General features: G+C 33.9%; 7 protein-coding genes and 1 non-coding gene across 8 annotated transcripts; 5 read left to right on the top strand and 3 right to left on the bottom strand.

The window, feature by feature from the left end:
• Nucleotides 1-1,176: 1,176 nt before the first annotated feature.
• On the top strand, nucleotides 1,177-139,313 carry LOC149425201 (uncharacterized). The gene is made up of 15 exons (XM_089650749.1): nucleotides 1,177-1,313; nucleotides 48,711-48,881; nucleotides 50,411-50,523; nucleotides 51,173-51,313; nucleotides 109,114-109,313; nucleotides 128,353-128,586; nucleotides 130,923-131,088; nucleotides 131,721-132,482; nucleotides 133,446-133,611; nucleotides 133,959-134,020; nucleotides 134,108-134,737; nucleotides 135,871-136,096; nucleotides 136,311-136,467; nucleotides 137,983-138,648; nucleotides 138,990-139,313. The coding sequence occupies exons 1-15, from the start codon at nucleotides 1,177-1,179 to the stop codon at nucleotides 139,308-139,310; spliced, it is 4,152 nt and encodes a 1,383-aa protein (XP_089506875.1). The 3' UTR covers nucleotides 139,311-139,313.
• LOC149425202 (uncharacterized) lies at nucleotides 29,260-30,303 on the top strand. The gene has a single exon (XM_089649979.1). It carries the CDS (start codon nucleotides 29,764-29,766, stop codon nucleotides 30,010-30,012), a length of 249 nt encoding a protein of 82 aa, XP_089506105.1. The 5' UTR covers nucleotides 29,260-29,763; the 3' UTR covers nucleotides 30,013-30,303.
• A 912-nt stretch (nucleotides 139,314-140,225) lies between the features above and the next one.
• LOC149425203 (queuosine 5'-phosphate N-glycosylase/hydrolase) lies at nucleotides 140,226-150,065 on the bottom strand. Its single transcript, XM_089649972.1, has 4 exons — nucleotides 149,691-150,065; nucleotides 143,572-143,787; nucleotides 141,849-142,311; nucleotides 140,226-140,493 (listed from the first exon to the last, which is right to left on the bottom strand). Exons 1-4 carry the CDS (start codon nucleotides 149,802-149,804, stop codon nucleotides 140,255-140,257), a joined length of 1,032 nt encoding a protein of 343 aa, XP_089506098.1. The 5' UTR covers nucleotides 149,805-150,065; the 3' UTR covers nucleotides 140,226-140,254.
• An 8,710-nt stretch (nucleotides 150,066-158,775) lies between these two features.
• LOC149425204 (FUN14 domain-containing protein 1A-like) lies at nucleotides 158,776-162,134 on the top strand. The gene is made up of 4 exons (XM_089651008.1): nucleotides 158,776-158,863; nucleotides 159,330-159,474; nucleotides 160,440-160,635; nucleotides 161,557-162,134. The coding sequence occupies exons 2-4, from the start codon at nucleotides 159,347-159,349 to the stop codon at nucleotides 161,635-161,637; spliced, it is 405 nt and encodes a 134-aa protein (XP_089507134.1). The 5' UTR covers nucleotides 158,776-158,863; nucleotides 159,330-159,346; the 3' UTR covers nucleotides 161,638-162,134.
• A 159-nt stretch (nucleotides 162,135-162,293) lies between these two features.
• On the bottom strand, nucleotides 162,294-169,446 carry Sf3b6 (splicing factor 3b subunit 6). The gene is made up of 3 exons (XM_089651009.1): nucleotides 169,263-169,446; nucleotides 169,030-169,148; nucleotides 162,294-163,517 (listed from the first exon to the last, which is right to left on the bottom strand). The coding sequence occupies exons 1-3, from the start codon at nucleotides 169,290-169,292 to the stop codon at nucleotides 163,283-163,285; spliced, it is 384 nt and encodes a 127-aa protein (XP_089507135.1). The 5' UTR covers nucleotides 169,293-169,446; the 3' UTR covers nucleotides 162,294-163,282.
• Nucleotides 169,447-191,554: 22,108 nt separating this feature from the next.
• Nucleotides 191,555-268,693, top strand: Oatp74D (Organic anion transporting polypeptide 74D). Its single transcript, XM_089649990.1, has 10 exons — nucleotides 191,555-191,689; nucleotides 199,870-200,593; nucleotides 221,252-221,392; nucleotides 240,903-241,208; nucleotides 242,282-242,407; nucleotides 249,807-250,030; nucleotides 255,048-255,166; nucleotides 258,854-259,032; nucleotides 260,502-260,678; nucleotides 262,355-268,693. Exons 2-10 carry the CDS (start codon nucleotides 199,882-199,884, stop codon nucleotides 262,567-262,569), a joined length of 2,199 nt encoding a protein of 732 aa, XP_089506116.1. The 5' UTR covers nucleotides 191,555-191,689; nucleotides 199,870-199,881; the 3' UTR covers nucleotides 262,570-268,693.
• On the top strand, nucleotides 231,744-231,816 carry TRNAF-GAA (transfer RNA phenylalanine (anticodon GAA)). The gene has a single exon. It is a non-coding gene; the product is annotated as a tRNA-Phe (tRNA).
• Nucleotides 268,694-273,548: 4,855 nt separating the features above from the next.
• On the bottom strand, nucleotides 273,549-277,320 carry LOC149425208 (uncharacterized). Its single transcript, XM_089651010.1, has 3 exons — nucleotides 277,163-277,320; nucleotides 275,427-275,922; nucleotides 273,549-273,773 (listed from the first exon to the last, which is right to left on the bottom strand). Exons 1-3 carry the CDS (start codon nucleotides 277,221-277,223, stop codon nucleotides 273,764-273,766), a joined length of 567 nt encoding a protein of 188 aa, XP_089507136.1. The 5' UTR covers nucleotides 277,224-277,320; the 3' UTR covers nucleotides 273,549-273,763.
• Between the last annotated feature and the right edge of the window lie 11,038 nt (nucleotides 277,321-288,358).

Here is a 288,358-nt window from a genome sequence, read left to right on the forward strand (position 1 = left end):
CTCTGGTAAGTTGACGTGTTGTTCTTGTATTTTTTTGTATTTATTTTGCATATATAATGCACTCGCATAATGTTGACTGATCATTTGTGGAAAAGTGTGTGGAAGGGTTTATTTTTTGCTATGGGGAAGATTTAACCCGGACATAAAGTCGGAAATTATAAAAAAGTATTAAAAAAAATATTGCCCGTAATAAAAGATATTGAAATATTGTACACATTATTATCAGACTTCCCTTTCTTATCAAATTTCAATTGCGTACCATTTTAATACTGCTGATAAAATTCTTATAAACATTATGAAATACCTACTTGTTTTCAGAAAAACATTTTTTTATTCTTTCAGGCATTTCTTCTTACTGGACAAATCTTCCGCTATTTTGTGCAACAGACAAGTGACAAAAGCTTGAATCAACAAACCAGTAGCAACTAGCAACCTGTCATTGCTTGAAACAAGTTTCCAGTGACAGTTCCTTTTAATGCGACGTGCAAGTGTTGCAACAATATCAAAGCACGATATAACTTACACGTGACAAGTGACAAGTGTTAATCATAGCTTCCCAAGTGGGACACTAGTATCATTTTGTGAAATGTAATGACTGTGACAACATAGTCCATCAAAGTTTAATTCAAGCTACATTTAACAATCGAGCAAGCTTTATAAAACAGTTTAAAAACTTTACGACATTGTAAGTCCCAATCAAAACCCTTATACGCTTTCGGCAACAGTCAATCCTAGTTCAATACAAAAGTCTAAAAACTTATTATTTCCGTAATAATAACGAGAAAAGGGATGTCTAAGCTTAAACAAGCAACAAGATACATTCGACCACAACTGTATTTAAAAAACAGTCAATCAACGTTTGAACAAGTTACAAGAGACGGTTAATCAAAGCTCACTTACACAACCATTAAGAGACAAATAATCACAGTTTACAGAAACTACAAAATCGAGTGATTATTGAATTTCCTAAGTTTGAACAAACAAAAGAAGACAGTCAATCAAAGCATAATAATCGTTTAATAACACATCAATCTAAACCTAATAAGTGCCACCAAATTATCTCAAAGTTAACTCAAATAGTATTCAGTATAGATGATCCGCCTAATCGTACTGACGTCTCCAGTCAGAAGCCCAGGTTCCAGGATCACAGAAGGGGTGTGAAGAGTGGTAGTGTAGATGAGAGGTGACACGGTGCTGAGGATGACAGGGGAGGCTTTTCCGCTACTGGTTGGAGCGGGGCTGGGAGTGGGGGTGATTGCGGGGGTGGTGTCAGGTGTCTGCTACCTGCTGGTCAATGGATTGGGTTGGTCGAGGTAAGAAAATACATTTATTTTTAAATACCTACTTATATTCTTACATAATATGCCTTTCTTTTTAAACAGCTTTTTAAATATTGTCAGGTTATTCGTAACTCGAGTAAAATTGGTTTTTCTTTTAAAAAATAATTGATAGATGGTCTCCAATGATTTGAGAATGCCGTAGTATAATGCTAAGGACAGCTGGGACTCTTTTGCTATATTAACACGTAAAATATATTTCGTAAGGTTCAATATATTATGAAAAAATATGATTTATTTACAGAGTTTTTTAAGTTGTGAAAAATCATGAAGACTGGGTTACTAAATAATAGATTTGGGCTTATGTTTAACTGCTTACCAAATGAAGTAGAAATTTACATTAAAAAATATATATTTTTAATCCAAAATGGGTAAATTTTCACCAAAATTTGACACCCAATTTTACACTAAAACGTTACCTGTATATAATATATTTCAGTTTACGTTAGTCAAATAAAGTACCTGACACCAAAAATAATATCGTTTTCTCACAAGTAGTAAATGTATATCAAATTATGACTTTTCTAAATATTAGGCGCGTTAGGCGGCGAAAACTTTTGCCTTGGTTTTTACATTCGCTTTTTGGTACACGTTTTTTTTTTTGGAGAACAATAAAATTGTTGTCATATATTTGTATATCCACGTTATCGTGTTCCTAAAATACGGGCAAACAAATAATATTTCCTCAGTGATAATATTTTTAATTTTATCTAATATTTAAAAAATGATCGTGATGATGCTGCCAAATATACATACGTACAATACACGGACTTAAAAAGCCCTGGATGGAGCAATTCGAGAACAATTTGATGTACGTAAAATATCAAAACCTACTTAAATTTTTAAATGACGTATCCCATACATTATCTCATCAAATACCACAAAAAATCATTAGCCGTTAGTACAAAAATAAAATAATAATAGTTCATTATGCACCATTTTGTATACAAATCGGTTCAAACGTTAGTCATACAAGATGGCTGCCAGGCAATTTACCCTCACCATAGATTTGGCTTCAATGCCATTCATACAAAATTGTAATAACGCTCTGTCCAGGGCTTCTTAGGTCCATGATACAATAGGTACATAGTACATACTATGTAGAGTTGCCATCTACCGTCTAAATTTGTAAGCTTTACCAACCCGTTGAACGAAGCCGTGTTGCTGAAAAGGCTGTATTCTGAATGGTTTCAAATGTGTTCGCTAGATGGTGTAAAATTAATCACAAATAATTATTACCAATAACATTTCTGTACAAAAAAGGTCGATGTCTCGACTAAATGTTATTTTTTAGGAAATACTAATAAATTTAAGTTTAATTTTAAATCATAATTGAGCGATTATTTTTTTGTTCTTCGTAATATTAGGGCCTTCACAATACCTATCAAATTAATGCATTACATCAAAGATCAAAGCTATAAATTACATATAAACCGGGAATGCTGATCTGCTACTCCAACATAAATACATGTTTTCTATCGATATCTATGTTTTAATTTCCAATTGTTCGCTAAATGCCATCCAATTTAAAATGAATATTTTCACATTATCCAAATCAAGCTATAATTCTTCGAATGAACCTTTTAAAAGAGCAAAAAAGAATTTAGTCGCTAATGGAGGGCCATTAAAAAAATAATCAAATTAATATAATTGACTGAGCGATGCAAAGTCCTGCTTTAACTCGACTATTTGGCATTTCATCTGTGTGTAAGTTTGTTTGATATGTACCGGTTCCGATTCAAAATGGTGGCCATTTAAAGGTTCCGTAAAGATTATTTACATTTATTAATTAAGTAACAAATTTTATGATAACAGAGGAAATTTTTAAAATAAAGGAATATTAGAAATTTTATTATTTTTAATATTGTAATAGGGATGAATATAACCGAAGATAATAAATAATAAAACGTTGGTCATGACATCAAGTACAATATTTATATTTATTTATAGTTTATTTTATCAACAGCGCTAATTCTGTACATTTGCTTTGAAATTAAATGAAATAATTTCATAGAGAAATTTTGAAAAATAATGATTTTTTTTATTTTTTTAACAACAACTCCGATTGGTGCAGTAAAAATGTAGTATTGAGACGCAGGAAACGGAAAGTGTAGAAACCAACTGTTTATGAATCGATTCCGTTAGAATCCGTACTTCCGGTTAAAATGATTATGGTTGGTGTAAACCCAATCAGGCGTAACTATTTATTGTAAAATAGGTTTTAAGGTATACAGGACAATTAATATTGTTGAGTAATATTTGGTAATTGTCATACAATGACTCATTTAATAAATTAATAATGGAATCTGATACAAGCATAATCTAATTATGTGCATAAAATGAAAGCTAAAATCTATTTGTAATTTTTGGGTTTGATATATATTTTTTTAATATTTATTATAGTTATGAAATATACATATTTCGCTTTCTACTTGCATAAGTCAAAGCTAGTATCATAAATACCTATAATATTATTCTTACCTCATAGTTATGTTAGGTTATTATTATACTATAATTTTGTTCACTTGTCTTTATATATGTATATTTCTCCACGCTTCTTTTACCACTTTCAGTCTTTAATGTAGGTACAATTTATTTAGTTGTCTTGTATAGTATTTGTGTAATTTTTTTCTGTGTTCTTGTGCATACGTTCACTGGTTCAACTGAAAATCGTTTGAATTCCAAAGAATGAACATTTTGAAAATATACGCTGACAAATTTGTCCTGCCGCCAAGATCCAATAAGGAAATCTGTAAAATTGGGAAGCGAGATATCGGAGTTACCCGTCTGTCATGATCTAGTTACTAAACTTAGCTGACATACATCGAGCGATTCTAGTCACTGTTCGTCAAGCGATTTTTATGACTATTAACCATATTTGTGGTGATACAAAGAAAACCAAGAATATGCATATTTTTGGCTTTTGCATTTTCAAATGTAAATGACGCCACAAAGTGAATTTTCGATTTGCGTACACGCTTTCCACACCTGTTGATGAAGCAAACTATGCTTGCCTACCTTACAGAAAAAAATTAAAAATATAACATTGAAATGTTATTTTTTTTACGTAACAGATAATTAATTATCACTCTTCATAGAAAAATAATTTTATAATAATACCCAATAATGTCATTTCATATTCCGGAAAGCAAAAGTGTACAGAGGGGTTTGTTGGATCAAACGTAGAATCTTTGGAATATTTAATCATTGTATAATTTCATACGAGTTAGCGTTACGAAATTAATTAGTTTTTATTTTTTGTCTTGATGAAGCTAATTACATAATATTCTTCTTAATTTTCTTAAACACTGATAAAAAAGTATTGCTAATTTATTAAAAATCTCTTAAAATTATTCGTATTCGAGATTGTAAGCCATTAAAGAATGAAATTATAGGTTTCATGTTAAACGTTTGGTAAAAAGTGAATGTATTAACGCGACGTTGGAACACGTGTTCATAAATATCATTATATCTTAACAGGTCAAACACATGTGCATGAACATGTGTGCCATATATTCGGAAATTGCTAAGCTTGTCTTAGGAAACGGCTTGCTCTGCCATTTTTAACAGGATTTTAATAAAACAACATTACTCATTTTTCTCCGTGTGCCATTCGGAAATTATTTTTTTTCAAACGAAAAAGGTTTAAAAAATTCTGTTTTAAAAATATTGGCCAAATTGTATTTTAATAATGTAATAACCAGGATTGAAATATGATAGGTTAAATTAATATTTAAAACACACTTTTACAGAATATTATTATATCGTACAAAACCAAACCGAAATCAAAGTTTTAGCCGTTTTTGGTGACCAGATCGAAATAGCTCCCTCCTTTGCCCCTTTACTCCCTTCAGCCTCACAACATACCAACCCTAATTATTTTTCCTCGCCTCCTTTACCCCTTTACTCCCTTCAGCCTCACAACATACCAACCCTAATTATTTTTCCTCACCTCCTTTGCCCCTTTACTCCCTTCAGCCTCACAACATACCAACCCTAATTATTTTTCCTCACCTCCTTTGCCCCTTTACTCCCTTCAGCCTCACAACATACCAACCCTAATTATTTTTCCTCACCTCCTTTGCCCCTTTACTCCCTTCAGCCTCACAACATACCAACCCTAATTATTTTTTTGGAATACATAAATTTTTGGTGCATTAATTTCATTTGTTTTTTTTTTTGCCAACTAACTCAAAGTGAGTAACAAACCTGACCACGTTCACGCTACGCATTGAATATTTATAAACATGTATAGAATTTCAGCAGCTAGTGGAAGCACGGCTAGAATGACAATGGGCGGTGCATGCACTGTGTTGTATAGCTGGGCTATTTGTTTCATTCAGAGCGTCACCTGTGATGGACACCCCTGCCTCTGGGAGCCCCTCACCTGCCCACCAGGGCAGATCAACCGAGGGTCAGAAGAAAACAATAACAAATAAAAAAACATAGACGTACATATTTATTTGGGTATATACCTGGTGAAAGACCATTCATAATCAAAATCTTGCTTGGTCTAAAAATCTAGGTTTTAATAATCTTGAAAACTTCAACTAATACTTTGCCAGTTCATTTTTTTACAATAATTTTACTCAACGATATTTTCAGTAGAAGTTAAATTAAACCCATGTTTTAAAAATATTTAAATTTAATTTAATGTAATTACAGCCATATCTAAAATGGTTCCATGCTCAACTCAACTCAACCCAGTGAATATTCAACACACCTTTAAAAAGTGATATAAAGTCATTAAAAACAATGAAAAAAAAAATTAACCTAGCCTAACCTAACCTACTTAACCCAGTTTACAAAGTTTTTGTTTCATCACTCTCCATGACTTTATATAACTTTTTAAAGATGTGATGAATTATCATTTTGATGATTTATCCGGTCACCATCTAAAATATGTTCCCATTCAACGCCCGTTCTATCTCCTACCTTCACTGATCTCTAGTCATGCCTCCACCCCCACTTTGACACATACACGTATACGAAACGTAAAGAAAACGCGAACCTTACCACGAATTACGGGAAAGGAACGAATCAACTGCAAGCGGGAATTCGCGCCATTTGCGGTTGCTTCGTTTCTTTCCCATAAGTTCAGGTTCAGTTCGGCAGTTCGGCTCGCAGATGCATACGTAGCATTATACATGCTCACCCATTATTTTGTAATGCTATACACATTATGTTAGTATATCCCCTCGAGCGATTTTTGGCATATTACGCCAAGTTTGCAAAAATGTTTTGTGCGATCGCTTGCCATAATATGCCAAATTTATGGAACCTAAAAAAATGGGATAAGCGGCGCAATCTAGGTGGATTCATTGATTTTATATATTTCTGTATTAATATTTTGAGGAATGGTTTAATTAAATAATATGGTAAATGTATATATGTGATACCAATCGCTCGAGTGGAATATTATGTCTGCCTGTGGAAGCAACGGTTGTTACGAAACCGGTCAGCGTTAGTTTACAAAAATACAGTGGTAAAAAAATTACGTTATTTCATTTAATTAAAATGTATAGTAACATTCAATAATATCATAAAATCTAGTGATCGATACTCAGATCTAAATATGCATTATCAAATCAACGAAAACAAAATGGTTTCTATTCACCTAATTAACTAACTCCCCTTTTTGTGAACAAGTTTTAATAATGTCAAGGATCCCCCTAGCCGATAAAAACGCATAAAACAGTCCCTACCTTGAAACATTCAAAAGCTAATTATTATTAGAGGGTGTTCGAATGACTTGAGCGCCTCTGACCAATCACACGTCGCTATTTTATAACCGACAATCGCGCTCAGTCATACGGGAACTTCCTTCCTATAATATTATTCGTTAGTTCGGGTTGGCACAACTGCTCAGTGCGGTTCTGAGGGTGGCGGGAACAGCCGGGTTCAGTACCTACCAAAAGCGACAGTTGGCTATTATGCATATTATTCGTCTGTGGTTATTGGTTCCAAAATTAAAAGTTTCCAGTAGAGAGAGGATCGTCATTCAGTAACAGTAAAGTTGATTTTTAAATTATCTGTGGTTATTGGTTCCAAATTTAAACTTTCCAGATAAAAGGGAATCTCTTTCGAAATTATTTTTCTTCTCACGTAATAGTATTATGTTTATTGGTTCAAAAATTTTAACTATTTAGTGAGTGTTCGACCTTTTTCCAAACGGTGCGAACTCACGTGTTTTATGTGATCAGTTTTGTGTAGTTACATTTTCGTGTAATTTGTTATGATTGACCTTGAATTGTATCACTGATTTGATTGTTGTGGCGTGTTTTTGAATTTTTCTGCATTATGCTGTGTTTCAACAATCAAACATTTCTGGATATATTCTCGTGAACTGGTGAGTTAATTATTAAATATATGTAGGTATGTATTATTTGAAACATACGTTGAAATAATATTATATAAAAAAAAAAAACAATCAAATTTTTATATGCCAACAATTTCCAACCGGTTTCGAAATATCCATAATTAGGGCAGAGAATTAGAGTACAATGAGATGGTGCAACGTTTTATCCACTTTAATTTATAATTAGTTTTATTATTTATTCAATTAAACTGTCCAAAAATATGTTTTCTGCATTCTATCCCTCAATCATATGATTATGGCTTATTACGATACAGTAACAATACGATCATCCCAGTTCAAATTATATGCCCTGATGACAGTCACGACGAAACCGGTTGGCATGATGTTGTAAATTAAAGTGACGTTATTATCATAATGTTAGTCATCTGTGTTGAATTAATCATTAGATATGTAATTTATGTAAATAATTTAATATTCATCAGGGAAATTTTATAAGTAAAAGCTGAAGAAAATTAGTGATTCAGTTTAAATACGATTAAGAAAGTAACTGTTACGACACGTTTAGCACGATCACGGCCATTACTATGTCAAACACGTTGTCTGAGAAGGTAATACCTACCTAACCTAAAACCACATCAAGCGTGAAATAAATTGATTGCAATCGTCCCATGACTTTATTAGATCGCATCAAAAACCTTCAAACTTGAATAAAAAGATTGAACAGTTCGGGGTTACTAGCCGAGATTTTTTTTCATTAACTTTTTCTCGGAATTTTATACCATAAAATAAAACTCATCTTTATATTATTTTCTATTAATAGTACTTACTACCCAGTTTCGTTTGAGTCCGGTTGTGTGAAGTTATACACGATTTCCGAAAACTTATAGTACAAACATGTATATCTACATCCCATAGAGAACTTTTGCACGGGGAGAGAGCATTTCGAATTTTTTCGGCGGCTAAAGAGTTAACTGTATTCTAATATATTTGGGGTTAACCCTTTGAATTCAGGTCTACATTTCGACGCATTTTAAAAGACATTATAATATATATCCCCTAGCAACTTTTTTTTTAGATATAACATACTATTTCCACGTCGGACTCGATTTATTAAATAAAAAATATACTACAAATAGTAGGTTCCCCAGTTTCCCGTACTACAGGGTTTTCCAATGAGAGTTGTTATTTTGAATGGCCCGCTATTTCGGTAGATGTTACTTTTGAAGCTGTCATTTTTTGACATTTAACAAGTAGAAACTACGCCATTAATGAAAATGGAACGATACACACGTCAACAACGCATTGAAGTTATTAAAATTCACTTGAGTGAATCAAATGCAAATCATCTTGAGTGATGAGGCCCATTTCCACCTCGGTGGCTTCGTCAACAAGCAAAATTGTCGCATCTGGGGCTCGGAAAACCCAAGAGTTATTGTTTAAAAGCCTCTCTATCCTCAACGTGTGACTGTTTGGTGCGGTTTATGGTCCGGCGGAGTCATTGGACCTTACTTTTTCGAAAATGAGGCTGGGGCAACAGTTACGGTGAATGTATTGCGCTATCGAGAGATGATTAATGATTTTTTATGGCCGGAATTTGAGGGTATTGATCTGGACAACGTTTACTTTAACTTTCAACAAGACGGCGCTACGTGACACACAAGCAACGAAACCATTGATCTTTTACGATTTAATATCAAAATAACACCTCTTATTGGAAAATCCTGTATATCGTCTACAAGTTTCGGGACACCGTATATAGATATATTACCCACTATTTTTTTTTTTTTAATACATTTATGCTTTTTGTCTGAATGTAAGTAAATTAGTACAATCCCAAGCATTCCATAAATAGGTGCCGATTTTTGCTCTAGTAATATCTGGAAATATTACAAAGCGCCGTTTGGCAATAACATCACCTCAAGTGTCTATCTGTGAGTTGGTATATATACTGTATTATTAATGAATATTTTCTGTAATACGAGGAGCCGCCTTATCGATATTAATTAACTAATATCAATCATATCTAAATCTAAAAGTCTAATCCACGAAAAATACCAAAAAAAGATTTAAAAAAAACATTTAGCGATTACATATTTTATTAACTTCCCAATGTCAGCAGGCTTACGTTTTGACACAATTGAAATTCACAACCTACTTACCTGTTTGATAGGCCATACTTAAAATTTATACAAATTATGTCTTCCATACCGCAGAAAAATGAGTATTGCTCATTTATTGAGTATTTCTTCAAATTATTGATAATCCGGTTGAAAACGGGATTGCAGGCTGTTTTGGATTGCATTGCAATCTGCAGGATTGTACGTATACATTTTCGAACCGAAACGCGAACCGTACCACGAATTACGGGAAAGGAACGAAGCAACTGCATGCGGCGTTTCGCGTCATTTGCGGTTGCTTCGTTTCTTTCCCATAAGTTGAGGTTCAGATCGGCAATTCGGCTCGCAGGTGTATACATAGCATAATATATCGTAATACGTGTTCGTGCACCAGCATTTGCCTTTATAATAATAATGAAGAAATACGAAAATGTTAGGATTTTTATGAAAACGTGTTCCGACATCGTGATACATTGGTATTTTATTAAAATTTTATAAGCAAACTTATTAATTCATTCATTAAGGACCTGTAATCCCATTTTAGACCGGATTGCGAATAATTTGAAGAGAATCTTAATAAATTAGCAATACTCAATTTTCTCCGTGTCTCCCAGTAACTAAAATTTACAACAAGCAAAATATTAAACAAGAGTAAATTTGTCTAACGAATAACATCACATTAAATAACATTATAATATGACATTATATTGGTCATTTTTTCATATGGATTTATGATGAGAGGGAACGTGTTTTTGTTTTGTTACTGATTTTCATACATTTAAAGATTACGGACATTATTAACATATCTATCGGCTGTGATTTACATAATTATATTTTAATGGATTTAGTAACGTCCCAAAATATTATTTCTCCTCTACAAGTAAATATGATGTACATGTAAGTATGCAAATCATTATCATGTAAGGCATAGAATAAAGAAAAAAATTATAAGTGCCTTTCTCACGAAAACGGCGCTATATAAATTAGCCAAATATTAATACAAATTTGAATGGAAAGAAACGTTTCATTTAGCCTAATAGCCCAGCGCTTAGTTTTCTTACACCCGCCTGACGGATTCATCTCATTTGAATTTCGTAAACACTATTGTATTGGAAATTTAAGCCTTGGTTAGGCAAATATTTGGATCACGAAACACGCCCATAAGGCAGTACTTGTAATATTCTTTATTCTATGGTGTAAAGCAAAGATTTTTCATATGGGTCCCGATATAATTTATCTGTATTTTTTTTGCTGAGTGTTCTTTCAAAGGGTACAAAGTGGTAGATACTCTAAGTATCGTCCTGGTGAAAAACCACCATTCAGAATCGAAACTTTGCTAGATCTGAAAAGCCAGTTACTAACCCACCTTCCTATTCTTCATCTCCTTCGCTTACCCACTCTCTTCAGCTACACAAAATACAAAAATTTATTGACAAAGCCTTAGTTTTATTGGCCCACACCTCTAAATATGCAATACACACTAGAAATGCCTTCTATGTAGATTTGAATGGAAATCAATGTCGCCATTGACTTAGTACCTTTTGGTTCTAGTCGCCATCCCATTTGAATTTGACAATCATGATGAAACAAATTCTACATGTGAAATTTAAGCAAAGAAAGCTCAGACCTTTACTCAGACGACCACCTGGCATTTATTGTGTTCTTCTTTATTCTGTAAACAGTTGAGAGCAGTTGGGACTCTTGTGCGACATACGCATATATTTAAAAAAAATACTAAGTACCTACCAAACGTGGTAATTAACTCAAAACACCCGATATATAACTTACATGTGTGCAACATACACAAGCTATATTACACAATTGTAACCATTTGAGTAAGTTTTTTTTATTATACTCGCTCAAAGAACGACTGACAGAAGATCATAGAAAATAATACAATACATTCACTACCGGACATTTCAAAAAATATAAAAGAAATTTTCCTTGGATGAATGACAGAAAATTATATATATTATACAGCTATATCCACAATTTCATGACACAACAATATAATGTAGGACGTATGACGTATGGCTATTGAACATTGATGCATCAATTAAATCTTGCAGCATTTTTAAAGAATAATAATATTGACTCATTTGTGCAATGAGGAAATCAATCTTTTAGAAAAAAAGTGATGCAAACTTCTCACGTCTGCAACATTCCTCTATTGTCCCCTGAACTCTCTCACAGTCTTATCTCTTAACAATTAGCCAATCAGCGTTTTGCTATTCCCTCATCGCATCGGTGTCGCCTATAATTCATAGCTAACGGTCCAACTGAAGAAGGCATGGATAATCACAGTTCAACAATAAACATTGTTCAAGACTTTCAGAGATATAGAAGAAGATGCAGAAATTATATCGGTATTTTTCAGAGAAAATCAAGTCCGTTAGACTGAGAGTTGAAACTACCTGAGCAATCTTTTAAAATGTATTTGTTATTTCTGAATGAGAGTCAAAGAAGTTGGGAGGGAGAGAAACACAGAAGCCAGCAAGTTATTCCACAGCCGAGAACACATCAGAACGAGAACACACCTTACATAACCGAAAAAGGGTTCTTCAGTAGGAGATTTTGAACTTATGCCAGTTTTTATAGGACTGTTACTATAGTTTTAAAGGCCAACATGTGTTCTACGCAATATTTTTTTAATTCGAGTCGCAGAAACGACATTCTTATGTGACAAATGTCAACCGTGCAGAATTTTAGGGGGGAGTTTGACTTTTAAACATTTATATTCGGCGTAAATACTGGTGGTACAAAATAGTTCCTGATTATTTTTTATTTGATTTAAAGAAGAGTTAAGTATTCGACGATGAGAGTTTTGACCAACTATAGGATTCGACGCGGCCATTCACACCGAACGCTTGGTGCTTTTTTGGTAAGAGTACAATCGCGCGATTTGTTATAAGCTTGACATTGACAATTTGAGTAGTAGATACGTACGGTGTACGTGACGCTCACTTTTTTTGCTCTTTTGGGCAGACAAAAGCTAAGATGCTAAGACGATCAAATAACAAATGTGTTTCCTATCAACTGTCAATATAATTTACCATACTAAATTTTAACAACGAAATTACTTGAAATATCGAAATTACATCAAAGAATCAGTATTTACATCAAAAAAGCATCGTTCCGTTCGTGAATGCGGCAATAGATTTTACAAACGTCTCCACAGTCATTTCTAAAATGTAAAGCATATAAAAACGTACAACTATGATAAAAAATAATGCGGTTTGCAATACTGAAATCTATTTTTAATTGTCATGTTAAACAGCAACTGTTTAACTTCTAACCATTGTTTAGCTTTCCCATGCTTGAAGTACCATCGTCATACTACTGCATTTTTGTAATCTGTGTTTTGCTGGTTCTGTAGCTAATTTCGTTAATTGTGTACTTCGAATCGGAATGCGACTATAATACCGCTTACCGCTGAAAAATCTGCTGTAACATCTCCCTCTTTTGCATAAACGACGCTTGTAACAGAGAGAGAGGTAACAATGGAGTTCTGATGGCAAGACCATTTAACCCTCTGTTTGCCAGTAAAAATTAATTAATTAATAAATTAATCGTTAAAAATTGATTAAATAAATTATTAATCGTTGTTCTTGGGATAGGTTACGAGTACCAACAACGATTGTTCATTGCTACTAAAACAGTTTTATCAACTTAGAATGGATTTTTTTTCAAGATTCTTGTTTAAGCATCAAATCGCCTATCTGCTATTATTTTTATTTTTTGATATTTGAACGCGTTAATAGTACGCCCATTCTTATTTTGTTCAGCTTTTGAACAAATTAAGATTAGCTGACAAGCATAACAATATGACCGTAATGCTTGAAAGCTGATCACAATATAAACAACCAAATCTGAAAATTACAATATTAAAAACGTGTTTTAAGGAAACTTAATAATAATGGTTGTTCTTAATAAATTAGAGACATCAAACTGTGCATGTCAAGAACTCAGACAGTAAAATGCTACTATTTTTTCAAGTACTTACAGCCCGCCATATGGTCCTAGTAGCGTATTAAAAAGGCTGAATTTTATATTAAATCCATTCATTAGACCAATCAGAAAAAGATATATGATGTAAATGTCGACATGATCATACAGTAGAAAACATCATAGAAGAATGATGCCTCCATCAGTTTTCCGTAGGAACATCTGTGCTGAACCAAGTGACTCTGGATGGCTGAATAATTTCCTTATCCCACTTTGACCTCCACCAAACGAAGAAGAAGAAAACCTATAAACTTGTAAACAAGGGTATTTCTGTCATACACCAGCCAAAAACGCTGGACACCAAGAGGGTCAAACGCCGTAGACTGTAATGGTAGGATTGGTAAGTATGGGTATGATCGACATTGCAGCGGAAACAAACAAGTGTCCACCATCCACATATCTGCCATCACACAGACAATGGGACCGCGAAGAGTATGGCATTGAACCAATCCACTGGGCACTGGGCACTGGACAGCGCGGATGGGTAGGCACAAGAATTTAGGGAGGTCATGGGAATATGGTCATAATCGTATCCTTCGGCATTAATTAGTTGATTTTTTATTAGGACGTACCTGTGTAAGTCTGAAATGGTAAAAAAAATGCATGCGCGTAGCACTATATATAACTTGCCAATAACCAGCTTCGTCCAAGTTCCAATAAAATTTTGTTCGTATTGACCATTTAAAAACATGGGGTTTTTTTCACAAAAAATCTGATATTTCAAATCTCCATAATTTAAGATAGAGATAAGTAGAGAGCTAAAAATATTTGCGTTTACTCGCGGTTCGAGATTGAACGCTCCTTGATATGAACAGTGGTTATTATCTTACTTTTGTTAGACAGATTTATTGTACGGAATTTCGGTTTAATTGTGCGTGTCCTCATAGTGCAAACAATGTACATCCACGCCATGTAAGTAAGACCTGAATGTGGTAAATTGTACAAAACCCATAATTACAAAATACATTTAATTAGCAAAGTGACTTATCGGAAAATTTAAGTAAGAGTTACATAGCATTACTACAAAATAGATGAAATTGTTACCAATTCATTGCTTTGCTTCATTCAGTTGCAATAAATAAATTTGGTAAAAGACAGCGATAGATTTCTTTAAAAATATGGAAAATTTATCACGTTCTGACCTTCAATGACCCAATACACTCTATCCTCAAACAGGAAACTGCTCTTTGTTTAGAAATGCATGTCCCGACTTCCGACAAAACGGACAAATGGACGGACAAAACTGGCAAACGGACACCCAGCCATACAGTCAATATATATTATAAATATTGTACAACAGATTCATAGGCAATAATTTGTTGAATCATCGGAGACGGGTGCAGAATACTAAACGATTTCATAATACCTCTAAAATCCTATGACTGGCAATGGCATAACGACCTGTTCAGTTGGAGCAAAATGCGGTACCATACACAAACTTGTGGTAGAAGAATATCGTTGTTTCCATTGAGGCATAATATTTATTGGGTTTCTGATAACTTTATTAACTAGATCAAAGCAAAATAATTTGGATAGGAACCGAAAAATTCCAGATCGGTTTTGCAAGTCGACGACTCAATTGCGTTTTCGCTGAACCTTTTGTCAGGTTCAGCAAAAACGCAAAACACTTCGTATCCAAAAACGTTTTATTTACTTTGACCTTTTCTGAAAAGCTAAATTGAAGACTTTTTTGTTTTTATTTTTTTTTTAAATGAAAGAAAAACATTTCCGGGTTACGAATAACCTGACAATATTTGAAAATCTTCTACTACCACCACAGTAAGCTGAAAATGTTGCTTGTGTTGTGATGGAGGACTTATCCAGCCGAGGAATTGAACCCACTGCGCCTGAGTGGGACCCAAGCGCGATGTCAACTCGGCCACCGACCATTTTACTCGAACTTTTTAAGTTTAAAGTTTTTACATGCCAGGAGATGGTCGACATTTTTTATAATTAAAAGGGAAGGTTATTTGCAATCAAAATGACAAGACATATGGTCGTGGCGGTCAAACTATAAACTTTTCGGTCTTTTGATTGCCAATAACCTCCTCTATTACCCCGCTTCGTTTGATCCACAGCTTACTGGACACCTGTACAATACCTCATTGCTTTTGAACAATGTTTGGTTTTTCATTGCGCCCTCTTCGTTGCTTTCTTTTAGCGTATATCACAAAGAAATTGGCATGTAACTGACGTTTCATCATATCGAACACCATTAAAACAATTTGATAAAATATGGTTAAAAAATGTTTTCAAACATTCATCACGTCATTTTTAAGTATATTTTATGAGGTTATAAAATTTAACATTTTATATCTAATGTACATCTATTCTAAAACTACTATAAAAATATTTTATTACCTGCGTACTAATATTTGGACTTCACAACATTGAGACATGACCCACGAAAAACTGCAAGACCATTTAAAGGGTGTTTCTTTGAACATTTTGAAACCTTTGTAATAATTTTTTTTGTGTTGCCGATAAATTTGTCTTAGTAAGCCTAAAATCGTTGCAGCTTCTCGTAGGAATGTACGAAAAACTCCATGAACTGTACTATTTATTCTAACACTTTTTAACATATAATCTGGTAAGATTTTATTTTTTAACTTGTATATAAATACTAGGGTATTATACACCAAACGTTGCCACACACTTAGAATATTGATTTGGCGTTGCATTTTTTATCCTAGTATATCTGCTACATCACAATACAGACCTTATGAGGTCAGAGTTATGCAGAGGTGTGCCTCTGTTCTGAATGATTTCAATACATTTTAACTTGCGTTTTATTGCTCAAAAAAGTGACACTTGTGCAGTAGTGCATGTGGGATGCTACAGTAGTGTTGTAGACCAATTTACTTGTTCTATGGTCTAATTTCCCCTTTTGTAATCAAAATTTCCAAGTAAGTGTTAAGTTTTACTTTGCTATCGGTTATGATTCTCAATTATTTAGTTTTTTCTATATCTTCAATATTTTGATTGTCTATGTTAATGGTTATAATTCCGTTATGATTAACCTTAAACAAAACCACGTATGAGAAAGAACTTCTCGTAATGTATTTGTTATTTAAGTTGATAAAAATACTATTGCAAGAGAAAAGACCCTCTTTGTAATTTCAACAAACTCTAGACGTGAAGCTTTAATGCGTCAAGTGACTGAAACTCAAGAAAAAATATATATAAATCTAATAGAGAGAAAGAACAGAGACGATTCACAAAAATACCAAGTGCTTTGAAAGCCCGGCAATATGAAGATAGACTCAAGGAACTAAGATTACTAGAGAAAGGGGTGACTTGATTGAGACTTTGTAGTTATTTTATCTGAACATTGTAGCTGCCCTGGCATCCAAGAAATCAGAACCAACCAAAATACAAATCACTGCGGACATAATTTTTTTTAATAAAACCCCCTTTGCATCCAATCCTAGGAAACACTTACTTGCAAATAGAGAGTAGTGGATGCATGGAACAAACTGTCATCGATGCTACTAATATAAATCGATTGGATTCTTATTTGGAGAGAAGACAAGATTTACTTATCTAAAATTCAAAACAATTTAATGACGGTTAAACTTATTGTGAAAACAGAAATAAGCCCATCAGCAGAATGCTGCCTGCTTATTAAAGAATAAATGTTCGATGTTTTACGATTGACATGACATGTTCCTACCTCGTACATACAAATTCAGTATTCATTAGAGACTCGAGTCCCCTAATTCTAAACAACAGGTGAGCTACATGGTTAGCTAACTGCCAAAAGGTAACAGGTAACAGGTAACAGGTTGCTTTGTCGTTTGCCCGAAGACAGGGGTTGAATTTTGAGTAGTATTTATCGAATCATTCAAAACCACATAATGGCCTTTGTGTAGTTGATGAATTATTTTGTGTAGTTGATGAATTATTTTGTTTGTCGCCAACTATTCATAAAAAAACGTTTCAAAAGATTCATATGAATTTTCCTTAAATAATACATGATGTCATACTTTGGTGACGACACTTTGATGAACTTGACATTTTTTCCGCATCCATGAATTTTGTTAGATAGCCTAGTTCTAGTAAGATAGCTGCTATGCAAATTATGCGAAAATTTGTCGGGGTCAATAAGGAAATTTCAATTTTAAAATAAATAAATAATTTGTGAATACCCCACAAGAGTCACAACAGCTCCCAACCGTTTGGAGCCAGTGAGGATATGGCATCCTCAATTGGGTGAGGCTGAAGGCAGTCGGCAGGAGGAGGGTATGGAGACCTGGAAGTATCTGGCTATTCAGATTTAGTCACTAAACACGACTAAAGCCTCTTCAAGTGACACTATTCACTTCTGAATGATGGTCTTTCACCAAGGAGCGGGAGATATTGATAGTATCTTCCACTATGGAACTAGCCACAATTTATTTATTTATTTTTTCATTTTCTCCATAAAACGGTTATACACCAATATATCATGGAGAAGATTACAAATTAAAAAGTTAACAGAGGCAGTTTTACTATTTTGTGACATGTGTTAAAAGATAGTTACTGAATTGTCTGTAGGTGACATTGAAAATGTCGATGGCTAATGCAGAATCGTTAAGCAGTTGAGTCGCTCTGTTTATTTAATATTACTATAATATATTATTTTTGAATGTGTCATTGTGAAACAACACAAATTAATTATATTACTTGCGCACTCCGGGATTTAAACCAGTGACCTTAGGATTCGTAGTCTAGAGCAGTGCTCCCCAACCGGTGTGCCGTAAGCTGGTTACAGGTGTGCCGCGGTCAAATTCAATGCATTTGACATTTTACAATATTTCATTATGTATTTAATACACAATGACAAATTATTTTTCATAATATTGTCTCTTTTTCAAAATGTAGTATAGAATCTTTGGAATATTCTGTGCTGAAATGGGAGACGAATATGAATCCCTATACTGAAAATCGTTGGCTATCCCGAGGCAAATTTTTGGCTAGATTGTTTGAGCTTCGTCATGAGGTGCGTGAGTTTATTTTAAATCAAAATATGCACGAACTTTATCAGCGCCTCAATGATGATTACTGATTGATTTAACTTGCATACATGGCTGATATATTTGAGCATTTGAATGAACTTAAACCAAAGGACCAACCATAGTACAATTATTGAAAACAAGCAATTAATTGTGGATCTGGCCCAACAACATTTAAGTATTGTTCAGCACAAATTTGATCTGTATTTTTGTTCCATTATTACGGAACAATAAGATTGGATTCGAAATCCTTTTGCAACCAATGCAATAAATTTTACGGAAGCACTGCCTCTATATAATTCGAGAGGAATTTAAAAAATTATATAATGATATGACTTTAAAACTTCACTTCTCCAATGTTCCATTAGATGTTTTCTGGATTTACATTATCCTATACGAATATCCTCTCATTTTCAACACAGCAATCTTAGCACGACTTCCATTTTCAACGACATATTTAAGTGAACAAAGTTTTTCAACGTTTGTATTAATTAAAAATGATAAGCGGTGATGCTTAAAAGTCGTGTTGTCAAAAATCGAGCCGAATATAAAACTTTTGTGTTCATTGAAATGCGCAGGTATCACATTAATTTATTATTATTTTATAATAATTAATAAATATGTTATAGTTATATGTATGTATACTTTTCAAATAACAAAACAAAAAAATTGTGTATCAATTTAATACCTATATATTTTAGCTTTTGGTGTGCCGCGGAATTCCAGGAAGAATTTTAGTGTGTCTTAGGTGAGAAAAGGTTGCGGAGCACTGATCTAGAGCTTTACCCCTCGACCACAAAGAATGTATAAAAAATAGGGAAAAATATTATATGTTATTCCAGTGGATGGAAGAAGTCGAGGGTGCTACAGAAAGATTATCAATTATTTTCAGCCATGTAGGTACTGAGTCCGATTATGTCAGGAGTCGGAATAAAAAAGAGAATGTATTATATGCAGAGATGTGCTTTATTTCAAATAAATCCATTTCAAATGGAAATGCAAAATGCAAAATGGGTATTTTCCATTTTGCATTTTAAATGCTTTTCTAAAAACCATTTTGCATTTTGCATTTTAAATGCTTTCCTAAAACCCAGTTTGCATTTTGCATTTTCAAATGGAAAAGTTTTGACCCATTTCCATTTTGCATTTCAAATGGTTTTGGGTACCCATTTTGCACATCTCTGATTATACAGGGTGTATCGGCACTAACCCGACAAACTTTAACCAGCTATTCCTTAGCACATTTGGAGTAAAAAATGTTATGGGCACTTTGCTGTCCGGTAGCATGTTTTTTTTCAATTAAAAACAAAAAAATTTAAAATTTCCACACTACATCACTGTCATTGGCATTGCGTTTCGTGTTCAACAGCTGTTATAAGCAAGTATGTCAAAAAGCGTATTCGCTCTTTCGCACACACTAAATAATAATAGTTAAAAATGAAACGAATGGTGCCGTGCTATTTCGTTGTGACTGTAAACGTGCGCCAATATAGGTACACACGTGCATTATTCAACGGAATTCGAATAAAATATTTGCCAGATGGGTTTTCAAACTTTGTCAAAGGGTAAAACAGTGGGTGACATGTGGTGAAAATATGAATAATATTTTTTTTATTAAAAAAAAACGTTACCGGACAGCAAAGTGCACATAAGATTTTTTTCTCCAAATATGCTAAGGAATAGCTGGTTAAAGTTTGTCGGGTACGTGCCGCTACACCCTGTATGATACGTTATATGAATGTGAATGAATCAAGTATTGTGCACGTATACAGAGATCATCCTCTCTACGAAGTAATCATAGCGTAATTATTAGTTTGTTAATTAACCTACTCCACATTATTTTCTATGACACGACTTGATGCACGAAAAAATCAAAACTATTTTTCCAGTCAATAGAGTTTGTTATCCCGTACATAGTAGTTCCATACATTTACATAATATTTCTTAAACGTGATGTCAATGTACTCACTTGCTTTCCCATATCATTACAATAATACTTAATAAATCGAGAGTTCCGTTAGGAACGAGACCAAAATATTCAACCAATGAATAATAGTGAGATATTTGCATAAGGAAAACATTTCCTTTTCGCAACACTTTCGTATTCGTACGTGTGTGAGTTTTAATTTCCGCCGATGCTCAAGATTGTATAAAATAAATAGTAATTTGGTATAAGTAAGCACTTAATATTAATTTAATCGATTTTTAAATGGCATCTACGCGCAACGTACATCTAAAGAAATTATAATTATTGTTTATCATTATTATGCAATGGGTGCTAAGTATGTGCTTAGGCCCTCTATTACTAGTTTAATGATAATGCCATCTTGCGATATTTTGTGAAACGATAAAAATGCGTTGTAATCTACGCGTTCATAGATGGCGTAAATTCAATTATTTTATGAAAATACACATTTTGCAAATTATGACGAATTATTTGTTTACGTTCGTACATACGTAATATGAATATGAATAAATGGTTTTGTACGTAGAAAAAACAAATATTTTCAAGAAAGGCATACAAATACAAAATAGGATTGAATCACCGATAAAATATTGTGATTGTATGCCTTTCTTGAAACTATTGCGTTTTTGTACGGACAAAATTCACCTTCTGCAAGTTATGATATATTTTTTCCACCCAAACATACGTAATATTAATATGAATAAATAGTTTTGTTCGTATAAAAACTCAATTCTTTCAAGGAAGGCATGCAAATTCAATATTATATCGGTGATTCAATCCAAAATCATTAAAATCATTTTCTCACATTAAAAACATAGAATATCGTGAGATGTAGATTCATAGAAATAACTCCCGAGAAATTATGATGGTATCCAGGGGTGTAACAGGGCTTCTTCTAGATGTGAGTTGTACTAGCTCGTCATGATACTTGGAACAACTGGTACAAGTGAGAATAAATACTTATTCCAAATACCTGTTCCATTGTATTTCGCACTTGTACCTACTTACAAGTGATGGTATGCCATTTTTTTATGTGGGGATTGCCAGAGATGTGCAAAATGGGTACCCAAAACCATTTGAAATCCAAAATGGAAATGGGTCAAAACTTTTCCATTTGAAAATGCAAAATGCAAAATGGTTTTTAGAAAAGCATTTCAAATGCAAAATGCAAAATACCTATTTTCAAAATGCATTGAAAATGCAAAATGGTTTCTCAGGTCAAACAATTAAAATAATTATGGAATTATTAAACAATTTTGTCATTTAATAATGGACATCAATGTAGAACAAATATATTACATGATGGTAAATCCAAAAACACCACGACTACAGATTATGAAACCACAAAAAATTTGCGCGGGACTAATGTTGCCAACGTAAAAACATAGAAACTGCTATCTAACATTTAATATTACAGCGTCATGGCCATGTTCAGTATTTGAATCAGTATTTTTTGTAATGGTATCACTCAATTGCCAGGGCTCCTACCAGGGAGAAAACTTAACAAATGTAAATTATCTCTCATAGCGAGGTTGAGGACTGACTGATATTTGGGGCTTATGAAAAAAAGATGAGTGGAGAAAGTAGGAAGAATGTTGCAAAAAAGCATTTCAAATGGAAAATGCATTGAGAAAAGCATTTAAAATGCAAAATGGTTTTTAGAAAAGCATTTAAAATGCAAAATGGAAAATACCCATTTTGCATTTTGCATTTCCATTTGAAATGGATTTATTTGAAATAAAGCACATCTCTGGGTATTGCTCACTCAATGTTGGATTCTCCACAGGGAAATAAAACATCATTCAGATCTTCAGGAAAAAAACTGAACAAGTTAAATAAATATCTCCTACCTAAAAAATAATTTTGTTTTTCAAATGTACAAGAATCCCAAGGAGCCGTTGGGATTATGGCATCTCCGATTTTCCGGGTCAAGTGATAGATAAATAAAAGAGAGATAAAGAGATGAGACGAGGAAGGTTGGAAATCAATCCAGATCTGACCACTAAACAAGACTTAAAACCATGTAACGATTCTGAAAGGCGTTCTATCACCAGGACCATACTTAGAGTGTGTCATTCTATAACGTGCCGATAATAAACTATTTTAAAACACCGCTAACATATCCGATATATATAAATAGTCAATATTCGTACCGAATAGGAAACCTTAACTATATAAATCAAAAATATGTCCCATGAATAGTGCTTTTGAGAGATATCAAGAGAGTGGCGAAATACCCCAAGTGTATAAGAATTGCGTAAAGGAATATTTGTTTTGACAAAACACATCACTAGTGAAATTTCTCATAACGTATCTACAAGTAGGATATCAGATATTGTTTTGTCTCGCTTCCTTTTCGATGTCTTTTCCACTATTCATTACGTGTAAAATTAAAGGTATGTGTTTAAAGTCCAATATTCATTGTTTTTTATAGGAAAGAGATATGTGAAGGCCCCGTAGTAAGCGTTCAAAGATGGTTGAAAGCGAGATATGTAAATACGAGTGTTAGAGGGAGCGCGCTAACGTTGAAAAAAATATATACAATTAATAGGCGTAAGCGAAAATATTTAGCAGTATTTAAAATAGATCAAAAATCTCTCGACGGAAGTAGCATTTAAATCATCGTTGCGATTTTTTCATACCTAGAACATGTTAAATAACAGAACCAGATGTGTTCATTTGTTAATTTCGGCGCATACTTTTTTATTTTTTTATATCGTGTTAATTGTATATCTTTTAAACTCAACAATCTCCAAAAAACATTATTTTTTTTCAAAGTTTAAAAACTTAAAGTGTTCAAGGTAAGTATGTTATAAATCAGAAGAAATTCGGAATGCCGGATCTTAAGTATAATTTAAATTTGGTATATTTTTTTCTAATTTTGAAATAAATAAATATTAATTTTATAAATCATAATATAATCCTCAGTTCGGCCCTGGCAGACAGTTAATAATCATCAGGTAACATCATGTCGTAATATGTCGCAACTGTAGCGTAACTGTGAGTTGTTGGTCAACATACAGTGAACAACGCCACTGCCTACCTACCTACTTTACATACATAAACAGTAAACAAGGCACGATATAGAAAGTGGACAATTAACACCTGCTTCCACTATTTAAATTACTGCAAATAAAACAACCCCTTCGTAAACCTGTTTTGAGACAGAAATATTTAATGGATGCAATAAAAGTAATAAATTATGCAACATATTTGATGAATACAAAAAAAATATATTTAAGTATGAAAATGGTTTATTATTGGTTTTTTTTATTTTAAATACATCTATTTGAATTTCACTTTTGTTTTCTGGAATGAATGCAAATCTTGGAAGTGGTAACTAACCCACTTCCCGATATCCGCTTGAGCTGAAACTCGACAGATATACTCGTTGTCGATGACAATGTATTCTGGTGACAAACACGCATACACACACTGGCACACTAACGTTCCTCTGAAATTGGTTGACATTTAATTTCAGTTAAGGCGATGCGCTACGTCGTGTAATATTTTAAATTGAGCCGCCATCAATAACAACCCTTACGTAGATGGCGATAAGGTTTAAATTAAGTTTTAATTTATGCAAGAAAAAAACGTTGCCAAAAAATGCCTTTTATTTTATTTTGTGGATGTTCATGCATAAATATTTATTTTTTTCGATCATTTTATAAATAACTTAATTTGCCACATTATACAATAAAATCATAACCGAAAATGGGTTCGTAAGTAGGAGATTTTGAACTTTAAAGCAGTTTTCATAGGACTTATACATTATTTTTTTCTGGGCTTATAAAAAGACTTATCTAAAAAATACTAAATAATTTTAAAGGCCAAGATGTATTCTACTCGCAGTATTTAATTAAAGTATCTCAAACATTTCTAGGCGACCGAATTTTCAAACCAAAAACACATGATTTTGCATTACTACGTATGGCATCGCCTTAAGTCAAAGTTTTAAAAGACAAACTAAAAAAACTTTAAACTTGCGGACAAGAGATCGCACAACTAGGTTAAAAAATGAAAATAGATGTATTATAGTAAAAAATTATATTTTTTACTGGTTGAATTTTTCTTCGTCCGAATCCTCGTCTTTATGGTCGATATCGATAAGACTGCACAAATTTCATGAAGCAATAGTTCACCATCCATTTTTTTCTGTATTGTCATACAAATTTTCTGCTTATATGAAATCTAAAAACATGTATTTTATTCGATGGGTAATGATACTGTGTGATTATGACCGGTGCATTTAAATTCACGCACTGGTGAATATTGAAGTTCGTAAAATCACGTTGGTTCACAGTAGAAAAATCAGTTTTACATCATTAAGCCGAAGCTTAATGCCAAATCACTAACTTGATTAATCTTTATAACCAATTGGTGTACATTACGAATTCCAAAAAATATGCTTTAGGTAAATTGATGGTTTTCCTATCGTTTCGCTTGAGTAGAATACAAATAAAAAAAATAGATTACTCAATAAATAATATAAATGGAACATACTAAAAAAATATTTTTCCAATAGAAATGTATGAACGCGTAAAGGAAACAACTTAAAAATACAGTATCATAGCTAAAATTATCTGTGACTGTTTCACTTGATTAACTTTTGTGCTTGAAATCGAACGTTTCTAGACTCCGTTTGTCAAGCAATTTTAAAGCCTATTACCTGCAATATAAGGTATACCAATAATATACACATTTTTGGCTTTTAGCTTCCTCTTAAGTTCATACTCACGCAATTATGTTTACTTTACAATTTGTTAGTCGTAATGACGCATACCACGAAACAAAGATAATAATTTTAAGTATAATCAAATATGTACATATAATTATCCATTAGGTATTTTTAAAATTGACTATTGATTAAAAGTATTATTACACATACCACTTTCGGGTGTCGGTGCATGAGTGATTTGTAATATTCCTACGTTTTCCTGCGTAATGCACAAAATGATTCAAGCTTAATAAACTTTTAATTTTCAAAATTGGAATTGACAAGTATTAAATCATATCTGAAAAGCGATAAATTATGTACCTAAAATATTTTATTAATTTAATTTCTTTATTTGAAATGTGTATGTTTTTTGTTTAAATGTTTGACAGATATCGTCAGTTTTCAAGTTTACGCTAGTAAACTTTAGTTCAAAGGTGATTTTTTTCTTATGCAAATATTTTTTTAATAAAAAATGCTTTCAGATTCACAAATCCTACAATTATAATATCCCATGAATTTTTCCGTGTTTGCGCTGGTAAATAAAATAATTGTATTTTTTTCTGTAGTGCCGTTATCGTGAGAAAATTATCTCAAGGTCAAATGTACTGCTTGGTATAAATTTTCAACAAAAGATGTAGAAATATTGTTTGACAGAATATAATACTTATCTCAATTTTTAGAGACCAAGCCAATAACTTGTTACTTTATATCGTCATCACCCACAAGACAATACTATATTGTTGATATTTCTTTATAAGTAAACCAGAGCGATTGCATAATGAATTCGTTTACCTGTTTTTGCATTGTTTTATCTTTCGCAAATTCGATTACATCTCCGAATACTGCACACGATAGCAATGGCTTCCCGCAAAAATATCAACTTGATCTTGATTTCAAAATTTAACCGCAAAGCGAGATTTTTGAAGCACAATAAATTTCCAGTTGTGTAAAGTAGATAAAATCATATTAAGAGGAAGCTACAAGCCAAAAATGTGTATATTCTTGGTATACCTTAAATCGTAGGTAATAGGCATTAAAATCGATGACAAACGGAGTCTAGAAACATTCGATTTCAAGCAAAAAAACTGGTTTTTACTTATCTTATAAATAATCTTATAAGAAAGCAAAAAAGTTAACAAAGTGAAACTGTCACAAATAATTTTAGCTATAAAATGTATTTTTTAAAAGTTGTTTCCTCTATGCGTTCATAAATTTCTATTGAAAAAATATTTTGTGTAGTAGTTTGCATTTATATTTTTTATTGAGTAATTTATTTATTTATTTGTATTCTACTCAAGCGAAGCGATAGGAAAACCTTCAATTTAACTAAAGCATATTTTTTGGTTTTTCGTAATGTACACCAAATCGTTATAAAGATTAATCAAAATAGTGATTTGGTATTAAGCTTCGCATATATCTATTTCGTATGTGTCATTGCATAATTGAGCCCAAATATTGCGTGCTAGGGAAGCACTTGTCGGAGGTAAGAATTCTAGTTTTAATAATGGCTTTTGATATTTTCAGTTATTAAATTATTGTTTTTATTTTTATTTTTTATTTATGACTATTGTATCTACAATATGACGGCAGGGCTTTAGTTTTTTTTATTTACTGTATTTTTTTACTGCATTTTTCTTGTAACACCAGGAATATAAAAACAAAATGTAAAAATAAAGTGAATGCATTCAGTTAGAGAACACCGCTCTGAGAGAATTAATAAATTTATTGGGTAGCCTCATTTTAAATCGAAATCAGAGAGACGAGTGTGTACGATTAGGTTTAGTGTTGAATGCGTAATACCTGGCCAGCCAATTAACATTTATTAATAATCATTTGTGTCCCAAACTTCTATAAAAACCGGATGGTCTTCACTTTTTTTTTGCTAAGCATGAAATCAAAGTTCACGAATATTTGCCCGGCGCAGTTTGTACAGCGATGATAATATCTATACTAATTACAAACTAGTAAGTACCTATGTTCAATTTCGTATTTACTTATATTAAGGCGATGCACTACGTCGTGTAATATTTTAATTTGAGCCGCTATCAATAACAACCCTTACGAAGATGGCGATAAGGTTTAAAGTCCCGCTTAACACCATCCGCCTGTTTTGATTTATGCAAGAAAAAAAAGGGCCAAAAAGTGCCTTTTATTTTATTTTGTGGATGTTTAGGCATAAATATTTAATATTTTATCATTTTATAAATAACTTAATTTGCCACATTATACAATAAAATCATAACCGAAAATGGGTTTGTAAGTAGGAGATTTTGAACGTTAAAGCAGTTTTCATAGTCCTTATACATTCTTTTTTTCTGGGCTTACAAAAAGACTTATCTAAAAAATACTCGATTACTTCAAAGGTCAAGATGTATTCTACTCGCAGTATTTAATTAAAGCATCTGAAACATTTCTAGGCGACCAAATTTTCAAACCAAAAACACATGATTTTGCATTACTACGTATGGCATCGCCTTATGGTTTAAATATTTTTATTTATTTCTTTTATCCAGCGTGTAAAGGGGGAGTCCAGTGGAATTAAACAATATATTCACTCGAGTAACATTAATGTAATCGCTGATTATTTGAAATTTCGCATTTCGAATCGATGACCAACAACGCTTTTGGATGTCTTCATTCAGACTGCCTCAACCCATCATCGCCTTGCATCGCAGTGGGAGGGGTGGATTCATACGTCAGATTCCTACTCACCCTCATAAATGTTTTCCTTCCCAGAACTACATATCCTTCCTTTCCTTAAAAATACCCTCCAAAAAGATGACTCTGTTTGGGGTAAACGTAAAAAAACAACAGAAATCACTGGAGTGTCTGAAATTGTACTTATATCTGTCTCATGGTAAATAAATACCTGTTATCTCTTTAACATTAGTTCTATCGGAGTCCAGTTAGTGACGTTACAAAATCACGTTCAGTTCTAAAAAATGAATCTTGCCTCTCTAAACTAGTTCCTAGGCTTTCACTTTCAAACACTTTTAAGGGTGCCCTTTTATCTGCGTTTGCTTGCAGGATAAATTTGGTGGATTGGAATTTATTTTAAAAAATTGAACAAAAACTTTTTATTTCATATTTTTAAGGCTATTTACAGAAAAAAATTATAAATCTATTTTCAAACGGAGTAAAATAAGTATTGCTGAATTAATACAATCCGGTTAAAAACGTGATTGCAGGCCGTTTCTTGTTAAACTTTTAGTACATTCCCAATAAATCGTAACACCTGTTTATGCACCTGCATTTGTCCTGATAATATAAAATGATGAAATGCGAAAATATTATAATTTTTATGAACACTTGTTCCGACATCTGAAAGTTTACTAGGAAACCTATCAATTCATTCGTTAAAGACCTGCAATCCCATTTTTAACAAGATTACGAATAATTTGAAGAAATTCTTAATAAATTAGCAATATTTTATATCACTTTAAGTTTTAAGTAATTTTTTTCCGGGCATGTCTAAAATAACTTTTCCAGTACCTCTATCAAGAGATAAAGACAGTTTTTAAAAGAGTTTTAAGAATCAATCAGTTAGACTTTTTGAAATAATCATTGAAAATCCCTTCTGTATCAATTGACCCAGATCAACGAGGTGGAAATCCTCAAATGCACATATAACCTCGATTGACTGCTTCCAATCAATAAAAGTGCAATAAATCCATTTCCTGAACGCAGCGATGAGAGTGTCCGCGACCCGCGATAATGCATAGGCAAACTCGAAATCCTTGAAATCTACCCGCACCGTCTCGCCACGCTTGTTGTCTTAGGCACCGAATGCGCTCAGTTGCCCGCCAGAGTCGTTACGTCGTGGTATACTACTAAAGAACCTACAAACACAAATATTATCTCACCGAGTGCCTACCTCAATAATAAAGCATTCGTTATCCTTCTGGCAACAAATAGCTGAAAATTCGAACACATTTCAAAATCTGACATATTGTCATTGTGACTATAGATCCTGTGATAAAAGTGCTTGTTATGTGTTTATTATAATTGCTGTTGAACATAAATACTGTTAAAAAAAACGACAGCCTTTTGACGTTACAACATTTGACCCAAAAACTGTTATGAAACTGATCGACCAATTTGCTAGTGGCTGCACAAAATAAATGATCGCGCTGTAACGAGGAAGTAAAAGTTCTACGAAAACTATGAAAATAACAGTGATTTTAATAGGTCACCGCACTGTGTTGCCTCGGGAAGTTTGTTAACCACGTGAATCAAAATAAACAAACATTAGATGACCAGAATTCAGTGGGATATTTCAAATCAGTGATATAATAATTGCGTATCAAGATGCCTTGGTTGAAGAGCTTCTCGCAGCTTACGACGAGCAGCATAGAAGCCTGGGTGGAACAGGAGAGTGAGTTTTCAATTAACTCTCCTCAGCATGGAGGGACTAAGATGATATTCTTCCTCTTCCTATTCGCTCTCTGCACCATGGAAGTCGTCATGCTGAAGATCATCACCCACGAGATGTACATAGAGAGAATGTCTGCGAGGCCCTCGGGATCGTCCTGGTTTGATTTTGACGAGGATCGGTAAAATCATTTGACGACAGAAAAATCATCCTGGAATCTGAACCTGGATCTCTAGAAACACCTGAATTTTCATCACGTTAGAATTAATATGAGAAAATTTATTATTTTTGTAGTGATAACTCTTTACATATTGTGTAAATTATTATTGAGTTGATTAATATAATGAGACTGAAACCAAACACTGAAATTATTCATGTCTGGCTGATAAGACTAACAAAACATTGTTATGTCTGTAACAAGTAGAAGTGACAATATCATATCAATTATCAATAATAAATTTTAAAGACGTAAAATATATTTATATATATTTTTTTATTTTTTATTTAATAAATGTTTACATGTTACATTTTTTGACATTTTTTTAACTACCATACTAGGCTAATGCCCGTCTTGTGGTAGTTATATGTAATCGCATTCCATCACAATGCTGTGTGTGCGTCCTCTCTTCAATATGGTTCAATGAACTCAAATTAGATTTCACTTTAAGTAATTTTCAAAATTGGAACTGAATTGTCATTAATTCAGACATTCCCGTGATTTTTTACAAATAATAAATATTGCATTATAATAAACCAATAATATATATTTATATATAAATAAATAATTTATCTTCATACATATAAAGTGACATGAAACTTTAATTATTAACAATTATTATTGTAAATAAAACATACAATTTTTCCTAGAACTAGTAAGGTGGGTATTGATAAAGTTATAATTTTCCATGAAACGTTATCGTATTTCAATGGAAAAAAGTAATATAGTTCGTTCGACCAAAAGTATTAAAGTGATTTATTTTTGGGGTATAAAGAATGTATTACACGTCTGCCCTGATGATGGACACTGTAATGCTGTCATGAAACCTTGGCTAAATAAGGAGGTAGAACAACACAACAAAATACCCTAAAAATAAATCAGTGTAATATTAGATCACTTTGTTATCCAACCGAATAATTTCAATTGTACGTTTTTAGTATTCTCTACCTTACATATCTGAAAGCACAAGATTATTCGTTTGACTTTTAAAATTCTTAATAATCATGATTCATAGTTAATTTATTGCACGAGAAAAAAGTTGAAACATTTATTTAATATCTTTGTATACACCAGTATTTAATCAATACAATAATATAATGTATGCGTTTATCCTGACGAAGAAACCATTGGCTTTGAAACATGTCGATCCTTTTTGATTAAATTATGGTCCCTTCAGGTTAATTAGTTAGCTTTTGTGAAAAAGTCATATGGTCTCAAAGATATCGTTGTATCTCCCTTACTTTCACGTTGAGAAATATGATCTAAAGGGAGTTAGAAAGAGAAAACACCACGCTTTATATTCAATTTTAGAAGTTAGCCACAGAAGAAATAAAATGTGGACCTTTATGAAACCGAAGGTTCTGAACGTAATTAAAAAAATATATGTAACATCGTAAATTATTTATGAATTACTTTTATATGAAACGTTAAAAAGTGAATTGACAATAACATCTGTAGTAAATTTGTTTAATAAAATACGTGTTTTTTTATAAATTTCGTTATCAGTAATTTTTTTTGCAAAAAACGTTAAAAAAATAATGTTCCCATTTAAAAATTTAATTCATGAAAAATTGGATTATTATTTATAATAATAAAATACGAAAGTATATTTTATCACCTTTCTAAATCAGTTTTTAGCTTTTGGATACATTCAGAAATATTCCATTTATTCCGTCCTTCTGTAAAATATGGCAGAGGCCTGAGGAGATACACAGTTATTTATTATATTTGAATTGAAAATGACGCCACAAAGTGAATTTCAATTATTTAAGATTTGAAATATTTCGTTCATCAATATATTGCTCATGCTAATTTTGCATTGGTGTATTATAGCTCTATGTAATTATGTCGATATGTAAATAGCGTGTCAAACCAAGATAAAAGAATTTAAATCAAAAGTGTGTGTGCATCGTTTCAACATTGATGGTCACAAAAAATTAAAGTGCTCACGAGTTACCTGCGTCAAATAAAAAACTGTCGTACACTATGTTGTTTATAATAGCACGGATTTACAAGTGTAAAGTGACATTCAGGCATTTTTTAGGTGTTTTGGTAAAGCCGATATAATAGACTTAATAGACTAAAAAAGTGATAAATCATTTCTAACTTGAATTTCGTTGTTGAAATGCAAAAAGGTGTTTTAAAATCATGTTCGATAATTTGCAAAATTACACGGCTATTAAATACTATTTTGAGATCTTACGAATTGCGCAAATCAAGGTGAAGCATTGAGGAGTAGTGTTAATAATGTGTGTTTTGGTTAGAAAATTTGATCGCTTAGAAATTTATAAAATGTTTTAATTAAATACTGCGAGTAGAACGCATCTTGGCTTTTGAAATGATCAAGTCTTTTTATAAGAATCAGGCCTATAAAGTATCAGGCCTATGAAAGTTTGGGGCTGCTTTAAAGTTCAAAATTTCTCGTTAATGATTTTATTGTAAATTGAGGCAAATGAAGTTCTTTAGAACATATTTTAAATATTTGTGCCCGAACTTCACAAAATAAAATAAATCTTTTTTTTGGCGATGTTTTTTTCATGCTTCAATTAATACAGGCGGCTGGTATTAGGCAGGGAATTTAAACCTTATTGTCATCTACATAAGGAGTATAACTGATAGCGGACCGATTTCAAATGTAAAACGACGTGGTTCATCGCCTTAAGACGTCCAAAATTGTATGTTTTCGAAATGCTATTGTTGTTGTTGTTTTAGATTTTATTTTTTCCAATATAGGATGAAGTTATAGCATTTTTTATCATTCAGGGATAATTAATTGTTTGAAACCGCTGCTAAATAATAGTATTTACACGATTCAGTAATTCACTTATGATTTATATTTAAAACTGATATCACCTATCCAAGCCATTTCACACAAGCATATCGAATTTTCAAATGCATGATTGGTTAGCTATTTCAACTGACATAATCCGTAAATAGTAAAAAATATTATTATAGATTGTACCTTTGTATACATTATCTTATCATTTGACAAATTGACACCGCGCCGATGAACTGAATCCAGTATTTTGAACCTGTCATCGTGTCATCATCGTAATATGCATTAAAAAGGCCGATTGCCAAAATACTGACCTCCTTTCGTGGTTAACCAACAGCCTCGGCTTCGACTACCGCAAGGAACCAATGATCGAAGAACTAAAGGCGATGTTTACTGGAAACAAAAATAACTGCAAAGAAAAAGCTTTATTACTCAATTTCACCTTTTTTTACCTTTATAATTGAGCTAAAATTCTTCATTTGATGTTAATCACGCTTACCTTTGCAAGCAATCACATTATATTACATTGTCTACATATATGTGCTTGTCTTACACATAGAGATCTAAAATATAATGTATTACTATATAAAATTCTTAAGAATGGGACGATTCATACGTTTTCTAGTGAAATTTCATATGTGGTAAATGTGGCGCATCCAACAGTGTAGAGTTATATAATCCACGACATAAACAAGGCACATTTATTTATTGTTAAGGCATATCGCATTATGCAAGCGAATCTGGCACAACACCACCCATACGGCAACACTAAACTTACCGGTATTCTTGCGCAAGTGAAATTGACGGCGATCTACCTTACTAATACGTGTTCCAATGACGGCGATACCTTTGCCTGCATCTATTCACCACCTGAATTCAACATACTGCAATAATTAATTTACTGATTATGATTACCATCATCTTATTATTTTAAAGGCCACTTTCTAAACGCTTCACTTGGGTTTTCGATTTTTAATTGTCCCTAAATGTTATTAAAATGTATTTCATTTCTTCTACGCGCAGAGGTACGGTTGAGCAACCTATTTCTTACAAAACTTAAATTTTGATTTGAGGCCAAAACAACTGAATAAATATTTTTTTGATCAAACATGGACGTTACTGCATGGAATTTTTTTTATCTATTTTATTTTATAATTAGAAGAAAAATAAATAAATTAGCATATATTTGTAGTAGATATTTGCAACACCTTTTGATTCTGTTTGTTCAAGAATTTTGACCTCAAATCCAAATTTAAGTTTTGTATGAAAAAGGTCGCGCAGCTGTTTCACTTATGAGCTATACCGATAAAAATGTGTTTTAGGGCGTTTATTTGATTTTAGATTGTTTTTTATTTACGCAACCTATCGAATTTCTATCTTGCACACATAATATCATATTTTTGAATACCGCACATTCCAAACTGTCCGGGGTTGTGAAACTGTGCCATTCCCAATTATAATTATTAGGGTATGTTTTGGGGGAGAAAAAATGAGATATGGAAAAGGATGGTTAGGAAGAACCTGGCTTTTCAGATCTGGTCACCAAACAAGGCTAAAGCTATTTTAAGCAATGTTTTACGCACTGAGAGTAGTTATAACTCTGAATAATCACTAAAAACCCTGTTAAAAAGGACTCCCAATTTTCAAAGTAATCATTATTCCATAATTATTAGTGCTTCTTCTTCCAATTCGTATGCCTTTTTCTATTGGAATTTGGCTATCTTGCACCCGCCTGGTAAATCAGCGCGCTCACAATGAGTTGTAATATTTTAATTTTAGGATTCGAATAATATTCAACCAAATTATTAAGTACCTACCAACTTCTTCAGCTTTCATTCACGCTTTTCAGTAAGTAAACAATACTAGTTTACTTTTTCAAGTTTGCCATTTTTCCCTGCTGGAAAATGTTGAGGGTTTTTTAATTTGATTAATGTAGGGTTTTAAATCAATTTTTAATCTTTAAAATTACTGAATACATTCGGAGAGAACAACAATAAACAGATTGTCCGGGGGTAAAGTGCGCTAATTTATGGGGGTTATTTTACACTATTTTAGAAGTAAAAAAGATTACAAACTTTTACGTTTTAAAGCAGTTTTTAGGTCAAAAAGTTTAATTGTTTGTAGGGAAAAATATTTTTGAATAGGAAAAAAATGGCATTGCTACAGTTATTTATCTTTTTCTTACTTCTTCCCCGGACATTTGAATTTTCAGGTTTATATCCCCGTATAATTTAAATTTATTTTTGAATTGATTTCTATTTGATTGATTTTTAACTGAAAAATACTTATAATTATTATTTATATGTTAAATTCCAAACCAGGGAAGGTGGTCAAATGTAATTTAACAGATGTGAAAACGAAAGCGCGGGTAGATAGTTTTAACTGAAATTGATGGATATAAGTCACGTTTCTCAAGGAACAAAATAATCGAATGAGAAAACGAGAATTTGTCGGTAATACGTGTGTATTTAAAAAAAATCAGGTACTAAAGGTACTACAGGTAAAAAACATTCACACTTTGAAAAAAAAATTCTGTAGAACGTACATAGTTGTTGGAAAAGCACGATTATTCCATGTGTGCGTAATAATTTTACACTTTAACCGAATACGAAATTACAGTTTGACAATAAAGTATAGAAATGTATTCAATTGGAACTAAACACTTTCATTACTATAACAATAGCAACTCCTCACCTTGACTGAAAATTGTTCTTTACATTCTTCACATTCAAATTTCCTAACATTCGAGTTTGACATTTCGTTAACAAACCAGGGAAAACATATCTAAGTTTGTTTTTAAATTTATAATTTTGATCATCTTGGAATTAGATTTTGTTTTATTTTGACATAACATATATAAATTGGCTATTTTAATTTAGGTATACAGTTCAGATAGACGAATAAACACCTTGCCACAATTTGTTTTAATAACTTAATGAGTGAAATCATCGAAGATAGTATTAACGATTTTTAAACGACAATTTGAAAAAGAAAAATTAGAAAAAGTATTTGGGACGACGATTTTTCTCTCTCTTTCAAATATTCGTTTAAAAATCACTACGTTGTCTTCAATAATTATTTTTAAAAATTCTAGCTAGAATATGATGTCTGAAAATGTTTTCCTTTCGGAAAGAACGACTGATTTCTTAACACCGTTTAGAGTCGATAATTTTCACTTAAACCACGGTATTGTTTTATTCTTATATTTTTTCCTATGGGCCATTTTGGTGTTGCCATTAAAAACCCTTTAATCTATCGTAGCGCAATCAATTTAGGTCTACTATTAAATGTCAGACTGTAGGTTACATGTTTGTTACTTGTCATACTTTTAAAAAAATGACAGGACCCATTTTTAAATTTTGGCGATAAAAATAGGAGGAAAATTAGTGTGGTATCCTAGTCACAGAGAGAGGTCGTACGTGACGCAACGTTTTAGTATCTTCTGTATTTTTCGTTATGATACAAGACGTGTAAAAAGGAGGAGGACGTACAAACGACATCTCTCTGGAACTTACTATTACTAGGTTTTCTAGTTCTCATCTATTCAGTTAATTTTCAGTATTCATGTATGTCAGTATAAAAAACGCACGTTTTGTGGCCTCTACTGCCGATGTACCTTCAGTTTTAGCACATTCACTTTAATACTTTCGAATAAACGGTAGCTAGAGATCATTAGGACTAAATTTCAAGATAATATTATAATACAGCGTAGAATAAAGTACCTTTGAATAAAATAATATTATTTTGTATAGTATTTATGTTGTGTATTGAGTTTGCAAAATCCATGATTGCATATTACACAACAATATAATTTATAACTATAGCTACCTGCCTCCCGACTTCATCAATCATTATAACAACTCATCATTGAACAATTTCAAAGATGATTTTAAGTTCTGTTTTATTTCAGTTTCGTGGCCTGTAATGATATACTAACAGAACTTGAATAGAACCTTCATAGAACTTTAAAATCAACATTGAAATTGGATGAATTGTTCAAATTCGATGTAACAACTAACAACCCATCAGTAAAGATCCTGCTAGAACAGAACTATGCCATAGACCAGTGGTCGGCAAACTTATTGGCCAAAGAGTCAAATATGTACATTACAACGATTCTAAAAAATTCTGAGAGCCAAATCTGTTTTTTTTCATTTAGTAAACCTTTGTTACAATTTTAGACCTTCATTAAATTTTTATTTTTTTTTTTTTTTTTTATTTTTATTATCAATATAAAGTTTCTTTTACAGGTTTTTTTTTTTCGATGTCTGTCTCACTAGGATAAACCTGTGTCGAGACAGACGTATTTGATACATTAAAAATGTTTACATATTTTTTGATACATTAAATATTTCACTACATTAAATGACATTGTGAAAAAGATAGAAAATAATAAATAATAATAATAAATGATACATTTGTTAATCAGCATCTAGTTGGAGTACATACTTATGTAGGGATTTTTATAAAACAATTTATCATGGATCTGTCTTGGCTGATGATCCAAGATTTGATGTCTGTTTTATATTTCAGAAAAAAATCGTTCAGTCTAATGGCTAGTGGGAGAGCATTATATAGCCTTGTTGCAAAATATCTAAAGTTTCTCTGGCCAAAAGTTGTTTTAGCGAAAGGGATTTGTAAGAAATTATGTCCTTTTGTTCTAGTATCACGAGCAGTTTGGATATTGTCAAAAGTAGTTTTGTGTTTGAAGAGGTATGTTAGTATGTTTTTGGCATAAAGTTGCCTAATGTCCATAACACAGATTTTCCTAAAGATTTCATCCGAACTGCTTGTGATTGGTAGTTTGAGGATAATCTTTATTATAAGTTTCTGAGCTTTAGATATTGGATCAATGGCGGCAGCGTTTGCTCCTCCCCATGCTATGATACCATACTCTATTAAAGATTGACAAAGTGCATAGTAGATTGTTTTTAGCTGGCTTAGGTTGAGAAAGTTGCGAGTTTGTCTAAAAAAATAAATGAATTTTCTAAGTTTGTTTGCTGTAGAGGTTATATGTTCTTTCCACTTTAAATTGCTATCAAAAATAATACCTAAGTATTTAATTTTAGTTACCTGTTCTAAATAAGGGCAATCACATATTATCGGATTTGTCAGGTTGCAAGCACAAATTTTAATTTGATTTTCTGGGTTTCTTAAGGAAGGATTAATACTAAATTCAATGTATTTAGTTTTGGTCACATTCATTGTTAGTGTATTATTGTTTAACCATCTTTTAACCACAGTTATGCCCCTGTTAGCTTTTATGTATACATCATTCCAATTGCTTGATTTGAAGAGGAGAATCGTATCATCAGCGAAACTTACAATTTTGGCATCTATTTGAAGATTACATAATTCATTTATGTATATTAAGAACAGGGTAGGACCTAAAACACTTCCTTGAGGCACGCCGTAGTTAATTGGTAATTGATTGCTATTGCAGTTGTTGATTTTCACACTTTGCTTTCGGTTTGACAGGTAATCGCTAATAATAGTAAGTTCATCACCATTTATACCAATATTAGATAGTTTTTGTAAAAGTTTAGAGTGAGAGATAGTATCGAATGCTTTGCACAGGTCTAAGAATATTGATATGCATTTTGATCCCTTGTCTAAGTTTTCATTTAGAAAATCGGTAACTGTTGCCAGGGCTTCGGAGGTGCCTTTATTTTTCCTGAATCCAAACTGGTTGAGTGATAGTATGTTATTTTGTTCAAGGTATTCAATTAGTTGATTATTAATAGTTTTTTCAAAGACTTTAGATAGTGAATTTAGTAATGTAATTGGACGATAGTTCGTTATGTCCGCTCTAGAGCCTCCTTTATGTATTGGGATTATGATTCCGTGTTTTAGATTGTCGGGGAATCGGCCTTTTAGGATGCTTAGGTTAATAAGATTTGTTAAGGGAGTGGTTATTTCTGATGCAAGTTTTTTTAAGGCAATATTTGATATATCGTCTAAGCCAGTTGAAGACGAGTTTTTTAATGAGTTTATGATCAATCTAGTATCTTCATTTGAAATTTGTTTTAGACTAAAATGGAAGTTGTTGGGCAAATTTGTATTACAGCTTAGTGAACTGGAGTTGGTATGGTTTACATCGATATTTTTTGCGAGTTGTTCACCTATTTTTGAGAAGTATTTATTTGCATGATTAACAATAATATCGGGATTACTAGAAAAACTAAATATTTTATCATTTACTTTTAGTTGTTTTAAGTCATTCGTAGGATTAGGTTGAGAGTGGGTGGCTTCTTTAAGTGTTTTCCAAAGTTTTTTAGGATCATTATTACACTTTTCTATTTTCTGTTTGTAATATATCTCTTTAGCCTTTCTTATTATTTGGGTACAAATGTTTCTATATCTTTTATAAAAGTTTCGAAGTTGTATATCATAAGGATTGTTAATAACGTTTTTGTGGAGTTTGTTACGTTTACGGATAGATTTAATAATAGTGTGGTTAATCCATGGCTTAATTGGTAAAATATTATTTGGTATATGTTTTATAATTATGTTTGTATGTTCGTTAATGGTAGTCTGTAAGTAATTGATAAAGTACGTCCAGGCGTCTTCTGGATTTATAATGTTAAGTAATTCTGACCATGATTTACTCATCAGAGATTGACGAACACAATCATAATTGATTTGAATGATTTTTTTCTTATTTGTTGTGTTTTTATGTTTGTCTTTTCTGTTGCATGTTTGTATGGAAAGAATAGTGGTGTAGTGGTCGGTAAGTGTAGATTCATATACAATAGATATTACTGGGCAGTTGGATTTGACCATGACGGGTACTCTGAATAAAACGTGATTTCACACATAATAAAAATTTATTCGTTGATATGAAATAAATATGAAAGTAAGGTACCTATCCATAAACTTAAATCATGTCAATGACTTACAAACACTTAATGCGAACAATGTGCTTGCATCTTCTTGGAAAATATCAATAAGTCAGGTTTTTATGTTGTTGTTTTTAATTTTAAGCATGATTCCAGGTTCTCATCAATAAGACGACTTCTCAGTTTACTCTTGATAAAGTGAATGCTTGAAAAGATTGTTCGCATGAATGTATAGAATCAAAAAGGGAAAGAACAGCAAACGCGAGTTTTTTCAGCTGATCGTAAGAGTCCGGAATACTATTCCAGACGTTAAAAATGATCATGTCTTCCTTCTCCAGGTCTTTCAAAACAGACAACTTGTGTTGTGAACTAAGATCACATTTGTTCCTCTCCAATATTTCCAAATCAATACAAAGACGTTGAAATTCAGAGCTCCATATTTCCTTGTTTTTTAAATCCTGCAATTGTATTTCAAAGTCACCAATTTGAATGCTAAGGCCGCTCTGCGGTTTTTAAACTTTGAAACCTGCTAAGAAATGCTTCCCTCATATTTAAAATTGGTGTTTTGAAATGGTGTTTGTCAATAGAGGAATTATTTCAGGAGTTTAAAAACAGCAGAGCGACCTTAGCATTTGTGCCAGAGCCGCAATCGAGGAGCCAAAGAGCCGCACGCGGCTCCGGAGCCGCACTTTGCCGACCACTGCCATAGACGATGAGACTAGATTTATTCAAAACAGATTTTAAAGAAAAATTGCGCAAGTACATACCCGGCCGAGTTTGCAAAACGTCTTGAGTGATCGCACGTCATAATATGAGATTTTTGACTCGCAGAATTCGAGCATTTACGATTTTTTATAAATTCTAAAAATATAGGATTAACGCCAAATATAGCATCAATATAATCAGTTCATATGTCTTCGAATTAAAATTAAGATGTATGATTTTATGAAATGAGTGCGAGAAATTTCTATCTCTAACGCCAATCACTAAATTCATATTCCAGTTAATGACACGAGGACTGGAGTGGTCAAAGACAAATACGTTATAAATCGGTAGAAATTCGGAATGCGGGGGCTTAATTAAACGCAATTTTCAGAGGTTCTTGTTGGCCGATGCTTTTACTACATTTTTTAGTGTAGATAATATAATATGTTACAATAATTAGAGTCAAATAACTTACTAAGTTTTTTTTATTCTAACTATCGTGATTTTGTATATCAACAATTTTTTAATTTAATTTTTAATTAAATTAAAATTAAAATTAAATTAAAATTTAATTTTTTTTTTCCCAAACAATGTACATGTTTATATGTTTGTAAAACTATTAGCACACACGAAGATGTGAGCTAACTTAAGATTAATAAATAAATAAATAAAATAAATAAATAAATAAACAAAGTTTACATAAATTCATTAATATATTATATTGTGTTGTAATAATGATGTTGTTTTTGGTTGATTACTGCGGTAGGTACATCTATCATATTCGTGTGCAAACATTTATTATACTATTGGAAAACCGCAAAAGTCGGAAGAACCGCATTCAAAGTAAAGATAATGTCATTGTAACCTGATGATTTCTGATATTATTTGAGATATTCACCACCAAAATTATTATAGTGATTATTCACATCTACCCTGATGATGGATACTGCATTTCTGTCCGAAACATTGGCTAAAGAAGGAGGTAGCGCAACACGGCATAATACCCCAAAAATAAATCACTATGATGATTTTTGCCATAATAAAATTATATATTATACACTTAATTAATTATTCCCGGAAAGACGTCTTCAAAAGCTTATAGATGACTAGATGTAAAGATGTCTTCGTAGTTTTCAATTTGTTTATTTTTTTTGCTATGATTCATCTATTTAAATATGTTTAAAAAATACCTTCTTAACCAGGAACTTGAGTCGACAACTCTACAAACTGAGCCAAATCCCGATTGGATAATACCGACATTTATTGCGTATGTTTACTGCTGTAATGTCATCTGATTTAAGATAAATTTTATATTTTGTCAACGGGTGTGTACGTGATGGCTACCAAAAATTGATCATTGTCATCGGCCACGAATCTATCTGCCAAGTTCCATTTGTCGGGAAGTGGGTTAATTTTCCAAGATTTGCATCCATTCATTACCAAAAACAAGTAACGTTCAATTAAAAAAACACATAATGTTTTCTATCTCGATTTTACCAGTTGACTTCCTGCACTACATCGACTTTTGTGTATTTGATAATATATATAATAATGTTTTTTGTCGCTCACTATGCAATTGAGGATATTTTGTATCACTTTAGTTTTAGCAAGGTCTTGACTTGACACTTCTATTTCATTTCTATTTTCTCATGTCTTCCCTGTTTTTCTCTGCTTTTATATACCATCCTTTACTCTTGCATTGTACATTGTCCCAAATCTCGTGTCGCTTTGTAATATATTGTACGTTAGTCCGTTAATTAATTAATAAATAAATAAATTGACAATTATACGTTTCCACTATTTTCTTTACTTTCATTTGAATGTTTGCGACAATCTATCCATTTGACCACTGTTAGGAATAACCATCCATAATATTATTATTTTTATGAGCACTAGTTACTTCAGGGCTTTGCTCGAGTTTTAATTTTATTTGACGATTTATGTGTTATTTTATTTAATTTCTGAAAAAATAACTTTATCTAAATGCTCCATAGCTCATAACTGAAATATCACTGAAAAAAATTTAATAGTTGTATTACCAAGAAAATATAGATAGAATAATATCACATTTCTTTACGTCATAGCTCACAAACACATTTCTTCTGCGTAATTATTAGTACTTAAAATTTGTAAAAGTTGCGTAGTTTTGTGTGATTTCACTCAAATGTGCTTTACTATTGTAAACTTAACCAGTTCATTGCCAATATGGGCGGACCAATTACATGTAATTTGTAAACCTATTCAATGGTCATGTTTTGAAGAATTACTCCTACATTGCTTACATATAAATAAAATGATACACAAAGCAATAAAAAGAGCACATGCATTGATAAAATCACAACATGTATAGATAAAAAACGGGTTGTAAAATAATATAATGTACGATGTAAAACATGAAAAGATATTAAAAAAAATTATGATGAAGATTACAAAAATGCTACCATATTTATGCTACTATTATAAATTAATATTATACTTGTATATGTTTTACTTGCGTAAATATTGTTAAACTATAGTATTAAATAACCAACCATTTTTCAATAAAGTTCTTAATTTCTTTGTTGTGTTTTGTTTGATATTTTTAAATATTTTAATAATTAAGTATTTATAATATTTTTGTGCACATTGAACTTTTATACACATATTTTTTGTAGGTACCTACGAGTATTTATAGAACAATGACCTCATCGCAAAAAAAACATCTGTTTATGACATCATTTGATCACTTGGAAGTAATTTATTTTAAAATTGTAAGATTTCAAAACTTCAAAAGTGTATTCTAGAGGTTTGTCACTTTATCTTGAACTGGTAGTGCATTATTAAGTGATTAGTTAAGTTAGGTATGCACTGCTGATATTACAGTCCGTGATAGTCCACGATTAACCTCAATACCTTGTTGAACAATACTAATTATCGCTCCTAGTTCCATAATATCCCGCACTTCACAATCGTCATGAATGGCAGAGTGGTTTATGTAATAATTTGCGTTAAGTAATTTTGTATCTAAGCTTTTCTGTCTTTAAAGCGAAGCACTACGTAGTAATGCAAAATCATGTGTTTCTGGTTTGAAAATTTGATCGCTAGAAAATATTATAGATGTTTAATCAAATACTGGGAGTAGAACTAGGGCTGCCACCTTTCAAAAACAGTAGACCCGGAGATTTTAGAAATTTAGTTTTTTTATTAAAATAAAACTTTTTTAGTGTGAATTATTTAATTAAGGCAAAATGTCATGGTAAATTACCATTGGTAATGTTTTTTTAAATATAAATGACCTAACTAGTGCTAAGCTGACTTGAACCAGCTTGACACTTAAAACTATATTTTTCATTCTGAAGGGATTGTTTAAGCATCTTTTCTTGCTCAGGTTTCTTCAAAAACTCCAAAAATACTTGGCAATTCATATTGTTATTAATCCTCACAATTAACTCTGCCTTCACCATGTCTATTGACAAGCAGTTTCGCTCGTCTGTCCACAAATTTCCCATTAAAGAAAAGACGCGTTCAACAAAAGCATTGCTTATAGGGATTGAAAAAGAAAATCCAATAATTTTTGGCAGTTCGGTGAAGGTTGAGGTGACCTTGAATAACTTAACCCATCGTAAATCAACAGGCAATGTTGAACCACTAGATTGTACGAACTGAGGAAATACTTGGTTTAATTTTCGGGTCCCCTCATAAAGTTTATCTTCGTCGACATTTTTCATACCAAGTGATTCGACAGCTTCTACAGTAATTTCGTAACTTACTGCAATTGTTAGATCGAATTTGGAAAACATTTTGAATACAGAATCCTCAAAATCATACTATCTCTTTATGAATTCAAGAATTTTCCTATAAAATTCATTGGCTTCTTTTTTTTTAATTGATCCTGATCAGAAGGCCTCAAAAACTTTATGTTTCTCATTATGTTGGCACCGTAAAATTCATCATGCATTCACTCAGTCAGACAGTTACGCGCTCCGCGCCGTGATGGTCGTCTGTCGATTCGCTACCACCGCCCGGTCTGACCCGGAGATAGTGATGTTAAACCCGTAGCCCGGACATGCACCATGCAAACCCGTAGACTCCGGGTCAAACCCGGAGAGGTGGCAGCCCTAAGTAGAACACATCTTGGCCATTGAAATAATCGAGAATTATTGTGATAAATCTTTATAAGTCCAAAAAAAATAAAGTATCAGGCCTATAAGACTGCTATTATTATTATAGTTAAAAATCTCCTGCTTACGAAAACATTTTGGGTTACGGATCTGTTGCATAATGTGGAAAATTAATTTATTTAGAAAATAATCGTAAAACATTAAAATATTTGTGCATGAACTTTGCAAAATAAAATAAAATACAATCTTTTTGGCGACGTTTTTTTTCTTGCATAAATCAAAATAGGTGGTTGGTGTTAAGAGGAAGCTACAATCCAAAAATGTGTATATTCTTGGTATGCCTTATATTGTAGGTAATAGGCATTAAAATCGCTTGACAAATGGAGTCTAGAAACGTTCGATTTCAAGCATAAAACTGTTTTTTTATTTATTTTGTACATAATTTTATAAGAAAGCAAAAAAGTTAATCAAGTGAAACTTTCACAGAAAATCTTAGCTATAATACTGTATTTTTTAATTTGTTTATGTGTCTTGTTCTGTTTCATGTTTCTTTTAGATTTACATACATTTCTATTAAAAAATATTTTTTTAGTAGTTTACATTTATATTTTTTATAGAATAATTTTTTTATTTGTATTCAACTCAAGCGAAACGATAGGAAAACCTTCAATTTATCTAAAACATATTTTTTGGTATTCATAATGTCCACGTATTCGTTATAAAGATTAATCAAAATAGTGATTTAGTATTAAGTTTCACCTTAAGGGGGAATGTCAACCTTATCGCCATCTACATACGGAGTGTTCTTGTTAGCGGCCCGATTCCAAATGTTACACGACGTGGTGCAGCGTATTACATGACACAAAAAGCAATGCTAGTACAATCCTGAAGTAGAATAACAAGTTAGAAACATGATGTATGCAAGTAATGCGTCTCAAGTAAAACGTCCCAAGTACACACACACTTTACACGGCAACACGATAAAATACATTTAAACACCATACATACTCATGATGGCAAGCAATCCATTGGTTACGAGGGAAGCAACATATACAATTGCCTCCCAGACGAAATTAAATATGAAAAAAGTATAGGTACATTTAAAAAAAAATTGCTCAGTTTTATGCTCAATCAACAAAACAATGAAAGTGAATAATATCAGTGTGCAATATATTTATGTGTAATATATATGTTATTTCTAGTTAAATAAGTGAAAAATGTAATTTTCTTTTATCTAGAATAAAAAAATAAAAAAATAAATAAAAAAATGCATCTGTATGAGAACTGTGTTCACATTAACTACCGCTGTAATCTATCCACATATCTGACTTACTTTAACCAGTGATTTCAGAGCTTATTTAAAGTAAAAATATGGTGGAAATTTCTGTCCTCCTGTGGTTTCCGGTGTCAGGACGTCAGGAATCATGACGGGCGGTTAGGTACTCGACTGTGTGACCAGTAGCAACATGAGTTCTTGAAAAAACTAAAAAAAAGACTTGGTTAAATAGGTTAGTTTTATACGACATATCCTCTACTTTATATCATTTTTCAAAAGTGTGTTGAATTTCCACTGTCTTAAGTTGTCATGGAACCAACTACGTATGCGAATTGTGTACATAAGTCAAAGCAAGTTAAGCACAATACAACCATACCAAAAAATATTTGGAGAGTAGAATTTATTATTCTATTTGAAAAAAATATTTTTTTAGAACTTTGTAAATTATTATCGATGACAGATCAACTCAGAACAGTGGCAATTCAACATACTCATGAAAAGTGATGAAAAAACGTGTGAAATAGGTTGCATTAGGTTAGGATTATAGGCCATTTTATTTTAATCTATTTTTATGACTTCAAATCACTTTCAAAAGTATGTTGATTAGTTACTGTCCTGTCATGAAACAGAATTATCACCTTCATGCAAGATGCAAGAACTGAATAATATCGTTTTATCATTGATCAACAAAAAAACTCATCAATAAGTTCAAGATCTCTAAACTTTTAGACACCTATTCATGGCATGGATTACCTACAGAATACCAATTTAATATCCATCATACAACTGAACATATTCTGTTGTTTATCAATACGACATGGGCATCATGATCCCAGATTAATTGAATAGAACAAAAGGGATCAAAGATCAAATACTTCACCAGCATAAATATGCTATGTATAAAAACATACTTAAATAAATCTCGGCAATGAATAAGTTAACATTGAAAAAAAGTTAATTCTTTCTTAGACGCTTCTACAGAAAAGTTAACAAGAATAGCAAATTAAGAGTCGCGCTTTAAAATTAAAACTGGCAAAAAATATATTTATGTTCCAGCGACTTTGAATGATTTATTGCAAAAGTCAACTTGCTTTTGTGATTATTACATAATCATTATTATGTACATATCATTTTAGTGTATGGGGGTAAAGTACTACAGCTCCTCAAAAGTAATCAGATATGTATATTTCTCATCACAGTCATACATTTAATCCTTTCAACACCAGTGTTCTTCCTAAGGAACACGAAGAAAAAATTAATATCTCTTGATTTTTATATGTTTGTATATGTATATTTTTACTGCTAGTTTTAAATCAGTGGCGGCTTGTGACTTAGCGTGAAGATTTTCATGAATTCCGTGAGGCGCACGGCTAAACACAAATCTTCATTCAAAAAATCAAATTTTCGAAAAATAAAAAATAAAAATCGTTGTGGACTAAAGAACATCTATAGTGCCTAATTTTTCAATTTATCACTCTATCATACCCAAAAGTCACGAGCCGCTACTGGTTGCAATCCTTATTCCAGCGACAAATCCGTAAATATAACGAAGGATCGCGTTTAGACCGTTTCACTAGGAATGAGATACATTATTTATTTTTTTATAGTTGTCTTTATATTTATTCATGTTACACTGTAAATTATATATATGTATATATATATATATATATATATATATATATATATATATATATATATTTTAAATAAAACAATTATTTGTGTAATTTTTTTTCACTTACACAAATTAACCCCTTATGGCCTAAAACAACGAAAATCCAATTAGTATTATAATCATAAAATATGGTCTGAAAGGGTTAAGGGCAAGGGCAAGGTTTTATATAAAAATAAATAAAAACAATATGCACTTACATACTCGACATTACTCTTGAAGTCTTGGTCACAACATATTATTCTTTTTAGTTTTCAGTAATTAATTTCACAAATAATTGTTAATTCCATTTTAGGAATATTTTTTATTTACAATATATTTAAAAAAAAAAACTATTAAGCCTGTGACAGACCACGCTATAAGCTAGCTATATTTTCGAGGCTTGGCCTATTTCAGCGTATCACTCTCCGTAAATTCCCATTGGTAGTATTTAGGGAGCAATATGCTGAAATAGGCTAAGCCATAACATGATAATATATTAATTTGATTCTATTAATGTATTAAACGCGTTCTACAAATGTAATGAACGCGTTCAAAAAAGTTCAATAACTACATTCCTGAATTCTAAAATGAATTTAAAAAAAAGTATCTCATTCAAAAAATACTTTACGTGTTCTGGTACTGCCCTGAAGAAGCTACTGTTGTAGCGAAACAGGGTTGGCATTAAGTGTACATAATAAAAGTAGTGTATACTATGTTATTAATATTATAATGTCACATCACAAAGTATCTGCTGAAGATACGAACAAAATTACGTATTTTGGTGACCATAAAAACCCAAATAACCATGCAAACATGGTATACCATGCATCTGATAACAAATACGAAGTAAACCCAAACCCGCTTCTCAATTTAGGAAGCAGGTTTAGGTACCGCCTCCCCGGGAACCATTTATTGGATAACCAACACCTCTGCCATAGTTCAACCCAATTGGTTCGCTACGTTTGGTGACATTGCAGGGGTGCCCGGGTTCATCGGGTGAGGTGTGTTTACATCTTTCCTTCCCAGAACTTCTTCTCCCTCCTTTCCTTCAAAAGACCTCCACACAGCATCCTCAAAGATGACATTGGCCCTAAGGGAAATTATTTTCCTCAGGTCCTCCTGAGTGGGTTTAGTGTAAAAAAAGTGTTTGCACAGAAGACCCAACACAACAAAAAAATAGGGTAGCCAGAAAAAATTATGGTAATTCGTAAATAATGTATTTCTGGCAGCCCCAGCAAGCATTCTTACGTAAATCCGTAAGTAGAATTAATTTTAACTAACTCTCCAAATAATTAAAATATTGAATTTATTTGTTTCAGACGCGTGCATCGCGGTGCAATATTACGCGCTGAAGGCGAAACCCGCAAAGTCTGTGCAGCTTGCGGTGCCGGTACCGTGGCCGAGTGCGCATCATGCGCGTTGCCCGTCTGCGCAGCCTGTTGCACTGACGCGCCCGGACCCGCTAGATGTCGCCCGTGCGGCAATGACAGGTAAAAAAACTAAAATCACTTGCCTGCTCAAGCTTTAAAAGATTTCATTTTTGGTTAAATTATTTTAATGAGCAGACATTCATTAAAATCTAACCTATCCTTCATAATAAATTTATTCTCACAGTTGAGATATAAGCTTTGTTCAAGAAATAACAGATGTCGCTCTTGGACTACATTAAGCTCCATGAACCCAAAGAACGACATCTGTTATTTCTTGAACAAAGCCCTTCCCGCGACTGAATTTGTGTATTCGACAACAAGAACGATGGATGTTACGTATGAATGTAAATGGAGAAAAAACAGAACAATCATGGGATGTATTATTGCAGGATTAAAATTCATGCAAATAACACAACAGATCAACGACAATAATTTACAGTATGATCAAGTAAAAAATATTCACGAAAATGTACTAAATCATAGGTGTACTTTATCGCTTGTCTGAATTTTTGACACAGCAGTTCCAATTTTGAAAATGACAATGATTATGAACATGAATTCGCCCACATAACACATACATCCACACACAGACACACATGCACACGTACACACACACACACAAACACTCACACACACCTCTCTCCTTCCCCAGCACACTAATTTAACTTAACTTAAAAATGTAACTTAACCGTAAAATGTATAATATACCTCATATGCATATATGTCAGCGACATGTCATTGGTACCAATTATCGTACTAACTTTTATAATTTTGTAACTATTGTCATCTATGTAATTATGTGCCGTTTGTTTCTGCAATAAATAAAATAATAAAATATAAAATATAAGTTTCTATTAAAATATTATATTTGAAGTAACCTTATGGCTTATCTGAATTATCGATAAAATCAGTTCCAATTTTCAAAATGTTTTATTTTGAATTTAAGTTAATTGAACCATAGTTAGAATCAGATACGGACCCACAACCAAAATTAGTATTTTTGTGATCAGGGCCTTCGTCTTATTTATATGAGACCGTAACTATTTTGTCCTGCAACATGATTCATAATTCAAAGAGAAAAAAAACATCAGGGCCGGAGATAAAAAACTGTGCGTAATTTATTTAACTACTACCAATTTTGGTACATTCATATTTAACTTCTATTGCAGGCAGCGTAAATTTTTAGCTACATTTTTCCTTTTGTAGCAAGTACCTTTTGGGATTCGGGTTACATAATGTGGAAGACCTCTTGCACTTCTTCATACCTACTCCGAAGCGAGGATATAATACATACCGAGGATATAATACATACCATACTTCATACCAAGCCTATCAGAACCCACCAATCAACAAAGCGCTTGACGTTTGTCACAAATTAGTGAAACTGCCCCCATGACAATTTATACTTACATATACCGCAAATTTGAGTTCCTCTCCGTAATATATTGGTGCATAGCCTTTTTTATGGAGAACAGGGATAAATACATATAAAAAAGATAACATTTGCTGTGACTAAACATCTTGCCTAGTGTTTTCAGAACAATTTAAACGTAAACTGTTTTTTTTAATACATATATTATTGTCTCCAGATTGGTTCTAACGTCTCAGCTGAAGGGCAGTCATTCCTTCTTGCAGCTGTTGAGGGATAATTTCTATTTCGGTTCTTGGTCTGAAGAAGACGACAAACTGAATCATTTAAAAGGTTTGTACCTTAATCCTTTTATTTTTTATTACTACCTACACCGTCCAAGTTTCAAAGAATAAAAAGTAAAAAAACGTTGTTCCTGATGACGTCATATTCCAATACATATTTAAAAACTTCATGATGGTTGATGGATATCACGCTGCTTGCTGAAAACAGGTGGGTTTATCTTTTCAGGACCAGGAGTGGGGATTACAGTAACAGCATTTAAAATGATACATTATATCATTGACATCCCAAACCACGTAGAATGTTATAAATTTCCAAGACCTGCTATGATATATTCGCGTTCAGAGCCGGCCCCATGCGGGCCCAATTGGAACAGTTCGAACTTGTGATTATTTTTCACACAACAATACAAATAGGCCTAGGCGTCTACTGGTTTTGAAAGGGGGCGCAAAAATTGTATTCGCGCCATGAGCCGTCTGGCTATGTCTGGTATGAAAAACAGTGTTTTTTATTCAGATGTCAAGACATTTCGATCTTTTTAAATACGACGTGTTTAATTAAATATTTTCACTTACGACTATTTATTATAATTGTATTTTTGTGTATTAGCGCGCTCCCTCTATTATTCGCATTTACTTATCTCCCTTTTGAATCGTCTTCTTTTCTTTGAACGCTTATAACGGTGCCTGTTTTCCTTTAGTGTTGGGGGTTCGGGGGGGAGGCAGCGAGGTGGAGGCGGAAGGGCGCCAGGTGCGGGACTTCCTGCAGCAGCTGGCCGAGAAGTTGGCTGGAGGCTCCCTGGATGACGTCAGCGTCTCCAGAATGTTCCAGAACCCTGAATGTAAGTTTTTTGTTGAATATTTGTCAATCTGCTTCTGTGGTTTTATTTATTTTTATTCATTTTGGGAGCTTTTGTGTGTGTGTGTTGTGTTTTTAAATGAGGTACGATATGTGATAAGCTTCTTCAAGCAGGTAGTTTATTAGCAGGATGAAAAAATACAAAGGGAATTTAGGTACAAACAGAAACATATCAAACATAAAAACAAAAAAAAATATCTTAAATTTTGGGTTTTCACAAAAAGTTCAGCATAAACAATATGTTTTCAAAAACGTAAACATAAACCAAAAATCAATGGATAGCGCGATAAGAAGATTACGATATATTTTATTAATATATTTTTTAATTTCTTCATAAATTTTAAATTTAGTAGGTATAATAATAATGAAAATATACTATATGTCAAAACATCGTTTTGAAGGCCGAAGCAGCAATGCTGATTTTAGGGATTTTTAGATTAAAAATAAATTCTTCCATTGCAATTCCTGAAATTACCAAAATAATTATTACTATAATGCAATTTGAGATTTTACAATCACTACTGGTGTCTTTCCGGTGTTTTCCCAAAAAACACAACGGCGTACAAGTAATCAATATTTCATTTGTTTTTCTACCTGATGAAAATGTTAAATAAATAGTTTGGCGATATTTTCACAGGTGGCGCCGAGTAAAGTTGTAGTTTCTTTATTGTGGTTCATGTCGTAAAAAATATATCTGAAACAAGTATTTAGGTTTTTAATTTGCAGCGAAACTTATTGGGCAATTTTGGAAGATATTCTTCTCAGGCATCGGACAACTTTTTGGGAGACTTAACTCTCTTTTTGGGAGATATAATATCCCAACCTGACACGGTCTCTTTAAATTTATCTTATTTTGTAGTTCGGTGAGAAATTTGATTTAAACAGTCTTATAACGAGAGAATACCGCGTTTTCAGTTGGAAATAAAAAATACTATTAGCTCCCCTGAAAATATTTTAATAATTCTAAGACACAACATTTAGAATTTGAAACAAATTTTTAAAGGTTTGTAAATTTTTAAATAAATATCATCTTGTTAAGTAACAGTAAATTTTATAATACCTTTGTCAAAATAAATATGTTTTTTTTAGTTACGTCTAAAGTAGTTATTTCAGTTACACGATAAAAAACCATTGGTAAGAGAGTTAAAAACTTTATCTTTGTTTGCGTTCGAAATTTTAATTCTATACCTCAGAAGTCAAAGGTCGGTTTTCATATTTTTTAAATTGTTCAGGTGAGAGGAAATACTAAAAATTTTCCTTTGAACATTTTAGGGATACCAGACCTTTTATGTTGACCTAACTTAGTTTCACATTGTCGTAGGATAACCGTCTTTATACCTCTGTATAGATACTGAAAAAACTAAAAATTTCTAATACATAACTCATTTTCACAAAAAACTGGACAACCGACCTTTAACTTCTGAGGTACAGAATTTTATGTCGATTTGTACTAAAATACTAAAATCTGAAAGAGTCTCATCTGCTTTCAAGAACGATACTGTACATAAGTAATCTTACATAAGTTATATTACGAACATAAAAAAACAGCGGAATGTCCTCTAATCCTTGTAGTATATCTTTCAAAATAATTTAGTTTGTATATATACTCGTACCTTGGCATTAACACATTATGCTGCGTATACACTTCGCGCCGTTTGCGGTTGCTTCGTTCCTTTCCCATAATTCGTGGCATAATTCATAATGTGCTTCGGTTCCCGAATGAATACGTAGCATAAAATATTATTACATAAGTACATTATGTACAAGTTTTTTCTAGTTAGATTTGTGCTCTTTGATCAATGTTCGCATTTTTGTGGTTAAGCAGATGGCAATAAATTATACTGCAAAGTGATAAAACTAGAAAAACAAAGTTATGTGATCATAAAAATAGCACCTAATAATAGGTAAGTACAGTTTAAACTGAAACCTTTGTACCTATAACACTTAACAATGTTTTCTCTTTTTACCTACAAAAAGAGAACTAGAAAAATTGTTTTTTTATTGCAAGAGATAAATTTAATAAAATAAATAGGTATCTTTGCATTATTACTAAACATAAAATTTTCTTAAATAGAACTGATGAAGTGTGTTCTTGAACGAAGAGAACGATACTTTATCTCGTCTTTCTCTGACAAATTTATGAAATATAAATAAATTCACCCTTAATATCTGCAAAAGAAATGACCACACTCTGGTTGAGTAGTTGAATCATCCGCACGGGGAAAAATGAGTTTTGCTAATTTAATTAGGAATCTCTTCAAATTACTAGTAATCTGGTTACAAACGGGATTGCACGCTTTAATGACTGAATTAACAGGTTTCCTGTTAAACTATTCGTAAATAACGAATAAATTTCATTCGTTAAAGGCCTGCAATCCCGTTTTTAACGGGATTACCAATAATTTTAAGAGATTCTGAATAAATTCGCAATACTCATTTTTCTCTATGTGGAAATGTTACAGACACACATTGAATTAGTTTTTAAAATACAAATTAAATGCTCTATGAAAAACAAACTTGAAAAATTTCAAATGACTATCAGTAGGGCTTGCAAAACCAAACCCAAACTTGAATTCAAACAATCCAGAATAAATACACCCCCCTCCCCCAACCCGTTATATTTAAAACCCATTCTGAAAACAGCGGGAATTCTCCCATCAAATCTCTTTAATAAAACCCCAAGAACTCAAGATGAAACACAAAATTAAGCTTACAGAAGATAAAGATATGATGGGAATACATAATATATATATGCTTTCAGAGACATGAGTTTCCCATACGCATTTGGCAAAGCATACCTACAGTTAATTTTCATCTAGTAGGTATGTAGGTAGATACTACGAACCCGCGAGTACCTATGTTATTTATCTGAATTTTCAATTCAATGAAGTTAGTTCGACATGGGAAATGTTTATTCTCACCTGTGTCCACATGTGTATACATACATAAATATACTATTTGTTTCAATTAATTTAGCGCAACTAAAGTATGATTTATGATACTGCAATCATCTCTGATGGCTTCATGCTTTTGCCTGTCAAATGGATGACATCTATGAAAGTTGCATTGGAAACCATCTTATAATAATGATTGACATGCCTACCCATTATAATTATTTAAGAAAACAGCTTATCTCGAATTAGTGATGGCCATAATCGAAGTACCGTTTACCATTTTAATACTTAAGTGATATTTCGTATAGCGGTTGATGCTAATGACGCGAATTTTATATATTTATGAAAAATTAAAAAGAATATTTTAAAAGATGATATTTTAGATAAATTTTAATGTAATTACTTACATTGTAGTGATTTGTTTTTGTGGTATTATGCCGTGTTGCGCTACCACCTTCTTTAGTCAACGTTTCGGACAGCATTGCAGTGTCCATCATCAGGGCAGATGTGTAAGTAGATGTGATTATGATGCACACTGCAATGCTGTCCAAAACGTTGACAACAACACGGCATAATACCCCAAAAACAAATCGCTCTAATACTTTTGGCCGTGAAAATCTCAAATCATACAATTACTTACATTATGAGTATGATATTTTAAGAAGACATGGGAAATGTTAATATTAATAGAGATAACTATGGTGTTTTCAACTTCATAGTTTGGCGAGGGGTTTTCAGTAACTTCTGTAAAGATGTTTTAAAATACTAGACAGTTATTTTTCTCATAATTCCCTAAGCCAAGATTTTGTTGACTTAATTTAGTTATTTAATTTTATTTATTTATTTGGTTTGATACTGTGTGGGGAATGTTATGTAAAGTTACAGCTAAACAATTAGAGCTTCAGAATTAATCATTATTAATTAAGAAAACAAATGAATTCATTCAATTTTTTGAAAATTCGTTTTTTTCCAAATAATCGATCTTTTGATAAAGGACATTAAATTATTTATTACTATCTCGTTCATTATAAAACCTGGCGGTGCGGCAGAGCGGCTTCGACCAAGTATTGATACATTAATGCGCCGAAGTATATATGTATGTAAATGGTGTTAAAAGGAAATATTTATTGATGGTGTTTTTATTGCCTGAAATGAAGTATTACAATCGAACAGTTAATGATAGATTACGGTTTATCGCAATAGATACCTCGCCTCGCAACAAGTTACATTATTCTTGATCGAATGGATGTTCGAAGGCAGGTAGGAATTCATTTTAACGATTTTCCTCGAATAATGTATTATAAAATTTGTAAATTTAACTTCCTTATCTTCTATTTCCAATAAACATTTGTTTTCCTTGGAATGCAAATAGCGGCTTATCTACTTAAAAGCGTAAATTATTATACATTGTTCATAGTTTTGGTTAAAAATACAACGCGTGTAAAAATTGTCGTAAATTATATTCTTTTTACACATTCCCAATTTTCGTATTTCCCTTTTACGAAAGATTTCACGTAAATAACTTTTCTTTATTTACATAAATAACATTTTTTATGAATCCCTGTGAATCTGTTTCATCCGTATGTAAGTCCGTCAGTTTGAACCTAGCTCGGTGACATTCGACACGCTTCCATGATTTTTGTTATCTTCCTTTTGTTTCTATAATTTGTGCATCAATCTTAGATTTTTGAAATATATATTTTTGATTTTTTATTTTATATTAGTTTCTATGATAAAGTTTGTACATGATGTAGCCATAAAGCATAATATAAAAATGGTGTCACCGTTTTAACAGGGTTATAGGATTTTTTTTTCCTCACAAGGGTTTCCTCTTTTGAGACGGCCTGTGGTTTTTATGTTTGTTTCTAGATGCTTTTACATCGTCTTCTTAATGTTTGAAAGTTGATTATAGCTCTTTTCTCTCAGCCATATTTAATTTCATTTTAAATATATAAATTTCTGTAATGTTTTTTGTATGATTTGGTAGAGCATTATATCGTTTCGCAGCAGAAAATTTAAAGTTTCTCTGTCCAAAAGATGTGTTAAATCTGGGATAACTAGTATATTTTGGTTTATTGCCCTGGTTGGGTATTTATGTTGGGCGCTGATTTTTATTTGAGTTAAATACAACAGTTTTTGAACAAACCTTTTGTACATTAAAAACTTGAATGTTTTCTCAATATTTCGTCTGTTGGAGTTCTAACCGGAACCTTCAGAATTGCCCCTGAGAGTGCTCAAATAAGATAGCCATCCAGTTATCCCATCTCTAATTGTGACTGATAATCTCATTTTTTTCTTCCATTTATGTCATAATATAGAGTTTTTTATGGATATTTTGTTGTATTTTAGATGTTCAGCTTGGCCATGTTTCAGATGATGGGATGTTCTATCGCTATCACGGTCCGGTTAGTTCTGCGATCGCTTCTCTCTCTTTAGCCCTCCGAAGCCCTCCGAGATGTAAGTCCCTACTTGAAAGGTACTAAGCTCACGTGTGGATTTGCTTAACTTGCACCAAATCTCGTGTACAATTCGTGTGTATTTTTGGTTTGAGATATCCACTGTGTGTTGTGTTTTGCACTTTTTTGGGCTGTAGGAAGATAATAACAGGTCCCTACAATGTTTAAAATGAGTTGGTTTACGTGACTAAATAGGACCTGTAAAACTTTTTCTTGACGAAATGTTCACCAGCTAGGCTACTTTAAATTTTAAAGTTTATCTAAAAGAGCAGAGGGATAAAAATACACTGTCTAACTACATAGATATATATCTGGCATATAAAAAGGTTTATGATCATAAAGCATAGGTTTATGATCAAGTTGATTATAAACTAATACCAGACATAAAATAGTCGTAATAGTCGTACACTGTGTTAGGTTAAACGTGAAAACAATTAAATAAGAATTTCCATGTAACTATTCACATTTTTTTTAAATCACTTGTCAATTTTCAATTAATATTGATTATTATCTGCTATTATCAAAGGATCGCTCACAAATATATTATGTACGATTTTTATCTTAAGTGTGCTTGTGTCTGTTCAGTGTAAAGATAGTGGAACTATGTCACCACCCGGTTGGGCAGCGTTGGGATGCAGATTAAGGTAGGGGCGGATGTAGGAAGGGATTTATTAATGCGAGATGCCCAGATTATCATACGAAGGAGGGTAAACAGATGCCGGTAGCTCCACATACGAGCCTACTTACACAAAACAAGTCCAAGAAATGACCCGTTTTCATGAAGCCAACATCAACTGGGAACGGGTGCTCCACTCATGTTCGTCGAGTTTTCCGGGCACAATGCTGCTAGCTCCATAGAGCAGGATACATTAAAATACCGGTAGAACAGACTCCACGCATGCCTATATTGCGTATGTGTATTAGAGACGGCAATCGGTCTGATAACAATCAGAAGGACCGCCCTCCTTTGCACAGAATCAAGTCGGTTTATTGTAAGTTATTATTATAAGTATTTTGGGGCTCTCTTGAGATTTGTACAGGTTCAGCTGTTGGTCAATCTTTTGAAGAGTGTGCTATTTTTACACATGACGCCTGGTTTCTTGGAAGCCAGATTTACTCGGGCTTCTATTGAGCCTAAATTCTTCAGCCGTTCTGATAGACTTACTCCAATCATTTCAATTGAGTCTTTATTGGGGAGGGTGCTTCCATAAAATTGCCGAATCTTTGCCGAAGTCAGGGACGCCTATGTTTTTGAGACCTTGAAACCGATCAGGCTGGCCCAGGGCCGGCCCTGAACCAACCGGCACCTGACACAAATAAATTTTATTGTAGAAAGCAATCACTTTGTGGTTTGACATATTTAATAAAATAAAATACTTTTTTGTTTTAAAACCACGATATTTATTAATTTAAGAACCGACCGGTTTCGCTTTACTTAAGCATCATTTTGTACCCTGATGATGATTAAGTAAAGCGAAACCGGTCGGTTCTTAAATTAATAAATATCGTGGTTTTAAAACAAAAAAGTATTTTATTTTATCAAATAATTTTTTTCAGACGATCACTTTAATCAATAGTATACGGATTATTTGTATTTTTGAGTAGTGCCATTTTTATGAAAAATAATCTCAAGTCTTAGGACTGTTAGGACTTTTCGATCCAGGCACGAACCTTCTCGAGGAACAAATGTAGATATAATACAGGGTTTTCCAATAAGAGGTGTTATTTTAAATAGCCCGCTATTTCGGTAGATATTACTTTTGAAGCTGTCTTTTTTTAACATTTGACTAGTAGAAACTACGCCATTAATAATAATGGAATGATACACGCTTTAAAATTTTTCAAATTCACTTGAGTGAATCAAATGCAAATCATCTTGAGTGATGAGGCCCATTTCCACCTCGGTGGCTTCGTCAACAAGCAAAATTGTCGCATTTGGGGCTCGTAAAACCCAAGAGTTATTGTTGAAAAGCCTCTCTATTCTCAACGTGTGACTGTTCGGTGCGGTTTATGGTCCGGCGGAGTCATTGGACCTAATTTTTTCGAAAATTAGGCTGGAGCAACAGTTACGGTGAATGGATTGCGCTATCGAGAGATGATTAATGATTTTTTTATGGCTGAAATTGGATGGTATTAATCTAGACACTGTTTACTTTCAACAAAACGGCGCTACATGCCACACAAGCAACGAAACTATTGATCTTTTACGATTGAATATCAAAATCACACATCTTATTGGAAAACCCTGTATATCTCGTCGCCATTTAGTGTGAAATTTAGCACTAACAAAGCCTTTCCTACAATAAGAAATTTGGTTGTTTACAGTTGAAAAAAATATAATAAACAGTAATTGTCGATTGAAGTACTTGTACATATCGAATTATTTGGCGGGTTGGGAATAGCACCTGACCGGACATCAGAAGGTGCGGGTTCAATTCCCGTCGGCGGCGTTTATTTTTACTCGGGAGATATTTTTAATATGTATGGATATTTCAGGCGAGTAATTATTGCTTATAATAATTTCTTCTCGAGGTGTTGGTCAACTTTTTCTCACAACTTCCCGAGCAGTTAATATAGTGAATTATGTTGTAGCAAGGAATTGGTGTACATTCAACGAGATTGTTGATGTGCTACAAAAACAATCTAACAAGCACAGATCCCTGTGTCACTCCCGCATTGATTTGGTGCAAAGATGAAGAAAAGCCGGCAACTATAGTCTGAATTATTTTCTTCTATTGATAAAGTCCGCAATCAAATTAAACATAATCCGTATCGTCAAGCCAATTTGAATTATACCTTTAGCATTAATAAGTATTTATTTAATGTCGATTATTTATAAAAAATAAATCTAAACTGATTTTTTTATGCAAGTACAGTACCTATCTATAAAATAAATGCAATATTGTTTGTAATAAAATAAATATCTCTGTTACAGGGATTAAATTAGTGAACTTCTACATAAAAAAAAAATTATCAAGTATTCGTAAACATCCATTAGCTTGAATTTATATGATCATAATATCGAGTCTCCATCTTCTATCTTCGTGTCACATGTTCCTGTACTTTATTTTACTTAACTTAACTTCACTTTATTTTTTTAATATTTTTTTTGTAATACTTGCATCAACTGTAAAGCGCCCATGAGGTGATAACTCACAAAATAGGCACTATACAAATTGTCCAATTAATAAATAAATTAATAACACACTAAGTTAATTTCGATACATGGTTTTGGTAATGCATCTCAAAACGCATCTAGATAATATAGATATACTCAGTTCATTTTCTGGATTGATATTACAAAGGTGTTCCGTAACGCTGATTGCTTTTGACAGGCTGTGTACTAGCCAATCGTACCGTCAGAATTTAAACTGTATAGTTTAAATTTCGCACATGTCAGCTGGATCCACGGAGGCCGTGGGCCGAGCAGTTGCACAAAAACGGTTCGTCCTGTCAACTCTCGATCGCCGGTTGTCTAATCGGAATAATCATAAGACGTATTTTTATCGCAATTTAATCTAAAATAACGAGTACTAACAACCACGCTAAACGTCCCAGTGCTGACAGATGATGCTCACTATGCAGATTTCACCATCTCCTCCCGGTAAGTTGATTGTGAATTAACGTTATGTATTGTGTTTTTGCATCGCCTGTCACAAGCCATATAATTCATTTATACTTTATCTGTGTGGAATAGCCCTTTAAAGTGCGGCTATTCCAACCCCTGTTCGTTCTTAGAACAAAAGGTGACCTGTGTTTTTATCAAATATTAAAATAAAACATTTTAAGATTTATCTGATAATCTTAATAATGATGTCTGAAGAAATTCTTTGAATTTCAAAACAATTATAATCAAATTGATTGATGGAATTGGCCACAAGCCACAACAGATTATATCATATTTTTATGGTGTAGGTAAAATAGACGTAAGCATGTCGTTACATAATATTCCCGCAAGATAATGCCTACAAACCTGTAGATTAGAAACGTAATAAATATCATGTAGAGGCCTATATAATATATTAGCTGACGGTAACCCGGCGTTGCTCGGGGTTATGAATGGTTTGCAGTAAAGTTGTGAGGTTGTGAATTCGAGAGAACCTCAAGCGTGAATTTTTAAGATGGAAATAATATTGTTGTAAACAATTGAAAAGATTACATTTTTAAAGTTCTCTTTTCACTTGATCGTGCCATGTCTTCCTAGGGCGTCATTGACTTCTTCTACCGTTCATTTCCATGTCATACACTTCTTTCTTCGTTCAGAGGAAACTCGGGCGCTGAGAAATTTGAACAATAGGTATTTTAAAAATCACTTGCTATTTCACTCTGCTCAGCGAGCGCGCTGTCGATGTGTAGGTACCCACCCAACTAAGAGTGTGTGCATGTTACGCTCGTCCTCCCGCCCCGCATCTCCCGTCTTCCGTCCTTCGTCATGTAGGTATATCTGGTGTTTGTGGTTATTTTTCCGATTTATTTCTCCTTTTGTCTCGGCATATAATGTTTTTGTTTACTGGGCACTTACTGGGTCTTACTAAAATCTCTAAACAGTATCGAACAAAGTATCAGCGTCTGTCTGTTTGTGTGCTTAGTTTTTGTTTTCTTCTAAACTACGAAATGGATTTTGATAGGATTTTCACTATCATTTAAAGATTTTCTTCCGAAAGGTTTACACACGTAATTTATAAATATGTATTATATTTATAAAAAGTAGAAGAAAGTCATTGTGTAATCAAGTGAATTAAAATATATTTTCGGGCGCTTAAATTGCTAACGCTGGCTAAACCTTGTGAAATACATCAAAATAATGTACTACTAATTAATTGTATTGCTCTTACTTACTTGACCGGTCAGTGGCTGAGTGGGCATCTCGTTTGGGTCCCACCCGGGCGTCCCATGTTTGATTCCTCGGCTGGCTAAGTTCTCCATCAAAACACAAGCAATACCTTCCGCTTAGTGTGGTGGTAGTAGGAGTTTTTCAAATGTTAGGTTATTCGTAACCAGGGAATGTTTGTCTTTCTTTTAAAAATTAAAAAAAAATCTTAATACCCATATAGGTACACCTACTAAAATATGTAGGTGCGTACATTTGAACTGCCTCCGTGGTTGAAGGGTAAGGCTCTTGGCTACGAATCCGCAGGTCGCGGCGTGCACAAGTAAATTTTATTAAATTAATTTGTGTCGTTTTGCTAAATTAATCAATTAAAAATAATATAAAATACTTGTTTGGACAGATAGTTATCTTTTTTGTTAATCAAAACTTAACTAAACCATTCAAGTTGTTTGAGACAGGGAAAAGTATTAAATTAAAATATTTATTTTTTATTTTAGTAAAATTCCTGAAATCAACAGGTTTTAATTCCCTTGCGATGTTTATTTGGCCAAAATGACCAATTTTTACCACATAAACATCGCAAGTGACCAATTTTCGATATAATATTGCAATTTTTTGTTCACTATTTTTTTTTTACGAATCTTATTATTGTGTTTTGTTAATAGAGCCAACGCCAATGCCATTCGTTGAAATTTTAAAAATGACATGAAAGCCATAACACCCTTGCCAATCACCACACTGCAAATCGGATGGTGTGGAGGAAACCTCCATTTTTTTCCACTCAACCTCCAGACATGTCGGGGTTCTGAAAATCGGATCGTGAATAAAAATGAACTAGTATTTAAATATCCATGTAACTCGAAAATAATAGAAAATGTCATGACTAAACGGCGCAACTTTTCCTACTGTGTTTTGTTATAACAGATCACCACGCAAATGGCATCTTTTTAAAAATATATATTTAAAAAAAAATTCTTTATTCATTGTAAGTGGAGGATTTTTTGACTTTCATGCTAGGTACATGTCCGTGTTACGACCAAATTCTGTATCGGGTTGCTACAGGGTTTTGTTATAATACTCGTCCAAATAAGTCGCGTCTCAACTTAAGCGCGCACATACAATAGTCAGGTGGCTTCTTGCTGCTAACTCATCTTCAGTCGCGTCGCGACTTGAGCGTGCGTTTAGTCTCCCGATCCGGCCTGCCACGCAACTGGCGGACCGATGCATATATCGCCAAGACCCGGACAATCCTCACCCCCATGAACCCGGGCACCCCTGCTCAAGTCACCAAACGTAGCGAACCACTTGGGGTGACCTATGACAGAGGTTATCCAATAAATGGTTCCCGGGGCGGCGGTACCCATAACCACCTCCCAAATTGAAAATTATTATAGTACTTGACGTATACAAATTGAATTTGGTCCAATTTTAGTAAGATCGGCAAGTATGGTATACTCGAAATAAGTCACTAAACCAAAAAAAACTAATAAAATATATCAATAACATTTTGAACTCCCAATCATTGGAAACATTATATCTTACGCAGATGATACAGTGATAACTATTGAAGGAAATTCTTGGAATGAAGTCGAAGTATCAGCTAATAATGCCATAAATATCGTTAAACTATGGTTTGACGAAAACTTATTGACACTAAATGTCGAAAAAACCCATTTTATACCTTATAATGTAATAGCTTTAATGTAAATCTTAACATAAAAATTCACGAAAGAAATTGCCTCCTTAGAATCGCACCCTGTAACTCTAACTGTATACACATTAGTAGTAAAGAAGAAATAAAATATCTTGGAATAATTATTGATAATAACATCAAATGGAAAAGTCAAATAAATTCCACAGTAGACAGAATGAGAAAACTGATCTATATATATTTTTAGACTAAGAAATATTGTATCATTAAAAATACTAAAAGATATTTATTATGCACTTGCGCACTCTGTACTACAATATGGAATCGTGGCTTGGGGGGGTGCATATAAATCATCCCTGCTCCCATTGGAAACTATTCAAAAAATATTAATAAAAATCATCTTAAAAAAGTCATATTACTACCCAACTATAAATGTTTTTCAAGATTTCCCGGTTCCCCCACTTACAAAAAATTATGACAAAACTGCACTTCTACAAATACATAAAGATTTCTTTAATAAAAATAATTTACCACAATTGAATATTAGCAAAAGAATAATATCTGTTGGAGGACTAACCGTGCCACTAGCACGAACCACAACAGCACAGCATCACTATATATTCAAGGGTGTAAAATTACACTGGTCAACACATTTTTAGTCCCTTTAACGAAAGTAGCCAAATCTGACAGGAAATTTCACGCTGATTTCAGATATGTGATTAGTTTTTTATATCACGTCAGGTTTTTATGGGTTTTAAGTTTTACTAAAATGTGTATTAATTCATTTTTATTCGTGAGTTATCATTGATTTTTTGATTTCTGACCATCCATTCCATTTGGTCTGCTGCAAAAATGAAAGAGAACTATGACAACATGAAGCTGCTGTTAACAAAAAATAAATTTGTAAAATACGAATGGAAAATATGTGGTGATCTAAAAATAATAAAGCTCCTACTAGGACTGCAAGCGGGATACACAAAGTGTTGTTGTTTTCTGTGCGAGTGGGACAGCAGAGACAGGAAAGACCAAGGACTGGTCTACTAGAAAGCACCTTAAACCTGGCACGAAGAATGTTCAACATGCTCCCTTAGTAAAATCTAAAGATATCTTACTTACACCCTTACACGTTAAATTGGGTTTGATGATTTTTTTTCAAAAGGCTTCTCTAAGGATGGAAATGGCATGATTTACTTAAAGCAAAAGTTTCCTAAGGTCAGCGACGCAAAAATTAAAGAAGGAATATTTGTGGGACCACAAATAAGGGAGGTCTTGACTGATCCGAATTTTCTAACAGTGTTGAGACCAGTCGAGCTAGCCGCTTGGTCAGCCTTCAAGAATGTTGTCGAGAACTTTATTGGAAGTCATTAAAGTGAAGAATATATCAGCATTGTGTCTGAAATGCTCATAGTCTATAAAAATATGGGATGTAACATGTCACTAAAAATACACTTCCTTCAATCTCATTTGAATTTTTTCCCCGAAAATATGGGAGATGTCAGTGACGAGCACGGCGAACGATTTTACCAGGACATTGCGGATATGGAAAAGTGATACCAAGGAAAGTGGAGTCCATCTATGATAGCAGACTATCGCTGGACCCTGCATGAGCCTCTCAAAATACTCACAAGCGCAAATCAGGAGCAAAAAAATTTAAATTGAATTAGTTTTGAAATTTTGTTAAGTAAGTACCCGTCATACTATGGAAGAATTATGTAAAAAAAACTTTGTTAAATAAAAAAAAAACTGACCTATTAAATTTTTTTTTGTTTCATTTCGTGTTTATGGATACTAAATACATATTAAAAAATTAGCTATGCTTAAGGGACAGCACTTAAAAAAATAAATGTCGACCAGTGTTATTTAATAAATTACCCCTTGATATACGATCGGAAGAAAACTACGAAAAATATTTAAAAAAAAATTAAATTAAAATACTCTTGTACCACCTCATAACTTTACTTATTGTTTAGAAATATGTTTTTGCCTTTTCAATTCTTTGAATCATTTATTAACTAACCTATATTTTTATTACTTTTATTGTTATTTTTTGTTAAATTACTAATATTTTTTGTTTAATTTAAACAAATGTAAAAATACTTTGCTGTCCTCTCCTAAACACAAGCAGCTGCTTTATTAGGAGAGTGATTGAAATATTGGTGTTTATATTGTTATAAAATTGTAACCTTGTTTATATGTTTCATAAAAATTTAAAAATATTAAAGTATAAATAACTCGGGAAAAGACAACACTAGTGCACCGACACAATTCTATATACTACGCTACATCACTTTGCTGTATATTTATTTGTCGAAATAGAAGTTAAATAAATAAAATAACAATATACATTATAGGTTATTGAAGAAGTATAATATTTTGCTAGTTACCCAAAAGATATTTTTAAAAAAATTATCCATTTGAGTGTTTTGTATCCATATTGGCAATACGGAACGAAATCACCTCGGAGTCGATCTGGCCGGAACGGATGTTTTTTTACAGATATTATTTTACGTAAACATATGAAATTAAAGTAAGAATATCGGAATACTTCACCAAACAAACACAAAAGTGACCAAACGGAAAAAATAATTAAAAAAAACATCGATTACTCGGGACAACACAACACTAGAATATCGAATATCGATTTATGACTACATGAATACATGACTACATGACCCCATAGCCATCACTTCCATACTCTCGAAGGTATTAGAAAGGGTGGTTAACAACAAATTGCTCACATATCTCGAGAATAACAATATCCTAAGCGATCGGCAATATGGATTTCGTCGAAACCGATCGTGTGGCGATCTACTCGGATATGTAACGCATATTTGGGGGCGGTATATGGAACGTTTTGGTGAAACCCAAACCGTTGGGTTGGATATCTCCAAAGCCTTTGACAGAGTCTGGCACCGGGCGCTTATCGGGAAATTACCATCGTATGGGATCCACCCAACCCTGCATAGTTGGATTGCGGACTTTCTGAGGGGAAGAACAATTCAAACCGTGGTTGACGGCTCTTCTTCCTCACCGCACCAAATCAATGCGGGGGTGCCACAAGGATCTGTGCTGTCTCCGACGCTGTTTTTATTGCACATCAACGATCTCGTTGAATGTGCACCAATTCACTGCTACGCTGATGACAGCACCGTTCACGAGGGTTATCTTTTTGACAGGCCCCCTTCCACCTATGATGTCCGAACAGCTCGGGAAGTTTTGAAGCGAAAAATTGACCACCACCTAGAGATGGTTCGTGCCTGGGGTAAGGCCAACTTGGTCAGTTTCAACGTCTCAAAAACCCAAGCGTGTCTGATTTCGGCAAAGAGGGAGATCAATGACTGTCTGGTGCAATTTGATGGGAGCACTCTCCCCAATAAAGACTCCATTGAAATGCTTGGAGTTACTATATCAGACCAGCTCAAGTATCGGGGATCCATAGAAGCCCTAGTAAATCAGGCCTCCAAAAAGTTGGGCGTCTTGTACAGGGCTAGGAGATTCTTCAACAGTGACCAGCTGCTGACCCTGTACAAGTCTCAAGTCCGCCCAACTATTGAATTTGGGAGCCACCTTTGGGCTGGTGCCCCAAAATACTTGATAAACCTGCTTGAGTCTGTGCAAAGGAGAGCGATCCGTCTGATTGACAATCCGTTGTTAACAGACCGATTGCCTTCTCTGATGCATAGACGCAATGTAGGCATGCTGTGTCTGTTCTACAGGTATTTCAATGGAGCCTGCTCCAAGGAGCTAGCAGCATTGATTCCTGATGCACCGGTGCACGTGCGCGAAACTCGACGGACACGAACTGAACACCCGTTCACGGTTGACGTTGGCTTCATGAGAACGGGCCGTTTTTACGACTCGTTTTTGTGTAAGTCGGCTCGTATGTGGAACGAGCTACCGGCATCTGTTTTTCCTCCCTCCTATAATCCGAGCCTCTTCAAGGCCCGCATTAACAAATCCCTTCCTACAGCCCCTACCTTACTCCGCCTCACAACGCCGCCCAACCGGGTGGTGACATAGTTCCCCTGTCTGTGCACTGCACAGGCAGGGACACTCTTGTGAGGTGTCACATAAAAAAAAATTTAAAAAAAATGACATCACTTCGCACAAATACATACGTATTTATCTAAACCCTGTCTCCCCGACCCTTACCTCCCGAATACTGAGCGAAAGGGACACATGCAGCTCGCTCTACTAATACCTAAATGAAATCTTCAAAATCGAGGTTTTGTATTCCCCATTTTTCTCCTCCAAAAATTAACCGATTTTCAATTTTTTTTTACCAATTACATAAGAAGAAACTATTCTATGTCGAAAAGTTTTGCTTTTTTCAAAATATATTGTCTAGTTTGTAGACTGAACGTCTTTTGACTCCGTTTAAATCAGGCAATTTTATTGATTTTTGGAAGGTCATATAGAAGGTCACTTCTATAAGAAGCAATTTATCAAAAAAAACAAAACGTACCGACACGCAAGTCGCCAATATCTATTTTATGTTAAAAAAAATATTTGCTCTAGGGTTAAAATCCAGAAAGATAAATGGGGACTACGTTTGTATGGAAAAATCAACGCCCGGTTACGTCTTAAGTATTGATTCGTTGGGCGTCTCCGACTTTTTTTACCATTCACTACTGTATACTATATTATTACTGTTAATATGTTATCTCATTCCAGGGCAGAAATGTAGCGGTAAGTCTTTCTCGGATGTCCCCGACTTCTTCTATTACTTTACAAACACTTCTGGCACTAATTAGAACAAGCTTTTCAGTTCCACAACTGAAAACCGATAGAATCGAAGGATATTATTTACTCCCAGAAATCGTCCTTTTTGTCTCTCTTATCTAGGTTTTTCAGAACATAAATTTCACAGGCGGTATTTTTGATTAAACTATATTTTTTTACCAAATAAACTCAAGAAAAAGCAACTGACTTGTTCCCTTCTTGAACCACCATCTGTATTGAAAAGTCGTAGTTAAAAAAATTGCAATGAATAATATTGTATTGTAATAATATTGCTACTTTAAGCTGTCGATTGTCGTATCGATATGTCATAGATAAAGATGCTTACAAATAACAACGAGACGTAAAAAAATAAACAAAAACTTTTGGTATTATTTTGCATATTTGCAGAGGTTTCACACTGCCTTTTTTGGCTTGTGATCTTAGCGTCAATATTTCCATAACATGTAAGTTTTATTGCCTTCTTGTAGGCTCTCAAGAATATAATATTTACTAAATACCTATCTATTAAGTTTCCTCATAAATTGAAATTACAGAGTACAAATATCTATGACTGATTTGACCTTCTCATCTTTAGCCTCTTATTATTAACAGGTGTTTATAAAACGTACAAAAAAACTTGAATATACTCGTATTTTTTTTATTTCGTCGATCGGTACATCAATATTACTTTACGGCTATCTAAGAATTAATTACTTTTAAAATGTGTTGTGGTTCGTTTAGTTCTTTAATGTGTTAAAAGTTTAAGTACTTTTAAAATTTAATTTAATTTAAATTTTAAAAATTGGTGATTGCCACCAAAAGTCGATAGAATGCATTATCATCGACAACGAATCTATACGCTGAGTTTCAGCTGAATCGGATGTCGGTAAGTAGATTGATCTCCGCTTTCTAGATTTGGATTCATTCATTTGAAATTCAAATAGATGTATTTAAAAACTGTATATATTTCTTTATTTGAATCTCTTTTCATAATGGAAAATACTCTCTCTACCGCCTTGATGACAAATCACCATCTGGATTTTAAAAAAAAATGCTTGAAATGGAGTTATGTTTAGTGACCAGATTACTAGCCACGCACTTCCAAATATTCTTCTTCCCCTCAACATTCTTTGACCTCCGAATATTTAACAATATGATTTCCTTAGTTCTACTCCGAGCAGATGCTTACTTCACAACCTTCGTCTACCCTTCCTTATCCTTTTCCTCCCCCACTTCCTCCAGCTTCACGATATTCCCCAGGTGGAAATTCCGCATATTACCAACAAAATGCAAATGGTACCCTCAGGGCCGGTCCTGAGCCAATCGGCGCTTCGCGTCAGTATAAATGTAAAGGGCGCTGTGTTAGGTGTTATGAAAGGTGGAGATACCAAGTCACGTGGAGCGCGGAAGACTGCGTGACTAGTTATTTGTGCGCTTTTCGGCGGTCAGTGTACCACTTATGTCGTAGTTTATTCAAATCATTTTCGAACCCTTCATGATGCCAAAAATATGGTCACCGTGTTTGCCCCCAGCTCGTCGAAATGATAGCCAGATTAACTGTAAGGGCAAGTCATCAATTTGGATAGTAATAATATTTGGTTGATTTATATAGCGTTTTTTTGTGTGAAAAATCACCTCAAGGGCGCGTATGGCGTTGTGTTTATTATCGGCGCCTTGATTCCTTGGCTCATTTGCACCTTGGCAAGTCGGCGCCCGGAGCAGATTGCTCCAATTACGCCTGCACATGAACGGCCTGGGTAACCCTATGTGGAATCAGATCAAAATACAGTACTTACCCGACTAAGCGAACAAGGTGAAGAGATGTGGATCTTCCAAGTCGAGAGTCGCGAATGTGATTGTTTATGATAGACGCGTCCGGGACGGTATTTCACTAGCGGCGATATGAGCGCTAGTGTGTTGTAAGTTGTTATTTGTGTATTTAGCCGAGAGGTTACATTACTGAGGCTGAACTAAAAAACGACTATAAAAAAATATTGATGAAACTGCGTCACCATGTCGGCCCTGCCCCCAGCCCGGGGCGAGGTTAGGCAGACTGGTCCCTATGCCAATGTATTTGTATCGACACAATCAATAATGTTATTCCATATTACGACAATATCTACTCAATGATGATCCTCAAAAAGAAGACAATTTATAGCAGGGTTTTTTGCACAAATGATTTCTTGGAATTTCCTCTTTTAAAACTCATTGTTTTTTTTGCACATTACACCGATATCATAATCATTGTTTTTATTTGATCTTTTTCCTCCAATGAACGCTTTTTCCCTTTCCCAATCGGCTCGTTCTAAGTAATACACAGTAAACCAATTTATATTACGTTAAAGTACCTTATAGAATAAACCTTTACTATATTTTCCATGTTTATTATCTTTTACAAATGAATCACTTCCAACGAAATGGTATTTTATAAATTATTTATTTATTTTATTTTATTTATTAATTAATTATTTTATAAATTAAACTTACTTATCCATAAAACTTTTCGTCGAACAGTAAATTCCTCGAAGTAAGTTTTATCAATTTGTAATTATCAACACTAAATGATAATACAATACTCGTTTTCGCTGTTCTATAGATATTTCGACACCTTTCGGAATATCTAAACCAATTTTTGGATTTTACAATTGGCCAACCCAAAGCAGAAAAACATGGGGTTACCGGATATCTCATCAAAATGTCAATTCAGCACACATATAAAAAGTGTTATAAAGTTATGAAAATCACTGTCAAAGACGAGTATAATTCGATAAAACCTACATAAGCTGGATGAGTCTTATAAGAGCCACAGCTCTTCATTTTCTGGTGAACTCATTGCCGGATTGTTCCTATCGCAGCCGATTGATTGAGCGATTCGAATATGTTTCAGGCAGGTACAAAACAAGTCACGAGTGGATTAAAATAAATGACATCATTGCTATTATTGTAACTCATAACTTTTTTATGCGTAAAGCATGATAGCAAAAATTAAAGGTATTATTTTTTGTAACGTATGAATAATAATTATTAAGCCCGTATAATTCGCGTCTTTAATAACAATAACAGCAATACAAATTAATAATTTTATGTCGTCACCATTAGTGCTGACGCCCGAGTCATTTATTATTTTTAATATGAATGACGTTGATTTTGCAGGTAATACCTTTTGTTGATTACAATTAAAGTTAATCTTTTTTGCGAGGTCTCAACAACGTACCAAAGCCTTATTAATTACTTCGCACGATGGCTAGAATAATTTGAAGGGTGTCGGGAGAAAAAAATAAGATTTGAAAAATCAAATTATTGTTACTTAAGGATTTAAAAGTTTACAATACTATAAATAGTGAATTAATAAAACGAAGTCATAATTTTAACGTTGGGCTTTTTTTTATTAAAAAAAATATTAAGGACGGGTTGTTTCGGAGAACTTGAACAATTCTTCAAATTTCAAAGTTAATTTTCAAGTTCTGTAAAAGATATTTTTGAGTTCTGTTTTTATTTCAGTTCTGTCAAGCAACTAGCCTATAATGAGTTCTGTTTTATTTCAGTTCTGTCAAGCAACTAGCCTATAATGATACAATAACAGAATTTGAATAGGACTTTCACAGAACCCGTAAATGAACGTTGAAATTTGATGAATTATTCAAATTCTCCGAAACAACCTGTCCTAAGTATTTTAGATTAAATTTGTCTGACTTTATGTCCGGGATAAATATTCCTCACAGGAAAAACTAAACCCTTCCACACACTTTTCCACAAATGATCATCTAGTCAATCCACATTATGCAAGTACATTAGTGTATTGCAAGTGCATTAGCACTTGCATAATGTATATATAATTACAAGCATAATAAATACAAAACAATACAAGAACAACACGTCAACACCACAGATCAAATGGGAAAATAATTCACCGACTCCAGATATTTTCATATCAGAGGGTTCGGCTCGGTAGAACTTCTAATTGAACCTATAAATCCTACTGATCCCCTCAATATAAATATTTTTAAAATCTCTCATAATCCTACATGTATTTAAAATGGCTGATTTTTGCATTTTTATATATAAATTCTTTGACAGATCTAATACGCCTAAATTTTGAATGAGAGAGCTAGTTATAATGCCAATAGCCGAAATAATAAATGGTGATATTTGTATCGTCTCAGAATGTCAAATTCTCATTTCTTAAATCTGTGTATTTTCTTATTTTTTCAGAAACAGATTTTTGAATATTACATAATTTAATTAATTTATTAATATAATTTGGAATAGCGATATCAATGATATAAGTTGTTTTTTTTAAATTTTGTCATGTAAAACTATAGCGGGTTTATTATGACTAATCATTCGGTCTGTTAGTATAGTTTAAACATAATATATTTTATAAATTAAAATTATAATTAGTTAAGGTCCTTTGCTGGTACTAAGTTATTTCACCTTTTAATTCCCATTGCATTTTTTTCATAGAAAAAGAGAAATTACAGCATCTTACTTAGATATTTCAATATATTGCGTAGCCTTTAATGTCAATCACTTTATCAGTACACTATATAAACGCTTCCAATTACAAAATTTACTGTAGTCTCAATTTTTTCATTGCTCTACATCTTCGCACATTTTTTTAGAAATCATTTTTATTGATAACTAACGTAAAACAGTAGATGAATTCGTGGTCATTTTTCAAAGTCAAAAATCGACAAATTATTGAGTGGAATAAAAACCAAAACAGTACGGAGAAGGGACACACGATGTTCTCTCCATTGATGCATTGGACATTAAGGACGGATTCTTTCACAGAATTTGAAAAATTCATCAAATTTCAAATTCGATTTTCAATTTTGTGAAGATTCTATTCAAGTTCTGTTATTATATCATTTTTGGACAGTTGCTCCACAAAACTGAAATAATTACAGAACTTCAAAAGAACCTTCACAGAACTTGAAAATCAACTTTGAAATTTGATGAATTATTTAATTCTGTGAAACAACCCGTCCTTAATGTTTTCTCCGATAGTGATAATTTTTATATTTACGTTTAAAACGTATATTTCATCGTTTTCACCCAGTCTGTAAATGCACAGTAAAACTATATATTTTTGGCTAACAGATTGCATAGTTAACTCCCAAATGAAAGAAGTGTAGAGGAGTGTAAAGGGCATTCGTAGTTGTCTCCCGACACCATTCATTTACTGTGAATTAGTATTGTAATAATGAGAAAAAACATTGATATAGTGACTTATTTTAAAAAAATACAATTTAAAAAGTCATATATGTTCGCAATATGAAGTTAATCTTACAATATGTTTAGGGGACTTTCTGCCTTTATGTGAATTTAGAAGTAAAAAATATTATGTCCCTTTTTTCAAAAGATAACCCACTCGTGTGTTATACGCCCAGAAGCGAGGCGGTTGCCCCAGACTACCTTAATTTGGTAACGCATATACGTCACGTAGGTGAATGTTTACGTATGAAAGTTGTTCCAGTAATGCAATTTTAAATTCAAATACAAATGTACCAAAATTTATATATTTAAAATTTGTTAATTTGTTACTAACTTAATGAATTAGACTTTAACTCTCCTGGCATTTATACAAAGTTTAATTCCCAAATTACTATACCTTTACGTTTTCAATTTTTACCTAATCTAGTAAAATCATTAAATTTATCTGATATCAGATCTTATTAACATAAAAACGTTGTTTTGGCATTCTACCTTATCATTCCTACAAATACTGGTCAAGACAATTCCTTTCTCAGCTCTTGATTTTAACCTCCGCAGTAAATCACACCTATCATTTGATTTGTGGTTTTACGTTATGCAAATTTAATAATGCTTAAAACATTTTAAAGATTCCTTGCGTCATACTACAATTTATAAAACGTACATTTTCTCTACCTTAGTTCTTAGTTCCTTCCAACTATTTATGATGTAGCCACACGTAGAAAACTTACTGATATAAAATATTGCTAATTCATTGAAAATCTGATCAAATTATTCGTATTTCCGTTGAAAGCGGGGCTGCAGTCCTTTAACAAATGAACTGACAGATTTTGTGTGTTAGGGATGGAGATCTACGATTTCAGGCGAGCTTAAGAGAGACTGAACTGAGAAGTAAAGGTGGACACCTTACTTACAGAACCCCTTAAAAACTTCTATGGTATGCAAACACACATGTTTTGTAAAGAAATAAACGGCAGCATATTAAAAATGTTGCACAAAGCGTATTTTCTTATTAAATAAATATTACATTAAAAAAAATCCGTACTCTACTCACCACAGAGGGCAACTTTGTACCGCATGCTATTTTAAAAGAATCACCTTACTGTACCTACGCAGTGAAGAGGTTTACCACATTTCGAGGAAAATTTTACATAAAACATTTATACACAATTTATTATTATTATTATGCCTTTGAAATAGGAATCATATTTTTTTAAATACTTAATAATCGATTTTCAAATGTTGCGTTTTATAAAATATCAACAGTAAAGGGGTTGCATTGCTGGGACCGCATTTGAACTCCACTAAATGGCTCACTGTTAAAATCCTCTCGAATATTGACACCAACTTGAGACTCACCGTAAATAACAAACCATATCATTGTAAAAATTTGAAATGCCTACGTTCATTTTAATATTTTTTCATTACGTGTGCATAAAAATTCTAATATTTTCGCGTTTCTTCAATATGTTTATTAGTAGAAGTGCAGCAACACGTGTAACGATATATTCTGAATTTAAAATTTTGAATTAAGAATTCAATCACGTTTTTGATAGGATTTTAATAAATCAGCAGTACTCATTTTTCTCCGTGCATCTTCATATTCTACTTGTGCCCTCTCCTATCGGTTGACAGTTACCACTTGGGTACTCTTCACCCTGAAAATCCCGGAATAAAACCATAATATGTTATATATTAATACACATTTTTCTCCGTGCATCTTCATATTCTACTTGTGCCCTCTCCTATCGGTTGACAGTTACCACTTGGGTACTCTTCACCCTGAAAATCCCGGAATAAAACCATAATATGTTATATATTAATACACATTTTTCTCCGTGCATCTTCATATTCTACTTGTGCCCTCTCCTATCGGTTGACAGTTACCACTTGGGCACTCTTCACCCTGAAAATCCCGGAATAAAACCATAATATGTTATATATTAATACACATTTTTCTCCGTGCATCTTCATATTCTACTTGTGCCCTCTCCTATTGGAAGACAGTTACCATCAGGGCACTCTTCACCCTGAAAATCCCGGAATAAAACCATAATATGTTATATATTAATACACATTTTTCTCCGTGCATCTTCATATTCTACTTGTGCCCTCTCCTATCGGTTGACAGTTACCACTTGGGTACTCTTCACCCTGAAAATCCCGGAATAAAACCATAATATGTTATATATTAATACACATTTTTCTCCGTGCATCTTCATATTCTACTTGTGCCCTCTCCTATCGGTTGACAGTTACCACTTGGGCACTCTTCACCCTGAAAATCCCGGAATAAAACCATAATATGTTATATATTAATACACATTTTTCTCCGTGCATCTTCATATTCTACTTGTGCCCTCACCTATTGGAAGACAGTTACCATCAGGGCACTCTTCACCCTGAAAATCCCGGAATAAAACCATAATATGTTATATATTAATACACATTTTTCTCCGTGCATCTTCATATTCTACTTGTGCCCTCTCCTATCGGTTGACAGTTACCACTTGGGCACTCTTCACCCTGAAAATCCCGGAATAAAACCATAATATGTTATATATTAATACACATTTTTCTCCGTGCATCTTCATATTCTACTTGTGCCCTCTCCTATCGGTTGACAGTTACCACTTGGGTACTCTTCACCCTGAAAATCCCGGAATAAAACCATAATATGTTATATATTAATACACATTTTTCTCCGTGCATCTTCATATTCTACTTGTGCCCTCTCCTATTGGAAGACAGTTACCATCAGGGCACTCTTCACCCTGAAAATCCCGGAATAAAACCATAATATGTTATATATTAATACACATTTTTCTCCGTGCATCTTCATATTCTACTTGTGCCCTCTCCTATCGGTTGACAGTTACCACTTGGGTACTCTTCACCCTGAAAATCCCGGAATAAAACCATAATATGTTATATATTAATACACATTTTTCTCCGTGCATCTTCATATTCTACTTGTGCCCTCTCCTATCGGTTGACAGTTACCACTTGGGCACTCTTCACCCTGAAAATCCCGGAATAAAACCATAATATGTTATATATTAATACACATTTTTCTCCGTGCATCTTCATATTCTACTTGTGCCCTCACCTATTGGAAGACAGTTACCATCAGGGCACTCTTCACCCTGAAAATCCCGGAATAAAACCATAATATGTTATATATTAATACACATTTTTCTCCGTGCATCTTCATATTCTACTTGTGCCCTCTCCTATCGGTTGACAGTTACCACTTGGGCACTCTTCACCCTGAAAATCCCGGAATAAAACCATAATATGTTATATATTAATACACATTTTTCTCCGTGCATCTTCATATTCTACTTGTGCCCTCTCCTATCGGTTGACAGTTACCACTTGGGTACTCTTCACCCTGAAAATCCCGGAATAAAACCATAATATGTTATATATTAATACACATTTTTCTCCGTGCATCTTCATATTCTACTTGTGCCCTCTCCTATTGGAAGACAGTTACCATCAGGGCACTCTTCACCCTGAAAATCCCGGAATAAAACCATAATATGTTATATATTAATACACATTTTTCTCCGTGCATCTTCATATTCTACTTGTGCCCTCTCCTATCGGTTGACAGTTACCACTTGGGTACTCTTCACCCTGAAAATCCCGGAATAAAACCATAATATGTTATATATTAATACACATTTTTCTCCGTGCATCTTCATATTCTACTTGTGCCCTCTCCTATCGGTTGACAGTTACCACTTGGGCACTCTTCACCCTGAAAATCCCGGAATAAAACCATAATATGTTATATATTAATACACATTTTTCTCCGTGCATCTTCATATTCTACTTGTGCCCTCACCTATTGGAAGACAGTTACCATCAGGGCACTCTTCACCCTGAAAATCCCGGAATAAAACCATAATATGTTATATATTAATACACATTTTTCTCCGTGCATCTTCATATTCTACTTGTGCCCTCTCCTATCGGTTGACAGTTACCACTTGGGCACTCTTCACCCTGAAAATCCCGGAATAAAACCATAATATGTTATATATTAATACACATTTTTCTCCGTGCATCTTCATATTCTACTTGTGCCCTCTCCTATCGGTTGACAGTTACCACTTGGGTACTCTTCACCCTGAAAATCCCGGAATAAAACCATAATATGTTATATATTAATACACATTTTTCTCCGTGCATCTTCATATTCTACTTGTGCCCTCTCCTATTGGAAGACAGTTACCATCAGGGCACTCTTCACCCTGAAAATCCCGGAATAAAACCATAATATGTTATAATACACATTTTTCTCCGTGCATCTTCATATTCTACTTGTGCCCTCACCTATTGGAAGACAGTTACCATCAGGGCACTCTTCACCATGCAAATCACAGAATAAAGCCAATACATATTATATGGTTTTTTCCTTTTGTTTAATTTATAAATTTCATATAAAAGTCATGAAAAAAAACAATTGGGTAGTCACTTTGATGGTGATGAGTGCTCAACTGCTCAAGGCCTACTATTCACGAAAATATAATGGTACTTCTACCTGATTGCCAATAAATTCTCATTAGTAAATCCAGCGAGGTCAACATAACCTTAAGATCCGCTCGTTTTCCCTTTCACTTCATTCCGCCCAGAGAAATTCTTTCGCAGGTGGTTAACTCTTTCTTGCGGTTTTATTATACCGTACATGGATTAATCGAAACTAGTTATTGACTGGCAGCCATACAAAACGCATCCGAGAAAGTGCCGCTTTGATCAATGTCAACAACTTGCAACCTTTAATCGATTCATAGAATTAAAAAAAACACACATTTTTGAGATTTGTGATTAAAGCGCTTTTTTTCAGATTCGCGCTTGAAATTATACATCAATCATCGGTCTTTCAAACTAGCAAATTTTTTGACGAAAACAGGTTTTCGTAAGATTGCAAATTGCATGTGCGATAATTTGTCTTAAATCTAACTAGTAATTACTACTCGGCTTTGCCCGTTTGTTCTTTAGAACATTTTTTTCAAAGAATTTGAACAATGCGTCGAATTTCCAAGTTCTGTAAAGGTTCTTTTCAAGATCTGTTATTTCATAATTACTGGGAAGTTATTTCACAAAACTGAAATAATAACAGAGCTTGAAAATTAACTTTGAAATTTTATGAATTGTTCTAATTCTACGAAACAACCTGTCCTTAGTTGACCTTATGGAACTTATATGCAGTTTTCGTATTTTAATGTTTTTTGGCAAATAAATTGATATTTCAAAGATCTCAAATTATTTTGAGAGTTGTTGAAAATTTTCTTTGACATACAAATTTGCGTCCGAAAAAACTGTGGAAAATTTTTATCACAATAAACATGCTTAAAAAGACATACAAAGTGTATGTGTTATTTGTGTAACTTTCGCCCTTCGTAACGTAATATTTAAATAATAATGGTGTCATTAGACAGTCGGAAAACAATTGACAATCGTTACGTTTGTGGTGCGTTTCATATCGAAGTTGTGGGTTCGATTATCCCACTCAAACAACTCATACTTTATCATGTCATTTACGGATGTTACTAGTTTGGATAATGTTGTGGTGAGGTTTGATGAACATTACAGAAATGTCGTAAGGAACATGCACCACTCGAGCGATGTAGATTTCCTCATGCCTTCAAGTATTAATATTTATTTAAAACAATGAATCCACCTCATTAAATTTCACCGTTCATCCCATATTTTTTAGGTATTTTATATATTTTTTTAAATCGTCAATTTTATAATTCATAAAAATCACCTTGCTAAATTTTGGGTAGCTATCGCTCGGGTGGTTGTCAACGCATTTTATGAGATCATCAATTGCTTATTTGGTACATTTGTATAGGCCGTTATAATGATGAAAAAAACATTAATATTTATAAGACTTTGTTTTTTCATTTTAATACTATTCAACAATTGCGTACTAATAGCACTCACTTATGGTACGCAAACGGAGACTCTTACCAAGAACGTTGTGACGAAAATGGACATCATACAAAGTGCCATGGAAAGCAGCTTCTTGCGAAATAGAAAGACTAATGAGTGGTTTAGAAGCAAGACGAGTACATAATACACAAATTACCGTCATAATGTCCACATTCAAGTGGAAATGTGTAAGATTTTGCCAGTTGCACGGCTTGCAGATGACCATTGGAAATCAAATGACGTATTTTGTCCGGGAAAGAGAAACAGAGGTCATCCACATTCGAGTTCAACAGACGACTTAAAGAGAGTTGCCAATTTTGGATGCTTTCAACCCTCCTAGATTCACCAAAACTAAAGACGTACTAGGGAGACCTAAGTCTAAACGGTAATCTGCCTCCGTTAATTTAATAGCAGTATTTTTGTCTAGTAATTGCAGACCTTGATAAAGTTAGCAGCTTTTAGTCGATGTTAACTGGAAAATAACATTATCTATTTGTGGGCGTGCTATCGAAAGTCGACTAATTGCCCAAAATATTGGTAAAGAAAAACCTTAACCGCGCCAATGTGCAACAATTTTAAGGCATTCGTGCTAGCCTCACAGAAGGCTTATGGAAATGATGCAGAAGAATTTTTAAATGTTGAAGTACATAAATGTATCATTGTTGTTAGATTACTTGACAATTCAATAGAACTTACATACGGGGTGTTAAGGGTCGTATTTGATTTACTTTAACCAGTAATTCCTGACATTACTTGGAGTAAAAAATTTAATTAAGTTTCGAAATCCAGTGACATTTAAATTTTTTTTTTGGTTCAATTTAGAACATTAAAAAATCAGTAGGTATTGTACAGTTAGGATCGGGTGAGGGGATGGTCGGCTACTAGACTGAGTGACTAGTGATGACATGTCGGAGATTTTTTTTTTGTTATGCTTAAGAATAAAAATTGAAAAAAAAATCAGCGAATTCCAAAATTTTATTTAAATTTTTTCTCCGAAAATGTCACGAATCACTCGTTAAATAAGTCAAGTACGTCCTTAATACTCTGCATTTCATAAATAAAAATAGAAAAATAAATGTGTATTATGCTCTTGTCCACTCCCTGCTTATCTACGGAATCATAGGTTGGGGAGGATCTTATAAAAACAACCTAAACTCAGTAAAAGTCTCGCAAAAAATCATTATAAAGGTAATACTTAAAAAAAACTAACTTACAATACTTACATAGATTTCCAAATATAAAAATTGGTGATTTTCATTTTCCAATAACTGTCTTAGCGTTCTTTTTTGTTGTTGAATTTTAGCTAGTAGTTAGTAGTAGTAGTATCATCATAACATACTCGTGCTTTACTGATAGCTTGTTATGAAATTTGTCAAATCATTCGTTATTAGCTTTCAGTCCCGTTTTTAAAAGGAAACGAATAATTTGACAATATTTTTAATAAATTAACAATATTTTAAATTGTTTCCAGTACCAAATATTGATGATATATTTAAGCAAACTTCCATTATAAAAATGTGTAAAGAAAAAAATAACACAGAATATCAAGAATTTTACAAACTGATAAGAAATGGAAATCAATTTATTACGCCAATCTTTAAAACAACTCAAATACAAAACCATTATATTTACCAAGGTATAAAAAACTACAATAATCTCCCTTCCGAATTGCGCTGTATTACGAACCAACAAGAACAAATAAATAAAATCAAACTTTTTTTTTAAAAAAACTTATAGTAAAAAAAAAATATATGTATATATATGTTATTATATATAGTTTACACATAACATAATATTATAACATAGAATCTAAGTAAGAATCGTGGCTCCCTTATCAGGCACAAGAGCTCATCTTTTCTGATAAGGTATACATGACCAATTAATAACCTAAATATTATATTTTGCAAAATATGTATGTATTAATGTAACCCATATGATCTATATTAAAATAATAAAAAATTAATAAAAATAAAATTAAAATACAGTGTGTGGCAAGCCTACGCACGACGGAAGTGAAACTTTTAGTATTCTTCTCTCTCTCTTTTCATTTCATTCTCTCTTTTTTTGTGTCTATTGACATATTTATAAGTAGCATGTGATAAAAAAAAATTAAAAGTTATGAAAATTTGGGATTCGAACCCGGGTCCTGCATAACGAGTGTCGAACGCTCTGCCTCTAGACCGCGAGGAGAGGTATCTCGCGCGATGAGAACCGCGTATACAACGTGTACCCCTCAATTGAATGTCCCGCGTAAATTTTCGTTTTCAAACACGGCAAATGAATAATATCACATAACGTCTCGTTAACGCTTTATATAGAGTCGAATCGAAGATATATCGGCAGTGTGAAGTCATATCTGTAGTTTTTCAAAATATTTCCGTATATTTGTCCGTTTTGGAAAAGATCTATCGTGTTTTAACAGTCTCATACCCGTATGGAGTCTGAATTTGAAAAACATTTCTAAATTTTGAAAAACTCACTTACGGCTGTGTGTTTTACTAAAAAAACTTGTCACGCACGTCTGCGAGGGTAATTAGTCGCGTTATCGGCCTTGATTAGTAATTTTAATGATTCAAAATAAAAATAATTAATCAAAATACCGAGCGACTCTACCGGCTCGATTTGTAAGCTATATTTCGACCGAAATATCATATAGTCAAAATATCGAAAAGTCGCAATCGCACTTTTCCTCGTATTAAAAAAATCACAAAAAGAAAAAAAAATAGTTAAAGCGGGGATCGAACCTCGGTTCTTCACGACGACAGTCGGGCGCTCTGCCTCTAGACTGCGAAGCTGAGTTTGGAGAGTGACCTAAACTAGGTATATAATATTAGCTAGGCTCCTATAGCGAAATGATCACGGTTTTTCGTGACGGTCATGAGTCGGTTTTACTCCGGTCCTCGAAAATGCATAACGCGCGTAAAGAAGTTTCACTTCAAAATGTTTTTCTCGATATCTGAACCGCTCTGCGTAGATTTATTAATCCCACACTGGAAAATTATTATTTAAGTTTTCTTTTAATCCAACTATTCATTGTTTCAATATTTACAATATTACTATACCAGTTACCAGCTGAATCGCAATTGGCATTGTTTTCACTATTTATAATATTTCTATACGAGTTTCAACGGTCAGAGCTGAATCGAAATTGGCATTGTTTTAAATATTTAAAATATTACTATACCAGCTTCAACGAGCAGAGCTGAATCGCAATTGGCATTAGAAATCATTGATTTGTTCTTGGTAAAATAAATGTCATTGAAGACAATCTCTACTCCATAAACTAAGTCCGATTTAAAATTCAATTAAAGCGTGCTGTTTATCGATTCACCGTTCCTTTTGTTTAAACGCGGAACTTTTAACAAATTCTATGCCATGTTATTTTTGCATTTTTACAGAAATTTTAGAATGTTAAAATTGTATTAATGTGTTATTTCTTTATTTAGACAGTTATGCTTAAAAATACTTGTGGTAAAATATGTTAGTGGATTCACTTTCCATAATGGTACCCAAGGTTCACCGGTACTTTATCTACCCGGTGGTAACTTATACTCTGACAAGGTTCATATTTCTACCAGAAATCAAGAACCACTGGTAAGCGAAAGCTTTTATTTAATTTTATCCAAGCGGTTCAGGTACTTACTTAAAAAATAAATAACGTTTCTTTTATTTTCAGTCAGTGATCAGTTTCATTTTGAAAATAAAGCAGGAACATGTTTTTTGTTCAGCTTAAACCTTCTGAGTGCCGTTATATAAGTTGCTCATTATGCACGCTAAGAGACATAGTTACGTCCGTCAAGTTGCTTTCTCGTAGGAACCCTGTTTACTGCCTGGTTATACCATTACTAAAAAATATTGATATACCAGAACTAACAACTGGAACTCCCATGTTGAGAATGTAAAATCCAAAATTTCCCCGATAACCGGTGTACTTTATCGACTCCAAGGTGTGCTCCCCACATCTTTACTGCGTGCAACATATTATGCTATGATCCACTCCCACCTGAGTTATCTAGTTAGTATCTGGGGAACCATTACCAAAAAAAAAGTTCCGAAATACAAGTAATTCAAAATAGAGCCGTACGTAATATATATAATCTGCCATGGGATACACATGTCAAAGATATAAACTCACAGACACAAATACTTCCTTTTACAGTCCTGCCAAAGTATAACATCACAACTGCCATTCTACAAATAATTCAACACTCCTCACACACCAAAACTAAACCAGTCTTTAATTCTGACATACACCAGCACAAAACACGATCACAAAATCAAATACATTTATCATCATCTACTTACACGACCAAATTTGGAATTAACTCCTTACAATACATTGCACATAAACAATATAACGCATTACCTAGTAATTTAAAACTTCCGGCAACTAACAAAAAAACATTGACAAAAGCTCTTAAAAGATATTTCCTTAGCAGTTTCATTAATGACTAACACAATCTTTCTCTGGTACTCCATAATAAAATCTGCGTTTATTTATTTTAATGTATTTATTTTAATGTATTTTATTTATTTGCCTTGTCCTTTCTAATGTTGTCTTTCCCGAAATGAGTTTTATAAACTCATTGGGAATAATACATTATTACTTTGTTATCATTTTGTAATGTATTATCTTGTAATAAAATAAAATAAAACAATGAGATCTAGCGCTAGGAAAATTACGTAGCTATTTTGTGTCTAGAATTTATTTAAATGCAAGTGCTTATATTTCACGGAAAGGAAACCAAAAACCATATTTTGTTATTAAAGCAATAAAACAACGTTTTAAACCATTGTTGAGCCATTTACAGGCTATAATTTTTTTACACATTTTTAGCGTAGGTATTAAAAGCTTAAAATGTAAATATTTTCGAAACTTTCTTAATAGTAGAGTCGTCAAATACATAAAATATTTTAATACGTCTGTTAACTGATGCAACAATATGAAATCATTAGGTCATTAAAGGAAAGCTAGCTTATCAATCATTAGCTTGCACAATCTGATCTTTAAGCCACTGACATGAAAAACTATGCGAAATTCGAGCGGACTACCATAAAAATTGAGAATGACGCAAGCATGCAAGAAAATAGGATTTTAAATCCGTAAAATAGTGAATATATTTTAACTAAATAAAATCAGATGAACTAACCATTTTAACTAAATAAAATAAGTAAAACGAATCATTATTATGTGTTCACCGCTCAATGGTTGACATTGCCATCCCCCTTCACCTACCACCTATGGCAGCTTACACACCGCCATGCTTTATTTTGACGTTTCAGTTAGTGCAGGCCGCCGGCAGGTATCGCCGTTCGCTTTAACCGGACCGACCACTTGTTTCTTGTATTCGAATAAGCGCGCAATGTCATCACTCGAGGTACACTCAATAAATCCTTACAAACTCGCCTAGTTGAGCGGGAAAATCAACTGAAAATAATAAAACAAAAGTGTTTATTTAAAATCGTACCGCTTCCATTCGAATAATTTGAATTATTTATGTTGTTCGATTTTCAGTTGCGTTCAGGAAGAAAATATGAACATTTAACGAAGTGTTGTATATACAAAATGTAAAAATGTGATGTTTTCTATGTGATTTGTGATGTGATGATAATTACTTGCCAATTCATTTGTTGTCGATTTAATAGGGTGGATAAGTTATTATCAGGTTATAAAAATCTTACACTGGGTGCGGTTTATCGGTAGGTGCAAATGATCAGTTATCGGTATAACAGCATTGTCTGTATTTTTATGCAATTAATCAATACCGTTTAAGTAATCGTAAATCTGGGGGATTTTATTGATATTGTAAAAAGTTATCATTTGTTGCACAGTCAGCCAAAAAATTGCAATTTTCGGAGGTTGGTTATTCCAGTTAGTGTACTAGAAAACAATTAAGTATTGCCATATAGTTATACCAACTTAAATGAGACTGTAAAACTTAAAGGTATAAGTCATAAGTAATTAGTTATTATATATTAAAATGTTTTAATTTTTGTCGTACTATATACGCAAGATGTATTAAATTTAAGATTATATATTATTACGATAAACCATTGTCAAAATATAGAGCATCAATCTAGTGACTTATTTCATTAGCAGAGGCTCAGTTTTGCTAAAACTTGCAGGCGCCACCTAGTTTACTGCGAATCAATTATATAATTACCTTTCAATTTTCTTTAACAACTTCTATTCACGCATCACATTTTCTTAGATCTCTCTCCTCTTTCATCTCTGATAGTTTCTAGTTTCTGTACATCAGTAACGCATCATTACTTTGAAATACAATGTGAAATATACAATAACCTGTATCGTTTATAAATGTCCAGTTTTTTTGTATCATACAAAAAAAGGTATTACTTCACTGTCCTTGAACCATAATTCTTCACTCCGTATTGATAAGACTAAGAATTATAATAATACTATGTTATTTAACCATCAGGTTTGTAGTTTTTTAGCAACACGTCTAAAGTCCGTACTATGTCTATACTCGTGTGTTGTTTATCCGTCGAATACAATTATCTCCGCAAACCTACTGATGAAGGGATTTTGATTATATCACGTCTGCAAATAACCATAATTATATTGATAGGATAAATACGTTCTCAGATTATTTTCCCAAGATTTTTTTCATCATTCATTCCACATTCTAATTATTAAAATATTCCATATTCTTCAGATATTTTGTTTACTTTATAACCCTTTTGTAACAATCAATTAGTGAACCTTCATGCCCCATACCGCATTTGCTCACAAGTCTACTTGTTTTATCTAACTACTCTTCTTATTGCTTACCAAGTTTGCATAAACTTATTGTTTCCTAAACACTTTACTGTAATTTGAACTTTGTAGCTATTGCAATCCGTTTTTGTGCTCTAGTTTTGTTATTATCTGTAACGTGTGTTATCTTGTACCTTAAAATACTATGGTTGAAGAATAATTAGCAATAATAAAATAATAATTCTATTAGTAAGTATTCTATAAGGCTTACAAGCCTATAATAACAGCGTTTTTTGTCATGTTTATGTCTCAATAAGGCTGTAAAAAGCAATAAAATTAGTTATCGAAATTATATAATATTACTAGTAGATCCCTCGCAATGCTTACCTATTGCTAGTGTCTTTATCGGGCGCCTCTGACTTCTTCCACCATTAACTACTGTATACTACAATGTTAAAAAGCTACATTACATTGACCTTAATTCGACTCCGTATCTCATTACGGTGCAGACATATTGCGTTAAGTATTCCTCGGGCGTCCACGACTTCTTCTACTATTTAAACATCTCTAAACACCCCTGGCACTAATAACAACAAATTTAGAAATTTTCAGCGATATCGGTCGACTACTTTTCGATTTTGCGAGCACCAACATAAGCAGGATGATTTTTTTATATATCAATGTTAGAAACCAGGTAGAATTTGATTCAACCATTTGGAATGCATTTTATAATATAAGACGTTGTCCTGCCACAGACCACCTTCTATGTGGGGTAGTTAAAAATTGTGATTGTATGTATATTTGGATGAAAAGTCTGAAAAAAAGTTTGGCTGAATTTAATTTTTTTGGATCTTGATAACAGCGCCACCTATTTGGTCCAAAACTATAATATATTTAAAGCTAGAACCAACCATACACAATCACAAAATAACATTGAGATCTGAAGATTAGCGTGTACGAACACAGTGAGACGTGATTTTATATATATCAAGAAGATTAAATAAAAGAAAACTACTAATTACTTATTTACAGACATTTCGGATTGCGAAAGCACTCTGACTTGTAGGATATTTGGAAACAAATACAAAGAAGATCCAAGTTTGCACAGTAACGAAGAAATGTAATAATTAATAATACATTGTGAAGGTACCTACCTACCTTCGAGTCGCTTGTAAAATTACCTTTAATTGTTGTGTATTTGCAAATTAGATTTTATTGCGTTCAACACGTGCGGTCAACACCGCTGTTCAATGTCTCATCACAGCCATACACATAAAATAAAATAATAAATAAGTAAATTAATTTAACTAAATAATTTTTACTATAATGTTGTACGTTACTTATTTTGCTATCGTTTTGGACTTATGGCTGATAATTATGTGCTTATTTATGTTAGCCTGCCAATATTTAAAGTTAGTAAGTATAACGTCTTTTTCGTTCGGTGACCTTTGAAAAGATTTAATTATTGACTTTGTGGTGTGACAATGTTCAACCTCAATATTAATACGAGTAGATTGCGTTTCTTAAACAATTGTGAAATTACACTCCAAACAACGTACATTTTACAAGAAAATCACGTATTAGGAGGTTAGTCTCAAATCACCTGTAAGGTATTGTTTTTTTACAATCACCAAAATTGAAGACGATTCATTGTTTTTTTTTGTTTTGTTTGAATTTCGCAAATATAACTAAACAATGAAAACTGCATAATCTGCACGTGGTTTATTTTTAAATTATATATCCTTTAAAGATGAAGACATCAGTGGGTTTTGGCTGAATTTTGTTTTTTTTTTGAGGGGGGGGGGCGAGTTTAAAATAAATTAAAATATGCTATGCATACTTATTGTTTTAATTTTTATTTAATAAAAGGCATAAAACATAGAAAATTGGCATACGTAAAGGACTTGAATATTTCTAGTTTTTAATCTATTTTTGACTACTTATCGCACATGAATCCCAACTGCCATATTGCCACTAATATTATTTGAATCATCTTTTATCTTTCTCTCGATATATCATTTTGCGCGCCATTTTTAGACATAATTTGATTTTGACTGGTTAAAATCTTATAATCATAGAAGAAAAAGCAAGGCGTAGTACTTTTCAGGTTTTTTCCACCGTGATGTGCAACCCAATGACAGGTGCAGCCCAATGACTGGTGCAGCCCAATGACTTGTGCAGCCCAATGACTGACTGGTGCGGGCGCAATCGTAGATCTGCTCCGGGCGCCGACTTGGCAAGGCGCCAAAGAGCGATTGCACTGACAAAACCTAACACCTAAGACAGCGTACTTGGGATTTATACTACCGTTTTAACAGTTAAAAAAAAATAAACAAAAATACCTCGTATCAGGATGAAAATAAAGTTTCGAGCTGAGAATATGTTTATTGGCGTAGAAATTTCGGAATGAAATATTCTGTGCAAATTTCATGGTGCCAAAAACGACGGGAGATTCGAGAGGTAATATTGCTTCAGCAGTGAAACTTTTTGCTATACTGTTAAGATATTAATTCAATCGGCACATTTAAAGATTTTATGGAGCCAGTTAAACAGTAGTTGAACTAACACGGATGAAATGATTTACTTACTCAGAAAACCGGTTTTGAATCTCTTTTGTCTGATTGAATAATAACTTCCATTATTAAATAGTAATAATTGAAGAGTTATACTACGAGTATATTATTATACTTGCAATATTTATTTTCACTACGTTATAACTGACGCATGACGAGTTAGAAGGCTTCTGAGGTGTACGGGTTGACGTGATATACCCTTTTTACTGGCGCACCAATGACATGCGCCACCTTATCATAAAATGGGTGAGGCGAATAAAAAGTTGTAAAATTGATCGAGGATAGCACTTCATAATAGAGTTCTGATACTAACCCTGATGTTCGGAATTGAGTAACAATGCAAGGAACTGGTGAAGGAAGCTTAAATTTGATGATGATGCGTGTGTGTGAATAAACACGTACGACGGATTTACCGTACCACAAAAGTCATAACACAAAAAAAAAAAAAAAATTAGAACCCTTTTTCAAATGAAAATTGACCATTGTTCCGTCCCCATTACATTTTTAGGTTTCACGTGCTTGACTCCATGGAATGTAGTTTTATGGTCAAGATGTGGTTATTTTACATCTCAATAAATGATATTGGTTGTCGCACTCTAAATAAATTCCTCTTTTCGATAAAGCTTCTTCTAGAATCGCTTCCCCTTTCGATATTTCACCTCCATCTTAATTTTAAGTTATTTTTTAATATTCCCACTAGAACAAAATAATTTAATTGAATTCACCTTCCGTTTCTCTCTGTCCTTCTAATCACTATCCAAGAACAAACGCACTTGAATAGTGACGTTTAAATAAAACGCAAAATGGACCAGAATTATAACAAATTCACACTCTACTGAAAAAATAAAAGTTCTAAAGTGAACTGTGAGAACTAATCTTGAAAGTCTGAGCAGAAAATAAAATGCGAGTTTTGTGGTTTACGGCTTACGCCATATACAACGAGCTACATTAAAATTAAAATAATAATATTTGCAAATGCTGCACAAGCGAAGTATATTGTTAACGGATCCTTTTGCAAAAATATTCTCAAACTATAGATACTGAGTTGTTGCAATTGTTAAAAAAACAATAAACATTATCACTTTGGACAGTAACAAAACCATTTATATGCACCTACCTACGTACATTAGCGCAGAAAAAATGACGATTTTATCTCAGCTAACTAAGAATATTTATACACTCTCAATTATTTTCCCATTAATGGCATTTATTGCATTTGTTGCTCCAGAAGTCTAGAAAGAAGCGATGGCGATACTTCGGGGTCTAACCAACTTTCTTGATAATGGCGAACATTATTATTACAAATGATAATATTTGCCACCAACTTTCTTACGCTCTTCGAGTGAGTGCTGTTTTACGTTTGCACTTTTTTTAATGTTTTTCAATAAAATATCCAAATGACTTAAATGCGATAATGAATTATTATTTTCCTTTTTTGTTTGCTTTTTAATATTGTATTTTTTGTTTTCGGAATTCCTGTTCGCAGTAATTAGGTACAACGAATGTTATTTTTAAACTGTAATCATAAGATTTTTAATCACTGTTTTCAATCAGAATTTGAACTTATTTACATTTAATAAAATGTTTGCTTTGGTGCGATTTTAATTTAATTGTTGAGGTACTTAGCAATCATTTTTTTGATTTATCATTTGCTTTAATTATACATCGCACAGTGATTTAAATATAATATGCAGGTATAAAAATTGGTTGCAAGATGATAAAGTTCTTTTTTTGAAATATGACGCTTAATAAATAGATCACAATGGTCGAGTGGCTTAAGAGAACTGTCCCGGTAAGACAAGAGATACTGGGTTCGATTCCTAGTTGTGACCGTTATCTTTTAATTTTTCTGTGTCTTGTTCTGTTTCATGTTTCGTTTAGATTTATTAGTATTATCTTCTTCTTCAATGATTTATTATCTTTGTTTTAATGTGATGATGGCGTCTATGTAATCTCTTTATTCAGATGTGGAGGTGGGAATAAAAATATGTATGATCCTCTAATCAGTCTAATCCAATGGTTTTCAAAGTATTTTTTTCGCGAGATATCAATAAAAAACTTTTTTTATTTTAGAAGTGTATGTTACTATCAGAAATGAGTAGCACAAATAATAAAAATTAATACGGCGGGCACGCTTGTTTTTCTTCAACTAATTTATCGAAACTTGGGTTACTTGGGATATGAGATCACCTTTCTATTTTAGTATGTTTCTATAATTAGTTTTTTTATCGGTATTACGCATAGCCAAAGTCTGATATTTATGAGTAGTGCCCACTATTTAATATATAAAAAGGCTCGGGGGTCGCGTATAGGTGATTATTTTTACTAAAAGGGGGCCGCGTATTTAAAAAGTTTGGAAAACGCTTCTCTAATCTTTATGAAAAATCATTTACTGTGGGCAGGTAGACTAGGTAGGTACCCACTGTAGAAAATCGTGTTATTAACATATTTATACCATGACCTACGACTCGGGAAATCAGGTTTTTCTAGGTTTATTGCAAAGATGAACACGTTTTCCAAGGTGGAGGTCTCTTGCGGGCAAAACCTGAAACAGTGGTAATTATTAAATATTTTAAAATATATTGTCGATTGGCAGATCACTCAGGGTTGTCGCGATAGTTCAGTGGTTTAGAACAGTCGAGCTCGAATCCCGGTCGCAGCAATAACCTTTTATTTATCGGTATATTCAATATTTACAATTTGACCATTGATATTTTTTTCAATATTTAATTGTTAAAAAATCAACCAATGGGAAACAAAGTTTTTTTTACTATAATGCATGTGTATTTATTAATGATGCATTTAAATATAAAAAACTTATAAAAATTAAATTGCTTTTACTGAGGGTTGCACCCTCCTCCCCGGGGACTGGGGTCCACCGCACAACAACAACACAACAACTGAGCCAAATCTAAATTCGGTAGGACCGGCATTTATTCCATAATATGACATTTGAGTGTGTTTTCGTGATTGCCACCAAAAGTTGATAGAGTGCATTGTCATCATAATGAGTCCATCTGCCGAGTTTCAGCTCGATCGGATGTCGGGAAATGGGTTAATTTCTACATCATTCGTACATTCATTCAAGAAAACAAAAGTGACATTCAAATAGATAATTTCAAAATAAGACAAACCTGATAATGTCTACCACGAAATAAGTACAGCTTAGCACGGATAACCCTGCTGTCTAGACCATCACCAGCATAGATACGAATACTAGGGAAAAAAATAAAAGTTTAAAAGAAATAGCTTTATTTGAAACCATAACATATCTACCTATATCAATTATAATGTAATTTTACGCTTTAAACAATGCATTTAGATTGTTGTGGGAGTATAGGTATGATCTGATTAGACGCCAAGCTCTTTCTTATCCTCAGAGCACGTATTCAAAAGCTAAAAAAATTGCGCCATTTTGTGTGCCGGTTGCACCGGGATAGGAGTGCTCCTGACTTGAAATTAAACATTCGTATCGTATCCGAGTGAATAAGTTGGGTTTGGCTATAGAAGTAGATTTTTTTTAAATTATCATCTTAATACATACTCAATATGTGATGCATTTCAATTTGTCTATTATTATATCACGCACCGACCTTGCGATAGCATGTCTCAGTACTCTCAGTGATGTTACTAGAACTTCCACAGTTCTATAAGTGTACATTACCTCACTATTGAGATGACCTAACGCCCAGCAGGCAACAGGTGCGATTAGTATTCCGCACATTCTCGGCTCTAGAATCTGGAGTATCCAGTACCAAAAGCATCTAAAGTTACGCACTGGAATCTCTGTACGGTTAAATGGCGCTGCCATTTTACATATTACCCATTCAAGTTCAACGTCTCTTCCTTTATTTTGCCGTTAAAATACACTACTGTGTTACTGCAATACTTAATCAGGGCTGTCACGTGATATATAATTAGAGATTTTGTCGTAACAAACCGTTAGAAAAAAAAAACAAATTTCGTCCGTGCAGGTTTTATAAAAATATTTTTTGTTTTTGAAACTCTTAGGACGGGTTGTTTCAGAGAATTTTAAGATAATTTTCAAGTTCCGTTTTTATTTCCGTTCGGAGACGCAACTGGTCATAATTATTTATTAACAGAAATTAAGCAGGACTTTCAAAGAACTTGAAAATTAAATATGAAATTTGACGAAACGTTCAAATTCTGTGAAACCACCCGTCCTTAATAATATTTTATTGACGGTGAATTCCAATGTAATTATTTAATTTGAAAACAAACAAAAGTTTATTTCACATTTATTCACAACTCCTCACCCCAGTTTTATCTTAGTTTTTATCTTAAGGTCAAAATCGCTGCTTTTGAGTTATGACGATGACCTTCACTACCAAGCGCTGCGATCTATTTTGCCTGGCTTAGTTTTCCATTTTGTCGTTTGTCATGAAAACAAAAATTTCCTGTTATGTTTTTTATTATGTATTGAATAAAAAACGTTTAAACAAAATCATTTTTTTCTTAAACACCTACAGATACTTCAGCTCCATTATTGTCATATCGTCAGTTTTCATCGCAATGTTGACGATGTTTGCCGTATAGTCAACTTCAGGAAAAGCTCATTTAAAAAAAATCTAAAATATGATGCTGGACTTGGAACGCATTAATAATAATCCAGTGAGTGAAAAATCGATTTTCATCTTTGAATGCGTTGTTCTCAGAACCGTTGTTGTGACCTTCTTAGTTGCTTGAGGTTGCTAGGGTATTGTTTGCGACTAATATCTAATTACTATACAGGGTGTATCGGCAAGTACCCGACAAACTTTAACCAGCTATTCCTCAGCACATTTGGAGTAAAAAATGTTATGGGCGCTTTGCTGTCCGGTAACATTTTTTTTCCATTAAAAACAAAAAATAAATAAAAAATCCACACTCCGTCACTGTCATTTGCATTGTATCTAGTGTTCAGCAGCTGTTATTAGCAAGTGTGTCAAAAAGTGTCCTCGCTCTTTCGTACACACTAAATAATAATAGTTAAAAATGAGACGAATGGTGCCGTGCCATTTCGTTGTGATTGTAAAAGCGCGCCAAAGTAGGTACGTACGTACATTATTCAACGAAACTCGAACAAAATATTGCCAGACGGGTTTTCAAACTTTGACAAAGGATAAAACATTGGTGACATGTGGTGAAAATATGAATAGTAAATTTTTTATAAAAAAAAAAATGTTACCGGACAGCAAAGTGCCTGTAACATTTTTTACTCCAAATGTGCTAAGGAATAACTGGTTAAAGTTTGTCGGGTACGTGCCGATACACCCTGTATATTACCATATATAATTTTAAACTGAATATTTATTTTAATTAAGGTTGGAGACTATGGAATAATAGTGAACTTAAGTCTCTGATGAATGTACGACGAATGTGATGAATAAAAAGGACGGGCCGCGTGTTAGACATTCTCTTCGATTTTTGACCGTTACCAGTTGTATTTTAAAATTATGTAAAACTTTTATCGGAGTCTACATTTTATTTTAAATTTTCATTTACAATCAACTTCATTCATTTTAGCACCGTGCAATTTCTTTTTGCGAAATTTAGAAAGTGCTAACACTATCGATAATCTCTATAAGTAATTCAGTAGTTATTTAAATTTGTAGGTATCAGTTTTTACTTTGGCTGCGACCATCGAGTGGATTACTAAGCGACCTTGGATAACCAAGGTTGGACAACCCTGCACTTGGGTATAGATACTGACCTGAATGTCAACTGGCGAAGATATTAACAGACATAATGGCAATACGGACAAAGGTTACACATAAAATGTAAATAACCCACTGTTCGAGGAATATATTAACCGGGCGACATCACGTGGATATGCCTTTTGAGTATTGGATGATAATACGTACTTATATAAATAATGATAATCATATTGAAATAATAGGTTTTTTACGTATCTGCGTCACTAAACCGCATTTTAATGTTTCTTTGACGCATTTGTCGACAATATGAGATAAAGATTTTATGGTATACCTTAAATTAATTTCTTTATATTCGTGAAGAATGATTTTCGGAAAATAATATTAAGAAATAAGGGCAAATTAGAATATCTATAAAATTATTTATATTTTAAAGCATAACTTGTAAAACAGAGTAGGTATTAGTATTAATTATAATAATATTAAATGCAATCATTTGTTATAATTATATTATCAGAAAACTTTAACAAATTTTAAAAAGCTACGCGGCCATTTTCATGCAAAAAATTTTTTTGAATTTGTGGCCAAAATACTTGACCAAACGAAATAATTATTTTTAAATATATCCATTGAATCTCCATATTTAATAATCAGCTCGATCTGCCTTCAAAAATAATAATCCTTGTTTTAATTATGTATTCTTTTAAGGCCACAGCATTTATATGCATTTATGCAAACTCACTAATCAAAGGATAAAACATGCAATTTCTTATCTTCTAACCTTTCTGACTAGATTAAGAAACCATGTTTACATAAACTGGCGTTTTACATTCGTTACGGCTCGCTAACTCTACTTAGTAGAAAACCAAGCATCAGTTTGTACCAACGCGTGCTTAGTAAATACCGCCTATATAAAAGGCCAGCCTTCTTGAATCGCCTCTATCAGCAAATGCACAGGCCTGCAATTTGTATTTTGTAAGAAATAAAATGTTGTGATAGAAGCCCTTATATTTACAATCAAAAACCTTTAAAAAATTATACCTAAATATGACCTGTCAGTGACTGAATTGACATCGCGTCTGGGTCCGTTAGCGTCGTGAGTTTAATTCTTCGGCTGGCTAAGTCCTGCATTTTCCAATTACTGTGATGGCAGCAGGACATTTTCAAATTATTATCAGGTTATTTATAACCTGCAATGTCTGCTTTTCTTTAAAAAATATACCTACTAAAATATACTTATGATATGTAATATCACTAAAATCATTGTACATACTTAACCCTTCCATTACGATGCTAGAAAATCTCTCAAGCGCTGGTTCTGTGTAGGTAATCGTACACGTACATTTACCCCCTTACTATTGACCGTGTTTTAAATTATTTGCAACTGATTAACTTAAATTATAAACAACCATTTACGATACGTTAATGATTATTTACTAGTTGTGTAAAATTTCCTAGCATACTAGACTACACTAAACACTAGTAAGGCTCTTAAAATTTCAACATTTTTAAGTTGGATAAAATGAGTATTTTATATTTATTACTCATGTAAATCATTTTATTAATATGAACAATAAGTAAAATATTATGTTTTAATGCTGAATTCACATCGCATGAACACATGATAAGTCCATTATAGCCGGCAGACCTCCGGCTACTACCGACAACCGCGCGTCGTGTCATGGTGAGCCAAACCCCGTACCTCTTTAGGTCACCACCGCACCACTCGGCAAGTTACGCACGCAAACCTACGCATATAATCCCGATTTTTCGACATTTTTTCCGTGACCTTTGAAAAATTCTCATATATTTTAATTATTTTATCCAATGCATAAATGTATTGCTGATGAACACCTAAAATATGAACTGTGGGTTTAGTTTATTACAGAAATATTGAAATAATTATATTAAAATCAGTTTACAGCACCAGCATAGAAGGATTTGGTTTTCGGAGGGGTTTATAAACGCTATGTGCCGAATGGACCAAAAATCAACATATTGTTGTTATTTATTTACTCGACTAATAAGTTGAGAAAATAATAAGTTGGCTCCGTAAATGAAATGTAGCTTTTTAAAGATTAATTCCACAAACGAAATTGCCTTTATGGAAATAACACCACTCAGAGCCTATCTTGGAGATAGAGGGAGTTTTTACTAGATCACCGAACATTTTGACTATCAGTGCCAGGGCCTTGCATCAAAACCTCCTAGATCACAAGGCCAGGACACTCATTCAAAGCAGCCTCCTAACTTGTATGGGATTTTTTTTTAATATTCGTTTTAATTTTCTTTTCAATTTATTCTTATTTATTAAAACATCTTTAAATGTTTTAGTAAATTTAAAAAAATAAATAAAAATAATTTTTTTGAGGTTCTCATACAAGTTGGAAGGCTGATTTGTTTCAGTGTCCCGGCCATGTTTTGCTTGCATGCAGGCGTTTTTGGCTGAATTCAGCGCCACTGTCAAACGTCTCAATTATCATCAATTCAAACGTTATTATTTTCAGCATCGAATAAAAACACATTGCAGCAAAAATTAATTTACACGGTTGTTGTACGGTTTGTGTTGTAAGTTTTTAGATTGCAAATTGGAGAAATTATCTCGTAGTAAGAAAAATGTCGTTTTTTACATCTTGCATTACATAATTGATTAAAATCATCGTCATTGACATAATCGTATCGAAGTAATTCATTTGAGATACGGATTGTTTTTTGCATCGGTTGAAATAATATGTCTACTTAAAAGAAAGTAATGATTAAATCATCGCAGACATAAAGTTAACAAAGTATTATGAATAATTTTTTTTTTTTTTCTAGAAAGAAGACTTTTGGATTAACCGTGAAATATGATATATACTGGTTTTTTTTATTATCAGAGATAGATTTGCTTAAGTTTCTACGCAGTATTTTTTTCGCAAAAGATAAATGAATATATCATAAAGTAATCGATCTTTAATAAGTATTATCTTATGATAAACATAATTAAAACGGGGATAAACATAATTAAAAATATTATTATCAGCTAAGACGTTTCTAAGAGATTATATTATATTTCTACCACAAAGTAATGAAATCAGTGATTTGAACAAACTGGCTGATAAAAATATAAGATTTTTTTATATGAATAACGCACAAGAGTCCCAACTGCCGCCAACAGTCTGCAGCATGTGACATCCCCAATATTGGGGTATTTTGTGAGGCTGATGGTAGGGGGAGGGGAAATAGATGGGGAAAAATCCCATAGGAGAAGTGAGGAAGTAAATTAAGGAAAGTTAGTAAAGTAAGGAACCTAACCTAACCTAACTATTCAAATATGATCACCAAACACGGCCAAAGCCATTTCAAGCAACATTTCGTATATGAAGGGTGGTTTTTCACCAGGGCGACACTGAAAGTATCTACCACTCTGGTTGATACAATGTTCCTTTTGTTTTAAATAAGTGAATAGTGAAATGACACAAATTAATCAAATAAAATTTACCTTCATGTGCCGGGATTTGAACCCGCGACCACCGGATTCGTAACCAAGGATCATAACCACACAACCACGGAGGACATCAAATTTTTACACAATATATTATGTTTGTCGAACCAAGCAATTAATGGTTGTGATGTACAATTTTTAAAGAAAGAAGCATTCCCTGGTTTCGAATGACCTGACAATAATTTGAAAATTTCCTACTACCATACCAGTAAGCGGAAAATGTTGCTTTTGTCGCTATGGAGTACTTAGATAGCGAGGAATTGAACTCACTTGATGGGAACCAGACGCGACGCCAACTCAGCCACTGTGATTCGTCACTAAGGAATGTCTCTAATTGAGAAATGTACGAGATTTTTTAAAGAATTTTCGGTGCATTTTATGAATTATTTGCCCGATTTTTATTAATTCGTAAATAAGACTCAAAATGAAATTAAACTTTGAGAACTTTTTTGTTGTTTTTAAAACCCAACCTTTTACCAACCTCAATGAGCCTTTAATTGCTGCTATAATTGCACACAATGCAAGCCTTCGTAGCAATGAAATCATGAATCTAACTGGCATCCATTAACTCACACGAGATAAAATTACTGTTAAAGAAAAAACGTTACAGCGAGAATAACGATCAGAAAGCCGCGTGATAAGAATAATAAACAGATTGTCCCATTTAACTAAGTGAAAAAAACTCTAAATTGTTATTCATGTTTTTTTAGTAGTTTTCTTGTCAGGGCTTTATTAAGAATATCTAGTGTCCTTAGGGTAAGTTTGACCGACGACGCAGCAGCGCTAGCGAATCGCGTGGCACTACAATTCTTCATTCATTCATTCAATCTACATATTACCGCAAGCGACCGACCTACACATCGCACTATTTTCAGCCTTATATTAAGAATGTTTGAGGGGTGGTTTGGTGGTATATTTATCGCCTATGTGATAACATACAATAATTCAAATGGTTTGAGATAATTTAAAAATTATTTATAATTAATCATATTTTTTTAAAGAAATAAATATTCCCGGGTTACGAATAACCTGACAATATTTGAAAATCTCATACTACCACCGCAGTAAGCTGAAAATGTTGATTGTGTTGTGATGGAGGACTTAGCCGGCCGAGGAATTGAACACACTACGCCTGGGTGGGACCCAAACGCGATGTTAACTCTGCCACCGACCGAGTATTTTTATAAAATCACAATGTATCTAATTATGACAAGACGTAAATTTTAAATAACATAACTCAATTTCAATTTTTCTGGTTCAATTTTTAAATTATTAATTTATATCAAGCGAATATTTCTGATTAAATTATTTTCACGAACATTTCGATAAAAAATGTTATTTCGCGTTTACTATCTGATAATAAAATTGAATCATGATTTTTAAATTTACTGTTCAAGATTGTAAAATTGAATCTTACGTTTTTGATTAAGAACAACACATTCCATAGTTGTTTATATACGTACTTATGTTTTCATTCGTTGAATTTTCTTACGATGACGTTTAATAATATCTAATTATTATATTATTTGATGTTTACTTTCCATGATTTCTCGCGGTTGATTGCTGTGGTGATTAAAATTATTATTTGGTTCAAAATAAATTTAAATTATTAATTTTGTGCATCTGTCATGATTTGAAACGATGTTCAATTGTCTGTTTGTCAATTTTTTGCATTAAAATTACTTAGAGTTAAGCTATAACATATTAAGGTTAAGCTATTTTAATTTGGGAGGCGGGTTTGTGTACCGCCGCCCCGGGAACCATTTATTGGATAACCCCTCTGCCATAAGTCACCCCAAGTGGTTCACTACGATTGGTGGTTTAGCAGGGGTGCCCGGACTGCCTGGGTTCTTCGGGTGAGGTGTGTTCAAAATAATAATTTATCACATCTTTAAAAAGTTATATAAAGTCATGGAAAGTGATGAAACAAAAACTTTATTAACTGGGTTAAGTAGATTAGGTTGGGTTAGGATAAAAAAAATCATTGTTTTTAATGACTTTATATCACTTTTTAAAGGTGTGTTGAATAGTCACTGTGTTGAGTTACCACCCATGGTAACTCAACACAGTGGTTGGTTCCAACCACGTATTTTTTTCTACGTTCTTAAACCTTTTTTAAATATTTAAATTTATTCGAGTTAATTTTTGGAATTTAAAAATGAAGCTGATGACACGAAATTAGATAAAATGACATTAAAATAGTATTTTTATAAAAGAAAGTAATACTTTTAGTTTTATTCCTACAATATAGGGTTTGTTATGTTACAAAAGGGCCACATTATTCCAACACAGGAATTCCCAGAAATGAGCAGCGGAATAAAAAAAAGTTTGTGTTTGTAGTTGGCATTAATAAATGTTAATATATTATGCAGTTATCACCTGTTTCAGAACAAAATTTTATATTGCTTAGCAATTCCCAGCGCCTTTTTGTACATTCCATCTACCCTAATAAGATGACAATAGATGAGATGACAATACCTAATAGTAAATTAAAAACGTGCTCCAAGATCACTCACGGCTTCTACCGTAGCATTCTTCAACCGGCATTAGTTTCACTAATATCCCGATAACAGTTATCACATTTGCTTATCTCCCCGGTTTACGCTGTGTGTATTGTGTTTTGCCTGAACTTCGCTTATAGATTCCACCTGTGCCAAGTGATTTCTATACCTAGTCAAGACAATGCCAAACACCTGAGTTGATATTGACTCAGTTCTATGCGACACTCCGCACAATATATTGTACGTGTAGAACTCTATATTATAAAAGCGTACTTATTATTGTGCGCACCTTTATTCATAACAATCGAATAACTCTTAATTGATATTAAATTCAATCAAAACAACAACATAACATAATTAATTATACTTGTCAACCAATTTTAAAGTGTTCATATTTGAATATTGTTTTACGTGTTTTAAGTGACGAATGTAATGTGTTTTTAAAGGCCAGGTTGTGACTTTGTGAAGTGAAAGATTAATTTATTTTTAATGATATAATGTGTTAATTGAAACAAGCAACAATGTTGAGTTACTTGTTTTCTATGGTGGCCGGCTTCTGGATTGGGATGTCAGCGTTGATGTACGCGATATCCTATTGGATTGAAGAAATATGGGGTAAGTCCACAAAACTTACAAAACATGTCTTATTTTATAAAATTTTAAAATCTTATGAAAATAATCCCGAATTTTTTTTATTACAAGAAAATGCAAAAGAGCTCCTTCTTGAAGTGATTTATTGGTTACTTAGTTGACTGGAATATAAAGTTTAAATTTAATCTGAGAACAGAATCTGGCTTTTAAAACAAGGTCGATTAAAAAACACTCTTAAAATAGGCCATCTTACACAACAACCAATTTAAAACACCCTTCCTGCTTCTGAAACATTATAAGACACTATACATATAAAGTTGACCGATTATGTTTATTATTATAAAACATATCTGGTTGGCTAAGGTCCTTTATACACAGAGATACTTACAAGCTACGTGACTGTGATGCAAACACAAGTCACATCTAGAACTCGAACCCAGGACCCTTGCTTTGCCGGGGCACCGCTCCACAAACTGAGCTAATGGGATCCACCTTCTTCGTTCATATTTAACTGTATCACACTTCGAATAAGAACAACCAACATTGTCTTCATTATTCTCTTCTTTATGTATGATCGCAGATTCAAACAGAACTAAATGTAATCTAGACATTGTCTTTAGATAAATATATGTTATTTTTATTATTCATGTGCGATATCTATTGACTTTTTCTGCAAATCTAGGAAGAATATTTCATTTTTTGGAATAACTTAATGAGTAAAACATCAATATTGTTCTTCTTTCTCCTTGATAAGCAAAAAAAAACGATCAAAAAGAAGATTCTTGGTTCACCCACACAACGAAATGAATATTAATAGGAGGGCATTCGTCGCCGCCAAGGAACTATATTAGAACGATTAATTGGAGGGCATTCGTCGGCGCGGCGCCAAGAAACTATATGAGAATGATTAATAGAAGGGCAATCGTCGCCAGGAGCTATATGAGAATGGTTAATAGGAGGGCATTCGTCGCCGCCAAGGAACTATATTAGAACGATTAATTGGAGGACATTCGTCGGCGACAAGGAACTATATGAGAATGATTAATAGGAGGGCATTCGTCGCAAGGAGCTATATGAGAATGGTTAATAGGAGGGCATTTGTCGCCGCAAAGGAACTATGTGAGAATGGTTAATAGGAGGGCATTTGTCACCGCCATGGAACTATATGAGAATGATTAATAGGAGGGCATTCGTGGCCGCCAAGGAACTATATGAGAATGATTAATATGAGGGCATTCGTCGCAAGGAACTATATGAGAATGGTTAATAGGAGGGCATTCGTCGCCGCAAAGGAACTATGTGAGAATGGTTAATAGGAGGGCATTCATCACCGCCAAGAAACTATATGAGAATGATTAATAGGAGGGCATTCGTGGCCGCCAAGGAACTATATGAGAATGATTAATCGGAAAGCATTGGTGGCCGCCAAGGAACTATATGAGAATGATTAATAGGAGGGCATTCGTCGCCGCCAAGGAACTATATGAGAATGATTAATAGGAGGGCATTCGTCGCCGCCAAGTAACTATATGAGAATGATTAATAGGAAGCGTTTAATGAAATAGCATTGTTTTTTGTTATTGCTACCGAAATTATAAAAAACAATGCTATTAAAAATCATATTTTCAAATAAAAAAATAATCGACCATTTTGAAATAAAAAGTTGTTTTAATTTTGGGTTATTAAGCTGTATCACGCTTACATCTCCGTCTTGAGCCAATGTTTCCTACAGCCTTGCAGTATCCATCGTCAAAGGCATAACGTATTTGTAACGTACCAAAAATATAAGTAAGCTTAGAAGTGGATTTTTATAACGTGTGGTCAAGGGTGAAAAATTGTGTATATACCTGCACACAAAGAATAAAGAATAACAAAAGGAGTTGGCGTTTTTCGTGATCCAAAAATTTACAAATTCGACGTTTCTTTCCAATACCTAACCTCTGTTTACGAAATTCAAATGGGATAGAGATTTACGATGTAATGGAGTGTAAATGAGACAGAGCGCTGGGCTGTTGGGCTAAATTGAACATTTGTTTTCATTCAAATTTGAATGAAAGGCACTTCTAGAGTTATTCTTTATTAAATGCCTACATACGACTCATATGGTACGAGTACAAGTAGATATTTTATAAGACAGTGGGACTATGGGATCCTCAATCGGAGAATGTTGTGAGGCTGGAAATAGTAGGAAGGGAAAGGAAATAAGGAAGATAAAGGTTGGGAATTACCTAAATATTCAGATCTGTTCATCGAACACCGCAAAAGCCATTTCAAAATAGACTAGCATTTTAAGCATTTCGATTCTAAATAGGGGTCCTTCACCAAGGCGATACTGAGAGTATAAACCTCTTTGCTGCAAATAAAACTAATATTCTTACTTATTTATTAGTTCGAAGGCGTCATTTCTGTACATATTGTCACTGTGTAAACGTGCACCGAAAAAATATTCGTTAGATCATATTTTGGTCGCCTGCATAGATAAGTAATTATATCTATAATTAAAATAGTTGCAATAATAATAAAATAAGATTGTTTCTGTGAAAAATCCGGTATTTTATCATCGTGAACAAATACTTTCTTCGTTGGCATATTTTAAAGGAGACTGTTCCAAAACGGAGTTGTAACTTTCCTAAGAAATCCAAATTACGTTGTGATGAAAAATTTTAGTTTCGTACGGACTTATTTGCATGATTTTTTAATGTCACTTACGCAGCATAAGTCATTTCGGACTACGTTTCTTAGTGTATAAAAGCAAAAACAATGTTTTTTTGTTATTAGTTTAAGCGTGACCTAGTGGATAAAATGTGCAAATAAATTGTTTCGCATTCACAGCCCCTACCTGCATACTAAAACACTGTTGGAATTTTTAATTAACGGTATTCATTATACACGGTGTCCGGAAACTCGTGGTACAAGCGGAAACCTGGTGAATCTACATCACATGGAGAACCAACAAAAACAATCAGTGTGAGCATTTAAAAATTTTTTTTTTGAGTTAAAAAAACTTTTGGAGCCGAGTCTAAACTAAGTCTAAGTTAACACATTTTAAAATACACTAAACAGCTGATATCAACACCTTCAACGATTTCTGATCTGATCTCATGGTTAATTCGGTAACTTGTCTTTATACTGGAAATATCGAGATTTTTTTATGGGTTACTAAATCATTTATGGGATCACTAAAAGCTTGAGTTTAATCATCGCTTTCTAATTTTAAAGTTAGTATAAACTTAAATGAAATTATTTGAGAAATGAAGAACAAAAACATGGCGTTCTTTTTGCCGACCACAGAGATAAATAAATCAGTACACATACGTCATATGTAGCTTTTTTATGAAATTTTCTGGATAGTTCGAATTAAGAAATGTGATTGGCCTTTAGTAAATCAACTTATTTTATTAGGTGATTGAATAGACGGGAAGATACGTTAAATCGTATTAATAGTACGTGTAATATTTGTATGTCTGGTTAAGTAAATAATTAATCGACGTTTCTGACAAAAATGGCTCTGTGTTGAAGTATTGGAGTGCAGAGCTCTAGATATTGTTTTAATCTTATCAGCATTCGTGTTAAGTGAGTGAAAGTCACAATTCATAGATGTCATGGGTGTAGATATCAAATTATTTTTCGGCCCATTAGTTAATGAAAACATGAGTGCAATTTTAGTAAATCCATGTTAATTGGTACTAGAGTTAAGTAGAGCTCAGGCACGGAGGTTCCATTGAAACTTGAGTTGAACCAATATAACTCTAAGCAAACGTAATAATTATACACAACATTATTTTACCTACTATCTGTATCCCGCCACGCGTTGCTGTAGCTTAGTCGACATATGCAGACAGAGAAACGTGTTGCGAGTTGCTTTTACGTCCAACAGATGGTGCTGTTTTTCAAAAAAGCAATATTTTAATCAGATGACATCTATACACGGTGTCCGGAAACTCGTAGTACAAGCGGGAAACTGGAGAATCTACACCACATGGGGAACCCAAAAAAACATAAAGTTTTTTGATTTGAGCATTTTCCAAAAAAAAATATTTTTCGGCTATTTTAGGGTTAAAGTTTTTTCTGGTGTTTAGGGTTGAATAACAGATGTTTTAACCCTGCAGAGCAGAAATATTTTATGATCACACCGGGTTAAATGAAGGGTGATTTCAAAATAATGCTTCAAATCCGAGTTTCTTCATTTGTTTTACTTTCAAATAGTTTTAATTAGTTGGGTACTTTGATCTTCAGTAATAATTTATAAGAATTTGATTAAAAAAAAAAAAAATAAATAAACTTCAAACTCGATTTACTCGATAACGAAAGCTCAAATAAAAAAAAATATACTACAAAATCGACTCCAAATGTGATGTAGATTCACCAGTTTCCCGCTTGTACTACGAGTTTCCGGACACCCTGTATAATAGAGGTGTATAAAAACAAACCCGTATTCGATCGCAACGTTGTGTCAAAATTTCAAAGCAATCGGCAAAGAACTGTCGGAGATTTAAGATTTCAAACAAACGAGTATTTACATTTTTATTTGTGTAGATAGATAGATTGCTCTTAACCTATTGTTGCTGTTGTTGAGTTTTGAAGCCTTCTCTGGTCTGACTCTTTTAGATTTAAAATAAAATTTGCCAGTATTTTAAAACGTGTAATACATTCTCATATCTGAACGAAAGGAATGCAATCTTTTAAATATAGACAATTGTAAATGTTGTATTGTTTTGAGGGCTATTTTAAAAGGAGGTGTTCAGTTGTGGAATGATTTGCTGGCTAATGTGTTTCCTCCATCTTTTTCTCTCTTGTCTGAGAGAATCTTCAGCATCCTGTGTGGAGTTTTAAAAGATTATAGTACAGATCACGAACATGAGTTCAATGAGTGAATGACAACATGTTATTATGTGAGACTAAAACCTCGATAATATTCATGACTAAAAAAAGTGAGTTTCTCTATTTGTAGCATAAAGCTATTATTTTGAAGAAGTCTAAAAAAAATTTCAGATCAATGTGTTAACGACTCATCTAAAATATCTCATTTCTTTATTCCATACTAACCAATTAATTTAAAAAGGTGATTCAAACATTTTTTTGTTCAGACAAACATCAATTTAAACAATCAATCAATGAATGCTCAATAATAATTGGCTGTGGTTTTTACTCTCACACTATAAACAGAAAAGCAATTAAGGTGAGGGGAAACGGCAGAAAAAAAGTTTCAGACTCTAATCTCTAATGGGAATATGGTATATACAATGGGGGTATGTTGAAGGGCTATTGAGCGTGGGGAAGGAAAGAAGATGGAAATCATGAAGGTTAGGAAGTACCTACTCGACTATTTAGATCTGGTCACCGTTGATAGGTTGGTACTACCCTCACCTTTAAAGAAGTAAAGATTTAATCACTGAAGAAGAAGAATTTAAATCCTTTCACAACACTATATAGGGGAAATTTCTACACTATAATAAGTTAATGATTATGGGCTTTCGAAAAAAAATCTCGTTGGCAAGGTCAAAACAAGGATAACAACGCCAACGGAAACTATTCATTGCTTAGTAATATTTTTACCTTTTAGTGTTCGGCCGAACGTCCTTCCATCTAGCATGCAGTACAATTGATTCCATACGTTTATCTATATTTTAGTTTTCGGTCGAACGTCCTTCCATCTAGCATGCAGTACAATTGATTCCATATGTTTATCTATATTTTAGTGTTCGGTCGAACGTCCTTCTATCTAGCATGCAGTACAATTGATTCCATATGTTTATCTATATTTTAGTTTTCGGTCGAACGTCCTTCCATCTAGCATGCAGTACAATTAATTGCATATGTTTACCTATATTTTAGTGTTCGGTCGAACGTCCTTCTATCTAGCATACAGTACAATTGATTCCATATGTTTATCTATATTTTAGTTTTCGGTCGAACGTCCTTCCATCTAGCATGCAGTACAATTAATTCCATATGTTTATCTATATTTTAGTTTTCGGTCGAACGTCCTTCCATCTAGCATGCAGTACAATTAATTCCATATGTTTATCTATATTTTATGAAGATTGATTTTCTTCCATTATGTTCTCATTCACCTTGAGAGATAACAGTACAGAGTGTGTGAATCATTCAACGTTCGCGTTATGCTAGTAGGTTAAGCCTACTTTAGCTCTGCGTGTTTGTGTAGCGAAGATTTGAAGTGACTACTGACTATCATTATTGGTATTAATAATGTCATGTATTTTAGAAAAAACATGTAAAAGACCTACAATGAGAAAATAAACTACTAGTTTTCAGTCGTTTATCATAACAAGCCTACTAATCAACAAACATTATTTTTTTATTGTAATATATCTTTATTACTACTTTCACCTTCACGAAGAACCAGTGGTTGAACTGTCTGTGCTTAGTTCATAATAATAGTATCTGGACAGAAAGTTTTGTAAAATAACTAGATATTTTACTTAATAGCTGATATTCCTTTTTAATTGTTCATTATTAAAATATTTTTCCGGAAAATAAATACTGTAGGTATTTCAATATTGCACTATGACGAGTTTAGAATTTTCCGGTAAATAAATATTGTTCTTGCTATATGTAAAAAGGGCTACTTGCTTTCAACGTAGTAATCGATTTTACTAATTATTGAAGACGATATTAGCGATTCTCGAGCGCCCCGGCAAGGCAAGGGTTCTGGGTTCGAGTCCTAAATGTGACCGTATCTTTTTCTGATTTTTCTGTTTCAGACTTTTTTTAAGAATCGCTAATATTATCTTCAATAATTAAACATTACAATTTGAGGATTTACTAAAAAGTTATTTAAAAAAAATAAGAATCGATTTTTCTGTCTCCATAATATATATACAGGGAGTTAAGGGATGTAGGTACTTGACTTTCTTTCACCGGTGATGCCTGACATTATTTGAGGTAAAAAATGTAAGCGAAATTTTGGTCTCTGGTGTTATTTTTGATTTCTTTCTACTTAAAACATAAAAAAACAGTAGTTATTGAATAGTTAGGCTCGGGGTGAGGGTTTAGGTGGTTACTCGGCTGAGTGACTAGTAGTGACATGCGGAACAATGTTTTTATTTGGTTTAAAAGATAAAAAAAAACATAAAAGTCAGTGAAATCTAAAATTTGTAGGTTTTTTACTCCAAATAATTTCTGGATTCACAGTTTAAAGTAACTCAAATACGTCCCTTAACACCCTGTTTATATATGTATATATATATATTTGCGGAAATAAATATTTAAATTTAAAAACATACGTTTTTGACTGGCGATTCAAAAAGAAGATGACAATAGTTACCAATTCATCCAAATTTAACTAAATATATTTCCATTATTCTGGACGGTACGTTTTTCAACTCTTCTTATGTAAGGGTGGTGTTCACAAAGCCAATAGGATAATATAACTTACTGATTTAAAATATTGCTAATTTACCAAGGACGGGTTGTTTCAGGTTCTTTTTAGGTTGATTTTCAAGTTCTTTGAAGGTTCTATTCAAGTTCTATTATTTTTATTTTTTATTGTCGAGACATTATTTTACAATATTTCATATTCTAATTCAGTAAAGTTGGCCTCACTGGGTTGTTTACCCGTGCTGAGGCCCCCATTTTATAATATAAGAATTTATACATTAAACAAAAAAAAAACAACATTAAAATAAAGATAAATTTAAACTAAAAACAAAGATTAAAAATTAAAATATAATTATCACACTAAAAGAAAAATATTAAAAGAGAATGGAAATCGGCATTTATAATGATTTATGTGTTTGTGCGTGTTGCGTGTTTTATATATTTTTTTGTGTTGCGTGTATATGTTTTATTCTTTTATGTTATAGAATTTTGGTAATATTGTCTTTTTTGTTCTTTAATCCATTTTTTTTATTTTGTGTTTGAATTTATTTTTATTTTCCTAAATTTTTGTTTCAAGTGGAAGACTGTTGAATGCTTTAATAGCGTGGTATTTATGGTGTCTTTGTCCAAAGGTAGTGTTTACCGTCGGACAAAGTAAGTGTATTATGATATCATTATTGGCCAGTTGCTTCACAAAACTGAAATCACAACAGAACTTGAACGGAATCTTCACAGAACTCGAATATCAACTTTAAAATTTGACAAATTGATCAAATTCTGTGAAAAAACCCGTCCTAAGAATCTCTTCAAATTATTCGTAATCCGGTTAAAAACGGGATTGCAGGCTCCTAACGAATAAATTGATAGGTTTCTTGTTAAACTTTTAGTAAAAGAAGAATTTTTTATAAATATTCATAAAAATCATAATATTTTCGCATTTAATAATTTTATATTATCAAAGCATGGCATATGAAGTTTATCAGGAAACGGCCTGCAATCCCTTTTTTAACTGGATTACGGATAATTTGAAGAGATTATATTATATAATAAAATAAAATATGTATTTTCTATATGTACTTCTCTTATCCTGTAAAATTTTTAAAAAAATCTATGCCTACAGTTTCTAAAAAAATATATACGTACTCGTATATATAATTGCTAAAAGTTAAAATTTCGTTAAAATTGAAAGTAATATTTGTTCCAGACCTCCCTGTGACGAAGACGGAGTCCGCCAGCTCTGCGCACTCCCGCCTGCAGCAGCTCGTGCAGCGGGTCATCGAGGAGGCTCTCCACCTACCTGCTTTCCTGGACTGCAGCGGCATTGACAGGGACGCCCATGGCCGTCTGCCCGAGTTCAGTCCCAACACCTACGAGGATTTACTTGCTACTGCAATACTCAATAAGGTAAGAATCTTATTTCAACTCCACCATTTAGCATCTGTCTGTAAATTTGTTTGGTACGTTCCGGTTCCGGTTCAAGATGTTGGCTTTGTTGAATACTACATTGTTATCCCGCCAGAGTTACTATGATTGAGGTTCTTCCTACTACAAGCAGTCAAATCGGAAAAATCAATAATATGGTACCAAGAATGTTTGAAAAAAGAATTTTCGTTCCGATGAAATTGTATAATTCCTTATTTAATTTTTTTTTAAAAGCTACGTAAAATATTAAAGTTTTATAATTCAGTAGGTTGGCATGTAAGTACCTACTTAAAGTAAATTACTGCCATAAGTAAATCTTATGATTTTAGACGAAATTTTGGTTTATATTTATTAAACTTTTATAAAACTTCCGATTTTATGTCCGGGTTAAATCTTCCCCATAGGAAAAACTAAACCCTTCCACACACTTTTCCACAAATGATCATCTAGTCAATCAACATTATGCAAGTGCATTATATAAGCAAAATAAATACAAAACAATACAAAAACAACACGTCAACCCACCAGAGATCAAATGGGAAAATAATTCACCGACTCCAGATATTTTCATATCAGAGGGTTTGGCTCGGTAGAACTCCTAACAGGGCCTATTAATCCTACTGATCCCTCAGCATAAATATTTAAAAAATCTTTCGTTATCCTACATGTATTCAAAATGACCGACTTTTGCATCTTTATATATAATTTTTTTGACAGATCTAATACGCCTAAATTTTGAATGAGAGAGCTAGTTATAATGCCAGTAGCCGAAATAATAAATGGTCCCAGATCGATCCGATGTCGGCAAGTGAGTTAATTTGCACTTCCATGTTTCCACTTCATTCAAGATGTGAAATTAAAATAGACGTATTTTAAAAAAAATAAATGTTTATTTTACCACGCGTCTTCTGTACAACAGGTGTTGTACTTTGTGGCAGTAAATGTACGTAATCAGAATACAAAAGTTGTTTTTTATAGGGTATATTGTGAGGCTAAAGAGATTGGGTAAGGGGTGGAGATCGAAAAGAGTAAGGTTGGGAATTACCTGCCTATTAAGATCTGGACATATAACACGGCTAAAGCCATTTTTAAAAAAATTATTTTATATATAAATTCCATTTCAAACTTCTTACCTCGTGAAAATGATTTTGTTTTTGTAGCAACAAATTCAACAAAAAAATTAAAATAAAACCGAGGATAAAAAGTTTGCTGTCTATGTAATAAATAAGTATAAATGAAGATCTGCAAGGTCTCTATTTTATCTCACCAAATATTGATACTATCGAATTTGGAGTTGTCTCATTTGATTCAACACGAATGAAAACATACTAAACGTTACCTCACTCGACCTAAACTAACTAATCATCACGCCTTTTCCCCGCAAGGGTAAGCAGAGAGGACGGACCGCCACAGAACTCGGTCTTGGCACACACTTCTTGCCTCATTCACATTCATACATCATCTCATACATACTCTTCTATTATTCTGACTCTTCACATGGCCCGACTCAAGTATCTGATTCACTTGGTCGTGCCATGTCTTCCTCGGACGTTCCCGACTTCTGCTACCATTTACATTTGCATCATATAGTCTTCTTACACTCCTTTCTTCGCTCATTCGCTCTACATGCCCAAACCATCTAAGCGTCCCTTTCATGATCTTACTCATTACGCTTACATCAGCCTTGCACTTTTTGCGGATCTCCACATTTCTCACACGACCATACATGGTTTTACCACACATACGCCTCAGGGATCTCATTTCTACAGCATTCAGTATACTTTCATCCTTTCTCTGCCAGTTCCATGCCTTACTTCCGTACATCAGGGAAGGTACCAGTACTCCATTGTGGACTGCTAGCTTCGCTTCTTTGGACATTGTTTTGTTAGCGCTGGAGTTACCTGCATTTACCCTTCTTTCAATATCTCTGTCAGCCTTCCCATCTCTCGTAAACATACTCTCTAAATATACAAACTCATCCACCTGCTTCAATTATTCCTCATTCACAACTATATTGCACACTGTTTTCGTACTCTCTCTTTCAAACACCATGACTTTAGACTTACTTACATTCATCATTAACTTAATCTTCATGCATTCATAGTTCATCCTAGACACTAGAGACTGTAGATCTTTCATTCTGTTGGAAATCAGCACCGCATCATCAGCAAAACAACAGGCAACATTCTGTCAGATTACTCAAATTCGCGCCCAATCCCACCTCTTTCAATTCTTGCATACAATTATCCATGTATAAATTGAATAACCATGGTGACATTACGCAGCCTTGCTTAACACTTTTTGTGATATCAAACCAACCCGTAAAACCACCTCACTCGATCTAGTTTTTAAATATGTATTTTTTAAATAAATTTCTCCCTCCTCCTCCCACTCCCCCTCCCCCTTAAGGGGAGTTCCACAACTTTTTTGGATGGACTCTGCAGATCTTCATCTTTATTACTCTACCAAGATAAATTTATGCCTAATATTTCATGCATGCACGAATTTTGTCATTTATCACACCCTATTATTTCGGTATTGAGCCAGTTTTAAGCCGCGTGTAAGCCCAGTGTTATACTTGTTTTTCCTTTTGCTGTATCACGTGGCAAGCAAAAGATTAATATTATAAGTCTCGTTATAATTACTTTAAAACTAAGTATGATAAAAACAAACTCACGTGATTATTCCCATTAATCTTACTGACATCACAGCGTAAATACTGCAAATAATCTGCCCACATTAGGGTGAAGTGAATGGAATAACTGCAGAAATGCGAGAGTTGGAAAAACCAGACAACTTTTGCAATGCTGGCTGTGTTTTTTAGATAGGATTTTATATCTAACATCACGTCATTTCACCTCAGGGGTATGCAGAGAGAAGTAGCAGTAAGAAGTAGTCTATCACACAACTCTATCTTGGAATACACTCTTTGCTTCATTCACATTCATACATCGTCTCATACATGATTTTTTGTTATTTAAACATCACCCGACTCAAGATGTGACCCCCTTGATCGTGCCTTGTGTTATTCGGGCGTCGCCAACTTCTTCTGCCATTTACTTCTGTCATAAACATGCGTTCGTTTCTTAATCTTCTCCGTTACGCTTACATCAGCTTTACATTCTTTCCAGACCTCCACATTCTTAACATGGCCATACATGGTTTTACCACACGTACGCCTCAGGTATCTCACTTCTATAGCAGTCAGGCTATTTTATCACTGATTAGAACCAATAGGAATGAATTTCAGTAATCGAACATTTCCAATTACTGAAATTCTTTCTTCTGCAGATAAACGTTTTCATTGCCCTATCTGGGGCCTAGGAGTCGAAAGTCCTTACGTATATTGCCCATATCAGTTTTCTTTGTGATAGATTTTCTCAGTATCACCCCGGTTGCTTGAAATGACTTTAGCCGTTTTCGATGTCCAGATCTTAAAAGGCAGGTAATTCCCAACCTTACTCTTTCTGATCTCCGCCCCTTACCCTATTTCTTCAGCCTCACAATATACCCTATAAAAAACAACTTTTGTATTCTGATTATGTACATTTACTGCCACAAAGTACAACACTTGTTGTAGCCAAGACGCGTGGGAAAATAAACATTATTTATTTTCAATAAGACGTCATTTTCATCTCGCTAATGTGTACAAACGTGTGATTTATTATCATCAATATAAAAAAAAACACGAAAGAGCAGTTTAAGATGTTTTCTCACTGGCAATAGCTTCGTGCAGACAGTCCATACAATACACAACGTATCCCCAAGAAGCAAATCTATATAAAGAATGGTGTCGCGGTATGAGTTTGCGGCGGTTTTATTGTGAGATTGATCAAATTTTGCACACTTGACCTTCAAAACCGAAGGCAGGTCTGGAAGAAACTGTCAACATGAGATTTTGATAAACCACCCCCACCGCTTTTTCCCATCCTTTAAACCAATTTTGATGAAATTTTGCACATTTTTTTTTATTAAAGAAAATTTAAAATTAAAATATTATGAAAGATGAAAACAACTGATTTTGAACTCCGTGTAAAGCCCGGAAAACAAAATAAAATGATTATTAAGAGGAAGCTACAGGCCAAAAATGTGTATACCTTATATCGAAGGTAATAGGCATTAAAATCGCTTGACAAACGGAGTCTAGAAACGTTCGATTTCAAACAAAAAACTGGTTTTTACTTATTTTTAAATAATTTTATAAGAAAGCAAAAAAGTTAATCAAGTGTAACTGTCACAGATAATCTTAGCTATAAAACTGTATTTTTTCAAAGTTGTTTCCTTTATGCGTTCATACATTTCTATTGAAAAAATATTTTTTGTTGTAGTTTGCATTTATATTTTTTATTGAGTAATTTATTTTTTTTATTTGTATTCTACTCAAGCGAAGCGATAGGAAAACCTTCAATTTAAGTAAAGCATATTTGGTTTTCATAGTGTACACCAATTCGTTATAAAGATTAATCAAAATAGTGATTTGGCATTAAGCTTCGCCTTAATGAAAAGGCAAAATAAAGTGTACGAATTCCTTTACGACTTTAATAATATATTCGGACATATCCATCAGTGTTCAACTATTGCATGGTACTTGCTCGCCACACGAAGAAAAATTAGTGTGCCTGATTTATTGACATCCTGTCAAAAACGTGATGGCGAGCCATAGCCTTCCATTCAGAACATATCCGAACACGTGTTCATGCAGCTGCGCTTTTTCTGATAAATAATTTGACGAAATGCTACGGTATTAGAATTTTGTATGAAAACGTGTTCTGACATCCTCATAACACAATCGCCTTTTACTGACTGTTTGTTAGGAAATCTGTCAATTCATTGTCAAAGGCCTTCAGTCCCTTTTTTTTTTTAATTTCAGTAAATTTTCTCCCTGTACTTGTGTAGATTATGCGTCGCTCGTCTCTCGAAGTCTGAAGAAAGCTAATCGGTATTATGGCATAACACTTTATGAAAGCGAAATCTCCGCTTGAGGCGATTCATCTTAACCAAACAATACGGTATTTACACGTAATAAATTATTGGATTCAGTTATCATTAAATGTTACAATCTTTATACTTAGTTTGTGCGCTTAAATCCTTGTAATATTTATTTTAGATAAGAGAAGGTTGTTAGGAAAAATCTTTTAACATTAAACTTAAAAGAAACTCGATAGGTATGTCGTTTTGGACTTTTTATCCAAAGATTAAATAAAATACCTGGTCAGTTTCTTAGTTCGGTGTTCATTTACATCGCATACATCGTCTCATACATATTTTTCTGTCATTCCGACTTTTGACTTGACATGGCTCGACTCAGCAGATATGAATTTTATTCATTTGTTCACGCCTTTTCTTTCTCGGGCGTCCCCGATTTCTTCCACTATTCACTTTCGCATCGGATATTCTCCGTTTTTGTTATTTTTTTACATTAACTCCACACCCTGAGAAAAATTAATATTGCTATTTTACTAAGAATCTTTTCAAATTATTGATAATTATAATCATTACGTTAACAAATGAATTAATAGGTTTCTTGGTAAACTTTTAGTAAAATACGAATATATTATCACAATGTCGGAACACGTGTTCATAAAAAAATCTTAATATTTGAGCATTTCGTCATTATATATTATCAAGGCAAATGCAGGTGCATTAACATTTGTTCCTATATATTAGGTATTTACTAAAAGTTTATAAGGAAACGGCCTGCAATCTCGTTTTTAATCGGATTAACAATAGAGATTCTTAATAAATTAGCAATTGTAATTTTTCTCTGAGCCTATGTCATCTTTCAGAAATGCTGAGAGGAGAGGAAGAAGTAAACCTGAGACTTGAAGATTCCAATGCTGTGGAGTTCCTTACACTCTTTTCTTCGTCCATCCGCTCTGCACGCCTAGCGTCCCTTTCGTTATATTATTCACGCTTACATTCTTTTGTGATTCATCATTTTACAGTAATCAATCTAAAAACCTAATTATTTATTGAAAGCGTTATGAAAACTGAAGACTTGCGATGAACTGTCACGTATTTGACACGGAACTGCAATTTATTAGCAAATGTTTCTCCCGGATATTTTATTTAAAGTAATTTAGGGTACTTGATGTTTTAATTGACAACCGAACAAGAGTCCTAACTGCTTCCAACCGTCTAAAGCCATTGAGACTATTGCTTTACGCTTATATTAACAGACAGACGAAATGAAAAATTGTCAAGTTAATACACTTGCGTTTGCCGGGATTTGAATCTGTGACCTCTGGATTCTTAGTCGAGATTTTGTCTACATTTATTTTATTTATTTTAATATCAACGGTATAAAATATTCCATATACAGTAAATTATAAACAGTGACAACAGAAAATATACAATTAACAGAAACTCTAGATGGATGTAAAAAGTTAGAGATACAAGTACATGCAAAACTTATAGGTAGACTAGGTTAGATTAGTATTGATTGAAATATAAGATAATATAGATACATGATATAATCAATAGCTAAAATGTATGCATTTATTTTCAGGTTTTGGTTGAAAGTAGTTAAGTGCCAATCAAGCTGTTGGTTCACCTTATTGGCTATTTTTATTGACCCAAGTTTCCTCAGTTGCCCCAGGCAGTTCATTTTATATACATATTTATTTGACTTTTTACGTAAGTATGAGTAGACTTACATTTTATTGGTCATGATTTAAAATATATGATATTAAAGCATTTTTGTACCTAGCTTCTGTGAAGTTAAACAAATCCGCTACATCTGCGTACCTATTACAAATTTCATGTAATCTAGGTACAAGCGAGCGTTTGAAATGTTCAGTCTTTAGAATTGTTACAATTAAAGAGGGTTTTAGAATGAGTAGCTCTTATGGGTAAATGAAATTCAATGAGGTTAATTAAATCAAGGCTGATAAATATATAAATATTATAATATGGCAAATTTCAAATAATAGGTAGCTATCATTTTTAACCGGGCTTAAGCTTTCCTAAAGAATGTGTTTCTGACTGCTTTACGACCGATATCAATTGATTATTTAAATAAGAGATAATATCCACAAATTATTATCATTTTATTTTGCGACGTGCAAAACAAGAAATGCACGATTTCATAAGATAAGACATGTTTCAGTCAGGGCTGGATTTGGGAATTAATTTTTATTTTTTTATTTCTAAATGATTACACGATGAACAGTCAAACAATTAAATTTAAAATAAAAACACAAAAAAAGCTAAGCCTGTATGTGGGTATAATAGTACTTATTATCACAAATATATGGTAAGAACAAAAAATAAAATTAGGGTGTACGTTTTCTTCGATGATAAGTAATATAAAATTATTTATTGAAGTATAAAGTCACGATCGTGCAAATAATGTACAGTATACATATCAACGTAGATGGAAAAATAATAAGTAAAGTCACGATCGTGCAAATAATGTTTAGTATGCTAATCAACGTAGATGGGAAAATTATAAGTGAGGTCACGATCGTGCAAATAATATGTAATTTGCTAATCAACGTAGATGGGAAAATAATAAGTAAAGTCACGATCGTGCAAATAATGTATTATATGCATATAAAAAGTAGGTGGAAAAATAATAAGTAAAGTCACGATCGTGCAAATAATAAGCGATATGTTAATCAACGTAGATGGGAAAATAATAAGTAAGGTCACGATCGTGCAAATAATGTATAGAATACTTATCGACGTAGGTGGGAATATATTGAGTGTCACGATAGTGCGAATAATATGTAATAAGCAAATCAACATAGGTGGGAAAATAGATTGATTTTTTTAAAGTTAATACCGCACAATAGAAATATTTGTGGATACAGGCTCTGTTCCCAATTGTCAGGAGCCAGTGGTACTGTGGCGTTATCAATTACCTGGTCCACAAATACGGCGAAAGCCATTTCAAGCAAACGCTTTGGGGCATTATTGAATATATATACCACTCACTGGCCATAGAATCATCGTAGCAACAGTATTATCAGATTATCTTCTAAACCTATCCATTACCCAACCAGTAAATCTATGGATGCTTATTTATTTAAGATTCAATTTAATTGAAAGGCCAACGCATGTTTTATATAATTATTCCGGGTTGCAAAAATAAGTCAGTAATGACTTTGTCAGGTGAAATGGGAAGCCGTAGAGAGCAGTGTCCACCCTCTCCCTCCCACCCCTAACTGTTACGCCGTAGCAGAAAGTTGTATGGCATCACGACAAGAGCATAATGTCACATCCACTAATTGTGCCTAGGGATGAACTAAAATATATTGGTATTATTATTTATTGAATATTGTTCAAATAAAGTTAGAAATTTCATATAACTTCTCTAGACAAACTCGCAGCTTTATTAACTTGAATCAATTCAAAACAATTTACTAAGCAAAATAACAATCTGTAATCAAGTACGGTATTATAGCTTGGGGAGTAATAAACGCTGCCGCCATTGATCCAATCTTGGGACGAAATCTTTAGGAGAATCTATGTTTTGTACATTTTAGCAACTTTACCAAACCCTCTTCAAACACATAACTGTTTTTGACAATGTCCAAACTGCTCGTGATACCAAATAGAACCTAAATATGATATTTCTTACGCAACCAATCATCAGCTAAGACAGATCAAACATCAATTATTTTATTGAATCTTGTTTATAAGGATGTATTTCCAATGTACGATGCTGATTGTCTTATTTTAAATGTAATATTATTTTGTTATGTCTACGCCTGCTCTCAATACAGAATTTCCTATTGAGACAGGCACAGCACATCACCAATACAATATATTAAATAAATAAAAATTTACAATAACAAAACATAATCTCTTACTACTACGTGTTCCGACTTCCTCATAACATATTCGTGCTTTACGGACAGTTTGTTATGAAATTTATCAAATCATTCGTTATAGCGTATAGCCCTCCAGTCCCTTTTTTAACAGGAAAACGAATAATCTGGCCAGATTTTCTAATAAATTAACAATAATATTTTTCATATCTGTAAGTTTTCTCCGTGTGGAGTCCATTTTGTGACAGGTTTAACTTTTTATTTGAGTTTTCGTTTTAGAGTAAGTCCAAAGTTGGAATTTTTTGGCCATTTACTTTGAGTTCCGGACACCGTGTGGGTGTCGTTTAAATTAAGAAACATTAATAAAACAGTGACAAACGGGTCAAACACATACTTTAGAAAGAGTTCAAGTTTAAGCATGTACATATGTACAAGGTTCCGATGGGGTCCATGAGTAAGTCGGTGGAAATGACGTCACGGACAGAAAACGGCTCCTTTGGTGTAGAAAAAAAATATGTTTGTAAAAAGAAAGGCGGCAGAGATCACCGTTCTGCTTCAGGTGAGAGATTTTACAACTCACCCCGAATTGGAAATAACGCAGTCCCGCTGGTCCCAGGAAGTTAGTATTTTTGCATTGTGAACATGAAAATTGAAACTTTCAAGTATTATATTATTAATGATATGGTTCAACACTGTTACTTTCGAAGACAATAATTCGCCCAGTGTCTCTGCCAAGTGCCTTACAGTATAATCAACTACTTTATATTTAAATACTTACTCAATTATGACTTTTGTTATCATTAAAAAATGTTAGAAGATCAATTTAATCTAATTGGCGTTCTTGGAATCTTATCGCATTCATTGTACCTGCAGAAAATTTGCGATAAGGAATAATAAAGATCAGAAGGTAGCCCTGTATCATAGTTCTCCGCAGTGGATACTTGGATTTAGCATTTCCCGTGGCTTTGGATTGAGTTAGCGAGGGTTGTCGGCACTTGTGGTTCAGTGCACTCCGGGTAACCTGACACTCGGGTCTACACAGACCACGGACTTGTCATCAGAGTTTAAAAAAACGCGGAAACATACTTTTTGTAACGTTTTCGCGTGCTCGAATACCCAATATCAGTGAATTTTCGCGAAATTTTAGCGTTATTTATTAAAATTATATTGAAAATCAAGCGGCAACATTATTTTCATATAAATTACTTATTTTGTCGTTTCTTGTTTACATCGCGAGGAAATTGTGAATGCAAATCCATCGAGAGATCGAGAGTTATGTTACACTAACAAAAGTTTATTGACACTTTCCCATCTACTTAACATTTCCATCGTTACAATTAAACTTGCTAATTAATTGCTGACAAAGTGTTTAAAATGAACGGTGATTCGGAAAAAAGTGCCGAGAAAAGTGAAAGAGTAGCAACGGAGAAGGTGAGATTTCTTTTTCATTGTAAACATATTTGACATATTGAAATGATGTATTCTGATTCGCGTCCAAAAGATTGGAAAAATGAACGATTTTTAGGGTATTGCACAGTGTGCGCTTCCCCGTTCTTTAGTTAACGTTTCAGACAATCTTGCTGTATTCATCATCAGGACAGAATGCTGCTATGATACTCTATATTCTACACTGTTTGTGTTCACTGTAAGGTTGTCTGAAATGTTGACTGAATGAGGATAATCCGCAACACGGGTACTAATACTTCTAATCCCAATAATCTTTCATCTGAAATAATGTATCATCTTTAAAATTAAAGAATATGAAATTAACCACTCGAGCGAGTCATATGTATACATTAACCATACTGTTTAATCAAAACTGGTTACAGCGGCTTAAAATAACTTCTTCGCAAGTATAGGAAATGTTTTAGAGAAACGTAAAACACTAACAAGAACAAATAGACCAAACATCAATACATAGACGACACTATAAAACTTTTAATAAAAACAACTACAGAATGAAGAAGAAATTTATAAAATAATTAACACTTTGAAAAACAACATTGCACCTGGATTAGATAAGATAACAACAGATTGCATTAAGAAAAAAAAGAAATATTAAAACCTATAATACACTTAACCAACCTTATTAGTATAATACAAAGCTACTTTCCTAATAAACAACACAAAAAATGAGGGAAAAAATATATTTAACAAACAAAATTAAGATATGGATTAAAGAACAAAAAACGCTATATTACAAAATAAATTTAACTTTCATTTCAACGGTTATCCCACATCTTTAGGTTATTTAAATTTGGCACATTACGGCTAGCCAACACTCAAAACGTTTTTGCAAACTTGGTATTATGCAGAGATGTGCAAAATGGGTACCCAAAACCATTTGAAATGCAAAATGGAAATGGGTCAAAACTTTTCCATTTGAAAATGCTAAATGCAAAATGGTTTTTAGAAAAGCATTTCAAATGCAAAATGCAAAATACCCATTTTCAAAATGCATTGAAAATGCAAAATGGTTTCTCAGGTCAAACAATCAAAATAATTATAGAGTTTTTAAACAATTTTGTCATTTCATAATGGACATCAATGTAGAACAAACATATTACATGATGGTAAATCCAAAAACACTGCGACTACAGATTATGAAACCACAAAAAATTTGCGCGGGACTAATATTGCCAACGTAAAAACGTAAAAACATAGAAACTGCTATCTAACATTTAATATTACAGCGTCATGGCCCCATGTTCAGTATTTGAATCAGTATTTTTTGTAATGGTATCGCTCAATTGTCAGGGCTCCTACCAGGGAGCAACTTGACAAATGTAAATTATCTCTCATAGCGAGGTTGAGGACCGACTGATATTTGGGGCTTATGAAAAAAAGATGAGTGGAGGTAGTAGGAAGAATGTTGCAAAAAAGCATTTAAAATGGAAAATGCATTGAGAAAAGCATTTAAAATGCAAAATGGTTTTTAGAAAAGCATTTAAAATGCAAAATGGAAAATACCCATTTTGCATTTTGCATTTCCATTTGAAATGGATTTATTTGAAATAAGGCACATCTCTGGTATTATGTATATGCCAAATAACTCTGAAGTGGATACAATCTGAAGCCTGATTGATTATGCTTATAAACAATACTAGTAACCGATCCTTTATCATTGATTTAGAGGACGGAATGTTGAATCGGTCCTAATAAAATTGTGTCATTGCAAACATAGCAAAACAATAATAATTACAATAACAGACTGCTCCTATATGTTCCAAAGTCAGCAATTATTTTTTTATAAATTTCGTCCATTCAGAGGCTACACAGACTAGGTAATAATTATAGTTCAATCGATGTTTACCGTCACCACTCAGTGATCAAACTAAAAATCAATTTGTTAGAATATTTGTAACTAATCCACAAAACTTATTTTTTCTTACATATACACTTTATATTTATATAAATTTTTCTATGTTCCATAAAACACTTAAATTAATGTTAAGCTTTGTTCTGTATAATACTCAGTCCGGCATTATAAAGGTTTGCTAAATACTAACATGCTTAACAATAAACATTTCATATTTATTTTACCAACATCAACAATGTTAATAAATATTTCTTTCATAGTACCTTAATTACCTATCTTGTACTCTTATTATTATATATTATTCATTGAACAACTATTTTTTGAAAGTACAACAACTCTCGACGATAGCTAATATTGTATCTGCTTATATTGTCCGTACTCGGCCTATTATGCTATATAATATGCACTCATTATTGTACTCCTGATCAGCTTACCACGTTGTATACATGTAAAAGCCTCCATGGTGTGAATAAATACATAGTATAAATAACTAGATCTAGATTGGTTTTTTTTCTAATCAAGTTTATTCTCAGAACTAGAGAAAATAGCAAACTCCTATCAAATTTCACATTTGGCAATATCACATTGGTGTGTTTGCGATATTAAATTTCATGCAAGTACCATTCGGTTTTTTACTTATCTGGATATCATTTCAATTAAAAAACATGGATCAGTTATATTCAAACTTTTTTTCAATGAATAACCGTGAATTCTCAACTTAAGTCGATGTTGTTTTTTTAAAACCATTTGTTTGTATGAGTCGTATAAAATAGTGATCAGCAGGGTTGGGAACAACGAGGTATAAAACAATGATCAGTGGGATTGGGAACAAGGAGGTATAAAATAACGATCACTAGGGTTGGGAACAACGAGGTATATTTAGCTTTGTTCTGGTTTTATGATTATGTAAGTTGTTTTCCTTTTTCGTCATTGTTGAGATGTTGAACCAAAATATTTTTGGCATGGATTTTTGAGCATGGATCGAATTGAGACGATTACTTATTCAATATTGTATTATAGGTATTTAAAAATAGCTATATTTCTTGATTTTGGTACAATCAATCAAAAAAATATTATATAATATCTAAATGACGTAAATTGATTAATTAGATTGGTGTTTTGTGATGTATTACATCTCCTAGTAGATAATAATATTACCGACATGAATAAAATAAAACGGTATTTATATATTTGTAAAAAGCATTTACTTTGTGGCTCGCCATTATTTATATTGTTAATACATAAATTTATTTCAGACCACTTTAATTTTATTAGACACTACCGGTTTCAGAAGAAGTCTTTTTCCATCTAATATTCTCCTGATGAAGAAAGGGTTCTCCCGAAACCGGTAATGTCTAATAAAATCATAGTGGTTTAAAAGAAATTAAAAATATTTATCTATTTAACTGTCTCTCGTGAGCCAAAAAAACAGTGGCAGAGTTGAGATACGAAATCAGAATAATTTTCTAACCAGGCAATTTCTCTACCAATTGAACTACTGAACCAAAAAATAACGTAACGGTGATTCAAAGAATGATTCGTGCAATGGTTTAAAATCAAAGTGAAAGGAAAGGGTTGGAAGTCACTAAATGTTAACATCTTCTACTAAATAATATAGATAAAGCTATTTCAAGCCACGCGAACGTTTCAATTCTGAAAATCGTCTTTTGTATAGATACAATATGGGTAGGTTATTAACTACTAGTAATAATGATAGTATTCATTTGACCTTGAGTCGAAGATCTTACCGCTCCGCCACGGTGGTTTTCGAAAGGTAAAGCATTTGATTAAATAACAAAAATAAAACATTCTCGACCGACCTATTATACAAAGAATCTAAATTATTTAGCATTCGTAAATTATTTATATTACAAACTATGAAATATTTATTTAAAAACAAAAATAATTTCAAAATAAATGAAAACAGAATGAGCAAAAGAACAAATAATATATTTTACACCCCCCAAACAAATACTAAATTAATGCAGACACATAGCAGTTTCATTGGTCCTCGTACATTTAACCTTCTACCACTACAAACTAGTAAAATTATGGCTGAATGACGCAGATATTGAAACGCTTTTTATATAAATTTATTGATCCTTTCTACAACTCACTTGCTGAAACTTTATAAACTATTGTACATAATGTTTTCTCTTTACTTTTATAATAACTATAAACAAAAAAAAACTTTTTCAACTTATATATATTATACTTAGGTACTTGAAATGTAGTAATGGTTTTATATTACCCACACTCAGGCAGTGCCTTCGTGGGTTTTCATTTCTTGTGTATACAATTTGGTAATATATATTATGTTATTATTTACTGTCTATTAATATGTATAGTATATGTGAAGAAATGAAAATAAATAAAGTAAAAAAAAAAAAATGTGAGCATCACCTGTTTTTAAATATTACCTACTACTGACGGTACCCAGCGTTGCTCGGGGTTGTGAATGATTTGGAGTAAAGTTTTGTGGTTGTGAATTCTAGGATAAACATCAACTTTACTGTACCCTCTACAAATATAATATGCATGTTTTATATATAAACCTTTCGGAATAAATTATCTAAATTATAGTGAAAACCTTCTCAAAATTTGTTGTGTATTTTAGAAGAACTAAGCGCACAAACAGATAGGCGCGGATAGCGATTTTATTTTATACTATTTAGAGATTAGAGATAATGCTTGCTACCGATGCGTTATCGATGTAAGTATCTACCTAAAGAATATTTGTTACCTACAATCAATCATTATTTATTATGTATCTAGCTACAAGTGTGCATAAATAAATTGAATTCCTTATCATTACATTCCAAAAGTCTGACGACATATGTTTGTGTATAAATAACATATTATCAAAAAATTTCTCTTTTAATTTTCACTGAAATTAGAATATTATTTCTAGAAACGTTTTTCAATTGTATTTGTATACCTGTAAACCGCGGCAAACTAGTAGAATAATTCGCAGTGCAACCTAGAACATTCGAGAATTTCAGTATGAGCATCGCACCTGAAACCTACTAGAATAACGACGAAGGCAATTTGGTGACAATCGTATCGTTCTTTAATGCCTGTCTTCATTGGTGATTCGTTCACAGTCTAAAGTGTCAGCTACACTACTCGCTTCGACGCTTCGACGAAGTCTTCGACGAAGTTAGCCGAAGTTCGAAGTGCGTGCCCACACACTCGTGCAACTTCGCGAGTAACGCTTCGAGTCCTTTGACTCGGGCGCATTTACCGACAACAATCGGAAGTCGGGCGAAGCGAAGCGAAGTTGCCCGAAGCGAAGTGAAGTTCGTGCCCACACTATCGTATTCGGTCAACTTCGATCAACTTCGCGAGTAGTGTAGCTGGGCTTTATTATTTTTATCTGCCAGCAAAATTGACCATGGTAGAAGGTAAAGGCATTACCACATAAGAGACAATTAAAAAAATTGTTAGTTTGTCTTCAATAATTTATTTTATGAAACAAATTTTAAATAATTGCCCAAGATCATCTTTAAAAATAAACAATATTTTTACAGATATGGAAAAAAACAATTGTTTTTACGTAATTAATTAATGAAATAATCTTGAACGAAACTTTAAATAGTTGTTCTTCGAATTAGTTTAACGCCCGCCCTTGGTCCCCTCTTACCCCGCAAATGCCCAAAGATTCTGGGTGCGCAGCTACGTTTATCAATTATTAGATATATAATAATAGAATTTAAAATAATTATTTTCCCATAATCAGTAGGTACTTATAGAAATAGATACCTACATAATCCGATTAAATTTAGACTCGCGTTTTAGGTATGTTTACATTTAGTAATGTCCACATTAATATACTATATGTTTTTCACTTATTTTTTATAAGGCTAACTGTAAAAAGGTAGGATGTACCTTTAAGCTAAACCCTTAACTTCGCTCACTTATTTTTAGATTTAAAGTACTTAGATACCTTAGGTATGTTACGTTGTTGTATTTATGTTGAAATTTTCTTAAACTTCTCAGGAACGACTTATGTATATATGTTTTAAGACATAAATATCTACAATAAATAACTAATGGCTTCTCAAATTCCCTTCATAGTTAGCAAATAAATATAGGTTCTTATCAGGTATTACGTATCACATTTGACTTAAGTTCGAAGTGTAGGTTTATTATTTTATCAAAAGGAAGGTAGGTATTTACCCTATTTACGTGAAAAAATAATATACACTCGCAATCTTTCACCATATATTTAGTATTTTCCGAGGTGCTTTGTTCAGGATTTTTTTTATGAAAGGCCATTGTTTTGTTTAGCGGATCGCATTGATAGGCAATAAAAGAAACAGGATTTTTTTTTAGTACTCCCCTATAGTGCAACAAAATAAAAGTTATTTATTTCTCTAAACTTTGTACATGGATGCATGGTTTCCAAGTATTTAAATAATACAAACACGTGATAGATCATCTATAATCTATAAGTAAATCTTTGTAGTCTTCGGGAAACGTTTACACTTCTGCTGATCTTCTGTTTTCCTCTAGTGTATCTTGTCTGCTGTCTGCTGTCTGTTAAGACTAAGTACTGCCAGATGCATGCCAGGAACCGCTGTTTCTTTATATAAATTCTTAATCAAAAAGCCTACCTACTTAAGACATTTAATATGGTTTTTATAACCTTTAGAAAAAGTATTTATAGTTTAAAAATATGTTTACATATAATACCCCTGAAATATTGTTTTTAATTTTTGAGATATGGCATTACTGCTGAGGCCGATGTTTTTGCCTTCGTTCTATCCAGCTACCAGAATCCTAAAATTCCTGCATCCGGCAGGATTATTAAAGAGACGCCTTCTTCCATTCTTGCTGCGTTTCCTTTTCAATGAAACGATAAACTCCGACAGTAAATTCAAGCTTTGGACAAAGACACTACCAATACCATGCTATAAAAGCTTTCAACAGTGTAAAACTTGAAATTAAAATTGAGGAAAATAAAAATAAATTCACACACAAAATTACAAAATGGATTAAAGAACAAAAAAGACAATATTACCAAAATTTCATAGCATAAAATAAAAATAAAACCTACACGTAACACACAAAACCAATATAAACACATATCACTCACAAACACACAAAATTATTTTCATTGTATTATTTTTTAATTTTTTTTTAACTTCCGATTTAGTTGTCCGGGTTAAATCTTTCCCAAAGGAAAAACTTAACCCTTCCACTCACTTTTACACAAATGATCATCTAGTCAATCAACATTATTTAAGTGCATTATATAAGCAAAATAAATACAAAACAATACAAGAACAACACGTCAATTCACCAGAGATCAAATGGGAAAATAATTCACCGACTCCAGATATTTTCATATCAGAGGGTTCGGCTCGGTAGAACTTCTAACAGGGCCTATAAATCCTACTGATCCCTCAACATAAATATTTAAAAAATCTTTTGTTATCCTACATGTATTCAAAATGACCGACTTTTGCATCTTTATATATAATTTTTTTGATAGATCTAATACGCCTAAATTTTTAATTAGAGAGCTAGGTATAATGCCAGTAGCCGAAATAACGAATGGTAATATTTTTATAGCCTGAGAATGCCAAATTCTTTTTATTTCATGTCCTAAATCTGTGTATTTTCTTATTTTTTCACTAACAGATATTTGAATATTACAGGAATTTGGAATAGCGACATCAATGATATAAGTTATTTTTTTAATTTTGTCATGTAAAACTATATCGGGTCTATTATGACTAATCGCTCGGTCTGTTAGTATAGTTTTATCATAATATATTTTATAAAATTCGTTTTCTAAAAATGAATTTGGTTCGTATTCATAATATGGTACTGCATTACGGCAGTCAATCAAGTTATGTTTAATTACCAAATTTTGGTGAATTATTTTTAAAACTTGATTGTGCCTAAATGTATACTCGGACGGTGCTAATATAGAACATCCCGATATAATATGTTCTATAGTTTCCGGAAAAGCCAAACATTTTCTACACAAATCATCAATTTGATTTGTATCTTTGATTATATGCTTTCTATAATTTTTAGTATTAATGACTCTATCCTGAATGGCAAGCATAAATCCTTCTATTTCTGTGCTCAACTCTCCAATACTCAACCATTTGTTTGACGAAATTTTGTCAATATACGTTTGGTTGAGATAATTGAAGTGTTTTGCGTGTAAAATTTTGTTTGACCAGGAATCTAATAATTCCTGGTTGGGATTTATAAAAATGTTGGCATTCTCATCGTATAAATTTAAAGGTGTAATATTTCTATCGGCCTTGCAAATTATTTTGTGCATTTCTGAGCTATGAGCTTTCCTATGGAAAAAAGTTCTTAGCATTTCTACCTGATTATTAAATGTATTATTATTTATTTCGTATTTTTAATTTTAAATGTATTATTTTATTTTTAAATGTATTATTTTCTTTTTAAATGTATTATTTTATCTTTAAATAATATGTAGATTATATTTTCATATTATAAAATGAAGGCCTCAGCACGGGCAAGCCACCCAGTGAGGCCTACATTACTGGAAAACATAAATTGTAAAAAATAATGTACCAAATAAAATAAAAATAAAATAAAATGGAGCAGGAAATTTGAAAAATCTCATATATATTTTATTGTATTCGAGTTTTATTATCATTCTTTAGACAAATAATATAGGTCCCAATACTCCCAATGGTCGAGTTGTTTTAGGTTTTGGCCTGTCTCGATAAAACGAGAGATCCTGGGTTCAATTCCTAGTTGTGACCGTTATCTTTTTATTTTTCTGTTTCATTATCTTCTTCTTCAATGATATATTATATGTATTTATACGATTTAGGTTCCTTTAATAAAATTATAAATCTTGTATGTGGTGTGCAAAAAAGTAATAGAGAGCGTAGAATATCACATTAAACACTCTTCTTGTTAATTCCAGGTGATCGATCGCTACCAGCATGACCTGAAGCGCAGTGCGGGCGCTAGCAGCAGTGGCGTGCACTCGGGCAGTTCCAGCCCCGATGGCGGGGGCTCGGGCCCTGGACGCCGTCGCAGCCGCACGCGCCCCCGCAGCCGTGACAGCTCGCCGGAACAGTCCAGTCTGGAACCGGCCTCGCACGATGACTACGCGCACTCTGATTCAAGCGGTCGGGCCACTGACGGGACTGCTGTGGTGAGTTGCTTGATGGCTGGGGGTCTAACGTGAACCTCAAAGGCTTTCTAGGTCCATAGGTTAGAAGGCGATGAGTGTTCAGAAATATATCATATATGGGGATCTTGCGTGGAGGGGATCTTGCGTGGAGGGGATCTTGGAGGGAGGGTGTCCAGGAGTTAGAAATATACCCCTCCCACTGCGGTGCAAAGCGATGGGATGAGAGACCAATTAGGGTTGAGGTCAAAGGGTCTCCCAAAACCAGCTTCTCCCGATTTGTCACACCAGGTGGTGTGCCGGCGCTTCCTGAACACACCTCCCGCGATGAACTCCTGCTAAATCACTAAACGTAACGAACCACTTGAGGTAACCTATTGCAGAGGTGTTGTCTATCCAATAAGCGGTTCCCGGGGCAGCGGTACCCAAACCCGCCTCCCAAATTGCCTTGCTGTGACGTTTGCTTGTCTCAAATAGCGCAAAAATTCGGAAAACTGTTATTTAATTTCCTTTGAGTTATTCCTCATTGTTTAAAATGTTTTCCGATCAGATCAAAATCTCCAAAGATAAGTAAATTTTTAATCTCAAAATCGTACATTTTGTCGATAAACAATAAGATGATAACAATAATTAATTGAAAAATATCAACACCCACCTACGCATGGTGGTACAAGTAATAAATAAGTCACGACTTTCTTTTATTTTTTGGAGCTTAATGCTTCATTATAGGTATTATTATTATTTTTTTGTTGCGCATATCACACAAGAGTTCCAACTGTCCTGAGCCAATGGGACTATGTCATCCCCAATCTTGTGAAGAAGGGGATGATAAAGGAAAGAAGAATGCTGGGAAATAGCTATTTACATCTGGATAATAAACACGGATAAAGCCATTTAAAGCAACGTTTTATGTGGGAATTCTTTCTTCAAGGCGATTCTGAGAGTATGCTTACTTATATTATTGTCTTAGACAGCCAATTTAATGATACATTCAAAAACTGAAGATAAAAATAATGTTCAGGGCGTGTCTATAGTGTGCCCGAATTTAAGTAAATTTTACCTTATCTCTGATGTAATATGCTGATTTTCATTTTCTTACGAAATTTTCAAATGAAGAAAATACAAGATATCATTGCTGAAGAAGATAATACTAATAAATCTAAACGAAAAATGAAACAAAACATGACACAGAAAAATAAAAAAGATAATAGTCACAACTAAGAATCAAACCCACGATCTCTCGTCTTATCGGGACATGCTTCTTAAACCACTGGAACATTGGGACTTATTTATTAAACGTAATATTTCAAATTCAGAATTACAATATCATCTTGTAACTAATATTTTTGACAAATGGACGAGTGGTTTGACGCCTATCCTGGTAAGACAGGAGATCCTCGGTTAGATTCCTAGTTCTGACCGTTATGATTCTATTTTTCTGTGTCAAGTTCTGTTTCATGTTTCGTTTAGATTTATTAATATTTTTTTTATAAAATACAGTATAATTATTTAAATTTACATACTTAGAACATATTTCAAATAAAAATTTACTTGTTTACCTTTACAAGAGTCTAAAACTCGTGTGTACCTAAAGGGAAAAAAATAAAAACTTAACATATAAACTTAACAAATATAAACAAATATAACAACACCCCCATACACACAAGCCCTGCTTATTTATGGGGGTACATCGAATACTTATATTATGTAATTAATAACCTACTATATTGTGTAATTATATTATGTAATTGTTATATTATGTAATTCGTGTATTTTTTTTTTACTAATAAAAAAAACTAAAAAAAAAAAAAAAAAAAAAAAACATATGTAAATAGAATAAAAAAATTCATAAAAACATATAAAATGAAGAGATTTATTTTTTTATACAATAATATATAAAATAATAATATAGTGAAATGTCATCGTCATTCTAATTCGCTAAATTATTTAAGGTAGTGAAGTTTATTTTATTTTTAAATTTATTATAGTCCGGTTCTAATCTCATCTCTGTCGTTAGTTGATTAAACCACACCACTCCAGTGTACGTGTAATAGTGTTGTGCAAAACAGTATTATCTTCTTCTGCAATTATACATTACATTAGGTATCTTCTTCTTTATGTGCCGTATCAGGTCCCCCCGACGTTGGCGATCACTCTTGAAAATGTCTCTTTGTCTTGCGCTGCCCGGAATAGCTCCTCCACACTTCTAATGCCGGTCCACTCTCGTATATTTCGCAGCCAAGACATTTGTCTCCTACCAGGCCCTCTGCGACCCTCTATCTTGCCTTTCATTAGGTATAACTTTCAAAATATGTTAAATAAATTTGTTTTTTAATTTGGCTCATTTTAATTATTTACAGAAAGAAGTTCGTTCTTTACATAACAGTGACTCGAGCACTGATGACGAAGGACATTACACCGCTTCTTACAGCAACCCGGTAGATGGCGCCTTGTCCAATATCAACTTCCAGAATAAAGCCCGAGTTACCTTCCCGGAATATGGCGGAGACGTTGTTGAGAAAAATGGTAAACAAATATTTTTTATATTGTTTGTACAACAAATACTACATGCCTGCACATATGTTAACGGTAACCGGACAAATTATAACAGTTGTAAACCAGAGTACTTTTGAAAGTGATGAAAAATATAATAAATTGGAGTGGTTACGTTAGGTTATATTTTTTTAACCACTTTCAGTGACTTTTCAAGCACTTTTCTAAAGTATTCTGATTTGTCATGTTACCATTTCTTACGTACCTACCATAAAGGAATCAATTTTTTTTCTTCTTACAGTCGTCTTTTCGTATATTAGGGGCTGTACAATTTTTTGCTTGTCTTTAGACGCCACTTTCTTGTATTTTCTTACTTCTTTGATACAGAGTAGGCAAAAACGTACTAAAATAAGGTGAGCTGCGGCGTCATGAAATTTGCACCGCTTTTTATATGTGTAGTTTCCTCGTTAAAAAACAAATTTTCCGCTCCCAATGTCATTATTTACTTAAGTTAAGTAATTATTTAACCAGCAAAATAAATGTTCCTTGAATTTTTATATTTTATTTTATATTAATGATTAAAAACGAAAAAACTTTTCACAAAATGTTAAATGGCTAGTAAAAAATTATAAACATAAAAACGAATTTTTATATTTTTATTACAGGTATCAGTCTCGACAGTCAAGAGTATGATGAAGGACCAAATCACAATGATTCAAACGAAGGTTTGAATCAAAATAGTGACATATACGCCAACAACAACTCTTGGGAAGAAAACTGGCTGTTCCAGAAGAAGAGAATGAATACTGGCCAGTCAGTCCCAGTCCCTATGCTCATCCCCAACTCCAATACAGAATACAGAGCTCTTATAGGGGACCGAGATGCGGAAGACACCACTGACCTATCAGAAGCGGGTTCTGAAACAGACGACACCCCAACAGACATCAAGCAAATGCTCGTCAACTCAAAAACAATTATAGGAGGAAAAAATCCCGAATTAGTTTTGACACTAATCGACCAAGATATTATTGAAAAAAATGCCGAAGAGGAAACAACTATTGAAGTCGAAAAAAGCCCAGATATAACAGTCATTGAAAAGAAGATCCTTCCTACAAAGATTGATGAAGATGTTGGAAAAGATGAAAATGACAACCAGCAAATTTGGGATGTCCAGTTGATTTCGTTGACCCAAGATCCGATTGAAACCTTTGCAAAAGTGAAGAAAAGTAAGATCAAGGATGACATGAGATTATTCTTGAAGAGTTTGGAGTCAGATGGAGAAGGAGATGCGGTCGATGGTGGAAGTGGTGGTGTATCACGTCGCGAATTTGATTTTGTCAGCACACCTTCCACAGAGGAGTCGGGAGATGTTTTCAATACAGAAAATGTCACTGAGGCAACAAACCTCGACGTGGTCGAGAAAAAAGGTTGGAAATACAAATATTAATTTATTTCAACCACAAAATCAATTTTGGAAATGGGTACGTGTACCGCCACCCCCATAACCATTCATAGGATAACTAACACCTCTGCAGGTCACACCAAGTGGTTGGCTACGTTTGGTGACTATTCAGGGGTGCCCGGTTTCATGGTGTGAGGTTTGTTCAGGTGCTGGTGGCGGATGCATCCGCCTTCCCAACGCCTTGCACCCCAGTGGGAGGGATAGATTTATATGTCACTCTTGGCACTGACCCGCAGATTCCTCTATACCCACTCCTCATACTTTTTTTTCTTTCCCAGAACTTCCTCTCCTTCTTTTACCTAAAAAGGCCCCCCACACAGCATTCCCAAATATGAAGTAGGCCCCGAGGGAAATTATTTTCCTTGGGGCCTTCAATTTGGAGTTAATGTTATGAATACAAATACATATTTAATTTATATTTTAAAACAATAAATCCACATTGATTATTATCATGGACGGTTTAATACCTTATTAGTACTTTCAGTGGGTCCTAATTTAATAATAATTGAATACATCAAATGAATAATTTTAAGATTAAGGAAATGTCCTTGACCTTAAAATTATTTACGACTTTTCCATTGACTGCGATTCCAGGAGGCAGATTTCCGTTCTTTATCCTCAGTTAAGGAATATTCCTAACCCCCTCGAACAAATAAGATAATAAACTCAAGTTTATGCCAAAGCTAAAATGAAGGAGATAGGTATATTCCTTACCTAAGGATAAAGAATGGAAAGCCATCCACAGTTCCCTCGATGACAGCGAAAAAGTCAATGAAAAAATAAAATAACGTTATTCGCTATTCAATGGAAGAAGTTGTTAATTTTAAGGTTAAGAAAAATTCCATATCCTATCCCTATCCATTTTATATCCGTGGAACTAGAATCGCCCCTCACAAAAAATATATTTATAAAAGAACTTTATTTTTAGAAGAAGAAAATCTCGACTCCCTGAACGGCCACCAACAGGAAAGTGAATACATCGAAACAATAGCCAAGCCCGTTCAAAGGCACATGGACAGTTTGAAAAGACAACACTACAAACCCGCTGAGAGTGACAACGAAGAGGAGCCACCACCACCCCTCCCGACATCCAAGTACACATATACTTTTATTCCACTATCCTCATAATATTTACGTAGCTTACTATTTTTATTATGGATTTACGATTATTTTTCGATGAAAACTTTAAAAAGCTAAAACAAGGAGAAATGTTTTTGATTGGGTTACCAGAATGTTTCACAGTCTTAAATTCTATTGAATAAAGAGAAAATTATTATTGGCTGCTTGTTGCTTCAGATTTAGAATGTTCATGCTTATATTCTATGATCTGTGGTTCATCCTAAGAGTCCGGAGAGGGTTGTCAAGCTTGGGAAATCCAGGCTGAATCTGGACAAATGGCCAGCTTATTAAAAATATGTATTGATAAATTACCTTGTTTCAGACTGCCTGATACAACATTGATTAAAACAGAGGAAGAAATTATCGCAATAGTGACAACTCCGGGTAAATATATGCACATCTATATTAAAATATCTGTTAAAATAACCTAACCACACACTTATTTAAGACTTCATTTGCACATTTCCATAGATCGACCTGCACAAATTGAGATTGTCTACGAAATTGTAGATAAAGACGTTGACCAAAATGATGACATTGTAAACACAGACATTGACCAAAATGATGAAATTACTAACAAAATCTTTGATAGAAAAGAAGATATTACTAACAAGGACATTGAAAAAAATTGTGATATTTTTAACAAAACTGTTGTCAAAAATGATGAAATTATAAACAAACTCGTTAATGAAAAAGATGAAATTATTAGCAAAGTCGCTGACCAAAATGATATGATTGTTAACAAAAAAAATGACGAAGTTGCAAACAAATGCGTTGACAAAAATGATGAGATTATGAGCAAAGACGTTGACAATATTTATAAAACTACAAACAAAGACACTATCCAAAATGACGTAATTGTCAACAAAGACGATGACCAAAACTACGAAATTGTAAACAAAGACACTGACCAAAATGATGAAATTTTAAACAAAGTTGACAAAATTTATAAAATTGTCAACAAAGACATTGACGAAAATGATGAAATTGAATTCACTATGAACGGGAAACCGTACATAAGTGACTTGGAAGAAAAACATGACAAAGACGAATCCCAAAATAACAATAACCCTGACTTCATTGAAAAAGACACACCACCTGGTAAACAAATTAAATTTTACAAAAATATTTACACTTTCTAGGTGCTTTAGAAAACCCATATTTAAAAAAAAAATTATCTTCGTATTAGAACAAACAAAACTGTTTCATAAAACATTGCAAGACAAATACTAAATCATAAAGAGTTTAAACCCCACAGCCGGCACCAGCTTGGGAATTCTTGTGTTTCAAACAAGATTTAGTCTTGAAAATGTTCTGCTTACGCTAAAAAATACGTTGAGCAAATTATATATTACTAGCAGGCGTTTATCCGGTGTTGCTTGGGGTTATCCTTAGGAGATAGACATATACTATCATGGATTTTTATGTAGGCCTTTTAAGATATAAGATTCTGAAGTACATTATTTCGAAGTATCTTATGATGTTTAACCAGCGTTGGCAATGTATGTGCCCTAAAATATTCTTTTTTACGAAATTACAAAACATCGACATTTCTCTAATTTCGATAATTATAATATGCATGTATTATATGTATAGTATATAAACTTTCCGGAAGAAATTCTCTAAATGATAGTAAAAACCCTATCAATATCCGTTGCGTAGTTTAGAAACATTAAGCGCACAAACAGACAGACGCGGATAGCAACTTTATTTTATACTATTTAAAGATGTATCACTTGTGTCTCTTTAGTCTATTGCTTCTCTTTATATTGAGTGACCTTTTATACAATTTTGTATGTAGATATTGTGTTTCCTTCGACTGAGTACATTGTACCCAGTATGAATATAGATCATTATGCTTAAAAAAAAATTATAGTTACAGATAAATTGCAGCCAAAAAAAATAATTTTAAATGTTTACTGTAAACGGTGAGCTCTGGCATCATAAGTGGTACAGATTTTTCAAACTGAATATTCTAGAAACACATCTCTTTTCAGTTTGCTTATTTTTTTGTGAAGGCAATATGCAAATAAGAAAATCTAGGTATTAAAGGAGACAGTCTGCATAGCTCTTTTAAGCACTCAGTCTCCCATGTTTTACCTTGTTAAGATGTCCTTATTGACGCCGCTGTCGCATTGCAAATGCGAATGTTACGTGTGCTCCATGAAGTGTTAAATCGTGCCGATGGGAAGCTTGACAAAAAGCCGGTGTTGTAAAGATTAAATGTATTCCAGGTTCAATAGCAGATAGGGAACACAAGAAATGGCTGAATGCCGTGCCAATGGAAAACAATCCCTATTCCCCAGAAGCTATAGAAAGACGACTGAGCAAGCAAAGCAATAGTTCCCTCTACGACATGGTTTCGAAAACTAACCTTGAGACTAAACAGCCAGAAAAGAAGACCGTTGGTGTGCCATTGCAGGTGGCCTTAAGTGAAGGTGGTTCGGATAATGTCGTAAGGTAAACCTACACGTAATTAGATTAAATAGATACTATAATTATATATTACTTTCTGCCCAAGAGTAAGTTAAAGTAGTGCTGGGAATCCACACACTGCAAAAAGCAGTCAATATCGACAACTCCAAGCAGTGAAAATTATTCTATATCACTGTGTGCAGATTTATTTTAATTCTTAACTACTTTCAGTCCACTCTAAATAACTTCTTCTTTTCAGGTACGGTCGGGACTATTACATCAATGCATCAAAGAAAGCTACCGGAGCCCGCAAGCGTCTTTTGGACATGAAATTCGACTCAATGCCAGATGAACCATCCAACGCTGACACGAGACCCAAGACAATGACCCGGTCAACTTCAGAAGCCGCAACTCCAGTAAGTTTCAACAAATTGTTGAATGATCTGGAAGGTTCTGCTTTACATGAAAATATTAGAAGGGTTTGCATGAGGTCTAAAAATGCTAGCCACGGCTTTGCGGTCAATCCCCTGTTCGAAAATACAGACACAAACGAGAGCCCCCCCTCAATAGACACCAGAAGAAGTGAAACGGAGCGCAACAACGAAACCCTAACTGACCACCATTCTTATTTAAATATTGCTTCAAACAAAGCAGATGACAACGATTCCATTAAATTAAATATTCCTAAAGAACCTGAAGTTTTAGAGACCAATTTTCATACACTTGGTAGTTTGCGTTCACTAGAGAACAGGAGCTTACGGAAACATAAAAGCAGTCAGAGTCAAAGGGCTAAATTAGAAACCATATTTGGAGGGAGTTTGCGCCTCAGAAATAGCAGCAATTTTTACATGCCAAATTAGAAGTAGAGACAAATAATATTATTATTTAAAATGTGGGTTATTACAGCACAAATTATTTATATTTGTACATTTTTATGTTAGTTCCTAATGAGGTAAAAATCTTTTTTATTATTTGATGTGGCACATATTTTTCTAGTTTAAATGTATATAAAATTGTTTCGCCCAGTACCAAATTAGTTTAGAAACACAATACTTTCTAATTCTTATATGATAATATTAATTACTGTATGTTATTGTAACCGCCATCCAAACACGCTGCAATAAATGCTTCATTTTATTTAATGCCATATTATTATTGTGTGATTTGTTATTGTGTCCCCAAATGCTTATATTAATATTTTAAGAGATAAGAAGAAAAAAAAAAATACACAATATAATGGTGATTAGCTATGAAAAAAAGTTACAACATAATTATATTAACTGTAAGTGTACCCAGTTATGCAGGTATTAAAATTGTGTTGACAATACAATACTTTGTTTCGTATCTTTTATTTCTATAATATAATAAATACTATTATAAGTACTGCTTTTAACTTGTTTACTTTTTAACCTGTTTTGGGTTATCAGTTTAACGATACCCATTTTGGGGTAAAACTGTTTAAATCAATGGAATGAACGAAATGCAAATATAGAAATGCTGACACATTTATTATCTTCAACAATATATGTATAAATATTAGTTGTTGTAGCATGAAGTATTTTGTATATACCCACAACAAAGAAAACATTTAATTTTTATAAAATGACACACAACAAAACTTTTGTCCGTTGAAGAAATATCTCTGAGTTTTCTGATGAATTATTAATGCACGTTTTTTATATTTTTTGATTGCACTGAGCTGTCCGCATGTTTTGTTCTGTCCTTTTGTGAAATGTCAGTTTTAAGCAACTTGGGGGTGAGTCCTTTCACATTTTTACGTCACTAACCCAAGCACCAACTAAAAAAATGCTCACTAATCATAACAACATATTGCTAGCCTAATTCATGAAATACTACTAGTTTTATCTATCTGTCTTACTTTTATTATGCAACCTGATTTTATAAATTAATCTTTTAATAATTTATTGCAGTCATGGATCTATAACCAGGAAAATCAAATAAGTGAAGACTCGACAGTTCCAAAAGGAAGTCCAAAAATTATAATCAAAGAAGTTGTCGAGTCTCCTCTTGAATTATACGCAGCCACACCTGTGATTGTGGAAGATGTTGATACACAATTTGACGACTTGTACGAGAAGTCATTCAAATATGAAAATGATACCCACGAGTTCTTCACGTTGCCAGTCGAATTAAATGCTGAAAGCACCCGAAAACTATCGGAACTTACAAATGGAGTTGTAATCAATAACGATATCCTCGATCAAAGCGACAGCATCAGCAGTCAAGATGATTCCCCGAGGGTATACAACATCAAATCTGGCAAGATTGTATCATCGACAAAAGATAAACTTCACAACGAAAGTGAGGATGAAAATGTTTATACTCCAAACGCAAAAATTAACGGAAATTCCCACGATAAAGATGTCCGTTTGATGCCAGGTTTGACTAGCAATTCCAAGTCCTGGAAGTCAATGGGAGATGTGTACATGCCGGTACAGGGATATACGGATAGAGAAGACGATGACTCTGCCAGAATACCAGAGTCTAAAATAGAAGAAGATATTGATTTACCGTCGGTTAAGGATTTGAGGAAGAAATTTTTCATAAATAAAACAGAGAATCCACCAATTTATAAGGTACATATTATGTGTATTACACATTAGATGGTATCAGAAAATTTAATGTTGGCCTGAATTTTGCAGGAACTTTTCTTGAACATAACCAATGGTTCATTATTAGAAACAATATTGCCTACTTACTAACAACTGGTGGCCAGTTATTATTCATTTAAAAAATAAATTGTAAAAATCAAAGTAGCATAAGTTTTAAACAAAATTTTCCATCAATCCAAGAAAATTATTTCCAAATTACCCAATTTAGTAGAATTTTTCTAAATATTTTTTATAACACCACATTTTGTGAAACATTTACAAAAACCTGTATTAAATAAAATATTGTTATTTTTTTATAATTTCAGCCAAAGAGAAAGATAAGCAAGGATCTACTGGACAACAAAATCATGACCAAGTCGTTTTCCAACAGTCAGACCAATCTCAAACAACCGCAGCACATGCACAGCATCACCGCACGGAGTGTCTCCAAGGAGTTTCGCGAGGAGTTGAAGCTGTCCATGCCAGAACCCCCCATCATCCATCCCGGAGGAGCCAAGAACCTCCCCAACGGAAGTGAAGACCCTGCCAAGGAAGGAAAGTCAGATACCCAACCAGACAGTCCAGTCCCGGAACCCGGATCCCTAAGAAATAAACTGGCATTCTTCGAGCAATTGAACAAACATTGAAATCACAAATATTTCAATAACGCTGCAATAATTTATAGTATTACCTGTAGATATAAATAATTTATACCATACATTATTGTTTACCAATAGATATGACATTGTTTATAAGTATATACATAGTTAGGGCTTTGCTGCGGAGTGTAATGCACCAGCATAACTTATATCTTTTATAACTGAACAGACGGGTTTTGTAGTCATGAACTTTATTTACTGAGTAATTGATACATTGTACAAATCAATTCTCTAAATTCTGACACAACACATACATATTTAAATATATCCACATATATTAATTTTACGAGATGATTCTAAGTGAAGAATTTCACGCACTGATTATTTTAACAATCATTCACTTGAGTATTTCATATATTATGAAAATTAAGAGCCGTATGAACAAATAACACAGCATGCGCACAAATATCACTGATAAATTCAAAGCTATGTAAAACAAATATCAATGGAAGCAAATATAACACATATTGTATATATGTCAATTACATAACAAGCAATTGGTAATTTTATTCAATATTATATTATTTGGTGCCATTTAAGAATATTATGCTTTTTAGGGCCGTGAATTATTTTCTCCAATAATTAATTACGATGTGTTTCTTTTTGTATGTAAATAAATATTACCAAAAAACCAAAGTAAAGCAATAATTATAATTTGTATAATATAAAAGGAAAAAATGATAATGTAAAAAAACATGGTGTTTATTGCCAATGGGTCAAAATGATAATAATATCAATTATAAATATAATATAGTAATTTGTAAAAATAATTCAAAATAAAAATTTCATGTGTTGTTATTTTTTTAGTATTTTATTAATAAAATAATGTTACTAAAAAATAATGCATTATTAATTTGTTTCTCGGTGGTATGGCTTCAATTATTCATTGGAAATAATTGTTATAACAAAGGAAAGTCCAGAGCTTTGGGAAATCAGTAGAACTGACTGAGGACTTTGTGGAAGGGAATATGCTCTAGTTCAGCTGCATGCTCGCGACGATACAGCCACAGGAAGTAGTCGATCATGACTGCGTTGATATCGCTGGTCTTCATCTTTGGATCATACAATTCTCCAATCATATTCTTTACTTCAATGTTAACCAGCTCTACTGCCTGTATAGACCCACCGCGTATCTCAACCTCTTCTCTGTCGCCGTTCTTCAGCATGACATCTGGAAATAATAGATTGTTTAACACAAACAATGATTTTATCAAACACCTGCGTTACACTCTCAAAGAGATTACTCAACCGAGCTCAAGAGTAGTTCGCACACTCGCTGTTCTTTAAATTGCGTCATCTCCGCTACATTCAAGGGTGTCAGGTGAACAATCACCGTGGGGGGAGTTAAGATGTGACGGGTGCACAGCAGTATCAATTGCAAGACATTTCGCAAGTATAAAGTAGTCATCAAATTATAATAAGAAACAAAAAATTGACAGTCACTAGATAAATAATTTCCGACACACAAAAAACATACAAAATATCATGTTATCTTATCTTTTCAAGACACTGGCAAAGTGATAAGTTTATAAATAATAAATTTAATTTTTGTAAAGAGTAGCCATTCATCTCTACAAATAATAAAGATTTCGTTTTTGAAACTTCAAAAAAAATCAAGATCAGATAGGGCAACATGTTGATTGTAATTTTAAAAAAACCTAGTGAGATATGAGGGGTCAAAGATTCCAAAGGCGATTTCTCATAATCATCTATTTATCAATTTCTGATTTTCACGTTGAATCTTGTGTAAAATATTTAAATAGGATGTGTACTTACCATTTTAGAACACACCTAAACAAGGAGATCATGTCCAACCAGCTAGGGCATAATAATTCATTGCATAAGGTTCTAAACAATATTTCCTCAATGCCATTTCAGGATAGGGACACGTCCTATTTACATATTTTCCTTTAAAATACTTTGCACAGGATTTGAACCTCAAAATCAGAAATTATCAATTGGATTATGAGAATTAGTCCTAGCAAACTTTAAGAACCCTAACCAACCAAAGTCATAAACCACACTGTGCCTAGTAACAACCATCAACTGTGAGATACAAACAAAACGGCGATTGCAAAAGATTCAAAGTGATGTTAGAACCTTGTAAAATAAATGGAAACTTTGAAAGCTTTATGTTAGAACTTCGTCATACAAGTTACTACGGAAATACAACACAGATGGCTCTGAAAATTATATTAGTTATAGAAATGAGCAAAAGAAATGGTTTTGCATTCAAAATTCATTTTTGAAAAAAATGACAGTTGGAACCTTTTCCAACCAAGGTAAATAGGTACATATAAATAATTGCAGGAATAATTATATAAGAAGAGTAAGCTAATATTGTTACCTACATAAACTGAGAGCATTTTACTTTCTCAAGGTAGACATAAATCCTGAAAGAGGAAGAGACCAAAAAATATTTCACGATGAGGTGAAAATGTTATAAACAAAACTTACTACTTCAGTTCAGAGTACAGAGAATTTACTGACTAGGTAAGTATCTACTTTAGCAAATAAATGTTTTACCTTCTTTGAGCTTCTTCATCAGTTCAGGAGAATATTCCAATGCCCCAAAGTGCACTAACACCTGTGGCACCCGGTAATCAGCAAACATGGCCAGCTCCTCGATGTCAGTGAACTCCCCCCAGCTCTGTCCTTTGAAGCAGTTCCACAGGTCGGCCACCAGGATCTGCGCCCTCTTATAGAAGGCCACCCTCTTCTGGTCATACTGGGCTTCATCGCGAAAGCAGGGGAAGTTCTCAACGACAATCTTCACCAGAGTCAGGCCGGACGCGTCAGCATCTGCGACGCAGGTCTTGAAGGTGCCCCCAAAGCGGTCGATGAGTCCGGTGCCGACCTCGTGCATGCACTTGACACGCAGCTCCAGGAGAGGGATGGGCGTCACTCCATCATCCGAGCGGCAGATGTGAGCCATTTGCGCTTCCGTTATCTTGCTGTAGACTTGCGGATTTGCTATGTCCATCCCCTCCTAACAAATTATAAATTACAATTTTTTTTAAATAATGAAAATTGATTATTAACTTTTTCACCGTATTCCGGGTGTACATACTATTATATAGGAGTGTGCTTGGCACTTTTCGAGACTTTTCATGGGATTTCAAATAACCACCAGAATAACAAAAAAAGTTAGGTACTTACATTACAATTTAATGATTAGTATGGAAAGCCTCACCTTATATTTACTGATTAGAGTGCAATTAATATGAAATCTCACATAGCCTTTACATTTCATTTTATGATGATGATAAGTGTAGAAAGCCTTATATTTAATTTAATGATTACATAGTATGAAAAGACTACATACATTAAATTTAATGGTCAGTATTAAAAAAAACGTAATGATTAGTGTGGAAAGCTTTACATTAAATTTAATTATTTGAAAGTCTTATATTAAACATCATTAGTATGAAAAGCCTTACATTGAATTTAATGATTGGTATGAAAAGCCTGCCCAACATAAATACTCAACCAGAGCAGTAATAACCAAAATATACTTGTTACTCCCAGATTGAATATATTGGACAGAGAAATATTAAATTTTATGTTACGAAATTATACAATGCTCTACCAAATCAAACAAAAACATAACGGAAAAAATATATTTGAAACAAAAAAAAATAACAATAAAACATACTATACAATTCTCTACCAAATCAAACAAAAAAATAACGCAAATGAATATATTTAAAACAAAAGTAAAAACATGGCTAAGAGAACAAAGTGATAATCAACTTCCAAACATTATGAAGACGATGTAAACACAACTCAAAACTAAATATGTACAAAAGTTTAAAAAACTACAGGCTGCCTCTGAACAGGAAACCATAGAGAGGACTGAAAAAAATTGAATTAATCCTTATATTATACTTTATATCTACATCATATACAAACTTTGCCATTAATATAATAAACAAAAGATTAGTATGAAAAGACTTAAATTGATGGTTAGTATGAAAATCTTACATCGAAATTAATGATTAGTGTGGAAAGCTTTACACTGAATTTAATGATTAATATAAAAAACCTTACATTGAATTTGATGATTATTGTGGAAAGTCTTACATTAAATTAAATGAATAGTATAAAAGTCTTTAATTTAATTTAAATATTATTTTCTAAAGCCTTTCATTAAATTAAAATTAGTATAATTTATTAGTCTCTCATTAAATTAAAATAGTAGTTCGAAAAGCTTCACATAAAATTTACTGATTTACGTGGAAATCCTTACGTTAAAAGCACGACGGAGGGCAGCGACTATCCCCATGTATCCGGTCTGGCCATTAACAGTCCACTTGTCTGCTTTCCCGGGGGTCCAAAAGCAGAAGTTGAGGGTGTCCAGCAGGAAGATCCAGTCCACAGTGCGAGCCTCCTTGCCTGTCGGGTGGTAACCATCATCTCCATAGCCACCTATCTTGATCTTACCCGCCATATAGTTTTTGAAAATCTGGAAAATAAATTAAAAGGGTTTAATTCAATCTCTGAACAGATAATTCAAACAAATGTGATAAAAGATAATATAAATATAGGGAGATATGGCATGGAAGTGTGCCGAAAATCGCCGAGCTATGTCCAAACTGCACTATCGAAGCAGCAGCGCCAACGAAAGTTATGTGTTTGGTGTGTGTGTAAAGACAGGACATGGCCCTAATTTCGTACTAGTAATGGTTCATAGGCCATCTCCCTTAAAAAAAAAATAATCCCAACGAGTGCGATCTTTAGAGATAAGAAAGAAAACTGATCTCACCAAGTTACAAAATAATATAAGAGCTTTCGACTTCTAGAACCCAGACAGGCCAATGAAATTGGTCATAATCTGCCCGGGCTTTACGTAGAGTTTTTCAAAATCTCATGTACCTCTCTCTTGTTTTTAACGCCAAGTGTGCAAAATTTCATAAATCTCGGAATAAAACTGTAGATTTGTATAAAAATCAAATGCATGACGCCCCGCCCGGTCGCCTGCCCACCACACAAACTCTCCTCAGATTACTCCTCCAATATTTTGTACTAAAAAAAAAAATTATTATGCATTTAGAAAATTAATATTTAAATTATTTTTTTTTAAATACTGTTTAATCATAATTCAAAAACATGTATTTAAAACAAAATTCAAAGGGGGGAAGCGCAAACACATGTATTATATTAATATGTACATAAAAAAAAAATCGCAAGACAGAGAGACAACTGGCAAATATTCAATATCTAATGAGCCACTTGCACTCCTTTTTTATTGGAACGGAAAAAAATGTGTGAATAGATTTTTCTTCTACGAATATGCTGCAAAAATGTACAAACAAGCAAACAAGTGGTTGTTCTTTAAATAATATATTATTAAATTTTTGTTTTTAGCTATACGGAAATTACATTTTTTATGCTCATAAAAAAAATATTTTCCAGATAATATATCCAACTTTCCTACTATTTATTAAGAAAACGTTTGAAGGTATCGGACAATCACAGTTGGACGGTCGAGCCTTTTGACGCGGTGGCTTCAGTTAGCATGGACGAAAACCCAAGCAAAATATTAAAACTAACAAATAATTTTACAGTAGTTCAAACCTGAAATTTAAAAAATGATAGATGTGGACCACCTCTGCTTTTTGCGGGGTTATATGACCACCTAAACATGAATAAAGATCGCTTTTCGCATCACAAAAACTGTGGAGGATTTACAAAAAGGGTTTAAAAGATTTTTGAACGGCATATAAAGTCCACCTGAACTGAAACAAACATAATGAGAACGGCTCATTGAGTTTTAACGAATTATTTAAAAATAATTCGTTAAAAAACCACAAAGTGTTTATCATTTTAATAATTTTATTGTTTCGACAGAGCAGCGTTTCTCAAATGGTGTCACGAACCAGCAATGGAAAAAATATTAAATCTCTTTTAAATAATTTGGATTTATGTTTGCGAACATGTGATGCGATTTTTTTTTATTACAATATATATAAACTACATTAGACGAATCCGCTTAATTTCACCTATATACCTACATATAGTACAGGAGAAGCATATAAAGGTGGGGCAAAAGTAATCACCCTATTGGAAAACGCTATAACTTTTGCAAATGGCGCCAAATGTCAATTCGGTTTTAACATTTGTGAAGTAAACAAACGCAGAATACAAATCGACAAGACATGAATCGATTTACTTCGTAAGAACGCGGAATAACAAGCAGTACCAAAGTTTATAAATATAAAAAAAATTACATTACAAATTATAAAAACCAAACAATGCGGGAGAAGTTTGGGAAACGCTGTGGTAGAGTTCACTCAGTCTAGTAAACGCCCAACCCCCCAACCCGACCCTAACCAAAACCTTCTAGACCTCTTGGAGGTTTTACCCTAACTGTCCAATACCTATTGATTTTTTAAATGTTAATAGTTTGAAAAAAAAATTTCAAAGATCCACCAGAGATCGAGTTGTCATCTACACTTTTGGCTCCAAATAACCTCAGGAATCGCTAGGTAAGGCAGGTATTTACTAGTGGCGGCTCGTGACTTTTGGGTGTACTAGACAACAAACATTATAACAACTAGACAAAAAAATATGGCATTATTGACATTGTTGTAACCAAAAACGTTTTTTTCTCGATAATCCGATTTTTCTCTGAATATTTTCAGGAATCGGTGCAGCACAGGGCTAACTGAAATTTCTGAAAATCTTCATATAAATAACCGAATTATCGAATTAAAATAAAATCTTTCAAGCTTAGCACTTATCTAGCCTAGCCTCTAGCCTCGCTAGATACCCCGCATTATATAAACCCAATAAATATATTTTTTTAAAAACCCGGTAAAAATATTAATTAAACACCAAATCGTGGGTTAAGAGGAAAAAAACAACAATAAAAAACCAAACAAAACAAACAGTGAATATATTTTTAGAACTAGAAGAAAAAAATTGTTACGAACAGTAAATTACGTTTTACAAATATGTAGTGGAGATTTTTTTATGTAAGTACCTGTACATATCTGCTTTGATCCAGCGGAGCTACATACAAATCACATTTATTAAAATTAACGTTTTATATTTATCTGACTTCATACTCGACATAAGAATGCATCTCTATGCATTGAAGAGCAAAAAGAAAAACAAGGGAGATTCACGCGGTTTATCCATTTGCCTGCCCTGTATGAACAATGTAATTTATCTTCCTGATAATTAAAGGAGATTCACGCGGTTTATCGATCTGCCTACCCTGTCTGAACAATGTAATCTATCTTCCTGATAATTAAAGGAGATTCAAACGGTTTATCGAACTGCCTACCCTGTCTGAACAACGTAATCTATCTTCCTGATAATTAAAGGAGATTCAAGCGGTTTATCGATCTGTCTACCATGTCTGAACAATGTAATCTATATTCCTAATAATTAATAAAAGCGCCGTTCTCGTCAAAAATCACCTCAAGGGCGCTAATTAATACTAGAACTACTGACTTAAAACTAGTGACTTACGACTAAGGCCAATAACTACTATCCTAATGACATATATATTTACATATGTAGAAACTTACAATTAACATTAACAATCTAATTTTACTAGCCCCAAAAGAAGAAGGAAGTTCTATAATATTAGGGTGTTTTGAAGAAGATTCACGCGGTTTACCGATCTGCCTACCCTGTCTGAACAATGTAATCTATCTTCCTAATACCTAATTAAAAATCATATATTGTGTTTTGTCATTATTTTGTCGTGGTAAGTCATCTAAACTACAATATTACGGCATACAATAAAGCGTGCATCCATAAAAATAAGGTCTCAAATAATAAATGACCTTGTGACCTTACTGCATCCTGTTGAACATCCCAGTGCTCCAGATTATTCCATAAAATCAATACAACTATTGCGCAACTATCCAACAATCGCACACGGGCATAGAGGATGCAGAGTGGGGGAGCAATCCTTATGACCTACATTATAATTAATTACATAACTTCTTTCACTTACAAATTGGCGAAACAAAAACATTACAAAATTATTATTTTGTTTATTGAACATTATCACAAATGCAAAACGCAGTCATTTTGAAAAACAACGTAGTTACTAAAAAGTTTCCGAAAGGGCGGAAAACCACAAAAATTATGGAATACTAATATTTCTAAGAGCCTCGTCCTACAAGTCAGTAAAATATCGACAAAAACCGAGTGCGGTATACCGAGAGCCCACCGATACATATTTTTGTATTGGGGCCAGCAATCCTTGCAAACGGGTCGGGGGGCGACAGGGAGCGACAGGGAGCGACAGGGAGCGATGCGATCGATGCGATGTACTTCCCGTATACAGCTAGCGGTACGAGGTTTCAGTGAGCGCACGATATTTACCGCGACACTGCCGACACCACATAACGAACTTCTAATTACCATTTGTAATTATTTTAAAATATTCTAAAAGCTTTATTATTTAGGCACATTAATAATATCAGAATCTCGTCGTCACTGACTTGATTCACAATCTTTTGTTATTGTTTACATGTTTACGAGCCATTCGGCCGTCTCCTCAACCCTTGATCAAATTACAATTTATATTAATAAATTAAATTACTCGTTACAATAGTACCCTTATAGTAAGTAGTATACTCGTGAGTCAATTTGACGAAGATAATACAATTCGGCGTAAAGGCGGTAAATGCGAAAACAGAAATCTGCAATACAGACAGTTTTCTAAGCAGAGATCATGCAACATTTATCGCGCCTGGTGTACACCAGTCGGTTTTTGTCAATACACAACCGACCTGCGGGACGAGGCTCGAACATAAACATTCAATAAATACAATAGGCACTCACAAAGCGCCACTCCGGTAGGGGTGTATAAGTTCAGCCGGAATGAGTTCTTGAACCCGAGTCCTTTGCGGGAAGCGGATCCCAATCCTACTCCTTTTTCAAATCGACCACTCCCAAAGAACTCGGACCCAAATGCCTCTTCATATTTACCCAGTGCTCAGCATTATCGCTTCCCGGCACCCGCGTCCCCCCGCTTCCTCTCGATTCTGTTTACGGACTTTACGGTGAGTTTATTATTCAATCATATTCGAATTATATGCGATTATGATTTTTTTAGGGCGGTATGTATGTCATCAGTATGAGTTAATTAGTTAAATAATAATATCGACTGACACGGACTTAGAATTAAAAACTAATGTTCAGTGTTAGTTAATATTTGATTCATTTACACTTTCTTCTAACTTTCTAACTCTTGGGAATATGATGCATGTAGCAAAGTTTTATATTGCTATCCGAACCCGCAATAGCACCTGCACCCGGGTGCGGGCCTTGGTGCGGATCCTGGTTCGGGTCCGGAACGGAATTTTGAGCAGGAACCTTGCGTCCCGGAACCCGCCACTGCACCCTTTATCCAGTTCGAACCCAAGAACTCGGAACCCACTCCTAGAACTTGAGTATTTTAAAAGAAAACACTTTTCGGAAGCCTCCGGCAATACGTAGAACCCACTGGCGAAACTATAGAGTGGCAGGGCTGGCAAAATGCTACGGGCCCCGAGCTCAGAAGTTAGATGTGACCTAACATTTTTAACAAAATTTAGTAAAAATTATAAATTTTATATAAGTACATAAAATCAACTACAGTTAGACACAAACAACGGCCATAAAGAACATATTTTATCAAGTGTTGGACATCATTTTAATTAACTGAAATCGCGTTTCCTTCCAATGAATGAATTTGTTTCCAATTTCAGTGTTTTGCAACCTGCCACTTTGCAAAATTTAAATGACACTGATCTCTTAAAAAAAGCTCTAGAATTTGTTGATATATGCATATAAAAAGACATATCTGAATCATTTGGCAGGGAAATTCTCAGTTTTCGGTCCACCTTCAGAAACGAAATAGAAAAGGCGTCGTGCATTAGAGAACTTGCTGATTTATTAATAATAAATAATCATTTTATGTCACACATATATACACGGGGCAACAGTGAAGTTTCAAGTTTTAGTTGTATAAAAATAGATTTTAAAAACTTATTGTGTTACATAACAACCATTGTCCTACAAGCCAATAATAATATAATATTTTATACCAAATACTAACTCATAAAATACTGCCAAAATAATCTTTAGCCTTCCTTTGTGGACCAAATTCACCAAATACTAGTGCACATCATACACATAAAAATATATATAATACTTTACGATCTAAATACCTACATTTGAAACAGTTCTTAAATGCGCTTACTGATTTCATTTCATTTTAATCCTACATTTAAAATAAATTGTGGTTCTCATTTCGCTGGCTCGAGATATTTTTTTTATAAACAGCTAAATAACGTTGCATTTAATATGACCAAATAAACAGTATGAATGTCTTAATCAAAAAAGAAAATGCAATCATACCTCGTCTGCTAATTTCTTTACGCCTTCTGTTTTGATGGACACAGATTTGGCAGTTTTCATAACAAACTCTCCCGCCTCTTTGGGGAAAATGACCGGTTCCGTTCCGCCGAACATTGTGTTTGCAGCTGCTAGGCGAATCTCGAATGATTTCAGAGTACTCTAACTAACAAAACCGGCGCCGAAACGACGGTACACCAAGACTTGTTGACAACCGGTTTCGAGAGGAAATGAAGGCGTAGTAAAATCTAGCAAAAGTGCATGATGATAATGTGCAACACTGTCAAATACGCACGCGCACGCAACACATACTCTACGCACGAACGCAAGCGCAGATCGCACGGGGAAATGTCAGTGTCATAAATAAACCATTCTTTAGATCGATATCTTCGGGCTTTTTGTAGGGGGAGAATTTGTCACCAACTTAACCACAGATAAAACGGTCGTACGGTCCAGAAAGGTCGTAACCATAAACAAACCACTCACGTAGATAGAGAAATCTCAAGGCCATTTAAAAAAGTGCGACCATAGACAATATGACTTCACTCAGCGAACATCATTCATTAATTAGCCCAAAATAATAATATTTTTTAAATAAAAATATCGGAATGCCGAAAAATTAAAAACTCACAGCTACGCACATATTAAAATATTTTTTATTTTCACAAAGACAATGGATAGTAACACAAAACAGGGTCAGTACCACCAATGTATTGAGCATTGATTTATCTAAAGTAGAAGATAATCCTAATAAATCTAAACGGAACATGAAACAGAACAAGACACAGAAAAAATTAAAAAAATAACGGTCTCAACTGGGAATCGAACCCAGGATTTTTGTCTTACTGTGACAACTTAGTTGGATTTAATTTGATCCTGCACAAAAATACAAGAATATGAACACAAAATACATTTTAAATAAGGTGTTGAAAGTTATTCACTATGATGTTGAGTAAGTAATAAAAAAAGAATTGGAAGCAGGGCCGGCCCTATGCGGGCACAATTGGAGCAGTCCGCTCCGAGAATTTCCAAGGTTGATAATACCTAAACTAACACACCACCCTTAAGATTATCTTTCTTAAAAACCGCGCTACGCAAACAAACAAATGTAATTGATTACAGTGATCACCTATCTACTACCTAGGGCCTAGGCATCTATTGGTTTTGACACGGAGCGCTAAAATAATTCTTGCGCCACGCGCCTTTTGGCTCAGGGCTGGCCCTGATTAGACGAACAACAATAGTAACACCTTTTGACTTTTACATGGTATAATTTAAATCATAAGACATAAATCATAATATAAGAAATACAAATCGCGTAAGTAATAAAAGCTTGAAAAGAAATATAGCTTGTAAAACAACTAAGGATATTATAAAATAGAAGTAAAGAATATGCATTTAACATTTCTATTCTGATACAATTCATGGTGGAATTCCATTGTTAAGATATATTGAAACAAATTTAAAACTTTTTTCCTCTTGTAAAAAATGAACCTAGAGAGAATGTAATTTAAATTTGAAAAAGAATCTTCTAAGTTGTAAGCTGTGTAGCGAGTTTTCATTGCGATACGTTCGTTTAAAGAATTATAATTGTTTCCTTTGACATATCGCAGCTGCAACCTGGTCCCCAACATCTCCAAGTGCGCCTTCTGTTTCCTGGGAGAAAAGGCTGCCGTCGAGGTCGGACCAATGTAGCTCAAAATGCCCTTCCTCTTACCTAAAAGATAAAATTTGAGACCAATGATTACCCTATTCTAGTATTGTACACATAGTTATTAAATTTCATGGATAAAATTAATAAAAAAAAAATTAAGAAAAATGAGAAATTTGAGTTTTTTGCAGAATTTGTAGAAACCGAAAACAAAACTTCTTAAGCGAGTTTCACTGTAATATAAATTAAATGTATCCCTTCAGAATATACCTTAAAATGAGGATTCCACACTGTTGAAGCGTACTGTAGGTGACTTGCGACATCTTATATTATCTTTTATATATTATTTAAAGAATAACAAATTTAAATGTTAAATATTATTGCCACAACACTAGAAGTTATTTAAAATCTCCTGCAATGGTTTGATATAATTTCCACGGCTTTGTCGTCAGCAAACACCATGGAAAATGCTGGTTAAATCTGAATTAGGTACTTAAATGATGCAATTCTGGAGAGGTTTAAATAACCTTGTTTGATGTAATCGTGGCCTTGTTTAAAAATTTTAGTATTCTAATACGTGGTATAGGATCCCGTCGGAATACAGATAGGTCTAAAAAGGAAAAGAAATTACACTATTAGCCAATAAAGTATATTCAGGAATCAGGAACATTGTAACAAAGAACGAGAGATTAGCACCTGTATTCAACAACGGGAGCGGGTCATTTTTTCAATTGGTGGATATTTTTTTTTTTTTTTTAAAGAAAGACAAACATTCCCGGGTTACGAATAACCCAACAATGTTTGAAAATCTCCTACTACCACCACAGAAAGCCAAAAGTGTTGCTTGTGTTGTGATGGAGGACTTAGCCAGCTGAGGAATCGAACACGCGACGCTCGGGTGAGACCCAAGCGCATGCCCACTCAACCACTGACCGGTCAAATAATATAGATTGGTATATTTTCCGATGATTAGAAGATTAAGCGTTGGCAACGCATTCTTTTTTAATTCCAATAGTACCGTATGTATGCTTTTAATCGCGGAATGACACACACAAACAAACGCACTTCTTGCTATCGCCGGATCATCGAATTGGTCGAATATAATATCTGTCTGAGCAGCCTTTAACACAACACGGCATTAATTTATTACCTTGAAGAATTCTACCACGCAACATTATTTTTAGATGGGTAAAAGAAAAATCCAAATATTTACGCTTACGACGTATCAACCTTCGAAATGGCGTCATGGAAATGTCTTCTCTTTCATAGCCTCTCTTTCTGATACACAAGTCGCTATGGTATAAAGCGAGAGATTGTTGGGTATATAAATAAATAAACAATATAAAGTCATAGATCATATTGGGAAGTGAGTTAGCTAAGAGCTTCACAGACGCATTCATAGAGGGCAGTGAAAAAAGTTTGCTTGGAAGTCCACAAGATGGCAGCTAGTAGTCAGCAGTCCCTAGGGCTAGTTAGGCTGCTTCCAGACAAACATGGTGTTTGCAGATCTCATTTAGCCAGCTCCTAGAGAAGTCACTCTTGTAATACGCGAAGTATTGATTTAATCTCCTCGACCGGTCAGTGGTTGAGTGGGCATAGCGCTTGGGTCTCACCCGAGCGTCGCGTGTTCGATTCCTCGGCTGGCTAAGTCCTCCATCACAACACAAGCAACATTTTCGGCTTTCTGTGGTGGTAGTAGGAAATTTTCAAACATTGTTGGGTTATTCGTAACCTGGGAATGATTGTCTTTCTATATAAAAAAAAAAAAAAATAAAAAAAAAATAAATAAAAAATAAAAAAAATCCATGATTTAATATAAAGAACTTATTCTTTAAGATCTCCTTCCATGGCGAGTTGGAGAACTGTTTGTGGGAACACAACAGAGATCAAACTACAATTTTTGCTCTGAGCCAATTAGATCTGAGCTTTCAGCCAGAACAGTTTTGTCTATAAGACAACGGGTTGGTGACGTCACGCCTTATCGGGGTTACAAGGTCAGACCGGAGATATACTTCCCTGATTTGACTAACTTTGATTTATTCAATTTTAGCTGCAATAACATCTCGAATTTAAAGCGGAAAAATGTTGACATATCTCGATATCGCGCCAAACATGGCGAATCGTCCCAATCATGTCCCAATTAGCATTTTATTACGCGTGACATAAAACCAGCAAATTAATTATTTATTATTATATTTATTACTTTTCTCCATACGCAAAGTCACTCCTCCTCAAAATTGTCCTAATCTTATCATTCATGCCCACAGAACCATATTACCCCTACGCCTCCCCTCAATAATTGCTCATGTACCAACCTAAAAAAATCCGACCAAATTAAATATCTAGGGATCGTTATAGATGATCAACTGCGTTGGGAGGATCATTTTGGAGGAGGTCAATTTCACAACAAAAAGACTCCGCAAATTGTGCTATATATTTCTTTCTCTCAGATCAATCCTGAACCTTCAAACAATGAGATGCATATATTTTTCACTTTTCCAATAAATATTTACATACGGTATCGTGGGATGGGGAGGCTGTGCAGCTTCAATTATTTATCCATGATCTTAATTCAAAAGCTGCTACTAAGGATTATAGTAAAATGTCACCATCTCACCCATCAGACCCACTTTTAAAAAAATTCGCAATCCTAGATATTAGACAATTATACGTTAAGACAATTCTCATACACATAAGGAGAAATGATTTAATACTCAAAACTCAACAAAATATTTGCACCCGCTATTCATCACACCAATCATGTAAAATTCCTCCAACAAAAACAGCCTTCGCCCAGCGACAGTTCTCTTATATAGCGCCTAAAATATTCAACTTACTGAGTATTGATATTAAGACATCGAAAACTGATGATTAGGATCCGGAATCGAGGTGGCTTTACCAGTGCTGTACTCAAGGGAAAATAATTACCTACTTATGAAAAACTTATTTATAGACCGCTTTCCAGTTTTAATATGCCAGGAGTCAAGTATGTTGTCAACATTGAAAAGTTTTCTCGGAGAAGCCTATTAGAAATAACTTTCACACCTCTTATTAATAATATCTTTATTTAATGCTTACCTGTTGTGAATTCGAACAGAATGTACATTGTACATGATGCAGGATCAATTCATTTTGACGTCAACATTATTTTTACAATACAGTATAAGAATCCGTTCCATATTTTCTGGTGATAAATTATACCTATTTTCAAAAATCCACTTATATATAGAAAATGATCGTTCAACATCGACAGATGTCAGCGGAGCAAATTTATAGAGTTGTGTTGAATCGATGGTAACATTTAAATTTTCACTAATGCTCCGTAATTTATCGTAGCCAGGGTTTCTATTTAATATGGCATCGAATCTTTTTTCTGCCCACTCTTCATTGCTCCACGATAAAAGAGTCCTTATTTCATCTATAATTTCGAACGATTCGACGATAGTAAGCTTAGGATCCTCGAGTTTTTTAATAGCATTTGGAATTGTTCCGAAATATTCCATTATAAAAATTAGGTCACCCTTAATACTCGCATCTTCAAACAATAATTTAGCTTTCGCTATTGCCACAGCGTCCTTTTCATTTAAAATTGAAACGACACTTTTTATTTTTTCGAAATATTGACCATAGTAAACAGCAGCTTTGAGCCAAGTTCCCCAACGCGTTAATATCGGCTCTGGTGGTAGTGCAATATCTGGAATCATGGTTTTAAATATGTCTACTCTTGTTGGTGCTTTCAAAAATATTTTTTTAACACAGGAAATAAGATCATCCACTTTCTTATATTTATCCCGCACAGTTGAAGCAACTAGATTTAGTGAATGAGCCAAACAGGTAAAGTGTATCATATTGGGAAACACATCTTTAAGTTCGCGTCCGGCTTTTAGCATATAAGGGGCAGAGTCTGTTGTTAAAATTAAAAGTTTTTCGAAGTTATTAACTGCAGATTCCTGCCACAAAAAAATTTAACTGTTTTTTACAAAATTCTTTATGGTTTCGGCATTGGTTTTTGGTAAAACCTTTTTTTATTTTTATAGTGAATACCTCACAAGAGTCCCAACTGCTCCCGTCTGGAGCCAGTGAGACTATGGCATCCCCGATTGGGGGATGTTGTGAGGCTGAAGGTAAGTGGGGAAGTGAAAGAGGAAGGTGGGGAACCTTGCTAGCAATCAAATATGATCGCGTTACAATGTCTCCTAGTGGTTTTACGACCAGATTAGCTATATTGCGTCCAAAATTATCGGTCGTTTCATCAACTGTCGCCCATATATATAAATGTCCTAATTTTTTTCTGATATCGTTAATTTCACTACAAAACACTTTATTTAAATACACTTTTCGGAGAGTAGATTCACTCGGAAGATCCATAGTCGAACATTTACAACATAAATATTTCGAAAAAAAAGACGGAAATTAAAATTGTCTAGTTTTGTCCATGGAATATTAGAACATATTAAAAACATAGCTAAATCAAAATAGAAATCTGTTTTACACTTATCATTTGTCTTCATTATCAAATGATTTCTGCTTGAAACGTGCTTAGTTACTGTATATTTTTTTAATTTTTTTAAAGAAATATCACACACGTCACAATAAATCACCCCACGATCAAATTTTAGCTCAGGATGGGGTTTTATCCACTTATTTATTAGATTAATTGAAGGTACTATAAACGCGGCCATGGTGATGATTGATGAATACTAATTCGTAACTAACTTCTAAAAAATGAAATATTTCCTATCGGCTTGTCGTTTAAAAATATTTGTTTTAAAGTAAGACATACCGATTTACCATTACCTACTGTCTCTTTTCTTTCTCATATTTTTTTCATTGAATAGAAAAAGACGAAATTATTATTATCGATTGCCAACGTGGTACGATAAACAAAAGTATCGGATTTCATATTTCCTGGGCCGAGCTTCAGTTAACAAGTCAAGTAAAGTCATCTTTACCACAAAAAGGACAAAGAGCAGTACGTCACATAATATTATTTTAGTGTGATTGATATAAACCTTTCCACATAAACTCAAATTTTGTATACCGTAGTTGAATCACAGTACTGGCTTACATAGTGATACCAACAAGGAAACTGTATTGTCTTTTATTAATATTGTTTAAATTTAATTTTAACCTTGATTTCATATTTTCAATATATATAAAAATCAATGTATGTTTGGATGTCTGAACTTTGGCAATTTGTTGTTCACACACCTGGAAAGGTTTCTATGTACCTAAAAGTGAGTTCTGGCAACATAAAATTTGTGCATAAAATCCATTGTTTCCTATCCGATTGCAAAGAAACTTTGGTGAGAAGATGCAAGAGAAGGTTTCTATATATAATGGTGAGCTCTGGTGTTTTGAAATTTGTATAAAATTCCCTTATTTCGTATACTATTCATCTGATTGCGATAAAATTTTGGCGAGTTGTTGTGCACACGCCTGGGAAGGTTTCTATACATAAAAGTCAGCTCTGGCGTTATTAAGTGTGTATAATTTTTTTTCCTATACCATTCTTCCTATAGCAATGAAACTTTGGCCAGTTGTGTGGATGCTAGGAAAGGTTTCTGTAAATAATGGCGAGCTCTGCGTTATGAAATTTTGATCAAAATTCTCTTTTTTCTATATCATTCATCCTATTGTGATGAAACTTTGTTAAATTTTAGTGTTGCGCGCGATTAGTGTTATATGATAAGTACAAGCAGGGCGAGAAGGGAAGGGAAAAGGAATAAGAATAATAACATGACATTTATATAGCGCACTTCTGTGTTATTTCACTTCAAGTGGAATGTTTCAGTTTCTTCACCACCTAGGATTCTTGCTGCAGAGTCTCCATCGTCTATTTTCGTGTCACCTGTTCCTATACTTCATTTTACTTAACTTAACTTCACTCTATTTTTGTAATATTTATATTTTCTGTAATACTTGCATCAACTGTAAAGCGCCCCTCTCACAAAAGCGGCGCTATACAAATTATCCAATAAATAATAATATTCCCCGTATGAAAATTAATTTCTTTAAAAAATAATGTAAAATTGAGAATTTGTTCAGACCAAGCCTCTAGTATGTATACTACATGCAGCTGCAAAAAGACAGTATGTTTAAAACGAATTTAACCCGTTGAATAACGATAATTTAATTGTTTCGACTTTAATAATTAGCGTCCCTGGAATTCTTCAAAAAGCCACCGCGATTCCGGATCCTACTGATGATCTTTATGTCTTTATGCCATTGGTGTACAGAACTGGTTATTTGCTCAGGGAAGGAAATATTATAAAGAATGCCTTACATCTTAAAACTGTTTTATCTCTAAAAATTTTATCTCTAAATTAATTTTCAACAAAAACTTTATATTACGCTGATGCGATTATTCTTATTTTTATTTCTATTATCCCTAACATTATCTATTATTTTTATTTGTTGTCCTACTTTATTTTTATTATTATGACTCACCTACTTCAACTCCTTTCCTGTATGTGATCATGTACCTACCTAATATTATACACGGTGTCCGGAAACTCGTAGTACAAGCGGGAAACTGGAGAATCTACATCACATTTGGAGGCGATTTTGTAGTATATTTTTATTTTTATTTGAGCTTTCGTTATCGAGTAAATCGAGTTTGAAGTTGTTTTTTTTTTTTTTTTTTTGTATATTCAGAATTGGTAATTTATGAGGGGAAGGAACTATTTTAAAGAATTCCTGACATCACTAAATTAAATTCATTTGCTTTATTATTATTTTTTCATTTAAATTCTGTTTAAAATAATTCATTAATTTATGTGTTTTTTTTTCATTATATCGACAAGTAAAGTCATTTGTTTATTTGTCCATTTAAATTTATATTTATTTTATCTCATTAAAATCAACAGTTTGCAATACGGTTGGTTTATTCTTGTGAAATCTACTTAACTAGAAAATCAGTTAAAGTATTACCTATTTTACAAATACATTGCATTTAACAAAATTATGTATTAACAAATGAACATGTATTACATTTATATAATTATATACAAAGTTCCACTACCATAATACGGACATGTGTCTAGTGTGGTAGTCGAAAAGCATGTAAAAAACTGTATACAAATATATTTTACGAATAAAGGAAAGAAAAAAAAATGACTGAAGTACACATTTTGAGGAAAGGGCTTTAGTCGGACATGGTCGGACGCATGTCGGTGACAGTTGGCTTGGTATTGTTTGGCATATCGGTAGTTGGTACCACACTGACAAATTTTGGTGAATATGTCATATTCTTAAAAATAACTATTCTTAGTTACGATCGTTCTTAATCATAACGGTTTTTATTTTACACCCCTCCCCCCCCCCAACCCAGCCAATTGGAACTCTTGTGCGGTATTCGCACAAATTCTGTTTTTCAATTTTACCCCCGCTGAGGTCAAAGATGAATACTCAAATTTCCATCTCGTTTTGTCTTGTTGTCTATGGCGTTGGCTTTTTCTTTTGTTTTTGTAGTCCTTGGGAGCTGTCAAATTCGCAATCGTTTGTTTATATTCATAAAAGAAAGGTATTATAATATTGTTATTCATTATTACTCTATTTACGGTTTAGGTGTTATTATGACCCGAACTCGAAATCATTACACAATACTTTGGATTTTCTGTTTGGAATAATCTATTTTTTAGTGAATCATAAAAAAATACGCAATTTCATCATACATTATTTCAAAAGTTTATTTTAGTTTTACTAACAATCCTATCTTCACAGTACAGGTAAAAACATTGCTCATCAAAATATTTATTTCTATTATTGTTTAAGGTTCTTACGACAATTGGAGCAATCTATTGTGAAATTCCACCATAGTAACTGATGAAATAACAAAAAAACCATAACTACGTTTTAATTTGATCACAACTTATAAGAGCGTTTCTTGCCTGTTCTATTGAATCGTAGTATTTTTACAGAATCACATTCTACTATTGATTTTTATTACACAATTTGAAAATAATGTGTTCTTGTTAAATATTTTACAGGTTTTACTGCTTCGAGAATGAGTGACTCGAATAAAGATATCGATGGAATTGTTCAAAATTCCAAGAAGGCGATTGAGAAAGCCCTAGGCGATATCAGCAAATCATCATCTTCGAAGCAACTGGTTGTGGGAACTCTATCTGGATGGTAATTTATTTATTAATAAATAAGTTAAGTATTGACTGCAAAACAGGACTTCTAGAGATCCGTTTATAGTCTTTTCTCTATTGTCAGAAATTGCATGTCTTGAATTGATGTTCTACAATACTATTTTAGCCAAATTTATTCACTGTTCCGCGTAACATGGACCAGGCCAAAGGTTACAACTGGCACTACAAGGCACTGTTTTAGTGATAATTATACAATTGTAAGGTTTATACATATGTAACATAGTTCCATCTAAGTCTTGAAGACCCAGTACAAATCGCAAGTGTGTTGAATTTGGCAGCCACTTCTGATCTGGAGCCCCAAAATAATTGAAAAAACCTTGACTGCAGAAACGGGCAGTCCGTTTGATAGATTCCCCTACCTTGACAAATTTACAATCTTTAAAGCACAGGCGTCAGGTGGGAAAGCTGTTGCTTTTCTACTGGTATTTCTATGGAAGCTTCTTCGAGAAACTAGTGTCATTGATCCCTTCGGCATCGGTGCATAGTCGGGAAACGCGCCAAACATTTGTACCCAGTTGACATTTGTCCAATAAGATTGGGTTATTTCGATAATTCATTCTTGAGTTCAACAGCTCGGCTGTGGAATGATTTGCCGGCCTCTGTGTTTCCTCTCTCCTATAACATGGGTCTCTTCAAGACCTGTTCACTTCTTACACTTATCTAAACTTCCCTAAAGAAGACAGGCCCTGACAGAAATTATTTTCCTCAGGGCCTCCATAACACCAGAGCCAGTGGTGTTACGGCATCCCTAATTGGGTATGTTGTGATACTGAAGGGAGTGGGGAGGGGAGGGAGATTACTCCATAAGTCGTCAACCCAAAAGTTTTGACAAATCAAAATAACACACCCTCTCAACTTTTACTGTCACATCTGACGGGGTTAAGAGCTCCCCCCTTTACACAATTCAGAAGGTGTTACACGAATACTTTTGTTTGACTGCAGGGTGACAGGTTACATGGGCATGAAGGTGGGCAAGCTGGCAGCCATGGGGCTGGGCAGCGGCATCATCCTGCTGCACCTGGCCAGCCAGGCGGGATACGTCAACATAAACTGGGACAAGATACACAATAACGTCGACAACATTGGTGAGAAGATGACATCCGAAACTGACAAAAAGACGTCTGCGTGGCTCGATAAGGTTTGCAACTTTTTTAAATAAATAATTTTTGTTTGTTCTGTATAAGCACTTCTAAGAAGGCACACCCTCAATCTTCTGATTGTGTTAAAAATGTGAATTGGTTTATGCTGCCATGGTTCATACAAAATTATCAATTTATTTTTCACAACCACAGACATATGAATATTAATAGACCAGAAGTTAAGGACAAGGGGTTAAAACAAGAGTTGCGGGACGCAGAGAGGAAAGCTGACTGTGATTCGTCAATAAATCAATCTGACAGTAAATAGGCATCTCGAATTATAATATCACCATTTAGTTCTTAAAAGTAAAATCTGCTTTTGTATGAATAGACATTTTTACATGGGAGCGCAAATTACTCGCCACGTTATGAACAAATTTGCGAAGTCCAAATTCGGCAAAATAAATTTCTTCTATTTTCAGAGTCGAATATTTCGTTTACGTATTTAGTTAAGACACTTTTATAAATGTTCATAATTTACTTCCCAGCAACCAACCAGCTTTGTGTTTCGCGTCCAGACGTATCTCGATGTGATAGTATATGTTTCTACAACTGATCCATATTATACGATGTGAATATGCTTAAAATAAAGTAAAATAATGCTTATATATGGAATGTAATACGACAATTGGGTTTATTCTCTTTTTCACATCTATTTTTACAAGTTTTCATACCACAAGCCACCATTTTGCCGTGTTATTTCGTAAAATGAACCGATGATGCCTCGACCATAGTTCGCACAAGAATGATGACGTCACGTTTTCTAAATTCACTTGAGGCCATACGCGAGCACAGCCGGCTCCAATGGAACCGGTATGGGGAGTGGGGAATAATACGCTTTTAATCACTTAGGGCAGGTCTACTTGTATTTATGATATTGTTGGCTAGTGAAATATAAATAAATGAGTTGTACATTGCAGGTCATCACTTTCATGAGGTCCAACACATACTATTCTGCCGGCTTCACTGGAGGAGTCCTGTTTGGGATAGCCTCTTCATAAAGCTTTACCACCACTACTGCTTGCCAGAGAATTATATCAGCGATATAACAGGGCTCTAACTTCAGAATTGACGGTCAAACTTTTGACTGCTTTTACTTGTGAAAGCTAATGCAAAAGTTGACCAAGCAGTTCAGAGGTTAACATGTTTACCATAATATTATCAATAATTGTAGTGATATAGTTGTGAATGGAAGTCTTTTTACTTGGGTGAGGTTGGATAAAGCGTTAATTCAGTTTGGCAAAAGAATCTTGGTATGTAGAAATTTTGGGTATTATGTTGAGAGTTGATAATATGTAGTATGTCTTTTTCATCAATATAAAATAAATACTTAATATATAACTAGGGTAAAATCCATTTATTTTTTAGTTGATAATGGAGGTTAGAGCCACCATAACCCCTCACTACCTTATTAATTGTATTTGTATTATTATTTCGAGGGTAGAATATTACATGTTTGTTTATTCCTAGTTTGATAATAAACTAAAAGATTTACATACATACTGTATTATTTATCTACCTTGTCTGAGTAATCCACGCTCTCGTGAAGATTTAAATTGATGGATTTGAAGCTGCAATCCAAATTGTTAATGGAAATGTTTTGTTGTTTTACATCTTTCTCGTAAATAACTCAACGTGTGGAGTCTTCAACTCCGGGTATATGATAAAGACACTGACACATTTGGTAATTATTAATTTATTGAAAATATACAACAAAAAAACAATAATGGTTTTGTGGAACACATGACATATTTGTAAAATTTTTCTTTGATAAAGCACCCCAGAGATGGTCAGTAACTGATGTACAGGCGGGATAAATGAGCTAGACAAGACTCATACTGCTGGCTGTTGCTTGATACTTGTTTGCATTTAGTGCGAAAAGTATTAAGCAATTGTTGCACACTAATGGAAATGTCCGAATATATTATTATAGTCCAAAAAGATTTCGTACACTTTAATTTGCCCTATTATTTATTTACTATTTGGAAATGTGCGCTGTGCATTGTATGAACTGTTTGGACGAAGATATGTATTGGCCATCTGTGGGCCGTGATTTTGGGTAGATTAATATCTCAAACTTTCAAAAAATACTAGCCAGCAGAAGTCAAAAATTACATTTATAATGTAAATTGCCTGCCGTGTTTTGTTATCATCAGAGAAATTATTGAAGCTATCAAATGTGAATAAAGCTGAATATCTTTCTTAACATTTGATATTGGCTAAATAATACCTTGAAGTGAGAAAATAAAATCTTTTTAGCGGAATGAAAAAACTACCACATATAATATAATATAGTGATGGGCATTACTTTGATCAAGGTGAAATTAAAAGAAGTACCTACATAAAATTAAGAACTAATAAATTATAAAATAGTTCGAAATAAAATTATTTACGAGTCTGACAAGTACCTTGATGTAAAAAAGTATTAAAGAAATATGAAATGTCATTTATAACTACCTTGAAGTCACATTACAAAATTTAGCCTCGATTATAATATGCCGTTTGTAGCATTTTATTTTTAAAAATGCTAAAAAAACTTGATAAAGGAACTATTTCTTAGCAATTTATGATATTTCAACATCATTTTTGTTTGATCCATTATTCACTCACGGTTACTTAATTAGCGACAATTATTTGAGAGTTAAATTATTTTGGTTTTAGATCTTCGGAAGAAATTCCATACTTTTTCTTTATGGTGTCCAGTTCCTCTTGTTTCTTATCAATGTCCATTCCCTTGAAAGCCTTATTAGATCTATAGTAAAGAACAACCAGGTATCTATTGCATACATTGAAGCCGGAGAGGTGGTCACACGCAGTTTTAGCATCAAATATGTCCTCATAGACCACAAAAGCAGTTCCTCTTGTTTCAGGAGTGTTTCCGCTGTAAAAAATAATGCAATCATAGATTAATTTTAAATAAAATGAAAATAAAAAAACTTATTTTACACCACTAAAATATAAATTGTAAAACATGTCTCAATGGCTTCATCAGGATTATATTGAAAATTAAGATTTATAAGAATAGACAAATTAGTACCTATAGACAGAAGAACAAATAATTTGATAACATTCAATTCTATAGATAAAAATATAACAATAGCGACGGGAGAAGGTGTAGGTTTTTAGAAAATATATAGTTAACAAGGTTCACTCGTAGAGTGGGGTAGAGCGGAGATTGGCTGGAAAGTTGTGACGTAGCTGGATGTTTCCACCGAGAGATTTGAATTTATTGCAATACAAGTTGTATCAAGCAATTCTGAATGCATTTGCAAATGATTTATAATACATTGGTAATAAAACTAATGTTCGCAATTAAAGGGAAAATTCCCAGGAATATTTGCAGCGTTACTTCTACATTGATGAAGTAGACATTAAAATTTTAAAACTGAAAGTCTCATTTAGCAAACTATCATGACAAGGATATGACAGGGAAAGTGTTGAGATTAATTTTATTTTTACAAAGAGTCACACAGGGTGGTACATACTCTTAGTATCACACTCTCATGTAGTGAAACATCACCATTCGGAATCGAAACGTTGCTTGAAATGGATTTTGCCGTATTTGGTGACCATATGTAAATAGCAAGGTACCTTCCTCTTCCCATTTCCTTCCCCTCCCCATACCGAAATAGTCCAAAATATAATATGGCTATATGCAATCTTATAATTTATTTATAACACAACATAATTTTACCAAAATACACCAAATTTTAACATGAATAAAGATAAGTATTTTTTTTAACATTAACTCCACATAGGAGGCCCCGACGAAAATAATTTCCTTCAGATCTTATGTCATCTTTAGGGATGCTGTGTGTTGGATCTTTTTGAGAAGATGAGGTTTTGAACGTGGGTCTTGAAAAAACCCATGTTGTAGGATGGGGGAAACACAAAAATCTTTCTTAACAAACAGATTGCAATATTTAGAGCACAGGCTTCGGGTGGGAATTATGACCTTGTTCTACCAGTATTTTAATGGAAGATGCTCCGAAGAACTAGAGCCATTGATCCCTTCGGAACCGGTGCACAATCGGGAAACACGCCAAACGCGCGCCCAACATTTGCATACAGTTGACATTTGAAACATGAAAACGGGTCATTTCTACAACAAATCTTCAAGGCCAATCTTGAAAATGTCAAGAGACCTAAAGCATTTTAGCAGCACCTCTCTGTCAAGCTATGCTTGGCCAGCACGTCCGTTCTGCCATGTGGAATACATAGCAGGTCGTGGTATTGTCTCTGGTTAATTTAAAGCATTTCAGAAGGTACGCGGTATCAATAAAATCGTTTATTTTTTAAGATGCAATTAGTGAAAGGGTCCCATTCCTCCTAGAATGGAAAATTTTGTAATGCGTCTCAGAGAGCCAATCCGTGTGACGCATGAATCGCGGGGACTTTTAGCTTAGTTAACGGTTAGTTTAGATCAGAGATTGGAAACATTTGTAATGCGTCTCAGAGAGCCAATCCGTGTGACGCATGAATCGCGGGGACTTTTAGCTTAGTTAACGGTTAGTTTAGATCAGAGATTGGAAACATTTGTAATGCGTCTCAGAGAGCCAATCCGTGTGACGCATGAATCGCGGGGACTTTTAGCTTAGTTAACGGTTAGTTTAGATCAGAGATGGGCAAACTTTTGTAATGCGTCTCAGAGAGCCAATCCGTGTGACGCATGAATCGCGGGAACTTTTAGCTTAGTTAACGGTTAGTTTAGATCAGAGATTGGAAACATTTGTAATGCGTCTCAGAGAGCCAATCCGTGTGACGCATGAATCGCGGGGACTTTTAGCTTAGTTAACGGTTAGTTTAGATCAGAGATTGGAAACATTTGTAATGCGTCTCAGAGAGCCAATCCGTGTGACGCATGAATCGCGGGGACTTTTAGCTTAGTTAACGGTTAGTTTAGATCAGAGATTGGAAACATTTGTAATGCGTCTCAGAGAGCCAATCCGTGTGACGCATGAATGGCGGGGACTTTTAGCTTAGTTAACGGTTAGTTTAGATCAGAGATTGGAAACATTTGTAATGCGTCTCAGAGAGCCAATCCGTGTGACGCATGAATCGCGGGAACTTTTAGCTTAGTTAACGGTTAGTTTAGATCAGAGATTGGAAACATTTGTAATGCGTCTCAGAGAGCCAATCCGTGTGACGCATGAATGGCGGGGACTTTTAGCTTAGTTAACGGTTAGTTTAGATCAGAGATGGGCAAACTTTTTAAGGAAAGGGCCAGATAAAATAAAAAAATTATCTAGGCGGGCCGGAAAAAAAATTTAATAAAATAATTTTTTATAAGTGATATAAGTACTTTATTTTTTAATTTTTACATCATGCATAATATTGACTACATTATATGCTAAAATGGTAAAAAAGTAACAAAAATTGATTATTCTTTAGAAGAGTATGAAAGCGTATGTGACAGATGAAACTGTGGCTGAGCTTCTAAAAGTTTATCATAATCTGGTAAAAACTGGGATGAGCTGATTCGCAGTAGTGAAGCTAAATAGTGGTCAGTCAATCGGTTTCTAACACTGTTTTTGCGAAGCTTCATAGTAGAAAACACCTGTTCACAGATGTAGGAAGATGCAAACATCGCAATTATCTTCTGAGCGTGAGATTTCAGGTTTGGGAAACTTGATTTTGACAGGGCCTTGTAGAACTCAATTTTGGAAACGTTGAGAAACAGTTGCTTCAATTCAGTGTTACATTGCAACTCAATCAATTCGAGCTGCAATTCTGGTTCGACTGATTCACAATCAATATTAAATGGCATGCTAAAAATGTCCAGGTCCTGTTCTATAACTTTGAAGTCTTGAAATCTTCGTTCAAATTCTTCATAAAGATATTTCACGCTTTTCTCATAGTTCTTAAGTTGGTCCTCCCTAACTGCAATAGTTTTTAGTCTTGGAAAATGGGTAAAGTCTTTCTTGACTAGTTGTTTAGAAAATAGATTCAATTGCATTTTGAAACTCCTGATATGACCCCAAATATTATTGATTAATTGATTTCTTCCCTGGAGTTTAAGGTTCAATTTATTGATGTGACTGAGAAGATCTGTAAAAAATGCAAAGTCTGAAAGCCATACAATATCTTTCATATGTTCACATTTGTCCATTCCTTTTTCTTCCATGAAAGAGATTATTTCGTCTTTTAAATCCCAAACTCGTTCGAAAACTCGTCCTGCACTGAGCCACCTTACTTTAGTGTAGTAAAGTACATCAGAATAATCAGACTGCAATGAGTCAAGAAACTCTCGAAATTGTCTATGATTGAGTGCTCGTGAACGAATGCTATTAACAAGCTTAATAACAACATCAAGCACATGTTTCATGTCTAGAGCAGATTTACACAGAGCTTCTTGATGTATGATACAATGAAGAAACACAGCTTCGTTCCCAGGAAATGATTCCTTAAACATGCCTACGAAACCAGATTTCGTCCCTGTCATATTCGGTGCTCCATGAGTAGTGATGTTACAAATTTTGGTCAAAGGTACTTTCAAAGACGTGAGTTTCTTGAAATTTTTGAAAAATGTCTGATCCTTTGGTCGTTCCCTTTAATGAACGCATGCAAGCTAATTCTTCAGTAACACAAAAGTTGTCATCAACACCTCTTATAAATATCAGTAACTGAGCTGTGTCAATTATGTCCGTACTTTCATCCAACGCAAAAGAACAGAATTTAAACTCGCTTATCTTTGACTCTTGTTTTGAGACAAACTGCTTATCAATTACTTCAATTCTAGAAGAAATTGTTTTTCGAGACAAACTTACTGTCTAAAAATCCTTTGTTTTGTCAGGACACAAAATGTCACATACTTGGATCATACAAGTTTTTAGAAATTCACCATCAGAAAATGCTTTGTTACTTTTTGCAATATTGTATGCTACAACGTAACTGGCATGTGTAGCTAGCTTTTGAGAACAGCTTTGTTTTTTAAAAATATTTTGCTGACTGTTTCTTACGTAGAGCTTCTGCTTTTTGCTTCCGTTCCTCTTCGGTCATAGTTTCATAAGTGGCGTTGTTATGTTTTGTCATGAAGTGTCGTGAGAGGTTGAATTCCTTAAATACCGCTACAGCTTCATTGAGAGGCACACAGGTTTACCCTTAATATGTGTAAAAAAGTATTTCCAAGTCCACTCATCTTTAAAAATACGACATTCTGAATCAACTTTACGTTTTTTACTTGCCATTGTAACGATCAAAAATGTCAAAAACACTACCAAAAAAGCACAACCATAGAAACACAAGCCAGGCATACAGCCGCAGAGGTGACTTGACACTGACTACGCACGCGACTTCGCGTCGTGACTGTCCGAACTACACTGATGAACATTGAACGATTGAACACTGACCTTGACAACAGAGGAAACGAAAATGGTAGCGCCCGATTCATCCCGAACTTAGCCGAGCAACACACGCATTGCACTTCACATCGCCATGCATTCGCCATGCTACCGATCTGCAAAGCGCGAGGTTGTGTGCAAACTAATATTAGATGCAATAATACCGTACTTAAAACACAATGAGAAAGAAACCGTTAAGTATTCTATTCTATCTACGTAGAAAATACATTTTACATTTTGCCGGACTTGGCCCGCGGGCCGTACTTTGCCCATCACTGGTTTAGATAGTGAAATGCAGTTGAACCTGAGACGTTTGTAACACAATCTAACTGAACTATATGATTTAAAAAAGTAAGTTTGGGTTCAAATTTGACCCCAATAGGGATTTCACTGAAGAGTGTTTATTTCTATTCTCGTACATACATTTTACAGATGATGAGTTTGCCTTTTTTAAATTTTTCTTTATTCATTGCATTGTTTATTAGTCATTGAGAATTTTACGACCACCGTGCTAGGAACATGCCTGTGTTGTGATGATCGATTATATTTAAAGTACATTCAAAATAATTAAATACGGACACAAAATATTCTAGCCGAGATTGCCTGCCGGTTCTGGCCCTCGTCTGTGCCGGTACGTTACGCTATGATGTGAATGTCTTCATCCACAATGTATGAAACTAATTGAGATGTGTCTGGTACGCTAAGTGTCTGGGATGTTACATGCCGGTAGATATGAATAGACCTTAGGTCAGGTCTCCATACAATGGGCTTGTTTTATACCTAGGTCTAAATCTGACACTGTCAACAAACTCGCTAGGATATCTCTCGAGCCCTCATCTTACTGCAACTCATATCTAAAATGTTCCTTGCAATATGCAATCGGGTTCATAAAATTGACACAAGGGCTCGTTGCGAAGAAAACAAGTAGTACAATTAAGAGGTACCTACCAACACACTGCACGCAATGCAATTGGAGATTAATTGAAGAAACTAGCAAGTAATATTTTAATAAGAACCTCTAATTAAATGATGTATTGTATGTATGTAACTTACGTTCTTATCTGCCGTATGGCTCCGTATTTGCCAAATATGTCGTACATTTCTTCGCCGGTTATTTTATACGGGAGGTTCCTTATGTATAAAACCCTGTTAACTTCTGGAGGTAATCGCACCTAAAAAGGAACGAAGGTAAGTTTTAGAAGGCGTAATAATAACATGAATACAGAACATTATTAGAAATTACAAAAGCATGCTTGACGTTTGTGAGACGTTTTAGAACAACTTACGTTGTTGCGTCGCTGCAATGTCATCGCCATTATTAGTCAATATAATTCAACGAAGAGGGTATATGAATATTTAGACACTTAAAATGTTCGTTTGAACAGTTATAAAACCCAATAAATTGTTAGAACACACGATACAACTTTTATTTATTTGGAATTGCGGGTCTGGTTTGGTCACAGATGGTCATAGGTCGCATAAATATACCACTCTCTAGATCGATATCTTCCGGCTTTTTGTATCCAACAGAATTATACAGTACTTAACCACAGATATACAAGCAGTACCTACCGTGCGGAGCAGAGCAGTAGACAAGGTAGAGGAAACTCAAGGCCATTTAAAAAAAGATACGACCATAGACAACATAATTGCTCTCAGCCTACTCTATTCACTCACTAGCCCAAAAAAACTATTATAAAAATAAAAATGTCCTTGAAGCAGAAAAATGTCGAAATGTTTTCCAAAGGCAAGGTTCATCTGACTAAGAAAATAAACTTTTACAGTGCATTTCCTTAAGATGAAACTTGTTAATCTGAGAAGAAGACACCCAAAATGACAAGAAATTTGCAAAAACACTGAAGAAAATTTCCAAAACATGATTGTCCGACAGTACGACGAAAAATTCCGACATTTTTCAGCCTCATGAACTCATGGTTACATATGTTTAAAAATCTTTAATTTCACCAAAACAATAAGATAATACAGGATAACACTAATCAATAACATGAATAAGTTTATCGATATAATAAATAACATTTATACGTTGTGGAGGAAGACATATGTCAAGTATCAAGCATTGTTCAAAAAACCGAACGAATAACCTAAAACTGTTAATTCACTTTAAACTTGAACTTACGTAGGTAGGTTGAATATAATGTTTATAACTCGCTAACACTATACTGGCTTATATTGTATTTTTATCACGAACAACTTTAACACGCAATATTTTCGACGGAAATGATAGTATTTCGGCAGCAAATGACAACCCGCGTGTATAAATAAACCACTGTCATTTTGTTTGAATGATTTGAAAACTGTCAAACGGCATAATTCCGTCATCTCTTTCTGTTACACGAGTCATTATGGTAGAGAGCGAGAGATCAAACCAATCCTTCTGTTCTCACCAATGAGATCTGAGCTTTTAGCCATATTATTCGTTTTCTATAAGAATTTTGAGGTGGGCGTGGCGGTTTCAAATGAGTTTCATGGCCAAAGCTTAGTTAAATGCCCCTGTCATAGACACAAACGGACACAAATAAACCACTACCCATAGATATACCACTCATACACCATAGACCATAAACAAACCACTCACTATAGACCTATAGACCATCTATAGACTGCTAAAGACCATTGAACAACAAAATTATTACAATAGTGATGGACAGGATCGAAAATTTCGATCTTTTGATTTTCATCGTGTGATTAATCGATTTAATTGACAAATCAGTATTGCATTTGCAAAAAATTGGATAAACCAGTGTTTTCATAATGGCAATGATGTTTATTGTTTACTTGCAGATAGCAACGTAATGATCGTAATATTACTTTTATGATGGGAATGACTACGAATTTGAATGCGTTTCATATGACGTTAAATTTAAAATATCCCCATTTAAACTGAATAAATAATACAGATAAGTGACCTACTCCCAATTATATGGAAATACCAAATACTTAAATATTTTTAATTTAGGTTTGAAATCTCCTCATATTTCTCATTATTCCGTGAAAACAATCAAAAGAAGAAATATTAAAAATATTTCATCCCCAAGGACATAAAAAACTGGACACTGAAAGAATACCGAATATAATATAAATATATCGGGCCGACTGCATCTTTCCCAAAAAAAAACATACATAACCTTATGATACATTCAACCGTAGGATTTTTTATGGAGCGCCCTCAATGTAATTTTTGAGATAAAACGGCACTATAAAATGATCAATTTATGCTTATTAATAACTTTCCAAATTATTGTCAGTCAGAATGCCATATTTTACAAACACTAAAGTAGTACAAAAATTATTAATATGTTTTGTATTATGTGTAAAACTGAACTGAATCTTGCTTTATCCCAGTTAGGACGGGTTGTTTCAAAGAATTTTAACAATTCTTCAAATTTCAAAGTTAACATTCTCTTTCTGTGAAAGATTTTTTCAAGTTCGGTTTTTTATTTCAGTTCTGTCAAGCAACTAGTCTATACTGATAAAATAACATAACTTAAATAGGGCTTACACAGAACCCGAAAATGAACGTTGAAATTTGATGAATTCTTCAAATTCTCCGAAACAACCCGTCCTTAGTTCTTTGTATACATAAATCAACAAAAACTTAATAAATATTTATATTATAATACAAAGATTGTTTAAACGTGGTCTCTTTATTAATTTGATACCAAAAACATTTACGCTTTTGAGGTAAATATTTGCGCGCTCTCAGTCATTATTAAGATCGCTGTACACGTAAAATATATAACGAAATATTATTCTCAAAAAATATTATTCCGTTTAATTGAAGTTAATTGGGTAAACGAATGGTATTTTTCTACTATTTAAAACGTGCATTTTTTATTTACCTTTGTAAAAATCCCACCACCGTCGTGTCAGTAAATCTTTACAATGTCATTTCGCAAAATACACCGGTTTTTTTAGCCGCATAGCTTTGAAAGCCTGTAACTTTTAACAATTTGGAAATACTATGAGTGTTTTTGATATCAATAGAAAGAAGAAGAATGAATCTACAAAGTACAGAATTAAAAAAAATGTATTTATATCTCGCACGAAGTTCAAAAAACCCTTCTTCTGTATTTTAAAGATTACAACAAAAAATGATTATGATAAATTTTTTTTCATCTGTCTGTTTATTTATGTATGAAAAACAAATATTACCTTTATACACTTACATAGAAAATAATATAAATACGGAAAATTATTTGTAATGAGTTTATGCATCGCGTGGTTTTCCGTTTGTTCCGGGACACCGTTTTTGTTCAAATGTAGGGCAAGCGAGTATTTAATAGATGATCAATGATCATTACAATGTTTCGGTGATAGATAATACACTAGTAGTTCTGTAAACAGTTACAGTAGACCTCGCGTCCAAAATAATGTGTCTCCAATTTTCACTTATTTAATAAATCAAAATATAAAGTTTCCTCTAAAATCATAAAATTTGTAAATAGTTCCTAAATTACCCACCTACCAACTATTACTGATCTTTATTTACTACCAGTACTGTACCTACCTACTATTATTTCGTACCTAAGAAGTACATTTTTATTTTTATATCTTATTTTTTCTAAGTTTAATAACTATTATATTATTTAAGTTATATTTTTTATTTTTTAGTTTGTAATTAAATTTCTTATTTTCTTCATTATATAGTGTTATCAAATTTATCATCTAGTTTTATAGCTATTCGTTAATTTTTAGCTACATCAACTAGTGAAATTTTACAACCGATAAACCATAATGACTCACAACACTCCCCAACTCAAACACGAGAAATAATTTCTCAATTTAGTTGGGCAATTTTTTGTTAAAAATTTCTAATTTTTTCGCAATCAGCCTCGAAATATCTACATTTGTAAATCATTGTAATGTGTTTGTATATTCAATAAAAATAAATAAAAAAATTACACATTTGAAAAAAAAAATTACTGATTATTATATTAAATTGAATCGAACCGGAACATAAAAAACTCATTTATAGACAGATGAAATGCTAAATGGTCAAGTTAAAACAGTACTTCGCTTCAGTCAATATTTTTTTTTATATCTTAGCTCGTCATTCCACGGGTGGGTAAGCAGTCGACATAATCTGAATGCTGCAAGAACTTGGTCAGAAAAGTTCCACACCGAACTGCTCTGCAGGATATAGCGAACTAAATTTTGTGTCTTGCAGCATTCGGTTTATGACGATTGTTTACTAACCTGTGGGACAACGGTTTTAAAATTTCGAGTAATCACCGATACGTAGAAAATATTTTGATGTAGATGTATCATTGCCATAGTCATAAACTACACATTACAAAAATATGTGTGTAGATATCTATGAATCTACGACAGTAGAAGAAAACTAATTCTATGGTTTAGTTCCCGTCTTGTTTCTGTTTTGTCGGGTAGGCCAATGACTTGGGTTGATCGAATTTTTATTAATTGCTCAATATAACGTGCAAATCATGTTATTTTATTATGTGTATACAACTAGTGATATTTAAGCAATTCTACAATGAATGATTGTTGTGGTAGCGGCAGTTCGGCATTCGCAGACATCTTTAAGTCGGCTTTGATGACAGTTCAAGAATCTGTCATTCAAGATTATTATTTACTTCTTACACTTGTTTTCGTATTGTTTTGCATGCTCTTTGCCTCAGTTGCGTATTTTAAATCTGCGTCCCGAGAATTCGACATATTGTCCAGACAGAAAAAAATTAAGTGAGTCTTTTTAAAACTTATATTTGTGCATTATGTAATTTCCTTCTAATTAGAATAGATTTACTGTGTATCACAACATTCCTTTTGTAAATGAAGTTTCCCATTATCATCACTGTAAATGTGTTACGATTTTTTTCTTTAACTCTTAAACCTTACCACTCTGGGAATGTAATTATTCCTACCACGGGGTACTGAAGTACCCCGCGCAAAAAAAAATAATAAAATAAAAGTCTTTGATTTAAAAAAAATATTTTTTCTATTATGGCAAAGTAATAAGAAAAGACAATAAAAATTATTAATAAAAACTAATTGACATTTTTGCCGTTACATGAAGGACAGATTTTGTATTGATGGTCAACACAAATATGGCGGCGACAAGTGTTACAGACAGATCGAGATTTTCTGTCCTTTGTGCGCGGAAAAAAGCAGCAGCGACCAGGTTTGGGATTATCAGGGACCGGCCTATGATCTTCACTATGAATATTCAAGACTGCACGTATAGTTTCTCTGATATCCCGGGGTAAACATGGCTATTGTAATTTTGCTCTCATATGAGGCTTTATGAGTGCCATTGACAAACTCTTAAGAAATTCACGCCGCTTGGTTATTTTCTCTTTATCAATGTTAGTTGACAGCTTGAATTTGACCCAAGAGTTGACACCAACGGCATTTAGCAACCCGTAGAAGAGACACATGGGCCACCTTTTGGTCTTCCTGGACGTTGAGTACTTCTTACAAAGTTGGTCGAACACATCCACCCCGCATTTGGTTTTATTATAGAATTTTTTTTATTTCTGGAAGGTACACTTCATTATCCTTGTCATGCAGGGTGGACAACATGATTACAACTTTCTTCTTAGCTGACTTCAGATGACAATACGACAAAAGTGTGAGAGGTCCGTCGTAGGCAAACATTGATGTACATCTCTCTCGATTTGTAGTATCCAAGAAAACAGTAGGAATTTCTCGTTTATTCTTATTTACAGTTCCAACTAATGTTATACCCTTTTCCAGTAACTTCTTGGCTGTGGGTATAGACGTGAACCAATTGTCACATGTCAGGTTTCTGTTAAGACTTTACCAGGTGGGTGCAACAAAATATTGCGGCGAGGCATTCGTGAGCGAGAAGGCTTAATAACACCAGTCAACTTATGTCGATTTTTATGACCTTTTCCGTACAGAACTAATGGAGAATCTAGCACACGAACCAAGCGCCTACCTTCTTCATTTATACCAGCCCCGTCATTGTCAGGCACTAAATACTCTTCATCTCCTTTCACACTATCACGGCTTGCTGACTTACTTACGCGCCAATTATCGAGAGTAGATTAGCTAGAGCGATTTTTGAAACAGTGCAATATTGTTGAAATTGTTGATATTTTAAACATCAGGGGGGTACTCCAGTACCCCAGGTAGGGTTTAAGAGTTAAGATAACTTATCACCGTATTTATATTCATCACAGAATGGTAGCCATTTAGGGTTGCGATGATATTTTCGCTGTAGGTACTACATTATTATTTATAAGTATTCTTATTCATTCGACAATTGTATGTTAAAAACTTCTATTTTCAATAGACTAGGTAGTAGGTAAAGATGTATCCAAATTACAAGGTGTAAAACATCTAAAAACCTTTTTTTTATTATTTAATGCTTAGATGTAATTCATTTACTATTATTGTAATGTGCATGTTTTTGTCTTGAGCTATAAACCTATTTCAGAAGGGGTCACATAATTACGACAAATTACACACATACCAACATTTTCGACGATTCTTTTGGAATACATATCATTTTGTATAATTACTTGCCCCCCCATTTTAAGTACAAACCCTTTGCTAACGTAGAGCTCGTACAGAGAACCTAACCATTACATCTTTATGCATAATTTGGCGCCATAAAACAAATATTTGTAAATTGTTTAAAATATTACCTCTGTGAAAGTTCATTATACAGGATGTCCGGTAAGCGGTAAGTAGTGGATAGGGGACCTGGGATCCCAAGGCCGTTGCGAAAATGGAATATCATGTTTAGAAAAAACCGTCGGGTTTCGAGATATTACTTTTTTGAAATTTTCTAAAATCACCTTGCTAACTTTCTTCGGTACCATGGTCACAGATAAATTAATTTTCTGTATGTTTATAGAATTGAATTCTATCAGAAATACACTAAAACTATAAAACAAATATTATAATATGTAAGGTGTTGTGATAAATGTTGTTCATTTTTTATTTCATTATCTTGCCCTGAAGATGGCGAGAGAGTGTCCGAAATAGAAGGCAGTATTTTTATTTATCTTGCCCTGAAGAAGGCGCGAAAGTGTCGGAAATAGAAGGCCATATATTTATATCACTATCGTGCCCTTAAGCTATATTTTTATTTATCTTGCCCCGATGATGGCGCGAAAGTGACGAAAATAGCAGGCAATATTTTTATTTATCTTGCATATTTCATAAACAGTGTTGAAGTTGAAATTGACGCGGAAAAGTTGTGACGTTGAAGTGATTTGGGGAGGGGATGGACGTAGGGAAGTCCCTTGCTATTCAAATGTGGTCACCAGACACAACTAAAGCCATTTCTGAATGGTGGTCCTTCACCAGGGCGATACTGAGAGAATCTACCACTCGGGATGTGATTTTATGACCATTATTAAGCATGTGACAGACCACGAGATATTCTCGTGGTTTTGCTTTTTTCAGGATGTCGCTCGCTATACATTCCCGTTGAGATTGTATGGCGAGCGATATGCTGAAATAGGCCAAGCCATGATGGGTATAGCGTAGTCTGTCAGTTCAATTATTCGGTCGGTGTTACGAATTTACCCTGCTTTTCTGTCTGAATATACATATTTATTATATTTCGCTTAGTTGCCCGGCGTTTACACAGAGTTTTTTCGAAATAAGACTTAGACAGTAACATTTCTCTTGTTTTGAAGGTCGAATTTTTCAAAATTTCATCAATCTCAGAATAAAACTGTTGATTTGTACAAAAATCAAACAAACGCCGCCCGCCCTCCGACCGCCACATACCGGTTATACCTTCTTTATATGAATAGATTTTGCAACGGGAACCGAAGAACAATTAGATGGCTTATCACATAACTTCGATCAATTTATTATTTTGTCTATAATCGTCTTTTGTGATAATTTCCTAGTGATGTAGAATACTTAGTTCCAGCCGATAGTCACCAATCACCTCCAATTCAATATATTCCCGACCCCGACCTTGTGTTAACAAAAGTGTTACGTACCACTAGTACTAGTAAAGCATTGTTTTTCAATACAAGGTCTTCGATACACAGAATTTAAGCAAAATATTATTACTGTTTTTTTACGTGCGCGACCTTCTACCAAAAATACACAAGTTAAGTCTTAAATTATTTTTATTTTACGTAGATACCGCAAAGGAAACCCAACCGTCTAGAATCAGTGGGACTATGTTATCCCCAATTTAATAAGATTGAGGTGAAGGAGATGGGAGAGAGGAAGATGGGGAGAACCTTGCTATTCAGATATGGTTACCAAACATGGTTATCCATTTCGTAATTGTGTTTATTTACGATGCAATAAATAAGTCTGGAGTTAGCTACACTGTTCATTTACCCGAGGGTTGGTAATTCTCTGGTTCTAGAAGCTTGTTCCCTGTCACTATAACCTCACAAGCATCTGTTACACTCTAGCGACATTTGACGGACGAGTAAGCTTTATGACTAGCGCCATCTATCGCTTAAATACTCAACTTATTACCATAAATCACAATATACCACTGCTCTGAAATGACAAAAAAAACTATAAATATATTTTTTAAGCAACGTGGATATATGTACTGAACTCATTGTCATACCTAATCTTTTTTACTAATTTTAGGTGATTTTTTTTTGTTTTTTGTTTTTATGTTAACTCCACACAGGAGGCCCTGAAGAAAATAATTTCCCTCAGGGCCTATGTCATCTTTAGGGATGCTGTGTGGAGTGTCTTTTTGTGGAGAGGAAGGAGTGAACATGGGTCTTGAAGAGTCCCATGTTGTAGGAGGGAGGAAACACAGAGGCCGGCAGTTCGTTCCACAGCCGAGTTGTTGAACTTAAGAACGAATCGTAGAAGCGACCCGTTCTCATGTGACAAGTGTCAACTGTGTACAAATGTTGGGCGCGCATTTGGCGTGTATCCCGACTACGCACCGGTGCCGAAGGGATCAATGACGCTAGTTCCTCAGAGCATCTTCCATTGTAATACCGATAGAACAAGGACAGCATACCTACCTGACGCCTGTGCTCTAAAGATTGCAGTCCGTTTGTTAAGATTGGGGAATCTATCAAACGGACCGCCCGTTTTTGCACAGAGTCAAGGGTTTTTTTCAGGTATTTAGGGGCTCCGGATCAGAGATGGCTGCCAAATTCGACAGTAGGGCGCACTTGCGATTTGTACAGGGTCAGCAGTTGTGTATTATTAAAGTATCTGCGGGCCCTGTACAGTACGCCCAGCTTCTGAGAGGCCAACTTTACTCTGGCTTCGATGGAGCCCCGGTACCTGAGCTGGTCATTTATAGTTATACTAAGCATATCAATGGAAGGCCTGTTCGGAAGATTGCTTCCGTTGAAGGAGACTAGATTATCATTTGGATCCCTTTTAGACGTAATCAGACAGGATTGGGTCTTTGAAACATTAAATTCGACGCGATTATTTTTACCCCAGGAGGAAATAATACGCTTTTGTCCTTAATGTGCGTTCTTGCAATTATTTTTTATTTTTATTTTAGTTTATTAGGGGTTATAGATATTTTATTGAAATAATTACATGTTACATGGTTGCATGAACCAATAAAATTTCCGCATACTTCATATTTCATACAGAAAAACATAAAGTGGAGTTGACAGAAAAAGATACTCTAATTATTGTGCAATGTCACAAAATTCTTATTCGAATGTAATATATACCTCTCTCCTCCCCACATGGACCTTCCACGTGGGAGATCCGATTACTCCTTCCTTTCCTCAAAGATCCTCTACACAGCGTCCGCAAGATGATACGGGGCTTGAAGGAAATTATTTTCCCCAGGACCTGCTGTGTGGAGCTTAGTTAATAATATAATGTTAAGTATGCAATACGTATAAATTATTTTTTGTTGGTTGAAAGGGATTTGATTTTTAAGATTTATTCAGTGGCGGAGCTAAGTTTCTTGGATCTGGACCCAAAGGTTACGAAAGGTTGCACGGTTCGAATCCCAAAGGTACAAATGAATTGTTAATTATTTCACTTTTAATTAATTACTACACTCATGGTACATATGCACCTCGTTCCAGAGTGTTAGGTAGAATCATCATCGCCCTATAAAAATACCACAATGAATTAAGAATCTGAACGTTGCTTGAAATGGCTTCAGTGACCAGATTTGTAAACTCAGGTAGGTACCTTCCAAACCATCTTCTTCACCATCTCTTTGCCCTCCACTCCCTTTCGCTTCACAATATATCACCCAAATTTGTTGATACCGTAGTTCCACTAGCTCTAGGAATTTTTGAGTGAAATTCACATTAAAGTCTGTTCTGAAATGTTGAATTATACGCTCGTAGGTACCTCCTACTTAATAGCGCAAAATAAACCAGTTGTTGTTTTTTCATATACATATAGTGTTACAAATACTCCGATAAACATAGCTCTTGTATCACTTCATTTAAACATATCTCATGGATCACTTATTAAACGACCTTGAAATTAGGATGCCGACAAAAAATATTAATTTATTTCTTTCATTATGTAGATACTATTTAGGTACGCTGCGTTATATTTTATATATATAGTTGTTACCCGTCAAAAATCAAGGGCTGTAACTTGACTTGTTTAGTTCCATTTTTAAAAATGGTCCGCAAAAGTAAGCCGGACGAACATTTCGGTAGGTAGGTATTTTTATCTCTTGTCTGAATTTGAAAAGTTCACATTCTTACGTACGTCAGTACCTACCCACAAAAGGTAATATTATCTATTCGTGTGGACGCCACAATAGTAAGTTATCAATTTGCAGTGGGTTTGGCGGTTTCGCGGTTGACCCCATAAAATTAACCCCGCGTGGAGATGTTGGTACCACAGTACTTATCTCACTAATCGTACAAATTAAGTGATTCAAATTCGAGTGACGGAAGTGCCCGATTTACGACTTACGACCATTTTAGCGATTGTAGGCTGCTAGGTTTTAACATGGGTCCACTAACCAACACAAACTTCAGTTTGAACGGTTAATTCTTACCTCCGATTAATTTAACTGGTAATTCTGTGAACAGTTGAACAACAGACCTCGCGTCCAAAAAAGTATGTTTCTCATTTTCTTATATTTAATAAATCAATACCAAAATTTCCTCTGAAATCTTAAAATTTGTAAGTAGGTACTTAAATATCTTCCTACTTAATTGCAAATAATATATTTTATGTAAAAAAGTTTAAATTTCAAAAAATAAATTATACAATTGTGTTGTGGGCGTGTGCCCGAAGTAAGGTAAATTTTCGCTTACTTCATGTGAAAATGATCAAACTCTTTCAAATATCGAAATTTCTTTCTTGAACATATAATCAATTTCATTGGCCAAGAGTAGAAATATCTCGTTTTTTTTGACGAGATCAGTTTTATTTCACATCGATGTTAGATTGTAGATCACACTTCTAATGAACCAGGCTAATTATAACGCATATACACTGTGGGACAACGCCGTGACTGAGTTTAAACAGCTCTAGGTTTCTTATTATTTTTAAAATGTGCTCATAAATTTAATTATCAACTATTTATTTTTGTTTCTTTTTAGATCCGACAATAACTTGGAGAAATTATTTCAAATTGTTATTATTATTAGTTTATTATGTAATATTTAATTTTTTGTATAAATATGTATGTACTAAAAAAAGCAGGGACACTGGAGGGTACTTCATAATAAATTAATTAGCTTCTTTTTACTAAAAAAATGACGGCCTCCGTGGTCGAGAGGTAAGGCTCTCGACTAGCAAGCCGGAGGTCGCGGGTTTAAATCCCGGTATGCGCAAGTAAATTTTATTTGATTAATAATAATAAAATAATATTATTTATGATTTATATAGCGCAGTTTTATGTGCAAAATCACCTCAAGGGCGATTAATTTGTGTTATTTCATAAATTACTCATTTAAAATTATATACAGTATATTTGCGGCACGCTCCAGTTTGGAAGATACTTTTAGTATCGCCCTGGTGTATTACTACCATTTAGTATTGAAACGTTGCTTGAGATGGTTTTGGCCGTGTTTGGTGACCAGATCTGAACTGAAGATCTTACTTCTCCACCTTCCTCTTCCCTATCTCCTTCCTCTCCCCACTACGTTCAGCCTCACAACATACCCCAATAGGGGATTCCATAGTCTTACTAGCTCTAAAACGGTTTAGAGCATTTGGGACTCGCATTGTGCGGTTTCGCATTAAAAAAATGTCTTGTCTTGTACAACGAAAGAGGTAAACAGTCAGTTTCCTTATACTGTCGTTGGGAAAGTGGTGAGGCCCCTCCAATGGGCCCTATAGACGACTCAATTTGGTAAAGCGGTTGTATCAATCTGGTTGAGTTGAACGTAAAGTTATACCGTGAGGAGATGTGTTGTATGCGATGTGGGAGCACGCTAATATTAACAGACAAATACAATTAAGCGAAAATAGTGAAAATATTTAATAAAACATGACTCGTTTGAAATAGAGCAAAAATCTCTTCACAAATGTTTTAGTTGTATTTAAAGATACATTGTGATTTTTTTCATGCCCATAACATATTAAATAACAGAAAAAAACATGTTTTAAACAATTTTCGGAGCTTTGGGGTTTTTTCCATCGAGGGAATTTCATATAATTAACGTTTCGGAATAACAAATGTCTATACATTATATTATTATCTTACAAATATTTGAAACACCGCCAAAAAAAACCGTTCTTGCGTTCTGAAAGTAATTTTTTATACTCTTTTGTGGTCAGCAGACCGCACCGAAAGTGCTTAAAGGCCGCATCAAAAAACCTCGCGGGCTGTAGGTTTCCCACCCCTGAAATAAATCCATCATTTTTTCAGCTCATTTAAAAATAAATTATAAAGCATGCGACGTGTGTTCAAATTTGAACAAACAATCGCGTCGTGTGTACGCAACACTCAACGGTTGACAGTGTTGACACCCAATGTTGGACCAACCAAATTGAGTCGTATGTAGGGGTTTGTATTTTCTGTTCAGTGCAATAAATATTACGGTGTTTTGCCTTTTTCGACAGTCAAATAATTAATATTTCAATGCTTCACAATTCATGATGGAAATAACTTTTCTGGGTGAATATACATTGGCGTAGAATTGCACAAAAATGACACAAAAAGCTTTGCAAGTTTCGTGACGTCATAATTCATCGTTCGAGAGTTTTTACCAAACAAAATTTCTGCTATGAGAACTCTCACTCATTTGAATTATTGATTAGTTCGCTTTTTCCTGGCACTTCTTCTTCGTGATCCGTGTTTAGGAATATCTCAGCAAGCACTCGACCAATAGTATTGAATATAAAGTGGATACCGTTCGCTATTTTAAAATAAATCACCTAAGACTTATTGTAATCGACTTGGAATGAAAGAAACAAAGTGAAAGGCACACACGCACATAGGTACCTACCACGGTACAACACTACATTATAATATTTTATATGTGACAACACTTACAGTTTAGCATATATATATATACACGATACACGCAGACTGGGATATTCAACACTGAACGCTGCGACTGCTGATCTTGCGTAAATTTAATGAGGAGTTCGTTGACATCGGCCGAAAGTTTCATTTGTAATACACATATTTATTATACTTATCAACCTACAGTAGCAAGTAGAAAATTAATAAATTCCCCTAGAATATTACGAATGTCATAATACAATCGCATAAGGGCGCTATATTTTCGTGGCTTGGCCTATTTCAGCATTTCGCTCGCCATACATTCCCGTTGGTAGTGTATGGCGAGCGATATGCTGAAATATGCCAAGCCGTGATGCGTATAACGTAATGTGTCGCCTACCTAAATCACAAAAATCTATTTCATACAAATGACTGTTTGTTTCCTAAATAAAAAAAAATATTCATTTATATTCGTTATATGATAGCGGCCACCTCGTAGAGTTGATTTAATTAAGCTGTGCGAAGTGACATTGAGAGTGGAAGATACTCTCAGTGTCGCCCTGGTGAAAGACCACCATTAAGAACTGAAACTTTGCTTGAAATAGCTTTATCCATGTTTGGTGACCTTCCCCACCTTTATCTTCCCAATATCCTTCCCCACCCCACCACATTTAGCCTCAAAACATATCATATGTCATAACCTCACTGACACCAGACTGCAGACGGTTGGGAACAGGTTGGAGTCTTGTGGGGTGTTCACATAAAAATAAATAAATTAAAGATATTTGGCGAATATAAATAGTAAAAGTTGGAAATCTATAGAAAACTTAATTTGTTTCGAGGTGGCAGTGCTGTATTAAAAAAGATTTATAACTTGAATCTTAGATTGAACGTAAGAACTTTAGTAATGCTTTTACAATTATTTGGTCGCTAGTGTAGAAGACTGCTAACATAGTGTGTTCTTTTGTCGTAAGTTTTGTTGTATCACTTACAAGTGTTTATGTAAAATGCAAATGCAACTACTCGATCTTTGTCATTCATTTAAATACCTTATACCCGAGTCTGTCTGTTGCTTACCTTAGTCTTTTTTTTGCGGTTTTCCGTTTCATAAATATTAATCTTACCCACAAATCGACCCGTATCCCTGAAACGTGTATAATATTCTATCCGTGGATCACAGGAACACAACTATATTCATATAATTTTGTAGTAAAAAATAATTGTCCATCGATATAAAAAATAAAAAAAATTGTCACAAAATTAACTCTTTCCTCTTATCCTTGTCACCTCGAATAATGGTGCCATTTACTCGGTAGACATTCTAGCTCCTTCTTATAGCTCTCATGTCGGAGGTTGGCTATAATCCTTGCCATCTTCACCATGCAAGCTTCAACCCCGCACTACAGAACGAAATTTGCACTTGAACCAGTCACATCGTTTCGAAGCCATGACGTGAGGTGGATCCCTCCGTGAACTTAGTTTTTATTTTATTTTTATCAACCTTTTTGAGTAATCTAGTTTTTGTGACTCCTCGGAATCATGACTACATTGTAATCTACCAATAACTTATTTAAATAGGAAAATCTTGTCAGCGTGTGTTCTGTCTCGAATAACATAGTTTTGGTTAGAAGTTGAAGATCTGAAAATGGAAAAAGCCGAGTTGCAACTCGATATTTGGGTCGGTTTAATGCGTGCTGTAAAACATGCAAGACTACTATTTCCCCTAGGACAATTCTGGGAGATATTTCTACCACACTAACAAGGAAATTTTTGTATCAGGGAGAGATATGTGATACTGTTAGATAGAGAGAACATTAAGCATTCAGTTTGCATGCAAAAGTTTACAATAGACGCTCCCGAAAATTATGAAATAATTCTATGAAACAACATTAAGCATTTTAAAAATATTTGTCAAGGTTTGCAAATTTTTGAATAATCGATACAGTTAAATATGACCGAACGAGATAGGGTCCCATTAGCTCAGTAGAGCGGCGCCCCGGCAATGCGAGGGTCCTGGGTTCAAGTCCTAAATGTGACCGTATTTTTTCTGATTTATCTGTTTCAAATTTACCTATTAGAATCGCTAATATTGTTTTCAAGAATTAAATGGTAATTTACAGTTTACACGATAAAAGAATGATGGTAACGACTTTATAAACATGTCTTGAAAATTTTTAATTGCATAATGTCGATTTGTAATAAAATAAAATCTGAAAGAGTCTCTCATCTGCTTTCAAAAGCAGTTTTTTTTTTATTTTGAAATACTTTCAAACACCAGTGAATTTATCTAGAATCCAATGTACATAATGGCGCGCTACTGTGTGTTAAGAGGAAGCTACAAGCCAAAGATGTGTATATTCTTGGTATAACTTTTATTGTAGGTAATAGGCATTAAAATCGCTTGACAAACGGAGTCTAGAAACGATCGATTTCAAGCACAAAATTAGTTTTTATTTATTTTGTAAATAATTTTATAAGAAAGCAAAAAAGTTAATCAAGTGAAACTGTCACAGACAATCTTAGCTATAAAGCTGTATTTTTTAAAAGTTGTTTCCTTTACGCGTTCATACATTTCTATTGAAAAATTATTTTTTTAGTAGTTTACATTTATATTTTTATTGAGTAACTTATTTTTTTATTTGTATTCTACTCATTCTCAAGCGAAACGATAGGAAAACCTTCAATTTATCTAAAGCATATTTTTTTTGGTATTCATAATGTACACCAATTCGCTATAAAGATGAATCAAAATAGTGATTTGGCACTAAGCTTCGCCTTAATGTGCTAATATTATTATAATTTTATTTTGTTTTACGCCCAGCCGGGCTTTTACAAATAATGCGTAAATATTGATACTATATTAACATATACTGGACCCCGCAATGCTTCGCTTTCGTCTTTCAACTTCTTCCACAATTCACTACTGTATACTACGATGTTACTGTTAAAAAACTATACTGGACCCCGCAATGCTTCGCTTTCGTCTTTCAACTTCTTCCACAATTCACTACTGTATACTACGATGTTACTGTTAAAAAACTATACTGGACCCCGCAATGCTTCGCTTTCGTCTTTCAACTTCTTCCACAATTCACTACTGTATACTACGACGTTACTGTTAAAAAACTATACTGGACCCCGCAATGCTTCGCTTTCGTCTTTCAACTTCTTCCACAATTCACTACTGTATACTACGATGTTACTGTTAAAAAACTATATTGGACCCCGCAATGCTTCGCTTTCGTCTTTCAACTTCTTCCACAATTCACTACTGTATACTACGATGTTACTGTTAAAAAACTATACTGGACCCCGCAATGCTTCGCTTTCGTCTTTCAACTTCTTCCACAATTCACTACTGTATACTACGATGTTACTGTTAAAAAACTATACTGGACCCCGCAATGCTTCGCTTTCGTCTTTCAACTTCTTCCACAATTCACTACTGTATACTACGATGTTACTGTTAAAAAACTATACTGGACCCCGCAATGCTTCGCTTTCGTCTTTCAACTTCTTCCACAATTCACTACTGTATACTACGATGTTACTGTTAAAAAACTATATTGGACCCCGCAATGCTTCGCTTTCGTCTTTCAACTTCTTCCACAATTCACTACTGTATACTACGATGTTACTGTTAGAAAACTATACTGGACCCCGCAATGCTTCGCTTTCGTCTTTCAACTTCTTCCACAATTCACTACTGTATACTACGATGTTACTGTTAAAAAACTATACTGGACCCCGCAATGCTTCGCTTTAGTCTTTCAACTTCTTCCACAATTCACTACTGTATACTACGATGTTACTGTTAAAAAACTATACTGGACCCCGCAATGCTTCGCTTTCGTCTTTCAACTTCTTCCACAATTCACTACTGTATACTACGATGTTACTGTTAAAAAACTATATTGGACCCCGCAATGCTTCGCTTTCGTCTTTCAACTTCTTCCACAATTCACTACTGTATACTACGATGTTACTGTTAAAAAACTATACTGGACCCCGCAATGCTTCGCTTTCGTCTTTCAACTTCTTCCACAATTCACTACTGTATACTACGATGTTACTGTTAAAAAACTATACTGGACCCCGCAATGCTTCGCTTTCGTCTTTCAACTTCTTCCACAATTCACTACTGTACACTACGATGTTACTGTTAAAAACTATACTGGACCCCGCAATGCTTCGCTTTCGTCTTTCAACTTCTTCCACAATTCACTACTGTATACTACGATGTTACTGTTAAAAAACTATACTGGACCCCGCAATGCTTCGCTTTCGTCTTTCAACTTCTTCCACAATTCACTACTGTATACTACGATGTTACTGTTAAAAAACTATACTGGACCCCGCAATGCTTCGCTTTCGTCTTTCAACTTCTTCCACAATTCACTACTGTATACTACGATGTTACTGTTAAAAAACTATACTGGACCCCGCAATGCTTCGCTTTCGTCTTTCAACTTCTTCCACAATTCACTACTGTATACTACGATGTTACTGTTAAAAAACTATACTGGACCCCGCAATGCTTCGCTTTCGTCATTCAACTTCTTCCACAATTCACTACTGTATACTACGATGTTACTGTTAAAAAACTATACTGGACCCCGCAATGCTTCGCTTTCGTCTTTCAACTTCTTCCACAATTCACTACTGTATACTACGATGTTACTGTTAAAAAACTATACTGGACCCCGCAATGCTTCGCTTTCGTCTTTCAACTTCTTCCACAATTCACTACTGTATACTACGATGTTACTGTTAAAAAACTATACTGGACCCCGCAATGCTTCGCTTTCGTCTTTCAACTTCTTCCACAATTCACTACTGTATACTACGATGTTACTGTTAAAAACTATACTGGACCCCGCAATACTTCGCTTTCGTCTTTCAACTTCTTCCACAATTCACTACTGTATACTACGATGTTACTGTTAAAAAACTATACTGGACCCCGCAATGCTTCGCTTTCGTCTTTCAACTTCTTCCACAATTCACTACTGTATACTACGATGTTACTGTTAAAAAACTATACTGGACCCCGCAATGCTTCGCTTTCGTCTTTCAACTTCTTCCACAATTCACTACTGTATACTACGATGTTACTGTTAAAAAACTATACTGGACCCCGCAATGCTTCGCTTTCGTCTTTCAACTTCTTCCACAATTCACTACTGTATACTACGATGTTACTGTTAAAAAACTATACTGGACCCCGCAATGCTTCGCTTTCGTCTTTCAACTTCTTCCACAATTCACTACTGTATACTACGATGTTACTGTTAAAAAACTATACTGGACCCCGCAATGCTTCGCTTTCGTCTTTCAACTTCTTCCACAATTCACTACTGTATACTACGATGTTACTGTTAAAAACTACATTACATCGACTTTAATTTGACTCCGTATCTCATTCCTGTGCAGAGATACTGCGTAAGTGTACGAACACAAAGAACGCGTGTTTCGGCTTTCAGATTAGCCGGCGAGTAAGCGGCCGACTGGCGCAGGCGCGCCGACAAGAATGTTTGTATCTAAACGTTTGAGAACGCACATAGTGGAGGCAGGTTCAGATTTGTGTCCGCGCGCTGGCGCGCCGAGAAGCTTTACCGGAATGAATTCTTAATTCCTACTCGCCGGTGCGGCCGGTTAGTGAAGCTTGTTTTGGAAGCTAGTGTCAAAACATAAATAAACAAGTCCTGTCAAAATGAGCGACTTACTAATTGCTGCTGTTTTTAACAAATCGCCGATCTGGGATAAAAGAAGTTTACATAGCAACAGAAATGTTGTCGACAAGAATGTTGTCAGTAAGGATATGAATGAAAACGGTACGAACAAAAGTACGAACTAAGAAAATTTCATAATAACCTCAAATGTCACGAGTGAAATAAGGTATATTTAAAAAATCTTTCATTAATAAATAAAATTCATAAATTCACCATGACTTTTTCTACTACTATTAATTGGATGAATACCAATCGTTTTATTTCTTAATTTCGAGAAAGAATTCTACAAAAGTAAAAAATTTTCTTCCTACGAGCTTGACATTTTGTTAAAACTGACAGCTGCTATCAGGCTACCGCGCAAATGGCGCGGATTTTACCGGCGTTCTATGTGTCCACATCTCGGCGCCTATCTTCTACGGCGGACTCAGGCACTGAGTGTTGGTAATCTGAAAGCCGGCGAGTAAGCGGCTGACTGGCGCAGGCGAGCCGACAAGAATGTTTGTATCTAAACGTTTGAGAACGCACATAGTGAAGGCAGGTTCAGATTTGTGTCCGCGCGCTGGCGCGCCGAGAAGCTTTACCAGAATGAATTCTTAATTCCTACTCGCCGGTGCGGCCGGTTAGTGAAGCTTGTTTTGGAAGCTAGTGTCAAAACATAAATAAACATGAATAAACAAGTCCTGTCAAAATGAGCGACTTACTAATTGCTGCTGTTTTTAACAAATCGCCAATCTGGGATAAAAGAAGTTTACATAGCAACAGAAATGTTGTCGACAAGTGCTGGAAAGAAATCAGTAAGGATATGAATGAAAACGGTACGAACAAAAGTACGAACTAAGAAAATTTTATAATAACCTCAAATGTCACGAGTGAAATAAGGTATATTTAAAAAATCTTTCATTAATAAATAAAATTCATAAATTCACCATGACTTTTTCTACTACTATTAATTGGATGAATACCAATTGTTTTATTTCTTAATTTCAAGAAAGAATTCTACAAAAGTAAAAAAATCTTCTTCCGACGAGCTTGACATTTTGTTAAAACTGACAGCTGCAATCAGGCTACCGCGCAAATGGCGCGGATTCAACCGGCGTTCTATGTGTCCACAACTCGGCGCATATCTTCTCCGGCGGACTCAGGCACTGAGTGCTGGTAATCTGAAAGCCGAAACACGCGTTCTTTGTGTTCGTACACTTATAGTCTAGGGTCCCGATTCAACAAACCCTACGTCATCGAGTACACAGATGAAACTACTTTGTAGTGAACCTAGTAATTTAGTAAGCCTTAAAAAAATTCTGCCGGTGCGCCTCTTGGAGGGTTCCGCGCAGTCATGGATATAGTGAACGATTTTTTTCGTAAAAAATTGTCATAAGGTACATAAAAGGGAATGGTTTCTTACAACAGTAGATGAAAAATAACAGGTCTAGTTTTTTTTGTTTATTATTTTCATTATCTCTCTTTTAATTTTTTTAACGTGGGTTTAAAAACTTATATAATGCCAGATTTAAAAAAAAAAAGTGATGTTGATAATAAAAAAATAATTTGAGTCTTCCGATCGGACGGGCGAGCCTCTCGTCGCGAACCAACTTACGAACCCGGCCGCGGTGCCGCTCATCTCTGTCGCGTGCCTATATTATTATATAAATATATTATTATTATAGTCCTAGTAAAGATTGCCTAGTAGTCTATAGTGCTTAAAAGTTCAAACAACAGCCGTCGTAAAAGCTGCGTTAGTCCGGAAAACGACTGAAATTTCCAAAACCCCCCCGTTCCGTACAGCTTTCGCATGCCCAGCCGCATCAACCAAATATAATGAAATGAAACCAACGAATAACTACTGTAGTGTAGATTAATTGAAGAATTTCTTGATCTGCCGACCAGCAGCTTGGCAGTTTTTTGTGTACGAATTTAAATACTTATTTTTGTTATAGAATTATTTTAATTATTGTTTAAGAACTTAGATTTATATATTAAGATTTCCCGCAAAATCAGCATTTTGGCATTTCACTTAAGCAAAATATCAGAGGCTCCACGGGTTAAATGGAAATATGAGATGATGAGATGATGGTTGGAGTTTAAGGGCTGCGGTCATTATCAATAACTACAATATTTATTACCACTGGTGACGACTGTTTGCAGACATCATTACGTTTGTATGCCCCTAAGCCAGGCCAATTCGATTTTAATGGATTCTCTCGCTCGAGGTGTTCGGATAATCTGCCTGTTTACAATCTCATTTCCATCAATTCATTCGTTATTCATCGTATTCCAGATTCACATACAGTAAATGGACGTGATAGAGCACCAATCATCATGTCTCGACTGACAATATGTCACGTCGTTTCTACGCGTTATGCAACATCCTCCCCGTCACACACTGGCTAATGCAGCCATTTAAATAACTTTAAAAATGATTCGTATCTTCTATCTAAATTTACACAATTTGTCCAACCATATTAGGTTCAGCTCCTAAATCTTCTGTTCAGGTCGCTTACATTAAAGCTTATTTTTTATAAACTAAACCACCCCAATTATACGTACAGTGTATCATGGTTACAGCGAGCGCGCTTATAACAAAACCACTGCTGTAACATGCGATGTAACTGTCAAACAGGGTTCACATTTTAGTTTTTGCGATTGGAGTCTGATATCTGAAACAAAAAGCTCGGGTTGTAGAACTGCTGATGAAGGTTGCTATAGAGTCGCAGAAAGAACACTTGAAGCCATGCGTGTTACGTAGGGGCGGGATAGATGTTATTTAATTAATGGAATAATTCTTTGGCAAACATTGCATGATCACAAAATAATACATTTTGTATAATTGTATGTTTCTTAATACATATTTTGCTTTCCATAATCCACACTATTAATTTTAATTATTAATTAATTTAATCATAAATCATGATTTATTGATAACTATATACCTATCACAACTGTATTACTTGTTACCTATCTTCGTAAAAGCCCATTAGGGCGTAAATAAATAAATAATTATGTAATTAAATATAATCAATAGAAAACAAAAAATACGAACGTTGTATTATTATCCCCAAAATACATTGTTAACTTTATTTGCATCGTGTGAGGCTGATGAAAGAGATGATGAGACCAAAAGTGTGATGGCAGGATATTCAATTAATGGAGGCCTAATTGATGTAATCGCCATTAAAAAGTAAAATCTTGATGTTTCGTTTGCGGTCGATGATGGAGTTCTGATGAAGGTAGAGTTGTATGTGATTCCAGCCGTTTAGCTCATCCCTGTTGAGAAATAGCGTGATGTTAGTGTAAATTTAGTTATGAAAAAGGATTCTCCGTGGATATGTGGGGGGGAGGTGCGCGCCCTGGTTGGACAGCAATTCGGAGAAGCTGAGGTAAATGGCGGTCCCACGGTGTGTGTGGGGGGAGGGCGCCCCGTCCCGCCCGCCATCCCGCCCGCGCCGTAGTACAACACCACAGCAGAGCAGTCAGTTGAGTCAGTCTCAGTCAGTGGTGTCTTAGCGGCCACAGCGCCCGCCCGTCCTGTCCGTGCCGCCCCATTCCGCAGCCGCCCGCCCCGCTCCCGATCCGCTACCGCTTCCGCTTCTCGCTTCTCGCTAGGGAGCACGGGACCTCTGAGGTATGTGCCGGTACCTGAACGCACCCGCCCGAGGGACTTTTTTCTCGAAGATGTTTTTTTAATTCGTTACAATATTATGTTCTCATTTGGCGATCTTCGCGCGAGTGCTACCGGGACTACTTTCTCTTTCGAAGCTCCGCGGTTTTGGTTATTTAAAAAGAGCGCGGCCCACTTGTGGAGCTAATTGTACCGCTGCAGCGATCTGGTCTAACCAACCAACGGGGTCACTCTTCACTTTCCTGCGGCTATAGAATTAAATCGTCATTTCAGGTGACTGCTGATTGTCGAACTGTACCGCGCGGTGTCTTGTCATTGTTTATATGTCGATACCGACAGTGTTATTTGGATACTAAACTCTAAACACTGGGTACATATAACGTGGGCAACGGGCTTTAGCTGGCCGCACACTATTCCCACTACAATACAGACTACGATACGGCAACCGTGCGTGGGTTTTCATTCATTCGCCGGTGTTGTTCCCAGTTCTCAGTTCCCTGGACTCTTGGTCCTCCGCTTTCTGCTACTCACCTGACTGCATCAAACTCTCCCCCATACAGCCAACATACATTCTCTATTTTCTTGGGTAGGTGCTAATCTATTAATTTCATTAATCGTCTTATTACCTGCTGCTCCAGGAATTCTGAATCTATGTTGTACGACGGTAAACCTGCTAAACAATTTCTCTGAGCTCTCTTCTCCCATAGCGGAAAATATCACCTTTTGTCTTTATTACCGTACGAATATGTGTATTCTATACTCATATATTTATATATTTGTAACAACTTATTAATCTGTCTCCTTATCTTACAAAAAGCGAACGTAGACGAAGACCTAGGCTCTTCAAGAATGATTCATAATGGGAATTAAGTGTACGCAGCCAGACAAAGTGGCGAATGAAACTGCCAAAAAATATCTGTGATGTATGTCACTTGCTCCTAGCTTCCAACTTCCAATCTAGTCTGTCCACTGCCAAGGGAGCTTTTCTTTTCACCGACAACTTAACACCACGCGCTACATATACGCCCCACTTGTCCACTTATATGTTGTATTCGATTGCCTCAAACATACTTCAATATATCCAAATAATTATGTGTAATTCTTCAAATTGAATCAGTAGGATTTTTAACCTACTTTTTTTCGATTTTATCAGTTTATCATACTTCAAACATTGAAGAAAGTTTTGTTTCAAAGCAAGCCTTGCGAACAAATAATAATTCAGGAGCATAAATAATAATCATTTCAAAGGTGGCAAGGCACTCATTTGGTAAAAGCATTTTTGCACGTCTACATAGAGCTTTTTTTAATTAATAGATTGCTTTTTAAAATTAAAATCTGCTTTTGATAATTATTAAAAACTGTTTGAACCCTAGCCTAACAGCTAGGGATGTTTACATATCATTCAGCTAAAGAGTTACAGCAATATCTAATCGAGTTAATACTAATTAATAATAATAATGATTGTTTCGAGCCAATTCGAATGCTGTTTATATTTTGGGGTCATCACGCCAAGTTCTCATTAAAAAGCGGCCGGTGGACAGCACTCCCAATCTTCCGGAAATTCGCACAGCTTGTACAAAGTTTTGTCAGATTTTTGTCTAACGGAATTGTAACACCCACGCATAGTCATTTTTAATCGAGATTAATAAAATATTATCTCTACCGGGAATTCATCTTTGGTCCTTATATGGCTCATGGAACAGGTTTTCATTATATATATTTTAAATAAATACGCGTTATTTGACGAAGAAAGTTTTGTCTGATCTGCGATTCGAATCGTGACACCCACGCTTTAAGTTTAGTCATTTTTTATGGAGATTAATACAATATTATCTCTGCTGAAAAATCATTTCTCGTCCTTAGATGGTTTATGGAACTGGTTTGTTTTTACGAGTTTAAAAAATAAATAATGTTATGAACAAGGCATACTGACGAGGGTACGATAATAAAATATAAGTGAAAAGCATCCCAGAGTCCCCTTTCATTCCATTGCGTCGTATGAGACCGATATTAGCATATTCTTTGTAAATAATTAAATTCCGAGCCATCCGATATTCTCCTTTCGGTTTTCAGGACATTCGAAAAAGAAAGCTTGCTGTTCGTTGCCAATGTTTAGGTATAGGAACGTGTATTGTGTACCAACAAGGCATACATGAAAGTCTAGCTTTTTGAACGATAGCTTGTAAGAAATTTATCGTTTTTCAAGTTAGAAACGTGACTGCATTACAAAACACCCCCTATATTTTTACAGCCTTTTGTCCCCGAGCCTACATAACTCTACCCCTACCCGCGTTTGTTGTCTGTGTCTGCTTTGCAGAAATTATTTCTAAATACAACTGATTTGTGATTACGAACGTTTAAGTCTAAGCACCAATTTATCAGCATGCAAACTGCAATTTGTTTGTGATTGTGAATTGGCATTTGCATTCTTTATAGTTAACTGCCAACAGAACACAGTTCCTACTGCGTGCATAAAAACATTATGGTCTTGCAGATTTAATTGAATCTCTTTATCCAATTGTCTATGTCACAGATATTTGAAGATTGAATCGGTTTGATGTTTTTATCATTTAGGGCCCTTATAATCAGTTGCTTTTTATGCTCGTTTGATTGGTATGACGAGCTTAGCACATAATCCGTATATAAAATAGGTCGTAAGCATAGTTGACGTCAATATTATTAGTTTCGTCTATGATTTTGATTCTTCTCAAAACCAAATTCATCACGATGTTTCAAAATGTCGATGACTGCTGTTTATTTTTGTAATTCATGATTTTTTTTTATAAAGTCCCCCATAATCAGCATGATGCTAGCTGTATGTGAAGAACCTAACAGTAAATGGTATTTGTTTTGATGGAGCTATTAGTGAATTATTCATGTAATTCTGTGTGTGTATGTTCTCGCTTTGGATAATCCTCTTTATACTTACCAGATTATTTTAGATTTAATATTATCCTTTAACAATTAATAACATCTATATTCCTCATCGCTCCATGTTTACAAAAGTAGGCAGTTTTTGTAGATTTCGGCGCAATGCAATTATTTACGTAAATGTCAAATGTGTAAATGACAGATGTGTCACTGGAACTACTTGATCGTCTGCGGCTAGCAAGGATTAACCGACTGAATTAGCACGCTTAAATTTTAGCAAGGATTCTTAGCGAGCACAAAGAGCAACTTGATATTTGAGGATTACGAAAATGTCAGGTTACATTAATTTCTAGGAAGGCACTGAATCACCCCCATTAACAATAGAACAGCGTACAGATTGTGTGAACTGATAATGTGAGAGCGTACAGATAATGTGAACTGATAATGTGAGAGTGCGCAACGCACACTCTGTGTAATATCATCTAATGGCGCCAATACATTTGCGGTTGCTTCGTTCCTTTCCCATAATTCGAGCATTTCGGCTCGCAAATGTATACGCAGCATAACATTCCATTATCACCCTGCTCCGTGATATTATGTATGTAGGTAGATTCGTGTGGTAGTTAGATTGTGATATTAATTGCTCCAATTAGGACATTTGTCCGCCTCGATGCCAATTATTGTTATCAAGAAGCAAGTGCCCGACTGCGCTAAAGAAGTAACAGAAATGTTCCAAGCAATCAGCCGATTCATCGGACAGACTCTCCCGCTTAAGGGCGACCATCATTTGCGGACCTAATCTAAAACCTAACTATTCTCCAGATTAAAATAAGTACATATATCTCTGTAAGTGTCATTTCTAATTTCTAATAACACAATTCTCAGTCATTGTAAAAACATACCAAATGATTTTTTTTTAATTCCCCGTGGTCGTGCAACAGTCGTGACTTCAATAACCTATAATATTTAGAATGTCTGTTGTAATTTACATCAAAGTATCGTTGCAGACAATATAACATCGGTCAGGGTCTCGGCATTGTGGAGTTAACTTAGTTAAACAGTAGGTATTTGTATAGTAAATACTTATTTTATATACATTTAGGAGGCGGGTTTGGGTACCGCCGCACCGGGAATCATTTATTGTCATTCACCCAAAGCCGGCCAGATCGGGATAGGCTGGTTTGGGGCGACCCTCTGACCTCTCCAACTGGCCTCTCGACCTATCGCCTTGCGCCGCAGTGGGAGAGATATAATCATGTCCGTCACTCCTGGATAAACTAATCCCTAGATTCCTACCCAACCATCATACCTTTTACCTTCCCAGAAGTTCCTCTCTTTTCTTTCTTTAAAAAGGACCCTCCAAACAGCATCCCAAAAGTGAGATTATTTATAAATAAAATACATATGAAATGTTAAAATGCCGCAGAGTTAATTAGGAAGATACTGACCCCAAGGGGAGGTGTGTTGGTTTCATTTAGTTTATTTTAATGGGCAATTATATTGGTTTTGTGGGCGTTTTTGAGTTTCTCTAAATCACAAAAATTGGTGTAGACCAGGAAGGATCTTTAACCTGGAAACCACAACCACAAGTTTTCGGTTATCTCGTGTGCTTATTATAATAATACGGAATAAGTCGTCTGAAAAGCAAGCAGTGCAAAAAATATGTGCCCACCGTGATTAAAAACAATCCAGACTTCCAAGAAAACCGGTGTCTTTAAAAAAGATTCGATTGATCGGTTTTTGTTACTAATTCATAAAGTTAAATTTAGAATAAAAAACTCAACCACAGCGTGCGAATGGTGCCATTTTAATGACACGTGACTTCCTTCTTTCTATGTATATTTCTTGCATATTATAATTTTTATGTATGCGTATGCATGCAAGTAATAAAATAACGTTTTGCCGTAGAATAAAGTCGGTGCGTTTTGCCTATTATAGGTGCATAGCTCGGTGATGCTCAATGGCTGGCCAATAGCCGGTATGTGACGAAACCGATAACCCACGGCATTAGAATGTTAATTTTAACATTAACCCAAATATATATATATAAATAATCCGAATGAATGTATTATTCAGAGAAGGCATTTCTGTGATTCGAATTTTGATGAAACCGTTTTACGCGGCGACTAAACAATAACTTTCAGAGCACTTGTGATCTAATATCGATAGGCTAGTTATTCGCTAGTCTGATATTAACCAAGCCTTTTCTCCAAGAACAACCCGATTTTACCTCAGACTTGAGTGCTTTTGATATTGTATTATCTTTTAACGCCCATTCGTTGACAGTAGGTAGTATCATTTTACACTATGATAAAAGGGGCTGAACAAAACATGTTTTGTTGCAGCCCGCACCCCAGACATTATTGCACAATTTTGTTTGTTTGCCTTTAAATTGGGAGAGAATAGGGGTAGGAATGTGCGGGGTGAAAGGCAGCAAGATAAAATGGAAACTGCAGCAGATCGCTAGGGGAGGACTAGGATCAGATTCCCAGAGACATTAGCGCGTTAAATGATAATATATTATATCTGGTAAACGAATAGATTGCTGTAATGCGCAATGGTCACAATTAGACAGAGTTGTGTTAGAGTCGTGCCTATTTATTGCATCATGCGAGCAGTGCGTTTTGGAATGGTTGCATTATGAATTCATTCATACATGTGGGTCACACAGATAACGCTCATGTTGAAGTTCGCTTGTGTTAATTGGATTTAAGTATTTCTAGTTTTGAAATGCGCCGGTATGCGTGAGCGTGTGGACGCTTTCTTTTTATTTTTTTCAGATTCAATATATTATCCGCTTCCAGGCAAAAACGGGTCCCCCATTCGCATCGCACTGAAGATTATTGCCGAAAAATGCATCGGAGCGAGAAACTTACTGGGTCAATGTCAAGAATATTTGGATATTATTACTCGCGCAATGACTCGAAAGGATTTTCGGGGCTCGACTCGTTTGTCTGAGAAGTGCCTGCACTCGTTCCAATGTTGTGGGAATGTCACTACTTTCATTTGGTCATATTAACAATGAGTGATGGAAGAATAAAGCAGTTTCTATGACTCGCGCTTTGTGTAGTAGAATGATGGCTTAAAAGTGAAACGACGTGATTATTTATACGCGGCTAGTTGAAAAGTGAAATGACGCTTTGGTAATACCCCATAGCGGAGTAAAGTAGGCAGTAGGCACACACACAGCGGCACTGGCACCAGCACCGGCACCGGTCATATGGAAAGTAAAAACAGCTCCGATTGCTCTCTCTACACTTTACACCATACCCTACTCCACAGCTATTAGAGTCTGCTCTGTCTAGTCGCTAGAGTTTGGGAATTGATAGTATCTTCGCACGCTCCGAGCTCTGATGTGTGAGTGTGGTGGTAACTTGCCTAGCTGCTGCTGGCTGCGAGCTGCGGCTGCTAGATGCTAGATGCTGACCTATAGCCGCAGTAGTTGCTCGAGCTGGACCAGTGCTTGCTCAGCAAAGTTGCTGTCAATGAGAAGTGATGTTCCCAATCAATCCGAGTTGACCTACATTGACGTTTACTCTCGGACGATTTACCGCTATAACACGCACTCTTATTGTTATTATCAAACGTCATGATATCAAAACACTTTCGTCGAGTTTTGTTGATTTTATACTCCCAAATAGAATAATTAAACTCCTTGAATCACGATAGCTAGAAGGATTCCTCGCGGGATCTTTACGAGGTGACTTCATAAATTGTGTGATGTCTGCAGCTTCGTGGTTATTTATGAAGCTGCTGCTAAGGATCTGCGTGATTCTTGGTAGATTACAGTTTGTATAAGATTTATGTCTTAGTGAAGATTTGTGATATCTTCATCACCATTGTTTGTTTAAAACCAGAACCCGTGTGTTTCCAGTTTTTATGTAATTTTGTCGGTTGTTATTTAGTGACTAGTGGCACATATTCATTTGGCATAATAACACGGAGAGAGGTTCCTCTGGTAGTCGCCGCTGCTGGGACCCGCGACAGACCAGTCCCAGTCACTCTTGAGTAAAAAACCGAAGGCCGCCTTGTTGGGGTTTTGAAATTATATTACTTCACTTGCGCCGAGTCTTGGTGCAATGACTCCTTAACCTTCACGCGAATTAGATTTAGCGATCGCTTCAAGAACAACAATTGTAGGGTTGGCCACATACCCTAACCCAAAAAACCCAGAACGAAATTTCTTGCATATAATGTTTTTTTGTTGTTACTTCTTCCCAATCTTTGCTGATATCCAAATATCGCTAATCTATCATCCTATCCTCTTCGGAGACAAGTCGTTGGAGGGGTCACGAGATTTTTCCCAAACGCTGATGAACTGTGATGCAGAGTTAGCAACTTAACTTGGGAATGATATTATTTTGGTCATCGGAAAGGTCCACCATCCTCATTAATTCACGGTCCTTTGCAGTATTGTTTACCTCACATTTTTGCAGCTGACCAAAATGTACCGAACAGCCAACTTTTTAAGGGTGAATTGCATACAAATGTGATCGTGTCTTTTTCATGTAGTATGTGTGTGATATATGGTTGTTTTGTGTATATTTGGACAACCCTAATTTTCGTTTGTTTCTTTATCTCATAAATATTATTCCCAACAGCGAAATCAATAAATTTAACATTCCTACTGGCTAAGAAAAAGTTAATTTAAGTTCCCCTTTCAATAATCCTATTTAATAATATTTTAATTTCCATCTATCTGTGCAACTTCCTTTAATATTATATAAAATGTAATTATTGTAATAATTAAAAAATTCTAATAATTTACTAAACATTACTTTTTCCGAAAAGAGAGTAAATCGCAAACAGCTCAAAGTATTTAACATTATCAATCCGAATGCTCGCCGAGCTTTCCACCTCCAGGATAACAACCTACATATATACAACCTTAAATAATTGTTAATTATATTGTTTAAAAAAATTGTATTACCTATGTATTTTTATAACCCTTAAGGAGATAAAATATGATTTGAAAAACATTATGCCTAAACGTCAAGGCCTACATTTTAAGAATGATTCAAAGTTTCAACCGGTTTGTGGACACTCCTCGTATACATATAAACATTCGCGTGTTGATGTAGAACTAAACAACATGTCATATTATTCGGTTTTAATCTAAAAGAATGACGATAGTTTTTTATCTAACAAGAATCGATTACAAAAACGTAATGTTCATTTCGCGGACCAAAAATAATCTTAAGGACATAAAGCCACCATTCAAAGGTCTCTGGGCTCATGCAACGCTAGCGCTAGGGAATATTTTCGTGATTCAAACCGGTTTAATACTTATCGTACCTTTTGATTGTTCGCAGATTTGGATAATCATGGGCAAAGAGATGAAGACTAACGGCAAGATAGAGGTGGTGGAAGCCGAGGCCGGCGAGGATGGTGCCCTGATGGCGGGAGGGGGCTCCCTACCCGAGGAGCACTGCGGCCTGGGCTCCTGCCAGCCCCGCTGGGCGCGCATCTTCGAGTCCACCCACTTCTTTATGGTCGTGTTCTTGTCGGGCTGGATTCTGCAGGGCATGTTCTACACCTACTTCGTCAGCGTCATCACCACCATCGAGAAGTTGTTCCGCATCAAGTCCAAGACAACGGGCACGCTGCTGGCCACCACGGAGGTGGGCCAGATCTGCACGGCGCTGCTGTTGACGTACTACGCGGGGCGCGGCCACCGGCCCCGCTGGATTGCGTGCGGCATGGTGCTGTTCGCGATAGGCTGCCTGGGCTGCGCGCTGCCACACTTCATGCTGGGCGGTCGCCTGCTGGAGAGCAGCCGCGTGCTGCACGGGGGCAACTCAAGCGCTCCTGGACCCGCCGCCGCGCCTGCCGTGTGCGGGGCGGCCAACGCGGGCCCGGGCTGCGAGGCACACGTGTTGGAGGAGCAGGCCGCTCACCAGCACATGACGGACGTCGTGTTGCCCATATTCTTCGCGTGCCTTTTCGCTGTGGGCGTGGGGCAGACCGCTATCTGCACGTTGGGCATTCCCTACATAGACGACAACGTGGCCAGCAGGGAGTCTCCGCTCTATATGGGTAAGTACTACAGACTATTTTTGATGACTATTTCAAATGTTGATATTACCGTCGTCTGCATCTCGAAGCCGAAAAGGAGAAGATGGATTCATCCCGGTCCTGTTCCCCAGCAAGTTTCTTTGTATTTCCTGTCGTGATAAGTCAGAGAGAGATGAGAGAACATTTATATTTGCCAAGAGATCTTTCGTCGATTGTAAGAAGGATCTTATCTTTAGCTGCTATGTATATCTGCAAGGTCGGGTTAAGGGCAAAGGTTGATTTTATTTCTTATCTCGTGTTTCCTATCCTATTACGAATTCTGCTGCATCAGGGGACATCGTAGGTCGTGTTAATCTCCGAGCTAATATGATCATAGCCACTTATTATGCATGCAGAAACGCTGTGTGGGTATACCTAAATATTGAGAGCAACATTCCTATAGGAGTTTGTTTACCGCTGTGTCATGATAGAATATTGATGCGTCTGCCGCCACCGCACCTCACTGCACCACGTTCCTTCTTGCTTCAGCCCGCACTAATATATTCCGTGTTGTCCTCAGGACAAACTAATCATTATGTTGACCGGTCACAGTTCGGGTCATCTTACACTTATATATATTATACTGTAATGTAATACGTAGGCTATGTGAAATTATCGATGATCCCCAGATAGCCTGTCTAGACGCTAGACCCCTTCATTCTCCCGACCGACTGTAGACTGCCGAGTATTCGTTCCCCGCCCTACTAACATACCCGCACATATTATATTATGATATGAACTTCTATCGTCTCTTATTTACCTGTTAATGGCAGTAAGGTTTTTAGAGGTGTAGAGTTATGAATACTGCCCGCGCCATTTAACCTTTGAGAAGAAGAAGGAAAATTATGATTTTTTTGTTTGCTTTTTTTTTTCAAACTCTACAAAAAAATCTATCACTCAGCCAAGTAACCGCCCAACCTCCCGCTCCTAGCCTAACTGATCTGCTGTTTTGTTTGTCGGTGAAAAAGTCATAGGAGACCAAAATGCTATGTACATATTTTACTTCAAATAAACTCAGGAATCACTGGTCAAAGTTTGTCGGGTACGTCCTGATACACCACCCCAGTGGGAGTGAGAAAGGCACAGTAGGTACACTCCATGATAATAAAGTAACTAACCATCACGCAATTTTACTGCAGGAGTATACAGAGAGGACAGACCGTCAAACTCCCCGCTTCATTCAAATTCACACATCGTTTCATTGCATTCTGTTATTCTGACTCTTGACATTTATTATTATTATTATTATTTTTTTAATTCCTTTATTTTTCCCAATTTTGACATTAATTACATACAATATTATATAAATCAATAAGAATAATGGGAACCCACTAAGGCGCAGCCTGTGCGTGGGTAATATATTTAAGTTATTATTTTATTGTACCTAGAAATAAACAAATTGTGGGCATATAAAATAAAAACAAGATTACATTTTGTATAAGCGTTTTGTATAAAAAGTGTTTATAATAGTGTATAGTGAAGTTATAAGTGTTTAGTGTAATATATGATGAATATTTTATGAGAAACATAAATTGATACAAATTAAATAAAAAAAGTTTCAACTGCTGTATCGAAAAGCCATAATTTTAATTCTTTTAAATATTGAAGAAGTTTAGTTATCACTTGAATATTTTTCGGTAAAAGATTGAAAGTACGAGGTCCAATGAAACTGCAGTGTGTTTGCATTTGTTTTGTGTTCGTTTGGGGGGTATAAAATACATTATTATTTCTAATGTTGGTTCTATTTTCATTTATTTCGAATTTATTTTTGTTTTTAAAGATGTATTTCATAGTTTGCAAAATAAATAGTTTACGGAGACAGAATAGTTTAGATTCTTTGTATAACTCATCCGTTGAAAATGTTCTTTTCCGACTAAACATAACTTTGATGATATAATTTTGAATTATTTGTAAAGGTTTGATATGTGCATTAAGCGCACCGCCCCATCCTATTATTCCGTATATAAGTGAAGATTGCACCAAAGAAAAATAAATAATTTTCAGTTTTTCAACATTGAGCACTTCTTTTAGTCTGTAAAATGTGTATGTAAGATATCTTAATTTACAGACGGTATTATTAATTTGTGACTGCCAATTTAATTTTGTATCAATAACAATACCTAAATATTTAATCTTTTCAACTTTTCGGAGTTCAAAGCAAGATGAGCATATTTCTTGATTACAGTTAACGTTATGTATTCGAATTTTAAGGTTATTAGGGGGTTTATTTTTACTATTTTTAGAAAAGGTTAGGTAAAATGTTTTATTATAGTTTAAGAAGAGTCTATTACTTTTTAGCCATGATGAGACATATGTAATACATTTTGTTGCCTTCAAAAAAGTTTCAGGCCAGGATTTTCGATTCACTATTATTACTGTATCATCTGCGTAAGATACAATTTTACCAGGGATTATAACGTCACATAAATCGTTTATGTATATTAGAAAGACAATTGGGCCAAGCACAGTTCCCTGTGGTACTCCATTTTTTATTCCTCTTTCAGTACTATAAAAATCCCCTATTTTTGTTTTTTGTTTTCTGTCTTTGAGATAGCTAGTAAGAATTTTTAGTGTATCATTTTTTTAAACTTATTTGATTCATTTTTTTATAAGTAGATTGTGATTTACCGTATCAAAAGCTTTTCTTAAGTCTGGGAATATAGCTAAACTCTTTTTATTTTGATCAACAGATGTGTATAATTTTTTAGTCAGATCGAATATTGCATCTTCAGTGCTTAGTTTTGTTCTGAAGCCATATTGATTTTGGGACAGAATTTTGTTTTGTTCTAGGTAATTCCTTATTCTATTTTTGATACATTTTTCAAATATTTTTGAGAGGTTTGAGACCAAGGAAATAGGTCTGTAGTTGTCTAATATGTGCGTTTCTCCTGATTTGTGAATTGGTATTATGATAGAGGTTTTTAATTGTTCGGGAAAATGTCCCTCTTTTAAGAATATATTAAAAATATGTAGCAATGGAGTTAAAATGTAATGTTTTATTTTTTTAGTGTGTTACCTGATAAACCATCAATTCTTGTAGAATTTGTTGATTTTAGACCGTCAATGTGTTTATCAATTTCATCTGTTGTGAGATGGGTGAAAAATATTCTAAGGATTTAATTGAATCGTTAGTTGAGTCTAAGTGTAAATATGAGTCTACGGGTATTGTATTATCAATTTTACTAGAAGATTCAAGTACTTGATCTACTACATTTGTAAAAAAGTTGTTAAAGTTTTCTGCAATAGTCGATTTGTCAGTTATAATATTTTCATTTATTATAATCTCATTGACATCGGTTGATACTTTTTTTTTTGTTCGTGATTTCGTTAATAATATTCCACGTTTTTTTGGTATCATTTTTTGCACTATCAATTTGTTCACAATAATACTTCTTTTTGCAATTTCTTATTAACCTATTTAGTAAATTTCTATACATTAAATATTTCGTTTTCATAAAAGGCATAATTCTTGTGTTATTTTTTTGACAGGCTTTTTGATAATTTAACATCTCTTTGTATAATTTATCTCTTTGTTTAATAGAGACTATTAGTCCTACAGTGATCCAAGGCTTAATTTTTTTATAATTTCTCTTAGCGATGACAATTTTATTTGTACTTTTCGAAATATAAGCTTCTAGAGTTTTATAAAATAATTCTAATGCTGAATTTGGGTTAGCTATTGATAGTATGTTGTCCCATTTTTCTGAATGAAGTAAATTGTTTAATGTGATGTAATTAATTTCATTTATTTCAACAGTGTTAGAGTATTCTTTTGAATTTGTGGTTAAGATGTTGTGTCCGTAGAATGTTGGGTAGTGGTCAGTAATGTTTGTTTTTAGAGTTGAAGATTTAGTTATAACGTGTTTGTGTGTTTTGATAAATATGTGATCTAGAGTCGTGGAATTATTTAGATTTTCTCTTGTTGGTGAGTTTATGTATGATTGATATCCTGCATATGACAAACAATCTAAGTATTCATTTATACATTTTGTTCTTTTGTTGTTTTCATTAATGTTTACATTAATATCACCAGTTAATATTGCAAAGTTAAAGTTATTTCTGTTAGTCATTTTTATAAGTGAATTAAGTTCATTATTGAATAGAGATTCATTTAAGGAAGGTGATCTATAGATAGCTAATAGCAAATAAGTACAATTACTATGGGTAAATGTTAATTTGATTGCGTTAGCTGTTTTAAAGTCTAGAATTTCGAAGGCAGGTTTTTTAAGACAATTTTTTATAAATAAAGTGATTCCATCGTGACCAGTATGTTAACATTCGGATGAAATAGTTATATATCCTGGCAAGTTATAGGGAATTACTTCTTTCATTTGCGTTTCTGTTAAAATTACAATACCAGGAGAAAAATCAAGACTATCGAGAAGAATACAAAGTTCATCAAAGTGCCTTCTTAAGCTTCTAATATTCATATTAAGAATTGAAAAGTTAACGTCTTTAAAGTGATTATTTAGTTCACTTGTGTTTTTACAAATATAATTTTCATACAAAAAATTTTCATCCGACATTTTGTTAGATATAAGTTATTTTCACGTGCTAGATGTTAGATAGTCCTTTATTCTGAAGGAATGTCATTCGGCTGCCTTATATGGATGATTGGAGCTGTTTCATCTTTTCTCATCATAACGTTACCGTTTTTCGCCCAGATGAATTTGTAGCCGAGTCTTGTGGATTTTGCCAGAAACAGGAGGTGTTTATTTAGTTGTGTTAATTGTTCGTTTATGAAAATTTTGTTATCTTCCGGAAAATTTATATTTTTAGTGTACAAGACACCAACCGTTTTTTTAATTTTTTTATATTAACTCCACACAGGAGCCCCTGAAGAAAATAATTTCCCTCAGGGCCTATGTCATCTTTGGGGATGCTGTGTGGAGGGTCTTTTTGTGGAGAGGAAGGAGTGAACATGGGTCTTGAAGAGTCCCATGTTGTAGGAGGGAGGAAACACAGAGGTCGGCAGTTCGTTCCATAGCCGAGCTGTTGAACTTAAGAACGAATCGTAGAAGCGACCCGTTCTCATGGCTCGACTCAAGTATTTGGTTCACATGATCGTGCTATTTCTTCCTCGGGCGTCCCCGACTTCCTCTACCATTCATGTCATAATATATTATTATATACCTACACTCTTTCACTCAACATGTCTAAACCATCTAAACGTTCCATTCCTAATCTTATTCATTACGTTTACATCAGCCTTGCATTCGTTGTGAATCTCCGAATTTCTCACATCATACATGGTTTTACAACACATACGGCCCCGGAGTATTAGAGGGACCTACGGTCGAATTTACCCTATCGAATATTCTTGAAAAAAGTAAGAATCTTAAGGTTAAACGCAACGCTCGTTGTATTCTACGTGTTCACAGATGGCGTTAATTAATTAATTTTGTTTAAATACGCTTTTGCAAGGTATTGCTTTACAGTATTAAGACAAATTATTTGTTTGCGCCCTCATATACGCAATATGAATATGAATAAATAGTTTTGTCCATATAAAAACTCAATTCTATCGAGAAAGGCATACAAATACAATATTGGATTGAATCATCGGTAAAATATTGTATTTGTGTGCCTTTCTCGAAAGAATTAAGTCTTTAAACGAACAAAACTATTGATTCATATTCATATTGCGTATATACGGGCGCAAACAAATGATTTGTCTTAATATTGTAAAGCAATACCTTGCAAAAGCGTATTTAAACAAAATTAATTAATTAACGCCATCTGTGAACACGTAGAATACAACGAGCGTTGCGTTTAACCTTAACGATGTTATATGAAGAAGTGTACAAAAATATCGAATTTACCCTAGTAGGCCTAGAACATTGATTGATCTTTCCGCGGTGTTTATTTTAATTAATTCTGATAAACGTATTACTAAAAGAATAACTCGTTAAGTTGTCAATTCATCGCAAAATAAACTGGTATTTACCGCCAGTTTTATAGTTGAAAAACTGTTTATAATTTTTTATAAATACTTTTTTTAATTTATTTTTTTATATTTTGGTAGAAAGCAGTCACTTTGTGGTTTGACATATTAATTGACATATTGAAATAAAGCAATAACTTTGTTTGTAACCACGATTTATTTATTTAAATTTTGTTAATACCCACCGGTTTCGCTTAACACAAGCATCTTGAGAGTATAAAATTATTATATTTAATCAGTATAATTTTATACCCTGAAGATGCTTGTGTCAAGCGAGACCTGTCGGTATTAATAAAATTAAAATAAGTAAATCGTGGTTACAAACAAAGTTATTGTTTTGTTTAAATTTTGATGTTCAGGCATAAATATTTAATTTTTTTCGACCATTTTATAAATAACTTAATTTCCCACATTATAAAATAAAATCATAACCGAAAATGGGTTCGTAAGTAGGAGATTTTGAACTTTAAAGCAGTTTTCATAGGCCTTATACATTATTTTTTTCTGGGCTTATAAAAAGACTTGTCTAAAAAATACTCGATTATTTCAAAGGCCAAGATGTACTCTACTCGCAGTATTTAATTAAAGCATCTGAAACATTTCTAGGCGACCAAATTTTCAAACCAAAAACACATGATTTTGCATTACCACGTAGTGCATCGCCTTAATGATTAACTGTTGTTAATGATAAGGTTATGATTTTATTAATCTTAACCGTTTGAGTGCCAAAAAAATTCAAACAGTTGCTTGTAAAATGCCACCAAAAAAACATTATTTTTTATGAAACTATATATTTTTTTAAAACCCCATAAATTCTTTGAATTTTCAAGGATTTCGATGATTTTTTCGGTGTTTTATTAAAGAATATTGGTTTAGAATCACGCGGAGGAGGATCCCAAAGTCCAGGCGATTCGAAAAAAATGAGAATTTTACGTACAGACGTACGCGCGAATCAGAACACGACTGACGCAATCGACGGAAATCGACGATCGGCAATCTTCGCTAAAACACGAATCGACGATTGGCACCCAAACGGTTAAGTATAAATAACTTACATCCGCGGGTATCAATGTATAATATATGTACATACAATAGTATCTGGTTTGAACACAGTGGATCGTTGTACTTCATCATCAGGTCAACACAAGATATAAATACCCAAAAGAATCCTTCGGGATAAAAAGGTGGTTAAAAGCCAGAAAAAATAGTTTCTTCCACACGTACACTTCGGAGCGGCGGCACCACGCGTCTCTCAAGGCAAAGAATAGTGAGATAATACAATAATAATAATAAAAGGGTCTGGCGGTATATGGTATATGGGAAGGTACTGTGCCCTAGGCCCTAGGGGGCCTAGTGAATAGTGCTAGGGGAAGGTGCTACGTGCCAGTCTTGGGGTAGGTGCCGGGGATGACGTGCCAGACCGGGGGTAGGTACAAGGGTAGACCTAGGATTGTAGATTGTCATAATCTTATCTTTATTTATGTGCTTCTGTAGAAATGCGTCTCAGATCTCTGCATCAAACTTTTGTTTACATTTAATACAATCTAGAAACGCATATAGGACCGATAAGGTTTCAGATTAACATTTATACTTTTAGAAATTTTTATTTTAAAATTTGACGGGCTCCGTGGTCGAGGGTAAAGGCTCTCGACTAGCAAGCTGGAGTTCGGGTTCGAATCCCGACGTGAGCAAGTAAATTTTATTTGATTAATTTCTTATTTAACAAATTACTCATTAAAAATAATATGTAGTACATTTGCGGCACGTTCCAGAGTGATCAAACAATATAAATCGATGAATTCTGCCCGCAAATATCGAAAACATGCTGATAAAAAATATTGCTAATTTAGAATCTTTTAAAATTATTCGTAACTCTGTTAAAAATGGGATTGCAGGCCATTAACGAATGAATTGATAGGTATCCTGGTAAACTTTTCGTAAAATATCAATGTTTTGTCACAAATTTGGAACACGTGTTCATAAAAAACTTTTTCGCATTTTGTCATTATATATTGTTAAGACAAAGGCTGGTGCATGGACTTGTGTTCCGATATTATTACGAATTTACTAAAAGTTTATCAGGTGGGCCTGCAGTCCCGTTTTTATACGGATTAGCAATAATTTGTATTTTAATAAATCAGCTATTTTTTTCCGTGGACACGTGTTTGCACCGTGTATGCAATAAGCAATATTTAAGTTTGCTTCTAGACGCACTGCAGGTATACATTAGTATATAAGTACAGCATTGCATTTACCCGACTAAAACTAGCTGTATACAACAATACAATATCTATGCTATTGTCCGGCCATTATGTCCAAACTTTTAAGCTTCCCTTTTTTAATCTTATTCATTACACTTACATGGGGCCTTGAATTATTTTCGGGTCTCCACATTAATAATACGAACGGGCATATTATCCTACCGGCTGCGCCAGTTTGTTGTGAATGATTCTTGATAAAATAAAACACCCTTTTAACAACAAGCACGTGTTTTCTTATTAGATTTTATCTTAAAATGGTGACGAGTGAATTGGACCACCATGTCCGTTGTCTTATGTTCATAGAAACTCTCTGTTTCGAGAATCCTTACGAAGGATTTTACACTAACAACATCTGTTGGAGAACCCCATGTACTCTGAACTATTAATAGTATCGCAGTTTTACCATAAAAACTAATTTTATAAACACCCTAATATAATAGAACTTCCTCCTTCTTCTGGCGCTTGTAAAATTAGATTGTTAATGTTAATTTTAGTTATCAGTTTCTACATATGTAAATATATATTTTATTAAGATAGTAGTTATAGGCCTTAGTCGTAAGTCTCTAGATATAAGTCTCAGACGTAAGTCACTAGTTTTAAGGCAGTAGCTCTAGTGTTAACTATTTAAGAAATATATTTGTACAGCGCCCTTGAGGTGATTTCTCACGAAAACGGCGCTATATAAATAAGCCAAATATTATTATTATAAGCCTCAAGGATTTCATTTTTACTGCACTACTTTCATCCTTACTCTAGCTTACTCTGCTAGTTTCAAGCCTCACTGCCATACATCAGAGTTAGTTTCACGACTCCATTGTGGTCTGCTAATCTCGCTTTTGCAAAAAGCATTGAATTACCTGTCTATTTGACGAAACAGAAAATAAGAAAAAACTAAAGAAGTAACAAGTAAACAACAAACCTAACATATTAATTTATTTTATTTTTACTAAAGGTAAACATGTTTACAAGACAATTTTATGCAAAGCACAAAGGATAACAATTTTTTTTGGGGGCGTCTCAAAAATATGGCAACTTCCCAAGGGCGTCACAGTTGAAAAAATTTTGGGAAGCCCTGAATCTAGTCAATTCACATTATGCAAGTGCATTATATAAGAAAAATAAATACAAAACAATACAAGAACAACACGTCAACTCACCAGAGATCAAATGGGAAAATAATTCACCGACTCCAGATATTTTCATATCAGAGGGTTCGGCTCGGTAGAACTTCTAATTGGACCTATAAATTCTACTGATCCCTCAATATAAATATTTAAAAAAATCTTTCATAATCCTACGTGTATTTAAAATGACTAATTTTTGCATTTTTATGTATAAATTCTTTGACAGATCTAATACGCCTAAATTTTGAATGAGAGAGCTAGGTATAAAGCCAATAACCGAAATAACAAGTGGTAATATTTTTATAGTCTAAGAATGCCAAATTCTTTTAATTTCATTTCCTAAATCTGTGTATTTTCTAATTTTTTCAGAAACAGATTTTTGAATATTACAGGAAGTTATTTTTTAAATTTTGTCATGTAAAACAATATCGGGTCTATTATGACTAATCGTTCGGTCTGTTAGTATAGTTTTATCATAATATATTTTATAAAATTCATTTTCTAAAAATGAATTTGGTTTGTATTCATAATATGTTATTATATTACGGCATTCAATCAAGTTATGTTTAATTATCAAACTTTGGTGAATTATTTTTAAAACTTGATTGTGCCTAAATGCATACTCAGACAGTGCTAATACAGAACATCCCGATATAATATGTTCTATAGTTTCCGGAAAAGCCAAACATTTTCTACATAAATCATCAATTTGATTTGTATATTTGATTATATGTTTCCTATAATTTTTAACATTAATGACTCTATCCTGAATGGCAAGCATAAATCCTTCTGTTTCTGCGCTCAACTCTCCAATACTCAACCATTTGTTTGACGAAAATTTTTCAACATACGTTTGGTTGAGATAATTGAAATGTTTTGCGTTAAAAGCAATAATTATTAGCCCCTTTAAAATTAATTCTCTCGGAAATTTTTATTTTATATTTGTGTTTCATGCTAATCATTATTGCTTATAATAATTTGATATTCTTTTATCATGTTATGTTTTGACACCCGTTTAATCCGGTTATCGAATTTCCCAACGAGGGAAAAAATAATATGTTGTTGACTGAAATTGATTTAATTTTAAAATACTTTTAATTTGTAGGTTAATATTTTTTCCTTGGCTCGCGTTCAGATTGTAAAATAATCTAAATTGTAAGATAATATTAATATTGTTGAGGTAGGCACAGTAAAGTGCATAATGCAGGCTATATCTATTTTGGAGAATGATTGACTGGTACCAGATTACGGATAACAGAGATAAGATTGCACCTTGGGAGCGAGTGCGAATACTGCACAAAGGTGACCCTCCCTCGCTCGTATATATAGGAGATAGAATATATATATCGTCACGTAACAAACAAAACGAATCAATACCCAAAGATCTTGATTTTTTACGAAATGAACGTAGTCAATATCTTACAATAAAAGATTTAAATTTGTTTTAGACCACTTTAATTTTAATTGCACTCTACCGGTTTCGGAAGCACCCTTCCTTCGTCAGGAGAATATTAAAACTAACCTATGATACAAAATATTGACAGATATTAAACAAAAAATATAATTTAGGTGTTTGAGTGGGAGGTTAACAAAGGGGGACGGGTAATTGCGGGAATTCTGGCAATAACAGAGCGGTTTACTGGAAATATATCTAGAATGGGACTAAACGATAAATTAATTTGGTTATTCAATATACTAGCGTTTGGTCTAAAACAAATTTATATCTTTTATTGTAAATTATGACGAGCCACAAAGTAAATGCTTACTACGAATATGTAGTCAATATCGTTCACATTTATAGCAATATAGGTATTATGAATACCTATACCATCATTAAAACTGTAAAACGAATAAACATCGGAGACTGACATACGTTTTAAAAGGTCTCGATTTTTCTTACGTGAATGGAGTCAATTTCGTTGACATAAATATCAAGAAAGGTATTAAGAATCTACCATCATATAAATAAATAAATAAAACAAACGAATCAACTTCGGTGGCCTTATAGAATAATTCAAATTTTCGAATGTGAACGGAGTTGACTGCGTTCACACACACATCCACTTAAGAGGAAGCTGCAAGCCAAAAATGTGTATATTCTTGGTATACCTTATGTCGTAGGTAATAGGCATTAAAATCGCTTGACAAACGGAGTCTAGAAACGTTAGATTTCAAGCACAAAACTGGTTTTTATTTATTTTGTAAATAATTTTATAAGTAAGCAAAACAGTTAATCAAGAGAAACTGTCACAGATAATCTTAGCTATAATACTGTATTTTTTAAAGTTTTTCCTTTATGCGTTCATACATTTCTATTGAAAACATATTTATTTTAGTAGTTTGCATTTATATTTTTTATTGAATAATTTATATATTTATTTGTATTCTACTCAAGCGAAGCGATAGGAAAACCTTCAATTTATCTAAAGCATATTTTTTGGATTCATAATGTACACAAATTTATTAATCAAAAATAGAGCTTTGGCATTAAGCTTCGCCTTATTATGAATCTACCGTCATGTGAGTTTGCAACAAATAAAGTAAATCGAATAAACATCGCGTCTTTGTCATTGAAGGTTGATACATTTTACTCATCCGTACCTCCGTGGTCGATGGGTAAGGCTCTCGACTCGCAAGCCGGAGGTCGCGGGTTCAAATCCCGGCGTGCGCAAGTCAATTTTATTTGATTAATTTGTGTTATTTCACAACTTACTCATATAAAATAATATATAGTATATTTGCGGCACGTTCCAGAGTGGAAGATACTCTCAGTATCACCCTTGTGTAAGACTACCATCCAGAATTGAAACGTTGCTAGAAATGGCTTTGGCCGTCTTTGGTGACCAGATCTGAATAGCAGGTAATTCCCTACCTTCCTCTTCCCCATATCATTACCCTATCCTGTACCTTTAGCCTCACAACTTACCCCAATTGGGGATGCCATAGTCTTAATGGCTCCAGACGGTTGGGAGTAGTCGGGACTCTTTTGCGGTTTCACATAAAAAAATCAATAATGTGGAATTTTCAAATTTATCACTCTCAAAAGTCACGAAGCGCCACTGATTAAAACCAATGGTAAATTGAAGGATTCGAAACCACATTATATAGAATATAATTTGGTTTAATCATTTGACTATGATACTTCCTGGCAACATCGATAATATTGAAGTCTGGGACCACTAGATCGTATATCAGAAGCCAGGATGAGGTAGTCATATTTTGCAAAAATATTAATTTATTTGGATCTCCTTCGGTCTACAAATCGTAACAACTTGACTTCAGTGCGTTTATAAAAAAATATATCTGAGCTTATCTAGAAACATTTTACGATTTTTTTCTTCTATATAATTGTAGGTAGGTAAGGATATATAAAATCCTGTTCGAAAATTTGTTGTTTAGTTTGTCTGATTTCTTACAGATAACCTAAAAAATTACGTAAGATTAGAGAAGTAGGCAGATAAAAATACACGCAGAGCAGAAGAAATATAACCCACCATGACATGCAATTAAATACATACATAGATAAATAACTTCAAAAGATAAGGAACTCGTGATAATAATGAGTAAATATATATATTTATTATATGAGTACGTGTGTTTAAAGCCTGTAACAGACCACCCTATAAGCTCGCTATATTTTCGTGGTTGGCCTATTTCAGCATATCGCTGAAATACATTCCCATTGAGATTGTATGGCGAGCGATATTCTGAAATATGCCAAGCCATGATGCGTATAGCGTAATCAAATCAGTCAGCCTCATTAGGCTGTGTTTTTAGTTATGTAGGTCCCTAAATATTTAGGTGCTTTGTAAAAATATTTTAATTTAGTGGTTTTATTTGTTGTTCTTGACACACACTGTTGTTGATTTTTTGCCTTTCTATAATGATTTAAACAATTGTTTCGGTTATCTAGTTGTTTTCTATTTACAAAAATCTTATATTAGGTTATGTGGAAATGTATCCTATAATTTATATAATATATGTATTAAAATATAATTTTTTAAATTTATTTTTCAAATGCACTTACTTTTAAAAAACATATTTATATTTTAAATCAAAATTTTTATCATATTACAATGAATGGCGTATTAATTACACATTCAATTTGTCAAACTTATTGCGTTTATAATTAGGTTTATTAATTAATTAATTAATTGTACGATCAGACCCTCTATCTAAGGTCAAATAAGCATTATTTTAATTGAATTAGCTACTATCGAAAAATAACTATAATATTATTAAATTGAACGATATAATATTGTGGGGAATGGTAATTATATAATGAATAATTGTCTCACTTTGAATGTAAAACCTCACGGGTGTCATTATAAGTGTACAATACAATAATGTATAGATATTTTTGTGGGGAATAATAATTATATAATTAATAATTGTCTCACTTTGAATGTAAAACCTCATGGGTTTCAATACAGTATATATAGATATTTTTGTGGGGAATAATAATTATATAATTGTCTCACTTTGAATGTAAAACCTCATGGGTGTCATTATAAGTGTACACTACATTATATATAGATATTTTTGTGGGGAATAATAATTATATAACTGTCTCACTTTGAATGTAAAACCTCATGGGTTTCATTATAAGTGTACAATACATTATATATAGATATTTTTGTGGGGAATAATAATTATATAATTGTCTCACTTTGAATGTAAAACCTCATGGGTGTCATTATAAGTGTACAATACATGAATTTATAGATATTTTTTGTTGTTATATTGCTAAGTTATTAGATTAATTTTATTTTCTGTACATTCTTATTAAAACCTGTCAAAATTAACAGAACGGGCGGCGGTTACTGAAGAGATAAACCGATAGATGTTCGTTTTGGTCGTGTCTGTGTGTCCGTAGTAAGCTCAAATGGACCATGTTATAAAGAAACCATCGGACATACAAAATGGGAAACTGAGATGATCGTATTTAAATATTTGTGGAATTAAAAAAAAAGTTACATCGCTGTGTTAAATGGTAGAATTTACCTACTTCTTTTTTCTTTGATTTTTGTGGGTTTCATACACAGACATATGAATATATAGACTAGAAATTAAAGGTGAGGGGTAAAATCAACTGTTGAAGAACGAAGGGGGTAAAGCTGACTATATTACTTTATTCGTCAATAAATCAATCTGACAGTATATAGGCATCTCGCATTATAATATCACCATTTAGTTCTTAAAAGTAAAATCTGCTTTTGAATTTTTACATGGGAGCGCAAATTACTCGCCACGTTATGAACAAATTTGCGAAGTCCAAATTCGGCAAAAAAAATTTCTTCTATTTTCAGAGTCGAATATTTTGTTTACGTATTTAGTTAAGACACTTTTATAAGTGTTCATAATTTACTTCCCAGTAACAACGATGCGCACACTTGAGAATCGCTACATTCGACCAATGTTGGCTCGATGTGATAGTATATGTTTCTACAACTGATTCATATATTATACGACGTGAATAAGCTTAAAATGATGCTTTAAAATGATGCTTACATATGGAATGTAATACGACAATTGGGTTTATTCTCTTTTTCACATCTATTTTTACAAGTTTTCATATCACAAGCCACTATTTTGCCGTGTTATTTCATAAAATGCCTCGACCATAGCTCGACGCTAGTTCGAACAAGAATGATGACGTCATATTCTCAAGATTCACGGGAAGCCATACGCGAGCCCAGCCGGTTCCAATGGAACCGGTATGGGGAGTGGGGAATAATACGCTTTTAATCACTTAGGGCAGGTCTACTAATATTCATATGTCTATGGTTTCATACTAATAATGGTTCACGGCCTATCTCCCTTGTTTATGTCAGAACCCAAAGAAGAAGTAGGAAACTGGAGCCAGGGGACATGAAGAGATAGCGGTAGATTAAAGACAGCCCGCTTACACGCTGACTCACTATCGCAGCCCTCTCTAGAGGTTATCCTACCGAATGAAAAGTAACTCATTCATTATCAATGATTCTGTCCTGACGCGACCCCTGGGAATTGAGGTTAACAAAAATAACAACAAATAATAACTCAACAAATAATCTCTTAGTTGCAGCACCAACAAAATTGTTGATAATGTTGTTATTTTAATATGGAGAAGGAATAATAGTGATTACATCATTATTATAGTTTGCATCGCAGCGAGAATGGATGAAACTATGTATGTACATTGTTCCGTTTGAAAAAATGTTAAAAATAGATGCACTTTTATATCACTATGTAGGAGAAACACGACAGGTTGTCGCGATAGCTCAGTGGTTAGAACAGATATCCCAAGCTCAAGTTTCGGACGCGTATTTACAAAGCCTATAATATTTCAGTCATGGTGACTGCTAAATTAGTTTTTGTTTGTGCAAAATCATTTACAAAGCCTATAAATTACATATAGTTGTGTTACAACAATCCATACAGTCAACTTATGTAACTAACAAGGTTCTGCAGTGCCTCCACGATGTTCACTGAAGGGAGGTTGCACTCATTCGCTGCCTTACATGCCACCGACTTGCCAGCTTCTGGGGCAGGACGCGGAAGTCAACCAACCTCATTGTCGTGATTGCATCTGAGTGGCTTAGTTTAGTTTGGCTTATTTCCACTCAATGAGTAATGGATGCAGATAATGCGGCGACCACCCTGATGGACAAGGCTTTAATTTTCGTTTTGTTATTAATTTTATTTATTTATATGATGTTTTTATTTTCTGGCATTGTCTATATTATTACCGATTAACTAACTATCCTCCCAGTCCTGCTGGATTTAAATTAAATAAATAAAATACACCATTTCTATTAATTTTCCAAAATACTTTTATACCTTCACACTACATTACTATGTTAAAATAGGAAATCCTATACTGTAAATAAATGATGTATTAAAAATATTGTCATTGAATGTTACTTAAATGTTTACATACATTATTCCAACTTTTGTGTGATGGGTGATGGCGGATCAGAGTATAGTGTCACTTTTTTTATTTATTTCCTACGAGTATAAATGTATCTGAATTTCAGAACTTCTGTTAATATTATTAATTCACTCTCAATCTATCGAAAAAAAATGATATAAATAAATATATATCTAATATAAATATAATAATAATACAATGTATAATATATATATATAAAACACTGCAGTGACATATACTGACAAAATCAAAGCTAACAATAATAATAATACTTAACGCCATCTATCAATTCATCCTATTGCCATTCAATGAACTTAAAAAAAATATTAAATTTATTTTAAAAAAAACCACAACGGCAAGCAACTGAACGAAGACATCCAACCTGGATGGATAATATCACAAATTGCAAACCAAAAAAACATTAATAATCAGTTAAGCGATTTTTCAAAAACCATTACAAAAAATCGATAGTTGAGAGGAAAAATCTCCACATAAAAATGAAAGAAGTTGAACAACAAAAATCTAAAACACATTGTTAACCAATCGCTGCAAAATTCCATTGATACGTCTCTTGAAATCAATGGAGTTGACACAAAGAAAGAAGAAAATCTTAAAATACCAATGGAACGCATCTTTAAAAAAATAAGGTGTGGAGACTTACTGGACATACCAATAGCACAAACCAATTTGATCTTGCATTTTTTATGGTTGACATCAGTATAAATATACCAAACGCTATACTAAACCCGATCTCGAATGAATATCTAAATGTTCTGTATTCTACAGAATATCTATCCTACATAAAAAAAACACCACTAGACCTAATTACCCTATCGATACATTTCTAGATCATTTTTTTCTACAATCAAATAAAAATTAACTGCATAAATCCGCTACAATTAAAATTGACCACTACCTCACTTTCTACGGCCATCATTCTCCAAATATGCCCATCTTTGCTGAACCAAGTAATCTTAAATACTACAAAAATGCATTCTAAAAAGTCAAGAACCAATAGCACCACCAAAAATTAAGCGTACACAAATAGAACAATGCATGTCGAACGCGGATCTCAATAGAACATAGAAACAAACTTTTCAAAATCTATAAAAATCACGAAAAAATTGCACAACCTACAATGTAGCACAGAACCACACCAAACGGAATGAATATATTATATTTAGAAACTACTTAAACACAATCATAAAAAAACAAAAACAACAATACTACTCTACACAACTACACAATGCGCACACCGACTCAAAAAAACGGAACGTCAATGAAATTTCAAATAGAAATCAAAAGTTATTTTTTTTTTTAATGATAAACCTATTGTTTATAAGGAATGGTTTTTTATGCATATCACAAAGGATAAAACATTATTATAAGCAATAATTAGTCGCTTGAAATATCCATTCAAATTGAAAATATCTCCCGAGTTCAATTCAATTCCCGTCGGCATTACACAATAGTTTATCATTAAAAAATAATAACTTTTGATTTCTATTCGAGAGCATTGCTAACAATTTCAATCACTTCTTTACAAACGTCGCCTCAACCCTTATAGATAATAATCCCAATCTTAGTATTCACTCAAATCAAACTCTCCCCAGCCTTTCAGATACTAAAAACACTACATCTGAGTTTTCTACATTCAGAGAAATAACATAACTTGAAATCTTAAAACAAATTGATAACCCTAAAGAGAAGTTTGCAAATAGCCCGGATTACTTAAGCAATACCACAATTGAATAAATTAAGAAACACATAATCATCCCATTACATCACATCTTTAACAATTGCATCAGACATATTATTTACCCCGACAATTTTAAACTCTCCCACATCATTCCAATACATAAATCCGGATCCCAATGTAAAACAGACAACTACAGACCAATAACTCCAACTTCACAACTATCAAAAATCTTCGAAAATTGTTTAAACAGCAAATATGAATTTTCTAGAATTTAATTCGATACTCTTAGCTAATCAATATGGCTTTAGAACAAACCTCTGCACCGACGACGCTATCTTTAGTTTAACCAAAAACATATACTCTAACACTAAGACTAACGATTTTCTTAGACCTAAAGGAAGCGTTTGACACGGTCAACCATAGAATTCTATTAAATAATATCTTTAACGATGGTATCAAAAACAAAAGTCTCATGCTATTAAAAAGCTACTTATTAAATCGCCAACAATCCACAAAAAAATAGGATCAAGCTCTTATGATCTAGTAAAACATGGTGTTCCACAAGGAACTGTCTTAGGACCATTACTCTTTCTAATCTACATCAATGACCTATACAACACAGTAATACCAGGTAAAATTCTCTCTTTTGCCGATGATACTGCAATAACAGTACAAGGTAAAACAAGGGAAGATATAATTAGTAAAGCCAACAAACGCATTGCATCAGTCAAAGATTGGCTAGATAGAAATTTTCTTAGTCTAAATTATGATTAAACTGTTTTTATTCCCTTCTATAATACCCAAAAGTCATCCCCTAAAAAATCTAAACCTGAAGTTCCATAATGTTAATTGTAACCCTGCGACATGCTCAAACTGCAAAGATGTAACATTAGGAAAATGTATTAAATATCAAGATGTAACTATTGACTGTCAAATAAAAAAAAAACTGTCAAAAAACTGAGGCACCTAATTTACATATTCAAACGCATGAGCAATATTGTTAACATAAAAACCATGAGGATTCTTTATGATGCAATGGTACTTTCATCCATTTCCTACGGAATAATCGCCTGAGGAGGTTCATACAATAACCATATGAAACCTCTAGAAATTGTTCAGAAGTCTATCTTTAAGATAATGCACCAGAAGACCAAGACAATTTATTTAAATTTACCAATTTATTCTTATTTTTTATGTTTGAAAGTATTTGTCAAATTAAAATTATACTACCAACCATGTAAAAGCCCTCTGGGCGTTAAATAAATAAATAAAAAATAAAAATAAAAAAAGACATATCCCACCGATCAATTGTTTCAGAAAACTGACATTATGGAACTAAGGCGGATCTACTGTGTCCAATGTATATACACTCGTCCTTATAATTTCTGTAAAAACCCAAATCGTTCTAGACAGAGACACAACATATTCATGTACACAGTGTCCCACTGCAAAACCTGGCTGGTCCAAAGACACATTAAATATATTGGCCCAAAATTGTTTAATTCCTCACCGAATTCCATCAATATGTGCCAAAACCTAAACTCGTATAAAATGAATGTTAAAAGCTGGGTAAGAAAATCTGGAAGTTATAATTTTTTACTATAATTTGTACTACGCCTATGATGCCTAAAATACGCCACTACCGCCTACATTAAAAACCTTTTAAAATTACTTTAACTTCAACTTTAACTTAAACTTTAACTGTTTTTACTAAATTCACAGCAACTCCTGTAAAATCACATTCATCTATCTATAGGTACTATATTTTTTTTCTTTATTTAACCACCACTGTTTTGTATACATAATTTATAATACCCACGCACAGGCTTCGCCTTTGTGGGATTTTTTTTGTTACTGTCTTATATTTTGTATAATTATACAGGGTGTATCGGCACTAACCCGACAAACTTTAACCAGCTATTCCTTAGCACATTTGGAGCAAAAAATGTTATGGGCACTTTGCTGTCCGGTAGCATTTTTTTTTCAATTAAAAACAAAAAACTTTAAAATTTCCACACTACATCACTGTCATTGGCTTTGCGTTTCGTGTTCAACAGCTGTTATAAGCAAGTATGTCAAAAAGCGTCTTCGCTCTTTCGCACACACTAAATAATAATAGTTAAAAATGAGACGAATGGTGCCGTGCCATTCCGTTGTGATGCTAAAAGTGCGCCAATATAGGTACACACGTGCATTATTCAACGGAATTCGAATAAAATATTTGCCAGATGGGTTTTCAAAATTTGACAAAGGATAAAACAGTGGTGACATGTGGTGAAAAAATGAATAATAATTTTTTTATTTAAAAAAAACGTTACCGGACAGCAAAGTGCACATAAGATTTTTTACTCCAAATATGCTAAGGAATATCTGGTTAAAGTTTGTCGGGTACGTGCCGATACACCCTGTATATGTACATGTAAATATCTTCCTATCAGATTAGAATTTTTGGTGTTTTTGTTGTTTATAGGATTCTTAATACTGTGCATTTAATGGTAGTAAGACAAATATGCATATTTCTATACGACGATGCAACTAACAACGCCACCTTCCTTTTAAGAACCAATGACAAAAATCGCTGCTTGGTAGATACCCTGTATTATTATGACCATTAACACACCCAGCACCATTGGCACCACTGTTTGACAGGATACACTGTTAAAAAATGACAATTAATTTGCTCATATGTGTGTTCACAGCTATCACCATCGGAGTGCGCATCGTGGGCCCCGCGGGTGGCTTCATCTTGGGCTCCTTCTGCACCAGGGTGTACGCCGACCTATCCTCGCCCCCCGGACTGCACCCCACCGACCCCAGCTGGGTGGGCGCTTGGTGGCTCGGTAAGTCACTGTCAACCCAACCACTGTATACTATAGATGTTCATTGCCCAAATAAGCTGCAAGGTTGGAGACTCATCTAGACGTGGACGAAATGCAATGAATCAATGTAAACAATTATTTTTATTCACTAAATGAATGCACAGAATTAATTATTTTGGTTCGCCAAATTAATCTAAATAATTTTGCTTAATGCACTGAATCAGATTCAGTTACAATATTGTAGTGCCATCTTGACGTGGACGAAAACAGAAGGAATCAAAATAATCAATTCTTTTGATTTACTAAATGAGTCGGTTCTTTTAATTCACTGAATTAAAAGAACCGACTTTTAAGTAAGTAATCAATTCATGGGCTTACTCCACCGAATCTTATTCAATTACACTTAAACAAAACTACTGAATGAATTAAAGGAATCAATTCTTTTGTTTACTGCACTGAATCTGACTTTACAGTAAATTGATTTTTGATTCCCTATTTCAAAACATCCCGTCAAATCAGTCGGCCAAATACTCAAATCACCACAACATGATAATGTCATTTAGGTGCAAATAGATATGCAAAAATTTGTGAAAATCTTTGTTAGTATTATAATTTGGGAGGTTAAACTAGATTTCACCAATATTAAAAAATTGGACCATTTTAGGATTGAATAGAATATATAATATGTACCTGAAACTGAATTCAATGATCGAATCAAACAGAATTGCTTCACGGAATCGCCAATGAATTTGGCCACGTCTGGATTATTCACCAAGTGTGGATTTCGCCTGTGCTTTGGAGGACAATAATTATTTATTCTACCAAAACCTTTTAGTTCATCGATCAATTGTAAGGGACCCCCCTCGGCTAAAAACGCTTGAACGGTTAATATACCAAGATATAAATTCGTACCTACTATGTTGGCTTCAAAATGTTAAATTTGTTAAAAGAGTCAGATATTAATTTTGAACAGGTATTAATTACCCTACAAGAGTGAGAAGTCTCCAATGTTCACCTAAATCTGTGAACGACGTTGAATTTTTGTTTTTTGTTTTGTTAATTCAATAGTATTATTATTACGTTTACAAAACACAGTTTATTACTAAACAAGTTCTGTTGTGTAATTATTATTACGCCTGACGGCTGTTTCGCCCTCTGAAGGCATTATTAAATTGTCAAAAAAATAATAAATTTAATGGTTCTACAAATTAAACTTGATAACAATAATAAAAAATTAAATAAAACCGTTGAATTTATTGAAGGGATATTCAGTAATTTTAAAACTACGTGTTCCCGTCATGATGCTATCGTTGACAAGTATTATTACGATCTCCAAGACTTGGCGTTTAGTTTCTGATGATATTGTTTCCACATGACTGTGAAGCCAGGCTGTGTAGTGTTAGGCGACAATAGGTGCCTCCTTCGACAGTGCCTCAGCTGGGAATACGTGTTTTGCTTGTAAATATTACAAGAATGACCAATTCCGTTCATTCGCGCCTACGGTTATGCGTAGGAAATAGTTTGAACAGCGTCACAATTTCTCTACGAATTCGGAGGTCATATTATAATAATATGAGTCCTATACCTTGGAATGTAATAATTTTTACACGGCTTTCTTAGTCCTCATTTTGAGATCATCTTGAACAGATATTGCATGTTTTTTCGTTTTATTACTTTCTGTCTTTTGCTCCTCTAAGGACGGAAGAGAAACGGGCTAATCCTGAAAGTTCACATATATGTTATTGCTTGCTCGTGATAAGCGACTCATTAATTTAGAATATTTTAACGATTTATCGGTAACTATGTGAATTAAATATATGACTGGAGTACATAATTCCAATATAACGGCTTTGTAAAATATTAAGAGAATTATTGCATTTCAAACAAACCTGCAAGACAGATAACTCAGAATACGAAATAATCACACGAATAGTGGGTAAGCATTTTTCTTCCACGTGTATCAATATAAATAAACCAATATAGCAGACAACAATAACATTCAATGACAGCTGTCGTGTTTTTATTTCACTCTTGAAATATCTCAAAATAAAATAAAAAATTCTAGCTAAAATCTAAATATCTATATTTTAATAGCTTTAATAGTGAAGTGAAGTTATACTAATTAATATTTCGTGCCAAAATGACTACACGAGCAACTGCAAAAACACTAAATACTACGGACACCCAACTCCTCCAACTTCTTGACAAAAAGTTTGAAGAATTTAAGGTACAATTTCTGGAAATCATCAGAAACGAGTATAAAGAAGAAATCGAGGAATTAAAAAATAAAATATTAACTCTAGAAAAAAAAATTGATACGAAAAAAAACAACAACCTTGAAAAAACTCTGGAACAAAACGCCGTAATACAAAGTGAATTTAAAGAATTACAAAAACAATTGGATGCTAACGAACAACACGCACGCATTAATAACATAGAGATCATTGGGATACCAGAAAAAAAAACAAGAGAACCTGACGGAGATTATCAAAAGGATCTATTCAGAATTAAATATAGTAAGCGACGACATTGAATACGCCACCCGAGTCACCCCCAAGGAGAAGATTGAAGGAAGACCGCGGAATATTATAGTAAAACTAAAGGGCAGGAAACAGAAAGACGAAATCATAGCAGCAATCCGGACAAGAAGGGGCCTAACAGCAGAGGATATTAACTTTAATGGAAAACTACGGATCTATATAAATGAACATTTAACTCATAAAAACAAAGTACCTACTCTACAAAAAGGTCAGAGAGTTTACCAAAATTAATAAATTCAAATTCTGTTGGATCAAAAATTGTAAAATTTATGTAAGACTTAATGAAAACACAAATCACCATTGCATAAATAATTATAATGATCTAGAAAAACTAAAAACATACAATATTTCCATCAACTAACTTTCCAGCAACTTTATATTAACTGCACTACTTAATACAATGGAATCTCTAGAATTATACTATCAAAACTTAAGAGGTCTCAGAACCAAGACACATATTTTTCTTCAAAATGTATTATTAAACAACTATGACATTATATGTCTCAGTGAAACATGGCTTAACAATTCAATCTTTAATGAGGAACTTTTCGATCCACGGTACCATATTTACAGACGAGATAGAGATTATCATAACCTCAATCAAAATCGCGGTGGTGGAGTTTTAATTGCAGTCAAAAGTAAATTAATTTCTGATCAAAAACTAGAATGGGATTCTGAAGCGGAAGACATATGGGTAACTATATCACTTCCTGGTAAAAAAATTCACATATGTACTTCGTACATCCCACCTGACAATAAACATCTTATAAATATTTATATGCACAACATTGTCTTCTTATGGTTATGGTTATGATATGATTTATATGCACAATATTGTTTGTATTCTTATGGTTACCAATGTATCGATAATCTTTTATTTTATATAAATTTTAGTTTTTTTTTTCCCCTTTATTTTTGTTATTTTTGTTGTATTATTTTGTTCTATTATTTTATACAATTCTTTTATTTTATATAATTATAACTTCACATTTCTCATAAATTTAATTATTTCTTCTAATGCTGTCTTACGTAAAGTCACAAGGAGGAAATCCGTAATTGGTTTTATTTTGGCTATTTTACTTATGTACAATCTGTAAAAATGTAACTGTTGATTTCCCAAAAATGAATAAATAAAGGAATAAATAAATAAATGAAATGAATATTAAGCATTTAGGCAGGAAAATCACGAGTAATAGGTATAACCTTGAAATTACGCGTTAATGCGAATTTTTAAGTAATAAACGCAAATTTAGCTATTTTCATGAGAATAACGCGAAATTCGTCATTTTCCGGCAAATGACGCAAATTTTCGCATTTTAAAATATGAAAGGAGTAACAAACATCTAAATATTTATTTGTCTGTTTTGACAAGCTTTAACTGCCAAAGCCATGCAGATAACTTCATCCGAAAATGCCGCATTAATATTTCGATTTTGAAGAAAAAAAATACTGCGATCCGCCACTATTTTTTTTCTTAAAAAAACCGAAAAGTTAACATAATGTCACATTTGTTACAATATATCTCAAAAATAAATAGAATTTGGCAAACATAATGCGAATTTGAAAATTGCGTTTTTAGCGATTTAATAATGATTATTGGAACTTAAATAGCGCCGTTTTTGTGAAATTCTTTTTTTTGTATTTTATTTTGAGGTTCCTAGTACCTAAGGGTTATTTATTCCACGGTAGCAACAGAGAGACACGTAGTATTTAAATACCCCATTTGGGCAACAATCGTACGAGTTGTGGGCAAATAATATTATTTATCGTACAGATAGTAATAAAAAGGAAAGAAAGCATTTGATCAGTAACTATAAGCACGGGCAGTAGGAGTAACCAGGGATTCGTATTTCACGGTCGCCAAGGGTAAGCAATATAAGCAATTGGACAGTAATCATAAGCACAAGCGGTAGTAGTGAGCAGGGATTCTTATTTCACGGTTAGCCAGGGTAAGCAATATAAGCAATTGGACAGTAATCATAAGCACAAGCGGTAGTAGTGAGCAGGGATTCTTATTTCACGGTTAGCCAGGGTAAGCAATATAAGCAATTGGACAGTAATCATAAGCACAAGCGGTAGTAGTGAGCAGGGATTCTTATTTCACGGTTAGCCAGGGTAAGCAATATAAGCAATTGGACAGTAATCATAAGCACAAGCGGTAGTAGTGAGCAGGGATTCTTATTTCACGGTTAGCCAGGGTAAGTAATGTAAGCATTTGGGCAGTAATCATAAGCACAAGCGGTAGTAGTGAGCAGGGATTCTTATTTCACGGTTAGCCAGGGTAAGCAATGTAAGCATTTGGGCAGTAATCATAAGCACAAGCGGTAGTAGTGAGCAGGGATTCTTATTTCACGGTTAGCCAGGGTAAGCAATATAAGCAATTGGACAGTAATCATAAGCACAAGCGGTAGTAGTGAGCAGGGATTCTTATTTCACGGTTAGCCAGGGTAAGCAATATAAGCAATTGGACAGTAATCATAAGCACAAGCGGTAGTAGTGAGCAGGGATTCTTATTTCACGGTTAGCCAGGGTAAGCAATATAAGCAATTGGACAGTAATCATAAGCACAAGCGGTAGTAGTGAGCAGGGATTCTTATTTCACGGTTAGCCAGGGTAAGCAATATAAGCAATTGGACAGTAATCATAAGCACAAGCGGTAGTAGTGAGCAGGGATTCTTATTTCACGGTTAGCCAGGGTAAGTAATGTAAGCATTTGGGCAGTAATCATAAGCACAAGCGGTAGTAGTGAGCAGGGATTCTTATTTCACGGTTAGCCAGGGTAAGCAATGTAAGCATTTGGGCAGTAATCATAAGCACAAGCGGTAGTAGTGGCGGGGATTCTTATTTCACGGTTAGCCAGGGTAAGCAATGTAAGCATTTGGGCAGTAATCATAAGCACAAGCGTTAGTAGTGAGCAGGGATTCTTATTTCACGGTTAGCCAGGGTAAGTAATGTAAGCATTTGGGCAGTAATCATAAGCACGAGCGTTAGTTGTGAGCAGGGATTCTTATTTCACGGTTAGCCAGGGTAAGTAATGTAAGCATTTGGGCAGTAATCATAAGCACAAGCGATAGTAGTGAGCAAGGATTCTTATTTCACGGTCAGACAGGGTAAGTAATGTAAGCATTTGGGCAGTAATCATAAGCGCAATCAAACCACCCTTAACTCTTTGGTGTACACTTAATGCATGCCGTTTTAGAATTATCAAGTTCACGGTAATATATTTTATCGAGTGGCATCACCTTTTTTTTTCTTTCGCCAATGTCAAATGTCACTTTTTCTTTAACAAAGTGAAGATTCTCGAAAATTGGTTGGAGGTTAGAATTACAGTTTTGTTTTGCTGTTATTATTTTGATTTTCTTAGGTAAGTAGATACAATAATACAATACTTATATGTAATAACTCGTATTTTTCCGGTACACTTATTAGTTTTGAGAAATTTTTTTAGGTTTTTTATTTTTTTTTTCATACGTAAATTGTTCATATTAATTTTTATTAAATACATGGTACCTATTGTAAACCTGCAACAATTTTTTTAAATCAAATATCATTAAAAAATTACAAAAAAAAAAATTCTTTATATTTCCTTGCATATGCATGTAAATATCTACAAAATATATTTTTTTCCAGTAAAATAAATAAATCATGCATTTAAGGGTTAACTTCAGCAGTATTTCTTAGCAGGGATTCTTATTTCACGGTCGCCAAGTGTAAGCATTTGTGCAGCTATCAATCCTAACCGATGAGCAAGACGTGCAAAGTGTGCTACGTAGGCCAGACAAAAAATCCCCAGACTGATGATTATTTCCATTCAATGTCGCGGTCACGGTCATTCTGTGGCCCCTTCCCGCCTATCCGCCTAGCCGCCTAGCGCTGTTAGCCAGAGGAGTGGAACTGAGAAGTCGGGATAGAAGAGAAAGCTAATCTGAGTCCGCGGCCGTCCAAAGAAGATCACATCACTAAAGCAATCTGTATTTGTTTATTTACCATATGACCCGTAAGATAACTGTGAAGCATATTCCGTGAGTATTATAAAACTCTAAAATGTTATAATTTATGGTAATATATTTTTACGTTTAACGCCCCAAGGCCGTACCGAGATAGTAATTTCATGTTGGTGTGTGTGTGCGTAAATTGTTTTAAAATTATCTTCGTGAAAATCAATGTTTAGCGCGATAACAACATTCTTTCGGCAATAATGTTTCATTCATCTGAGTTGGCGCGATCTAGGCGTCATAACAAAAATTAAAAATAAACGATATTCACCTTATGAACTGACAAGTTCCAAATTTTTCAAAATATAACAATGAGAGTAATAATTAAAAGTAACAAATTTTTTGGTAAGTTTTTAGATTCTCACGGCCAAAAGCATTTTTGTTGTTTGTTTTTGGGGTGTTATGCCGTGTTGCGCTAACTCCTTCTTTAGTCGACGTTTCGAACAGCGTTGCAGTGTTTAATTAATTTACACATCTTCGGATCTACCGGATCTGCCCTGATGATGGACACTGCAACGCTGTCCGAAACGTCGGCTAAAGAAGGAGTTAGCGCAACACGGCATAACACCCCAAAAATAAACAACAAAAACAAATTTTTTAATTGCGATGGTATTTATACATACAATAATAAACAACCGATTACCAAAACACTTTCTTTTGTTATACATTCACAGACATAACAGAAGAAAGTGCAATGAATTACGCTTCCAAAAAAGGGACAAAGCCAATACACAAAATAGTTTACAATACAAAATAATACTGCCGGGAATCATGAAGTCTGACCAATTGATACATAGAAACTGGATTGTAGGAACCATATTATTAATCAAAAGAAAATCTAATCTATATAAATAAAAATATAAATGTTCGTTTGTTTGAAATCTTAAATCTCCGAAAGTTCCTCAATTTTAAATTTTTATATACAGTACCTTGTATAGATTTCACCTGTGAGCTGTGACAGATAAAAACATGCTTTTTTTGAAAATCAGCGCAATCTGTTGGAAGCAAAAGCAACACGCGCTATTGTTTCTCTATCTACACAGACAGACTGAGCCACATCAACGCGTGGCGGGGTACAGCTAGTAAATAATAAAAAAATGTAATAATGTTGATTTGTAAGTAATAATAAATCAGACATTTGTAAACTTGGATGTACAAATGGCTAAAATAAAATTAATAAATACGTCAATAGAGCGTAGTTTTTTTCCAGTTCACGACATGTTTAGTAAAAATAAACTTTTCATTACGCCGTTTTACCGCAAGGGTAGGCAACACGTCAGACACTTCTGGCATATAATCTCCTTGCTACCTTCACGCCAATTTCATTCCTCCTCACGAGCAAAGCGCACCCAGTGAGGCCCAGATGATCAAATAATGTTTGAAAATACATAATTTTATTGAAACAATAATAATTAAATAATATGTCTTCGACTGTTTCTTTAGAATTATGGCGCAGTAAGTATATGAACAAGAGTACGCCGGATATTCTTTCCCTCCTTCATCTCATCCCCGCTTTCTTATTAAACCTCACAACATTTAGTTTGCCAGAGTCCCACTAGCTCCGAATGTTCAAATAATCAGAATGGCGCTGATAGTTCATTTCGTGGAAAGGTTACATTTGAATTTTTGTAAAACACCCAAACAAACAGCCTGACCTAAAATCACACTATACACGGTGTCTGTAAACTCGTGGTACAAGCCGGAAACTGGCAAATCTACATCACATTTGTAGTGGTATATTTATTTTTTGAGTTTTTGTTTTCGAGTAATTCAAATTCCAAATATTCGGTCGCTACGGGGTTACTATGAGCTGTTCATTAAATGTCGACTTTAAAAGTATTTTTAACCCTTTATTTGCCCAAAAAATGGAATAAAAATCAGAATGCTCAGATCGATTTTTGAGTCTCTAGTAATTAGAGTCCGGACACTGTATATAATTTAATAAGTTTATTTTGTGTTTATTGGTCCCCGTTTGAAACGGTTTAGCGCCACTGATGTCTGTTGATTCCGCTGCACCCGTTACAACTAGCCCTGCTTGATGCATCGGGACTATTCACTCAATTGGCAGATGCTAGGTGCGACTAGCTCTAGCTCTGGCCATGCAGTCAAGTCGGGCAATATCTTTTACATATTTGCCTTCTTCAGGTCGAATCATTTGATTTTTTTATGCCTCATGCATTTGGAATCAATGACACATTATCGATTTGACTTTTATATTCGTCTTCAATAATAATAATAACTCTCGTAAAAACGGTGTCTGGCGAATAAATTGTCTAACCTCGCATGCATTTTTAATTGGCTTAGAATAAATCACGTGAATAGATTTTCTGTTGACAGTACCTAAGCAAAATTATAGTCTTTTATGTTTATCAGTGTTTTATGTGAATACCGCGCAAGAGTCTCCTCTGTCTGGGGCCAGTCGAAATAAAGCATCCCCATATGGGGTATGTTGTTAGGCTGAAGGAAGTAGAGAAAAGTCTGTCAAAAAGTCACCAAATATGACTAAAGCCATTTCAAGCAAGAATTGTGGTCTTTCATACGGGCGATACTGAGAGTATTTACCACTTTGATACGTGCAGCAAAACATATTATATGTTATTTAAATTAATTAATTGTTAAAATAATAGTAAGGATTACATAAACTAATATTAGATTAGACACGGCATATCCATTGAAAAATAACCCTAACACAATTTTGGTTTGGTTCACGTGCACATTTATGAAAAGACCCACGCATTGAGTCCCAATGAGAAATGGGCACTGTGCATTGCGTTTTGCCTTTTGTTGGTCTAGAGTTTTCTTATTTTGCTTCCCAGCTATGGCTGGGCAAGTTCATTTTTTCAATCACATAATTAACCCAGTTCCAAATATTTTAGATTGTACTTATCGTGGACTTTCTTTTAGAAAATGTAATCAGCTATCTGAATACAAAAAACACAAGTAACTTACAGATAGCTTGAAGGCAGCGCATTAACAAATGTCAGAAATTAATAGAATTGCATTTAAAAAGGATTAAAATCGATTTTTATTTATTTATTACTAGATACTAAACAACACAATTACAGAATAGTGAATCTTTGACTGTCTAACTGGGAAGGTTTCCCTTTTCTGGACAATCAAATTGATGGGTTTACTTCATATGAAATTGATAATAATAAATTTTAAATTCCAATTTTTGCTAGTGAGATCACTGTATTTATGAAAAGGGTCTGATTTGTCGCGCTCTGTATTTATTTACATAAATTTTCACATTCACATATATGCATTGATATGATTTTTTTTAAATATATGCATTGGGTCGGCCTTTGAAATTTTGTGCTTGACGTTTTAAAACCGATGTGGCCATCCAGGGAAGTGACGTATCACACAAAAAATCCTAAATGAAGTTAACAATCCTAAGGGACTTTAAATGGTATGTTTCATCAAATAGAAGTGAAAAGATCAACCAACAATGTATTTCACAGCGAATTTCACGTTTTTAACTTATGCAAAGTATAGTTGTTTTAGAAGTCTTTTTTATTTCTTGTTTTTGATCCAGGTACTTTAGCTGCTCTGTTTATTATCTGATAGTGTTACATTTATATTGTCTCCTACTAAAGTTCTCACTTCAGAGGTTTTTGATTTACTTACAATTATATTTTTTTATTCCTTTTGTATTTTCTTAAACCAAAAATAACTGGGTTTTTTTAATGATAAACTAATGCTTATAAGACAAGGTTTTTATGCATAGCACAGAGGATAATAAATTATTATAAGCAATATTTAGTCGCCTGTAATATCAGTAATTCTTGATTGGAGTACTAGTACATATTGAATTATTTGGCGTATTGGAAATAAGCCGACGTGGCTCAGTGGTCCAGAGCATCTGACCGAACATCAGAAGGCACGGGTTCAATTCCCGTCGTCGGCATTTATTTTTACTCGGGAGATATTTTCAATTTTTATTGATATTACAGGCGACTAATTATTGCTTATAATAATTAAAAAATAACTGGTTATTCTGAAAACAGATAGATAGCTACGCTACTTAAGTCACCCGTAATTTGATAATTTATGTAATTTGACGATAACGATTATTTATGGGTGTGTACAGTTTGGCGTCAATGGAAAATAATTACATTTCATTAATATCTCATTTTAATAAAAATAAAACTTTGCCTTTTGTATTTTATATTTTCTTACACTTTATACTTTGTACTTATAACTTTATATCTATGTTAATGGCACACGTTGTGCATTATTATTTTTAAATAAATAAATGAAATTTTACTTGAACCACCTCCACATTTAAATTTTTTAAATGCAATTATCTCAGCTTGACATTTTTTGGGTTACGCCACAACAGCGATGACCGCCTCAACTGAAAATGGTTTTCACGATTTTAGCTTGCGTACGTTATTGAACGTAATTGCACACTAATCTCTAACATTATTCGTTTTCTTTTACATACATCTATTTGAATTTCACTTTGGTTTTTGGTAATGAATGAATGCAAATCTTGGAAGCGGAAATTGACCCACTTCCCGACATCCGATCGAGCTGTAACCCGGCAGATTGACTCGTTATCGATGACAGTGCATTTGGTGGCAATCACGTATACACACACACGGACATATATGCATTTCTCTGAAATCGTATTACTTTACAGCAGTTAATATACTAAATAATTGTCGGTTATACACGATTGGCATTTGGCGATGTTGGTAAAGTTGTCGAGTCCAGTTCCTGGATAGGAAAGTTCGGTTCACCTTTTTAATGTTTTATAAGACATTTAAAAATAGATGTATCCAGTTGTTTCACAAAACTGAAATAATAACCTTCATAGAACTTGAAAATCAACTTTGAAATTTGATCAATTGTTCAAATTCTGTGAAACAATCCGTCCTAAGTGCCATATGTTTATTTTCAGAAAATACAATGAAAAGTAAAAAAAAAAAAAAAATCCTTATAATATATCCTTCCCTAACCAAAAAAAAAAAACAATCAAAAGTGGTGTATTCTATTATTTAGAAAAAAATGCGGAAGCCCCTCAATAATAGGCCGGTACAAACTACACACTACACAGATACCACTCGGTAGGTACCCGGTGGTTTCCGTGTTTAGAAGGCTATAAATCAACAATAAAAAAATTGAAAGTTTGAATTAGGAATAGGTACGCCATATTTTGAAAGAAACAATTCCGATGTCAGATAACGAAATCGCGTTTGTAAACATTTTTGACCGGTAATTATGTAAGTAGGTACCTATTTTCCCGCTTTCAAAGTGAAGTATTAATTTGAATTTAAAATTGTGCATGTTCTTGCCTATTAAATATGTTGCACCTAAGAACACAATTAAAAATAATACTTTCGATGGTGTGTCTCTGTATAACTCTGGTTCAACCTCTAGAACTGTGATTTGCCTTGATCTTAAAAATTGGAACTGATTGTCGGAACTATTCAGACAAGCGATAAAGTAGGTATCAAAATTATTTTATTAATTAATAATTTTATATTTTATAGGAGTATTTCATTTGTTTAAATTTTGACAGATTTCGTTATTTTTATGTTTACTAACGGTAAATGTCTGATCATCCTTTGAAAGGCATCACGAAGCAAATATATTTATTAATAAATTCTATAATTATAATATCCCGTGATTTTCACAAGTGTATACATTTAATACTATAGCCATTTATTATCAAACTTACAAACTTCTGTGCACTCACATTTTTGTACTCTTGATTCCCATATACGTTAAATCATTTTCATGTGCTTTAATATGAAAATATGTCACTCTTTTTTAGAACGAGTCATGCTAAATGTAATTTGACTCCTAAAACAATTTGCATATTATGCCGATAATTTTACAAATCACACTTTGCTTTGCATCGGCAAAAAAGATACATGAACCATGATTTTTTGTTGACGAATCAAACGTTTGTTTTGCGTTGTAATTTTTTCTCTGACCTTTTTAAAGTCATAAAGATATCCAATCGGTGATTTATCATTTACCTGTTAGAACGACGATGATTTTTTAAAAGCGTAATCTTAATCGGATGGTGTGTTATATGACACCGGAATGAGGCAGAATTAAAAGCACCCATGAGTCGTTTTTACCCCCCATCTGAATAGGGCATCACAATAGTTGCTGTATTTGTGGTATTTAGTAGAAAGATGGGTTTGATTTACATTGTTCTCATTTTACCGTATCAGATCGTATCGTTTCAAGTCTCGTATCAAGTTGTGGACATACATTTCTGTGATCGCGTCCAAATACCTCAAATACATTCGTATCTCCTTTGATGACCGAGCAAAATTCGACTCGAGATGGAACTGGCCGTATCACTTATCATATCCTAGTGGCGTATATGTGACTGCATATCACACGTACACAGTAGCGATCATGATACGCGGATAAGGTGATGTGATACGGTTAAATGATACATATTATTATTTGGATGATGACGTGCACACACGCGGACATATACGCATTTCTCTGAAATCGGACGACATTACAGCAAATTATTACAAGCAATAATTAGTCGCCGAAATATCAATACAAATTGAAAATATCTCCCTAGTAAAATAAATGCTGCCAACGGGAATTGAACCCGTGCCTTCTGATGTCCGGTCAGGTGCTCTGAAACAACTGAGCTATGTCGGCTTATTTCCAACCCGTCAAATGATTCAATATGTACTAGTACCTAAATCAACAATTACTGCTTATTATATTTTTTCCACCTGTAAACAACCAACTTTATTTTTGTAGGAAAGGCTTTGTTAGTGCTAAATTTCTCACTAGATGGCGTCGTGACATGTAATATCTTCATTTATTGGTGAAATATTTTTGACTTGTCAAATATTATTATTTTTTAATGATAAACTAATGTTTATAAGACAAGGTTTTGTGCATAGCATAAAGGATAACAAATAATTATAAGCAATAATTAGTCGCCTGAAATATCAATACAAATTGAAAATATCTCCCGATTAAAAATAAATAAAAAAAGAGCACCTGACCGGACATCAGAAGGCGCGGGTTCAATTCCCGTTGGCGGCAATTATTTTTACTTGGGAGATATTTTAAATTTGTATTGATATTTCAGGCGACTAATTATTGCTTAAAATTATTATTTTTCCTTTATGCTATGCATAAAACCTTGTCTAATAAACATAAGTTTATCATTAAAAAATAATAAGACATTACAGCAGTTACCGTTCGAAATAAATGTCGGTCCTATCCACCCGGCATCTGGCAAGGTCGGTAGCGCGTTTGACTCCGGTCCCTGGGAAGGATGCTTCAGTCCTCAGATTTTAAAGAAATTTTAAAATATATATATTATAATATATAAATAGTAATAAAACTTTGTTTATCACGCGTTGATTTTTTTGCGCTAATGTTGAAACGTCATTTTAACGTTTTAGCATTTTTACATTAATTTACCACCAATGCAAGTCACCAGCCGTCAATGTTCTTGAATGACCTAAGTCTAAATTACTATAATATTTAGTTTCAATAGTAATAATTAAAATCAATAACGGTGTGGGCCTCGCTGGGTGCTTGCTCTACCCATATAGTGCGCCGAGGCCCCAATTTTACACTTTAATATGGTTATGTTTGTCTAAGTTAGGTTGCTTAGTTCATGTAGGTGGTGTAGGAGATGTAGTAGGTTTGCTTGCATATTTTAATTGACTAGATATAAATTTGCAGAAGTGCCTACTTTATTTTTTCACCCAAAATAATTTGTATTTTGATATTTTAAATATTTACATGTCATTGAATTTAAATTTGGCGTTTTATTCAAATTTATTTGACTTTGAGATAATGCGCCATAACCCACACATAGTGGGTATTGACCCAAAGGATTCTCCAACAATGCCGAGCTCTGTTTATTTTAGATTTATAGCTATCGAGATTTTAGGCATTGTGGAAAACTAAGATATAAGTAGGTACTTACCTAGATATTTTTTATTAGAATTAGCAGGTGTAGATACTGAAATTTTTAAAAGAAAAAGAAAATACCGCCCAGTTTAAAAAAAAAACTTGTCCAAAAATGTTGCTTAGCGGTTTGTTGACGAATTGAATAAACGTCTATTATCCATATAGTTGTTCCAATGGTTAAGTTGGACAGTGTCGGGCTTCTTAATGGTGACTTGTGACTGGTGAACGGTTATGTATCACCCATAGTCAAGTGCAATAAACCTGCTGCTTGATGTTGGCTGCCGACTTCTGTCATCACCACTTGTTTAAACAATTCTCCCACCCCACCCACCTACTTCTCAGGGGCTCTCAACTTAAATCATCTGAATAAATTTGGCGGTGATGTAAACCAATCATAAAAACGGAAACCTATTCCAGTCCGGGTTCTCGGTACAGATCCCAATGTTGCCACGAGCAGCGTGAATTTTGGCTTTTGAATTTAGAATTTAAAAATTTGAACTATTTTCTCGAGGACCCGTGGTGTGTACTTTATCCTGTGGTGACGTTTTGCACACTTTGATAATACCCTCTATCCGATTACATGAAGTATTACTGTTCTGTTCGCGTATCTAATGGGCATACACGAGTACTAGATGTACGGAGGCGCTCCCTGGTACCGCCGCCTTTCTGGCTATAGCCTTGTGCTCTACGCATTTGACTTTCGGACGGGATTTTGCGTGTTTCATTTTCGTAGAATGCATATTATGCTTGTGATGCACAGACTGCGATTGGGATCGTCACGTACAAAGCATACCGGATGATAGGTTGCCAAAAGTTATGAGTGTGGGTGTCCAGAGGAAGACCGAGGAAGGGGTGGCTAGACAGTAGTAAAGCGTGGAGGAAGATTGGGGAACGACGGAAGTCTGGAGGCGAGTGGTTAGTAGGGTTTGCAAGTTTGCAAACCGCATCTCGCGGGATTTCACTAATATTGTTCCGCGGATTTGCGGGATAGAAAATAGAACTAAATTTGCATTTAACAAACATACCGTTTTAATTTTCACGTGCTTGCGAGTTGTAGCGAAATGTCTGTTCGCGTCTGGAAGACAGGACTCTCCAGTCTTAACGGTTTTATTTTTTTATTCTTCATTATAAACACCCGCTAAAAGGCCAAAACAGTTTGTCAGCAGGTTAATTTTACTTTAAAATACTTATTACGTTACGTTTTCATCGTCTTTTTATAATGTTACTAGTACCAAAGATGACAGATCTCAAACGACTGTGTACTCTTGTCAGTGACAGTTATGTTCTTAATATACTGGTAAAAGATAAGTGATAACAAATTTTCAAAAAATTCTTATCCAATGTTGGCATTATTTAAATTTAATACCCCTTAGTAAAAATTCCGCAAATCTCACAGGATCCCGCGGGATTTGAAAAAGGTGCGGCATTTGCAAATCCCAATTGCGATGGACCGCAGCCATCAGTGGAGAATGTTTGTGGAAGAGGTTAAATCCCATTCTGGGATGTAGCGTCGTGATGAATATGATGATGCTTGTGAATGAGCGCTAAGGCAGGCGAGCACTATAAATGACATGATAAACCATTATGGTGGAGGCACCGTAGTACAACAAGTGGCCTGCTCCTATCGCCCCTGCATGATTCCTGGCTTGCTCCTGTTAAATTAATCTGATTTCATTTTTCATTCTTCATAAATTATAATTTTGATTAATATTTTATTTGATTTTTTATAGCCTGGCAAGGAACCCAGTCCTGTAACTGGATGTTCAATTCAAAATAAATTAATATGTCAAAACGTTTGTGTAATAAAGGGGACTTGGGATTTCCCACACCACCAGTGACGTGTACATTTTGTTTGTATCAGAAACAATTATTATAAATAAATTATTGGTCTTCTTTTTTATTGTTGTAAAGGCTAGTTGATGCAGTTCGGATACTTAAGAACTGGAGTTCAGGGCTGTAGTTCAGAGCCGGCCACTTTTCCTTACTATGTACTGATTTTCGTCCCCTTTATTGTGACATCCGGTATAATTATATGATTTAGCATGACTCATTCCTTAGAGCCTATTGAGTGCAAAAATTATACAAACGATAAAAAACACATTATTTGCCAAATTTACTACCCGATTTCTTTATCCACTAGCTTGCCCGGGACCACAAAAGTGGACCTACGCGGGAAACTCTCAAAGCAGCATGGTCCACTTTTTGGACTTGAGCTTTCGCGCAAAAACCGCCCTGAGTTACTCTTCTATTTATTTTTTAGCATTTTATGTATTATAGTTATAGAAATAAAACTTCTTTCTCCGTGTAATCACTGAATTGGACTTTCTTTTACTAAAGATTTTAGAACGATAACCCTGATATTTATTAAGTTGTTTAGTTGTTTATCAAAGTTTACTGACGTTTTACGATTATTTTTTGTGTTTCTGACTATTTGTCAGTACAAAAATTTATATTATTATATTTTATAAATAAACATTTTAAGTTAAATTCTTACTTATTTTTTTCCCCTTCTATTAGTATAAACAAATATTAATATGTTTTGTATTTTGTGTTACACTTTCAGACATAACTGAATAATAATGATTGGATTATTTGTATAGCGCCGTTTTCGTGAGAAAATCACCTCAAGGGCGCTTAAAACTAGTTTCAGCGCGGTCAGTTGTTAGTGTACGTGAAACAACAATAAGTTAATAATTATATACATTATAGTATCGAGATTGTTTAAACATAATCTCCTCATTAATTTGACAACAAAAACATAAAAATTGATACACTTTTGAGGTCACACTAGCGAAAATTACAACTTTCGACAGTAGTTATTTGCGCGCTGTCAAGTCCGCTCTCGAAGTCCACTCTACACTTATCCCCACAGAATATTTTGTCGGAATAGTTCGTAAATAATTTTTTTTTATTATATGATAAAACATTTATTTTCTTATAATTAAAATGACGCCACAAAGTAATTGTGCAACTATTGAAGAATAAATTAATATTAAATACAGCCTGTTTTTAAATTTTGTTTCAAGGTGATATAATACTTGATGTTTTAACCATCAGGATGTAAAATTTTATTACATAATTTTTTTTTTTTTGGTGTAAATAATTTTTTTTTTTACATTTCTGCAAATGTTTAATGAAGTATTATTTTCAAATAACCCGTCTAATTGAAGGTAATTGGGTAAGCGAATAATATTTTTCATTTATTTAAAACATGCTTTTTTTTGTTTACCTTTGTAAAAATCCCAATGCGAACTTGTCAGGGCACCTTTATAGTATCATTTCGCAAAATACGCTGGTTTTTTACCCGCATATTTTTTAAAGCCTGTAAGTTTTTACATTTCAGGAAGACTAACTGTTTTTGGTATCAATCGAAAGAAGAAGAATGAATGTACAATAAAAAAAAATAGTATTCATATCTCTCAAGAAGTTTCAAAAAAACCTTTCAAGTATTTAAAAGATTAACAAAAGAAACTGATAATGATAAAAATGATTTTTTTTCCAGTTGTCTGTTTATTTATTTAGTGATAATTTATACAAAATAACAACATTACTATTTATATTATATTATTCCCAGTGAGTTTAAAAAAAAACTAATTTCAGGAAACACAATATTAGTAAAATAAAAGAAACTTATTTTTACATAAGAAAACGAATTTAAAAGGGAGTTCAATGAAAACCAAATATCATCTTTAAAAGCTTACCTAGAAAATAATGTAATTACGGTAAATTCTTTGTAATGTGTTCATGCGTCGCGCGGTTTCCAATTTGTTCCGGGGCAATCGCAAGCGAGTGGTTAAGGGGTAGATTTCATTATACTTGATTCCTCTTCCCAACAACTGTAAAATATTGCGAACAATTATTTTATAAGCAACAATTATTAGCCTGAAACACTCATCCACATTGAAAAATCTCCTGATAAAAGATACATGACGCCAACGGGACCCGTGTCCTTTCGATTGCCGGTCGACAGCTCTGACCACTGAGCTATGGCGGCTTATCTCTTATCTGCGAAATAATTCAAAATATACTAGTGTTTCATTCAACAATTACTTAGTCCCGTTGGCGTCATGTATCTTTTATCAGGAGATTTTTCAATGTGGATGAGTGTTTCAGGCTAATAATTATTGCTTGTAAAATAATTGTTACCCTTTGTGCTATGCATAAAAAATCTTGTTTTAAACATTAGTTTACCAAAAAAATAATAAGTAAAATATTGCGTCTGGTAAAATGGATATTTAAAAGCATTATCGATGAAGTGACATTGCCACCTGTAAACGCCAGAGTCAAAGTTTCTCGAGTTTTGCTACATCTTTAGGCAGTTGATTGCACGACGGCCAACGGTAATGAAAAGCTTGTTTATTCTGGAGTCTCCGAAGATTTCACTAAAGATTCTCACAAGACTTCTGTATTAGTCATTGTTCTTATTGAGTCAGCACCACATCTCATCTGTCCGTTTCCTTTCGCTTGCTTTAACCTATAGGATGCCGGGTGACACTACTTTCATAATAACTTATTTTTTCCAAAATTAGGTTTTTGTAAATTGTAAAATCTTACCAGATAATATTTATATATTTATAATAAATATATGTAATTTCCCCAGGATAGCTGCTTATATTCACAGAAATGTTTTATTTTCTCTCTTAACATTATAAAAAAAGTAAAGAAGTAATGAGATTTATTAATGTTTTCCAGCTAAATAAGCATTGTTTACAATAAAAATAAGTCATAAGAGGTTTTCATACAAATATATTATGTCTTTGAAAATTAAAAATTGTGATTTACGCCTGGAAATTTAGCGATGCATTTTTTTCACAGATAAAATAAACATATTTGCAAGTGATGAAATGACAAGATTGTATAATATAAAGATACATTAATTCGTTGCCAAGCGAATAAAAATAAAGAATTGTACGCTTATTATAGCATTTAAGGTTCAAAATAGCATTATATCGAGACAAGTGCGGTGAGCTATAACCATGGTGGATGTCTTGGAACAGGACATTAAATGGAAGTATTAAGTTCCCATGTTTCCACACATTATGAGGCACTGTACTGATTGATTGTTTGTTGCAGGTTTGGTGCTGGTGTCCGCGCTACTGCTGCTGATGGGTCTCTGTATGTTCTGCTTCCCGCGGCATCTGCCGTCGAAGCGCGGTACGGTGGCAGCGGTGGCGGCACGTTCCTCGCCCCCACCCAAGGGCCCGCAGCTCAAGGACTTCCCGCGCACGCTCCGCCGCCAACTCGACAATGACATCCTGATGTTCCGCACGGCCAGCTGCGTGCTGCACCTGCTGCCTGTGGCCGGTCTCTACACCTTCCTGCCCAAGTATCTGGAGTCGCAGTTCCGGCTGCCCACGCACGACGCCAACCTGATCTCTGGTACCTAGCGTTTTCACTTTCTTCTTATTTTGTTCCTGTCGCTGAGAGATCCAAATAAAGGATTCAAAAACAGGACTTTTCTTTACCTATTTATAATCTCTTCAAAAAACGTAACTATTAAAACAAATAAATTTATGTATTCCCGCGAAGATCAAATATTCTTTACAAACTTGAATTGAAAATGAAATTGAACATGAACATTTAAAAAAAAAAATCGAAACTGGAAACTCATAGTAGAAATGGGAAACTGTAGGTATATATCATTTGTAGTCGATGTTGTGGTATAAGTTTTTAGGTACGAGCTTTCGTTTTCAAGTAAATCGAGCCAGAAGTTGAAATTTTTAAGGTTTCAAGTCACTACGGGGTTAATATCGGCTGTTTAATGTCTTTTAAAATGAGGTGAAGCGTAGGCCCCCCTCCCAAAGTATTATTTAACCCTTTCGTTGCCGAAGAAAAGCAAAAAAGTAATAAAAAATCGAAATTTTCAGATCTAAAAAAGAAGTTTTCTGCTTGTACCGTGAGTCTACGGTCACCGTGTATAGTATGCATACTTATTATTTTTTCATTTATTCAATTTTAAAAGTTTATAATTTTTTATTATTATTATTAAATAACTATTATGTAATGTCAATAAATAGTCATTAATAACTATTTTATATCCTGATGATTTTTTAAACCTATCCTTGGGGATGCGCTGATGTTAGCAAGAGGTTAAGGGGCTTATTGCATAGTTACCAATATCCAAAACATTCTGGGCAATTGTACAGTGAAGTTATCAATATTTCTTAGAGGTTTCAATTGCTTGTCTTTTTTATCATTGTGTCAATTATTATTTATTGTGTATTTATATGCAAATTGCCAATTTCATTAAGCATCAAACCATTTCGCATGAGAGGATAGACCGCCACAGGTGCCCCCGACTTCTTCCACCATTCACTTCAGCGTCATATATTCTCCTTACACCTTTCTTTGTGCTTCCGTTCTACATGCTCAAACCATCTAAGCGACCCTTAATCTTACAATTGCATTGTTTATATTATAATTTTTTTGATGAATGTTGTGTTTGTTTTCAGGTATCGGTGGTATCCTGGTGATGGGAGTAGGCATCATGCTGAGTGGAGCGTTCATACTGAAGTTGGTACCTACTGCGCGCTTTGTAGCCGGTTGGATTGCCTGCACTGCGCTGGTGTATTCTTTAGGTAATCTAAATTTCTAATGAACTATAACCATATAACCACGGACGTATATATAGCTTTGATAAGGGGGGGGTCCGCAAATTAAAAAAAAATATATAAGGTCATGTTTTCGTGAAAAAAATAGTCAGTCTTAATCAATCAGCCTTTATTTTTAAATATTATATATATATAAATCATTCAGTCTCTGATATTTGAACTAAAAATAAACATAACATAATTATCGCTCCTTATTTAAATAAAATCGCTTCGTTTATAACATAAAAAAAGAAATAACATAAAATAAAAGGTGGAAAACAAAATAACTTTTTTTTATACCTAATTTGTTAAGGTACACTAAACAAAAATACTCTTTCATCTTAAGAACAAATAATTTGTTTTAAAATTGAAACACCTTTTATTTAATCACATAACCAAATAATTTATTCTAAACTTTGGTCATATATTAAGGCACTCTTTTTAATGAACTACAATTATAAAATTAAAATCAAAAAGTATCATCCTACCTACAATAACAAAATATTTTTAATGCAAATAATACTTAATGTATGAAAAAAATAAGCATTTTCTCTCAAGCTAAATGAAGAGCTTTCATCTTAAGAACAAAATAATTTCTTTTAAACTTTGGTCGTATTATTATGACACTCTTTTTAATGAACTACAATATAATTAAAATTAAAAATTACCTACCTACCTACAGTAACACTAACAAAATATTGTAAATTCAAGTTATACATGAAAATAAATGTAGTTTTCTCTCAAACAAAAAAAACTGACACGAGATTCATTGTTTTACAACTACTATTAATTAAAAATTATCATTCCTTATTTCAAATAAATGGTTGTGCTTTTTTAAATAAGTTATAACTTCTTCGTAAATAATATAAAAAAATAAACAGTATCTAGGTATTACCTGTGTGAACATTATTAACGAATAACATAAAATAAAAGGTAGAAAACAAAATTACTTTTTTAGGTCCACTAATTTCTTTAGGTACCTACCTACACTAAACAAAAAATACTCTTTCATTTTAAGAACAAAATAATTTCCTCTAAACTCTGGTCATTTTGTATGGCACTCTTTTTAATGAACTACAATATAATTAAAATTAAAAAGTACCATCCTACCTACAATGACAAAATATTTTTAATGCAATAATACTTATTTGAATATAATGAAAATAAAAAGTGTTTTCGTGGCTCGCAGTTCAGTGCACCGAACATGTCCGACCGCAGGACGAAATCTCCCGAATTCAGTTTCGGTTTCGGCCGTAGTTTCGGCTGGATGGCGGCCGAAACCGAAACTAAGCCGAAACTCGTTTTTTGGCCGAAACTAGGCCGAAACCGAAACCGAAAGTTCGGTCGGACACTACTTTAAAGTAATACATTTAGTCTTTTACGTTTAATTGCTAACTGATTAATAATTTCTTCGGAATCAAGTTGCACCGCCAGATCTCGGTGTACGCTCATTAAAGCCAGACCAGTAAGTCTTTCGTCGCCCATTTTATTTCTTAGGTAAGTTTTTAACCTCTTTAATGTAGAGAAAGATCTTTCAGGGGTTGCAGTGGACACTGGGAGTGTGGCTAAAATAATTAGAAGCTTTTTTATTAAAGGGAAAAACTGATCATCGCAGTTATCGATGGTGACGATCACAGTTGCAGGTTTTTGTGCTACAGATTTCCAGTGATTGTGCCATATCTCATATTCACTCAGAAATATTGTGCCTTTATTTTCCCCACCCAGAAATGTTTGTGTAATCTTGTTAAGATTTTCTTTTATCCTGGAGTCATTACTGGTTTTTTCAGGTAGCAGCATTTGAATTCCTTCGATCGTCGATTCATGTGGTTTAAAACGAGCGTCGAGTTCTGTAATAACATGATCAATGAAAGGGTAAAACACATTTCGTCGGTAGTATATTTCGGCAGTTTCTGCTGCAATATTATTGCGCAGGGTTTGCCTTCCAGTTATTCTTGGCATTACTATATCGCTTGAACTCATCTGCTGTGCTTGCTCAAAAAGAATTGCGAACTGACTTTCGTTCCGAACATTTAGTAAAGTCGTTTTTACATTTTTTGTATATTCGCAAATGTTGGTCAAATCGACATTGACTTTCTGCATTGCTTTGTTAAGGTTTGCTGTATATGAAAAAACTTTTCTCAGTATAACTAAAGAAACAATAAACTGGCTGTTATCCATAGCGATTTGAAGATGGTATGCTTGAGTAGCGACGTCGCTACTAGCAGCATCTTGAAGTGCCCCAAGTGTTTCGCATATAACGGGAACCATTTCTGCAAATCTTTCGACAGCCACGTGTTTCTCGGTCCATCGTGTCTCACAAAGAGAGATAAGCGTTGAATGAGATGAATTAATTTGATCCGCAATTTTCTTCAAAAGTCCGTCGCGAAGCGGTGATAGGCGAAAAAAGTTTATTACGCTCTTAATGGTTCCGATACAGTTACGTATTATTGGTATCTCACATGAATGCGCTAAAACTAAGTTGAGAACATGAGCAACACAGTGTACGAATTGCGCTCTCGGGTATTGCTCTGCGATTATTGTTCTTACGCCCCGTAACCGGCCGCTCATCACTGCAGCGCCATCATAGCCTTGACCAATCCATTTATCCATATCCAAATTATATGATAAGAGATGTGATATAATAGTCGTTGCCAAAGCTTGAGCTGAAACATCTTCTACGTGGATGAATTCTAAAAAATCTTCCCGTATAACCGATTTCCCAGATGAGCAGTGTACGTATCGTAAACATAACGCTAATTGTTCTCGCCGTGATATGTCTTGTGTTTCATCAGCAAGTACAGTAAAAAAACCAGCCTCTTTGACCCTATTAAGTACTTGCGCTTGAATAGCACTACCACATAGTTCAATCACTTGATTTTGAATTCCTGGTGACGTATACATGGCTCTACTGTGAATGTTTTGTGTTAGTAAATGATTTTTAAGTGCTTCATCGCCAGATCGCGCACGAAAACGAAGAAGTGCTCTAAAACTACCATCATTATGTTCGGGTTCATTTATCCCAATTTCTCCAAAATCACGACTTCCTCTTAGTGCTATTTCTTGCCTTCCACAAAGAATAATTGTTTCAACAATGGCTTTCAATCTTTTTCTGTTCTCTTCGGCAATTTTACTGTTTTCTGCATTCATGCACTCTATAACATCAAACGTTTTTCCTTCCATGATCCTTGCAAAATTTGCTGCCTGCTCAACAGCAAATTTATGATACTTAGTATCTGCATGGTGATCAAAGCTCTCTAAAGCTTTCTTCCAGTAAGTAAATGGCTTACTAACCAAGGCTCCAAGTTCTTGCTGACCACGACCGCCATGCTTTTTTCCAAATAAAACACATACTTTGCAAAGTGCTCCCTGCATGACGTTTGAATATACAAGCCATGAGTACCTGGTAGTCCAATGGCGTTGAAAAGAAAGTTTCTTTTTACCAGTGATAGTGACTGGAAATTTAAATGTATCCGGAGGGGTCCAAAGCTCTTTTAATGCTCTCAGCTTTTCCTCGTCATTGCTTGGAGGATGACATACGTAGAGCGCAATATCATAACCCGTCCTGGCTGCGGCTGCGGACGTAGCCGAACACAAATCCATCCTGGCTGTAACAAAGACATATTTGACTAAAACAAAACAACAGCACATACCCATCTTCAAACAGCTTTTTGGTCATATTTAATTGTAAGAATAATAATAATAATTTGTGACTCTAATACTCTAATCCATACTATAATTAAATCGTAAGCGTTCCGTTTCTGTAAGTACATAAATATTTACAAAAAAAAAACAATTCATACGCACTATAATTATGTTACTGAGGTCAATAAAATAGTTATTAAAATTTTTGTCTGTTTGTCTGTGCGTTTGACCACGCTAATCTCAGAAACGGCTTAATCGATTTGTATGCGGTTTTGTTTAACATTTTAGTCTATGTTTCATTCCAATCGGTTCATAAACTAAAAAGTTATGTTAAGAATAAGAATTTTCAACTAAAAATTAAGTCTACGCGAACAATGTCGCGGGCACCAGTTAGTTGTTAGTTAAATATAATTGTATTTCTTTCTGTTAAAAGGCGAAATGATTTTATAACACTTAGGTACACGTCGCATATACACTGAAATTACCATTTGTCAAATATTTTATGCTCACGGCAAAACATTTGTTTACAGAAATTCTCTGGGAATAAAAATAAGAGCAGGATAAAAGTTTTTAAAATTCTAGTAACTGGGTTCCTTCCTAATAAAATAAACAAGAGACTTACCTTTCTTCACTTCATCGTCATCAGTATCTGTGGATGGCCCCGCTCTATTTATTCCTACTTCTTCAATATGACAGGATTCCACATTGTCTTTTGATAAAAGTTCATTGGGATTTGGTCTCTCTTTCTTAGAAAAAAAACTCAAAAGAGATACCTGATTTGATCGTTTCATACTTTTTAAATGCGACACTTCTTTCTGTATTAAAACAACTGACAACTGCGCAACGCGAAGAGACAAAATAGACTAAACTAGATTCTAGCTTGGTATGGTGCGCGCGGAAGAAACGCGGGCGGCGGCGGCGCGCCGCGGCGGGGGCACTGCCCATTCCCCCGCTCCCCGCACTGTGGCGGACTTAAGAAACTATCGTATTCTACAATCGGCGCGGTGCAATGGGGGGGGTCCGGACCCCCAAGACCCCCCCCTTATATACGTCCGTGCATATAACTGTAACTAGTCGATGATAAGCATACATTTCCAGAGTCAAAAATGTAATTATGTGAAATACCCTCGATAGCAAAACATTCTAAATTGGTCATGCTTTAATAAATATTTTATAAATTCTAATCGTTTTTTAATATTAGTGGTTATTAAGATATCTCACTTTTAAATCATCTTCTTCTTTTTGAATGCTTACTACAGAGTCTTAAACCGCTTCATTAACAGATAAGCACGAATCTAGCATTTGTCCTATAATCAGGATATAATTTTAGATTACCTAAAGAATACAGATAAGCACGAATCTAACATTTGTCCTATAATCAGGATATAATTTTTTTCATCGATGGTTGTAAATTTTAAACATAATTACAGTGAAACCTCTATCTATCGTTCCTCGAATAATCGTTTTCCCGGATGTATCATTTATTTCTTCTAGTCCGAATTCATTTCATACAAAAATAGATCGCATCAATCGTTTCTATGTCCACCATTTTCCCGCATTCATTGTAGGAATTACGTCGCATATTTGACATATTTTGTCTGTGTTGAAACGGCGCCAGACGGCATTCGTTACGATGCGCGAAACTTTTCATAGAGAAAGAATAACAGTTTGTCGCCACCATCAGTCGCTAGTTGTCGTCAGTTGTCACTAGATACCCGAACTTAGTGGAGTGTGTGCAGTTATCCTTTTTGAGCTTTTAAACTATCTTCGAAAGGAGCCGTTCGATAAAAAAAGTACATACTCTTCAAGAAAGATTGAAAATTATTGAAGACGTGGAAAAAAACCCCGCTGAAAAACGCGTCGATATAGCCAAGCTTTTAGGAATCGCGGCATCCACGTTAAATTCTTTTTTCTTGAAAAAAAACGAAATTCGGGAGCAAATTCAAAAGTGCGGAAAATCTTCGAAAACTAGAAAAACCAGTAAAGAATCGAAGTTTAGCGAACTGGAGAAAATTCTTTTCTCTTGGTATCAACAATCTTGTGCCGTTAACATTCCGATTGATGGGAGCATTGTTCGAGAAAAGGCAAAACAAATTGCGGAGAGACTCGGCATAAATGATTTTGCAGCATCGAACGGGTGGATAAGTCGTTTTAAAGATCGCCACGGTCTTGTGTACAAGAAGCTCGCAGGAGAGTCCGCATCCGTAGAGCTGGAAAGAACTTCGCTATGGATAAATGAGCTTCCAAAACTGTTGGAAAATTACGGGCCTCGGAATATTTACAATGCTGATGAAACAGGACTCTTTTATAATTGTCTGCCCGACGGCACACTCACGATAAAGGGCGAGTCCTGCCACGGTGGTAAGGGGTCGAAAGAGAGGATCTCTGTGTTATTTTGCGTTAACAGTGATGGAAGTGACATGCGCGAACCACTCGTTATTGGCAAATCGTTAAAGCCTAGGTGTTTTAAAAACACAAAAACTTTACCAGTAAAATATTACGCGAACAAAAAGGCATGGATGACCACAAACATTTTTAATTTGTTTTTAAGGGACCTTGATGCGGAAATGCGCGTAAAGCAACGAAACATTTTATTGTTCATAGACAACTGTGCAGCGCACCCAACTGAGACGACATTTTTGAAGAATGTAAAAGTTATTTTTTATCCTGCAAACTGTATGAGCGTTTTGCAACCATTAGATATGGGAATTATCAAATGTTTCAAAGGATTTTATCGGAAACAACTTGTGCAGAAGGCTGTGTATTTGATGAATTCGGGCACTTCAGTAAATAAGGCAACTTTAAAGATTGACATTCTACAAGCGTTGCATTTCACATTGACTGCTTGGCGTCAAGTCAAACAGACAACAGTTGTAAACTGTTTCAACAAATGCGGTTACAATAGAGTGTCAGAATCTTTAGATGAACAACTAGAACACGTTGAGGTTGCTGAAGATGATTGGCTTAGATTAGATACTCAAACAAATTTTAACAATTTTGTTACTTTCGACGACAATATTTCAACGTGTGGGATAGAAACTATCGAAAGCTTGTGTGACGCAAGATTGACGGAGACAACAGAAGAGGTCGATATTGATGAAGAGGAGCCGCTGCCTGTACCTTCATTTTCAGAAGCATGCACACTCTTTGAAAGATTGAAAACTTTCTACTACGCACACTCAATATCTGATGCCGAAAAAAATATCATTTGCAAAGCTGAAAATATACTATTGACTTGCGGAAATAAAACAGTAAAAAAAACAAATGTCCATGAAAGATTATGTATTTACAATGCAATAAACTTTAAACAAATTTTGGTTCTGTTTAGCTTTGTATTTTTTAAAATAAATACATTTATTTACATGTAAAACTTATTTTCTTCTTATAATTTTAATCTACCAACGGTTATGCAGATTGGGAGGAAGGTATCTGTACTGGATCGTATCTCCTTGTGTTTTGTCCTCTTAATCCCGCATTCATTGTTTTCCCGCATCCATCGTTTATTTCAATAGATAAATAATTCCCTTTAAAACCAATAGATAGAGGTTTCACTGTATTTAAAAAATTCTCGCTTGTAATTTTGTATTGGGATAGACTAAATTTTGTTCTGTGATCGAACTGTTGGGAACCCTCAGTTTAATTTTACCTTACTTCAGGCACACAGACACGCTCAAAACACATTTCTATCCGACCTCTTCAGTGGTCATGACAGAATGAAACTAAATGAATACTTTTCCTATTTCAGGCATGGTGATCCTCATGTTCGTGGGCTGCCCTATGGACGACCTGGTGGGGCTGAGCCGCCCTCTGTCCCCCCTGTCCTCCACCCCTCTGCCCGCACTCTCGCTGGAGTCCCCCTTTGGCACGCCCCTACCCCCCCTGTCTTCCCTGCCCTACCAATCCGCGCAGCCCGCCTGCCAGGCCTCCTGCTCCTGCGATCGGGACAAGTTCGGAGTGGTTTGTGGACAGGTATGACAATACTCATTTTGATTCCATTACAAAACAACACCATTGAAAAGTGATGAAAAAAGAAAAAAACTAATCTAACCTAACCTTAGATAACCTAACCTAGCCTACTATTTTATTGTTCTGTTTTGTCCGGTTACCACCCATTTTACGGGCTCAGGTAACATCTGGGTATATTATTTTGTATTATAATGAATAGCTTTTCCTCAATCGACACTACACATTGTGGATACCATTCACCAGACTACCAGAATGTCTAGACTTGCCAAATCAAATCAAGGCCTCCAAGTTGTGTTATAAGTCTAAATGGTTTTTGCCAGTCATTACGCAAGTGAACATTCTTATACTGCGTATACTTTTGCTAACCGAGACGCGAGCTGAACCATAGATTATGGGAAAGGAACGAAGCAACCGCAAGTGGCTTTTCGCGCTGTATGTACTCTAATCTTATCCATAAACAAATAACAAGTCAATTGAATTCAAATAAATTGTTTGCAAATCCTCAATCTGCATACAGAAAGTTCCACTCAACCGAAACCGGACTACTTTGTATGCTGTCAGACATAGATCTTGCCATAGAGTCAGGTAAGTTAGCACTTATCTCACTCTTAGACATGATTGCAGCGTTTGACACAATTGATCACAACTTCCTCATTAACTCTTGCCAGGCCGAGATGCCAAACAAAACGTCTGTAACCAAGTCGGTCTTCCGACGACCCCATGCATTTTTCTGTCGTATGGGCTTTTAAACTATACAAATCCTAATTATTCACTCAATTATTAATGGTAACTTATGTATTTGCGCAGGAATACGTAAAATACTAATCGATAAATTCTTCCGAGAAAGAATAAGTGCCGCCAACGGGAAATGAATCCGCAGCCTTCTGATTGTCGGTCAGCTGCTCTAACCATTAAGCTACGTCGGCTTATTCCAATCCCACCATAATATGTACAGTATTTTTCATTTAACAATTATTGCTTTTTAAATTTTTTTCACCTGAAAACAACCAACCTTTTTTTGTAGATAGGCTTTGTTAGTGCTGAATTTCCCTCTAGATGGTGTCTTTTAAAATAATCATAGTTTTTAATTCGTTATCAATTTGAGCAAAACTCATCAAGGTAATTTTCGCGCAGTTTTGCGTATTTTCGGCCAGAAATCGGGTGCATTCTGAGAATTTTTTTCTCTGGCTTTGAACAGGTCAAAAACACAAAAAAATCTATTTTATTCTATCACACTGGTTATTTTAACACTTCATGTTTGGCCCATACAAATCTGAGCCCCATTTAGAGATTTCTGAGCCATTTCTTTAGCTGACTTAACCCATTGGCCTCCCAATTGTTGAGGTAAAAAATGGCCCTCGTCTCTGAATTTTTTTTAATCTGTAGTGGTGTACTAAATCTACTATAACTTTTAAATACAATCATTTTTCAAAATTAACTTATGTATTAGATCAAGTTATGTTAAATATATATTTTGAGTTTAAAAAAAAATAATAATATGAGTAAATGTGGATATAAATGTAACTTTAGATACAAAAAATTTGAACATTTGTCAATCTTATTGGCACAATTTTTATTTACGTAGTGTATAATATATTCATTCGTAATTATCAGGGAAAACTTACCCATATATTATTGCCTAACACTACGAAATGAATGTTTCATTATCTATAGAGCGATAAGCATTTAAAATTTGAAACCCACATATCACCTGTATGTCCGTTTGTCGTTTTTAAGCTGACATACTTCAGGCTCAGGTGGTTGTCGTTTAATAAATAGCGATACAGCGTTTGATGCCAATGGGTTAAATACAATTGATATATTTATAAATTGCAAAATACAATTCCCTTATAAAAACTATTTTATGTCGATTTAGGAAAATTGTACATTATCACAAACACCCGCATAGTATTATTATTATAGTTATTAATAATATTCATAAAATTGTCAGCATGCTAAATTTACAAGATGTTATGTGATATCAAACCTGTATTGTTTTACATATTAATATCAAGCATTGTTGAAATTTGTTAAGATTTTGAATAGTAAACTATACACGGTGTCCGGAAACTCGTAGTACAAGCGGGAAACTGGAGAATCTACACCACATGGGGAACCCAAAAAAACATAAAGTTTTTTGATTTGAGCATTTTCAAAAAAAAAAAAAAAAACCAAAAAAAAATATTTTTCGGCTATTTTAGGGTTAAAGTTTTTTCTGGTGTTTAGGGTTGAATAACAGATGTTTTAACCCTGCAGAACAGAAATATTTTATGATTACACCGGGTTAAATGAAGGGTGATTTCAAAATAATGCTTCAAATCCGAGTTTCTTCATTTGTTTTACTTTCAAATAGTTTTAATTAGTTGGGTACTTTGATCTTCAGTAATAATTTATAAGAATTTGATTAAAAAAAAAAAAAAAAAAATCAACTTCAAACTTGATTTACTCGATAACGAAAGCTCAAATAAAAAAAAAATATACTACAAAATCGACTCCAAATGTGATGTAGATTCACCAGTTTCCCGCTTGTACTACGAGTTTCCGGACACCCTGTATTATATTCAAACAGTCATCAGAATTCATAATATGTAAATACCTGGGAATGTTATTTCTATATTACGTAATATGATTTGTATAACACTGGCAGAAAATGTGCTAAATCATCTGTTTACTTAGAACTTTGAATAATGTTTGATAACATCGTTAAGATTATGTAAACCTTAAAATTGTACATTATTTAAACTCATTTACAAACCACCAGCTACTTGATGAATATTACATTTTATCCCTCAGGCCTCTGACATATTTTTTATAAATAAATGGAATTTTTCTGATCATAGACCGGTCAGTGGTTGAGTGGGCATAGCGCTTGGGTCTCACCCGAGCGTCGCGTGTTCGATTCCTCGGCTAGCTAAGTCCTCCATCACAACACAAGCAACATTTTTGACTTTCTGTGGTGGTAGTAGGAGATTTTCAAACATTGTTGGGTTATTCGTAACCTGGGAATGTTTGTCTTTCTTTTTAAAAAAAAAAAAAAATATTCAGGGTGTCCGGAAACTCGTAGTACAAGCGGGAAACTGGTGAATCTACATCACATTTGGAGTCGATTTTGTAGTATATATTTTTTTTATTTGAGCTTTCGTTATCGAGTAAATCGAGTTTGAAGTTGATTTTTTTTTTAATTTTATTTTTTTTTTTAATCAAATTCTTATAAATTATTACTGAAGATCAAAGTACCCAACTAATTAAAACTATTTGAAAGTAAAACAAATGAAGAAACTCGGATTTGAAGCATTATTTTGAAATCACCCTTCATTTAACCCGGTGTAATCATAAAATATTTCTGCTCTGCAGGGTTAAAACATCTGTTATTCAACCCTAAACACCAGAAAAAACTTTAACCCTAAAATAGCCGAAAAATATTTTTTTTTGGTTTTTTTTTTTTTTTTTTTGAAAATGCTCAAATCAAAAAACTTTATGTTTTTTTGGGTTCCCCATGTGGTGTAGATTCTCCAGTTTCCCGCTTGTACTACGAGTTTCCGGACACCGTGTATATAGTAATAATAATATTTGGTTAAATTATATAGTGCCTTTTTCGTTAAAAATCACCTCAAGGGCGTTGTACAAATATATTTATTAAATAATTAATATTATAACTACTGACTTAAAACTATTGACTTACGACTAAGGAAGACTTGACTTAACTGCTATCTTAATGACATACATATTTACATATTATGTAGAAACTTAAACTTACATTAACATTAACAATCTAATTTTACTAGCGCCAGAAGAAGAAGAAAGTTCTATTATATTAGGGTGTTTTTATAATTAATTTTAGAACACGGGTGCAAAATGCGCCCAATGGGTTAGCTGGATATATACATTAAATGAAAGAATGAATTGTGTTATAAACATTATTGTTACCCCACTTTTTTTGTAGTTTCATATAAAAATAATTAATAAATATTTTAAAAAATTTTCTCAAATTACGGTCAGAACCTTTGGTTTCATAGAGGAGTACGTTTTAATTTTTCTTTGATTAACTCCTGGATTTGAATATAAAGCGTGGCGTTTTCTCCTCTGTTTAGTTCATATTTCACACCATTTCAGTACTCTCCCAAGGCACAATGATTTCTATGAGACCATATGATCTGTTCCCAAAATCAAAAAAAATTAGCCTGAGGGGTTAACTGAAATCCAATATGTGCAAAATGCTTCACTTCATCTCTTTGGTGTAAATATTTTAATAATATTTCACTGAATTTGGAAGATAAAAGGTTTCACTAATAAACTTTCCTTTTGTTTCCAGTGTTTCCTATGCACTGAATAGACAATACACATTAGAAATGCATTCCATGTAGATTTGAATGGAAATCAATGTTGCCACTGACATTTTGATCCTAGCCCTTTTAGAACCCTCTCTGTCTCTCTTCCACTCCCTGACATCATACAAAGACGAGCACACAAAACAACGACTTCTCCAGCGCAGTGCTTGACATACTGACTGGGGAGAGGTAGTTGTACATGGTCCTATTGGCAGAACACGTTACTACAAAAACTGAGCCCCCCGCTAAATCAGTTTTTCCTTTTTTCTATTTCTTTTGGCTACCCCCTCGTATATCGCCACCAAGTTAAATCGAAATGAAAATTTCATGATGATGAAGAATCACAGTTCTCTTTTTTAAATTTACATCCAATCGGTCTGACTATTGGATGACGAACAAACTCAAGTTGCATTTCTTGTGTTCTTCTTTATTCTACGTTCCTGTGTCATTGTCTATAATATGATATATCAAAGTTTGCTGTGACAGATTGGTGGAAAGGCTTTTACAAGTCTAGGTGCTGAGAGTAATAAGGTTTAATGATCTATTGGAATAACTTTTTTTTATCACATCATTGAAGAAAATTTTATGTGAAATTGCTTTTCATCTTACCTACTGACAATTTTAACATTTTTTCACAAGGTTTATTATCTTAACAGTGATGTTTGAAAGTGACGTGTCATGTTTGATTCTAGGACGGCAAGACATACTTCTCGGCCTGCCATGCGGGCTGCCACAATGTGAGTTTCATCAATAAGAAGTTCCAGTACTCTAACTGTCAGTGCGTCACCGCCAACAATCACACGGCAGATTGGTAAGTGAAAATACAATTGCACTCTTTTCTCACTTTGTCATAATGTCCCTCTGCAGGCTAACAGTTATAAATTAGACTATAAATCACAAGACCTCCGTTGTCTGTGTAGTGTAAATACAGAGGAACTATATAGCAACCCTCTTGGGCAGCGTCGTGAGGCAGGTTAAGGTAGGGGATACAAGAAGGGATATATTAATGCAAGTGTTGAAAAGGCCCGGATTACATGAAGGAGGAAAAACAAATGCCGGTATCTCGTTCCACATACGAGCCGACTTACATTTTCATGAAGCCAACATCAACTGTGAACAGGTGTTCCATACGTATCAATCGAGTTTCACATAAGTGCACAGGTGCACATGGGATCAATGGTGATCTCCTTAGAGCAGGCTCCATTGAAATACCTGGAGAACAAACTCAGCATGCCTGCATTGCATCTGTGCTTTAGAGATCGGTCTCTTAACAGATTGTCATTAAGACGAACCGCCCTCTTATGTAATGGTTATTAGCTTTTGATTAGATTTTTAAAATAACTAGTGCTGTCATCCAGCGGTTTTTCGGAAACTATTCATTTGAAGTCATTTTGAAAAACTGCTTTTTTATGTGAATACTAGACGCCACCTGTGGTGATCTATAGAACTCGAGAGGCTGAAAATAGCTGGAAGGAGGAGGAGATAAGGAAGAGAAAGGATGGAAAGTGCCTGGATATTCAGATCTGGTCACTAAACAAGGCTAAAGCCATTTCAGACCCAAAAAATTTCCGTTTTAGGGCCAGCGACAGAGATTGTCTTCAAATCTGTGCTGTTTTCAGTTGACATTATTTCATTTTTACTTTCCGAATGCTCATTCAGAACTTGAATAGAACTTGAAAATCAACATTGAAATTTGATGAAATGTTCAAATTCTGTGAAACAAGCCGTCCTTAATGTTCAACACATTATTTTATTTGGATGATTATATTTGGACAGATTGACTGGATTTTTCCTTAACTTTTATATGATTTCCTATACTTATACATGCAAATCATAGAGGACACGTTTGATATCGATGTTGGGCTTGCAAAAATGGCTAAATTCCAGATTTCAGCAAAATAATTTGTTGCAATAAAAATTTCTGAAAAAATTAATGAATCATGCCCAGTTAACTGTTAACCGTTATCGCACAATACTCATTCAAACGTTGTTTGTTAAAAAAAAACAGAAAAATTTTATTGCTTCCCCTGTAAAATTTGGTAAACCTCACATAACTTGCAAGCAAAACGATGATATATTTGTGCACATCGATATTATCGAAAGTTACTAAAGTTTTGAAAAAGTTTTTCCAACTATGTAGTTTGGAACACCCGCTCGCAGTCCCTCTTGCCCGCATATGCCCAAAGATACTGGGTGCATAGCGACGTTTATCAATTCCGTTATTTAGTTTTTTGAACTATGTAGTTTGGAACACCCGCTCACAAATGTCTAAAGATACTGGGTGCATAGCGACGTTTATCAATTCCGTTATTTAGTTTTTCGAACTATGTAGTTTGGAACACCTGCTCACAAATGCCTAAAGATACTGGGTGCATAGCGACGTTTATCAATTCCATTATTTAGTTTTTCGAACTATGTAGTTTGGAACACCTGCTCACAAATGCCTAAAGATACTGGGTGCATAGCGACGTTTATCAATTCCGTTATTTAGTTTTTTGAACTATGTAGTTTGGAACACCCGCTCACAAATGCCTAAAGATACTGGGTGCATAGCGACGTTTATCAATTCCGTTATTTAGTTTTTCGAACTATGTAGTTTGGAACACCCGCTCACAAATGCCTAAAGATACTGGGTGCAGAGTGACGTTTATCAATTCCGTTATTTAGTTTTTTGAACTATGTAGTTTGGAACAACCGCTCACAAATGTCTAAAGATACTGGGTGCATAGCGACATTTATCAATTCTGTTATTTAAACTCTAGATTCACCTCAACAATGTTCTTTTAATGTTTTATGTTTTATTTTCAGCTTCCTAACAAAAACAAAATTATTTTTTTACTCATCCAGTACACCACTACACACAAGGGTCTCTACCTTAACCTCAGCTTAAAGTAGATTTTGCGGGGATGGATTTCTAACAATATTATTCAGTGAATCTCGCTTAACTCTTCAAGCTTTTAAATATGTTTACCTACAAGTCTGACGATGGTGAAGTTTTTCATGGAATTTCGAAAAGCTTCAGAGGTAGTTTAAATGTGCTGTGTATTTCTTGTTTTGAAGTAGTCGTATAAACATATACCATTTTAAAAACTAGATAAAATTATCTTTTCAGATTTTTCTATTTGTAATAAACATTGATATTTTAAAACAATAAAATTTTATAAATATGTATAAACAAAAAACTTATCGTAACATTAATTTATTGAAAGAATTCAAAATTTAAAAAACAGACTTTTTGTCTAGGATTTAGTACGTAAACTGTCACTTCACTTTTTAAGCCGTAAATACAATTAAAAAAATATTTATTTAAATTTTAGACTGTCAATGAAAAGATCCTACCAATTTACACATTGACAATTTTTAGGATTTTATCCACAAAATCAAGTATAAATATTTGAGACAAGCTGAGAAGAATAATTATTTCTCTTTCTAACAATGAAAAAATCACATATCTCTATAGAAAAAAATATAAAAATACTTCTATGGAGGCCTTGGTTAAATCTGTCTGTCAGAAGATCTAATGTAATGGAATAGGATGTTTGTGGTTAGTAATGCCCTTTCGAGGTTTAAAGGGTTGAGGCGTTCCCACTTAAGAGGAAAGTAGGTAGGTAAGTAAGGCTTCGCTGCCTTTTTCATACAAAACTTAAATTTGAATTTGAAAAAACATTTGGAAAATGAATTGAAGATTTTTTTTAATCAAAAGGTGTAGCAAATATCTAGTACGGATACGCGCTACTGTATATATTTGTGTTTCAAATTAGAAAATATAGGTAATTATAGAAATCGATTTTTCACAAATATGTATAATGTCAAATATCATGTATTTATAAGTAAAATAAATAAATTTAGAAAACTTTGGAAATTATTTGTCAGTTAATGATAATTATATAAAAAAAAAAATTATTGTGCTCTGCTTACCATGCAAGTATATAAATTATAAAAAAAGCATTTTTATAGGCTTATTTATATCAAAATTATAAACAACCGATTTACGTTGGAACACAAATTTGTCTTATGTAGTTGCCAAAGATGCCTCTAAAATCATGAAAATTAGAATTTTATGGCCTATATTTCATAATTTAAAACACAAATAAGTAAAGTAGAACATATCCGTACTAGATATTTGCTATATCTTTTGATTAAAAAAATAATTATCCAGTTTGGTTGGGTATTTTGACCATAAAACCAAATTAAAATTTTGTATGAAAAAGGCCGCGTAGCCGTTCCTCTTAAGAAGTTTTTTTTTTTGGTCTCTTGAAGACCGAATTTAAAAAATTGCCCAATTTATCCCACATATAAAGTTTTCCCGCTGAACTTCCACTGTAATTTTAATAACGAGGTTACATTTGGGTTTTCTTGTTCGAGTTCATAAAGATGTGTAAAATGTAAATACGTGATTGTGTTTTTGATTGGATTCATGATCTAGGAGACGTGTTCTACAGTGAAAAAAATAGAAATGTGTAATGCTGTTTGTAAATGTTGTTTGTTTTGTTTGCAGGGATTCATGGGGTAACTTCAGTATTGGAGAGAAGGGTGGAGGCGCCAGGGGAGGGTACTGCCCCGGCAACTGCACCAGCTTTGTGTTGTTCATCTGCATCTTCTCCTTCATCATGTTCATCCACTCTACCGGAGAGGTGGGCTCCATCCTGCTCATCATGCGCTGCACGGATCCTAAAGGTTAGCTAATTATAATCGTACTTTCATCTGATACAATAAACATGACCAAACAGATCATTGAAGTTTCCTGTGAGGAAAAATAACAAATTTTTATCGTGTTCTGTTTTGTCTCTGTTCTCTTTTATGGGGTAACTGACAAAAACATGATCGGTAGATATAATAACACATTTTATACCGGCGAATACAAGGTGTCCCATTTGAGAAAATGGATTTATTTTTTATCATGTTCTGTTTTGTCTCTGTTCTCTTTTATGCGGTAACTGACAAAAACCTAGTCGATAGATATAATAACACACTTTATACGGGCGAAAACAAGGCAACATTCGAGAAAATGGATTTAGTTTTTAAACAGCTTTGAAAATAATATGTACATATATTTTAAAATTTTTACATAGTAACTCACCACACCCCCACACCCCAACTATAAAATTGTTGTCTGAAATTAAGCCTACTTTTGTAATACGACTCCATAATCTGAAGTTGAAGTCAGGGTTGGGCCATTTAGTGATGTTTTATTTGTAAAAAATATTAATATTTTTTATTACGTTACAAATGTTTTTATTTTTTTCACTCAAATCACTACAAAAAAAAAACTTTCGCATTTCTGGTGCAATAAGTGGTAGGATGCCGTTCTACGGGTTTAAATATAGTTCATTTTTGATAAAATATTCTTCCATACAAAAGAGAAGAATTTAAAGATATGGGAAGACTTGGTTCACATTTTTAAATACATAAAGTTGGGACCCTTACAAAGAGATTGGTGTAAAATTATCGGACAGCAATGTCTTTTCCGCCATTCAAGCAGGACTAGAGTGGTAGAACTACCCTTCCCGGACAAAGTGTGTTTTTCAATAGATTGTTTTCAAATAGAATAAATATTTTACTTTTATCTCAGATTGGTCATTTGTGTGTGTACATCTTGTTTCTTGAAACACGTATGGTTAATATTTATGTTTTATATTAACTATAGGTGTATATTTCACTCTGGAAGGGCTAATAGTTGTTAGTCACACTTTTGAAAAGTTACAGCAGTCAACAGTACCTTGAAAATTTTCCCTGCATCCAATGTCATTTTCTGCAAACAAGATGAGAATTCATCTGTGTTTTAGAAATATGTAAACATCTTTTGTATTATGTGAGGTTGGGGATTTTCAAACTCCAAAACATTTGATGACCATCAAATTGGAGATCTGCACATTTTACAATTTTTCGACATTTGAATGGTTCACGTTAAACGCCGATTCTTTGCTTATTTTAACTTCTCATCAATTAGTGACCAGCATAACCATATAGTTATGCATGACAGCTGATCACAATTTGATCAATAGCTGAAAGGAGTGGGGATTCAAGTTTTAACTTAGGTTGAATGTTTCCAGACAAAGTGATGGCGATGGGAATCATCCAGTTTGGCTGTTAGGCAATATGCCGTGCCCCATTATATTTGTACCGTAATGGTTGAATGTTTTCAGACAAAGCGATGGCGATGGGAATCATCCAGTTTGCCATAGGGCTGTTTGGCAATGTGCCGTGCCCCATCATATTTGGGGTTGTGGTGGACTCAGCATGTCTCCTGTGGGACTCCATCTGCAACACTAAAGGAGCGTGCATGCTCTATGATTCTGATGTCTTCAGACAGTTCTTTTTAGGTAAGTTCATTTTTTACTTGTCTTGTTCTCCCCTATACACTTTTCTTCTAATACAGTTTTATTTAAATTTTTAGTGTTATCTTGTATATTTATTTATATATTAACGGACTTAACCACTCAGAACATTAGAATGTCAAAAGACGTAAATATGATAATAGCGGTCAAGACATTAGAACGTCTTTTCACGTAAACGCGCGAGATTTTACAAAAATTGATTTATTTCCATCACTAGTATACGGATTGCCATGATTTAAAAAACAGAGTATCGATAATGAATAACGCTACGCGTCTGTATTCAAGAATATCTATGGAACGTAGAGGTGCATTATCTAAGCCGATTGAAACTGTCAAGATGTTCGTTAATAATTTATTGCGTTTCTAAATAATTTATTAAAAATATTTTAGTTTGGACGGTTAATATTTTGAGGTGACTAATAGTTTTTAAATATATTTCTTCACTATATAAAGTGTTATTCCTTTATGCTACTCAGAAAAAAGTACATTTTTCAAGGCTTTGAAATAATGGTAAGCGATTTTTACATATTTTTGACGTTTTCATAAAATGTATATTTAGAAACTCAAATATTTACGTATAACAACACAATGCGATAGTGGATTTCATAATCTTTCCAAAACATTTTTTAGAATGAGGCTACGTTTCCCAAAACGTGAGTTATGAAAATTTTAGTAAAACTCGTAAATAACACAAAAATTATCATATTCTGACAGTACTCAAAGGGACACATAATAAATAAAATTCCATGTCTGAGAGGTTAAGTCCAATTTACAAAACAATATCACAACATTTTGTAAAAAAATGTTAATTAAAGAGTAAAGAATGGTATCTTAAAGCAAAGACAAAACACAGGCATTATCAAAGAAAAAATTTGAAGTGGCTAGTCAAATCAAGACTTTGCTAGAAGTCAAAAGATATAATATACATATATTATTTCTTCATTTGTTTGTTTATATATTATCAATTTTATTATACTCATAAATACCATCACAAAATTCACGGTTAAATTAAAATAATTTGTTTTGCTGTTTTCTGAATTCTACACTAAACAATATGCCTTTTCACATTCAACAAATTTGTTTTGAAATTTTGGTTTTTGTTTTGGTTTGGTTTTTGCTTTGTTATTTGGTTGCACTGTGTGTTTTTTAACCTTTTATAATTAGAGTGTGGTGTTTCAATGTCACCAGGAGAATGATTAGATTTAAAACTTTTGATACCATTTTGTGTTAAACATTATCTGTCTTATTAAAAATGTGGTGAAAATTTTTTCAATTGATAAACTACCGTGTATGTGAAAATCTTATCAATTGACGTGCATGGCGCACGCATAAAAATGGCGCATGCGCATAAAAGTCTGCCAAAATACAATGTTGCCAGACATTTTTTTATTAGTAATAATTCAAAATAGAAATTGTACAGTCTTTGTACAATGTGTAACAAAAACACACTTTAAAAGTTGTGAAGTATTTTTTATTAGTAAGATGGGATGTGTATGCATGTATGTAGAGTAAGCAACAAATGTAATTCAACTAATTAATAATATTTAATTTCTAATTTCTCTTGTTTTTCCACATGCAATATTTGAAGCTTCCAGGATTAATCTTCTAAACTGATTCTCCCGTCAATCTTTGGTTCATACTAAACAATACTCATTTTACAGGGACAACGGGAGGAATCATGGGTCTGGCCTTCCTGGTAGACTTGGTGGTGTGGCATAAGGCCAGCAAAATAGACATCAACCCCACGCAGGAAGAGGAAGGGGACGACCCCCCCAAAGGGGAGCTGCCCCCCTCCCAGTCGCCCCTCAGCCCCTTGACGTCCTCGCCCACCACCCCAACACACACCATCAACACGCCCATAGACACACCCATGTGATACTAGTGCCCCGCTATAGACATGGACAACTACAATGTGATCATTATTTTACTGTGAAGTGGACAATGGAGGTTTTTTATGTGTTACAAAGTGCTCGAGCTAGAAGGAAGGAGATTTATTAATTGCCGACTCAATGTCTGAATTGAATTGAGACGAACAATCGTTTTTTTAGCTGTCACTCCTTGCGGAAATACTTCTTACCTCAGACAGTTTTTATTTATAGTTTATTTAGTAACATACAGTTTTACCTACGTATATAGAGTTTTGAATTTTTACGTAACATGAAATTTAATACTTGCAGTTTATATAATTATTTACAACATGTAGATACTTACACTGCCAAACGTAATTTGTACAGGTGTCCTTTTCTGACTAGGAATTAATAATATCCCAAATATCAAACAACGTATTGATATATTATGTTTTATATTATTTTATATACGTAAGTGTTCATGACTTCAGAAAACTATATACATACATTTGTGTACATAGTTTTACTAATGAACTGGTTAGAGCAGGATCATCTGTACTCACTGCAAATATCTAATATCTAAATCAAGTTATTCAGTTTCTTGGATGAAGACATATGAACGTAACATGAAAAATTACATCTGTTTTAAATATCTGTGTACAAACCATGTGGATGCCGTATTCTGCCAGGTAATATTTAAGAAACTCACAAAGTTGAAGATCTGAAAACGAAGATAGAGTCAAATTTAAATGAGTGGTCGAATAAACAACGTAATTGATTAAATGTTAATAATGCTACGGACTCGCCTTGCATTGGATAATTGGATAAAATGAAATAGTGAAGTTTCCTACAAATTGCCTTTGCGAGAGTGAACGCTCTAACACTGATTTGATAATAAGATGAACAAATAATGGAGGTGTTAATATTATATAATGGAGCTGTGTCAGGCACACTTCAAGAGCTAGTCTGTTTATTTACATTTAAGTTTACATTCATGTTTTTTTTTAATATTGTTGAATTTGTATTTATTAAATAGTTAACTTTGTTCGCCTTTTCCCCACTATGTGTATGTAGTTGATTGATTATCACTCAAATGTTTAATTGCCACAGACTTTTCACTGATTGATGGTTGAAATATCTACTGTTGCAATCTGTGTCGTAGCGACTACTAATTCTCTCTTTTGCTTTGCCCATTGCGTACCAATCTTATACTTATCTCCCTGTTGCACATACTGCGTACATTCTGTACCAACCACGTCAGGTTTGACTATCATAGCAGTAATTATAAAATTTAGACACATTTGCGACATCTTGTGGGAAAATTTATACTTTGATCTTTATACAATTTACTGTTTACTTTGTGAAGTTGTCAAAGTATGGATTTCTCTAGTTATTGCAATTAAATTAAATAGATATTCAAGGCCCAAATGAATGCTAGATAATTCAGTAATCAATGGAATAACAGCTTGAGTCCATTTTGCAGTTAAATGAAACCTCAAATTTCGGCCTAAAAATTCTCCCTACTAATCTTCATTTAACCTATGATGGATATATGCTGATTAGCTAACTAACTTTCCTTGATTAAGTGAATACTTTATTCGCTAGGCGATCGCTATTCACCTGTTCACAGAGATTAAATAATTTTCAGAGACCACATTTTTATTTCCAAGAATGTCACTTGCAAATTTAAACATAAATATTACCTTTTTACGGATTATTTTGTGTAAAGAAGTGCCAGAACTTTATAAAGGTGTTTTAATCGATAAAAAGTCACAGTGAAATGGAATTCATCCATGAATTTATTAAAGGTTTCAAAATTATAAAAAATAAAATATATAATTTTTATTATAATTAATTCCAGAAGATTGAAGTGACAAAATGTTAAATGACTAATACATACATATTTAATTTCGAAGCAATTTTCTCCGTAACGAGTATATTATCTTCTTAAAATTTCGAGGCACTTTGAGCGCAATAATTGTTTATGAAAATGATTTTTTCTTGAAGAACAGAGTGTAGAATTATCACCCGTACGGTAGTCATAAACATCAAACCTATGCAGAGATTATGAATGTTGATATTATCATGTAAAAATGGTTTATCATATCTCTTGTCCACTAGTATTCACATTGGCAGTAAGGGGAAGGGACGCCTTGCCTTGGCGCCCAGCAATTGGTCGTGACGCCACTGATTGCAATGTAGACTAGTGATTTTTGTAATATCTATTCCTGCCATGGGTTGGCGAGCTGATAAGCAACCAACCATTTTTATACTGAGATATTTCTTGTAAAGCAGAGTTACTGTTGAGGGTTGAGCGATTTTGTGATGAATGCATATTGAATATTTTACAAGGAGATATTGCGTCTCCGTTGGTATACAGATGATTGGCATTTACACCAGTTGATTTGATTAAGTTTTGGTAATGAGAGAAAGTGGAGGGAATCTCTGGTCCAGGATAACGAAGGCAGTGCTATAATAGAATAACATAAGTACAATGAGATGGCACCTGTACTAGTGTACACGCGTTCACGGATACACCCACACAAGTGTAGAGCTTAGCAAACGAAAGAATGCGCTTGGCCCTTCGTGCAATACGCAGCTTTGCCCAAGTTATTTGGAATTTTCGGGAATCCAGAATGGTGATTGGTGATTTGTTCCAGTTGACCCAGCCTCCTTCCAAATAGAGTTTCTGCACATTGACTATCAAGCACATTCTCTTGTTTACCAGGCTCCATACTAACATACCCGTGCGGTGCAATAGTTACACAGGTTTTCTACACTTTTGTTAAATATATAGTCTAATTAAAATTTACCAAGATTTGTTATGTTAGATATTGTATTATTTTTAGTATAAATTTGTTTCTTAATAAAAAAGGTTGATTTAAATGTTCAAAATGTGTTTAGTTTTGGATCCGCTACATTAAGTTTGAACAAGATATCTTATGTTTTGGATCCGCTGCATTATGTTTGAACAAGATATCTTATGTTTTGGTAGTACAAGTTTATTAGGTATGTATCGCAGCCAACTTGTCGGCAATCTTTAGAATAATGTGCAATTTATGGTTTGTTTGGGAGCTTCTTGTCCTCCCACTTTATGTAAGGCAATATTATACATTTCTTTTTGTAACGTTCTTCTATTTTAAAAGGAAGCTTATTATGTATTGATTTATTTTGTTCTTTTCGATGAAACATAACGGGAGTTAAACATAATCAACTTTGAGACTTTGTTAGTGCAATATTTACAGTAGAAAATGCCACTTTTTGGTAGAGTTTTAATTTGATGTTGCAATCCTTAAGGATTATTGTTATGACAGTTATAATCAAAAGTCAGTCCTATTAAACAGAATGGCTTGAACTGTTTAAGGAAACCATAATAATAATTTTTGTATCCTTTGTAATTTGTTTTGTAATTTTTGTTAACTTTGTTTGAACTGTAAATTGAATGCATCATCTGTTGCGCTGTAAGGTTTTTTCCAAGTTTTGTAAGAGCTGATTTTTTCTCTCAAAAGTTCCTTTGCATTATACATTAAAATATAAGTATATAATAATTATACTGTGTTACGTAGTAGGAAAATATTTTACACATTAGTTTTTCTGATTGCATTTTACCCAATAAATATGCATACCTTTTTTATAGGTACACATGTTTTTGAGATTTTATTTTAACAGGCATCTAATATTAAATAAAGTAAAATAAATATATTGTACATTTATAATATTGTATCTTTTATGATTTTGCATAATTTTGTAATCTTAAATTGTTATTTATAGAAATTGAAAATCTATGTGTTTGCCGATAACATACTTAATTTTGTTGAATTATTGCCTCTGGAAGAATTATTATTATGTAACTTAAACGAAATACAATTTGACAATCAGTGTTGTGGTACTGAATTATAAATGGCTTGGAATTGGTGTTCTTTTCGTAAAATATGTTTCTAAATATTTATTTAAACCATAAAGTAATAAAAAACTCTCGATATAAAAATTTGAAAAAACTGTAAGTTAGTCTCCTTCCTGAAAATGGAGTACATAATTACAATTTAATTTTTGCACTTACTGAATTACTACATGAAAACTTTTATATTGGGTGTAATTTAAAAAAAAAAAGAATATTGTTTCTCCCTCAAAAATATATTTACATCAATGTGTAACACCATTTTGGAAAAATTGTAGTTGTTTTATCCAAAAGGTAATGGTATTACCAAATACCCTAGAATAACAATACCTCCAACCTGTGACATTTCCTTTACATTCTGATGGCAGTACGCTACACTAGCGCCTCCTAGCGGTGCGAGTTCTGCGGGTTGGTTTTCTTTTACCCACTTTAATGAATTTTATGAGAATTATTTTCTTTATTTTACGTTAATAAATTATTGTAGAAATCGGAAATAAAAAATATTATATGACCTATATACAGGTGTAACAGAACATACCCGAAGGATTTAAGTATATTTTTGCAGTAAAAAAAAGTTTAATTTTGATGATCGATGAAATTTTTTATTCAATTAAAAACAAAAAAAATATTTTTCTATTACACGTCACCACCGACCACGTGACGGGATTACGTGATACGCATTCTCTGTACTCTGTTCTGTGCTGCAGGAAAGAGACGGAGTATGTATCACATGAACCACTAGGCTAAACCCAACTGCTCAGTGTGACAACAAAATGACATCTATATTTTTTACTCCAAATATGCTCAGGAATCACAGGTACGTGCTGTTCAGGGTTGCCAATGCATATGTTCTAAAATACCCACAATAGATGTTTAAATTCGCCACTAAATCCTCACAAATTCCTTTACCTCCAACGCACCCAAATTCTATTGAAATTATCATTTATTTCATATTATCTGGTCATTTTCTGGTTTTATCTTTCATTCAGGGTTTAAAATTAGATTTTTTTTTGAAAGTTTATTACGAGGAAAACGAAATTATAGTACTTAGTACATTCTCACAATGTATTCTAACAATGTTGTAAATATTATTTTTTTAATATGGATGGATATCAAGAAATGGCCAGAATCCCCGCATTTTCCCCACAAAAAGTTTCTCTCCGCAAAATACACAATTCTTGAAAAATCTTACAAATTCCCCGCAGTTTAGGGAATTCCCCATGAATTGGCAACCCTGGTGCTGTTACACCCTGTATATTATGACATACCTGCTATTTAAATATTTTTTATCAATATTGAATTAGAAAGCATAAAAGTATAAAACACCGCTACTAAGTACTACATATATAAATTCAATTATTTGCCTCCATTGTCTGGAAGGAATATCAATATGGTGCTACTCCAGCGCCTCTATTGGGCATGTTATTATTATTCTAGGGTATTTGGTAATACTGATCTACAATAATACCTTATACATTGTAATCCACTTACTACTGCCCTGATATGATTGCATTTGAATACTCTAGGTGCCTTAACTAATCATTTATTTCATTTGACTTTTGGAAAAGTGTCCCAAATTGACTCAGAATCAACTGTACCGACTGCATAGAAGTTTATTTAGAGTTAAAGACGGAGAAATATGACTATATTTCTTGCTGACTGCCATATTTTCAGGATGTCATTCTGCTGCCTCCTATTTTTTAAGGGATTGGATTAAGTAATGCATTTATAGTCTAATCATTAATTATTACATATAATCTCGTCTAATCATCAATTAATATATTTAATCTCGTCTAATCATCAATTGTTATATTATATAATCTCGTCTAATCAAGAATTGCTTTGTGACTGCATACTGATTGTATGAAATCAAGAATTGGTTTGTGATCGAGATTCAAGAATTCAAGAATTAATAGTAATATTAATAGTACTATATAATTTGGTAAGCAATCAAAAGCAGTAATAATTGATTGTTAGACTATCAATGCATAACATTTTGCAATTATTTTTTTAATATTATATTTAATTAGAGTCTAATTAAAAATAAAGACTTCTGCTTTATTATGCTAAATGTAATATGTATGTTGTCGTTATAAGTTAAAATAGGTTTGAAATACGAGCCATAAATGGTACTGTTGAAATACATCTTTTGAGCTCTTATTTGTTACCATTTATTATTTTATACATTTCCCTTATCTAAATTTACTGTATGCTTACATACCTACATATATCTTTCTTAACATTTTGTACTGTTTTAAATGTTTTTTAAATAAAAATACTGGTTTTATGTTAATTTTATGTCCTTCATTGGTTCGTATGTGTGGTAAAACCATGTATGATCGTGTAAGAAATGTGGAGATCCTCAAAGAGTCCAAGGCTGATGTGAGCGTAAAGAGCAAGATCAAGAAAGAGACGCTTAGATGGTTTGGGCATGTAGAGCGAATGAGCGAAGAAAGGAGTGTAAGGAGAATATACGATGCAAATGTAAATGGTAGCAGAAGTCGGGGACGCCCGAGGAAGACCGCAAGTGAATCAGATACTTGAGTCGGGCCATGTCAAGAGTCAGAATAATAGAAGAGTATGCATGAATGTGAATGAGGCAAGTGTGTGCCAAGACCGAGTTGTTTGGCGGTCTGTCCTCCCTGCCTACCCCTACGGAAACGGCGTGATGGTTAGTTAGTTAGTTAGTTAGTCATTGGTTCTTTATTCCATCTATCTATCTATTTATTTATTTATTCAACAAATAGTATAAAAATATAAAATCATAAGCCTCTTATCTCACTCGGGCATTCGTGTGTTGAGATGTGCATCTTTACAATTATAGTAAATAAAAAATACACACTGGGTGTAACAGCATTTACCCAAAGGATTTTAACCAGCGATTCCTGAGCATATTTGGAGAAAAAACCCTAGACATCATATTGCTGTCCGATGATATTTTTTTAATTAAAAACAAAAGTTGTTTGTATCACACATCGCCACTGATTACAATGCTACATGTTGGGACGGGATCATGTTATATGTTCTCTCTCTCTCTCTCTGCTCTGTTACCATGATGTTGGAACGAGAAGAAGGGCGAATCACATAACCCTCTATTCTGTACCCAACTACTCAGTTGCGACCTGTGATGGAAAATAATTTTGTTTTTAATTGAAAAAAATTGCTGCATAAATTATAATAAGTAAAGTCACCAACCAGTTAAGATTTTTTTTTTTTTTTACTTTGAATATAATAACTTACTGTTTGATTCAAATAAAAACTGTATCATCAAATACCAAACTAAGTCGAATTACCTACCTAGTGCCTTTATTTTCGCTTGATAAATCGCAGGAACACTGGGTTCAGAATATTGAGTTTAAATTATATTCGTAAATAATATATTTATACAATATTAAAAATTATTGAAGATATATAGGTCTCACTTTTGTAAATATAATTGACAGGGCGAAGAGAAACCCTGTTTTAACTCAATCATTTTGCACTATTTCGTCTCTCTGCAAATTTGTTTTTACATTCAATTAAATCAAATAATTTGTTTTTAACTTAATTTGTTTGATTTAATAAAAAAAATTAAAAATAATTGTTGTTTCCCCCAAATGTCAAGCCACTTAATTAGAACCATGGAAATGGTCAGGCGTTGCCACCATCTTGGCAGCCATTTTTATACTGCCGTTTGTAGAGCTTTTTATTTGTGTGCCAAGTCCTCTCTTAGGGTATTTTATATGGTCATTAATTTGGACTTTCTTATTCGTCTTTTAAAAAATATATTATAGGTACCTTACCTGCATGAAGAAAGTTTGATAAGGGATTATCTTTGAGATAGTGACGTTTCTTTGGACAAATTGTATAATTCCGTATTTCAAATAAAAAGTTACATTAAGTTTATGGTTTATACTAATTAAGTAGGTAGGGTTAAGTACCTTCTTACAAATCTTATGATTTCAGAGGAAATGTTGGTTTTGATTTATTAAATAAGTGAAAATAATGAACATATATTTTTGGGCGTCAGGTCTACTGTACAGTGTTCACAAAACTCTGGTATTATTATACATATATAGGTGGATTAATCATCAACATGAGAATCTAATTGTGCAATTTTCCCTAAGTAGGCGTCTACCTTAGAATGAAGCAACTCTGGACATTTTTTCAAGACTTTAAAGTTTCTGGTAAACTAGCAAAGAGAAAAATCCTCAAACATTTATTTAATAATTTTGAACCTTAACACTAGAAAGACCGAAGCGGTCATTTTGACCGTTTCTCGATGGAATATGACGATATTTGGCTTAAAATTTATGGTAATGATCTGATTTTTTTTTACTTTTCATGATTCATGATTTAACGACCATGGTGAAAAAAAACAGGTACGTACCTTATTTATTTATCGAAATATAATGATTTATACCTACAAAGACTGCCGCGGTCAATGTGACCGTTAGGGCCATTTTAAGCTGGGTTTGTTTAGGATCTTCTTTATCCAAGTTTAAATATACCCATTCCACCTTATCATTCTTACTCGATCTGTACTGTGGGTGTCAGTTGTTAGCAAAGAAATTACGAGCTGAACAAAATATTTTCGGAACGATGAAAAGGGCCAGGAGAGAAATACCAGCAGTTTGCAAAACCATTTGTACTCCACGTTATGAATCATTTATTTTGAATGGTGCTACACTAAGGACCGGTTGTTTCGGAGAATTTGAACGATTCATCAAATTTCAACGTTAATTTGCGAGTTCTGTGAAAGTCCTATTCAAGTTCTGATATTATATCATTATAGGCTAGTTGCTTGACAGAACTGAAATAATAACAGAAATAGAAAATATCTTTCACAGAACAAATTCTCCGAAATAACCCGTCCTAACTGTTTATCAAGGAAAACCGAAGAAAAATGTAATGATATTGAGTACAGTACATCCAGATGTTCAATTTGGCGACGGAACAAAGAAAATTCCCGAAACTATTGAATTTTACAATTTTACAAAATATGGTGTCGATATACTCGTAATCGACCAAATGGCTCGTAAATATTCCGTAAGAGCTGGAAGTAGAAGGTGGCCTGTGCACGTTTTCTACAACATACTTGGCCTATAAATGCATGGATAATTTATAAAAAGATAACAAAAAAATATATATCTCTTCAAAATTTTATTCTACAGCTTGTTGGAGAACTAAGGTCAGCATATACAAATACCAGAGCTGGTCCAGTTGTGTAGGTTTCTGAAGAATTGACAGAAAGGGAACCGGGAAATAAAACTTCTAAAATAAGACAGTGCCAAATTAATGAAAAATGTAAGCAAAATAAAACAACTGACACATGTGATAATTGTAAGAAATCTGTTTGCGGATAGTGCCTCGGATATTACAAAAAACAACAGTTTGAACTAAATGTGCACCTAATTGATTAAAGTGAATCATTTCAATACATAATTATTGATTTATATATTTAATATTATGCCAAATATTACACAATTACAATAATAATAAACTCGCATGTTATCAGCGGTCAAACTGACCGTTGTGGTCTTTATAGGTATGGAGCAGTACCCGGTCTTTCTAGTGTTAAGTAATCTGAATTATATTTATTTAAGTGTATAACTATAGTAACTTTTTAAAAAGGACATCCAAAATATAGTATAACTTTAATTTAAATGTTACCAATTTATAAGCCTTAAAGTTACTTCAATTTAAATATTACCCATGCATATTTTGTATATCACTAGGACAGGTTGTCTTTATATTATGTAACTAGTCACACAAGTGTCGTCACACGTGAACTTCCGCTCACCGTGCCGAGCTACTACACAACGCAAGACATACTAGGCTAGTAATAGTCTAGTGAGGCAGAGACAGGTCCCGCCTCAGAGGCTGCTGATTTCATGTGGGCGGAGGGGAGTGGGAAAGTTACATTAAGTCGAAATGGACGGTAGCCGATATGGTAGCGCGTGGTTTAGTTTGAGGCGAACCTCAAAAACCGAACACTTCTGAAGTATAGCAGATCATTTACGATTAGCTCTAACGCTCTAGTGAACCAGTTTAGTTTGGTTTTGTGATTATTTGTGATAGTACGCAGCAGTATCTACGAAATATATTATTGTTTGATATTGTTATTTGCACTGATACCATCCGATAATACCATATTCTAAGAGCGATTGGCAAAGAGCGATGTAAAAATTAAGTATTTTTTAATAAGGACATTCCTGATGGTTGTGAAGAAATAACTTAAAATTTTATTTATTATTTAATGAGGGACAATTATTACAATGCCCATTTAAGTGATGGGAGCTATGTATTTTTAAGTTCGTTATTCTGTCTTGTGTTTGTGCGTCTAGTAATTAACTTTATTACTATAGTTTGACGTAGGTAATAATCGCATTGTTTTTCTAGGTGTAGGTAGGTGTAGCTATACATAATAATTAACAATCAAAACAATATGCCTCCCCACTTTCAACCCCGCCATCACTGGTTGTAGGACATGTGGAAAATGTTCGCATTTCCTGCGAGGCAGTAAATTAACCCAGTAAGTCTTCCCAGGGGCATCAGCATTGGTAAGTTAGTTCTACAGCTGGGAAGAATGAAATCAAAAGCCTCGCATGAAATATTAGCAGTAATGCGACATCCCTCCCAGAACTAGAACTGCAGATACCCAGCATTCCTGAGATAAATCATGTTGGAACTCTCTCATGTTTCTTCAAATTTGTAAAAAATAGTACACAAGCGGTGTCCTTAGATTGTCCTGAAATTCACTTTGGTGAAGGCTACGCAATGAGCTAAAGTAAAGCAGCCATGTTAAACTGCAATGTTGGTCAACTCAGTGTATGACCCAAAACCCAACATCTTTGCGGATGATTTACAGATATTTTCAATAATTTTTAATATAGGCGTGGTTATCAGTATCGGTTTCATGTAGGAACTATTTTTGCAGCAAATAGGTGCTGACGGCGTGTTTAAGGTGCCATATATAATTCGCCAAGCATATCCTATGTCAAATGTCATGTTTTTTTTTTTACTTTGATGGAATTGAACCCAAAACCTTCCGGTTAAAAGTCAAATGTGTAGGTACACCTACATACATGATTATTAGTACAGTGGGAGTTTGGAAAAGATAAAAGATGGTTTTTATGTTTATACATGAGAAAAAAATACTTTATTATTTTATATCGCAAGCAAGCAAATTCTAGTATAAAACAGAATGGCATCATTTAAAATTAATATCACAAAATTTAACATTTTGAAAAGGGGGTGTAATGTTAATTCACTTGACCAGGCGAATGGAGAAGGGTTCGGTGCACAGAAGTGGATGGTGTAGCTTATTCTGCTCAGCTAACTGCTTAGTGGTGTCTGAAATAATACAACTCTCTATTAGTCATTACTTCATTGGATGACAGCAATATCAAGGGTCTTCAGGTCTCTGTTTTCAAGGAAACATTAGTAAACTTATTAATATTGGGCTAGATTCAAGGCTAACCTGCCGGCTGACACGGGCGAAAATTGGAGAAACTGTAAATGTTTCAGGGAATCCTATTAAGTCTAAAGATGTATGACAGAAAACTGTTGAAGAAGGGTATTAAAGGTTTACAGCTATGACTAATTGAATAGCTTTAGAATTCCACCAAAATTATTTATTAACGCCCTATCGGGCTTTTACATAGTAAGTTGACAGTATATGTATGTAAGTGTAACATGTACATGGATAAAATAGCTAAATATAATTTACTCGTAAGGTAATTAGAAAATAATATTTATTTTTCCCTATAACTTTATTGAGTAAAACCGCAAATTGTAATATTTAAATATTGAAGACAATATTAGTGATTTCTAAACGAAAATCTGAAACAGAAAAATCAGAAAAGGAAACGGTCACATCTGGGACTCGAACCTAGGACCCTAGATAGGTTTATCTAAAAAGACGCTGTCTGGATTGCATTTAGTTCGGGTTGAATCTTGCGATCATACATAAAAGATAGTTGCCAATAAAAATGTGCGGTGAAAAAATGAAGACAATGTTAGTAGTTCTTATTCGAAGTATGATTTAATTACCGAGGGGAATAGGGTACCATTAGCTCAGTTGGTAGAGCACTGTCCCGGAAAGACAAGGGTCCTGGGTTCGAGTCCCAGATGTGACCGTTTCCTTTTCTGATTTTTCTGTTTCAGATTTTCGTTTAGAAATCACTAATATTGTCTTCAATATTTAAAGAAAATAATATGGTAAAGTAAATCAAAGTATAAAGACAAGACCTTTTTTTAAAGCTAATAAATAATACAAGTTAATAACTAGCAAATAGGTCTGAAATTAGTTAGTTGCCTTTTGAAACTCACAAAGTTATTAACACCAAATATATCAATAAGTTTACATTCATATAAATCAATTCCAATAATTCAGGGCTGTCAATGAGAGATTTCATAATTTTGAATAAAAATTAGATATCAGTTAGAACTCTTCTATCCGATAGTTTGAGAAGTCTGGTTTCGGTACGTAAGTTATTATAATTTATAAATTCGATGGAAATATTCATTTTAAAATTGATGTACCGAAGAAATTTATTTTGTACCTTTTCTAAGGCTTGAGAATGGACTTTGTAGAACGGTGACCATACTGTTGAATTATATTCTAATTTTCTTCGTACTAATGAGCAATATAGATGTTTTAAAGTTAACACATTTTTAAACTTTGCCCCCATTCTAAAAATAAAACCGAGCATTCTCATTGCATCGCTAGTAGTTTCATCGATGTGTATGTTAAACTGTAGACTTTCGTGGAATAAGACACCGAGATCTAGAATCTGTGAAACTCGAAGAAGATTAGTGTCATTAATGAAATAAGAAAAATGAAGACGATTTTTACCTTTGTAAAAACTAATAATCTGTCATTTACTAATATTTAGTTGCAAATCATTTTTTGAACACCAAGCAAATAGTTTATTCAGATTCGACTGCAAAATATTAAAATAGTTTTTGTATTGTAGTAAAAATAGGGTATTGATTGGTACTCACGCGCCGTATCCGCCGCCACCTCCGAACGAGGAAGAAGAGGCAGAAGCCTGGGCCGAGGACGAGGAGCCCCCGTAGCCACCACCGCCGTGCTGTCCACCACCGCCGCCTCCGTGCAGCCCGCTGCCGCCCCCTCCGAGACTACCGCCGCCCCCGTGTTGTCCACCACCTCCGAATCCACCGAATCCATTGTTGCCGCCTCCATGCTCTCCGCCGCCGAATCCTCCATTTGAACCACCGCCTCCGTGAAGGCCTCCTCCTCCTCCGCTTAGGCCACCGTGCTGGCCGCCGCCGCCGCCGCTGAATCCGCCCAGACCGCCGCCTCCATGCTGACCACTGCCGCCGAAGCCGCCCTGTCCCTTGTTGTAGCCGCCGGAGCCACCGAAGTCGCCGCCGCCTCCGTGTTCACCTCCGTAGCCGCCGCCACCCCCGCCCCCGCCCCCGCCTCCGCCCCCGTAGCCACCGCGGGCAACCCGGATTAGTGGGATATATTCGATATCTAAAAAAAGAGAAGACTAATTACATACAAATGTAAATAGCTTATGGTACAAAAAGTTGCTTTATTGATTATTGTATTGAGCACACGTAAATACAAATAAGCCCAGCGTTTGGAATTTTGGCACGAATATAATACCTCTGCAAATGTATGGGCTGGTAGATATATTAGTTGCTCTTTATGTTCTCTTTTACCGAGCCATTTTTTAGGTGTTTAAAGAAGGAATGACTTGTGCAGATAAACGTTTAGATGTGATGTTGAGCCAGAAATTGAAATCTTTTATCGTTTTTTATGGCAATTTTTTTTATAACCCGTATACGATTACGCACCCATAATTTAAAACGCCTTCTGATAATTATTGCTGATTTATTATGTATTTTTTAGGTTACGCCACTTCTTCTTGATCGTAGTTATAATATACAATGCATTAATGATCAAGATAAAGAGCATGTCAAAGCAATCATTAGAACAGAAAATTTTCGTACTTTTGTAGATTAATCTTTACTACGAATCAGTTAACATTATAAATTTCAAAAATATCCTTTTTTATATAAATTGAAGATTTTCCCACAGTTTCGCTTGGGTAGAACTAAAATATAATACTTAATTATTTTACACAAAATAATTTATTTTTGAATTGACAATTGTGAACGCATTTGAGAGAGTTTTTTATTTAAAAAAATAATTACCAAGTTTCTCTTGATGAAAATTTTTCTTTCGTATAAAATTATTCACAAAATAAATATAAAAAAAGTAATTCTATCTATTATTTGTGGTGACATTATAAGACACACAAATTATAATTATGCCTTCTAAGTATATTCTGTTAACATTAATGTTCTGAATTATTAATATTTTAAAACTAAGAAAATAGTAAAGTTTATGTTGTTTCAATTCTAGAACGATAAATCCTTTACTTGAGTGTTAAACGTTAATATAAACGTTTCAGGTAGATAAGAATTTTTATAAACTTTTGAAAGTTATAATTATTTTATCACAAAATTGGTACATTTAGTCAACAGCAAAATAATTATAATGGAACTCAAATTGATAAATCTTGTTTATCGTATCACAATTAAAAAATACTTGTAAAGAGTTGATTTCATGGTTAATGAATTTATGATTGTTTATGGTAATTGCAGGTAAAGGGGTTGGTTGTGACTGACACCGGAGCACTGCACTGGAGTCACTGGTCACTGGTCACTGGAGGATAGGAAAGGAAAGGAGATGGATTAGGGCTCACCTGAGTTAGCACGACTAGCCGCCAGGGCGACCAGAGCCGCAAACACCAAGAAGAACTTCATGCTGATCTACTCGACTATTGTACCTTTGGTCCACTGCTCTCGATCAACTCTGATCTGTCTTTCCCGGCTGGGGCTTATATATACCCCGTGCTAATCCAAAGCGTAACTCCCGACTATGATACAAACTAGTTTTTATTGTCGTATTTTTTTATGAAGCGTCAGTCTTTGCAAACGCTCTCTCGGGCAGTTTTTACCGTAAGTTTTTGTACGTTTCCGATGAAACAAGTCCCTCGTGGTACACTAACTTAACCCCTCCGAGGAGGCTGCATTAACTTCCATTGTAAACCAAGCTTTTGCTCAGTTTCAGTACCGAGTGATCTTAATTAAGACTCTGAAACAATTATTTTGAAAACAAAATCATCCAATTAGAACCAATTAAAAAAATATGTTTAAGTTTGTTTTTTCTTAGTCCTCTTTACTAGGGGTTCCATTGCTGAGGCAGACTAACGTTATTTAATTTAATTTGATTATGTGCGTTTTCTATGTCATTTTAGTTCTGTTTTGTTTAGGTTATTTTATTGACCTCTTTCAGCTAGATTTTAATTGTTGATTTCTAATCATTAAACTCTTCTATTAATATTATATCTGTAGGAAGGATGTTGTGGAGTTTTGTTACCAAAGATATATAGTTTTTTGTCCGAATGCGGTTTTATAACTTGGAATATTTTTTATGTAATTTAGATTCCATCCTGTGTGATGGATATACGGAGTAAAATTTTTATTAGTAGGCGTTCTTATGGGTACTATAAGTGTGGTTTTTATCATTCACTTTTCAATTATTTTCAGATTATGAATTTACTTAGATATCGCAGATGCCGATCCTATAATTCCATATTGGACTGGAGACTTTTCATATCATTTTTATTTACCACATGTGAAAAAAAATTCTGGTCGCAATAAATTAAAATTGTCTGAATCATATATTGTTATGATATTATAATTTATCGGGAAAACATACAACTGACTTAGATTTTTGATATAATTAGTATTTACTGTGTTACATTAGTCAGTACATAATTTCAGGCAAACAATCTATCCTATATCTAGAGCGTTATATTTTTATATAATCCTGATAAAGGTTCAGGGTAAACCGAAACTGGTTAGTTTTACACATTGAAAACATATATACAATAAATTGACATTAAAAACAAAGTTATTTAATTAAATTTTTTTAAATTATATTTTTCACACACATTTCGAAAAAATTACTTAAAAATCGATTTCGTTTTACAATCCACAATATTATGTGTATTATTATTATTATTGAATATTTGGAAGAAGCTTTGATTACGGTAAAAATAAAACTATACGTTTACATTTGAGAATACAAAATATTTCCTCTTATATATATATATATCTTACACATACCTCTTATATTATCCTGTTTATATTCCTCTTATATATAGCCATATCTGATGAACGCATGACCGACTACCTTTGACAAAGCAATTAAATGAGGTGTTTAAATTATATGTCTATTGAAATGCTTGTACTTTACTAACAATTATTTCTAATAAATTTCTTTTCTTATCGAATAATTAAACAAAATAGAACAAAAAATATGAAGCCATGTCTTAATTCTTTGCCGTTAGATGAATATTTAAAAAATCCACAACTCATGAAACCTAAATAGACCATATGATAGATGCCAGCAAATAGAAAATTGTGTACTAAATTTCATGTCATCAGAGTTCAACGTTCGACATTTCGTGCTACTTCAGTTGTTATATTTTCTTGTTCTGTATATGTTTTGTGATGATTTTTTCACGAGATCACAGCTGCCTTGATGATTGATACTGTAATTCTGTTTGAAACGTTGACCAAAAAAGAAAGAAGCGTAACGCGGCACAGTAAAACAAAAAAAATAATCGAAATAATACTTTTGGCCGTGAACATCTCCGATCTTATGATATTTGTTTCTTTTACAAAATTACAGTTAAATTTAATTTAAATTTTGTATTTACGGATTACTTAATAAATTTGCAGCAAAAACCACATACGTATGTGCATTTTAATTGGAGAATATTACGTCATTAAAATAATTATTTTTGGGAAATATTTTCTCGTAAAAAGTGGTCTCTATGAAGTGGTTAAAAGAAGATACTCGGAATTGTAGTTAGATTGTGGCTGGTACATATTATGTATATGTATGGTAATGGTCGCCGCAGCTCTGCGTCGGTAGGGGAAAAAAATCACCGAACAATAATAAACACATCGTGAGGTCAGCGAAGTGGCTGTACACTGTACATACAGACAACAGACCGAGTACCTACTACACGGGTATGTGTATTGGGTTTCTAGGGATCTCTATCTATTAACAGGTCCGCTGCGAGAGCCAAAAATGCCCCACTAACATTTTATAAATTTGTATCAAATCCTTTCTAACATTCCTCGGCCCCATATTTTTAAGTTATTTTTTTCATGCACATTTCTTTGATAATACATAATAATTATTTTTATAATTATTTTTATAAATGTTAGACAAGTCTAAAGGCTGTTTAAGTGGTTATATTAATAATGTGTGGATATTATGATTGAGATGTATTGCAGATGTAAAGATCCATAGCGTCAGTTGATTTTCGAAGGTATGGATTTGGGTTTCGGTTTTTAAGGCGAAGCTTAATGCTAAATCACTATTTTGATAATCTTTATAACGAATTGGTGTACATTATGAATACCAAAAAATATGTTTTAGATAAATTGAAGGTTTTCCAATCGTTTCGCTTGAGTAGAACACAAATAAAAATAATAATTACTCAATTATAAATATAAATGTAAACTACTAAAAAAAATGTTTTTACAATATAAATGTATGAACGCGTAAAGGAAAAAAACTTTTAAAAAATACAGTATTGTAGCTCAAGTTATCTGTGACAGTTTCACTTGTAAATAAATAAAAAAAACAGTTTTGGGCTTGAAATCGAACGATTCTAGACTCCGTTTGTCAAGCGATTTTAATGCATATTACCTACAATATAAGGTATGCCAAGAATATACACATTTTTGGCTTGTACCTTCCTCTTAAGTTATCAGGAAGAAGGTTGAAGATTTTAGGAACTAGGTAGATGAATTGTCTTTGAGCTGACGTAATATGTAGTTTAGATACATTGTAGTGTTGGTGGGTTATAGTTCTGATGGTGTAATTGTATTGGAAGAGAGTTTTTTGTTGTATTTGTAGAAGGCATTATACTCGATGAAGGGTCGAATGAAGGAACGCTTGTTGATAAACACATATTACTTTTTTTTAAAATTTACAGCTCTTTGAAGACGATCAATAATAGTTTGCTTAATTTTTATCTCCACGCTTTTGATTCTCATAATATACTCCAATTAGGGAACACACGTGCGAAATTCACATTAAAAAGCGTTTGAAAGGAACTCGAAATGTTAATTAATACATGCACCGTTAAAAAATACTTATTGATTATTTTAATTACAACATATTGGTTGGAAAAGATGTGAATTAAAAACTTGTTTTTGTTAACTGTTATTTATATTATGAAAATCTTCAATCTCTAAATTTCACCCGCCATAACACAGGGGCATCCATAGAATGGCGGTTGAAATAACAATCAAAATGTATCATCCAATGTAATTTTTTTTGATATTAAATAATATATACTTGTATTGTCGATACGAATCGTATTATAATCATAAATTATTTTAGTTTTCTCTAGTAAAAAATATTTAAATTCAAGCTTTCAATGATGTTTTCAAAATTAAAAATTTTCTATTAGTTTTCGACACTACCATTTTGCTTTTTATTGATACGGCCGGTTGCCGCCCTTAAGATCGGCCGCCTGTGTGCGCCGCGCATACTGCACATGAGAGAATGAGACTCTGTCTACTACATGTTATGATGTTCTATGTAATATGTATATTAATTTCTTAGCCAGGGGCGCCAGCGTCTTCAAGAGAAGTGGCCAAGACAAAGGGGGCATTTGAACGATGCACGCTTATCTTTGAGGCCTCGTGGTGCTATTTTTTTGCTGTTTTTAAGGCGATTTTCACTTTATTAGGTAGCTTGATTCTTTCAGAGGCTAATATTTATTGGTAAGTAGAACATCGGAATCAGTTCGACGGTCTCGAAGAACAATGTCGGATGTGCAAATTTGTACTTTTGCAATAGAGGTGTTTAATGTTTCGTTTCTGCATTTTTACTATTTTTGTGATTAAGAAATATAGTGTTGTTCGATATCTTGGATTAACTTTATAAAATTTATTTAATTTCAGAAATATATTATCAAAAAACAGTAAAAATGCATAAACTAAACTTTAAACAGTTCTACTGCAAAACTACAAATTTGCACATCCGACATTGTTTTTCGGGACCGTCGAGTTCATTGGCAAAGGCATCCTAAAGACATCGAATCGAGAGGAGAGAAAAATGTCTACTTTAGCACAGCGTTTTAATTTTTTTCTTAATAATTATAACGCCCTAGTGGGCTTTTACAAGAAATACATGTAATAAAGTTGTGTTTGAAAACTATTTATTTTAGTAACACTGGTACACCATGGTTATATTTTTTAAATAAGTTACAGAGTTAAACACATGATGTGAAATAACACAGAAAAACACACACCATAAAAATAAGATTCGGAAATTAAATATGCAAATTATAAAAGAAATATGTATGAATAAAATGAAATAAAACTACAAAAATAATCACTATGGAGTGGTACACCCTTATATTTTATTGGAGTATTTATTTGGAGTTAGTTTTATCACTGATACGGAATCTCTTATATTGAATAATACTCCCATATCTATTCATTGAGTTATATAATGAAATCAATAACCCAATTTATGCAGTCGATTTATAAATAGGTGTCTGAGCCTTCTTATATAATCGACACATTTGAGAATTGACTTTTTTAATATTTAGTGACAGTATCTGGATAACTAGGTTCTTCCCAACCTTCCTCTACATGATCTCCTTTCTTTCCTGATTTCCCACAGCCCGACACTGTACATGGTGACAAAAATTTTTCAAAGTAAACACAATTATTTTTTATTGTTCCAACTTATCCCTACCATCTATTGCCAGAGATAATATCGGGGGCTTAGGATTACAGGGGCCTAACTACAAAAAATGGTGTTTCGAGTTTTTATTAGTGACACGAAGCTCTACCTCGTACATACAGCCGTTTTAGAAATACAGCTGGGCATATGATCATTCCAATCTTTATTTGCGTTTATCTCAAATCTATGTTATTTTAGATAGGCCCCTGTGATCCTACGCTCCCGATATGGCGTTCCCAATTGGGGTATGTAGTGAGGCTGAAGATAGTGGGGAGGGGAAGGTGATGGGGATGAGGAAGGTGGGTAATGGCTGGTCTATCGAGCGAACTGACGTCACAGCTGGACACTGGGCACTGGGCAATGGGCAGTCATAACTTCTGGTGGAGCTCTCAGCGTGGACTGCGTAGCATCCTTATACAAGTGTAAAGCTATGTACACACCAAACACGAACATTTATGCTCGACAGTTTGGCTCGATCGAGCATGTCTTGGAACTATGCTCGTCGATGTGTCCACGCCATAGATATACCACCAAGATGCTCAAATTTCTGTCGAACATCAAACAAGAATTCCACTCCAAGAACCTTTTTCGCATCGAATAAAAAAAAAACATCGAGCGAGACGGGATACACGTTGAGGCATGTACGAATGAACATAAAACCATCGAGCATGAACGCGCGTGGGTACTTACCATATGATAGCTGGGATGATTCAGCCAAAACATTTTTGAGTCGACGTACTACTAATGTACAGCAAAAAACCCATCACAAGGCTACAAAAGCCAATTATCGCACAAAAATAATTATTAATAATGATTTTAATGATCCTGAAAAAAACTAACGGAAGATTCTTATTGTTTGATGGCGAAAATAGGAGGAAAAAAGCAGATATTTTTTTGAGAATTGTTCAGTCCCTTTCAGTTCCCAGGTAATGTAATAGTATTTTGATACACTTTTTATCCACACGAAACTAAGAAAAGCTGTGATGCATATAGGAATTAATTATGGGTATAACCGAAACATGAAACTGTTTAGAGTTTATCGCACAACATTTTGCCAAAACATATCGTTGACCCTCTTTGATATAATGTTGTCTCTCTTCCCCGTGGAGGCAAGTAAAAAAAACTATATTTTATAAATTGATTTATCGATTACGCCTACCGCTCGCTACTAGTTCTTAGAAATGATATTGCGTCGTATAAATGTATAAAGTTACACATCAAAACATATGCCTAATTTTAGTCTCAGGGTGGTTGGTAAACCTTACGATAGTTTACCAAGAGTTTAAAAAAAATTTGTTCCACTTAGCACGCCATCTACTAAGAAGCTCTCAGTACATTCAGAATATATCTGAAAACGTGTTCACGCAGCTGCGCTTATTCTAATAAATATAAAGACGAAAAGCGAAAATATAAGAATTTTTATGATCACGTGTTCCTACATCCCAATAACACATGCGAGTTTTTTAGGAAATTTTTTCGACAGTTTTTTTAGGAAATCTGTCAATTCATTCGTTAAAGGTCTGCAGTCCCGTTTTTTACAGGAATACGAATAATTTGAACAGATTTTTAATAAATTATAAATATTTTATATCAGTAACTTTTCTCTGTGTAATGTCACTCAGGTCCTGTAATCTATCGGGATGCTGTGTGGAGGGTGTTTTTGAGGAGAGGAAGGAGTGAACAAGGGGTTTGAAGAGAACCATGTTGTAGGAGGGAGGAAACGCAGAGGCCGAGCCGATGAATTCAAGTTCGTTTAAACGACCCGTTCTCTGTGACAAATAATGTCAACCGTGTACAAATGCTGGGCGCACGTTAACTATGCACTGGTGGAGAACTAATCAATGACGATAGTTCCTCGGAGCATCTTCCATTGAAATTCTAGTAGAACAAGACCAAAAGAGAAACTAACGAACTTCCATTTTTTTGTATGATCTTGTTGGTCTGTGAACTAAACCCTTTTGTAATACCATACCTTCTACCGTTTCATGGGATTCCATGTATAACCTATGTTTGCAGAATAGTCAGATAGACACGAAAAAACGAAGCATTTTTTAGTTCTTTTCTACTAAAGTACCTCCATAAACCTACACTACTTGAAAACGCTATTCTGCTCTAAGTTCTTACAGAATTGCGCCGTAGAAATTAATAAACTAAAAAATAATGCAATGATCATAAAATATAATAAGAAGGGCGTTTTGAAAAGCTAGAATAAACTTATATCTAAGTTATAAAATAACATTCGTATTTGCATGCATATTTCATATGTCGAGGTCTAAGAAAATATATAAATACAAGAAATGTTGAAATAAACGAGAAAGAATAAAAAACTAAATAGGTACTTAAAGTAGATCTAATTTACTCAATGTTGTAAACATAAAAAAAATATAGAACGCAAAATAAGTTATACAGACTAATGGATAAAAAATATTTGACATATATATTTCGTCAGATTCTGATAATGAAATATAACCAAAATAAAAAAAATAATCAATTTTATTTTATTTGATTGAATAATATTCAATTTTATCACATCATTAAAAAAATAATAAATTAAATCAAACATTAGGTACTATTTCTAAACAAATCCCACAAAGTAAATAATGCGTGTAATATGATTTGAGATATTCACGACCAAAAGCAATATCGTGATTAATTTTGGGGTTGTGATTTAATTAATTTTGCCATGTGCGTGTGTAATGTAATTTGTATTAGAATAAGTACATTGATTTCAATGTATTTATTAACACGGGTAAACATTAAAATTTGATTTTTTTTTCAATAAACTTGTCAGGTTAGAATATAATAGGAAACAAATTGTTGGTAAAATTTTTGTAATATTATTTGCTTGATCGGTTTAAAATAAGTAAATTTACTTACAAAATACCGTTTTGATTTGCACGTGCGTTCGGGCCAGAAAGCCCAGAAGTCAGAACCTGAGAAGTCTTTACCATAATATTTTAATCAAAGCTCTCTTAAAATACTTATTATGTTTCGTTTTCAATGCCATTTTATAATATTACTGGTAACAAATATGATTTATCTCAGTGACAGTTTTTCCATCTTTTTTTAAATCAAAATCTTCACAAAATACTTTTTATGTTATATTTTCAATATCTTGCTATATAATATTACTAGTACCAAATATGATTGATACGAAAATTCCTCTTAAATGAATTAATATGTTACCTGTGGAATTTATTTTTTTATACTTTACTGGTATCAGTAATGTCGGTAATAACCGGTAATGTGTGCAATATTTCAATTCAATACAATAAATAATATTCTTTACAATCCCGCAGGATTTTAAGAGGTGCGGGATTTGCAAACCCTAGTTTTCGCTAGTATCATTTTTAAGAAGATAATTTATATGGGTACGAATACATTAGAATTTTAATACATAATAAATTAACGTTCCGATATTTTTTTACTTCAGATTGATTGACGGTGACACAGAAACTTTCTCTAACTATTTTTTTTAGCATTAGCAGCAGCTTATCGGCAGGCATCTAGAATAATATTATCTACACCTCATATAGCTACGCGACTAAGTAGGCATACATAATATACGAGTATGTACATTACCATACGACTATACTAGACGAAAGACAAAGACACAATTTGAAAGTTGGGCCCGGGAGGTATCCCGCTCTAGGAATAATATGGTTTTCCCAGTCTGTCAACCGTGAACTAGTGGACCACTGAAGAGATAAACCGAAAGAAGCGTATTGTGTCCGTGTTCCCAAAGTAAGCTAAATCATGTCACCAGAAAGATCTGGTGAAATTGATCACACATTTAAAAAAATAAAATTTATTTCTTGAACTTAATTTCTTAATTTGCAGTGGGACTTTGGCCTCCCCGCTGTTTTTTTACTCAATAAAAAATTATGTTTTCAATAATATTGAACCATAATCATAATCATAATCAGAAAATTAAATTTTAAATCTTCCATAAATTTATAACGGTATTCATTGAAGGATCGGGTTGGACCGATATTTATATCGTATATTAACGACTGTAATGTCGTCCGAATTCAGAGAAATGCTTATATACCCCATTGGAGTATGTTGCGAGGCTGAATGGAGTAGGGAAAGGAAGGAGACGGGGAAGAAGAAGGTTAGGATATTATTCTCTGGCAATTCAGATCTGGTCACCAAACACGGCCAAAGACACCAAAGAGATTCTCGGAGTATTTACCAATTTTTGGCCTGTTTCATAGGAGTTGAAAGGTCCTGTGTAAACTGGCGACATAATCTTTCTTTCAAATTGTTATCGTCTCTATCTCTCTATTTGACTAAAATAAAGTCGCTATCCGTGTCTGTCTGTTTCTGCGCTTAGTTCTTCTAAAGTACGCAACGGATTTTGATAGGGTTTTCACAAGCATTTAGAAAATTTCTTCCAGAAGATTTATATATTAATAATAAGTGCATATTATATTATAAGAAAGAAGATACAAGTCGAGAAACGCCGGGTACATGTCAGCTGGTAGATTATAAATCACACTTCTTGCAATGAACCAGTGAGGTAGCTCTATTATATAAATCACACTTCTTGCAATGAACCAGTGAGGTAGCTCTATTATATAAATCACACTTCTTGCAATGAACCAGTGAGGTAGCTCTATTATATAAATCACACTTCTTGCAATGAACCAGTGAGGTAGCTCTATTATATAAATCACACTTCTTGCAATGAACCAGTGAGGTAGCTCTATTATATAAATCACACTTCTTGCAATGAACCAGTGAGGTAGCTCTATTATATAAATCACACTTCTTGCAATGAACCAGTGAGGTAGCTCTATTATATAAATCACACTTCTTGCAATGAACCAGTGAGGTAGCTCTATTATATAAATCACACTTCTTGCAATGAACCAGTGAGGTAGCTCTATTATATAAATATTAAAACATCATTGGTCAAATATAAGCCGGCAATTGTGGCAATAGTTTTCAATTCATTGGAGTCATTGGAAAGGTAAACATTTTGACATGACACATTGTATGGTTTTCATAATTGGACATCAAATCAAATTGAGACTGTCAAAGTACTGTAAAATGGTAAATTTATATTAGTAATGAAGTTGAAAACCGCAAATTTTTTCGTCATTTGTGCGTTCCGTTTCCGTTTCAAGATGGCTGCAGTCTTAATGGTTAAGTAAAATTATATTTGCTTACTTATTCGTATTTTTTCAATATTATTTCAATACGGTCCCTACCTGCCTGAAGATTTTGAAAAAAAAAATGTCGTTGAGATAGTGACGTTTTTTTGGAAAAAATGTTACGTAAAATATTCAATAGTTTAAAATTTTAAAATCATAAGATTTGTAGGTAGATAGGGTAGGTATTTAAGTACCTAATTACAAATCTTATGATTTTAAAGGATATTTCGATTTTGATTTATTAGAGGTCTACTGTTAATAGAACTTCTAACATAATTTAATCACTAAAGCCTCTGACATTTTGAAATTTACGTCACGTTTGAGAATCGATACTCTGGAGAAAATCATAGAGATACAATACATCAATGGAGAGAATACCATGGTATTGACAGAGATATAATAACATTCCTCTTATAATTTAATTATTATATTTGGGCAACAGTTCGACTGATGACGCGTTTACCCATTTCTGGAGCTGCTTGACTTCTCGGTCTCAGTCCTATTACAGTAGCAAGTTGAATTTATTAATATTTACTTACAATTGACCGGAATATGATAATTTGAGTAGTAAATATTCAGCTTGTGATCAAAATAGTCATGACGGCTTAGGAGTCGTAGCTAGGAGTAACTTCCTTCTGAGGGACTGGAGTCAACCAAACTAACAATCTCGTCACATGCCGATCGGGTAGGACCGACATTTATTTCGCATATTAACTGCTGAAGTGTCATTCAAAGTCAGAGAAATGCGTTTATGTATATGTCAGTGTGTGTGTACGTGGTTGCTACCAAAAGTTGATAGAATGCATTGTCATCGACAACGAGCCTATATGCTGAGTTTCAACTCAATCGGATGTCAGGAAAGCAGGTTATTTTACGCTTCCAAGATTTGCATTCATTCATTCCCGAAAAGAAAAGAGTTTATCAGGAAACGGCCTGCAATCCCGTTTTTAACC

Source organism: Hesperophylax consimilis, chromosome 3 (assembly GCF_061612785.1).
Source record: "Hesperophylax consimilis isolate HC1 chromosome 3, BYU_Hcon_1.0, whole genome shotgun sequence".
NCBI lineage: Eukaryota > Metazoa > Arthropoda > Insecta > Trichoptera > Limnephilidae > Hesperophylax > Hesperophylax consimilis.

Coding starts and splice junctions, on each gene's coding strand:
- Oatp74D (XM_089649990.1), top strand. CDS start 199,882: ATGGGCAAAGAGATGAAGACTAACGGCAAGATAGAGGTGGTGGAAGCC. Junction 242,408..249,806: donor TGCGCTGGTGTATTCTTTAG/GTAATCTAAATT, acceptor TTCCTATTTCAG/GCATGGTGATCCTCATGTTC. Junction 259,033..260,501: donor GCGCTGCACGGATCCTAAAG/GTTAGCTAATTA, acceptor GAATGTTTTCAG/ACAAAGCGATGGCGATGGGA.
- LOC149425204 (XM_089651008.1), top strand. CDS start 159,347: ATGAGTGACTCGAATAAAGATATCGATGGAATTGTTCAAAATTCCAAG. Junction 159,475..160,439: donor GTGGGAACTCTATCTGGATG/GTAATTTATTTA, acceptor GTTTGACTGCAG/GGTGACAGGTTACATGGGCA. Junction 160,636..161,556: donor CGTCTGCGTGGCTCGATAAG/GTTTGCAACTTT, acceptor TGTACATTGCAG/GTCATCACTTTCATGAGGTC.
- LOC149425201 (XM_089650749.1), top strand. CDS start 1,177: ATGAGAGGTGACACGGTGCTGAGGATGACAGGGGAGGCTTTTCCGCTA. Junction 109,314..128,352: donor CTACTGCAATACTCAATAAG/GTAAGAATCTTA, acceptor TGTTAATTCCAG/GTGATCGATCGCTACCAGCA. Junction 131,089..131,720: donor AGACGTTGTTGAGAAAAATG/GTAAACAAATAT, acceptor TTTTTATTACAG/GTATCAGTCTCGACAGTCAA.
- LOC149425208 (XM_089651010.1), bottom strand. CDS start 277,223: ATGAAGTTCTTCTTGGTGTTTGCGGCTCTGGTCGCCCTGGCGGCTAGT. Junction 275,923..277,162: donor GGCTAGTCGTGCTAACTCAG/GTGAGCCCTAAT, acceptor CTCTTTTTTTAG/ATATCGAATATATCCCACTA.
- LOC149425202 (XM_089649979.1), top strand. CDS start 29,764: ATGCCTTGGTTGAAGAGCTTCTCGCAGCTTACGACGAGCAGCATAGAA.
- LOC149425203 (XM_089649972.1), bottom strand. CDS start 149,804: ATGTTCGGCGGAACGGAACCGGTCATTTTCCCCAAAGAGGCGGGAGAG. Junction 142,312..143,571: donor CCCTCCGTCGTGCTTTTAAC/GTAAGGATTTCC, acceptor ATAATTTGTTAG/GAGGGGATGGACATAGCAAA. Junction 140,494..141,848: donor GATGAAGAAGCTCAAAGAAG/GTAAAACATTTA, acceptor TATTATTTCCAG/ATGTCATGCTGAAGAACGGC.
- Sf3b6 (XM_089651009.1), bottom strand. CDS start 169,292: ATGGCGATGACATTGCAGCGACGCAACAAC. Junction 169,149..169,262: donor CATTGCAGCGACGCAACAAC/GTAAGTTGTTCT, acceptor GTTCCTTTTTAG/GTGCGATTACCTCCAGAAGT. Junction 163,518..169,029: donor GCCATACGGCAGATAAGAAC/GTAAGTTACATA, acceptor TATTTTTTACAG/CGGAAACACTCCTGAAACAA.